The 257,210-nt window shown below is 47.8% G+C and overlaps 1 protein-coding gene across 50 annotated transcripts; it reads right to left on the reverse strand.

Moving 5' to 3' along the window:
- Positions 1–4,872: 4,872 nt before the first annotated feature.
- Positions 4,873–226,517, reverse strand: SORBS1 (sorbin and SH3 domain containing 1). 50 transcript variants are annotated; one of them, XM_058671814.1, is made up of 33 exons: positions 226,375–226,517; positions 165,517–165,605; positions 113,018–113,072; positions 108,596–108,664; positions 106,126–106,221; positions 103,655–103,783; positions 96,580–96,692; positions 89,621–89,977; positions 86,317–86,461; positions 82,913–82,942; positions 77,647–77,819; positions 76,138–76,201; positions 74,329–74,403; positions 73,941–74,003; positions 65,648–65,695; positions 65,394–65,523; positions 63,826–63,940; positions 58,820–58,903; positions 54,294–54,359; positions 53,651–53,752; positions 50,536–50,585; positions 41,206–41,378; positions 38,439–38,524; positions 34,868–35,035; positions 30,958–31,004; positions 27,594–27,708; positions 27,372–27,497; positions 25,794–25,985; positions 23,775–24,548; positions 13,838–13,897; positions 13,073–13,131; positions 9,110–9,222; positions 4,873–5,720 (listed from the first exon to the last, which is right to left on the reverse strand). In XM_058671814.1, the coding sequence occupies exons 3-33, from the start codon at positions 113,025–113,027 to the stop codon at positions 5,653–5,655; spliced, it is 3,900 nt and encodes a 1,299-aa protein (XP_058527797.1). In that variant the 5' UTR covers positions 113,028–113,072; positions 165,517–165,605; positions 226,375–226,517; the 3' UTR covers positions 4,873–5,652. The 50 variants fall into 50 exon arrangements, with proteins under 50 accessions (XP_058527797.1, XP_058527769.1, XP_058527763.1 ...); XM_058671786.1 differs by lacking the exon at positions 73,941–74,003 and having other exon boundaries at positions 13,073–13,263; positions 89,945–89,977; XM_058671780.1 differs by lacking the exon at positions 73,941–74,003.
- Positions 226,518–257,210: the final 30,693 nt, after the last annotated feature.

Raw genomic sequence — 257,210 nt, forward strand, 5'->3', positions numbered from 1 at the left:
ACACGCCGATGGTCTTGGAAGGAGTGTAAATTGAGACAAGGGGGAAAGGAAAATTTGCCAGTTTAACTGAAAGGTTCCTGCCCTTTGTGTCAATAATTTTACTCCAGGAAGCACTGTCTGTTGTGATTAAAAGCCCGCAATAATTTCAAATATTTGCATCAATAGGGAAGTGGTTAAATAAATGTTGGAAAAATGCCCAGGTCCTATTAAGTAAAAATGTCTTCAGCCTATGTAAGGCACTTACATAGAGTCCGTGTTTAGTGTAGGCATCACAGCAGGTTCAGAGACAGTTTTCTGCAGTTAACAGGCAACTTTCGTTTTCTGTTTGTAAGAGCACACCATAATTTGAAATTAGTTCTGTTCGCTATGACAGTTTACTCTTCTGTTGAATCAACAAAGAACGGAGGGGTGATGTTAGGCACTCGTCTTGGTACTGGGCATTCAACAACAACACAGAATCACTACAATTCACTACACTCACAGATCTTACAGGACGGACTATGAAGGCAAGTATCACATGGTGAAAAGTGTACGGTCACACTGAGAAGGGAGACAGGCTACTGACGGGAGGGTGGGGAATACAGGGCTCTAGGATACAGAGGGTGGTCAGAGAAAGCCTGAGAAGGCAACAAAGAGGCTCAAAGGATGGGAGAAGGCAAGCTTTGCTGTGCTTGGAGGACAGAAAGGGTTTTCAAGTCCTGAAGCCCTAAACAGGCCTGGACTCCGAGGCCACAGGGAAAATCAGGGGTGAGAAGGAACAAAATGAATGTAGCAGATGAGGTCATAATTAAAGGAGAGGGAGGAACAGCGTGCTCCCAGCTTGGATTTGAGGCCATCGTACCACCCTGCGTGAGATGGGTATGAAGATAGATGGAGGATGGAAGGCACACAAGACAGGATAGTCGCATCTGTAATTCAAGGTCCAAAGTTAAGACTGTTAGACCCCTGGAAAACAACCTCTACGCATCTGGGAGGCCGAAGCCTCCAGTCACTCCAGAGGCAGAACTGCAAAGCAGTGCTGGACAGAACGAAAGGAGAGTGGAGATTTGGGGTTTTCAGTTAGGGAATGGATACACGCCCCCTTCACAGCAGACCCAGATGGAGTGGTCAAGGGCACAGGATGCCAGGGAAGACTGGATGCTCTGGGGCCTCAACTCTTGTTTTGGAGGAAATAGAGGACACACTGCATTTTCAAGGGAAATTGTCAGCTAGAGCTAATTAGGATGAAAAAGACTAGGTGCTGAGTCAGTTCCTGTGTTCACACTTAGCAGTCCCTGTCAAGACCCACTACCATATTTTATGGGGTTTCATTTCTTGTTTCTGGAGACATATGAGCCTGGCTTGGAGTATCACAACAAATAACAGATTTCAGAAAGAATGGTGAGATGGCAAAACAGATGGACCACGGAGACATCAGTTAACTTTGAGAGGGCCAGGAAGTTAGGTTATTGAGCAAAAGAAGCTAAAATGTGATTCTGTCGTTGGCTAATGCCCAGAGCAGTCCCAGTCTTCACTGTGACTCATTTCAAGACCTTGAAAGCACCTGATGTTTTCCAAAGCTGTCTTTCAGGTTTTCAGTCACATTCCAGGCAGAGATGCAAGCCTGGGTCATGCTGGCCTGGTAGACAGCTGCAAGAGAGACACCTGTGCAGATGGGTCAAAAGGTATCCAACGGTCGCCTTTCACTTCATTTTTTTTTTTAAAGATTTATTTATTTTATTACAGTCAGATATACAGAGAGGAGGAGAGACAGAGAGGAAGATCTTCCGTCCGATGATTCACTCCCCAAGTGAGCCGCAACAGGCCGGTGCGCACCGATCCGAAGCCAGGAACCAGGAACCTCCTCCAGGTCTCCCACGCGGGTGCAGTGTCCCAAAGCTTTGGGCCGTCCTCAACTGCCTTCCCAGGCCACAAGCAGGGAGCTGGATGGGAAGTGGAGCGCCGGGACTAGAACCGGTGCCCATATGGGATCCCGGGGCTTTCAAGGCGAGGACTTAAGCCGCTAGGCCACACCGCCGGGCCCTTTCACTTCATTTTAACACTGGGATTTTCACCCATTGAGGAGCTTAAGCCTAATCACTGTGTGATGCAGCCCATGTTGACTCATGCTTCTGGATGGCACCTCTTGAATATATATACCCACCCATACAACGGTAGATAAAACCTTCCCCTCTTACAGACTCAATTCTCCCTCAAATAAAAGACATCCTTGCCCCTACTGGCTTTGGAAATCATTCCTGCAGCCTCCCTTCCTTGCTCTCTGCTGGTGAATTTCTTGCACGGTCCCTCCTTCTGGTGTGCTCTTTGGAACTCACCAGGAAGTGGGTCCCCTCTTTTGGACCTTGGTCTTCAAGGAGGGAGTGGCAGCCAGATTTGGAGTGATGAGGCATGGGGAGGAGAGGGTGACAAACCAAGGCAGTGAGCACCAGCCTCACGGGAGAAGACTGGCAAGGGAAGGCACATCGAATGGCAAGGACAAACATTTGCCACACAATTCAGCAGAGTTTATTAAATAGTATGTACAGCAAATGTCAGAATCCAACACATCTATTTATCAAATCAATCCACTGCAATAAGAAAAATAAATGAACGGAAAAAATTTGTGTCCGCATAGTACATGCTCTCAGTGTATAATTTAAATGGCAATAGTTTAAATTAATTGGTAATTAATGTCAGTTATCTTTCTTTCAGAATATAATCTTTCACAGTAACCTATTCTAGCGATAGAACTTAATACTACTGCAGATAAAAAAAAAAAAAAAAAGAAAAAAACAAACAGAAAACCAGAAAATTTAGAAAAGCCTTCTTGTAACTGCAAATACAGCTACTTTCGCTTCCCCAAAAGAATGCTTATTGTAAATTTTAACTTTACAATGGCTACTTTTGTGCTAAAAATTTGCAGGTGAGTTATTTTAATTCCTTCATTTAAATAAAAATGCAAAAAACTCTTCATGATTTCCTTTCTTGCCCCCTTCTGTTCAAATTTTTAAAATTATTTTTCTATACAAGGTAGGTACATGGGCTATACAAAGTTCAATATACATATTTACAGTCCCGTTTCTTAAAACACATGATTTTTTTTTTCTTTCACTGATCCCAGAGAGACTGCAAAAGATAAGTAATTTGGGGCTTGCCTTACCTGGAAGCATGGCTAATATATCAAAACATGTTGCAAGGCAGGCGCCAGTTAGTTGCACTTGCTATTATTAAACCTGTATAAACATTTCAGCATAAAAATAGGTACTTTTTAGTACTAAATGTCTGAAGACAAAGAGCAATTGGAAACCTCTGTTCCTTGTTTTGTCACACATAGGAAGCTGAAGTGACGCAAACTTAATGGAGGATTTTATTAAAGAAGGGCCAATCAGTGAGGCAGATCTAGACTTCTGAAGATATACAAATGCATGAGGCTGGCATCATATGCAAATGTGGCTTTACAAATTGGTTTCATTTTCTAGCTGTATTTAAAGAGGTGTTCAAAATTACCTACTTAACCAAGAAGCACCCCTCAAAAAACTGGTAAGGTTGTGTTATAAATGCTTTGCATGTACGAAGGGCCAGGAAACATTTGACGACGCAAGCATCAGGTTCCCAGATGCGTCAGAAAGGCCACTGTGCACGGCATAGGTGCACATGCATTTTACGTCCCCCTAGAAAGAGGAGTCACAAAACAGTGCTTCTGAGTGGTAGAATAGACCTTCCGAAGAGGCCTGTGTCACCGCATCCTACCCAGAGACTGCCCACACACATCCCCCCTCAGAGACACAACCTTTCCCCCTTGGGATTAAGGCTCTGCCCTGTCTCCAGGAAGAGGCAACACATTGTTTTTATCAGCCATTTGCACTTCAGTGTGAACCAATCAGTGGCCAGCAGAATTTGAAAGAAGGGTAAGGAGAAAGAAAGTGAGGTTACTGTGGCTACAGGGAAGGGGAGCGGCTGGGGTCCTAAAATGTGTATTTGAGACAGTGGCTAAGACAGGGGCACTGAACACAAAGTGTTCAGACTGTGGGACAGCAGTGCTGGGGCAATCCAGAACTACGTGTGCAGCTGATGCTTCTGGAACACATTCCCACCACCTAGAATGGCTACTTACTCGCTATGTCTCCATAGGGAGAATGCGAGTTTGGAGACTTTGAAAAAACTTTCAAGTACTTCCAACAACAAACTACTCTCAGACAAAGGTTCTTCCAGCATCCTAGTTATTCAGAGTGAACAAATGGAGACAGAAATACAACAAGGCTTTCAAGGATCCCTCCAGAGAAAATCCACCTCTTCTCTCTCACACCCTTCTGAGCACGTACCACGGTCCCTCTTGGTTCTGTTCTTCTTTATCTCTCTAATCACCCGACTTCTTGGTGGGCAAGGCGTGGAACGTTTCTCTCAGTGACTCACTAAGGGACCTAGCAGAGACTGATAAACATCTCACAGATGGTCAGAGCTGCAACTAAGATCCCCAGGTGTCACAAGGGCCTCTTTCCTGGGACCCAGCTCCCACGGCAAACAGAGCAGAATTCCTGCTTCACACCCAGGGCCACTGTAACAATGCCTGCGCTCCTGAAAGAAGCCACACTAGGGTGCCTTGACTCACAACCCTGAACATTGCACTGGAGTTGTCTCTGAATTCCTATGGGAGGTGGGGCGGATGGTAAACCAGAGATGTGGCAAGTGCTCTGTCATCCTGGAGCATGTCTTGTTCACAAGTGTGCTATGCAGCCAGAGTACATGTGTACATTAAATGAATCGCTGAACCTCACTCTGGATTTTTTAGAACAATGGGCCTCCCAATCCCAAATGGTCTCAGCCAGAAAAGAAGTGGTGCTTTGATGAGCACAGCCATACTATCTGGAAGGCCACTGTTTCGAGAAACCCTCACGGGACCCGGAGAGCGGCAGGGCTTCTCAACTTGAAAGCTTGAAAACTGTAATGTAACCTGTTTACCTGGCCACCTACACCTCAGTTCCCAGGGGCGACTGTCACAGGCTTCTTTGAGCAGTAGGGCTGTCAGTGGCCATGGAGCGCAGCAAGCTGAAGGCAAAGGACGCCTATATCCTGCCTCTATCTCCCTATGGAAGCCCCAGCAGGTCCAAAGAGGGACTCAGTGTGGTATAAACTTGGGAACCCTACTGCGGTCTGGGGATTGCCTTGACAGCACAGACTGATAAGCATGAGCGATCAGCTGGCTCCAGGACAGCCCAGGGATGGGGGAACAGGTAGATACTCAGGCTTGGAGCATTTGGAAAATGGCTTGGGACTTTTCTGCCTCCTGCTCTGGGGCTTGCTTCAGGCTCAAGGACTCTGACAAGGGAGCCAGTTAAGGCCATGCCAGCAGGAGGCATTTCTGGCTAATTGCTCCTGGACTCTACTCCACTCAGATTACGCAGGAGGTGGGTGGGAGGTAAAGGCTGGAGTGGCTCCCAGAAGCAGGTATGAAAATACGGGCTCTGCCTCAATTCTTTTTGCCCAGAACATAGTTCAGCCCTGTCTGATGCACAATAAACTTAAGCATGGATTTTAAACAAGACACTTTTCTCCACTTTTGTTTCTTCATCCACTGCATTGATTTTCCTACTGTACTCAAGTTTAAATAAAGAGACCAGTCATGACTTCGACTTCATCTTCCAAGAAAAATAATTTCTCTGGCTTTCAGTCTTCTTATAGATACAAAGGTTTCACATAGTTGCCTGGGAAGGTACCAAACTGCCTTGTCCTTCTTGAAGTACCTGCAAAATAAACACAGACACAGCATGAGTACACCTGAGTTCAGAGACCGTCCTGAGATCTCTGCTCAGCAGGTCCTGATCTGTAGCTTGCAGCATAGCACGGCTCCCAAAGCACTTTCTCCTATCTTATCTCACTTGGGCTGAAAAGAAAAATGCAGGGTGGTAAGAAAGCAAGTATTTCTAGTATTCCAGGCTTTCAGATGAAGAAACCCAAGCAAAGGGAGCTCACAGTTCCACATCTGAGGTCCTACCTCTCAGTAAGGATCAGAGACACAGTGTGAACCCAGGGTTTCCCACTCTCACTCCAGTGTGTATTCCATTACTTCTCTTAGGAATTCACACCTTGCATGCAGTATGAGTCTTGGATTTTCTGGATTGTGGACTTCTAGAAGCTCACTACTATGATTGAATACCCCAGGGAGTTCCTCCCAGAAGCCTTTGCCAAATCTTGGTGAGGCCCTAGTGGGATAGTAGCACTGAGCCCCTTGGGCTTCTTCAGAAGGGGTGGCTAACACATGTTGGGTCCTTATCATTCTCCCAGTAGCAGCCATCACAACCTGATCACAGCAACTTTTCTTCCCAGGTAGCATGGATTTGGTTTCAGAATCCTGTTGACCTGGGGCTGGTGCTGTGGCATAGCAGTGAAATGCCACCATCCCCTACGGGCACTGGTTTGAGGCCCAGACTACTCCACTTCCAATCCAGCTTTGGGCTAATGTGCCTGGGAAAGCAATTGAGACTGATCCCCACATGGAGTCTCTGCACCCATGTGGGGATCAGAAAGAAGCTCCTGGCTCTCAGCTTTGAACCAGCTCAGCTCTAGCCATTGTGGCCATCTGGAAAGTAAACCAGGGGATGGAAGACTTTTGTCTCTCCCTTTAAAAAAAAAAGAAAGAAAGAAAGAAAGAAAATAAGCCTGTTGAGTTGACCACAACATCACACAGAGCTACTACCAGCAGGCTGAGAACAATGCCTAAAACGGAGCATGTAGCTGAAAGATGGGCAAGAGCTGCAGAGCAACGGAGCAGGAAGGAACTAGCCTGTGTTCACGGGCACCTTGTCCTGTGACTATCAGGTCACTTTCGCCTCTACTGGAGAATGGCTGTACCTCCTCCAGCTCAAGTTCTATACAAACTGTAAATGCCTAACAGACAGCACATACCAGAGCTGCTCTAACATGACAGCAACACATGGCTACTCAGCACCTGAAATAAGTTACCTGCTAGATTTCAAAGATGTGACATGAAAAGGAGAATGAATAATAACCCAATTACTTCTATAGTGACGACATGGTGGAATGATAACATTGTGAGTTACGCTAGAATTTACGACCCTGGTTTCTAAATGGTTTTTTTCTACTGTGTCTTCTAGAAGGTTTTAAATTTCTTACACAGCCAGGACTGAGTTTCTGTTGAACCACAGTGCCCTAGAGTGATGGCTGGCTTCTCGGATCTGCCTTCCTTTTGGAGAGCAATACACAGGGCAGTGGGGCCTGCAGGCTCCTGGGGACCATGGCAGTACAGGGTGGTTCCCTAAGTTGCTGGTGAACCTTTCCAGAGTCCCATCAACAGTGAAGCCTTGTCGCTCTCACTACTCAGTACTGACGCTGTTTCACTTTAATAAAGCTTTTCCAGAGAGATCAGGGAAGAGCCTTTCTCAGGACAGAAGTTGAACGTGAAGTCATTTGTATGGGGAAAAAAACTGAGGCGAAGCATGAGTACCCAACATGATTCATTCCTGAGAACAAAGAACATAGGTTGTGGTGGAGGTGAGCAGTCTGAGTTCAAATCCTGCCTCCCCATCCACTACCTAAATTGATCTCTGGAAAGTCACTCAACCTCTATGGCTCTGAGTCTTTCAACCTGTTAAATGAGGGTAATCTTGCCATATGGGGTTATGTTTGTTGAGGGAATTTCAACAAGATTATCAAGCATAGTATCTGGCTTGTCACAGAATATCAATAAATGTTAACTTTCCCCTCTCCTTTCTATAAAGGTGAATCCTTTGTTGGAGTTAAGGAGGCTTTGTTTCAGCTTTGGTTGAAGTTATTAGCAACCTGGAGGGAGTAAGAGCGTCTTTGGCATATCCACCCCATGTTTGAGTTGCATGGTAGAGATCCGGGCTTGGTCACATTTTTCATGCGCAGTACCCTAGAGCTTTAGAAGTAAAATGCCCCCACTTACATGGACACACGTGTAATATGAAATATAAATGAAAACCCAATGAGTGGATTTGACACCTGCCCTTCCACGGAGCAGTCACAGCCCCCCATCTGAAGAGTGAAGGCAGCAGGCCAAGTGGCTCAGCATTCCTGCTGGGGCCCAGGAGCCAGCTATGGACTAAGCAGATCTGCTTTTCGTGTGGCTCATCACTCCTAGAATTCTTTCAGTGCACAGCTATTATAAAGAACGCATGGGAGGGGCCCGGCGGCGTGGCCTAGCGGCTTAAGTCCTCGCCTTGAAAGCCCCGGGATCCCATATGGGCACCGGTTCTAATCCCGGCAGCTCCACTTCCCATCCAGCTCCCTGCTTGTGGCCTGGGAAAGCAGTCGAGGATGGCCCAATGCATTGGGACCCTGCACCCGCGTGGGAGACCCGGAAGAGGTTCCAGGTTCCTGGTTTCGGATCGGCCCGTTGCGGCTCACTTGGGGAGTGAATCATTGGACGGAAGATCTTCCTCTCTGTCTCTCCTCCTCTCTGTATATCTGGCTGTAATAAAATAAATAAATCTTAAAACAAACAAACAAAAAAGAACGCATGGGATTCTCCCATGTGTTTTGATGTTTTTTTATCTCAGTTTTGTTTATTCCAAATAATTCCTTTTCTCTTGTCGAATTCATCACTGGCTCATGGATTACACGGTGACATTATTTTTCCCAAGAGACTTTTGTGTTTCCTTTTTGTCACTCATGTGTTGGTTACTCAGTGGCACATTTTTTCCATGGTGTTGTAATTTATTGTTGTTGTTGTTGTTGTGACTGTTCTAACTCATACTAGTTGTTGACCTGGTTTCATGGCTTCTCAATCACTATGTATAGTGATGGAGTACAGGGGTCTATCATATACAGATGTGGGGTATAATGGAACATGCATCCCTACTTTCAGTCGAAAGATGGATTCCCAATGAAACTGTTGGACATGTGTAGACAATGAGATGCTGGACTGTCTGACATTGTCTGTACCAACAACGTCAGGGTACACTTAAATAAGAGACTAATGGAATTATGATACCTTATGAAGGATTACACTATTGTAGTAAAATGGGGAAAATCTGTCAGGGGGGTGGGAGTTTGGGGGGAATCCCAGCCTATATGAAACTGTACCACATAATTCAGAATTCAAAATACAATATATATATATTTTTAAAAAAAGAACACATGGGATTCTTACCAACAAACCAGCCGTCGTCACACTTTTCCATGACATCAACGATGTCTCCATCGCGGAGTTCCAACTCATCATCATTCTGTGGTATATAGCTATATAATGCTTGGTAGCTAAATCTACAAGAGAGAAATGGAACAGTGATTCACGAGTTTCAAATGCTATTTCCTTTAAGACACCAGTTTAGCAGTGTTTTCCACTCTACAGTGGAAATAAATATGTCACTGGCTGTTACTCTCACAACAGCATCTGCAGGGGCACACTCACGTTCACTTATACTTGACAGGAATGGGGGAACGCCTTCACTTGATTGTCAAGGCCAAGCTGCTATGTCTAAAGCACTCCCCTGCCATCCCCTGTCTGTTGGGTAAACTGTTTTTCTCAGTGCAGGATAATATATGTAGATTACTGAAGACAACAGAAATTACTTAAACCTATAGATTCTAACATGTAGTTACACATACTGGAGTACATCAGGCAACTGTAAAAAGAAATTAAATAAAAACATACAGAGATAAAGGAATAAGGAAGCATATGTCAATGGCTTTAGTGTTCAGCAAAACTACCTTGCCTTGGGTCTGGTGCAATAGCCAAGTGGTTGGCTAAAGTCCTCACCTTACATGCACCAGGATCCCATATGGGCACCGGTTCTAGTTCCGGCAACCCAGCTTCCCATCCAGCTCCCTGCTTGTGGCCTGGGAAAGCAGTCGAGGACGGCCCAAAGCCTTGGGACCCTGCACCCATGTGGGAGACCTGGAAGAGGCTCCTGGCTTCAGACTGGCACAGCTCCGGCCGTCATGGCCGCTTAGGAAGTGAATCATCGGATGGAAGATCTTCCTCTCTGTCTCTCCTCCTCTCTGCATATCTGACTTTTCAATAAAAAAAAAACTACCTTGCCTTTCCTTACATGCCTAAATACAGTTTATTAACTACTTGTAAAAGCTGATGTCATTTTTCCCAACTCCTGAAAGCAGTTTGCTCTTTTTCTGTCTCAGTAATAATGAAGGTTAAGACTCCTGTTTATTTATAAGTTGGCTGAAGCATCTAGCCTGGGCAGTTCTGTCTGTTTGAACAACAGCTGCTGTGCTGCTGAAATCTGATCACTGTTTTGGTATCAAGGAAAAGCTTTGTTTTTTGTTTATTCCTTCACCTATCCTGCATAACTTCACAACCGTTTACCCACAATTTGGAACAAAATGGTAACAAACAACAGCTTGGAAAGCAGCCAATTATTTTTTGTTATCAATAAATGTCAGTGCAACTGGACTTAAGAGTTGGGAATAAAAACATCTTTGTGTTTCTGTATCTGCCTGCTATGTGTGCTATTCAGTCCCACACGGGGCTGTCCAACCCAAGCCCTTGTAGACTGTCTTGTCCCCAGAACTTCCACCATGGCTACCACGCCAGCCACAGCTCTAGGAAGTACCTCCCAGTCCCTGTCTCTGGTAGTGGGGCTTGCCTGGACAAAGTCCTGCACCCTTGCCGCATAGGTTAACTTGTGGACAGATGTCACACAGCTCAGGATACCATCCCCACGAGACCCTTCCAAAACCCTACCCTCGTCAGTGCTGGCCCCGTACTTCCGCTCTGTGCCTACTTCCTGAGCCAGATGTTCACTGTGGGCTGCATTTTAATCATCTTGCTCACATTTAAGGCTCTGCATCTACTCACCTTCCTGCCTGTTCACAGAGGTAAAGAATGCCTACTGCTGGCTACTCCCTGGGCTTCTCCTTCCCTTATTTCTTTTCACTTGCATCTCTCCATGCTGTCACCTCCTCTTCTGGTGCTTGAATCTCTGCACTACAAATATTCACCCTTGTCCCTGCCACTGCCACTCCTTGATCCACAGTCACGACCTCCATCCACTTACTGTCAAACTTACTCATCAACTCCAGCTAACGAGATCTGCCACCACCTTTCCACACACATGCTCTTGCAATGGCCCCCAGTGATTTCTTTTCCAGTTGCCAGAGAAAAGTCCCAAATAGATAGACATTTCTCATTTCCTGCCTGTGGACTCTCTGCTCACCAGATGCTGCCTGCTCCAGGAAAGCGAATGTGCCTGGAAAGCCACACCTGCAGCCCCTGTTGCTCCCTCTCACTTCCCCATGCTGGCTATGGCTCCTTGCCCTTTATCTCCATCATAGATCATGTTTACTTTCATGGCTAAAAAGCACCTACTCTGTCCCGGCTTAGGCCCTTACCACTTCTCTGCTGGATTAACATCTTCCAACCAACAGCTCTGTCCTTTGTCTCTAAAATCCACTTTCTACTCTTTTCCAGAGCAATCAAGCTAAAACAAGATATGATCAAAAGCCTGCACTCACTCCCTACTGCTTGGGGAATACAGATCAACCTCATTATATATTTCAACTATATTTCATCCTCATTCTAGAGTCTACCATCTGGTGCCATCCAACACTTGAGCTTTGCCTCTATCTCCTCCAGGAACCTGATGTTGGGACCCCAACCAACGTTTTTCAAGTTCTCCAAGGCTGTACCCAGCATGCTTTACACAGGCAAGCCTGTTAGCCAGGGAGGCCTTGTCATTCTAGCTATCAAAACGCAATTTGTGAGGATCCATGTTGTGGCATAGTAGTTTTTTGGGTTTTTTTTAAGATTTATCTATTTTTATTGCAAGGTCAGATACAGAGAGCAGGAGAGACAGAGAGGAAGATCTTCCATCTGATGATTCACTCCCCAAAGTTACCACAACGGCCGAAGCTGAGCCGATCCAAAGCCAGGAGCCAGGAGTCTACTCCAAGTCTCCCACACGGGTGCAGGGTCCCAAGGCCCCAGGCTATCCTCGACTGCCTTCCCAGACCCCAGCAGGGAGCTGGATGGGAAGCCGGGCTCCTGGGACCAGAACTAGTGCCCATATGGGATCCCAGCGTGCTCAAGGCAAGGACTCTAGCGGCTAGGCCACTGCACTGGGTCCTTAGCACAGCAGTGGTTCAAGCCAAAACCTATAACATTAGTATCCCATATTGGCACCAGTTGCTCCACTTCCTAGTCGCTCCACTTCCAATCAGCTCCCTGCTAATACTCATGGAAAAGCAGAGGAAAACAGCCCAAATGCTTGGAGCTCCAAGCTCTTGGCGCGCACTCTCTCCCTCCCTCCCTCCTTCCCTCTGTAACTGTTTTTCATTTACATAACAAACATTTAAAAACAGATGTCGGGCAGGCGGCTTGGCCTAGCAGCTAAAATCCTCGCCTTGAAAGCCCCGGGATCCCATATGGGCACCGGTTCTAATCCCGGCAGCTCCACTTCCCATCCAGCTCCCTGTTTGTGGCCTGGGAAAGCAGTTGAGGACGGCCCAATGCATTGGGACACTGCACCCATGTGGGAGACCCGGAAGAGGTTCCTGGTTCCCAGCTTCGGATCAGCGCATATCAGCCCATTGCGGCTCACTTGGGGAGTGAATCATTGGACGGAAGTTCTTCCTCTCTGTCTCTCCTCCTCTGAGTATATATCTGGCGGTAATAAAATGAATAAATCTTTAAAAAAAAAAAAAAAACAGATGTCATGACTGTTCATGTCTCATTCAAACCCCCATTCCTCTGTTAGCAGTTTTCTATTTTGTTCTTAAAACACAGGAGGTAGCCAACAGCTTTTTTTCAAATGAAGAAAGGAATAAATTCTGTTCATTTCTGATTAGAATAAATAGATCTTTCTTTTCTATTACCCTTTAACTAAGGGTGTAACCAATCACTCAGCTCCTATTTTAACCTGCATGCCAGTGAACTTTTTACCTGTTTCTCCCAGTAATCTGCTATTTCCTGGATTAACCTGTCGCCTGTTTTATTGGCTGATGGGAAATGCAGCCTTAACTAGAACTTCTTCGAAAAATGGGGAGTAGTTAGTCTCCTCATTCCCCTAACTGCAGCCCTCACAGGTAGTCCAAACCAGCTTTGCAAGGCCAGCGCTCTCCCAGGGACATGCGTGTGATGTTTGCCAGGTGTACTTACGATTCTTGTGGGGTTTGACTCCTGTCTGAAGTGACTCTTCGTTGCTGGGCTTGAGGTTGCTGAGAAATGATGAAAGATGGTTTATTGTCAGAAGGGGATAGCTTGTGATGAAAGTCAAGGGGATGAGAGATAGTGCTGCAGTAATGAACAGACTTTTCGGCAATGTTTATGATCTCATTGCAAACTGCTTCCTGGGAGGTGGCCCCAAGATATCCAGAAACCCCCATAAAACAGTCAATGTGGGGACAAAAAAAAAAAAAAGAAAAAAGAAAGAGAGGAAGAGATGTGACATTCCAGACGAAGCACACAAGTCCATGGAAAAAAAACAGAGTTGAAGATCCAGGTTAAAAAAAAATAGATATTCCAGTAGTGGATTGCAGGAGGGATCCAGGCGTAAGCATGGAAAAACAGGTGAGATACAGAAGAATTTGGGATTTAGTTTGACTTTTTTTTTTTTTTTTAAGCAGCAGCATAAAAGCCTGTAATTAGTGAGTAACTGTTACCAGTGAGATATTCTCAGGCTAGAAATGCAGGTACAAACCCCCAGTCATGCACTATCACTTCAATCCCCCATGAAGGCAGAGTGGAGGTTTTGTTTCTAAACCCCTCTGCTTTCTTGGATCAGGAAGCAGTGGCTTAGCTTCTCGCTTTGTCACAATAGCCACAGAGGGCTCTAGTGACCCAGGCATTACTCTAGTCTTGGCTCCGGAAGGCAGTGAGGATTGTCTTTGGGAAAGCTACGTTCTTATGCAACAGGCATCTTACCACATAGCTCTTTTCAGATTCTGTGAGATCAGGTCCTGCTCTCAATGAATGATGAGAAGGCTGTGATCACCAAGCAAATTATAAGGGAGACATTTTAGCAGATGTCACATTGGAAAGGATTCAAAACAAAAACGTGAGCAAATACACGTACCACACCACCACACTGGAGGACACCAGATATTCACGGCCCAGGGCCATGGAGTTTCCACAACAGCACAGAGGGTGCACAGCAGGAAACACCAGTGAGCAGTCAGAAGCGAGCGTCTAAGCAATGGAATGGGAAATTAGAAGCATGGATGCAGTGGGGTGAGAACGGACAACACGGGCCCCTGTGTGGGCAGCAGAGAGACACACAAGGGTTGCCTTAAAAGAACAGACATGGCCCTCTGTAAGGCACACCCACATTGGCCCCCTCACTCTCAGCTGGCAAGCGTCTAGAGAAGGGCTGTTGACCCCAAAAGCCAGTTTCAGTTTGTTGAACAGGAGCCTTGGTCGGAGCAGTCTTACACACCTATCAGGTCTGCCATGTTTTAGTAATTATAACAGCTGAAAACTAAAATAACTTTTGGAAAACTACTTCATAATATCTGAAGTAACAAACAAGATCATTCCCCTGGAAAAATCCACCCAAGCCATATTCAGTGAGGCAGGAGGCAAGTTCAGAATGGCTCTCAGAGCAGAGTTGACTTCCAGAAGTAAGCTCTCAGTGGTAGGAAGGAAAACTCGCCCATCACTGACCAGTCCAGCAGCTATGTGCTGATATGGAAACAGGAGCACTCATGGCCAAGTAGATCTGCCTGTCAAATGGCCTTCTGCGGTAGAGGCCAGGCCTTCCCTGGGAGAGTGTCTGAAATTTCTCCCAGACAGGATTCCATTCCAAGCTCTACTGAAAGAGCCAACCATGGAGAAGTACTCCAGGTCCCATGCAACAATAGCAACAGACTTCAGTAACTCCAAGACCTTCTGGAAGGGCACTTTCAAATCTTTTCCGTATGATCCATCTAGCTCACTTAGGAGTCCCTGAGGTCACACGGGGAGACAGAGGTAGCCTTGTCCCTTGGTTTCATTGACTGTCTCCCATCCTATCAAGGGTGCTCACTGGCACAACTGCCAATGATTCCTACACACACACAGGACAGGGTTTATCACCCTGTTTTCTTTATCAGCGTAGGGAGCCGAAGCTCAAGGAGAGTTTAGCACCTTCTGCAAAATCAGAAGGTGCTAAAGCAGTGAAGCAGTATGGTTGGTCATTCCGCGCCCCCTCACCTCTCTCATGCTCACCTCTGTTGTCAATATCTCATCCTTTTGCATACCCTGCAGGACCAATGTTACCCTGCAGGCACTACTTCTATACTCTTGTCTTTTTGAGGGGCTCTTTAAAAATTCTCTGAATTCCCTTCCAAAGTGTAATCCCTCAAACCAACCCCTTGGCCTCTGGCAGTAATTAAGAGGCAGCACCAAAGGGGGTACTGCGTGCTCTTGCTGTAATGTCCCAGCACCTGCAAGTCTTGGCCTGGTGCCCAGGAGCCCAAATTGTGTGACTCTGTTCACCATCCATACCCAGCCTCTGGATCAAGGCTTCTATAGCAGGAAGGGGGAAAAATACATGTTTCTAAGCACCTAGTTTGCAGCTGAAAGAAAACTGATCCAGGGCAACTTGAATGGGTAACAGCAATATGCAGATTTTGACTTGAAAAGAGAATGCTTTCTAAAAGTGAGAGCTGTCTGACAACAGCATGGCTGCCTCAGGAGGAAGTACGGTGGAGGCTGCTGGGATGATTACTAATTGGGATACTATAAAATATCATCAGTGCTTCTTAAATCTGAAGTATGAAGGCGTCACCTGAGACTGTCTGAATGTGGATGCAGACCTGGAACACCTGCATTTCTCTTTGATGGTGCCAACCTGCTGGCTTACAGAACACTACACTTATCTTACACCAGGATTATTTGGCTACAGGATGCCAAGACTGGTTTGAGCCACGTCTCACAAAAGAAAAAAAATTCTCAGAAACCAACCTATGATAGTTTCAAACTCCGAATGACAGAATAACGATCTCACGTTAAATGCCATACAAAGAGGGGTTGTCAACAATCCCCAAACCTTGCAGAAGCTCCCCAGTATTCTTCTGCTATCTTAATCCCAAGAGTGTGGAATCAGTAAATCAAATGCAGTAAGAAGGACCTGATCAGTATTTTTGCAAACACATGTAGCCCCATCATCTCATCTGACTTTTGTAAATTTCAGGAGTCTGCAGACTTGCACAGCCTGGCAAATCCTACAGTCTAATCTCCACAAATCACCTCCCTCTTGGGTCACAATGGCACGGCGGATGTGACTGTAAGAACAATACCCAAATTCTACTTCCTTTGGAAACAGACACTATAATTTGTCCAGCTGAATAGTTTTTACATTAACTGTTCAAACACATCTCCCGTAAAAGGCATGGTGTGCCGTAACACACAGCATCCAATGGTTAACCCAAGGGGTCACAGGCCTGGAAGAGATGCCGATGCTTAACTAGTACTTCCTCCAGCAAAAACGCAAAGTGGAAGATCATCATCATGACCACAGCCTCAGCATCTAGATTTGTGCAATCTTCAACCAATTCCTGAGAGGCAGGGATTTAGCGTTGGTTGAATAAACGAAGGAATAAGGCAAGATAAACATTTATCCTATCAGTAAAGGCTCAATCCCCAACCCCTACATAGAATCCAATGAAGTATCTCACGTAGCTGAAAGGCAAACCGGGGGGTGGAGGGAGCAACACGGTTCGGGTGGACCTCGGTGAAGATGGAAACTGGTAATATCCACCATCATGGTCTTAAGGTCAGCCCTTCACTTCCTAGTCTATTTACCCTCTGATTTTGTTTTAATCCTCTAAGCATGTGTTTTCTTTCCCTGTCCCCATTTGTAATCTCTATATAGCTTCATGAGGGAAAACCTTCAAAAAGTTCATGGATTTTTCTCTGAACCATGCATGGATTTTCTTTTTGGTACCAAGATACAATTACCAGTTTCTTTCACTTGTCATGAACATTTTAAGTTCCCTCATGGAACTGTTCCTCTGAATCTGGGCAGTCCACCACAGTGGCCAGAAGTCACACGTGGCTGCCAAGTACTGCCAACAATCAGTGTGAAGTGGAAAAACAGACTAGTCTTCAAAAGCTAGGACAGAGTAAAGAATGCAAAGTATCTCAATCATTTTCATATCTATTTGGTTAACTGAAATTATAGCCTTAAAATCAACCCCACCTGTCCTGCTTGCTGTGACTACCAGCAACTTTGAAGCTGCAGGTGTGGGTCTTGGTGTATTTCTGCTGGGCAGTGCCTCTCTGTACCCTCCCCAGACCTATCCGTCTGTCCTATGGAAGCCTAACAGGAGACGTGGTTCTAAGCAGGGCCTCATCTAGGGTTAAGAATAAATAGAGCATTAGCTCACGCTAAGTACATTCTGAACTCTGGAGACGCATTCCAGCTATTCACATGTTTAGAAAAACAGCAACCAGTTCAGAGTGTGTGTGTGTCTGTCCATCTGTCCACACACACACACTGCACTCCCCTTCCCTCTCCTGTCAATTGTAAACATGTGGTATCTGCAAGGCAGAAACTCCCTTTCTTCCATATTTGCACACAGGCAATACCCCTCCTGACAGACAGCGCTGGTTCCATTCTGCCCGAGGGAGTGACCCAGCCTGAGGCTTGGCACTTTGCTCTGTTGCCCTTCTCTCTGCAGTTCAGGGACATCACACAGAAATCTGATCTCTGCCTCGAGGGAGCTGCTAATCCCTGTGGATGCACAAAACACCTGGTGCCACTCGGAGTCATTAGCATCCTCTTCCAGCTTTGGGTGGATGCCAAAGCCCTGAAGCCCAAAATAAACAGTGCACAGGCTAGAGAACAGCAGGAAGTCCCAGAGACATGGCCCAGATAGAGGCACACAACCTGCACCCTCTAGAAACCTCGTGAGTCTCCCTTCTGGAAGTATGGGAGGTGCGATGTTGCCCAGGTGATAGAAGACTTGCACCCAGGCTGACCTAGCCAGAGGAGCAGGAGAGCCTGAGGAGTCAGGCTGGGAGGTCACAGCTGTAGGAACCTCCACAGCACCCTGGACATGGCCCCTGACACTGCAGACCTCCACTGCCTGTTCAGAGACAAACAGTGCAGCTTAAATGGAACACTAATTATCAACAATTAGCTCTGCTGCTAACCACCTGCACCTAATCTCCCTACAGATCGCTCGAGAAACAACACATTGTTTGGAAACTGAATCCGATGACAACGCTACGCTCAGAGCGCTCCATCAATACTTGGTCTCCTAGTTAAAGCCAGTAGTTTGGTTTTCCCTTTTTTCATAAATAGCTGGGGGAGAGAGCAGGAGTGCTTTAAATACGTTCAGAATATAAAGCTATGTCCTCAGGTAGGGGGAGAAGGAAGAGAAATACCCATTTTCTAAATTTTCGATTTCTGTACCCCAAAACAACATGATCCTCATACCTCCTACTGCTCTCTTTCACTGTTCTCAGATGGAACAGGGTAAGGAGGATAGAGCATCACACAGCAGGCACTACTGCATACCCTGTGCAAGGCAAGGTCATCTACACTGTGCCCGGGTTGATCCTCCTAACTAAAGAAGGCAGTGATCATACCACTTCTGAGCACAGACCCGGGGAGCCAGAATCCAAACATGAGCCCTTCTGATTCCCAGGTTTGTGTACTGACCCATGCCCTGCTCGCCCAGGCACTAGGCTGCCTGGAGAGGGGTGCTGCTCAGAGCTCACCTCAGCGCATGCAGGGCTCCGCGGCTGGCGCTGGGGCTCCCACTGACACATATTACTCGCCCTGCGCATATCTACATATGGACATCTCAGCTTTGGGTCTTGAGTCTTTGAGAGGATGCTTGCTGGCTAGCTGTTTAACAACTGTAGCCAAACTCTCGCCCCATTCCAGAAACTGGTCACCACCCTCTGCGTTTGTTTAGTAGAGACTTCCCTTCGGAGTGAGTCAGAGGGAAATGGTTCCCACCTTAACTGAACATCCTAACGCTTTTAATTTCCCCTTAGTCCTAGCAAGTCGCGTCACATGCTGATTTCTATTTCTGATTTCCAGCTGGTCTTTCTGGAAACTAGTCTGAACGTTCCCATCTCTGCTGGAGCAGCCCCTCTCTAGGTCACTGCCATTTGTTCTGTGACTTCTACGTGGACACGGAGCCAACCAATTCTCCCGAAGGCTTTTATTTCACACTTCCTGCCCTCAGCTTTTACTCATGGGTCTCCTTCCCTTCAGGAACCAAATTCGTCACTCATCACAAACCCATCTTCTCATCTCACCACTAGCATCGACAACCGGGGGGCCTTACCAGGGCAACCAGGGAGCAGTCAGATGGAAGTGGCTGTGATTCTCTGGAAGTATTTACAAAACTGTGTGTGTGACCCTCCCCCAATTAAAGGTGTCCTCTGGTCTCAGCAACTTAAAAATTCTGTGATCCAGAAAAAGTTATGAGTCCCTGGGACAGATTGTTATTAACACAGAAATTCTGTAAGGTTCTCTCATACTCTGAACAAAGTCAGAAAATCAAGCCTGGGAGCCTTTGGTCTTCTCTTTCTGTCCAGGGGAAACTCAGAGATTATTTGACGATGCTAATAAAGGAGACCTGCAATATGGTCCTCCCTGTCACTTGATGGATTGTGCTAAACCTTATTGGCCAAAGTTAACAGCCAACAAAATGTAAGAGTGTGGATATTAATTCTGACCTCTTGAGTGTTTTCTAAGTGTCTGTGTTCAGTTATTTAAGTTATCCCTGAAAAACACAGGAGAAAAATCTTCCATCTTTCTGTTAGGTTTTAGACCTACCAACAAACTACATATCCCTTCCTCATTTCAACTGCAATTCACCCAGGATTTTATCTCATTATGGAATATCAAAACCTTCTGGAAAACTTCTCTTGTCTGAAGGTTTTGTTTGTTAACAGGAAGCTTCCGGGAAAGAGAAGTGACTCACCCAAAGACACACATGTTGTAGGCTAATGGCAGGGCCAGAGCTAGGACACAGGAACATTGGCTTTCAATATCCCATCCTGGCTCTGTACTCCATATCCTGATTTCCTCTAAAGAAACTGGCCTCTTTACTTAGCTCCTGCTACTGGTCAGAGAAAACACATATTTGAAATCTCAAGCAACCCAACCCAATGTGAAACCAGTTTAGGAATGAGAAGTTAGGTAAATTTTTCAGGGAGCATTCAGATGACTACAGAAATGGGGCAGGTGGGCAACTATGGGAAGGCAAGCAACCAAGCAGGTCACTGTGTGTGGGAGGAAGACAGTTCGACTGATGGCTAGGAGGTGGCACTGAGCATCACTTCAGGTGATGACCTCTGGTCTCGGCTCCCTCTCCAGATTCTCCTACCTGTGGATACCTGAAGCCTCACCCAATCCAGGAATGCACCACTCTCTACACATATTTCTCAGTTCCTAAGCCTTTGCCCCAGCCACCTGTCTCAATTCCCACTCTCTTGCTGTGTGCCTACTGGAAATCTCCTTACTGGTTAAGGCCCAGCTCACACGCTACATGTTCTCACAGAGTCCTTCCAGACAGCCACCTTATTATGCTTCTCACTGCTTACTGCTTGTTCTTGCAGACTTCCAGAGAGGCCTGCTTGTGACTCTTTCCCTGCCTGCGTAATATCTGTGAGTATGTCTTGCTCCCTCAAGTGGAGACCTTCTTTTTTCTTTTGTCTATTCTTTAATTCAATAAATATTTACTATCTATCAGGTGGCACAGTCTCCAACCTTGGGTGCTAACACTTGAATGAGGGCACAGAAAAGCAAAGAGTAAACATGATGAAGCTAAGGAATGCTTGCATCGATCAGGTACAGGAGCAAGGAGAGCACAGAATCAGAGCTCTTGGTCCAGTCCTGCAAGGGTAGGGAAGAACAGCAGGAGAGGCTCCTGGAAGTCTCAATGGAGATGTGAAGGAAAGGTAGGGACTAGCCAAGCAAACAAACTGGGGAAGCTTTGGAAGATGAGGCCCACGTGATGTCTCAATGGCCAGACGCCATGGAGCCTTCTAAGCCTTTGCAGGAGCAGAGACTTTTTCCTGAAGTCACAGGGAAGCCCAAGATAATGGGTATCCTCCTCTATCACTGCATTCAGCACAGTGCCTGGAATATTCTAGATGCCCAGAAGAGAGTAAACAACCCTAACATTGCAGAATGCCTTCAGTTAAGACTCTCAGGCAAACTTTCCCGCTTACTGCCTAGATCTCTAAAACCTCCCAAAACAACCTGCTCTTTAGAATCAGCTCTTTGGTTCCACAGGAACAATGGTTGTTAATTTTCTTGGTATTTAAATTGTTCTGGAAAGCATCTATCCAGGTAAATGACTCAGCTTGAGGTCCTGTTGTTCCGATGGGGTTGCTGGAGGGCAGCTGTTACACATCAGGTCCTCTCTGGGCAGTCACAGTGTGTCAAGCAAAGAGGGCCCAAGAGGCAGGGCCCTCTTCTGAAAGACCCGAGTTCCCACAGCATGGGAAGTGGAGGTGACTAAGAGGGAGGTGTGTGAGCAGCAGCCCTCTGCCATGCAAGCCCAGGAACCTCAGCAAGGGGGCTGGTGCCAAGAGAGCAGGAGGAAGGAAAGGGACTAGAAGTGGTGATGCATGAACTCTGCAGGCCCTCACATGGCCTCCTAGTCAACACAATCGCCAGCGCTGCCAGCCCCCACCAGGAAGCAGGAAGCATGTATCCCTAACCTCATCGGGAGTGCTGGCAGCACTGTGCGCACTTCCCGTACACTCCGGATCCTGGAATTGGGCCTTGCCAATGACTCACCACTGGCAAGGAGGAGGTGTTCAGGCACCTGGGGCTGACTTAGAACATCAATGGAACTATTTCTGTGTCAGAGACACTGCATTCTTTCCCACCAGTCACTCAACCATTGCTCCCAACAAACTATCTCCCACCACACGCACACACCTCCTTCCCAGAACTGGCATTCCAGGGGCTCTTGCTCTGGGCCAGGCATAGACTCTGGTGTGGCTGCCTCCCTGCAGCCCTACATGAGGGGACAGGAAACAATCTGCAGTGACAGCAATAAGAGGCCCTCACTGCACAGACCCTGGCTACACGTCAAGTACCCCACTTCCATGTATCTCCTTAGCGAGTCCTTATGCCACCCTATCAGGGGCCACTGTTTTCACTCCGACTCTCCATTCAAGGAAACCATGGCTCAGGGAGGGTAAGCAGCTTGCCAGGGACAGGATGTATCTGATTTCTTATCCCCCATTGTGCCTGCCCTGGGGTCTCACGCTCTTGATAGGCTGGCCTGTTGGCCATGTGCATTGGGGTGAGCTGGAGTCTGCTCTGTGGCTTCTCAGGCATCTGTGCATGTGTGGCTTCTGAGTTTACTTCCATGACTGCTCTGGTGACACTTGCTGTGCCTGCCAGCCTTACCACAAAGACTCTGCACCCTGCCCAGAGGTTGGTCTCTGCAGGTCTGACATCAGTATCCATAGACGGAATGAAAGAAGCCTGCAGGTTTGAGGCGTGGGAACAGTTCACTATTATAAACAGCATGCTTAATAGATACTTAGCGAATGGTCTGCAGACAACTTCAGGAAGTCTAACTATGTCTAAAGAAGTTCTAGAACATTCTCTAGAAGCAGTTCGAGATCATGCGAGATGGTGTCTTTAGAGCTTCCCTCTGCAAAGTACTGCCCATATTCCTAGCTCTTGTGCTCAGCACTCTACACAATTATAAGGAATCTTCTCAACCACACTTATGAGGTAGCTATTCTCATTTCTATTTTATGGTGAAGAAATTGACCAGAAAGGCTAAGTAGTTTCCAGACGGAGCTGGCATTCAGATTTGGTTATGTTGGAAAAGGGTTCTTAAGTTTTTGACTTACAGAGTAGTACACAGCAGAGCCAAAATCAGAACCATGACCTATATAGTTATCAAGTTCAGTCCTTGTAAGAGTTTTAAATTTTCAAAACACCCTACAGTGAGGAGGGGTTTGGGCCTAGTGGTTACGATCCTACTAGGGACCCCAGATCCCATTTTGGATTGCCTGGATCCATGCCCTGGTCTCAATTTTAGCTTCTGGTTAAAGTGTGCCCCAGGAGGTAGCAGGTAGTGGCTCAAGTGGTTGGGTCCCTGGTAACTTTATAAAGATCTAGAAGGGGTCCCCAACTCCTGGCTTTGGTTTGGCCCAACTGTTGGAATTAATCAGTCAATGAAAGAGTTGTCTCTCTGCCTTTCAAATAAATAGATCAAAATTATTTTTAAAAGTCAGAGACCTTCCCTATTAGCAGTCTTGCTCCCAAACACTAAAATTTTTGTAGCTGGACCCAGAGAGAAGACATGGGTAGTCACCCAGAAATCCAGTAGTCCCATAGGACAACTCCAGGCCTGTTGGGGCTCCAGGAAGCCTAGCATGCTCCCAAGTCAACTTCTTGCTTGCCATGAGCCAGAGCTCCGAGCTCCCACACAGACACGAGACAGGACGGAGAGCTGACAAAACTGAGCACTAGCAGAGCGCCACAGGTTACGCAAACAGTGCAGCTCACAATAAAACCACAGCACGCCACACCAAAGCCTGGTGCTCTCAGCTCGGTTAGTCATAGCAGACCCAGCCACAGGGAGATTTGTCCTCTCCCGGGCTTCTGCAGCAGGCCACAAGGCACTCACAGTGGAGTTCACTCCTGCAACACCTCCAGAAGCCAGAACACCACCCGCTCTTTTCCTTAACTGTCCCCGACCCTATGCCTCAATCGATTCACCCTCCATCCCTTCTGGGACCATCTTTCTGCTCCCAAAGCAAGCAAACAGGTCCCACAGGCATCCACCTGGCCTCGGCAGGGGGACCATGGTAGGGAACCCTCTGGCCTCCCAGGCCAAGTGAGATGCCAAGGGCACATACGGGCATGCTGCAGGCCTACCTGGCTCACAGCACGCTGAGCGGCTCTCCTCCCAGCCTGCTGGCCACCTCTATGCAGCTCTGGCTGCCCAGCCTCCCCTACTGGAAGAGGGCTGTCCAGAGGCTTCCTGGGCCGGCTCTCCTCAGGGAGGTGGAGATCGGGGAGTCTCTGTTCAGTACTCAGGCACCTGACCACGTCTGAAGGCTTCAAGCAGCTCTTCTTAGAGATGGCGAGTCCACCAGGGTATCTCTCCCCCGCCTCCCTCTCTGCTTTCCTCTCATAGTGGCCATTCTCTTCTCGCCATGGTTGCCTCTTGCTCTGGCTGTTAAATGCATCGCTAAGCTCTGAGATGACCCTATCAGAGCTCCCAAGCAGCGACTGAGAGAAGCTATCTTGGAGGGTGCCGGGAGGTGCCATGTGAACTCCACTGTCTCCGTTGATGTGAATTGGGGCCCGGGCACTGGATGCCAGGGAATAGGCCTTGTCAGGGGGTGGCAGAGCCAGCGGGGAGACCGTGGAGCGTGTAGTAGAGCCATCTGACCGGCTTGAATGGGGGAGGCTGAGAGCCAGGGAGGGACGAGCCCTCGCTGACAAGGCCAGGTGGTCAGGGTAATAGACAGAAGCCTCAGGCAGAGGTGGCAAGGGTGGGGTCAGAGCCAGAGCACGTCTGCCTGGGACCCCTACAGTCAGCGAGATCCACTCCGAGGTGATGGCGTGCATCTCGGGGGACAGAGCTCGGCGGGAGTGGGGCAGAGATGAGGGGGCTGGCAGGATGAGCTTGCTGTGACTAGGAAACTTAAAAGGAGAGAGACAAACACAAGAAAGAAGTAAAAGGTACAAGGGTCAGCATAAAGGGGAAGGAAGAGAAATACAAGTCACAAGGGCACCTAAGGAAAAGAGTGAAATGCAAAGAACATCGGACACGCTGGTGTCCCAGACAGGAAGTTATCAGGCCAGGGTTGGAGAATGAGTGTGCAAGTGTACACACGCACGTGGGGGAGGGAAGGAGCAAGTGATATGAAGGGACAGAGGCTTCTATCACAGCTGTCCTGCATGGTGCTGGCCCACTCTGCAGAATCCAAGGGACAGGCAAGGGCCCACCTGCTACCAGAACCCAGGGCCAGGAACAATGACCCACTGCTGTCTGGCCCTTCTGTGGCTCAGCAGGGTCTTCCAGAGAGGGAGGAGGACAGCAGCAGCCATTTTGCTACAGCTGAGTGCAGTCTCTAGCTGAGAGTTCTCCTGAATACCCTGCTCCAACCCCACACCCTTGCCTGGGAGATGACAGGACATGGACCTCCCTGTGTAGGAAGCCCAGGTCAGCTGCCTGATGCTGTCTATTGGGGTCAGTGATGAGCAGGTGGGAGAGCAGGAAGTGATTTGAGGATGAGAGAGAAGAGGGGAGGAGTCCAGGTCACCCTGGGTCCCCACATCCTGTGCCTGTTACCTGGTTTCTCTCCAATAGCTTTTCTAGCACAGTGGCTAGCATATGTCATAGGGGTCAACAACCCACATGCCTATCCCAAATCCAACATTCTAACTGCAAACGTGGATATGGGTTTGGAATAACTCCTATTTCTAAATAAGTCTAGTAAGGCAAACCTATCATGCCCCCACACCTACTTCCTATCAGCCCAGTATAAACCAAGATGCTGCAAGCTCATTTTCTAATGTGGTTCTGGTGAATGTTTGTAAAACCACTTTAGATCAAGTCTACAGAGCTAAGGATGAGAACCTTTGTCTTCGGCAAGCCAATCTTGGCCAACATGAGAGAACTACCCTGAGCCACAGGATACACCAGAGAGCTGATGTCCACACCACTAGTTTCAACCAAGGGGGACCACCTTCTCCCCAGAGAATCCCCTTAAACACTTTCCATTTCTTCCACCTGGCAAAATGCCATTGGGGTGTCTGAAAACCATCACCTGTGTGCAGTCCACACTGCTGTAGATACTTCTCCAGCATGGTGCCAAGAACCACCCCAGAAGATCCGTGGGCAACTGTATCACTGAGCGTGAAAACATCGAGCAGCTTAGGTACCTGTGGGCTCGCAGTGGCACTGCGACTCGGGGAGGAGTAAGGCAGGTCAATGTAATCCACGGGGGTTTTCACCAGCGGCCGTTTGATCACATCCACGTATGTGATGGGGAAGATGCCCTGTCGGGACGTCCCAGGGATCCTCCCTTCATACCAGTTCTCATCCACCTGTCGAAGCAGTGTGATCCTCTCGCCCTGCAAGACACAGCAAGGCAATGGTCCTTGTCCCTCCAACCTCGGCACATTGGGGGCCCCAGCCTGCACTTGGCATAGCCCTTTCCTGTGCAATCCACTGCACTGAGTCTCAGGAGAGACTCCCCTGCTGGACCTGGCAGGAATTCACATCGCTGAGCAAGGGCTGCCTGGATGCTGTGCAGTTCAGCTTGGTCTCTAAATATTTTCATAAAGAAGATGAGACTCCTGCCTCTATCCTGGAAGGCACAAGTAGCCCTTGTTGACCCATTTAAAGCAAAACAGGCAACTCTCCATATCCTGTGCCATGGCAGAGGCCATCAGAGGCTGGCTTCCACCTCCCTTTTTGTAATTTTATTTTTCATGCTCTGTAACAGAAAAATCAGAGCACAAACATGAAGCAGAAAGCAATCATCGCTCGGCGTGCAGTCCCTCAGGGGTAGCTCCTGTAAGTATTTGGACACAAGTAGTTTCTGGATTGAATCCCTTTCATGTGGCTTAGATTTGTGTATGTGTCTCTTTTCCTTATGTTTGTTTTCTACTTAACACCACTGAGGGAAGCTCCTTCTTTAATAAGGATCATGACCGCACATTCTGAATACAGCTGCACTGTTTGGTCGACACTGGACACTAGTGTAATGATTTAATTAGTGACCTGCCTGCTATGGGGCCATCAGGCTGCCTCCAGGAATCCTCATCTGTTTGAGGGGTGTGCGTGCTTGCAATGCACGTGTTCCCTTCCCTGAACCCCTGACAAAATCAGCTCCTCCACAGAAATTGCTGACAGGTAATAAGAAGAGTTCCTCTGCTTGGTGTAACTGTGTTCAGAGAAACCCTGCTGAGCTGCCCCCACAGGAGCCACAGCAAGCACACGAGCACCTCCAGCTCGCTGAATGCCAAAGGCTTCAGTTAACCCTCTAGGACCACCCTGGCACACAGCCATCCTTCTTCATGTTTTAATGTGAGGAAGTTGTGGCTTACAAGAGGTATTTAATGCCCGCATCTGCTCCAGAACTGATAACCCACGACTTCTGGCTTCAAAGCTTTTGTAAACTTCTGCTATCAATGGACTTTTTTTTTTCCCATGGGGCCACAACAATGCATGGTGAAATCACGGTGCTTATCACATCTGGAGGCGCTCAACATGAGGGCTGAGTATAATTTATAAAAGATGTCTAGGGCTCTGGTAATCCTGCCTTTAATCACTGACCTCCATGGAAGTCCACCCTGTCGGCAGCCTAAGGTCTATTTTCAAAATATCTTCCCCTGAAAAAAAGACCCTCCAAACGTTCTTAGTGTAATGAATGATTGGCAGACACCTCTTAAGGGGACAGACAGCACTGTGGACTGGCCACCACACAAAGGCAGGGGCCAGGGAGAGCCATTTACCTTTCTGAAGGACATTTCCACTTGTGTGTCACCATTAAAGTTAAACTTAGCGACAGCTTCCCCATATTCCAACACCTGCACCGGCGTCAACTTCTTGGGCTGAGCCTTCTCTGCAGGAGGAAGGAGCTGAGAAAGGAGGAAACAAAACACAAGTCCTGGGTCAATAAACGGCTTCTCAGTGGCAGCCAGGCACCTCCTCAGACAGACAAGGAGCTGCAGTACCTCGATGTAGGTGCGTGGGAAGATGCCCACCCGGCCGTGGTGCTCCCCTTCGTACCAGTTCTGGTCGATCTGCTTATAAATGTAAACGATGTCCCCCTTTTGCAGAGGAAGCTCCCTGTTGACAGAAGGGTGCAGCATCTTAACAGAGGTGTCCACACACTTTGACACAGATACTTCCAGTGGGGTTAAAGCGCAGAAGAGCCTCTGTACAGGGAAGCAAGAGCCCCACTCTTCAGGAAATCTTCACTTGGGGGCACCTTTCAGCCCTTTGTTGGAGGAATGTCAGCATTCAAACCACCCAGAGGTCTGATGAGTTTGTTGTGGTTTTCTTGATGTATTTTTTGATGACTGCTGTCTACCCCAGAATATTTACACAACACACAGAGATGTGCACTGCTTGTTAAGTGATGAAAAATGTGTCCTTCTGGAAGCCTTCACTGTCATCACAACCCTTTTCCAGGCCCTGGCCAGTCATGCCTTTGTCACTCTAGACCGCCCTCAGACCAGGTGTGGTATGCGGACACCCTCCTATCATGCCATCCATTTTGCCCTTGTTCACCATCTACTTGGCCCTCCATCCATCATTACGCAGTTGGAAGGCTCTGAAGTTAGGATTATCTAAAACTCAGTCCTACATAGCACACAGCCGTGAGACTCTGGGCAAGATCTCTGATTTCTCTGAGATGCTGTTTCTGCACCTGAACATAGGCAATGAGAGCTGTTAGAGAACACAGCTACAGACTGCAAATATAACACAAAGCATAGCGCTTGTAACATAGCTAACACCCAGCAAATGAGAACCTCCTCCTCTCCCAACATGGAAAAGGGGTCTGAGAGAGAAAAGCAGGTTTTCTTTCAAATACTCTGTGTGCCTTTTTGCCCCCCAAATCCTTAACATTCATTCCTAGGCCTGTCTTTCTCATGATGCTAGCACCTGACTAGGGCTCCCTAAAGAGAAGAGAGACAAAAGACAAATTACAAACAAAGCAAAAACTTTAAAAGGACAAAACTTGTAACTGCAAATTCTCTCAAACATCACACACATGACCTGGATCTTTTCCATTTGTGTCCAACCAACAGCAAGGCGAGAAAAGCTTCTGATGGTAATTTGGAAGTTACCACTCAAGCGCCAGGAAGTTCCATGATGCTTCAGGGACACTGGCTGAACAAAAGCCCCAGGTGGCCTGGCAGGGCTTCGCACTGGGAGAGGCACGCGATGGCGATGAGCATCTCTGAGAGACACAACATCCCTTACCACACTACTGCCAGAGTCCTCCTTGCATGTGCCCTGAGGTTCCCTCCTTGCTCCAACACTGGGCACATGGATGGCGAGGCCCTGCTGGAGCCTGCAGGTTCCTCACTCTGCCTCCCTGAGGGTATGGCTGGAAATTTGGATGCTCCCACTCATTCTAAGCAAGGGAGGAGGACGACTCGCAAGAGAGGATTGTGCAGGGCCTGAACTTGTGATCAACGGAGATGCCTGCTTGGGGATGCCACACAACTCCCCAAAAGGCCCATGAGCAGGTGTGTGGGCAGGAAGTTCTAGGAAACAACAGCATGAAATACCCCAGACTTGGAGTGGAAGACGCGTGGCTCATTCTGAACAGTGAGCAAACTTTGGCCAGTCACACGCTTTTAGGGAATGTAAAGCCAAGGGACTGAAAGGCTTCAAAGACTCTCCATGGATCTGCTGTTGACTCTTTCCACTAAACTTTCTTGATTTTTTTCCCTGAGGCAGCAGGTCACAATGACAACCATGAGTTAGGAAGAAGGTGTCTGCTCTTCCACACCAGCGATCTTGCTAAATGGGGACAATTTCTGTGCATTTCAACTTTCTCACCTGTTCTACTGGATGTTGTTTTTCTAAAGAATAGAAAAACGTTTTCTGAGGCTTTCTAATGAAATTTAGAAAAATGCAATGCCCTCATTAGGCCATTCCATGAGTCTTAACATGGGGCTTTCCCAGCTCAAACAGAAAAAGGGCTCACTCCCCTAAACTGCAAACAAGTGTTTCTCCATCTGTTGGTCTCTCTCTGGTAAAACACCGAGAGCGGCGACAGATATTGAGTGCAGAATGAGTCATAGGCATTATGCCAGCTTCCCTGCAAGAGAGGCATTCTTAAGGCCATCTTACAGATGAAGAAAATTAAGGGTGTAGGAGGTTGGTCATTTGATGACAGTCTCAGAGACAGTAAGTGGCAAAATTGGGACTTGAACTCAGGACCTGCTGACTCTAAAAATCACAATCTCTGGGTAGGCATTCAGGATAGGAGTTAAGATGTCGCTTGGGATGCCCATGTCAGAGTGCTTGGGTTCAAGTCTCAGCTCTGTTCCCAAGCCAAGCTTCCAGCTAATGCGCACCCTGGGAAACAGCAAGTAATGGCTCAAGAAGCTGGTGTCCTGCCTCCTGGGTGGATCCTAGCTTCAGCTTGGCCCAGCCTAGGCTGATGCAGGCATTTGGGGAACAAACCAGGACAGGGGAGCCCCCTTGAACCATCCCATCTGCTGGTCACTGTGCTTTCAGCTGCCAATGAAAATTCACAGCCTATTTTTGTCCATAATTAGATATAAAGTTATCAAATTCCTTTTGAAATCCAGTCTGCAGTAACATTCCCCAAATTGTGTTCCACAGAAAACAGAAATGTTTCCTGGCCACCTAAATTTAGACAGCACTGGGCTGAATGTGTTAATTAGATTTCTCCCATCAAAGACTCCAGAGTCATGAATATGAATGGGAGGGATAGATATAATGGTTCCTCAATCCACACAGAACTCTCTTCTTGAGAAAAACCTTATAGGCTGGCACTCTGACAAATAATAGTCTTCTTCCTATGGGTTCCAGGAGCCTCTGAGGCCTTAGGATACTGTAGCAAAACCAGAAAGGTCATCTTCCTAAAAACACCTGCTTCTGGCTCCTTCCACAGAGTGGGTGGGTCAGATCCAGGCTCCACTTAATCAAGCACACTGAACCCCTACAAGAGGAAGCAAAGTAGCACAGTGTACAAGAGCCCAGCCTGTGGTAGCCCAGATGCTAGGCTACCTGGGTTTGAATCCAACTCCATCACTTGCCAGCTGGACACATTCTTCAACAACAGAGTCCCTAGGTTTCCTCATTTGCACGGCGGGGATAATAATCATACCCACCGCACAGGGTTACAGTAAGGGCGTAACGAGCTAATATGCAAAACTTTTTGAATGGTGCTTGGCACATAGTAACCTCTATAAACTACTGGCTTTTTTTTTTCTTTTTTGTTTTTGAGTCATTGCTGTTATTTCTCCAACTTTTCTCTTTTTTTTCTGCAAACAAATCACTACATTTCAAAGCAGCAGCTAAGAAAGCCAAAAAGTGACTGGCAGCACTTACTTTAGCGTCTGAGCTTTAAAGTCAAATTTGGCTCTGGCAGGTCTCATCTAAACACAAGAAAAATCACAAGTTAGAATCATGACTCATATACAAAGAAAAGGAATACATTTTCACAGATTTCTAGAAAGCAAAGCAGAAGAATTCGCTCTAACCAGTCAGTTCTGGGGCAAAATTCCAGTGTCTGATCTCAGCAGATGCTTGGTCAATGACATCATGCATGAGGACCTCCAGAAGAAGCGCAGATTTGGGGAAGATACAGTTAAAATGTCCCCAAACCGAAATCCGGGCTCCCTAAAACATGTCTACCAGAGCCAGCCAGAAGTCCTAAGATGTTCCTTATCCACTGTCTTTTACTTCAGGGCCCATCTTCTGTGTGTCTGGCTTAAATCTCAATCTGTAAGTAGATGGAACTCAGTTCCACATATTTTCTTTTGTGTGAGGTCACCCAAAGGACCAAAGTGGACACAGTGACCCTTGATTTCATCCTGGTGTTGAGTCTTCCATTCCTGTTGGGGGAACCTTTTTCCTACCCATACTCAGGCCCAGAAGTCAGCCTCACCCACTCCTTTTCTTGCTCAAGTTTGTCATGGAGTACAAGGCCCTCCTTTTCCCTGGACAGCTCTAACTGCTCAGATCCGCCTCTAGTTCCCACAAGCACAAAACTTCCTTTGACTTCACTTTCTCTTAGCCCTAATCTTCTGTCACATGGGAGCACAAATCACATTCCTTGAATTCTTCCTCCTATCACTTCCTTGTTTACATTGGCTGCAACTGTCCCTGGGATCCAATCTCCATTCCAGACAGGGATCAAGGCCCCTTTCTCCACATCCTCACCTAAGTGCCTTGGTCTCTGACACCCTTCCTGCTCAGTCACATAAACATGCCAGCCAACCCCCTTTCTCTCTTAGGCTCCAGTTCTGGCAAGAAGTTCACCCTGACTTATGTTTAATTACATATCTTCCTGCCTCACATTTTGAGGCAACTTTTCAAAGGAAGGTTGGTGGGTGGTGGGGGAGGAGAATGAGCTGTTTCTGGTTGCTGGTGTGACTCTATCCCCCATCACGAGCTGCTCGATTGCTGTGACCTTCGGTCTAGAGAAACAGTGTGCTAAAGGCAGAATGACACGTATTTTCCTTAAAAAGATAGGCCGGGAGCAGTGGAACCTGGTAGGTGATTATGAAATGGGATTTAAAGGCTTTATTAAGTCCAGTTTTGAAACCAAATCCCTTGGTGATATGTCTCATTTCTCTAGCTCCTCATGGCAGGGTCGTATAGGAGATCTTCTGAGGAATCGTTTTTCCACGGGAATATTTAAATTTTACATTTTCCTGCTATGTTTCCATCTATGTCTATACAAGTACATATGAGAGCCCTAAGTGACCAGCCTATATTAATACCACACCGCTTCAATGCCTGCATCTCTGTCTGTACCCAAAGAGTATGACTTCACAGCTGCACATGAACAAGCAAATAGGTGAAAAGTGGAAAGTTTATGAAAAGGCCAAATGTTCAAAACTGCAAGGACAAACATTTCACAGTGACTCCAAGAGAAAAATTGGAGGAAGAAGTAGATCACCTCATGTGACCCCACTGCAGAGCTGTGATCACGGGCCTGGTACTGTAGTGTAGCCAAGGGAAACTGCTGCCTGCAATGCCTGTGTCCTGGATCTGCGTGATGGTTTGAGTGCCTGCAGCTCTGCTTCTGCTCCACCTCCTTGCTAACGTATCTAGGAAAGCAGTGGAGGAGGGCCCAAGTGAATTGATGCAGCTCCTGGCTTCGGCCTGTCCGATTTGGCTGTTGTGACTATCTGGGACATTAAATCGATACACGCAAGGTTTCTTGCTCTCTGCGTCTCTCCCTCTCTGTTACTCTGCTATCCAGATCAGTCAATCTTAAAGAAGAAACTTATACTAAGACAGCACCACACTCGGACTTCGAATGGTAGCTGAGTTCTATCAAACCCACATTATCTCTCAAATTAATAAAGTTGTATAGGTATATAGTTCACTATTATCTGTAAATCGACTTAGGGCAATACTAGGCAACAGCAGATGTCTTGTTTATTCCATGCATCACTCAAGGTTGAGAATAGTGATTCCACTGAGCTCTTGAGTTAGACTCCATGTCAGTCATTGGTGACACAAGATGAGCAACAGCACCTCTGTTCTCCTATATGGCTTCCAAGACTAAACCCATCTTCCTTGTCCTTTTCTCTGGCTCTCACTGTAACGTGCTATTTAATGCAGGATGGAACACAACTGTGTGGAGGGAGACGCTTCTATTACCAGCTCTCCAGAGCACGGTCTGGTACTGCTTCTGTTGCCTACAGGGTCTCACACAGGTTCAACAGTCACCTGAGAGTCTGCTGAATGGGACATAACTACACGCACAGAGTATGGTGTGCTCGGGCTTGCTGGGCTCTGCTTTCTCAAGCCCAGCAGCTGACTTTTACAGCAGAGATTTTCAAACTATCAACATCACCTGGAAACATATCAGAAATGCAAATTCTCAGGCCTTATCCCAGAAACTCTGCAAACGGGACCTAGGTATCTGCAGTTGAGCAGCAAGCCTTCCAAGGGACCGTGATGTAGATTCACAACACCACTGCTCTAGAACGGTGCCAAGGCTCATCAGGGAGGGGGCTTGCTTGCCTCTGCACAGGCTGCACAGTCTTTTGTACACATCAGTAGGGTGCCTTTGTATACTCCCATCTTCTGTGTCCCTCGTGAGCAGGTGGGCCTGCCAACAAGCAGGAGATGTCAGAGACCCAGGGAACAGTTTTAGGCAGCAGTTAGAATGTTGAGCGCCAAAGGACTATCCCTCTAGCAACACTCACTCACTTTTGCTTCTTCCCTGATGTACTTGTTTTTCTTCTTCTCTTTCCTTCTTTCATCTGCTTCCATTTTTTCTCTATCTCTTCTTTCCAGATACTCTATTTCTTACAAGAATGATGAGCAGCCAGTGATGCCTACCAGTCTGAAGAAACACTAGTATTAATCTACTCTATGGGAAACCTCTAAAACTCCACAGTTTAGGAGTTTTTCCACGCCACTGTCTCCCCACATGGAGCCTCACACTTGGGGGATCAGGAGATCATCCCCAGCGGGGCCACACAGGGTTACAGAGCAAAAGCATAAATTCTTACGCAAGAGGCAGCATTTGGACAGCACATGGATTTCAACATGCTGACCTCAGTGCAGGGGCCCGCGACCTGAAGAAAATCACTTCAAAAGTTTGCTCTTTGTTTCTTTTGCAACATTAGGCTTTCAAAAATCTAAGCTTAGAAATGTGAAAATTTGAGAGAACAAATGAAGTGCTTCTCAGAGTGCTTGCCTCACCCTAACTGCACAAGTCCGCATGTTGCAACATTACCCGGTGATGTGTTCCAGCATTCATTTGTAGCGCTGATCCCTGCACATGGGTGTTGTTCTCTGCAGTTTCAATAATGTCACTAAAAATGGGGGCCCTTGTATATGGCATGAAGTATTGTCAGCTGACTTCCATAATACGCTTCCTGGGTGACCTCTTTAGAGACCAATCTTAGAACTGCCCACCCTACAGCTACCATGGCACATGGACTAAGCAGAATGCACAGGCAACACAGTGTCATGATAAAATGCAAGGTGAAGCAGGACTGGACTCATGAAGGCAGCCAATGCTCTAGGGCATGCATTAGGGTGTGCGCCAGCAGCTCCCAGTCCCACAGCCAGGCATGCTTGAACATACTGAGCACAGAACATGATGGGCTCTTGTCCATTCAGCAGTCACCAAAGAGCCAAAGCAAGCCCAAAGGAAGCCAGCATGACAGGCACTGTCTGGAACACTAGGTTGGCTTATAGAGGGCAGTGCCGCAGGGAGGCAGATCATTGCTTTGGTTCAAAGCAGCAGACCGAGGTGACCAAAACAGACCTCTGACCCAGATTTTCGTTTTGCAGTATCGTCTATATTGAGGAGATCCCCAAAGCGCTCGTTAGTGATAAACTGATGGTGTGTGGGGATGACGCCCGTGTGGCGGCGCGCTGCGATATCAGCCTCTTCTTGTTCGCGCTTAAGTCGTCGCTGGTCCGCTAAAAGTTTCTGCCATGGAATCGCATAAAATGGGCAGTGAATCATTTGGTCCAGGGTACAGGAGAACTGCTAACAAAAGCAACTTGGGAAGAAGGAGCTGGGTGAGCAGCCGGAGACTCTCAGGGTCGGGTGTCAGAGCAGCTTCATGGACATGGCGGCTAGCTTCTCACAGCAACCACCCTCCCCACCCACTCTACAGGCATCTGCCAGTGCTGCCCAGGAAGAAACTGGGGAAAGCTGGACACAGGGAAGGATGATTCCGCAGGGTCACAACAGCTAGCTGACGACCCGGGCTCAGCCCAAGCCTCTTGTCTGGTGATGGAGGTCCGGTGACCCAGAGGCACATCCAGGGTATTTCCCAAGCATGCTGGGCCAGCAGCAGGAGGCTGGAAGTGCTACTTGACCTCACCTGCACATTCCCACTGCAGGACATGGGCAGGTGGAGTCCTTTTGTCTCATCAGGACCATTAACCCCACTATGGGCTTTTTATCCTCTGGGGTCTGCTATGAATATCAGGTCATTTTTGTGCTGCTTCTGATACTAATATGCTCTCCATGTAACAAAGCTGCCCGTTCTAAAGAACACGGCATCGCTTCTCCTAGACCAGCTCGCTCTTCCCTGTGAGCGTAACATTTTAGGAAATCCTAGAATACGTACCAGTCTACCATGTGGCTGACACTGCGCTACAGCTGCTGTCCTACTGAGCTATGGCCTCTCAAAGAAATGAGGCTGAGTTTAAGGCAGCAACATAGAACATATATATAACAAATTAAAAACAAAGAAACAGTGTCTCCTATACTATGAAAATAGTCATTTACAAGGCTTCTTAGGATGAACAATAATGGGGACTGTGTTGTGGCAAAGCAAATTAATCTGCTGCCCACAATGCTGGCATCCCATATGGGCACCAATTCAAGTCCCAGCTGTTCCACTTCCTATTCAGTTTTCTGCTGATGTGCCTAGGAAAGCAGAAGAAGTTGGCCCAACCACTTGAGCTCCCCGTACCGATGTGGGAGACCCAGATGAAGCTCCTAGCTCCTGGCTTCAGTTTGACCCTGCCCCAGCTGATGTGGTCATTTTGGGAATGAGCCAGCATTTTGGTGGTTTCTCTGCCTTTCCTCCCACCTCTCTCTGTAACTTTGACTTTCAAATATATCATGAAAAATAATACTTAAAGAAAAAGAAAGAAAAGATAAACAATGTTGCTTTTTAACAAACAGACTCACAGAACAGAATTTTAATGTTTCCAGGGTTCAACAAATTGTCACAAAGATTAAATGAAGGAAGATGTAAAGAGGCTCCTTGCAAAGCACAGTGCCACATGAAGAGCACTGGCCTAGGATCGGAGCCCTGGCTTCCATCTCTGCTTCTGCTCTAAGTTCAGTTGCCAGGCAGCCCCAGGTGAACCATGACCACATGGTCCTTCCCTACATAAGAGCAGGTGCTGCCCTATTAGATGAATACACTAGTATCATCAAATGATGGGTTTATTTTAAAAGGTGCAGGACTGCATCCTGGCATGATGGCTGAATGATTAAACCCTCAACTTACAACAGCCCAGATCCCACGTGGCCTGAGCAAGCAGTAGAGGGATGGCCCTTGGGACCCTGCACCCACATGGGAAATCAAAGAAGCTCCTGGCTTTGGATTGGCTCAGCTCTGGCCATTTGGGGAGTGAACCAGTGAGCAAATGGAAGATCTTTCTCTCTGTCTCTTCTCTTTGTAAATCTGATCTGTCTTCCCCCCAAAAAAAGATTTAAGGTGCAGACTCTGATACCTGATCTGTTGGGAAGTATGCACCACTCCAGTGGGAAAGGGGAAGGACTTACATTTGCTGCTGCTACAAGTCCCTGCTCCAAATTCCAGCATCAGTGGAAGTGGACAGGGAAGGGAGCTAAGCCCCCAGACCTGTGCTTGGGTCTGATCTAGTAAAAGCCATCAGGCCTACAGTGTAGCCATAGGAGGCATAAACAGTGACTGAAAGGTCATACTGTTCAGGATCAGCAGGGCTGGGGTCACTCAGGAAACAAGACACACATTTTCTGTGTGCAATTTATAGTATGTCCATGATAAAACCAAACATGTAAAGCCCCACACGGGGCAGGTGAGACTTCACCACTCAGTGTTGGTAAAACCACATTGGAACTCAACTTATCTCTACAAGAGTCCCCAGATCTAGCCATGGGGCACTCTCAGAACCTGGGGACAGGAGACATTTAACTAAGAGCTACAGAAATGACTCTGCTTTTATTCACCAACTTGAGTTCTGGATCTTGTTCTTATAAATAATTCTGTACATCCAACACTTTCTCTGGCTTCTCTCCCCAGACAGGTGCAGTGTCTTGTTGAACACCAGCTCGCTATCCCTGCACATGGGGCTGGGGGTTGGTCTACGCCTGTTTTATTTTCTATCTTCTCACCAACTGGAAGCAATGATTATCAGCATCCAGGTCCCAAAGTCGACCACACCCGAAACTCTCACGGAGACTCCACCTCAACCCTGGAACCACTCAGCAAGATGGGACAAGATTTAAAAAATAAAAAAACAGTGCTCAGACTTTTAAGAGACAGAGATGTGTACATAGAACAGCCTCTCATTATGCCCTCTGTTCCCAGCAGTCCTTCCAGCTCTCAATTCATTCCAGCAAAACAGGCATCCATTCGACCCTAGACCCTATTCCTTGGGAAGCTGAGGCCCAGGGCATACCTTTGGAGAATGCTCTACTACAGCAGACACTTTTCCCTGTTGGACTGCTAAGACCCAACTACTGACATCCCCAGGTGAGCCGGCTCTTACCCAGGCTCTGCCAGACCTGGCCCTACAGGCTAGAACCTGGCGTCACTGCAGCAAACCCCATTCTAACATTCTCTACTGGGGTCGGCCCATGTTCATGGAGACACTGTCCTCCTGAGCTGCAGCTGACTTCTTCAAACTGTTTGATGGAAGGTAGTGTGCTTGTTACCCTGTGCTGTTCATATTACTCTGTTTCTGCGCTCTTACACAGTGCACCGTGCTCTGAGCTAGCAGGGGGGGCAAACAACACAGGCAAGCACGTGGGAGGGTTTCCCCAGGGCCCATCCCAGTGTGGGCAGCTGCAAAGAGGGACAAAGGCACAAAGTCCTGATTCCCTCTTACAAGGCAGTGAACAGGGTGCTGGGCAGCCTCTTGATGTACCTCCCATGTGGTGGGGCTGGCTGGACACAGCGCCTGCAACCTCCAGCCTGTGGAGTCCTTGGATTCATTTTCCAGAAGATTGGGTTCAGAGAAAATGTCAGAATCTATATTACTTACAAAGTCTCGTGGGAAAACCGCAGTCTCTGCTGTCATGGCAGGAGCAGCTCGTGAGTCCTACACACGCCTACAATGCTCACAGCCTCTTGCTCGCTCCTGGGCAGAGGTGGGGGACTCACCTCCTTGTCGTCGTGACGTCTGCGGATGAATTCCTCCGTGGATTCCAGGTAATCGGCTGGGATGAAGTGTCTTGGTGACTCCGAATCTTCAAAACAACAAAGGAAGAGTTAAATCAGGTCCAGAGGTGGCCAGGCACCAGGCGGGGAGAGGATCTCGCCTCTTCTCTACTATCAAGCTTTTACAATCAACGTTGATCAAGGCTCAGCAGTCAGTTCTGGAAGAAGAGAAACCAACCCATGTCCGCCCCTCTTGCTCCCTTGGACTGACTGTGAACTTGTTGAACAGAGAGAACTGATGAGAAGGCGAGAGGTGAGCAAGAGGCAGGCACTTTCTTGGCAAAGTGTCCCCCACCCCAAAGAGGCGTATGTGCTCCTCTGGGGACACCCCCCCATCCCCGACACACACACATACACACAGGCCACCGAGAGAGGCTGCCTCTCAAAAGCCCACAGGTGCCTCAAGAATGGGTGCAGGCAGCAGTGGGATCTGGGAGTTCAAATGAGTTCAAATGAGCTAAACGGCCAATTTTTCTTTCGCGACACGGTTTGGTGGTTAGTCTGAATGACATGGGGGCGCTGTTTTTGAAGGAGTGCAGCCACTACGAGCCATGATTAATTGCCAAGCAAAAACAAACGGAAAACAAATGACAGATTGGAAAATGAGCACTGAGGGCACACGGGGGGCAGGGGGGCAAACAGGCAGAGTGGGGGAGAATGAGAGGGGAGGCAACACTGTGAGACACGCAAAATGCCACCTCCGCGCGACGGCGCCCCTTCGCTTTGTGGGTTGTTGTTCCTGTCCAGGCCGTGGTCAGAGTACGGCATGGGATTCCCGTTACTAAAGGCCCCAGGGCCATCCTCGGGGGTCGCAGGTCTCTCCCCAGCAACGGGCTCTGAGCTGCAGCTCAGCCTGGCCATGGCGTGGCGGGAAGACAGGCGTGTGGGGACCAATGGCTTCCCTCCGGAGGGGGGCTGGTCCGGCTGGGGTTGACCAGGGAGGCCCAAGGAGGAGTCGCCAGGGTGAGACTGTCGGGGGGCATGCTGGAGGGGCTTTTTCAACCGGAAAGGGAGAGGGCTCATCAGGTAGATGTTCCTGAGTAGGGTCCCCTTGTCCCCTCTGGACTCCAGTCGCCACTCGGGCTGCCTGGGAGCCTGCTGCTGCTCATGCTTGCGGATGGTAGTGAAGCGGGTATAGGAGGCGGGGCATGTGCCCTTGCACTTGTTGAGGCGGTGTCTGGGGAGGTCTCCATGAACGCTGCCGCCACTGCCCTCTCTGCTGTCACTGGACACATTGGAGCAGCGGTCGAGCTCATCAGAGCAGGTCGAGAGGGGCTCTGAAGGCACAAGGCCCCTAAAGCTCAAGCTGTGGTCTGCCATGTTGCTGCATGTAGGGGAGGCGTAAAGTCCGCCAGCGGGCACCCCATCCGCAGGCCTGGGACGGAGCTTGGTGGACTCAAGGAGGGACTCGGCCGAGCGAGCAGAGGTCAGGCTGCTCCGGGACAGCAGGGGCGTAGGTGACTTGCTCAGCCTGCCAGACCAGTCCAGGGATGGCATGGACCGGGATCGCTGGATCAGCTGCTCAAAAGCGGTGATTCTGGAGGAGACAGTGTGCTTGGGGATGTGTTCCGAGCCCTCCTGGCTGGAGCCCAGCTCGCCCCGAGACAGCATCAGGTTGCTCCGCTCAAAGTGGGAGGCCAGGTCTCTCACGCTCGAAGAGGAGACGGAACTCAGGGAAAGGCCCGCTCGGTTGATTTGGTGCATGTCGCGGTACAGCATGCTGAACTGCAGGCCGGCCTTCCTGGAGAGAGGGCAGGGCCTCCTGCAGCTGGTGCCGTACTCCTGCAGGCTCATGGTGCTGCCCGATCTGCTGTCGCATTCAGGCCGTGAGCGCATCAGCAGGTTCTCGATGCTCCCCCCGACTTGGAGTGGGAGACCTCTCCTGGAGTCACCCAGGGACCCTGAGACACAGAGGTTCTCGCAGCTTTGGGCCTTCTCTGAGGGCAGCAGCACTCTCTTCTGTTCCGCCAGAAGGGCACTGGGCGCAGACAGCCTGGGCTTGAACTTAGAAGGGAGGATTTCCGAAATGCAGGCTTTCGCAGCCGACAGGGGTTTCTTGTGTTTACACCCAGGACCTACAACACTGCTAGTGTGAAACGTTCGGCTATGAACTGAAGATGAAGAAATCATGTGAGCATTCCCACCTTTACGATCCACTGGTAAGCATGCAGAATAAAATAAACAGACCCATTAGGTTAAAGCCAAAAGCTGCTACCAAAGGAAAAAAATAATAATAAAAAGGAGAGGTGACATGCTCATTGGTTGTAAGAACTTCAAAAAAAATCCCCAGTTGATGTCTGGAAGCAAAATAATCTTGTGCTGCAAAGCAGGTGCAAGAGATGCAACGCAAAAAATGGCCACCTTGCTCGTTAGGAAAGGCTGAAGCTCAGCTAGTTCCTAAGAAAAGGGAATTAGAATGAGAGAAAGAAAGAGAAAGAGAGAGAGAGAGAGAGAGAGAGAGAGAGAGAGAGAGAGAGAGAGAGAGGCTTCAGCAAGAGCAAGGTCAGGAGTCAAGGGAAGGGAAACTATTAAAACCAGAAAGAAAAATGGCCGGTGACAAAATTGGTCAGGGGACACAAGAGAGCTCCAGGGCCTGGATATGGATCTAAACAGGGTCAAGTTCACAGGTGCCGGAGACCACCGGCTGCTGGCACTCAGGTAACGGGTGCTGTGGGGGACAGAGGCCCATGGGTTTCACCCCGGTAACTACCTTTTGTGGAGGCCGAGCTGGATGGTCTCTTGAGCCCACTGAGGCCCTGGAGAGGGATGTCGCCACCTTCCAAGACGCTCTTATAAATCTGCCTCTCGTTCTCCAGGCTAGTGAGATCCCCCGGAACACCTTCTGCTTCCCTCTTCACTGCGTGCAAGTTGGAAGAATACACACTAGGAACAGGGAGGCAGGGAAGAGGAGCCAGCATCATTAGTATTTTCCTAAACAGCGTACTCATCGCTTCTTGGCCTTTTGGCTAAAATCAAGTGTCTAAACAGCATACTCCCTGCAGAGGACTGGAAACCCACTTCTTGGCATCCTAATCAGGCATTGCTGTTTCAACAGAGCCTCCTCAAGGACAGACTTACACGGACAAGACTGGCCCATGAAACCTTGCCTGCAAACAGCAAGGGGCCCAGAGACAACTGCACTTGCGCTTTTTAAAAGTGATGGCAAAATCCTGCCTATGGAAGGAGGGGGACTAGAGGGGACATGGGAAAGTGTAGTGGGAGAGGACAGAGGGACAGGGAGGGGACCCCTGCACACAAGATGGAACAGTTAAGGAGAGGAGAGGTGAGCCAGTGTCAGCTAATGTCAGCTACCTGAAGTCCATTACTGGAGCTGTTCCTTCCCCCCGCCCCAAAAGATTTTGAAAGGCACAGAAGGGAGATGTGCAAAAAGAAATTTATCTTCCCCAGATGGTTACAAAGCCTGGATCTGTATGCTGGGCCACCTTTCTCTGCCTTCCCGGGGCATTAGCAGGGAGCTGGATTGGAAGTAGAGCAGCTGGGATGTGAACAGGGGACGCTAGTGTTGTAAGTAGTGGCGTAGTGTGCCACACCTCAAGGCTGGCTCCGCTGACTTTATTCTTCAGGAGTGCTTCGGCTGGAGAGTGTTCAATCCGCAGGGGAAGGAGGAGGGCAGCGGTCTTGGGTCTTCAGGAAAACCAAGGACCAAGCAAAATTGCTCTGTGTGCTGCTCTCATCAAAGCTAAGTTTTCCAGAGTTGGTGTCGGGAATTTCATGACATACACTACGTGTGTGAACTCCTGCCTGTGTCTTTCATGCGTTTGTGTCTTGTTAACATCCAAGTGTTTCTGTTTTTTTGCACATTACCACAAACACATTTGAGAAGGAAGTGACACAGCACATTAAGAGTAGCTCTCCCTCACAGAGCCCCTCCCTTCCCTGGCACACAATCTCCTGCCTCATTTACTGACACCAGTACATGGACCACACACCCTTTCCAGGTGAGAGCCCATCTTGCCCACAGACACACAACACGATGTCTGGGAGGCTGCTGCCTTCCTCCATTGGTGATTTGGTCAGCTCTGAAAATGCACAGCCTGATAGAATTTCTCCTGCTCAGTGCAGCACTCAAAACATTCCCAAATCCCTGGAAACGCTCAATGAACTATGAGGATGAGCACCCACACACCCCCCTGCTAGATGCTACAAGGAGCACACTGACACCTCCTCCATGGTTCTGACTGGTCAAAGCTGTCAGTTCCTATGGGAAAGCTGCAGCACCATATTTCAACAGAAGCGCATCTCAACTAGTTGAGGGGCAGGTGTCTGTTCTGGCAGTTGCGGCATCTGCTGGGATGTTCTCATCTCATATTGGAGTACCTGGGTTCAAACCCCAGAACCACTCCCAATTCCAGCTTCCCAAAAATGAACACTGTAGGAGGCAGCAGGTAACAGCTCAAGTACTGGAGTCCCAGCACCCACAAGGGGAACCTGGACTGGGCTCCTGGCTTCTACCTGGCCATCTGTACCCACAAAGACACCCAGATTGAGCTCCTGGCTTCTACCTGGTCCTGCTCCATCTGGTGGAGGCATTTGGAGAGTGTAATAGTGGACCCAACATTTTTTTTTCTCCTTCAACTAAAGTATGTAATTAACAAAAATTCAAACTGGCTTAAACAGTGAATTTTCCAACTAAAACAAATTCTGCCCCTTGTCTACATGTCCCAGTCACAGTTCACCCCTTTCCCTTTGGCCTTGTTTTCCACTTTTGTTCTTTCCTTTGGACCTGTGTTTCCCCATTTTTGTACACTTCCATCTGTAGAAGGATCCATATGCAGCTGTGCTTTCTCCTGCTGACCAACAGCCATGAGGGGACAGTCCCAGAGGCACATGCTGGCCTTGCTCTGGGCTTTCACCCTTTTTGATACCGAGCAGTGACCACAGCTGCTTCCCTCCTGCAGGGGCTACTGTCCCTTGAAATGAGAATGTGGGAGCCTCCTTCCTGAGCCCCTTGAACTGGGGCTCCCAGACTCCCCACTCCACCTTGGTGGCCACCAACACTCATGCGCCTGGTACCGTCCAATGCCCGCTGGCTGTGTTCCACCCCACGTGGCTGGTTCTTCCTGCTTCCCACAGAACCACACACCAGCATGCAGGAAACCTCTCAGGACTGCTCTGCTATAGCCCATTGTTTGCCTCCTTATCCTAACGTTCACAGAACAATACTTTTTTCAGATGTGCAGCAAGCTGCAACACAAGCACCCCTGGTTTAAAGACAAGACCTGAGAACCAGAAAGTTCTTTCTCTTTTCCTTTAGAAAAAAAAAAAAATGGAGGGCTTGGTGTGATGGCCTCAATTGGCTGGCTAATCCTCCCCTTGCAAGCACCAGGATCCCACATGGGTGCCGGTTCGTGTCCTGGCTGTTCCATTTTCCATGCAGCTCCCTGCTTATTGCCTCAGAAAGCACAGGAGGATGACCCTGCACCAGCGTGGCAGACCCAGAGGAGGTTCCTGGCTTCAGATGGACTCAATTTTGGCTGTTGTGGCCATTTAGGAAGTGAACCAGCAGATAGAAGATCTTTGTCTCTCCCTCTTTTTGTAAATCTGCCTTTCCAATAAAAACAAATAAATCCTAAAAAGTGACTTACTTATTCTTGAATGAGAAAGGCAGAGTTACAGAGAGAAAGGAGGGTGGGTGGTTAGGAATCTTCCACCTGCTAGTTCACTTCCCAAATGGTCACAGCAACCAGAGCTGGACCAGACTAAACTCGGGGTCCCTGAGGTTCACCTGAATCTCCCACATGTGTGAGGGGCCCAAATCCTTGGGCCAACTTCTCCTGCTTTCCCAGGTCATTGGTAGGGAGTTGGACTGGAAATGGAGTAGCTAGGTCTTGAACTGGTGCCCATAATGGGATGCTGGCATTGAAGGCAGAAGCTTAACATGCTAAGCCACTGTGGCTGGCCCCTACAAGTTTATGTGTCATTCCCTCTGCTCTCCCCAAGCAGGAAAAGGGAAATGGCATTTGTCCCTGGGAACAAGGAGGCAAGCTGTTTCACCACACATGTCCTCGGATATAAGGTTCCTGCCGTATCCAAGTAACTCACCGAGGACAAGAGAAGCACCCTCACAGCTGCAGCTGCCGGAGAAAGCCACTACAGCCAGTGGTCACTGATGATGACATAACAATCTAAGGCCAAGTGCTCAGCTCTCAGCAGTCGGGGCTGAGCCAGGCTTAGGCTAAGACACAGCGAGACAGCAGGTGGCAGCACAGGCAATTAATTCAGCCTTGGGCTCAGTTGTAGAACTGTATGCTGGGTTTCCAGTGGAAACAACAAAGAACACATTCACTGGGCAAATGCAGCGGGCACCAAGGCCAGCTGTCCCCCACAGGGCAAGCAGGAGAGGCCCCGCAGGCTGCAGATAAGGTCCCCAGAGGCCAGGACTCCAGCCAGGCATGTGGTAAAACCCTGAAGTCCGTTTCAGCCTCCATTTCCCTCATCTACAAGGTAGGCGAGCCTAGAAAGCCACCTGCACATCTGTGACGCACACATTCCTCCTTGTGGTCCAGACACAGGCACCCAGCTGCTCCCAACAGGCTCAAGCATCTTCAACCGACATGCCCAAACCAAACTCAGCTCTGCTGCTCCACCACCCACACTGGGAAGCCACGCTGGACGACTCAGTCCCCTTCTCCCCTCCCAGACCTCCTTCTTCCTCAGGCCTGACACAGGACACTCTTGGTTCTTTCTGCCTCCCTGGGGATCACCTCCAGCTCGGCAATGCGCACCCCATCTCTCCACAGCCTTCACACTTGTCTCTGCATTCACTGCTGGTAATAATTCTAGAGATCATGTCAGGTCAGCTCTTTGGTCATTTTCTCACTGAAGAGATACTAACAGAGCCCCTGTCCATTATTTTCCTGGGTGGAGATTCAATCTGGAACAGGACAGATGCAAATACAACCTAGGGGGTGGGCACCCGGCGTTTAGACAGTGCATCCCATATGAGGGTGCTTGGATCGGAATCTTGAACCCAGTCCCACTGATTACTTCCTGCTAATGAGCACCCTGGGAGGCAGCAGGTGATGGCTCAAGTACTTGGTTGGGTTCCTGCCACCAGGTGGGAGACTGGGATTGAGTTCCAGGTTTCTGACTTTTTCGTGGCATAGCATCAACTGTTGCGGACTTTGGAGAGTGAACTAGCCAATGGAAGATCCGCTTCTCTCTCCTCTCTCTTTCCATGTGTCTTTGCTTTTCAAGCACATTAAACAACATGTAAGAGCTTGAATCTCAATAGTCAAGATTATTTGGTGATTTCAGGAGGGGGGTTAGGGTAATGGGGAGGGAGGACTGCACAATGGTTTAGAAAGCTTGGTCCACAGCCTTCCTGACTGCATGCAGCAATGTGTGCTGTGCGAGTCTCATCCATCGCTTCTCTATTGAGACTTCCTTGACTTCTCCCCCAGCAAGGGATGCTCATGGCCTCCTGGGTCCCTTCACTGCACTCACCACTCTGGATTCTCCCCTGTTACAGTTGGAGCCCTCTGCAGGAGGGAAGTTTATTTCACCAAGTTTTGCACAGCTGGTGTCTAGCACAGTGGTTCAATAAAATACTAGCGGAATAAATAATTCTTCAGTCAAATGCCTACACGTAGGCAGGTTTCTAAAACATTAAAAGCAGCCAATATTGGGAGCAGAACTTAGAGGTTGTGATTGTAACAATGTCCTTTGCTTATACTAGCGCCACCTAGGAAAGAGCAGTTTGCTTTCTGGCGCCACCTGCTGTTTAAATAGCATAAACAAAGTCCTTCAGAAAGCCCAAGTGCTACAATCATGATGAAAACGAGCAGTTTGCACTATTAATCAATGGGTCTGAAAATGCTAATGAATCTAAAGTTAAAAACATTGTGGCAGCAAATATAAATTTTTTGAGAGCAAAACTTGCACTAGGATAATGGGACCCTCAATTTCTTCCACGTTTTTAAAATACTGTGGTGTGCAATCAATGCTAATTTAATACAAGTTAAACTACAGCCCATCCAAGACGCACACCCTACTTCTCCAGCTGCCATAAAGCTGTGACCCTGGGTTGTCTGTCTCTTTATCCCTTGCGTGAGGTTGGGTCCAGCCAACCCTTCCTCCCACATGGCCCTTCCCTCCACCCAGCCCACACGCCACCTGCTTCAGTGCCAAGCAGCCTGGAGTCTAGATCACAGAGATTCACAGATCCTATCACTCATTGGCACACCTTTACTCTCACTCACACCTTCCTTGGGGGTAGACACCCTGCCGAGGCTGGTTCCTCATCCATCCCAAATGAAGAAAAATCCTACATATTTGAAGAAACTGGGAGAATACCAAGCCTGATTCCAGAAAAGTCCCCACTTGGTGGAAGAGCAGGAGGGAAAAATTCATTCATTCCTGGCGAGTATCCAAAGAGAATGGCTATGGCTGGTCAAAGTTCCAGGGATGTAAGTACGATTGAGGTGAAGGAACCTGCTGATAGGTGAGCTGAGGGTGTCTGAATGAACGCCTGCTCTTTCAAGCAAATTAGTCTCTGTCCACCCGGCTCCCTCAACATCAGACAGCTGCCTGCTTTGTTTTCTCATAGCTCTAAAACAGTAGACATTAGGTTGTCTTCTGTTAATTTATTACCAAACTTGAATCACTGCCAACACCCCTCCCCTGAACTACAGCTTCACTACTCTGCTCTGGAGAGCCGCCGTGTGGCAGCTGTGGAACCCTGTGTGCGGCACCTGGAAGGGGTGCCACAAGCCATTAAGCCATGGCTTGTGGCATAACATATCGGAGCACTGGTTTGATTCCCACTCCTGACTAACACATCTGAAAAGTAGATGTTGATCCAAGTACTTGGATCCCTCCCAACCATGTGAAAGACCCAGATGAAATTCCAGGCTCCCAGATTCGATCTGGCCCAGCCTCAGTCATTGTGGCCATCGGGAGAGTGACACGTGAACCAGCAGATGTAAGACCTTCGTCTCTGTTAGTCTGACTTTCAAATAAATGGATATACCTTAAAGGGGGTGGGGGACAATTCTTGATCCTGGAATGTTTAGAGGATTAAGTGAGGTACAGATAAGATGCTAAACACTGGGCCTGGCACATGGTAAACATTCAATAAACCATTGATTCTAAGGCCTGTGCTCCTAACACTCCCTGCTGCTGGTGGCTACTTCCTCCTCTGAATATTTGGAACTCTTACAATCTACTTGAATTGCTTGCTTTTTTGACTTTCCACTAATATTTAGTGTGTATGTATTCGTGTGTGTGTGTGTTTTCCACAAAATTAAAGGACTGTTTCTACATCGATACTACTATACCCAGCACCACACTTAGATCCTTAACAGCTAAGGAACCCAGCTCAGCCGGCCATCCAAAGCATACGTGTCGGCTTAGTGGGCTATAGGGTGGCAGGGGTGAGGAGGTGAGGGGTAAGACCTAGCAGCAGGGCTAACACTCACTGATTCTAAAACACCAGTCACAGGGCCAAGATCTTGTTAAAAGATGGAGTCGGGGTATGCTGTGGTATAGTGATGTTGGTACCTCTAAGTGGTGCTGGCTTGTGTCCAGTCATTCCACTTCCAGTCCAGCTCCCTGCTAATAGTAGCCTGAGAAAAGCAGTGGAAGATGGCCCAAATGCTTGGCTTGTCACTCATGTGGGAGACCTGGATAAAGATCCTGTTTCCTGAAATCAACCTGGCCACGCCCTGGCCATTGCAGCCATTTAGGAGTAAACCCGATGGAAGATCTCTTTCCTACTCTTTCAGACTTTCAAATCTCAATTGATCTCTAAAAAAAAAAAAAAGGAGGGGGGTGCAGTAACCTAGTGGCTAAAGTCCTCGCCTTGAATGCGCCGGGATCCCATACGTGTGCCAGTTCTAACCCTGGCAGCCCTGCTTCCCATCCAGCTCCCTGCTTGTGGCCTGGGAAAGCAGTGGAAGATGGCCCAAAGCTTTGGGACCCTGCACCTGTGTGGGAGATCCAGAGGAAGCTCCTGGCTCCTGACTTTGGATCAGCTCAGCTTCAGCTGTTGTGGCTGCTTGAGGAGTGAATCAGTGGACAGAGAATCTTCCTTTCTTTCTGTCTCTCCTTCTCTGTGTATTTCTGACTTTCCAATAAAAATAAATCTTTAAAAAAAAGTCAGGTCTGGCACCATAGCGTAGCAGTTAAGGTCCTCGCCTTAAACGCACCAGGATCCCATAGGGGTGCCGGTTCTAACCCCGGCTGTTCTACTTCCCATCCAGCTCCCTGCTTGTAGCCTGGGAAAGTAGTCAAGGACAGCCCAAGACTTTGGGACCCTGCACCCGCGTGGGAGACCCAGAAGAAGCTCCTGGCTTCAGACTGGTGCAGCACCGGCCATTGTGCTCACTTGGGGAGTGAACCATCGGACGGAAGATCTTCCTCTCTGTATATATCCGCCTTTCCAACAAAAAACAAAAAATGAGAATGAACAGCTGATTTCGGGACCCAAGGGAGTCGGCTGAGAGCCGTGGCCTTGACGAGGCCCTTCATCTGCAGGGAGCTTGAGGCCATCTGGTGGTCTCCAGCTCAGAAAGCCCATCCCTGGGGGATTAGAAGAACCTTGACTTGCTGTGTCCTGGGAGCTGAAGGCAAAACCCCACTGGGAGCTCTTCACAAGCGTAAGCCTGAGGCCCAAGCGGACGGAGGGAGGGTAGGTAGCAGGCGGTCTCTTTCACCTTGGCGGTTTGGTCACCAACACCAGAGTGGAACAACAGGCTCTCCACCTTCCCTCCCCTGGCGGGAGCTGTGGCTAAAAGCAGAAGGCTTCTCCTCCACTATCTACTCCTGATCCCCTCTTATGCTCCTGGGTACATGAAGTACAAAATACGTGTATTTATAGAGAAAATTAACATAATGGATCTTGCTAGAACTTTTGATCGTCACCTTCAAAGGACAAAAGTTTTTCCATCTTCCCACTGAAATATTCCAACCTCGGCCGACTGATTTTTTAAGTGAAATCTCTTTCAAGAGAAGTGGCACATGCCAGAGGTGCCCAAATCCAGAAACTTCACCCCTTTGCTCAATGTGGATTTACCAACCTGCATGAGACCGGCCATGGCTGTTTGTGCCTGCAGGAAATGTTCCCAACCCATGTTTATTGTTTGGAAGGTGTGGCCCTCAAGTTATTTGTACCTTACCAGTCATTATAAAAGCATAGGCATATAATGCAAGTGGATGGTAATGGAGGGAAGGACCTGGGGAACCATCAAGTGTGGCTGGGTACAGGAAGGCCCAGCTAAGACCGATTTACCATAAGCTAAGCTGTTTGCCATTGACCACACATACAACGGGTGAGGTGCTATGGGACATTCCCAACTAGGACAATTGCTGCACAGCAAAGTGCTGAGAAAAGCAAACTGGAGAAGTTGGGAGGGCCAGGAGAGGTTCTGGGCAAAGAGGCTGGTGGTCTCCCTAAGAGGTAAGAGGTAAGGGGTGGTACAGGCAACACACAGGCATAGTTCTAAGCACTGACAGAGGGGAAACAGCCCTCCAGCTGTGTGAGCATAGAGTAAGTCATCCCCTCTGGGCCTCACTTTTCCGATGGGTTGGCCTGAGGACCCAACCCCCAGGAAATCCAGTCCTTATTTCATATTCAGCCTGTTTTTGTCATATTTTTCCTCCCCCTCGACCGCCCCACAATAGTTCACAGAGAACTCTGATTCCAGACTGAAGACAAATCAACTCACTTTCCCAGGGGGAGACAACTACAGAGGGGAAGCTTATCAGAGGTGATATGCAGGACATGAAAGTGAATAAAGTGCTTGAGGAAAACCAGGAGTTGCTGCTTACCACCAAACCTGACATGAGTTGAAGCCACACATAGGCGTTTTCAAAAGAGTCATGACAAATACCGAGTATGAAAAAACAAGGCATGCATTTTAATTTTTGTACCAGAATAAACTTTTAAAATTTCATTGGGTCACAAGTTCTGGAAGAATCTTTGTACCAATCAGACTGTATGAGCAACACACAAGCCTCTCTCACCCCATATCTGACATAAAACACATGAAGCCATGCAAACAAGAGAGTGACAACTTACTACCCAGGAGGCTCCGTGGAAATTTCCAGACTGGGGCTGACTGCTGAGCTCTGTAAAGAACAAAGGGAAAAAAATAAAAGGAAAGAAAAAATACTGTAGATGAATAATGTTGACTCTGATGCATCAGGCTTGGGGTCAAAAAAAGGGGTCAGCTCCTCTTTCTGGTCTAGATAAGGGCCTTGGGGTACCCAGGCAGCCAGGGTTGGGGGGTAGGGCTCGTCGGGGGTGACAGGGGAACTTCAGGGCAAGCAGGTTCTTCTAGTCTCTGCTCTCCAGTGGATGCAGCCAAGCCTGTCAGACCGCTCTGCAGCTGCAGACTCAGTGAGAAGATGGCCCGTTGCTGGGTCAAAATGTACAGGTGACAAGGATGGCACTTGGTCACCTTCTCCCTGGTTCCTGGGAACCTCCTACCTACCCTTTGCAGTGAGCCCACTGCAGATCCCTGAATGCACCCCAAGTGCCACATTCAGCACTTCAGGCACCCAATATACCAAGTACATTGCAAAAGGCCACACCACATTTTGGTCACTGGTTTATGCCTGTAGATTCAGAAGGGTGGGAATGGAGGGAACACCAGCGTCACAAAAGCCACAAACAACCATTTTGGCACAGGCAGGGGAACTCTTTATAAAAAGAACGTACAGATATAACAAGGAGAAACAACCACACGCAAGGAAAAAGCATCACAATTATGGACTTCAGTGTTTCTGCTGTTTTGAGAAAATGTAAAGATTTCCAAATATTTAACATCACATGGAAGTTGAATCAATCAGTGCAGGAGTTAACTTCTAAAGCTACTCCTATCTCCAATGGTGATCATCCCCCCCATCTCTAACAATGACCACCGCAAGGATGACAAGAAGAGATGTTTAGAGAAGGGATAGGAAGAGAAGGGAGAGGATATGAAAGATGGAAGTGGGGACAAGAGGGAAGGAGGGGCCCTGGCTGCTGGACACACCCCTGACTTGCTGGGTGTGGGTCCTTCCCTTCTGAGGGCTCCTCTGCCTCTTGACGTGGACTCTGCCATATGCCACTCCACTATTCCTTGGGAGAGCACCCCTTCTCTTCTCCACATTCACCCTCCAGCCCTCCTGGCTGCACAGGTCTTGCCCGCCCCTCCTCCTTTCTGTTTCTTAGCATCTGTCCCTTTATGGTCTGCCCCCTTTGAAGACCCTGTGCTGGTCACCATCATGGGGCACCTTCTGAGTGACCCCCATGGAGCTCTCTGGAAAGGCCGTCATCCTTCCACAGTCACCTTTGTTCAGTGAGGGTGATAACCCATGTAGGATCCTAATGCTCTGCCATGCACTCTGATCCTCCTGACAACTCACCCGGCCATCTCCCAGGTCCTCAGAATGCCCAAGTTCTCCCAGGCCCTGCCGGGGCCCGCAGTCTATCCTTGCAGACCTCTCTGGAGCTCGCAGAAGCTCTCACACTCTCTCCTTTTGCTCCATCACTCATTTCCTCTCTCTACCTCTCTCTGAGTGGTTCTTTCTCTGGCCATCCTCACGTTCTCCTGTCCCATGCCACCAACCTCCCAGTGGGTTGCTATCACTCATGTACGAGTGCTTATGTCACATTCTGTATGAGTGAGACTAAACTGTCAAGGTTCTGAAGGCAGAGGCCCATTCTTGGCCTGGTTTACAACTTCCCATAGTGTGTCTCAGACACCCTTGGGGCTAAAGGGCAGCAGGCCACCAAAACAAACATGAAGATGATTCATGTAAGTTTCGGATATTGCTTTGTGTCCACTGTTGCCTGGGCAGCAGGCTCTGCTGTCAGAAAGGCTGCAGTCATAATTGCTTAGGCTTTCTCCAGCTGTTCCTCCTCCGTGCCCGCATACAGAAACTCTCGTACTCTCACAGATCGCTTGGAAAAGTAGTACCTCCTTTATTTTTCCCAACACACCACTTCAGGGATCCCACCCTCAGTCCCTGTCCACGTCAGGACTCACCTGCAGCCACAGTTCTTGCTCTAGAATTGGCAGTGATCACTTCCATACCACAGTGCTTATGCCTGGCTCCAATGTCTGCCATATCACCTATTTGCCTGGATCTCGTGCACTCTGACTCAGCCGTTGGGGCTCCACAAGACCTGAGGGAGGGCCTGGACCTAACCCTTGGCTCCCACTGGCTCTCACCCTCCAGGAACCTTTGGATTCTTGAGCTATAGCTATTGGATTGGCTTCTGGCTGTTATTATCCCAGTCCCCTTAGCTACTACCAGAATCCCCTGATTGGCCTGCCCTGGCCCTTCCCTGGCTTGGGGCTCCGGCACTTATATGAGTTCACATCCCAGGCACCTGTGCTGGTGCTCGGCCCCACTTTGTCCTGTCTCTGCCAACACAGCACGTGAGCTGCTGGCAGTTTCCACTTCTGTCCAAGGATGCGGGTCCCTCTAGCCCCTCCCGCCTCTCCAGCAGCATCTGTGCTCATGGCTCACGTGCGAGGGTAGCCCCTGAGAACTGTGCTGGGAATATCTGGGGTTTTCTTTCCTAACAGAAATGCATTTACCTTGGGGATACACACGCACTCTGTCTCACCCAAGAAGTCACTAGACACCTGTAGGTCTGCACTGACAACGTACACTTGCCAACTCTCCTTTGCGCCAGGCTGCCCAGCCTCAGGAGCACTTGACTTCACTGACCACTCTGTGGCTTCTGAAGCAGCAAGTCACACGACTCTGGCAGTGCCATACACACAACACTGCTGCTGGGTTTTGGAAAATGATTTGTGCTGTTACTATCTCCCAAGGCTGCACAAAGGCCAAGAGAACTGGCAAAAAAAACGGGTTCCTGGAGAACTTGGGGAAGGTACACAGAGGTGACAGAAGGGGTCTTGAAAACGATGGCATCCTGAAAGCCCAATGAAAATGAGGAGGTGGCGAGGAGGACCTGTACCTCTCCAGCTAATCTGCACACAGTTCAGCACTGCCCTGCTCGAAGGAATCCAAAGACATGACCTGGGGAGAGCGGGACCTAACACACGACTCCAGAAGCCATGCACCCTGGAGCCACCAGCATCACCACTGTCTCCTAGACCGCCACCCAAACCAAACAAGAACAATGACCCAGAGGACAAAGGGGAGCTGTGGGCATGAGGAAAACTGGGCAGTACCTGCGGCCGGGCTGCGCCAGGAGCATTGTTAAGCGTCTCCGTTTTTTCTATATCTGCCTCTAACTCTGTTTGGCAGAGGTTGAGATCTTTGTCTAGGTTAGTCTGGTTTGAGAAAGAAAAGATGAGAAAGAATGCTTTAGTTTAGAGGAAAGGGAGAAAGAACAGAAGGTTAAGTTTAAAAAATGAATTTCCGGTTTTTTATTTTTATTTTAGTGGTAAAGTTTAATAAGGCCAAGATGGCATGGTCACAACACAAGAGCTCACTAGAAATCAGTTACAGACATGAAAACAGAGAGGGCAGCATCAGGCCGGTCAAACAGAAATCCTGAAGCAGAGGGAGCCGCAGAGATCTACTCTACTTGCTAAGGCAAGCTACCACCATCACAAAGACCTACCTTCAAGGAAATGCCTATTTTCTCCCCTTTCAGAGTCCGGTGACTGTGACACATATTATACATTGGTTTAAAACCCTCTAAACATTAGCATATATTTTAAACACTTTGTTAAATACTACCAAACCGAGAAAAAAAGATTACCGACTTAATTTTTAAGTGATTTAAGAAAACAAACCCACACCACACTCACACTAACCAAGGCTAGAGAGCACACACACAGTCCAACGGAGGAGGCACGGTGGAATTACCTTTCTATCCTCTCTAGGAAGGATAGAGCAGTCTCCAGGAGTATAATCCCATATCTTTTTGGGAGGCTGACGGGAAGCAGAGGAGGAAATGAAGAAATGAGCGTAAAGACGTAAAGACAAACACGGAGGCTGGCTCAAACAAGGAGGGGGCACACTGGGGAATTGCATCAACACAGAAAGGGGAACCAAAAGTTGGGGAGCACTGAGCCTGAGGACATTGGGGCACTGGGGACATTCACTAGGATGTCTGTCTGGGACTGTTCCAAGAGCAACTCCCCACTGCATTACAAATAACTGAAAACTTAGAAGGGGAAAAAAAAAACAATAAAAAATTCACACACATAGGAATGAAAATAGAAACTTTCAAACTCCTCCTGATGCTGACTCAGGTTGGTACCACAGTACCCCTGTCTCTGAAGCTACCTTCCCTGCTGGAACAGGTGGGACAGTCCTGACCCTGCCCAAAGGCGGGTGGGCTGCACCCCATGAGCTTCCGAAATCCACAGATTCGATGGGTGTGAAACACATTCCTGATCAATTTCACTTTCTTTTCCAGTTTACCTAGACTCGGCTATTGCCACTAGCAGTGCGGACATCCCTTCCCACCCCTTGGAGACAGGAGTTTAGACTGAGCGTTAAGAGGGGCTGTAGGTGTCTTCTCGTTTCCTGTTTGAAGTTACAGCTGCATCCCTCAGGTAGACATCTGCTGTCGGGAGTGGGTAGGCACTGCTGACGCCCTCTCCTTGTTCTGCTGTTAAAGGAGAACGCCCTTATCCAACAATCTCTGGGGGCGGTGAGAAACAGCGGTCATTACTAGCTCCTGAATACTGTGCAAACTCCTCTACAACCTGCTCGTCAGAAACATTCAAACTCCTTCACGCCAATTTCTACAGAACCTGAGGGGGAAAGAGAGCAGAAAGCTGACCCCAGGCTGAGTGAAACATGATCAGATCCTAAGGGGTGGTGACCTCTGACATCACCTGTGGATGTCCTGCATTGTGGAAGGCAGCTATGCTCACACTGTGCCAATCTCCCACGTGTCCTGCATTTTGCAGACTGATACCAGCACCTATTCCTCACCTTGTGCTGTTACCACACTTGCACTGTCCCTCTGGGAAAGGAGACTTCTTACGGTACCACTAGGCGTCCCTTTTTCCACTGCCAAATACAACTCAGTGCTTACAATCAAAACTGGCTTTAATAATCCTCCAAAGGATCCCGGGACTCCTGAAGTGTTTGCTGTTGGGCAACAGCTTGTACGAGCTAGAAAGAGCGACATTCAGGATCCTGCTGGAATTCCAGCTCATTCTGAGTGGCTTTACATGAGGCAGAGAAGAGTTCATGGTCACACCTGGGCCAAAGTTCAGGAACATAGGACTCGGGGGATGTAGTCCCAAGTTGGTGTGGGGGGGCAGGGGGAAGCAGCAATACCGAGCCACGTGATTTGGCAGGAGCCTTTCTGCTTCTGGACAGATGGAAACAACTGCACAAACCAACCCTTGCGGTTCACAACACTTCTGTGTATGTATCCTACTGTCTTGAGGTCCAGAGTGTCAGGGAGAGACGAGAAGGAGGAGGAAAAGTTCTCCTTGCCACACCTCCTCTCAACGCCCACACTTCAGATGCCTCAGACCACAGGCGCTGTTGATGTCAGTGCTGTGCATGGATTACAGGCAGGTTTTCCAAAAGTGTTAGCTTTTAAAGTGGGACCTACACCAAGCGGTGCAGTCCCATGAGGAGGACTCAGGTCTGTGCAAGGCACACATGGATCACTTTGGAAAAGCACCTCCAAGTGTTTAAATAACTCAGAGCAGTGAGAGCCCTGGGGTAGGGATGTAAATCCCAGGAAAGCTGTGCCTTCGCATGTCATAGCTGTGTGGCACACAGACCAGGCTCCTGTAGAAAAAAAAAGTTTGCTCACCACGCTACTCAGAGAACCTAGTTCATATGTGCTAGGACTGAAAAGCCATCAGCTCTCAACATTTTTCAACCGTTCTTTTAGTAAGACTGACTAATTGGGGCTGGCACAAGCTCAACAGGCTAATCCTTTATCTGCAGCACTAGCCTCCCATACAGGTACCGGTTCTATTCCCAGCTGCTCCACTTCTGATCCAGCTCCCTGTGTATAGCCTGGGAAAGCAGTGGAAGATGGCTTCAATCCTTGGGCACCTGTACCAACATGACAGGACCCAGAAGAAGCTCTGGGCTCCTAACTTCAGATTGGCTCAGCTTCAGCCATTGTGGCCATTTGGAGAGTGAACCAGCAGATTTCTCTCTCTCTCTCTCTCTCAATCTCCCTGTAAATCTGCCTTTCAGATAAAAATGAAGAATTTTTAAAAAGGACTACTAATCATATACTTAGAAAAAACTTCCCTAATTTTTCAAATCTAATACTCAAGTTGGTTTTTGAACGATGAGGTGGTAGTTAGAAATCTGTGAATTTTTTTCTTAAAGATTTATTTTTAAATTTTTATTGGAAAGTCAGATTTACAGAGAGGAGATACAGAAAGATCTTTCATCTGTTGGTTCACTCCCCAAGCGGCCACAATGACCAGGACTGGGCCAATCCGAAGCCAGGAGCTTCCTCCAGGTCACCCACATGGGTACAGGTCCCAAAGCTTTGTGCATCCCCTACTATTTTCCCAGGCCCCAAGTAGGGAGCTAGATGGGAAGTGGAGCAGTTGAGACACGAACTTGTACCCATATGGGATCCCAGTGCTTGTAAGAGAATTTAGTGGCTATTGTGCCGGACCCAGAAATGTATGAATTCTAAAAGGGACTTCAAAAAATCAATAGTATAGATCCTTCAATAAACTTAATTTTTAAAAACCGCTTTTGTTTTCTTTGATTAAAGTATGAAATTGTTATATGAATATATTAGTATCCTGCCATGGTCTTTTTTTTTTTTTTTTTGGTATGTATCAGGATTTGGGGGTGTCCAACCAAAAGAAAGTTGATAATTTAGCAAGTTTTATGAAAAAAAGGAAAGGGTTAGATACTGTAAAATATTTGCACGTGAAAAAGTTTCCCACAGGCAGACTTAATTGATGTTTCCACGGTGAATAGCATGAAAATACGGAGGAAGGAGACGTGCACTCTTCTCCATTGGACAGTAGGTGGCACTTCCCTACCAGCACAGCCCAGAGGACAGCAAGAGAAGAATCAGAATCAGGCGTTCCTACAAGCTGGTTGTTTCCAAATCAGGTGCTCCTAATCTGGAAGATGCAAGATTAGCATCACATGTCAAATTAGTAATTCAGAGCACCAGCTTGATTTACCTCTTCGTCTTAATGAAAACGATACACCATGGAATTTCACTATAAAGTTAATTCCTCCTTGCCCAGACCACAGCAGCTCAAAAGCTGGATTCTGTGCATAGGTTATCATGGCAAACCTAACAACAACAAAAGTTTTCTTCTTATTCGCCTAACTCTCCCAGTTGCAAATTTTATTTGCAGTAATAATCCTAAGACTTGAAAGTAACTAAGAGTTCTAAAGTCAGTCAACAATCACCTCCAGGGAAAGGATGAGCTCAGTTCTCTCTTCTAATGCTGTCTGGGGTGCAAGTTAAGAAGATGCTCCTATGAGTGCCAAAATTCAGTGTGTGTCAAAGAGTCATCACTGAGGGCCCGGCGGCGTGGCCTAGCGGCTAAAGTCCTCGCCTTGAAAGCCCCGGGATCCCATATGGGCGCTGGTTCTAATCCCGGCAGCTCCACTTCCCATCCAGCTCCCTGCTTGTGGCCTGGGAAAGCAGTTGAGGATGGCCCAATGCATTGGGACCCTGCACCCATGTGGGAGACCTGGAAGAGGTTCCTGGTTCCCAGCATCGGATCGGCGCGCATCGGCCCGTTGCGGCTCACTTGGGGAGTGAATCATCGGATGGAAGATCTTCCTCTCTGTCTCTCCTCCTCTGTGTATATCTGGCTGTAATAAAATGAATAAATCTTTTAAAAAAAAAAAAAGAGTCATCACTGGGAGGCTGCACAGCACTGAGTCTGCTAGAACTCCTCACTCCCATTTCACAACTTGGGACCGAAAACTCTAACCTGTACAACCATTCTCAGCAGTCATCTGCCAAGGGGGTGCACCTGCAGGAGACACTGGTGTGGAAAGCCCCTCTTTGGCTTGCTCTGGCACTTCTCTCGCACACATGCTTTTTAAAAACACTGCTCAGAGCTGTGTCCATGTGGATCCTCCCGGTATTCAGCATGCCAGCACGAAGCCGGTCAATGGCTGAGACAAGGCTATCCACAGGCATGCTGCTAGCAGTGTGAGGTCCTAGGACAAGCACCGACTTAGGGCAACGTCCCGGGGAGACTCTGGCCAGAGGGACATCCATTGCTTTCTTGGTGGAGAAAGCAAAGCTCACTGGCTGCAGTGCGCAGGCACAACCCCACTACTGACAGCCAACAGGACTGATCCCCGCTTTCCGAATTCCTTACAGGTTGGTCTGATTCTGTAGCAGCAACAATGTGTCAACAGCACTATTTTACAAGGTGTAGAACCACCGAAGCTATTGAACTTACCGGTTTCCCAAACTCCAATTCCGAAAAGAATTTATACCAAGGTTCATTCTTTAAATCTATCTCTTCAGGGCTTATATCCCGACTCTATAGGGGTTGGTGATAGGGAGATGGAAGAAAGAGAAGGATAACATTATGCAAAGATTACATAGGAACAGGCCAGTAGAGATGCAGTGGGTTCCAGGTACGTCCAGCAACTGCGTTCAACAGCAGCAACCACCTTGCTTTGTTTTCTGACATCAGCAAAATCAGTAGGATGAAGATGAGCTTATGCAATCGAGGAAACTGGGATGGGAGGCGTAGTGGATCACTGGCAAGCCAAAGGCCGAAGCCAGAGGGACCAGAGAGGAGAAACTCGGCAGCATGCTGCAGCCCTTGCCAGCAAATCTAGACACAGGCATTCCCCACTTCGCAGGTCCTCGATCCCTCTGCACAAACAACTACTAGCTACAAGTGAATCAACCGGGGAGCATCTATGCCAGCTGAGCAGAGCAAACGACTTCTATAGGCTAGTACGGTTTTAGTGCTTCTTTGCGAGGCTGCCTTGAGGTTTTTGCAATGCTGACCCTTTGGAAAAGCCAATTGGTTAATACTGCATCTTTAATGGCACATGGATAGGTGAGAAACCACGTCCCATCCACACAGGACAGTGGGAGATGAGATAAGTAAAAACAGAGGACACAAGCGAAAAGAACATCTTCGACAGGCATCCGTGGGGATGAATACAAACATAATACACTTCGAGATCTACAAAGTTAAGGAGGATAAAATGAAGTGAGCAGGAAACTGGACAAGACAGATAACAGGGAAAGAAAACCTCTGGGTTATATGACACAATAAGTTAGATTTCTTACTTGAAGAGGTATCAGATAGACTAATAACTTGATTCCATAGAATTTCTAATATTCTATCAAATATGCATAAAGTTCTCTGTGGGTTTAACATATGTTTCTGAAAAGAGATGGTTGAGAAATGTATGCCTGGAAAGCAAATCAGGGCTTCCCTTTAATAACCGGAAGATACTGTCACACCAGACCAAACTGAGATTCGTGGCTTAATTAAATTCCATCTATGCATAAATGTAATAAAAAAGCCCTTTGAGAATCACATGCAAAAAAAACAGAGATGCAGTGATTCTAGGATCATCTAAAACACAAACATGTTACACAAAACACTTTGCTCCCTTCCAGAACAGCAACACATGAAGAAGTGGGTGGCCAAGTCCCACGTGCAGGTCTTGGTACTGCAGTCTGCAGAGCTGCCCGGAAGCATTTTTCCTAACCGATTAGTGAACAGCACTTGTGCGGCTTGTAAACACAGTGCAGGGCTTCCCAATGGACCTGGCCAGAGGATCCTAACTTTGCCAGAGGCATTGGCATTCTCTGTGGACTAGGCTAAGTGAAAAGTGGAAAGAAGCAGGCACTGATGCACATGGCCTGTCCCCTTACACCCAGGTGACAGACACCTCCTCCTTTTGTCTCTAGGGGCTCACAGCCTTTCCCTGAAAGGGTGAGGCTTGTCCTCACAGCAGGAAGTGAGCTCTGTACAAGTCAGTGGGAGGAGGAGGCACAAGGCCCATGAGGACACAACAGCTCTGGAAAGGCTGTTCAGATGGGGGCCAGGGTCATTACTGTCACAAAGATAAGGTTTATAAGCTGCTGTTTGGGAACTGAGTAGGGTGTGTGTGTGTGTGTGTGTAATGAAATATACCAACTCTTTTGGGAAACTCCGTAAGTTTTGGTATTCATGGTCCTGACTCGACCTAGCTGATTCCTAGAAGTACCCCGTCAACTGTTTCAGCGCAGGAGGCAGGGTTCAGCAGGCTGAGTCCTGGGTCAGGGTGGCCAGCCTCTGATGCATGAGCTGCCTAGATCAAGCCTGAAGCACACAGGTGATGCCACGTGGGACCACCTCATGCGCTTGATTTTGCCACTTGCAGCAGGTCTGATTGTGGAACAGATGAACAGGAAGCCTGCATTAGCAGCCAGGGCCAACTCCATCTGGCCAGACCCAGGTGAGGGCAGTGGCCAGCCAGAAGAGTGCCAGTTATTCTTTAAGGAGAGTTTGGCTGCTTGAATGGGAGCCCAAGGATAGCTTTCAGTTGCAATGACATAAATCATCTGAACATGTCAAGCTCATTCACACAGCACATGATCCTGTCCCGAGGCCTTGGGCTGTGCCGTGCTGTCTCATCTCCCACTCGACATTCCAGGACAATGGGCAGGGTGGTGCTTCTGCTTACAGTTGGCAGCAGTGAGGTTTAGAAAAGTCACATGGTTTGCCCCAGGACATAAAAATCAGAACTGAGACCCAGTCCTCTCTACACCACGCTGTCTGTGGTCCCCTTGTCCTGCTCCACACAGGAGGGGCGGGGCAGGCCCACCACTACATCCTTGTCAAGGATGCCAAGTCAACTAGGGTCAAGTGACCCAGCTGCAAAGCAAACGAAGAAACTTGAGGTGACAATGCACTGGGGGAAAAAACCCCTCGTCTCTGACCTGGAAGGCCACCCTGAGTCTGTCGTTAGCACTGCAATAACTGTCCTCACCACAGAGCTCTGGGGATGGGATCCCACAGTCCAACCCAGTATTGGGCACATTGCAGTTATTCTGCAGACACATTTGGTACATTGAGCTAAGGTTCTAAAAGGACTTTAAGGGAAAGTACGAAGGCATGGAGTCTGGAAAACGCCATTTCTGACCAACAGCGCTCCAATTTCTAAGCCAGAGGGCAAATGGACTCCTGCTCCAACAAGAGGCACAAGGATGCCTGCACGAGTCTGTCCACCAGTGACTAACTCATCAAGCAAGGACGTGTCCTGTGGCAAATGCAAGAGGAGGGCAGCGCTTCACTGGGCTGGGCAGCCTTTCTGGTCCACCAGTCCACACTTCCATTGGCAACATATGGATATGCATAGGAGGTCATGATTTAGCTGCAGACAGAAGCAAACATGAGTGCCTCAAGTGGACAAAAAAATCTTACCTCCAAACCAAGATCTACATCTGTCATTATGGGTATGCTCACCCACAGTCAACCAAAAACAAAGTGTGTGCATGTGCATGGGTGTACATATATATATGTGTAGTGTTGATGACATAGTTGGAGGGTGTTGCTCAGATTCTAGCAAATTAGATACTAGTTACCAAAAGGCAAGATTCATATACTGAAACTTCACATTCCAACTTTTATGTTCATGTGGTCAAAACAGCAATAAACACTCACTCATATACAGGGCTAATTCAACTACTACAAAGGCGTACAGTGCCAAAAGATTAAGATTCAATTGAAATTTCTCTGTAAAATTGGAAAGTTTCTTTGGAAAATTAGGGCTCAGCTGGGTGACTGGGTGGTCCTGCTGAGCCTCAGCCCGCCCACCTTTGGTGCTCCCGTCCCACAGTGGCGAGGATGCAGCTTGGGACAGCACGGAAGAGCACTGTGTGCACCCAGAGTGTGCAGTCACCCCTCGGCCATCCCAGGAGAGCCTTTGTAGGCTTGCCCTGTTCCTTTCCAGGGTGGTAAAAATGACAAAACTCCAAAAACTATGACACAGGAAGTCCTTGTATCCATGGCTATGGTTCCTAGCTCTGGATGCTGCTGCTTCAACTACCAGGAACCAAAGGAAGGGGCTAGACACAAAGAAGAACTGAAAATCCAGAGCCACATAGGAATGGTGACATTGTCAAACAACATAAAACCCCAAGAACCACGAGTCCCTCAAGTCGCCTCCACACGTTCCTACATGACAGTGGGACCTAGGCCACTATTGAAGGATTAGGAAACACCTGGACAGCAGCAGTACTTTCCAGGAACTCCTGGGGGCGGGCCACCTGGCACCTTCTCCCAGGCAGAGAACCTCCTGTGAAGGAAGAGGGCAGAGACAAAACCTCTGCTCCTCCCCGCTGCCTTGGCTTAAAATAACTGCTGTGCACAGTGAACACGGAAGAATGGCAACGCTGAGAGCAGTCCTGCAAGCCGTTGACCTGCTTTCCCAATTAAACTCACTGTTTGCTCGGTGCTTTTAATGATGTCCCATTTTTATTTTAGTAAAAGTCAAATCGATTATTCCTGGAAACCAGGCAGCACAGAATAGGCGGGGGGCAGGGTGGGGAGTCATTTGCACCTGCACTTAGGGGGGCCTGCCTGTTCTGCAGTTGGTGTGGCTAACAGTGTTTTGATAAAAGCCAGTCCCCCACACAATAACTTCATCTTGCCCCGTCACGGCTGAAGGCCTGTGGCATGCACAGAGCTTGGCAGACTCCGTGTCATTGCCGCCTGAATTGTGAACCAGTTCTTTCTAAGGAGGGGTAAACAATAGGCAGCGTGATGGGCAGATAGGAGACTAGCCGGTTTGCAAAGCTTCTTCCCATGTCAAAGAGGGTTGCTTTTCCAGGAAGCTCTGCTGTGCCCACACAAGCTGCATTCCCCGCTCACAATCGTTTAGAGATGGGAACTTGCACAGAGAGCCATAGACCAGACTGAATAGCAAATGAGTCCTCAACACTGCATTTGTCAAAAATGGAAGATCTAAAAGACATATGCTACTAGCCTGGGGCTTTCTTCCCCCAAGTACTGACATCCTATTCATTATTTTGTTTTTCATGACGTACTAGCAACTTCTAAAAAATATATGCTCATTCAAATAAGAGTCACTAAAAAAACTGATGTTAGTTTAATTAGGGATAAGCCTGATAAATTAATGGTTAGACACCCAAAGGAAACCAGCAGAAAATCAATCTTTTTTAGCAAAAAGATTAAAATTAGTCAAATCATGCACAAAAGGAGCAACAAAGCCACAATTAGAGGATTTTTAACAAGCAGACTCTCAAGGACTTATTGTATGAATACCTGCAAAAATGAAAGAGAAGTAAACACATTTCATTTTTATCTCATTGTCTTCTAAACAAAGCAAGTCTATCCCAGCAGGCAGAGCACATACTCCTATGGTACAATGCATCGAGATTTCAGAACATGGGCAGAACGAGACAAAAGAACTTCGGTATGCACATTACCATCTTTTCGTTGCTCAGAACGGAAGACTTGCCCGGCTGATACTCGTAAATGCTTTTGGGCTCTGCACGGTATTTTCTCGTATCCACTTTCTTATCTGGAGGCTCCCAGTCGTTTCTGTAGAAAGAAAATCCTATTAGAGCAGTTTTCATGAGAACTGGCATCAGCTGCTGACACGGTCTGACTTGGGTTGGCTGTAGTCTAATCAAGCAATTTTTATATCCAAAGCATAAAATCAATCAGGGTGAGCAACATAACTGTGCAAGTTTTGCCTCTGCAAAACAACCAGTTAAATGTCTGTGCTTGCCTCATGAGGGGGCTGAGGAATCCTCTGTTCAAAAATGAAATCCCAGGCAGCAGAAACAGGGAGGGAGCAAGCAGCAGCAAGCTCGCTCTGGAAAAATCTTTCACCTTGTTCTGCTGTCATGAGTTTGTCACTCCCTCAACATGCCTGTGCTTCCCACTCACGTGGCAAGAGGATACTTGGAGGTCCCGGTTCAATCTCTGCCATGTTACCTGCCACTCACCACGTACTCTTAGCTAGACACCTGACTTCTTGGCTCCTCAGTTTCATCAGGTGAAAAATAAGGGTTGTTGGGAGGACCAAATGAGACAGTGCATGTAAGTCAATGAGCAGGGCTGCAAGCCCTTCTGCCACTCAGTAAAGATCAGAACTAGCACACCTGGGTTCTTTGTGATGGGCATTAGAGCCAGCTCATCCGTTACCCACCCACCTTGGCCTTCACGGCCCGGACACTTCTGACTTGCAGCGGTGTTTCCCAGGATATGTGAACCCTTGTAAAGTGTTTGCAAATTTTCAGGCATGTGCATTCCGGCACTCTGCACCATGACTGTATTTAGTTTTTTTCATGCAAACCTGAAAACTTCTTGAAGACAGGGACAATGATTTATATTTATATGCTTATATCTGGTTCAATGTGCAGAGAATACACACCGTAGGTGTTCGATGAATGCATTTCCTTGGGGTTTTTAAAATAGCCAGTTACTTCTCTATAAAGAAGGAAACTGTGGAAGTGTGAAACCAGGAGTGTATTTAAGGGAAACATAATGATATCATTGGGCCCAGAGCCCTAGGTAATTTGAGATGTGGCAGAAGCTGGGGGCTGGAAGAGGCATGGACACATATCCGAATGGCATGAGAAAGTTGCGCCATAGGGCATTTTGAAAGTCAAGAATACAATAAAAGAAAACCAGGTTGCTCCAGGCAGGCATGAAAAGATGACCAATGTCATCAATAGAGCAAGCCCACAGCTTATAGTATCTATCATTGTGAACACAGAGTTAGTGTAAGCAAAGAACTTGAAACCATTTCTCTAATGACAATGCAAACAGGGTTTCTACTTACCAGCAGCACTAATTAAACCAACTATATACCATGAATGCTATGTGTATTATCTCATCCATCCCTGACATACTATTAAGGAGTTATGCCATCTCTCTCTCCATTTCATAGACGAGAAGGGATAAATCACCCCTGATGGGATTCAAGCTGCACGTTCCAAGAACAGGAGGGTGGCAGGCCTTGGTCCAAAGACAAGGGAGCACTTACCTTTCTGGGCTTGACTTCAGCGAGGAAGAGCGGGCCGGGAGGGGCAGTGTGGCTGACCTCTTAACTACCTTCTCACTGTCAATGTAGCTCATCTCGCTTTTTGAGCGAGGCACAGAAAGGGAAGACTTTGCTGGAGAGAGATAGTGTGTACCACAGACTTTTAAAATCCATGAAACCCAACAACAGGAAGATGACTTCCCTGCCCCCACCACCCTCCTTCCTCCCCTGCACCCAGGGAGTGCAATGGTACTTACTATCTTCAGAAAAGGAGTACCGGGGAGAGTACAGATCCGAATCGTCATCTGGTGGACAAAACAAGATGACGTCAGGGACAGCTGGCCAAGAGCAGTGAGCTGGGTGGGGTATCCCCACTTGCCCAGTCTACACCATGTCCAGCCACACCCAGGAGCCCAGCGCAGAGAGAAGAATCAAGCACAGGAAGCTACACCACGCCAGACCACAGCTGAGAGCAGCAAGCTTCGCAGAGTCCATCAACCCCACAAGACCTGTGGTCCAGACAAGGACCTTCCTGGCTGTTCCCTAATGCCAAGACAGGCACGTGGATAAGAGCCAAAGGTTCTTCCCCGGCCACTGGAATCCCCATAGCCAAAGCTGTGACATGGGTGGGGCACCGAGGCTACTGCCCCCTGCTGCTGTCCTGCTCAGGGGCTCCACAGGCATGGGGGGTGTGAGGTTCCCAGCTCCCCACCTCAGCTGCCACCTCTCCACACACCATCATTAACACAGGGTCTGCAGCTGATAAATGAGAGGAGGGCTTCCCCTGCAGTTTCCTCTTGGACATGGCACAACTGTGCAGCCATGGCTCTATGGAAGACCCTGCAGAGCCACTAGCCTGTTTCAGCTGTGTAACTCAGGAACTCACAACAAGCGTGTGTGCCGTGGAGGGGCTCTCCCAGGATCTCTGGGTCAGGAGAACATTGCGGACTCCAAAACTTGCAGAACCGAGACCAAGAACCAAGCTCCTCATGAAGGTGGCTTCTGTTCTTCCAACTACAGTTTAGAGTCCGGGCACACTTCGGGGAACAGCTTTTTAAACAACGATTGTCCCCCACTACATCAGTGATGCTCCTTCCAAAGCATTACTCCAAAAAGCCTGAGAATTCACCTTCTTGCTTTCTGTATCTTGCTGATCCAGATTCAGATCCACATTTACAGGAGGAGGACACAATTCCTTCCCTTAAAATCCCAACATGAGCCAGATCCATAAGCTAATCCACAAAGACAACTCAGAGAACCCAAATGTGCTTTGTTACCCACTACATGCAAACCAAATCCTTGTTTCTGGGCAAATCAAGTTTCAGAGTAGAAAAGGCCAGCCTATTTCATGAAATATAAAGAAAATTAGTATGGTTGTTACTCAAAGTCCTACTTAAACAGAACTTATATGTCACCCCTGCTTGACCCTTCTCTATGTCCCATTCTACATATTCCCAAGGTCCAAATAAGGTAGAGGCATCAGGTACCAAACTACCTTTCCTCCTCCCACTTTCCCCTCCTTCCTCCTTCACGACAAAAATTAACCAACATCAACAAAGCCTAAGATTCTTCCTACCAAGATAGTGAAAATGTCCACTATTATAAACTGAATGTGTAAGAAACTGTTGCTAACTTCTGAAAACTCAGTAGGAGAAAAGAAATAAAATCGAATCCAGAAACATATTGTCTTAAGAATCTTCTGAAGAATTCTGTGTCACTGGTTTAATAAAAAAATATAATAATTATACTAAGAACTGTCATAAAGAACTAAAACTGATTAGGAAAACAAAAACAGCTGCCTGTTCCAAATGAAGAGTTAGCTTATCTAGAACTCGATATATGTATACCTTAGAATTCAGTCTGGTGTTTTAGCTTAAAATCCTGTACTTCTCTGAGTCATGGAAGGTGGCAGTCCCTGAGCACATGAGGAGGTGAATGTTAATTTATAATTATTACTAAAGATTCATGCAGTGAAAATAAAGCCATAGGGAGAAGCAGAGTGTAGAGAATGAGCAAGGGTTTTTTTTTTTTTTTTAAGCCTCAGCTCTTTAAGAAATGTTTCTCCCTAGAGCTTTCTGATATGGAATTCTAGAAGATTCCCTGGAATAATAAAGAGTTCTCACAAGATGGGGAAATAAATAGCAGTGCATGGGGAACTGATCAATGTCTTTACTTGGAAGAGCAGAAAAAGCAAGAGGACAGCTGTGTGAAGGAGGCCACAGGGCAGGCTGAGTGGTTGGATGCTCCAACAGGGTCCCTTCAGCCCTGGAGCAGGTGGAAAAGGTTACTACCCCCAGGGGCACAGGGATGGGCATCCCACTTCTCCCCCTGTATTCTAAGGGGCTGATGTGTGCATTCCCTGCTGGCCGCTGCAGAGAGCAAACCACATCTCCAACTTCAAGGGGATGGACCGTTTGTCCTTTTACTTGTTTGATGCTTGCCTTGGAAATGCAAGGTTAGGGAAATTTTTCTTCCCCACAGGAATATGAAAAATAACTCTAATTCCCATTATTAAGGACCTCGTGATAGTTGGTGGTTTACTAATATCTCACTCACACCTTGCAAGAATCCCAGGAAGAAGTAAACATTTTACAGAAAAGAGAACTAAGGCACAGCGAAGCGAGACATCGGGAATAGATTTCAAGTCCTTCCAGCTTCCTAAGGCACCTCCTAGTTTCTAGACTAGAAAGGGAATGGCTACTTGGTTCTTTCACCCAGACTGCTGTGCCCAGTGCTGGGAAAGGTGAAAGATTTGGCTATTCTGTTCCCGTTTTTATTATGGAAGAGGCAGGAAGAGGCGTTTTTGAAACTCAAGTCCTGAACTGAACTGCTGGCCAGGCCAGTTCATACATAGCTTCTGCTCTAATTTTCCCCATCTCCCTTCCCTGGGGGATGCTTAGGAAAGTTATTCAAATTACCCCACAACTGGTAGCTTTTCTGTCTCCTTCTGATCTCTAGGGACAATGCACAAGGCTGAGTTAACTTGTTCCATCCTCCACCTACTTTTCGCAACGTTCTCCCAGCAAAGCCAAAACCATACTGAGAAAGAGAGACAGGCAGCAGAAATGCCAGGAATGGGAAAATTGGGTGGAAGGAGCAGCCGGATCAAACGCAATGAGAGCGGGTCTGTGTAACCATAGGAAAGGCACACTAAAGCAGTGTTTCTCTAGCTGTCTGTGAACTAGCACCTGACTCCTGCTTTCCCTATCATGCCAAGGGCTCTTGACAACAATGCCACAGTGGAGTCTGCTGAGCTGGGATCTTGTGATCACTGCTGATGACCGTGGCCGTTGGTGCACCAAGCAGCAGACAGACATGGAAGCTTGGCAGCACTCTCAGCACATCTCGGGCCAGTGATTCTGGGAAGCTCTGACACTAAGCTCCACTTTCCATCCAGCCCTCTACTGATTGCCTGGGAAAGCAATCTCCATGGCTCAAAGCATTCAGACCCTATACCCACGTTGCAGACCCAGAAGCAGCTCTGGCTCCTGGCTTCAGATCAGCTCAGCTCTGGCTGTTGTTGACTATTTAGGGAGTGAACCAGCAAGAGGCAAGATCCTTCTCTTTGTAAATCTACCTTACAATAATAAATAGACACCAATATGGATTTTGGTGGAGACTGGGTGGGATGGGCAATGAAAAAGCAAGCAAAGGGAGCAAGAAAACCAGCAAGTGTAGTGAGTGCGGGCAAAGTTATTATGCCCTCTGTGATGTGGTTACAGACAGTTAAGTTTTAAGAGATTAAAAACAAGTCAGGACAGAATGTGAAATTGCTGAAGACATAGCAAAGATGAAGTGACAGAAGCAAGTCTGGGAAGACCAGAGAGCTGGACAAAGACTCACCATCCTCGTTCCCTGTCAGCTTCCCAGGGCCAGCAAGTGGAAGAGGGGCGACAGCCATGCTTCTGAGCTGCCCAGCAGGCTGGCCAAAGCCTGCACACTTGATAGGCGGAGACCTACCAGGCAGCTCTTGCAAGGAGAGCAAAGGTGGAAGCTGTGAGCAGTTTAGCCCCTCCTCTGGGCAGCACCAGCTGGAGTCTGGGGCAGGAGGCACAGATCCTAGCCCAAGATCTTCAGAACAATGTGGCCTGCTTAATTTAAGCAAAATACAGCTATTCTTAGAAAACCTGCAAGGCTGGTAAAGAAGCACTTTAACTCAACTGCAGGCGTGCCTGAGAAAATGTGCCTCCTGAAATTCTTGCCTTTGTGCAATCTCATTTAGGAATGAGTAGAAATCACAATGAGACAGACCACACACCACACAACTCGTGGAGATCTCGCCTATAGGTGGTGTTTTGAATCACAGCACCAGGAGGTGGCAGGAGGTAACTGCCATTTGCCCTGAATGTGGGAGAAGCATCCAAGAGCAACACAAAAGCTGCTGCCTGGAACCTCCCGTTTAGCGATGGCCCTTCACCTGACAGGGCCCAACAGGCCTGCACCAGCTACAAACAACCAAGTAACACACGGCTCACTTGGTTCTGCTGCAGGTTCAGAGCCATCATTGTCAAACAGCTTCAACTTTTTACAACAGCAAACAGACCCAGTAAGTTAACATCACTGGAGTATGGTCAGAAGGGAAAGGCATTTCTCTTGAATCTGGATTCAGCACTCTAATTCAAATTTCCAAGGCTGCAGCTGGGTAAGTATCTTTGCCCCTTTGCGAATGAGGGTGGGGGCTGGGCCAGTGTAGTGCTCTTTCATTACAGTGATTCTCAATCATGGCTGTGTGTTCCAACCATAGCAAGCTCTCCCAGACATCATCCTGGGAGGAACTGGCCCAGCAGACTAAGGCAGGGCTGTCACAGGAAAAGTTGGGTGGACATGGAAGACCTTGATGAGAAAAGGACAGGCAAGAACATGAGGGTATTAAAAGAGAAAGGACTCGGCTGAGCAGTGCAGCATGGTAAGGAAAAGTCCATGTCTGGTGTCCACACACCCCAGTGTGCATCCCCGCTGTGCCACCTACCGTGTGGTCTTAGCATACACTATCTAACCTCTTTGAGCCTCCTAGTCCTCATTGATGAAATGAAGGCTTGCTTCATGAGATTGCTAGAAGGACAAAACTGTGATTAAAAACAGCCATGCATTCAATAGAGAGGCCTGTATCTGGGGAAGACCAATTCATGGCAGGCATACAGCAGGCTGATGGTGGTGGTGCTGGTGATGTTGCTATTCTCCACAGGACTGTGGAGTTGGTCTGTCTGGTGCTGACTGTGAGCTGTAAGGTGCTGGACATACTGCTGCCCCTTAAAGCAGGAGGGTGGGGAGAACATTTCTCCATAGCTGGTCCTCTCCTACTTCATAAAACTACTACCAGTGCATGTCACATCTCTTTCCTACCACCACAAGTGGTTGCAAAGCTTGTAAAACCACTAACAGAGATCTCTCATTGGAATTTACAGAGGTTTGGTTGTTTTTAAAAGCACATTTTAAACCTTAATGATTACAACCTGATCACTTTAGGCATATTTATCTTCTAAAACTCTGGCCAGAAGGTTACTTTTCTCACTGTAGCTGGGGAAGAAAAAGAAGGTTGTTACTCCAAGACAAACAAAGTCTCCCCAAGTGCCTTATTACTGAGTGGAGCCAGCCTTGAGATATCTGGGAATGGTTGTTTTCTTTTTGCCCTTTGTAAACCACTAGGATTTAGACAGAGGCAGCAGCCCTTAGGCAAGGCTTTGATTGGTTCACTACAAATAATTCTATTTTCAAATTTTTGAATGAAAATGAAATAGCAGTAGCAACAAAAACCTCCTCCCCAGGAAACAGTCACTGGAATGAGAGCTCAGTGTCTCAACAAAGCTATTTCCTAACTAACACACAGTACAATCTAGGGGCAGAGCTTCCAGTGAGCACGGATGGGTCTTCGCCTGTGCCCAGAGCCAAGCAGCACCACGGACAGGGCTGATGAGGGCCTGCTGGCGTGCAGACATCAGAACCACAAACCATCCATCCGGAAGTGCAATGATTCTCACTCACTCACAAAATAAACAAGAGCTTTAAAACGATCCAGCTCAAATTCTAGCTCACATTTCCCCCATCTGTGAAAAAAAGCTGACCTAACAGAATACATCAATGATTCATGCTTGCCTGTGTCACCCAGGCAGGGGTGGGGGCCGGAGATGAAACCAATTCTATTTTTAAAAGCTCTCTAGGGAAGACAACTTCTTAGAAACTTGTGTTAAAGTTGAATCATCGTGGTGATTATTATTTTATTTTTATTCATTAAGACCATTTCTTCCTTCTTTGGTCTTTCAAAATGAAAAAGAGTATAGGTCTATTTTTACATCATACGTGACAAGTGGTCCTATCATCCCTTACTCTCACCCCTGCTGTGCCAGATTGGATGCGCGACAGCAGACTTCAGTGTCACCCAGGTTGCCAGGTGTGGTGGCCTGAAGACACAGGGCTCCAACTGTGAGGCCGTGAAATCCTGTCTGCAGACCAGCAGCTGGGCTGACCACAGGTGCTGCTGGTGACGGGTCTAAGGCAATCAATCTTCCAGTCCCACAGGAGCCACTGCTCCTCTCCACAGGACTTCTCCAAGTTGGTCTTCGCCTGTCCAAGTCCATGAGCAGCTATGCCTTCATTGTGCTCTGCCCTTGTCCCCTGATCCTGGAGGCAACCCTCTGTTACAAGTGACTTGGGTCCACAAGTCCAAATAAAGCACACACCAAAAACCCAAATTACTCAAACTTACCCTGAAAAAAACTGCACCCTCACACAGTTCAGGCATCTTTCCAGCAGTGCTTTCAGTAAAATCTGTGTCCCAAGACCAAAAGCCTGGGTTATCTACAACAGACAGATTTGTTGGCACTGAAGCCATTGATCAGAATCAAGTCACCACACTTTTAGTTCCATTTGTGTGGGTCTGTTTGGTAGATTCTTCTTTTTACTCAAATAGGACCCGGGCATGAAACATTTGCAAACCACTGACAAAGACACGAGCCACACACCAAAAGTGACAGACTATTACATGTCAACTAATACGGCGTCTAAAGTATTCAGATTATCACCCCAGGGGTGGTGAATGATCTGTAAGAGCTGGATGGGGCAGGTGTTTTGCACCAGTTGTAAAGATGTTGGTTAGGACACCTCTGTCCCGTATCAGAATGCCTGGGTTTAAGTCTTGGATCTGCTCCCAATTCCATTTTCCAGCTAACAGCTCAAGTAGTTAGAATCCTGCCACCCACAGGGAAGAACTAAACTGAGTTCTTGGCTTCTAGGTTCAGCCTAACCATAACAAGTATTTTAGGAGTGAATGGATAGGATTTTGTGTCTGTCTGTCTGTCTGTCCCTCTCTCTCTTCCTTCCCTGCCTATATCACTTTTCCTTCTCCTTCTCAAATAAATAATTCTTTAAAAGGAAGTTTGGTGAATGACTGAGGATGAGAAAGGTTGTATTATACAGCTTACTGAGTTTATCAGGGCAGAGAAGCACCAACATGGCCACACTGGCAAATACTTTTAAACAGAATCCTGGTTTCAAATTCCCAAGCCTTAGTGTCCTTAGCGACACTCCCCAGCTGTTGCTGAGGACCCAGTGCATCCCAGCAGGGTCTTTTGGGTAGATGTTCTCACGATTGTCACACCCTGGGCACACCAAGCCGAAGTGGCCTTGTCTAACTCTCCACCAAATACAGATGTCTGGAAACAGGCCATGTCTCACTCACACCTAAGGACAGTGCACGGAGCACAGCAAGGGCTTCCTACTCTGCTGGGTGAAGGGAGTTCAGAGCCTTCAACATTGTACCCTGAAGGAACATTCAACAAAATGTCTTCCTGCACACTCCTTCCCCCTTTTCTGGGTCACTCATTCAAACATCAGACAATCCCAGCTACAAAGAGATTTCTCTGACTGCCCTTGAGTCACCTTTTACAAGTTTATTTGACACCTACACCTTTTGTCCCAGAAAAGCATATCTCTCAAATATAGATGTGCCTTTTCTCCCCCAGAAGACACAAGTTCCTATAAATTTCTTTGATAAAGTACTTCCCAGCTTGGCCAAAACCCTTTCTCTCGAGGGTAAATTAATCTCCTACCAGGGACTAATTCTTATTCCTGGTACCCTCTCAAGGACACTCTTCCAGAGATACTTTGAGGGCCCATGACAAGAGGGGCTTGGTGTGAAGTCAGCTGCACCCCTATAGAACCTGGCAGGTCCATGCCCCTCCAGCCCACACAGTGACTCAGTCTTCCCAAGTCACGGCTCAGACACCAACAGAGTGTGGCTCCACCTCTCGTCCCCCACTGGACACCAGGCCCTGGGTAGTTTGGCATGGACAGCTTTTCCCCCCAGTCTCCAAGCATTATAAATAAGCTATATTGACTCCCCTCATCAATCATGTACACCCTATGGGCACAGGACCAAGATACCACACGGTAGACACTGCTCATACTCCCAGGGAGGAAACACCACCACAGAACATAAGGTCAGAGGGAAGCAAATGAATGGGAGACAGCCCTTTAGCACCAGGAAAAAAACCCAGGTGAAAAGGAAAATAGAGCACTGGTACAGAGGGAGGCACACAATGTCCCCTGAATTACCTTCAGACTTAGGACTAGGAGTAGATGCAGGAAACTGGTAGGTAGGAGTATAAGGATTGTCCTCTGCAGCAGAGAAAAGCAGTGGGTTTTGAATCTATCCACCGTGAAGTGGAGGAGCTGACAAGTCCCCAGCTGACTCTTTCGAATGACTGATTACCATTTTTAATGTTATTAAAACACAACGGCATCACACTTTAAAGATTAATGAGTTAGAAAGGACTTAGTCATTTTAATACAGCACATCATGCAAATGAGTGAAATAAAATTTCCACCAACCAAAAATGACTATGAGAACAAACTCTAGAAGCCAAAACCTTATGCTGATAATGGAACTAAAGGAACTACTTTAAAGCTAAGGCAACAGATACGCTGTCTAAGTTGATGGTACCTTCAGAATTTTGCTGGCTTTCAGGAAGTTCAGGGAATTTGTACGTAGGGAAATAAGGGTTTTCTTCAGGTGTGTCTGGACAGAGGAGCAGGTTTTGGAGAGAGAATAGAGGAAGATACAAATGGAGAGAATGAACGAGTAGAAATGCACACACAGTTCAGGCTCCTTGCTTCTGGAACATGACAAGCTGTGCTAGCGATATGTTAGAAATCCAAACTGCTTTAAGGAGAAAATCCAGTCCTTTTGCCTGAATTGCTGAGACACATCAGAAAGGATCACATCATTGTTTTCTGGGACAGAGAATTACACAGAAACAGGCTCCATGCGTAAGAGACCTTTAGAACATGGCTTCAAGTTTTCACTTTTTTTGTTGGTTAAGAAGTACTAAGTATGATAATAAATAGTTTGTAACAAAAACACTAGACTAAAATGTTACACAAATGCTTGTGTGTGGACATTAGAATCAAGGCAAACACATAGAGACTCAAGTCTGCAAGTATCTCTGCCTCTCATTAGGGCAGCAGCTGGGTTTGGCACCTGTCATTTGGGCTGAGTTAATAACTAAATACAAGTAAGCCAATGAAACTATGTCTTTGGCTAATATGCATGCACCCTGTGTATCCGCATTAGATTTGCACAAGGTAAAGTCACACATGCATGGAGGAAGTGACCAGTGGAATTGATCATATTCAGTCACAGAGGTTTAGCACTTAGTAGGGCCGCTATGACTGAGCTCAGCCAGCTAACCCTAACAAATTTTACTCCTGACTCAGAAATGCCAAATACTGAGCACCAGAAAGAATCTACCCAGATTCACTGTGAACCCAACGGGAGCTAATTAACAGTGTTGCGAGTGGGCATCCATAGCTCAGTAGAAACATTGGACATTTGCGGCTTAGGTGGGAACCCTGCCCAGAACACCTTCTCTTTGCCTTCATGTGTCAATCACACCAGGCGGCCAGACTGGATTTGGGCACAGGGAAGGACAGGATGCTCTGCCTGCAGGAAGAGTGGTACCCTTCCCACGGTGGGCCACAGTCCTGCCTGCAGGCAGCCTGGCAGTGATGGGAGCTGATGGGGCCATGACCTATGTGAGTGCTGACCTGTGGCTCTCCATGCTGGGTCACTTGCTGCTGGGCAAGTGGACCCCTAGTTTGGAAGCACTTGTCTTTCAGATTGAGCAGACTCTGGCGTGTCAGCTCTTGACTGACTCTCACGGCTGTCTGCCAAGGACTGGCTCCCAGACCAGATTATTTTTCCTATCAGAACAGCCTTATAGGTGCACTGTGGCTGCTACTTCATAAGGCCTGAGGGGTTCCCATTTAGAGCATGTGATGTCCCTCAGAGGCAAGGAAGCAGGACAAACACAGTAGACTATGATGCTTGACCCAAAGTCCCACAAGGACTTAAGAGGCTGAAGCTAGGTGAGAGCAGTTTCTTTATTGGCCAGTAGGTGAGCATACCATCCATTCACTCCACCCACAAGGCAGTCACGGGCTGACACGGGGAAATGGACCCAACGCTGGAAGCAGGTGGGAGCGGTTTGCATCCCAGGCAGATGGATACTGCACCACAGGCAGCAGCTTGCCAGGCTCAGCCCGCTGCATTCCTCATGTGGGAAGGAGGACTTGTGAGTAACCCTCACTTCCCAAACACAAGGCACGCAGCTGCTCTCAACGTCCTCTGAAGATACATGGCTAGTACCAGCAAACCAGTGCCTATAGGGTCTCCTAGCAAAATGAATCAGCCCCCACTTGCAACAGTCAGTACCTGGTCCACAGCACAGGTTCTACAAATGAAAATCAGTACCTCTGTTCAGTTTGTGGATCTGTTTAAACATGGTCTTGTACCAGTCTTTTGATCTCTCGGTGTTCTGGAAAAAAACAAAAGCAAAGCATGTTTTGTAACATTCCTAATTATTAAATCAAAATAGAATGGGGAAGTAGCAACATCCAAAATCACAAGTGTTGCATTTACGTCTGTTTCAAAAAGACAAAATGTTTGGGGAAGAAAAGGCAGCCAAACTAAAAGATTCAGACCTGAATCAGTCCAGTGATGTTTGACCAAAAGAATGCCTGTTTTTGAAAATAGTGGAGGAAGATCCACCTCAAATGTGTCCATTCTTATTTTATAAAATTACACTTTCGTAGAGAACCTCACTTCATATGTGACCTAGGCTGATCGAAGTGAAGCCTTCTAGAATGTGAGAGATAAATACCCATGCCATGCTGAGCCCCTGCCCACTCTGGCTCACTCTGTAGGAATAGGTCTAGTTGGAGCTGATGCTGTGACACACTGGGTTATGCCTCTGCCTGTGACCCAGTATCCCACATAAGTGACAGTTTGATTCCAAGCTTCTTCACTTTTAAACCAGATCCCTGCTAATGTGTCTGGGAGAACAGTGGGGGATGGCCCAAGGGCTTGCGGTCCTGTACCCATGTGGGAGAATCCAGAAGAAGCTCTCGGCTCCTGGCTCTGGCCCTGCCCAGCCCCAGGCATTGTGGCCATTTGGAGAGTAAACCAGCAGACAGAAGATGTCTCTCTCTCTTTGACTGCCTCTCTCTCTGTAATTCTTTCAAATACACAAACCTTTAAAATTTTATAAAAAGAATTCTCTTTCTGCATTATTACTTAGGACCAAAGAACAGTTCTTCTGATGCTAAGCCCACTGTTATTTCTATTGTCCTCTTCAGAGGAATGCAAAAAACAGGTTTTATTTGCAAGATGGAAATTGTAGAACATACTGCAGCCCAGGATCTGGTAGATGCAGGAGATGACTTCAATTCACCCAACTCCCAGGTCAGACACTGGGCGTCCCTGGAGCTGCCTGAGACCTGCAGGTGGCGCCTGTGCAGCAGGAGAGAGCTGGAACAGGGCTATCATGAGAACTGCTCCTCCATGGAGGCCGGCTGAATCTGTCCTGTGGCTCCCTTCCTGTCTCACTCCATCATGAGAGCCCTGAAAAGGAACCATGGGCCTTAGCCTCTCTAACCCCAGATCACGAATTTCTGAATTGGCTCCACGGAGCAATAATAAAGGAAGACTGGCTGCAACATTCTCCCCTCCAACGCTTACAGCCCCAGGGCCACTCAGTAGTTCTGCTGTGGAGGAGTTTCTCTGATGCTGTTCCAGCCAGCCTTCTATTAATTTGCCCATGAGGCCTACATCTCCGGAGACTTTTGAGCATCCTCCACCTGCTCTGGGGGAAAGCGCTACCTGCAGCACAGCTCCTGGGGGCTCACAAGCACATGGGGTACACACTTGTCATGGCCTATTTAAGATGAGGTCTCACAAGGACTTGCAGGCCAATACTCATACCCGGAGTGGGATGCCCACTGCATCCATCGACGTGTCACTCAAGTCCTGTGCGCTCTGAACCGCCCGCCTGCCGCCATCCTTGGACTTTGGCTCTGTGGCCCGGACAGGTGAGGTGGGTTTTTCCTGGGCTGGTGCCAAGGGCTGTTCTCCCAATCTTCTCTCCAAGGCAGGATCTGGAAATGAAAAGCAATCATTGGCTGTGGCTCTCCTGGTAGCTCAAAAGCAATAAAAAAAAACCTCCCCAAAAGTCCAACTAGGAGAAAGCATACTCACTAACTTTCAACTGCAACTAGTCCTGCTTAAAGTAGGGATCAGCAAGCAAGGGCCCATAGGTTGGCTACTTGTCTTCATTAAGTCACATCTCGTTGGAATTTAGCCATGCCATCTCTTTGACATGTTATTTTAGAATGACTGAGTACTACTGTGACCAAGCTAAGCAGACCTTAGCTTGGGCTTATGCAGCTTAAAAAAGCACTGTCTTCCCCTTTAAAAAATGTTTGCCAAGAGCATGACAGTGCCTTGCAGGAGAATACATCTTGTCTGAGTAGTTCCAACTGGTCTAGAAATTGAGAAAGCAAGCAGAAACACAAGAGGTGGCTAGCCAGCACTTGGAAGTTCTTGCTTCATCTCATGCAGTCACTTTCCTGCACCTCAGTCTCCTCACACAAAAATGGAAATAATATTCCCACAGGCAAGCGTACAGCAATGCTATGAGAGGATTTACGAAGATAACCCACAGCAAAGTACTCAGAAAACTGTGCCTTGTTAAGTGCACATTCAATTTTATTTAACTTGGCTCAAGATTAGAAGTTACAGAGAACTAATAAACACAAAAGTGTGAGCTACAGCTTAGAAAACTGCTTCACATCATCCAAGTTACATCATTTATGTGTGGGATAGGCATTTACCCAGCACCTGCCAGACACTATGCATCAGCCCCTGTCCGCCCTGTGGGTATGTATGAAGGTGAACTTTTCAGAATCTCAACTTTCAGGGAGTTCACAATCTAGTGGACAGAGAGCCATGGTGCCCGTCGAGGGAGCATGGATGCTGAGGGCTGACACAGGAGTTGCATCCTACTCAGCTGAGGAATTCAAGTTCAGGACCTACTTCTCATGGGGGAAATCAACCAGCCAGGAAGAAGTGAAGGGTAATCTCCACAAAGGGAACAGCAGCACAAGCAAAGGACTGGTGGGGGAAGGGGGGCACTGAACTGCTACACTTCTCATGATCTCCTTTCATCCTCTCAGGAACCACGTGAGGAAGAAACTACCATCATCCTTTCATTAGGGGGCAAAAAACCAAACCAAACCAAAACAAACAAAAAACAGAAAAGAAAATGGCTAAGAGAACTGAAGCAGCAAAATAGTATGCTTGGGATCATGTGGCCAGCATAAGACAAAGCTGGGAGCTGGCCTGCAGTCCACCTGACCCCAGCAGTCCCTGAGAAGTCAGATTCTGCCCTGCCTCCCTCAAACCAGGCACTCAAATTTTGCACCTGGGAGCTTGGTTTAACCAGAGAAGAGAAGCTGGGAAGGAAGGGAGGCATGGCTGCATCCGCCTAGACACAACAGCTTTGAGAAGACATGACACCTTTAAGTAGAAAAACCCCAGAGACTCCAAGGAGAAATAGTAAGGTAACCCGAGAGATGCCCTGGCCAGCAGTGGAGCCATGGACATAAAAGTGACTGCTGGGGTCGATGACACCAAGAGCTTAGTGCTACCACAGAGCCAAAGAATTCCACATGCAGGTGGAGCAGCCCAGAGCCAGAAGGTGAGCCTTAGAAGAGAGCAGCAAAGTGCCACAAAGCTAGAGAAGAAACAAGTGGAAGGGTAAACCTTTCAAACCCCCCAAAATGGAAACAGAGGAGGCAGCAGCAGCAGCTTAGGCAAGAAGAAAGGAATATTCTGAGGCAGTGTTCCCTTCCATGGGGGAAGGGAACAGGGAACAGGTTGAGTGGGTGAATGAGCAGAGGCCTTGGGACAAGTGTGGGGATGGAGGTTGGGGAGGAAGAGTATGTCAGGCAGTAACTTGAAAGGACAAAGGATTTGGGCAAAAGAGGCACAAGCCAGGGGCACTCACTGCAAATGCTATAGGTGAAAGCTCCAGGTGACAACAAATGGCACAGAAATATGTCCCAGCAACTGCCTAGTGCTTGGGAAGTACCTGTCTCATGCCTGAGAGGCTCACGTATCTGAGAAAGGTTAAGGGATGGGCTGAGATGCAGGCCTGAGATGCAGGACCCATGCAAAGTTGGGACAAAGTCAGCACTGTGTCTGTGTGTGTGGAGGGGAGGCAGAACTGTGACGCCAGCACACTTGGTTGTTATGACACCCAGTCCAGCCAACAGGCAACTCTGCCCAGATGGCACAGGAACTTCTGCAGCCCACACTCAGTCTGTGGGGGTAGAACAGTTTCTCAATAATTCTGAGACCCAGCCTAGCGAGTGTCCAGGGAAACCTGATCCCTGACACCACCACCATAAACCTTCACAAGTGTTAAGCCAGCCTGGCTTTAGGGGAGAAGCTCTGTACCCAGCGAATTCCAGCGTCAGGGCTGAGGTCTGGGCAGGCCGCCTGCAAACACAAAGGGAGCTCGAGTGACCAGAGACTGCCCTCAATATGGCCATGCTGAGCAGCCCCATGATCACCACCCTCTGAAGGCTTTCCCCCGATGGATCCAGAAGGAGCTGGTGAACTGCTGCCAAGTTCTGTCTACATGTACTGGAGAAGCTCCCAACACAAGATGACAGAAAAACCCCAGACATGCCATCCCCAGGTTTCTAGACCCAGATTAATTTGTCTTCTAATTGCTAGGGTAGTGGCTCCATCAGCAATCACTCAACTGTGAAATTCAGGCTGACAGTCCATGGATTTGTCCCTGAGCTGCCAGAGTCCTTTCAAATGACAAACACAGCCCTGGATAATTTTACTTTAGAAGCCTGTGGTCACGTGGCTCAGGATGGAGTGGGTTTTGGAATATGGAGGGCTCAACGGCAGCCCCTGAATAGACGGCTAACCTATCAGGAAAGCCCAAAGTCACAACTGGACCAGGCGGGTGGTAGGACCATGCGTATGACAGGCAAAACTCGCTGCTATTTTTCCCTGGGAAGGCACTGATGCCACCCCACACAGCATCCTGGGGAGTTTCCTTGGAGATTTACATGATGCCTTAACAAGGAAGGGTGTGGTCACTAAATAAGGGACACTGACAACCTGAGCCATGGCGTCCCTTTCTGTCACAGCCACAGATTTGTGTTGGCTGTGTCTCTTCCTCTCCCTGAACCCTTAGCCAGCCTTTCCAGTGCAGTTCTTAATGCCATTCTCCCATCTCCCCAAGGAGAGCGCAAGCCACAAGAGGCCAAATGCAAGGCAGGGGGAGCTCATTCCCAACAAGGCTCAGGCAGGAATAAGCACCACAGGGGCCTCTGAGCAGAAGCAGAGACCGGCACACTGGTCTCTCCTTCAGTGGCTCCTGAGCAACCCAGGGAGCCTGGTGGCAACAGGCTGATTCCAGACTTGAGCAGGAGGGCTGGGCCTGCCGACAAGAAGCCCTCCTCTCTGCGTGCTCCTTCCTTAACGGCAAAGCACCTTCCTCCTTCGCAGGGTGAAGATCATTGTCCCTAATGCTCCAACGGGAAACCTGCTCAAGGAGGTGATGTCAGTCACCCAGGAACAAATGGGAAGGGAGGGTCAGGACCAAAATCTGGGTCTCCTAGCGTGTGGCTGACTGCCTTTGTCACCATCCCACCACTCCTCTCAAATTCCATTGGGCTGGGAGGAACCCACAAGAGTCATTTTCTTTTTGCTTTCAGAACCATTGTGTCCAGTGCCACCTGGGTTGTGGCCAGGGAATGCACTGGAGAGTGGCAGCCTGAGCCTGGGCAGCCAAGGGCACTCTGAGCTCTGTCCCAGCCTGTTCTGGTCCTGGGACCAAACCCTGATAAAAGTGGGGAACTATGAGAACCCCTTGCCTCCCTGCGCAGGAACTACACAAATCACAAAGGGCAGCAGTGGCAAGAAGTCACAGAAGTCATACGGCAGCTGCCCAGGCAATGGTGGCTGCAGTTATCCACAGCACAGGGATTCTTAACCCTGCCATTTCACTGGGAGGTGAAAATCAGAAGTACAGGTGTGACACTGTCTGGGAGAGGGATCAGCTGTCTTCGTGAGGCTCTCCCAAGGAGCCCACGGCACAGGAAGGTGGCAAACCATCAAAGCACACTGCAAGATGCTCAGCCCAGCTGAGCACCTGATATATAGGAGGCAGTCAAGGAAATGGCCTTGACCTGGATGCCTCAGGGGAGTACCTGTTGATAATAGATGCTCCCAGCTCCTGGCTCTCAGTGTTCAGCTGGGAAGAAGCAGATCCTCACTTGGTCTTTACAACCTGCGAGGGACTACTGCTTTCCCCCATGACAGAAAGGAAAACTGAGACCCTGGGACATTGCATAACCGGCCAGAGGTGGCATCACCTCTCAGTCCACGGGAGGACAGGGTTCAAAGTAGAATGGCTACAGGAAGCCAGGAGGAAAGAGCTAACCCCTCTGGGAGGTCCTGAATGTCCTCAGGATGTCAGTCCACATGTCTGCTTCTTCCCCATGCATCTCATCAGGGACCGAGCCCAGAGACCAGCCTATATATAAGTCATTCACCTTCATGAGTGGCCCTTGACACACTGCCACGCAGTGTGGCCAGCACAGAGGGCATCACAGGAGAGTCAGTTAGAAATGTAAATTCCCACCCTAACCCAGGAACCTGAGCTTTGGTGTGCTGCTCTCCAGGGGGTTCTGATGCCAACCTGAGGCCTCCCACCTGCCTTTGGATACCATTACTCTATGGGTTTCTACCTGCATGTTTCAGCTCAGACTCCCATAAAAGGAAGGTGTTTGACCATGTTTCCCAACCCAACCTGGCACATCCTGGGAGAGACACGAAGGCCAGAAGGTGACCTCCTCAGAGAGGCCTGCCACAGACATTGTACCAAGAGCACAGTCCTTGACCCAGAGTGCCGTGTGCTCGCTCCCCAGGCTCAGAGCAGAGTCCCTAGAAGGCACAGTGAACAGTTCATCTGGTCCACCCCTGGCCAACTGTTCCAGGAGGCAGGGACCAGGCTTGCTTCCCTCACCTCTACAGTCCTGCAGGTAATCACTGCCCCCACCCCATGGGAGGCCCAGGGGACCCTGTTAGTTGCGCAAGGCAGGCTCACCAAAACATGGCTTCAAGAGGCAAGGGGTTAACTTGTAAACAAACATTTCTCACCTACCTGGAAGGCTACTGAGTCGTTTTTGCTGTTCTGTGACAAAAGAAAAGAACACAGAATATGAGATTTACACAGTCCACGGGAGCCCACCAAGTCCTGCCATAAGCTGTGAACATCCCAAACCCTGAGTTCTCCCTGTCCCCTGGCTGTAAGGGCCAAAGTGGGCAGCTTCGTTGAAGGTGGTGTCTTCCAAGGTCCCCCCAGATCTGCACCAGGCCTTGTGGACATCTGCCCATTGCCTAATCCCAGTGTTTTCAAGTGAGCAAGACCCTATGGAATGTGTCTTGGTACCTGCTGGTGAAAATTTATCCTAAGTGGAAGCACGGCGCCCCATGGGCCAGCTACATCATGCCAGACACCATTTTAAGGGCCTTTACGCATAACACTTGTGATCTGCACAATAGCCACAGAAGTCAGGTGCGACCATTATCTCCAGAGTACTGATGAGAACACTACGACACAACCTCAGCCACTGCAGCAAGCTGGCTGGCTTAGAGCACAGGAGAAATCATTAGAAAAGAAAAAAGCAGCTTTAGCCAGGAGACCTCACATTATCCAAGGTAACACTGAAAACCAGGTGGGTCTAGAACCAGACCCCCAGGCACCCAGGGCTCTTTCTAGCTTAAATCACCAGTTGCTCTCTCAGCTTCTCAGCCTCCTGGGCACTGGTGTGGAAGGAAGGCCAATGTCTCCCTATGAGAGTTCATTGTATGCTTGCTATCAGCTAAGCATGAAAATGACCTTTACCATCACAGCTGCTAAATATAAAACAGCCACAGAGATAAAAATAGAGCATTTGCCAGCCCCTGGTGCTGTCACTATCCCCCTTGGCCATGCCCCCACCCTCCTGCCACAATCAGCAGGGGCAAGAAGCAAACGGGGACGCTTGGGAACTCACAACCAGGGAAAGCTGAGGCCGGCCCTGTGAGTGCTCCCTGGCCAAGAGAGGCTCAAAGCAGCCCCAAGGCTCAGACAGATGACAGTGGACCCCCTCTGCCCATTTCCCTGTTGGCTAAATCAAAGTGTTTTGTGTCGTGTAAGGGGACCCCTGGGCCCTCCAAACACTACTTGCAAGCTGTGGGCAGGTGGGAGCCCCCCCAACCACTGGTGTCAAGCCACGGTTCCATGCCCCTCTCTTTCTAGCAGGGAAGGCTGGCGTGGGGAGATGGGACTGTTGTCAAAGGACAACTCTTTTAAGATGACAAATTGAGAGAAGTGAGGTGGACAGACCATTCCCTCGGGAGACTGTGCACTGTTAAGAAGCTGTTGCTGAGTGCACTGTCCATGAGGTGAGGCTGGGCTGTCAGGCCAGGTCTGCTCGGCTGCAATGCCCAGAACACTTGGCCCATGAGAAGCAGCAAAAGCCAGCGTCAGGAGGCCCATTTGTTCTTCTCCATGTTTCCTGCCCTCCTACTTGTAGAACATACAGTTTTGTTCTTTCTGAGAAGCCACCATTGAAATGAATCACCACTACCACGACCATCATCCCAACTCCTTCACGGCAACACTCAGAACCTTTTTCTGAAAAACATGCTGCTTAGGCAATACAATTCCAATGGTTAGACTTTTTGGCAGGACTGGGACAAAGGACAAGGGCAAAGGAATGTGAGTTTAAAAAAAAAACTTTATTGTTTAGGGAGGAACCCAAAGCAAAAGAGGGCATTTCTGTGCCTGAGATGCTGTTCCAGGTGTCGTCAAAGGGCTGGGTGGAAGCAGCTGGCATTACACTTGGCACTTCCCAATAACAAACTAGTTGCCTTGGGAACAAATCCCATTTTTAAAAGAAATCTTCTTTCCTTCTGGGAACCAACTTGCTTCTGTTCAGATTTTAAATTTTTTTTAAAGAGATGAGTCACCAAGGAGTTCATAGAAAACCAAAATTTTGCTTTGTCCTGTTTTATAGACACTTTCTGGGCAAGGTTAGAGCCTGCCAGCAAAGGGCACGGTGGGACTGGGCTGAAAGGAGAATGGCTTCCCTGTGGTCAGTGTGGGAGCTGGGACCCTGTTTACTTTAAAGACCACAGATGCAGGAGAGAAAACTAATATGGGGGCCACACACAAAGGGGATGCATGGACAAGGAACGAGACTACTAAAACAACTATTTAGGACTAGAGTGGGAAGATTCCAAGTGACAAAAAATGCTTTATTCATCTACTTTTCAAGTTAGAAGCATGAAACAGGAAATTCTATTTAGTGTGGGAAATAGTTAAAAATAGACACTGGTCCCATTCTCACCCTGGTTAGCACAGAAAGAGAGGGAAGAGGAAAAATAACGAAGTTGGTGAGCAGGCAACCAGGCAAAGGAAGACTTCGTCCCAGGCTCTGAGCTCTGAAGAACAAGACAAGGAAGCTTTGGTGTTCTTTCAAAGTCTACACTACGATGGAGGAACAGCCTGAAAATGCTGTGCTTCTGTGGAATTCCAGAAGGAGGAACTTGAAATTGAGAAGCACTGTTTGGAATGTTCAAGCAGAAGGATCAACAGACACAACTATCCCTCAAAACTCCACCTTGTCGGTCAAGTTCAAGTGGAAAAACCAACCAGGAGCAGCCTGAGGAAGCAGGCAAACTAGCTCCAGACTGAACAGCCTGAGCCACAGAGAAGGACAAACCCAAGTTCCCAGGAGGTGACACTGACCAAGCCTGCTGTACCTGGTGCCCAGTGGGGCTGGGGACACTAGGAAAAGATCGGCAGCCTCTGGTTTGGAGGCACAGAAACACACTTCGTGCTTCAGAAATGTTTCTTCCTAAATCTAAGCACACCACATTCTGCTTTCTAGAAAACTACATCAGAGACATAAAAATCGTTAAGACACTATTGGAAGAGAGATTACTGCACCTAGATTTTCTAAGCAAGGTGTTTCATTAGAATTGAAAGACACAAATCTGGAGTGAGCATTTAACCCATGAGCTAAGATGCCTGTATCCCATATAGGAGTGCCTTGATTTGATTCATGGCTGGCTCCTGACCCCTCCTGTCCAGGTAGACTGAGAGGTAAAAGGTATTGGCTCAAGGCACTGAGTCCCCATTATCCATGAGATACCTGCATTGAGTTTCCAGCTGCCAACACAGGCCTGGCCTAGTACTGGATAATGTGGACCATTTGAAGAGTGAACTAGCAGATGGTTGAGCTCTTTCTATGTCTGTCCCCTCTTTCCTGATACTAGCACCCTAAGAAGACAACCATGAACACCCAAAGCCTGGAACATACACTGGCCCAGCCTGCTTACTCAGACAACACTGCCCCAAAGCAGGGAATCCCTCTCTGCCTGCTAGCAATTCTGCAGTCCTATGAATGAGTTAAATGGGCAGGAGGCCCAGAACGAGATGTGTGGACATTGCTGTGCACAGGCAGACAGCTGTGTGGATGTCTGTGGGCTGGGGGAGGGTGCGCCAGAGGCCCCTACCTCGGTTATGCTGCAAGAGCACGATTGTAGGGTTAACGATGGTGGTGGAAGGGTAGGCGGACGAGGGCTTGCTCACTGGTGTGGAGGTCTGGGAGTCGCTTCCAGTGTGAGAAGATGACACTTCATTTAGTAGCAGACTGGAACCCTAAAAAGGAAACCCACACCATGACCAGCTGTAAGTACAAGCCACCAAGGGTTGATGCTTTCTCTAAGGAAGAAAGATAAAGTTGGACACAGAGATCTTAATTACCAAAGGAAACAGAATCAGTGAGACATATCACATCATTAATTCCAGTTAGAGGCTTAATCTGGAATGCATACTCTCTTTGTTGGCAATTAGTAAAGGCAGAGGGGCAAGGCAAATGTTACTGAGCATCTTGAAAACATCATTCATTGGTGCCACCTGGAGATAGCTATGAGTCAATCTGGTTACTGAAAAAGGCAAATTCAAATCAAAGTAGAGCAACATGCAAAACCCATGCAATTCCAAATGAGGTCCAAGAACAAGAGCTGGTTGAACTGGGAAAAATCAGGGCAGTTTAGTATCCCAGGTTGAGAAATGAGAGAACATGAAGACACACAGGTAAGAAGAGGGAAGAGCTAAATAATACTTCTCTCAGAAAGCTACGCTTCGCCTCTGAACTACTGAGCAATTGTACTAATGCTGGCTGCTGAGCTTTGGGTTTTATCCTATCCTGCTGTGACTTTTTTTCATTCTAAAATTAGAGTGACAAAAATCCCTGAAGTAAAGGCTTGTGAGAATCCTGACTTTAGACATCTGAGGCCTCTGCCAGAAATACCAATACAGTGATTAATACTAACATAATGTGCACAATGGGAGTCATGCCAGGTTTTTTTTCAACCAATAAAAGTAAGACTCCCCTCCCCAACATAGTAAGCCTGTTTCAGAGCTTCTTCCATCATATCTGTCTGTCTTGCAAAGACTCTCCTCCAGAATTTACAATCCGTCAATCCAGGATAACATTCTTAAGGAGATGTGAGAACTAGATTTTGGTAGCTAACCCTGAAACAATTACTCTATCGCATCAAAAATGAACTACCACGCAACTACCTGTGGAACGAGGCCAGGCACCCTTCCTCCTGTCACTTTCCCCTTGCCCCCAGCCCCTAATCCTAGCAAATGCCCTTCAGATGCTCAGCAAACATCCCATGAATGCCAGGACCGATCTACCCTATGTGCGACCAAGGATTTGTACAAGAGAACCTTGAATTCATCAGAATGGAGGCAGTGCAAGTCAGCACCCAAGATAGCTCCTCACACACAGTAGGGCTTCAAAGCCCTGGCGTGAGGCGGTCTCTCTCCGGAAATGACATAAACAGCCAGTGCCTGCAGTTGTGATTAGCAGCACAGCTAGTAAAGAAAACCTTCCTCTAAGGCCTAAGAGGCGCAGCGTGATCTTGCACAAAGAGCGTCTTTTCGGATTCTGTCATTTATAAAGTGGGAAATAATTACACTCTTCCTAATTTATCTCCAGAGTGATAACAATAAAGATGAATGTGGCATCACCAAAAACTCAGACACGCATGTGCTCTTTAGAGCACACATGTCTGATAGGAGCATTAAATTCTTTACACACTCACTGTGCCGAATTTCTAGAACAGCACGAAAAGAAGTGGGATCACCTACTGCTTTTGCTCCTCCTGCAGATGGAGCAGCTACCATGTAAGGCTGAAATACCATCCATGGTGACATCAACTGTCACACCAATCCTAAGTAGTTTCCCTTCCTCACCTAAGCTGTGACCTGGGGACAAATCAGATGCTATCAGGAGGTCTACAAGAGGCTGGTCACTGCCCTTTCTACTGTCATCGTACTCCTCAAACTGGTTGTGAAAACCTAGATCTATTTCAATGATACACTACAGGACACACAGCTCAGCTATTTAGTGGTGTATGCACATCCCACGCACAAGAGTCCCTTTATCTCCTGCGGGTGAGACACACCCTGTGTGCAAGGGGTCAACCTCTCCTTTTCCTGCAACAGGGCTAAGCAGCAAAGCTCAGCATGAGAGGGACAGCCAAGCCTGTGGTCACCTTGGGCCTGGTCCTGACTGATTTGAGAAGAGACCTGTGCGCCGCCAGTGCGGGGATGAAACAGGTCTCGGCTTCACCGCGGCCGCACTGTAATTCCTCCAACAAGCCAAACAAACATGTTCCCCTTTCTGCATGACTGGTTCCGGCTTAATGAGCTGTTTGGACCAGCGGGGTGCAGACACCTACTTCCACACAAGGGAGCGTGCCGCACATCACTGCATCTCAAAATGCAGGACATGGATCCCAGCATCAGGAACTCTCATGGTGCTCACTTCCAAGTGAGGATCCCACATCCCTCCCAGACCCACTGCATGGACACTCTGCGGTGAACAGCCTGGAGCTACCTACTCAGCCCCTATTCTTGTGCAAATGGCCCCACCTCCCTCCCCCTGAGAAATGAGCCACGGGAGGCTCTGCCAAAACAAATAAGCAAAAGGCCTGTTAGTGGTTGTGCCCACAGTACCTAGAGAGGGCAGAAGCACCACGGCTCACTGTTCATTGGTGAGTCACTGGAGAGTCACTATCACCCGATTCTCAGGGCAAGTCCTCAGCACTGCAGCACTGGATCCCACCACCGCATCAGATGGCCTTGTAGGTGGATCCGGGGGTCCCCATATCATGCCCCATCCTGAGACCTACTTAAATTCTCTCAATTCCGATGACTCCTGAGGGAAAGGGGAGGTGGTTCAGCTTTTTCTCTAGAGTGCTGGGCTTTTCCTATGGGACAGGGACTCAGCCCCTACTGCCAGGGGTGCCAAGGCCCTGTCTCATCAGCACTGGAGTCCCCCCCTTCAGGAGCTCTAGCCTTTTGGGGGAAGCTCCTAACACTTGTACAGACTCCTTTATTTAAAGAATTTTTTTTTTTCCTTTAAAATCTCAGTCCTTGCTAGTTTGGAATGTAAAACTAGAATTTGCTGACTGACAACTTGTAGGGCCTCTTCTTTCCCTGCTCACCATCAAGTGGGCTGGAGCCTGCAGGAGGCAGTAGCGAACTTCCCCACTTCCCTCCATACTGTACATGGCCACACCTGCCTGGCCACAGGAAAGGTTGTAGGGGAAAAGTGTTCTCAGGACAGAAGAGGTGCTTGGAAGGCTCAGGAGCAGCGGCGGGAGGCGGGGGGCACACAGGGGGCATGCACTTGGGCTCGGTCATCACGCAGGTACTGGGTAGTGCGATGAGAGGGGTGCGGTTGCCGTCAGGAGGGCACAGCCACCAGGGAAGCCGTGGGAGGGGGGCCAGCAAGCTTACGGTACTTGGAACAGCTCCCGTGAGGTCAGGCTCTGAGACGCTGCGGAGGTCCTCCGGGGCCGGAGGGACCAGCGGAGGTGGTGGTGAGAAGGATGGTGGTGGTGCGTGGCTAACGGGGGACAAGGAGCCACAAGCACTGGCTGGCGAGCCGCGGTGGGGCCGCCTCTGCAGATGCGGGGGAATGAAATCGTCTAGAGTCGGGAAGGTCAGAGGCGAGGCGGCAGAGGCGGTGGCTGGCGCCGTGGGCACGCAGCCCGGTGCACCCTCGGCCTCACCTTCGTGCCCTCTGTCGGTAGTAACCAGGTAAAGAGGGACAACTATTACCTCAGGCTGGGCCGGGCTGGACGAGGTGGCGTCCTGCGGGGGAAATAATGGGGTTGTTACACCAAGGGCTGCGGCAGGCGGCAGGGAATCCCACACGTAGTCAGGGGTGCACGGGTATGCAGTGATCTGCTCTGAGAAGGACTTAACTGCTGCTCCGTGGAACAGTGCGTGCTGGCCAGTTGGCTTCCTGCTACCCCTGACCCAGAGGGAGCCCTGTCCAAGGTTACTTTCCATCCATCTATTTTTGAATCCTTTTAACACCTTATCAAAGAGAGAGAAAGAGGAAACAACAGAACAGGCAGGCTGGTTCTGATTAAACCGCTCTGGGCAGAATGCAAGCTTGCAAGTAAACGCAGCTTTCTTTGGCATCTTCACACATACACACATACACACACTCCGTCATCTGGCCATCAAGGTTAGTCTGTGGGTCCTACAATCCAACACAGTTAGCATGTTTACAGAGAAGGGAGAGAGGGGTCTGTGCTGAGACATTTAGGAGAGGAAGTCAGAAGTAAAGCCACAACAACATTAACAAGGGAAGGGAGGGGAGGAGAAGGGAGGCAGGGGGAATGGAGAGTAGCCCAGAAAACAAACTTGAGCCACACAGACCCGTTTTGCAGGAGACACACAGACATCCCTACTTCCTTGCCTTGGCTGGACAGCACGGCTGCAGAAGGGAAGGCTCTCGGCTCCTCCGGTTTTCGGGATCAGAGGTACCTTGGGGGCCTAGCACCAGTGGGTGCACCGCATCCAGGAAGGAAGCCCGAGTCCCCAGGGAAGCAGGCACACCACCACCGGCATCTTTCCGGATGTCAAAGAGCAGTTTGGGCGGGTCAGGAGGAGGAGCAGGGGGTGCCTTTCCTGTGCCGGCCGTGCAGGAGTCCAGGCTGCGAGCTGGTGCCTGGGTGCTTGCAGCCTCAGGGGGAGTGCCTTGGGCTGGGTCACGTGCAGCACCAGAGGACATTTCCGATGCCGCCCAGCAAAGGTTATTGGATAAACAAGGGACATATAAGCTGCTGACCTTTTTTGGCCCAGCTGGCCCATGACGTGGGTTACAGCTCACAGGCTTGCTTTCAACTGTCCCAGTGGCTGCAGAGCGGTGCTGGGGTGCAGATGAAGCACAGGGCAACATGGAACCCAAAAGCAAGGGACCAGGGCACACTGTGACTTTGGGGGCAGCCGCCACAGGAACAGAGCTGGGCTGAGGCTGTGAGTGTTTCTGCTGCCTGTGGGTGCCGAACGAGACGTAAGGCCTCAGTGAGCTCACGCAGAGCGAATCCTTGCAGGGGCTGTCGGTGCAGGGGGCCTGCCATGCAAAGCACTCCCCAGCAGGCAGGGAAAGAACCCGGAGTGGCATTTTCAAGATGTGGCATCAAAACAGGAAAAATGGAAAGACGGGAAGAGGAGGGGACATGAAAAAAGGGTGGACTGTTAGAAACAGCACAGTCACATGATGGGAAACAAAACCTTCTTGGCAAGAGTCCCCAGGATGCCCTTCCTTCTCTTCCATGCCGTTGTCCTCACCTGATCATCAGCTGGAGGGCAAGCCCTGCTGCTCCTTGCTGCTGGGAGAGGCCAGGCCCAACCCACAACACACCTGGAAGGCAGCCCCTGCTGCTCCTTGCTGCCGGGAGAGGCCAGGCCCAGCCCACAACACACCTGGAAGGCAGCCCCTGCTGCTCCTTGCTGCCGGGGGAGGCAGGGCCCAGCCCACAACACACCACACACTCAGTTCTGACGCCAGTCCTTAGCTGTTGGCAGCGTCACCACTGTTTATTTGCCCTACTCTGGTAGGCCTAGGGAACCCCTTCCCTCCCAGACTTCTCTCACCCAGACTTAGGCTTGGAGCAGGCATCTGGCACTGCGATCAGGATGCCTCTGGGGACTCCTGCACCCCATTCTGGTGTGTCTGGGGTTGAACCCCAGCTCGGCTTCTAATTCCAGCCTTCTGCTGAGGCACACCTTGAGAGGCAGCAGGCAGGGGGTCAGGTAGCTGGGTGCCTGCCGCCCACATGGGAGACCACATCTGGATTCCTGGCATCTCCTTGGGCCAGGTTCAGCAGGGCATCTGGGAAATGAACAGGAAGATCTCTCTCTGTCTCACTGCCTTTCAATTACTATTATCAGTATAATTCAGCTTAAATTTACCAGAACTCTTTGGAGGGCCTTTCACCTTTACCTGAGAGAGGAGAATGAAAGACCCATCCTTCCTTGCATTCATGAAGATAGACAGCTTTTCCGAGTCACTGAGATCTGGCCCTGGGTCCCTCACTTGGAACAATAGACAGCTGCCTATGCAGAAAATGCTGAGGCCTGAACGATAGGTGCTATCCACCCAAAGGAGACAAGCTGATGCACTGGTTACTAAACACATTCAGTCTCCCAGCTTCAACGCACAAGCAAAGGGGATCAGGCAACAACACGTCACTGGCCCCGGTCCTGGCCATGCCTGGTTCCTCAAATTCCATCACATGCACTGAGAGTCAATCCAGGAGGTGAGTCATCAGCCGTGGAGCCATGGCTTAAGCTCAGAGCTCCAGCTGCAGGTCCAGAGCTAAGGAGCTTTGAGTTCACATCTCCTTCGTCCACCCTTGCCATGCCTTCTCCCTCTCAGGTCAAGGCGAGCAGAGCGTGAGGAACCAGGAGGATACTGCAGACGGAGCAATGCTCCCTTCTGTTCCTGAACTTCATTCCCAGGCCCAGAAGACAGCCACTCGTCCACACTGCACAGGAGACATCTAGTAAATGGGCTGGAGCCCCAAACTGTAATGCTCCAGGGGTGTGGTTCAAATTTGACCTTTTTTTTTTAAAGATTTACTTATTTTTTATTGGACAGGCAGATGTACAGAGGAGGAGAGACAGAGAGGAAGATCTTCCATCCGATGCTTCACTCCTCAAGTGGCTGAAACAGCTGGAGCTGAGCCAATCCGAAGCCAGGAGCCTGGAGCTTCTTCCAGGTCTCCCACGCGGGTGCTGGGTCCCAAGGCTTTGGGCTGTCCTCTATTGCTTTCCCAGGCAACAAGCAGGAAGCTGAATGGGAAGTGGGACTGCCAGGATTACAACTGGTACCTATACGGTATCCTGGTGCATTCAAGGCAAGGACTTTAACCACTATGCTATTGTGCTGGGCCCAAATTTGACTTTTTTTTTTTTAAAGATTTATTCATTTTATTACAGCCAGATATACACAGAGGAGGAGAGACAGAGAGGAAGATCTTCCATCCGATGATTCACTCCCCAAGTGAGCCGCAACGGGCCGATGCGCACCGATCCGAAGCCGGGAACCTGGAACCTCTTCCAGGTCTCCCACGCGGGTGCAGGGTCCCAATGTATTGGGCCATCCTCAACTGCTTTCCCAGGCCACAGGCAGGGAGCTGGATGGGAAGTGGAGCTGCCGGGATTAGAACCGGCGCCCATATGGGATCCCGGGGCTTTCAAGGCGAGGACTTTAGCCGCTAGGCCACGCCGCCGGGCCCCCCAAATTTGACTTTTTGAATCATAGTTTACATTTTGTAGTTTTTGGAGTATAGGTAGCAAAGAAAAGGAATGTTAGGAAAGATGAACAGGTGAGAAATTAAGCACACTTTCTGACCCTGGATTAGAATCTCATCCTAGAGGCAATGAGGAACCTTTGAATTCAGTTTTCAAATAACTTCAACAGGGAAACAGCTGTGTGGGTCTCCTAGGTACTTCAGTACCCGTCCCTTCCGCAGTGCATCCAGAGCCTTTTTCTGCAAATCAGTAAAGGTGAATTTATGTAGGGCCTATGACCATGGATTTCAGGCTGGGAAGCATTTACATATAGACTAAATGACACTCCTTAGAAATGCAATTGGCTTGGGGACAGCCAGGTAGGCTGACGATGGCTGCTAATGAGGTAAGGAAAGAGCAGTGTGGCTTGGGCTCAGATTTGCTCTGACTTTGGGCTCAAAGGTCCCACATGTGATTCTTTCTTATCCAAAGATGGAAATCGGTTTTGGTGAGTTTTTAACTTAATTTGGCCGTGGCCATATATAGTGCCAGGCTACACTATATCAGGCACGAGCCTTCCCAGGGCTCTGACCCTACAGAGGACATCTCCCCAGAGTGTTGGCACAGCACTCAGGGCCAGAACTCCTCCAGCCCGGGGCTTCCTTTAGGCCTAAAGAAGGAAGGGGTGGGCATAGCCACCTTACATGGAAGGAACTATGTCCTGTTTTACAGTAAACATTGCAGGAATCACAAGGGCAGGGTGTATTCCTGTTCAGCTGGCTACTAATAAAAATCTCACTTATTCTCTTACCAGGTGGGTCTGTGATACAAATGCAGCTTCCTGAAAATTCTTGGTAATGCTTCTGGTTTACACAGCTCCAGCACCTCCCAATCCCTTACTTCCCCTGGGGACTCTCACGATGATGGTGATGTCAGAGAGCGGGCGGCCTTGGCTCCCCACTACAGGGACAGGCTGGCTAGACAGGACTCCTATCTGGCCATGTGTTTCCCAGACATTAATTCCATCCCTAACAGGAGATACCAAGCCTCTGAAGGGTCTGGAAGCTTTCTTCAGCTGCACCAAGCCAGGCAGGTCCCAGACCACTCTGGCCTTGCCAAGCCAGTACCTACTCACAGCTCTGGCAGTGGCTGCACAGACAAGAAGCCATGTCTGTGCTCAGAAAGCAAATCCAAGATACAACACAATGTCTAACAGGTCTAGAAAGTTGGATGGCTAAATTTACACTCAATGTGCAGGATAGAAGGTATTTTAGCAGCTTACCAATCCTTTAAGAAAGCCCAGTAAACAGGAAACAGAGTGACAGATGAGAAAGCATGTTATTCATAGGAGCTAATGGGGGATGCTCACCTGCAAACTGCTCTGGAAGGGGCTGTGAGCTCATGATCTGAGCACCACCGAGATGCTCAATGGTGAATTACGCAAATGGATTTCAGAACAGACTTCTTTACTTCATCTGCTTTTAAAATGATCTCCTGAGATGAGGTGTTTAACAGAATTCAAAGGGTGTGTGTGTGTGTGTGTGTGTGTGTGTGTGTGTGTGCAAGTGCCGTGTCACTTAACGACAAGTAAAGCTGCAGCTTACGATGCTGGCATCCTATATCAGAAGTGGTTTAAATACCAGTTGCTCCACTTTCAATTCAGCTTCCTGCTATTGCGCCTTGGAAAGCAATGAACAGCCTAACTGCTTGGCCCCTGGACCCACATAGAAGGCCCAGATGGAGATCTTGGCTCTTGGCTTCAGGCTCGCTCAGCCCTATAGGGCCCATGTGGGCATTTGTGGAATGAACCAGCAGATGAAAGATCTCTCTCTCTCTCTCTCTCTCTCTCTCTCTCTCTCCTTTCTCTGTCACTCCTCCTTTCAGAGAAGTGCATAAATTATTTTTCAAAAGGAAGTCAAAGGAGTTATGCTATCTGTTGGATTAACAGCAGACAACAAAGTGCCTCGATATTTGGTCTGAGTTCATCAACACTGTTTTCTAGAATGGATAGAACTGACTGTATCTGTTCCTGAGATGGGTGAAGTGTGTCTACCACAGAGGAAGGCTTTAGAGATGGGAAAACAGACAAATGACCTCCCTGTGCCTTTGTCCAGTGGAGACCACAGCTGCTGGTTCTGACCAGTTGGCCTGGATACTCGTGGCTGTGCTCAGAGAGGGAAATCACATCAGGTTACCGGCAGGGCTTCCCTGCGCTTCATGGCACATAACAACCGCTCTCAGCCTGGGAAATGGGGTCTGCACAGGAAGAAGACATCCTGGCTGACTCAATTTCCTCTCGGGGGCCTGTGCAAACCAGAGAGGACCAGTGGCGTTTCCAGGCTCCTCCTGAGTTCTGGGAGTGCCTTCACACAAGGCAGGCACGGGGAGGTGCCCATCAAGGATCATGTTCTGAGCAGCCCAGCCTGAAGGCTGCTGCACTCCATGGGTGTAGCTCATCTGTATAGAAGCAATCATGGGTGACCTGCATTAAAACAGGATCTGTCCTTTCACCAGAACAGCAAAGTGGCAAGGGAGGGAGAGAAGGAAAGTGAGGCAAACCAGCTAGGCCAGTGACAGAAGAGAAATGATGCCTGCTCCAAGTTGTGTAGCTTCATGGGATTTCCTTCTGCAGCGTGGAGCTGGGCTGGCTAAGTTCTGTGGCACTCCCATGTCCACCCCATCTGCTTGCTCCTGGGCTGCTGGGTTTTGTGCGCAGGTGTCATCCCCTGGCCTTTGTTGGCAAGGATGTAGTCATTGCACACTGGCAACCCAGCGCCACAAAATGAACGAATCACACACAAGATGCACTTATCAATCTTGCATCCCACAGAGTTGCCAAAATTATACTTCTTTCCTACTTACTCAGGGCTACATGATTTTTCTCCTACAGACCATTTCCCATGCACCCATCAAACCAGAAAATACCAGGCTAGCTTGCAGCACCCCAGAACAGACCAGACTCAGCCTGTGTCTCTGCTGCCCATGATTTCAACTCTCCCCAGGATTCTCATCCTCATGGAGAGGCTCAAACGCTTGAAAACCATTTCACCATCCAGCTGGGCAAGCAGAAAGTCACAAGTCTAAGCTACAAGACATAGGACCAGGTCCCACCCTCGAGCTCCTCCCCTCTACCCTCTAACACCTGCCCCTGGGCACGTGCCTACCTGGGGCTTGTCAGAAGAAAGGTTGGGGTGCACGCTTCTGAAGCCCTTGGCAGCGAGTGAAGAAGGCTGGGCGTTCCCATTGGCATCAGCACTGGAAGACAGCCTGCACTCATCTGCAAGGTGGGAAAAGCGAAATAAAAACCTTTCACTCTACAGGAAGGATACGGGGCTAGAGGACTCTCTTAAACCAGGGGTCCCCCGCGGAAGGCAGGCCCAGCAAGAAGGCAAGAAGAACATACCTCCTGAGGGAGTCTCTGGCTCCAGGCCTACATGTGGTGCAGGAAGGAAGAAAAGGAGAAGAAAAGGGGGAAGGGGAGACAGGAACAGTCACACTGGCAGAGATCAAGCATGAAGTGCACAGAAGGACGGAGACCCAGCAACCCGCTGTCCGACACAAAATGCCTTCGGTCACACTGGCCCGATTACCATAGGAACCCACTTGAAACCATGATGTGCTCACAGGCACTGACCTTTGCAAACACAAGGCCCACATTCACAGTCATGAAGAAACAATTGTTCCTTGACATTCTTATTTTACAGACAAAACAGCACAGAACTCTCCGCTGTCCAGTCCCAACTCACTGACTCTCAGGCCCCTCCCTCAAGCCCACTGTGCCCTCACAATGGCTGCTGCTCATTAGCAGGCTGGGCTAATTCACAGACGGGGAGAGAGGCAGAAGCGGGCAGGCGCTTCGTCCAGCGGTAGTGGTGCTGGACTGGAGAGAGAACATGACCTCAACCCAGAGCTATCTGCTGCGATAAGGATTTGTCTCCTGCCGGCCTGCTTTTCTGCTTTCCACAGAGCCCCACAGACACTTCAAAATCTAATCACCCAGTGTTCAGTATCCTCCAAGGAGCCCTGGCCCCTTCCACCTTCCCAGCCATCACCCAGTACTTGCAGAGTCCCCAGCTCTAATCTGAATCACTCAGCACCATGAAGAAATAGAGCACAGCTGGGAATACAGCTAGATCTCAATTCAAACCTTGGCTCCACAGTGTCTGACAAACGGCAGGTCAAAAACCTCGATTTGCCCATCCAAGAAATGGGGATAATCAGGTAGCAGGATAAACGTGTCTGCTATCTGAATGCCATCATAAGAATAAAGCAGCGCATGTATGCGCAACGCTGAGATTCTGAGCAATCATTCAATCCCACTTTTGCCAAGGCACTCTGACCCCTTAAATCCACGCACGTACTAATTATCAACAGGTCCTGAGCGAGGGACTGCTCACCCTGCCTACCTCTGAGGCCTCAGCTGGGTTGATTCTATGCAGGTGACAGTGGCAGACAAATGTGGCATGGAAGATGAGGAAGTGACTATCTTGCCAGATTTCTAGGTGCCACTAGGGGCTACTGTGCTGCCTGGTTGGAGCCTTAATTCTCTCTCCTGTTGCCATGCTACAGCCATGACCTAGGTGCCTGGGCAAGGCAGACTGGATCTCCCATGAGTCACAGGATAAAGTGGAAATGTTTGGCGTCAAGTCTGTGCTTTAGAACACAGATCAAGAGCATGGGGGCAACTCCCCAGCGTCATGAGGCACACTGACTGCTCTCACCCACTTTACGAACATGTCATCCTTAGCAAACAACCCATTTTATCTTCTCCATCACAACTTGTTAAGCTGTTACCTTTACCTGTTGCCCCCAGAAAAGTGCTTCTTTTGGGGTCCCTTTCTTCCTATGTCATCTCACCATCCTGCCTGTTACCTGCTCTTTAGAAAGTGCAAGGTTGGCAGCAGCCGGAGACATCTGTGCCTGAGTGCAGCAGCTTGGACTTTTACATCTATAATCATCAATTATTAACTCCTGATTGAAGAGGCTGTCAAAATGCTACTTTCAATCAATGATACCTTAGAGCTTTGGCGGGGAGCAGGGTGCCCGGGAAAGTTGGCTGCCACATGGCCTTGGCATCTGCAGAGATGCCGAGAAGCGCTGGGGATTTTGTTTCATCTTTTCCTCCATTTGTTGCTTACACACCTTTCCCGGCCCACTGCCAGAGGCTCCAAGCATTTTCTTGCATCTCGTTCTGGGCCATGCCCGTTTGCTGCTCAGCTCTGCCTGGCCTCTCTGGGTGATGAGTCAGCCCTAGCATGTTTCAGTAGAGTATTTGAGAGCAGGATCATGGGCATTCAGGGTAGGCCTGAGGGTGTTCCAGATCATATTTGTTTTTGTCTTCATTCATGTTGTGCAGTTGAGAACTTTTTTTTTTTTTTAAAGATTTATTCATTTTATTACAGCCAGATATATACAGAGGAGAGACAGAGAGGAAGATCTTCCGTCCGATGATTCACTCCCCAAGTGAGCCGCAACGGGCCGATGCGCACCGATCCGAAGCCGGGAACCTGGAACCTCTTCCAGGTCTCCCACGCGGGTGCAGGGTCCCAATGCATTGGGCCGTCCTCAACTGCTTTCCCAGGCCACAAGCAGGGAGCTGGATGGGAAGTGGAGCTGCCGGGATTAGAACCGGCGTCCATATGGGATCCCGGGGCTTTCAAGGCAAGGACTTTAGCCGCTAGGCCACGCCGCCGGGCCCGCAGTTGAGAACTTAACCTTACCCCCAAGGGAGGTATGGTTTGGTGCTCAGCCTGAGAAGTGACAAGCTCTAGGGATGCCTAATAGCAGCATCATGTTTGCCTAGGGGCTTTCAGCCATACTCAGATGTGATTTGGGGTGGGGACTTTGAGCCGTCAGCAGCTCTACCTCCCAGTGGACTGCACACACAAGCTCAGTGTGTAGGCTTGAGGCCCAGGCCTCTGCAGCACAGCCCCAACAGAGAGAATGTGGCAACCGAGGCTCAAGCAAGCTTTCCAGCTGGCAACACGCTGAGCACCCGGCCAGACGTGGATGGCGAGAAGTAACGCGCCCTCACTCCATGGCGTGCGGACAATGGAAGCTCGGCACCTGGCATCTTCCCAGACTCCTCTCTACGCATTTCTCCTCCTGGCTTATTTTAATGGTTCCTTCTTTTCTCATAAACAATAGCCATGAGAATAAGAACTTTCAATGAATTATGGGAGTCCTTTTGACTTCTAGGAGCACCCGAACTTGGAGCTGGTATCCCAAGTTCAGGGTGTTCCCTTGTACGAGCGCTTCCATCCCCCCTCTCAGCCAGCCCTAATTCTCACTCAGGTAGGCATGAGGAAGGATTCTGATTTCCTGGGCATGACAGTGCCTTTATTGCTCCAATGTCCATTTTCCCATGATACCTTGTTGGTACTACAATTTCTGGGGAACAAAAACAAGAGTGAAGCCAAAGGACAAGAGCGGACTACAGATCCAAGAACCTTTATGGTCAAAGCTAACTTTGCAGTCAAGAACCAGGCAATAAGGACTGGGGCCAAATAGCACAGACTGAACGGAATGCCAAGGCTCACCTGGACCTCAGTGAGTCAGAACACAGGAAGCAATGTATCAAGCCCCAAGGTCTTCACCCAACACTAGACAGGAAGCCTGGCGTCGTACCCACCACCAGCTCACCCTCCCTGCGTCCCGACCATAAACTTGGGTGGAGTTGCTCTGAACCAGCAGGGCCAGTGCCCAGACCTGGCCTGGCCATGTGCTCAGGAACCGTGACGGGGGAGCCAGACTTCCGGAGTTGGAGCAGTACTGTGCTCACTGCTGTTCCCTTCAGACGGTTCTGATCCAGTGTCCACATTTAGCAATGAGGGGGCTGGACAGGGTGAGGGATCAGCTCACATCACAGACACAGAACCTAGCATGGCTAAGCGGGCTGGGACTCCAGAACTACAGCAGTGCTCCCAGGATGCCACAGCTGGAGTGAGAGGTGCAAATGGGGGGAAGTGATCTCTGACCTAAGGGTGTCAGTGAGCCAGGTAAGGGCAGATGTTGTCAATCCGAGTAAACAATGAGCAGCCTGGGACCCAAGGGGTTGGAAGTGGAGGTGCAATCAGGGAGCAAGGGAGAGGGGAGGTAGATGAAGCAGCTGGGGGAAAGACGCAGGCCCTGGGACTGAGGGAGGGAGGGAGCCACCATCTGACATTATTTTGGCTTCCAGTCCAGACTGGGCACAACTATCTGCAAACACTGCACAAGTCTATGTCCACGAGGCCAGTGAAGGCCTGGGAGTTCCCAGGCCTGACTAGAATTAGGCTGAGTCCTCACCCTAACGCCTTTCATATAAACTGAGAGAAAGATCTTCCATCTGCAGGTTTGCTCCGCAAGTGGCCACAATGGCTAGAACTGGGCCGATCTGATGCCAGGAGCCCGGAGCTTCTTCCAGGTCTCCTATTAGGGTGCTGGGTCCCAAGGCTTTGGGTTGTTCCCAGGCCACAAGCAGGGAGCTGGATGGGAAGCAGGGCAGCCAGGATATGAATTGGCACCTATATGGGATCCTGGCGCAGGCAAGGTGAGGACTTTAACCACTAGGCTACCACGCTAGGCCTGATCCTCAATCTTAAGTCCTCTAATTTCCCCTCTAGCTCACATGGTGAACCTCTCAATACTAGCCTTTATGCTGGGAGCTTTGTGGGAATTCAGGCCCTGATCAAAGCAACATCCAAGCTACACTTAGTCCAACAGATTGAATCTTTCCAAAGGAAATATCCTGGCTTTTATCAACTGACAAGTCAAAGGTCACAAGCACTTGGACCAGAGATCCAACCACTGGCTGACCATGCACTGCTCATCCCTGACTTTGAACTCTTAAGAGTCGCTGCCTTTATTTCCTCCAGGAGTCAGGGAAGTGAGTGTTAGCTCCTTGGTCCCTGCTCTGTGCCTTGCAATGAATACTTTTGTGTCAGTGGTAGGTTTGCTGTGCAATGAGTGAGCATAGCCCAGTTCTGGGGTTCATTAGCAATTCCTCCAACCAGTGTCGGGGGCGTTCTACAGCAATAGGACAGGACGATAATGTGGGGGCAGCAAGCTGTCTTCCAGGGTTTCCTAAGAAGGGAGTAAGCCACAGTGAGAAGAGGGCTGGGAGCCCTATCGTCACAGCCAACAGGGTGCCAGATCAGATCTCACTCCTGGATGCCCCCTCTCTACAATCCTATTCCAGCTTGTCTTGTATTCTTGATGGGAGCTGTTGAAATTGTTCCCTCTTCTCAAACCCAGCTTGCTCCTTTCTACCCAAAAAGCCCTAGTGAGTGATTCTGACTTTGTTCCCAGTCACTGGGATTCCACCACGCCAGTTTAATTTCCAACTTCCCAAGTTCATGAAACCAGAAGCACTTTGTGTGGGTTTCAAAGACACCATGACTTAATTCACAGTCAAAAGCCAATACAGGGCTCGGCAATGTGGCCTAGTGGCTAAGGTCCTCGCCTTGATCCCATATGGCCGCTGGTTCTAATTCCGGCAGCTCCACTTCCTCTCTGTCTCTCCTCCTCTCAGTATATCTGACTTTGTAATAAAAATAAAATAAATCTTTAAAAAAAAAAAAGGCCAATACAGTGGACCACCAGCCCATGCCAAACTCTTGCGTTGCTACAGATTGTGTTTTGCCCTCATCAATCACTCACAATTATTCTCTCTTCTACCTCTACATTTCTCACAATTCCCAGTGACTTTCTTGGCACCTGGAACGCAGGTATGCTGAATAAACACATGCTCATGTTAACTGGATGATCTTAACTTGCCAAGAATAATAAGACTGATTTATAGAAAGGTATGAATGATGGATACCTACTCCTTAATTCTTCAGAGTATTTGCATTTTGAATAATGGTGTGATGCTTGAAGAAGGACATTTTGCATCATATGAACACCTACCAAATAATTCTGATTAAAAAAGGAAAAGATTTGGGGTCTGGCACAATATCCTAGCAGCTAAAATCCTCGCCTTGCATGTGCCGGGATTCCATATGGGTGCCGGTTCGTATCCCACCTGTTCCAATTCCGATCCAGCTCCCTGCCTGTGGCCTAGGAAAGCAGTCGAGGATGGCCCAAGGCCTTGGGACCCTGCACCGTGTGGGAGATCCAGAAAAGGCTCCAGGCTCTTGGCTTTGGATCAGCTCAGCTCTGACCATTGCAGCCACTTGGGGAGTAAACCAGCAGATGGAAAATCTTTGTCTCTCCTTCTCTCTATAAATCTACCTTTCCAATATAAATAAATAAATCTTAGGAAAAAAAGATTCAGCTTCCTTAGAGTTCCACAAATCCACACACAGTACTACCACTGTGTTGTACCCCAGTTGCAGTGGTTGTTATGCCATACTGCAATCACTAGAGGGTGCTCAATGCTACCTCTCCACCACTTCCTTTGATCAATACCAGAGAAAGGCATCACTGGGTTCCAGGGGATGCAAAGTGTGGCCTTTCCCTTTGGATCTCTCCTTGGGAGTCCGTCATCCCAACTGTCCTCCAGCTTGGGAGCTGGAACTTCTCAGGCTTGAGAAGGTCAGCCTTGAAAGAAAGGAATTTTGTCTTCTCTTTTTGTCCCCAACTTTCCTGGAGGAGAAGGGTAGCAAACAGTGAGGGCTCAGGACTGGATGAACGAGAAGTTGCTCTGACAAGTCTAGTGCAGTGGGGCATTCAGGCCTTCCTGGAGGCCAGTGACAAGCAACGCCTCCACCACAGCAACGTTCCCAGGAGGGAGCTTGCCCTCCAGCCCTGGCCTCGTCCCCGGGCATGCACCTGCCTCAGTATTTGCTCCGGGCAGCTAGAACAGGAAGGTCAGTCACCGGGATGCCAGACCTGGACCACCTGCAGCCTGTAAGCTTCCTCCTCGACAACCCAGCACTCAGCTGTACCAACAGTTTGCCTGACTTACTCTTTCTTCTCTGGCCCTCAGTCCCAGTTTCCCCCTTCATGTCCTTCACCTCCTGCAGCAGGAGCCCTCAAACGTGGTCCCTGGGCCAGCATTACCGCTCACTCCCTGAGCATCCACACGAAGGTGGACTGCTTGTCACAGGCTCTCGTCACAGGGTTATCAGCCCAGCCAAAGCTGAAAGGAAGTGGTGACAGCTGCCTGTGAGTCTCAGGCTCTAACCACCACCCGTGACGAGAGTGACAAGATGCTGACGGACCCAGGAGGCAGCTGATGAATGCATGTCTCCTGGAGAAGCAGCGAGTGGACTCCCCTCCCTTCCCCTGACGGTCCAGGCTCAGGAGTAGGCGCACCTGGATGGCTTCCATGTCGCGGTGTTTCTTGAGGACTCGCGGGACTGCTGCTTGGGACTTCTCTGCCGGAGGACGAGGCCCGGAGAGTGACTGCTCCCTTCCCGGTGCAGATTTTTGTAGGATCCATTTCTGAAAAGACAAAAACCAAGACAAGGCTGAATCCAAAACACCCCCAAGGACTGAACAACTAAGTCGGTACTGGCCAGGCAATGAGATGAACCTGGTCACACCCACGCAGTCTTCGGATGCTGTGGCTAGGGTAAATTAATTGGCAGGCGGTAGAGGAGGACAAAGCCACGCTTACAGAGGTTGACCACGCATCATGGGGTTAGGGGGATTCGGAGGCAGTGGCGAGTTCTGGGGAGATGTAGGAGGCACAAAATGAGCTCCAAGCATCTCAGCAGGAAGGCAGGGTTCTTTCTTCTAGGACACAAAGTTTAGATTGGTAAGCAGACTTCTAGCCAATTAGTTAGGCATGGTTTAAGAAGGGGCTTCCTCCAGAAGATTCCTCAAGCTTCCAGATCATCCTTCTCATCGGAGAGCAATTCGGCCACACAGGGAGTTGAACAGATGCTCCCCTACAGGGAACAGTCTCCTTGTGCGTGTGGCAGGTCAGGTCCCCTGAGAGATGAGGACACAGATGGCAACAGCGCTGGGGGCCTGTGGGTGTGGGCCTCATCTTGCAAGTGCTTCAATGAAGAAAATTCACAGCAACAAAAACCACGAGAACAGTTCAACCTCACTGAACGGCCTCCCTCGTGTTGCAGTCCCAATCCTCCCAGCAGAACCTCAGCGTCAGGGGAGAATCAGAGAGTCTGGCAGACTCTTCCTCCTGAGGGCAACATGGCTGAGGTGCCCCATAGATGCCTGGCACCCCAGGGCCAAATCCTTGTTTTTCCCCCACGCACAGGTGACCATGATGTCATTTATGGGTTAGCCACAGTGAGAAATGACCAGTAACTAATAAAATTAGAACAGCATGTCTGTATACTGCATTGCAAGTTATTTAAAACATATGGACTGCTTATTACTGGACTCTTCCATTTTATACTTTTCAGATCATGATTGAGCACAGATGACAAGGCAAAACTGTGACTCTGGAGGGTCTATTATAAGCTTTGCAAGATCTAGAGGGCATGGAGTTGTGGCACAGCAAGTGAAGCCACCACCTGCGATGCTGGCATCCCATACATGCAATGGTTCAAGCCCTGGCTGTCCAACTTCCTGCTAATGTGCCTGGAAAAGCAGCAGTGGATGACCCAAGAGCTTGGGTCCCTGCCATGCAGGTGGGAGACCAGGATGACGTTTTAGACTCCTTGCTTCAGTCCAACCTAGCCACTTTCTCTATGTAACTCTGCCTTTAAAGTAAAAAAGAAAGATCTAGAAGCCCATCCTCCAGGAACCCAGCAATGGGGACTCGGTGCAGACCATGTAGTTCAAACAGGCACAAATGCTGAAGCTTTCTCTATGTGCAGCTGAGCTAAGCAGAACTCCAATTTTTTTTTTTCTAAATGTCCACAACCTGGATCCTTAACCAGAAATGGCCATAAATTCGGTTACAGGTTAAAGTTCAGGGTGCCCATCTGGGCAGGGCGTGAGCTCCAACATCCAACTGACTCCTGGGTTGGGGAAGAGAGAAGCAGTCTCGTTCCTCCAGGCTTTCCACCCTGGGAGCTCCATTTCCACACATCGTTAATGTGGCAGGAGAGACCAGATCTGCCCTGTCAGTGCCTCTTCTGCCAAGAGCAAGGCCCGCAACCCAAAGCCTGTGGCAAAGCACACAGAGGTCTGGGTGCACCTGACACGCCCCATCCTCTCAAAGGCTCAGTGACCAACATCACAAAACTAACGGGCAAAACTGCCCCCAAGGTTGAGGGCAGCCTGGTCAACACAGCCTAGCCCTCATGTGTCCCGTTCAGCACAGCAGGCTGCTGACATCCGAAACACAATCCTTATCCTTGCTGGAGAGCAGGGGCAGGAGGCAACTGCAGGTGAGGCAGCAAGAGGGAGGGCCTGTGTGGGGCAGCGCAGGTAGCGACCTCCCACTCACAGGTCCCAGGAGGCTGGGGAGTTCTCAGGGAGATGGGAACAGACCCAAACACTGGGAGTTGCCAATCTTGAAGGGGAGCCCAGAAAGTCCAGGCACCCCAGAGTGAAGGGACTCTGGAATAACCCTTCTCCTGGAGGAGGGATGGACAAGGTGCCCTGTCCTAGTTCTTTCCCATGCTCACTGGCTCCCAGAAAAACATACACACGTTCACACATGCACGCACACACAAACACACTCCACACACATACATACACGCACACAGTCATGCACAGAGAGAAGGAACCGAAGAAGTAAAGGGTATGCCTCCTAAACATGCAAGACGCATCAGCCTCCAAGTTATTAGTTAGAAGGAGGAGCAGGGGAAGACCATGCATGATCTGCCGTGAACCAAGAGCAGCCCCCCACCCACCGGGCGAGATACCTGCAGGCAGCACCAGGCCTGAAGCACTTTTCACTGTCTTCACGGGAATGATTTTAACAGCAGAGACAGAGCGTGCACGGAAAGGGTCAGCAGTTGCTGAAAACACAAAAGGGTAAATGGTGCCTCCAGAAAGAGCATTTGGGAAACACTCAGGCAGTTGAGGAACTGGGCAGGAACAATGGGAGGAAGTCGCCTCCACGAAAAGAACAATGCAAAGAGCAGCGGAGGCAGTAATTAAAAATAACCCGCTTTCCCTCTTCAGGCTTCGGGGCCAAGACAGCAGAACTCTCCCTCCAACCAGCCCCCAACCCTACCCGGTCAGTGCTCCTCACTGCCTCCTGCCTCACTAGGCATTTGCCAAGGCTCAGGACAAAGAGATCTTCAGTGACGCAGATGGTCCGGACAGTGGAGGATGGGGACAGCAGTCAGGGCCCAGGGAGGCCCCTTGGGAGAAAGCTGGGGCATCCGCACCTGGGCAGGACTCCGAGGAGGATGGCTAAGGCCCAAGGGCTCTACACAAGCAGAAAAGCGAAGGAACCGGTTTGTGGGTTACTAGGTCCCTTCACCCTCATAGCTGCAGCCCCAAACCACAGCTCCTAGGACCTTGTACCCTCTTTGACAGTCACAGGCCTCTGGCTCATGCAAATCAGAACTCCATCTGCTGTGTGGCAGATGGCCTTGATTCAGCCTACCCTGTACTGGCCTGGAGGTGCCAAGTGTCCAAGTGTATGCTTGAGAGTTTGGGCAGCACCCAGGTGCCAAGCCCAGGATGTCGACCCACACTGAGCCAAGGCAGAGCAGGGAGACCACCTAGGATGTGGGGGAGGCTCCAGACCCCATGGCCTGAGGGTCCCAGGCTCCCTGCCTGCTCAGATCCTACAATCTGCAGAGTGCACACATTGCTCCTTGATGTCAGCAAGGATAGAAAGACAGGAGCCATTGTGCTGCAGTACCAAGCTCACTGTAGGGTGCAACAACACCCAGAGGCCGTGCAGTCACCAGATTCCTGCAACACTGGGTGAGGACAAGAGGACAAGAACTGGCACTGTTGGATTGGTATTGTGTTGGGGAGCCTGCCAAGTGCATGGGAGCAAGTACCTTGGCAATAGACACTTGGGCCCTGCGCTTCACCACTTCGCAAGGCATATGGCAGTCACGCGGCGTATGGCTGTCACCTACTCAACGACGACGACACCGCATGTGTCAAGACATGATCACGCTTGCCCAGCAATGTGACTTAGCAACTGATCATCAGGAGATTGGCTGCTGGGTTTTAACCATGCTCCCCACTGGTTGCCTGAACATATTCCCTATCACATAGGCACTGCTCCTGGTATTCTCTAAATACGTCCCAGCCATGACAGTCCAGGACTCTGGGAACACTGCAGGCTCAGCTCCATAGCACAAGTAGAGCAGGGTGACCCTGCTGGGAGGCAGAGGACGGGATGGTGGCAGGACATCTGCTGTAGCTTCCTAACCAGCTGCCCCCTGAGTCCCCACTGTGCGCTGGTTCAACGGGAACACCTGATTGAATCTGACAGGAATGCAGAGGCCACGGTCTGCAAAACATTCCTTCGGGAGAGGTTTCATTTTGACTTAAACACCTTGCACCAGAGTTTTCCAACCTTCCTCTTGGAAAAAGTTGCTCTGAATGAGCATTTCTAGGCTTGCCAGAACCCAGGACCCACAGTGGGAATAACTGCAGCAGATGGTGTCATTGGTGAGAGTGCCACTCCACATAAGGGGCACCAGAGATCTTCCCCAATGCCTGTTTGCAAGGAGCAGACCCTGGACTTGAGGCCTGGTGGAATGGGAGCGGGGGCTACATGGAGGATGTCACCATGGCCTCCAGGGCATGCAGCTAGTGCTATGGCACAGTGGGTAAAGCTGCTGCCTGCAATACTGGCACCCAATATTGGCACTAGTTCGAGTCCTGCCTGCTCCACTTCCTATCCAGATCTCTGGTCAAGGCCTGGGAAAGCAGTGGAAGTAGGCCCAAATATTTGGTACCCTGCACCCATGTGGGAGACCCGAGGAAGCTCCTGGCTTCTGCCTGGCCAGTCCTGGCTGTTAAAGCCATCTGCGGGCTGAACCAACAGATGGAAGATTTCTATCCTTGGAGGTCATCTTTCTCATTTCATATTTATATCTTCTATCCTAAATGTTCTTAAAAAAACTGGACACAAGGGGCTGTCCTTGAAACTAAGGCCACTGACATCATTTCTAACAACCAGGGCCCTGCTCAGAGCCAGGACAGTGGAAAACCCACCATCCTGGAGGAGAAACATCCAGGGAAAACACATGAGACGCAAGAATGCACCAGAGGTCTCAGAGAGTCACCACAGGGAACAGGTGTGTCCAGTTCACTGCCTGACCAGGCCAACCGTATGCTCATGGCCCTCCTGCTCAAGGTGCTCTGTGCCATCCAAAGCCACCCAGGACACGGGCCCCTGCTCCTCAGGAGCCTTACCTTTGTCTCGCCCGTCACTGCCAGGTGCCAGGCCGTTCAGCATGGCCTTGGAGGCAGCCATGTCACACTCTGAAAGACAGGAAAGCAAAGGGCATGGGGTTGGTGACGGCTTTCCCCGTGGTTTCCGAGTGCCCAGGTGGCAGGGCCCTGTCCTCACCGGCCCCGGAGTGGCTCCATGTCTTGGCTCTGTCGGGTCTCAGACAGGTCCCCTGTGGCACCACAGGAGAGTCTGTAGTCAGCAGTGTGGCTTGAACCTGTTCAAGAACAGGAAGTTGTCCCGTGCCTGTAGGAATCTCTTGCCTCTCAGTCATGGCTCCCTTTCTGACATTTACAAAAAAAATCTGCTTAACTCTCTCAAAATGGCATTTCCTGCCTGCCCAAGGCCAATTCATCCATTCAAACACCAGCTCAGATACATCTCTGTGCATCCAAGCAGTACGTCAACCAGGTCAGAAACTCAGGCTGCTGGAACCCTCCCCTCCCCTGATGGCACATCCCACTCTGTCAGAGTCACACTGCCCGTCCTTGAAGCATCCTTGGACACAGCCCCGCTCACACCTCGGGCCAGTCCTGGATCACTGTCCCAGAGATGATGAGTGTTCTCCTGCTCCTTTCTGTCCCTTCGAGGTCCCAGCATCACTCTACATCCTAATAGCACTTTCTGAACCCCAGCCCAACCTCTGGCCTGACAGGCAGGGCTCCGGGGGGGTAGGCAGCAGGACATGACACTTTTTAAACAGAAAATAAATGGGTTTTCCATACATTGAGTTTCACTTTTGCTTTGAAAATTAAAATCTGGGATTTATTTTGGGAATTCAGTCATGCAGAATATTATGTACATGGGGGAAAATATATTAGAACTTGTGCAAAGGACTTTTTTTTTTTTTAAGTAAGCAGGGTGACCTAACCTTGGCATGCCTTGTTTTATTTAAATTAACAAAATGACATTTCTGATGTCATTAAAAGGCCACCGGCTGGGATGAGCATTTGGCTCAGCAGTAAAGACACCCCTTGGATGCCTGCATCCCATACCACATCACAAGGCCTGGCCCTGAGTCTCAACTCTACTCCCAGTTCCAGCTTTCTGCAGATGTGCACCCTGGGAGGCAGCAAATAATGGCTCAAGTACTTGAGTTCCTCCCACTCAGGTGGCAGACCTATGTGAAGGTGCATCTCCCAGCTCTGCTTGGCCCAGTCCCTGCCACGGTGAGCATTTGCGGAGTGAACCAGCGATCAATCTCCTAATAGCTTTCTCTTTCTCTTTTTCAAATAAATAAATAAATAAATAACCAACCAACCAAGTAACAAATAAGTCCCCTGGGCCACCAGCTACCTAGCAGGCAAAGCCTGAGCAACCAACTCCAGATTCAAGGCTCTTTTACCACCAGTCCCAACCTGTCTCCTGGCCCTCCCTGCTCACCTTCTTCCTCCCCAACCAGACACAAGTACGTCCAAAAGTATACAGGAGTGGGATTAAAAGACACATTCATCTTGGTACAAAAAATTTTGAAGCCCATGCTCAGAACAAGCTCATGAGAAAGAAAAAAAAAACAGAAGAGAAAAAAAAAAAAACCCTCAAGCACAGATTCCAAAACTTCTTACACCAAAATAAGACATACCTTTTAATTCCATTTCCCATTCCCATGCATTTTTGGAAATACCTTCATATTCTATTTCTACATACACTGGGCCTGGAGGCCAGTAACTCGGCTTCCTGAGATAAAGTTACTGGGCCAGGGCTCTTCCTCAGCCTCTTGCAGGGCTGGCTGTCTTCTGGAAACCACACCTGCACCTGACCCCAGCAGGGCGCTGCTCCTCCCCACCCGATGGCCTGACCTTCCTGGCCCTGCCAGCTGCATCCTCTCCATGACTAGCCTCCACTGACAGACAAAGGCCCCTCCTCCCAGGTGTCAAGTCTCCCCTGAGTCCTCATTTCTGGGATGGGTGGAAGGAATGTGCTGGCAGGAAAGCCAGAAATCAAGTAAAAGAAACATCCCAAGTTCCCGGCCCCTGGTTGCTTCTCTTTCCAGCCCATCCTTGCCCACCTGCCCTGGTACCTCCTGGTCAGCTTCTTTCTAGGACTGTTAGGCCCTTCCTCCAGGCTTCCCCAAGTTCAAGCATGGTAGCCTCTGAGGCACCACCAGGCCCAGTCCCAAATTTTTGCTTTTCCTTTTTCTCTACAGAAAAATTACACTGAAAGGCATTTTGAAAAGGGTTCAAAAATCAATCACGTCATCACCTCAAACTCAAACCTCTGCAGCCATGTACTGGAGTCCAACAGGTCTGTCTGCAAACCAGGACACTCCAGTGGGCTGACCCTGCAAGTGCCTTGGGGCTCAGTATTCCCATCTACAGAGGTTGGCAATCCACGCCTACCTTTGGAAGGTTGCCCCGACAACGCAATGAGCTCATGCAGATAAAGCGCTTCCCTTGGTGGACAATCCTGCCCACACTTGCAATAACAAAGAACACGGCATTTTCATGCTGTACTTTCCACCAAAGAGTGAAACAAGCACTAACTTCCTAATATCATTTTAATAGCGGAAACAATATTCTATATCAAGTAAATACATGTAATTTATTCATTATTCACCTTCATGGAGATGTTACATTTTTCTTTTTAATAAAGATTCTATTTGGTTTCACAGATGTTAAGTAATGAAGGTTAATTTTATATGATTTTTAAAAAAATATTTATTTAAGAGGACAAACAGAGAGCTGCCATCCATGGATTTACTCCCCAAATGCCTACAAAGGCTGCGGCTAGAAGCCGGGGGCAGGTACCCAACCCAGTCCCCCGCATGGGCACTGGAACCGCATGAGCCATCACTGCTGCCTCCAGGGTCCACACCAGCAGGAAGCAGGGAACTGACCCCAGGCACTGAGGGCGGGGAAGTCGGTGTCCTCACAGCTAGGCCAAATGCCTTCCCTGGGAGTGAAATTCTGTATCCCCCTTATTAAGACAGAAGACATAAAACCTGTGATTATGGGGTCAAGGGTCCAGAATTTTTGGAATCATTGTAGGCATCAAGTTCCCACCGGAGAGAAAGAACTGGAGAGAGCTCTCAGGCTAATCCATGCCCTCCCCCTCCTTCCAGCTTCTCCTTACCTTAATGCCCAGGAGCAGCGGTGCCACTTTACACCGACTAACCCTGATGTTGGCAAAGCAAGACCTTTGCTTTGGAGGTCAGTGTTCAGAGCTTTAAAAGCATTGCTTCATAACATCTCAATGGGGCGCTGCTTTTAAAAAACGTAAGTGGAGGAGAAGGGTCCACCACAGGCCCAAGGCCACAGTCAAAAAAGAGTGAGGTCTGTATATACAGGGAGCTCTATCCTACCAGCCTTCCAGGTCCTAAATGCACACAGTTTTTCACAGCTCAGGAGGTGGCTAAAGGAGCACTGTATATAATATCAGCAAGACTTGCTTTTAATCAATACACTCGACATGCGCAGGCTCAGGATTCAAACGGTCAGCCCTCAGTTCCACCCTGATGCACCTGCAGTTCCCATGGGACTCCAGGGAATGCTCCACAGCTAAAGTAGATCTTCACATCTGGTTGCAAACTTGTCTGCCTCTAGTTCTGGCTGGAATGCTGACCGCACTCAACTACGCAATGAACAGGGAGCTTCTCCCTTCTCTGCTCGGCCCACACTCTCCACCCTAGTCCCAAAGTCAACATACTCAAAACTGGTCATTTGCTCAGATCTGAATTCTTAATACCAAACACATGGCAGAGGGCTGGGCAAATCATTCTGCCAGCCTGGCTGGGGAAAAAAACACATTAGTTTGTATCTAGGGGGAAGTTTCTATCACTCTGAGTGTCTGTGCTGTGACTCTGATAAAAACATCACTGAGGGGCAGGCGTTCGGCACCATGGATGAGTCAGCAGACAGAAGGACCTCTTTTGAGTCCGCCCTCTCCACTTGCAATCCAGCTCCCTGATAATGTACATCACTGGAGGCAACCGATGATGGCCAGTGCTTCACACCTGCCACCCACGTGGGAGACATGGACAGAGTACTGGGATCAGGCCTTCTCCCTAGCTAAGCCTCACTGTTGAACAACTGAACCAGAAGATGGCATGTCTCTCTTTCAAATAAAATGAAAAAAAAAAAAAAAAGAAAAAACTAAATGTCACTGAGGCACATACATATATCAAATTTAGCAAGTTTTATATGTAAAATATCTGCATTTTCTGGTAAGCCAGTTGTACCGCAGTGAAGTGAAAGGTGACGGTGAAGATCCAAGACAAGGTGCATGAAAACTGTGTTGCCCATCTAGGCCACTCCAAAACTCGGTTACACTGAAGCTTGGGCACTCACCCAGACTTCAAAACGTAAGAGGATAATGGTGCTGAGGCCTACCAAGGTAACTGCCTGGATTCATCAGTTTAAACAGAGCAAGGCTTTAGAGCAACTCACCCGAGCTCATGGTGGGGGCAGGACGCGTCTTCCGCAACCAGGACCCTGGGCAACTCTGCAGAGACACAAATGGCACACGTTGGCATTGACGAGTGGCAGGCTCCAGGGAAATCCCTGTGGTCAGTACTGGCAAACACACACATATGCAACCTTTGATCTCATGGAGCTGAAGCAAAGTTGCTGCACCAGGCTTCCGGCTCACAGGGGGCCAGGTGCCCTCATGACTGTGGGCACCCTACTCAGCCTCAGCTGTGTCCGGCTGCTATGTTGCTTTAGACACCACCCAAAAGCTCTGCCAGCTCCAACACTCCATGATAAAGCTCAAACTACTGAGAGCAGGTGGCCTGCCAAAGTGTAAAGCAAAGGAGAAACACACGTTTTTTTTTTTTTAAATCGCCCCACAGATCACCAGGAGTCACTGATATCAAGGCTCCGATAGAGCTTAGCAGACGCATGGAGGTGCTCCAGATGCTTGAAAAATTCACTCGCCCCTCACAGTCACCCTGTGATGTAAGCACTGGTATCATGTTGGTCACGAGAGGTGAGGCCGTTCACCTGGACCAGCTCCTGGGCACAGCCCTCCGCAGCCTGCAGGGGGACCTGACTGTTTCTGCCCTGCTGCTCGCTTGCCTTGTGGACTGCCCTTGGAGCTCTCAGACTAGAATGCGCGAGGCAAGAAGGAAGTCAGTCTGAGTCCTTCTCTGTTCCTCCGTGAGAAGTGATGACTTCACCACTATTAAATTCCCCTGAGTCCATCCAGAATGTCCCCTTCCACCTGCCCTCCAAGCTGTGAAAACACTTCTTAAAGGCTCACAAGCCCCGCACGGCCGTGTGTCTTCCAAATCTCAGGGTTAGGACACCTCGATGTGGTGCTCCTCCAGCGGCAAAAACGCTGTCGTGATACCACCCACAAGTTCTTATCTAACGGAGTTCTTGTGATCAGTAGCATTATAGGAAGGTCTTCTTACTCATTTTTTAAAAGATTTATTTATTTTTATTGGACAGGCAGATGTACAGAGGAGGAGAAACAGAGAGGAAGGTCTTTCCGTCTGTTGACTCACCCCCCTAGTGACTGCAACAGCTGGAACTGAGCCAATTTGAAGTCAGGAGCCAGGAGCTTCTTCCAGGTCTCTCACATGGGTGCAGAGTTCCAAAGCTTTAGGCCGTCCTCAACTGCATTCCCAGGCCACAGGGAGGGAGCTGGATGGGAAGTGGGGCTGCCAGGTTTAGACCTGGAGCCCATATGGGATCCCGGCAAGTTCAAGGCGAGAATTTTAGCTGCTAAGCCACGGCACCGGGCCCCTTCTTACTCATTTTTAAAAAATGTAATTGAAGACATCTTTCTGATTCCATTGAGAACAGATCTTCACAGAAGTTATTTTTACTCCTTTACAGTTCTTTCTAACCTTTAGATACAGAAATAGCATTTAGGTAGTTATAATGTCTGGACAGCTCTGAGTTATAATTTTTAAATTAAATATTTCATGAACATTTTCCTCGATTTCTTCCCAGTCAGCATATCCATCATTGTAAAGGCTGCACAATATTTTGTTGTTACAGCATTCCATGATCCTGTTTCCAATTCCCTCTGCATAGCTTGCTTCACCTAAATTTAAAAAGTAAGTACAAGGGCCTGGCACAGTAGCCTAGTGGCTAAAGTCCTCGCCTTGCACAGGTTGGAATCCCAAATGAGTGCCGGTTCGTGTCCCAGTGGCCCCACTTCCCAACCAGCTCCCTGTTTGTAGCCAGGGAAAACAGTTGAAGATGGTCCAAAGGGTATCTGGAGGAAGCTCCTGGCTCCGGATGGGCTCAGCTCCGGCTGTTGTGGCCGTTGGGAGAATTAATCAGTAAACCCAAGATCTTCCTCCTCCTCTGTGTGTATCTGATTTGCCAATAAAAATAAATAAATCCTTTTTTAAAAAGTACAAACTACACAGCATTCTTGGGCTAGGGAAGAAATGAATGGAGATGTCTGATGGACCAAACCCAAAAGCTCCCTCAACTCACCCACAATGAGCGCTCACTGTTGTAAAGGGGTAGCCCTTTGCACATTTCATAGTTTTCCGTATAGAAACTACCAACTTTGAATGACCAGACCCACTCTTACAAGCTGATCTAAAGTGGACATGATCAAGGGTAATATTCAAAATATTTTATATCATTTCACCACAAATGTCTACAAAGAGAGTAGACGCCAGTCCCAGCACTCTCGTGCGGCACCTGCTTGTGGTCAATGTTAACCATTCAGTGATCCAGTGGTGACAAGACATAAGAAAATAGATCAGGGCAGGGTGAGACCATCCAGTGAAATCTCGGGACAAGAGGTGACTGTGCAATGCATTGGTGAGCACCAGCATGGCACACAAGGTCGACAATCTGGGCTAACAGGGACCTGTGGTATGCTCACACTTGGCAACTGTTTGAGTTTCCAGCAGGTGACATGAAGAAACGGGACAGCTCAAAAGAAAACGCAAACTTCAGCCTAAGCAGTTGTGCCAAAGGCAGCACCCAGTGTTTGGTGCTAACCAGTGGCAGCAGTGGCAGCGGCATCCTATCTAGGTGATTCTAGAATCTGATTCTGGCACTTGTTTCCACCACTCGGCCTCCTTAAACCCCGGCCCTGGCCCTAGAGTGCAGTCTAGCATTCCATGAACTCTGTGAACCGCCTGTGATCTTGCTAATAAATCACCTGAGGACATCAGATCACGGAGGGTAGGTTCTGGCACCCTGACAAGTCCAAGAGGAGGGGCAAGTCCCAAAGTTTCCTTGGAAGAGGAGCACCTTAACACTTGTCTCCTGAAAGCCAGGCCAGCCTGATGTGAAATCCAGTGTCTCAGCTGTGGTACTGTCTCTACAATCTGGAGGGCTCAGAGCCTGGGCAGCAAGGGCAAGTCCTAATAGCTATTTGCATTAAGCCTAACAGAAAAATGCTGAAAGCTTAAATCATCATGCAGCTTACTGAGGGACAGTCAGATGGAGAACTTCAGAGTTTATTTTAAATTAAAACCTCTGATACTTAATATTTACTTAGCAACTGAGCTGTAGAGAGTTTGATTTGGTAGGGCCTATGATAGCATATCTTTGGAATGTCCCTTTCTAGTCCCCTCCAAAAGAGTCACACATCTTTGGGTAAAAGCCTAAAGGATGAACAGTGAGTGCCATTCTGTAGCAAAGCCAGACAACTGCAAGTGGGAACTGCAGTAGATTGTGGAACCAGAAAGATGTCCCAGCTTGGGTGGTGGGTGAGGGTCAGGCTGCCATTCCAGGCTCTGGGCTGCCAGGACCTACCATGCTTGGCCAAGGCCCCCATGGCTCCACATTCCACTCACAGAACAAGATGTGCCAGAGCTGAGAATGTACCTGGGTAACAAGTGACACTGTATGATCCTGCCCTAATTCCACAGCCCTGTGCTTCTGAGACCAGTTTCGATAACACAGAGTGAATAATTACCAAAAGGCAAAAGTTGTACTCACATTGCCAGCTTTTTAAAGGGATAAAATAACCAAATATGAGTTGTTCATGGGGGAAGAAGTTTCATCTATAGATAGTTGTGGGACTGCAGGATGCAGGAGAAATGGAATCTGCCTTCAAAAGTAAATTCAAGGTCCACTAAAGGTTCTTGGGTTTTTTAGGTGTTTTTGTTTTGTTTTTGCTTTGAAAGGCACTGGCTGGTGAACTATCAAAACCACTTGAGCAAGAACCTCAGAGCATACCCTACATCTGGGACCTGGAGAACGTGGGAAATTGGGTGGGCCTTCTCGCTTAATACACCACTTTAAACATGAAGTAAACAATATGGAAATAATAGTCTTACCCACTTTCGTTCCTATAGCCCTTGAACATTTTTTACCCTAATTAACTATGTAAAGATTGTAAAAAATATAATTAAAAAAGATTTAAAAAAATACACACACACACATAAAAAAAAAAAAAAAAAAAGAAAGAAAGGCACTGGCAAAGAGACAGAGAGAGACAGAGAAAGGCAAAGAGACTATCATCCATTGGTTCACTTGCTAAATGGGTACTATAACCTGGGCTGAAGCCAGGAGCCTGAAACTCCACGTGGTTTTCCCACACGGGTAGCAGGAACCCAAGCATGCAGGCCAACTTCCACTACTTTCCCAGGTGCATTAGCAGGGAGCTGGATCAGAAGCAGAACAGATGAAACTCTGGTATGGGAGGCTGATGTTCAAACACTGGTCTCCAAAGGTCCTTGCAAGACACCGAGCCTTTGATTTTAAACATCTCCAGCTTCTCCCATGCAGTATGATATTTTGCCTCCGCCCTGCACCCAGCTCCAGTTCATACTTCCTGGGAGGGAAGAACCGTGCCATCCTCTGCCCTGACCAACAGCAGGTGCTCAGTCAGCCCTTATCTCTATTTAGCCTTCAGAACTTTTAAGTCCTACCTTCAAAATAACCCAGACCCTCCTTAACTCCACTGTGGCCATTTAAAAGAAGCCTGGCTCTGCACTTAGACAAATCCCTGGTTCCACAGTAGCTTTGAAATCCAATCTGGGGCTTGGTTTCATACATTTGCAGTGATTTTCAGTGGCTGGGAAAGAGTTGAGAGAGCTCATGGAGCCTCAGAATAAATACTTGGCCTTATTTCTGTTTCCAGCTGATCTACGAGCAAAGCCATGTTTCTCCAGTTTTTTTGACAGCTCCTTCTCAGTCTCTATTAATGTCCTTTCTCTTCAAATGCACTCTCTACATTATTGGAGATGGCTCAGAAGGCGCTTTGGAAAGCCAGAAAGGATAAACATCAAGTCCCTGACACTTCCTTTCAAGGGGAAGAAACTAGGATAAACTTGACCCTGATATCAACTGGGCTTGGAATCCCATGACACAGCTGGGGGCTCAGAACACAACAGGCCCAAGTGTCTGTGAACAGACCGATGTTTCTAGAGCGTGAGCCAAAGGAAAATGCATCAGAATGTCCAGCCCCCACGTCCTGCCTTGCCTGCTGGAGTCCCTCCAATTTGGTTTCCGTTCTAACCAATTATCTGAAATGGCCTTCAGAAAGGTTTCCAGTGCACACACATGGCCAAGTCCAATGGTTTCTGGGCTGGCCAGGGCCTTACTGATCTTTCCACTGCAGCGAAGACAGTTAACTCCTTCCTCTTCCCCATAAAAAGCTTTAGGCTCTGATTTCTGGGAATTTACATTGGGTCCTAGGCATCCCCCTTTCCAGCCCAGGTCTTCTGAAGTTGTCCTAGGAGTTCAAGGGTCATGAGCAGGCTTAGCGCCTTGAAGGGTTCAGCAGCAGCACTAGAGCTATGTCTATGGAGGGTCTGTGCGGGCCTTGCAGCTCCCTTTCATGGTTTTCTAACTCTTGGGAGGAGGCTGCAGGAATCCCACAGGCACTGTGTGAAGACCTCACCTGTCACCTCAACCAGGGCTTCTATGCCTTATTCAAATTCCCCCTTTAACACTTCCTGCCCTTTCTTTGAATGACTGCATTCTGTGGCTACCAAAAAAAAAAAATCAAACCAGAAACCTAATCTTTTGAGATTTTGAGACTCAGGAAAAAGTCTTCCTTTCTAAACAAGTCCTGCTTGTGATGCCTTCTACCGACCTCCACACACATGCTCCCTGACCTGACCTTCTTCAGGACACCTTCAGCCTCCACGGCCCTGCAACAGAGACTATTCCAGGTGAGAATCAGTCCCTATCCATCCTGGTTCATGGACAGGCTGCGCCCTTCCCCCCTTCACATGGCACCCCGTTCCTTACCAAAGGCCTGCTGGATCTGTTCCTCACGTCTGCCCGCCTGTCTTCCCTGCCTTGACAAACACCTTGCACTCAGGGCAGGGTCCTCTCCATCTCTGTACCCTCACTCCTGGAAGGGCACTTCACACAGGTTTAAGCACCCTCTTGACACTGGGGAATTGAAAGCCTGACCCTTGAGAGAATCTCCTCCTTCCCTGGCCATGCCCTGCATTGTCGTGCCTGATGAAGGGCCCATGCTGTCCACTCCTTGTCATGCCTTCCAACCTCCCTTTTTATTCCATTATCTCAGTCAGACCACCACCATGCCCTGGGGAGTCTTGGAATCACCCTCCACCCCACACACGGCTGCATCCAGACTTGAAAGATGTCCTGGACCAAATTTCAATGGGGGAATCAAAACCCATGAGATCCCTCTAAGCACAGAGGGACTGGCAGGGCAGTGCAGGGCAAAACAGAAAGAAGGCAGTGTGCCTCTAGGCTAAGAATATCGTACACAAATATTATGCAGTGATGCCATGTAGATGGGATTCCCTTGCACCCACTATGGCCCAGGATAGTGCCTGGCCTAGAGGAGATCAACATGATCAACAATCCCCATCTCTGAGGTCATCACAAGGTTGCAGGGTTAATGAAGTGTCCCGTCCAAATACAAGGCATAATGCTTCTGTTAGTCATCTGGACTATGTGTTGGGAACACAAAGAAAAATAAATTCTGCACAAAAGAGGCCAGCATTGTGGCACAGTGGGTAAAGCCACTACCTGCAACACTGGCATTCTTGCTGCTCCAGTTCTGATCCAGCTGCCTACTGCTATTGGCCTGGGAAAAGCAGCAGAAGATGGCCCAAATGCTTAAACCTCTGCCACCCATGTGGGAGAACTGGAAGAAACTCCTGACTTGGGCCTGGCCCAGCACTGGCCATTGCAGCTATTCGGCAGGTGAACCAGTGAATGGAAGAGCTCTCTCTGTTTCTCTAATTCTTTCAAATTAATAAATATATCTATTAAAATTTCATCATGAAAGAATCAAGTAATAAAAAATAGCAAATTTTCCTAACTTTCAAGGACATATCTTCTAAATTCATATCAACCACTGGAAACAACAATCTAAAATTGAGGTTCAAAATCCTCATAATGTGTCATAAGGCCCTGTGAGATCATGTTCTACTCTGTCTTGCAGTCTCATCTCCCCATATGCCTTAACTCCACGTGTACCAAACTTGTCACTCCTAGTGGATCCTAGTGAGACTGCTCATTTTCAATCCTTTCATCTCATTCTTACTTTCCATTAGCCTCCCCTTCCTTGCCTCCCCAGACATAGGGCCAATCCCAAGAGCCAGATGCACTAACCCAACTTGACTCTAGTTTTGTTATTATTCCTATTATAAGTCACAAAAATAAAGAACTCACTTTAATGGACCCGTTTCGGATATAGCATCCAGAAACCTGATACTGACGTTGCCATTAACTTAATCACATTCTCTCCCTTGGGCCCATGCAGTAAAAAGGCTGGATTCAGAGCTAGAACACACTGGTCACCTTTACAGCTGCAAGCCTTTTTTTTTTTTTTTAAACTTTGTGTATATAACAAAAGCATTTAAAGGAGCAAAAACAGCTCCTTTCTTGGGGGGGGGGGGGGAGAATCCTGACACATGCAAAATGCAACCCCAAAATACATTATTTGAGCTTCAAGTAACAGAATTTGGAAGATAATTTTCAACCTTGTATATGTATTAAAATGCATAACACACATAACAGATAGCATTGATATCTTTGAATGTTTTTTGGCCATTCATATAAAGGACATGAAGAAATAATATTACTCATAAATAATAATGCGCACCGTAGGAGATGGCACTGTGGTCCAGCACAGTGACCAAGCTGCCTCCTGTGATGCCAGCATCCTATACAGTCACCAATTTGAGTCCTGGACATTCCTATTTCAATCCAACTCTCTATTGATGTGCCTGGAAAAGCAGCAGAAGACGAACCAGGTGCTCCGGCCCACACAGAACCTGGATGAAGTTACTGACTCCTAGAAGAGCCCTCACTGTTGCAGCCATCAGGGAGTGAACCAGCAGATGAACATCTGTCTCTTGCTCACTCCCTTTCTTTCTCTGTAATTTGCTGAAATAAATCCTTTTAAAAATTCTATAAGAAGATATTTAGTTACTCAGACTCATTTTCCAAACAAGAAAACAAATGATAGACCATTTTCTACATAATAGCATTAGTGCATAAACAAATTCAATATCAGCAAATGCAAAAATATTAGCTTTGTCTTAGAAAGTCAATGACACCAAACATTATGACCATTATTTTCAACAATCTGCATCCAAAAGTCATGCGCCATGTGCCTTTGGTGCTTTGGAGGAACAATCCAAAGAGAGAGCCCCTTAGTGGCAATGTAACTATATACCCAGCAATATCTGCAATGCTTATTAAAAGTACCAAAACCGTGGAAACATGTCAGTGTTCAGGAATAAGAGGACCAGCTCACACACCCACTGGATGGACTGTGGAACAGTGTGAGAACAACGGTTGTGGGCTCTTATCAAAGATTAGATGAATAAAGCAAGGAACAGGGCTGAGTGGCATTTATCATTAAAATTACAGAAAAGCAAACACACTTTTAGATGTGAAAGGAAATCTGATAAGCCCAAGTCTATCAGTGACTATGGCAACATGCAATTTCAGGTCATTTCTTCCTTTCATTTCTATTTCCCAAAGTGGTTATAGTAGGCTTCTTATTTCACGAAGATGTTGTTTTTGTTTTGTTTTAACTCATACCTGGCATTTGACATGTAATTCTGTAATCTTTAGAACTTCCAAGAGACAACCAAGGAGACAAGCTAAGAACAATAAATGCCACTAACAGTCCTGACCATTGGAACATCGCGGCTCACCAGGAGGCAATCTTCTGTGGGCCTAATGTAATGAGTCCAAATGTAGGGCATGCCAACATTAACTGCTAGTGGCTGCTTTTGTCAAAGGAAGCCAAATCACTCTCAGGCAGTTCCTTATGAGGACAAAATGGAGAATAAAACGACCTGAGTATTCAGCCAATTTCCTAAAGAAGCAATTGCACCAAAACACTTCATTTTAAAATAGTAAGGAGGAACTGCCAGGTGACAACACACACTGTTCTTCCTTGGTTCCTTGGGCCCACTCACTGCCAACTCCCTGCTGCTAACCCAACTTCATGAAATTCCAGAGTCCCAAGCTCCCTCTCAAACTCTTTATATGTATAACTCTGGGCACGTAACTTTCCTGAACATGCATTGTTAACCAAGGCAAGTCATAAGTGCCAAAACTGGCCTATTTGTGTTTTCCAAATATGGTGGTGTCTGCAGAGACAAAACAAAACTGTGCAGTTGCAGCATCCAGGGCATTCAGAACTCTCCACTTAGACCATCCAGAAAATTCAACACAAGACACAGTCCCAAACAAATGCATGAGATGAAAGCAAAACAGCTTAAATTGGCTTAAACGATGAACATGTAACCTCAAAATAATCGAGGCAAGTCAGGAAACAGGAGACAACGTTCCTCCAAACGGTACCAACACCTGTGACAAGGGCCTGAATGAGAGCATTGGAAGTCTTGGGAGAGGCAAGGCTGGGCCTGAGGCCACCATATAGGTAAAGAAGACTAAGAAATACTGTGTGGCTCGAGAAGTCTATTTCTGAGTGCTGAAAGGGGGCCTGTTGATGTCCCAGCCCATGGAAAGCAGAGTGGGTCTGACAGCAGGAGAGGCGTCCATGCTTATAGACAATCCACAGTTCCCTCTTTTCCAAACCACAACATTCCGAAGGCCATGTCCTCCCCACATCATACATCATACAGACATCTGCAGGACAGGCCCATACCATGCACAGCAAGGACAGAACAGAGGCCCCATTCAGAGAAGACTTGGGGTCCTTGGCAAAAGCATAAATACCTCCATTCATAATCCTAGCTCAGGCAGGGATTGTTTACTTTCCCAAAGTTTTGAAATCTTACTGGAGGTATGCGAATCTACGGGAAAGGCAACAAATGACACTGCCAACATTATCTTTTCTGAGAAAGCCTCTCTTCTTGGGGGTACTTGTTTATTGCCTCAGGTGGGACACATACAGTCAGGCCCAGAAACAACAGCCTTGAATGCAGACCATGGAGGGCACTGGCCACATCAGGTTGGCATGGAAGGGCAGCAAAGTGGAAGACTGGGCCTCCTATGGGGGGTGGAAGGGCAAGGACGGGGGAAGGCCCTGGAACCACCTATCTTTGTCCATTCTTTTCATCTTCCTTTACACTAAATTTAGACTATTTTTAAAAGAATATATCAGGAATCAAAGATCCATACAAGCATTTGGAGAATATAGTGTAAACCTCTGGAATGAAGTTTTCCCCAAAACTAAGATAAAACTACTTTCCCCAGCTCACAGCAGATATTCAGTAAAATATATACTTTTTAAAAATCTATGTTGTCTCTCATACCAGACTACTTCGAAATAAGTTGGCATCTACTACACAGCTACATATTGACAGACATGTATTTATATACATACACAATATGTTCTTACAGGCAGTGATACCTGGGCCCAGCTGATAGCTGGTAAACGCCTGATGCCAAATGTTAAGTGTACCTATTGTCTGCAGAAAAATAACCAGATGCCAAGGTCAGATGCCAAGGATTTGATTCCAGACTTGGCAAAGGCTGTGCAAACTGCCAAGTTCCTTCCTTATTTTGTCACCTTTGGTATGTTCATCTATAAAGGGAATTAATAATACCTAACTGAACATGTTAAGATTAAATTTAAAAACAGATATGAAACAGAAATTGTGTTATAAAAGGAAACATGCTCTAGAAATTAAGGTGTTAGTCTTTTCATCCTTTATCGCCTTAACATACGCATTTAATAAACTGCAGATCTGATGAGGTTACCACAACCAGCAACTATGGCACTGACACCACCAGGACGTACTTGGACCAAAAACAGGTTTTACAGCCTGTAGGCAGATTAACAGGCAAGAAATCAATTTACAGCTTGACCCTCCCACGTGGAAGCTGGGCAGCACAAGGAACTCAGCTTCTAAAAGCTCGAGAGTGGCTCTCTCTGCAGGGCTGGCTATCAAGGGACCAAACCATCAGACACACTGGCTCTGTGTGCAAAGGCCCTGTGTACATACTACAGATGAGCCACCTGTTAATTTTCTGAGGACTGATTGTGAAGTAGGCACTTTAGGGTCATTTCTCAGTCTCAGAACACCTGGTAGGGCTTCTAATATCCACTCTGCACATGGACAGTCTCAACCAGAGAGGCCTCCCTGGAAGCGCCACAGCAGCATGCGGGAGGGTGTAACACAGCTCTTGGCTCTGACTCCTAACCTCAGCACGAGCACACTTCACCTAAGGAGGCATAAGGCAAGGCGCTCCTGTGGGAAGGCTGCTGGGAGAAGGCAGACACCCAGATCATCTTAGTGGTTTGGATTTTTATACACAATGATGGCAATAAAATAACCAACCTTATCAACCAAGAAAACAAATGGCCTAAGAGGTCTACTGTGGAAAAAGAAGCCACTATGAGCAGTGTTTAAGGGCAGCCATGGACTGCTCTCTGCTGTCAGGATATTCTAAAATATGAGAGTGTTGTGCTGCAAGACCAGCCTGGAAAAGAGCTGGGCACAAGCTGACCAAAGCACTCGTTGATGAATGCTGTAAAGAACCCTGTAGTTTTTATATCAGCTTCTTCAGAGTTAGTGCTCACCAGGAGAAGTTAAAACCTCCATATACCATCTGCCAGCAGCCTTCAGGAAGAAATGATGCCCATCAACACTGCCAGCATCCCCTCTCTGCCTTAAAACAATGGAGGGGAACTCATGAAATCAGTGTAACAGAGCTGCTGCACTGACCTTACTACATGCCTGCCTGGCATCTGCGGTCAGTTAATGCTGTTGAGCCTCAGTTTCCTTGTCTACAAAATGGGAGTAACAGCAGCCACCAATCTCTGGGTGCTAGAGTGAGCATTAAATGAGGTCAAATACATAAAGAGCCTACAACTTCAGAAAATGTTCAAAAGGGACTGACACTGTGGCATAGGGTAAAGCATTACCTGAGGGTGCCGGTTCATGTCCTGGCTACTCCATTTCCAATCCAGCTCCTTGCTAATGCTCCTGGCAAGTGTAGCAGAGGCCTAAGGGTTCCTGCCACCCATGCTGGAGACCCAGGGGAAGCCTGTGGCATCTGGGTTTGGCCTGTCCCAGCCCTGGATGTTGCAGCATCTAGGATATGAATCAGTTAATGGCTGATATTGCCTTAATAAAACTCACAAAAAGAGAAAATGTTCAATAAATGTTAGCTGCTTTCACCATATTCATCCTTGACAGCATCCAAGGGAGAGGTTCAAAACCACTTTCTCATGGGCTGATTTCTCTGAGTAGCAGCAGATAGTTACAGGGAGTATCGTCTTTCCAATCTAATTAGAAGTGAAATCCTAATCAGATCTCCCTAGAGCTTACAATGCCTACTTTCTCTTCCTTAGCAGGTGACACAGGCTGCCTTTCCCCTACGGCACAATTCCTTCTGTAACACGCCACTGAAAGCAAAGTAACCAGTCTACTCTTTGTCCCAAGAGTTCACTCTCATGGGGCTACCCTCTAGGTGTTACTGGAGTCCTTGTCTATTGCTAGTAACAGTTCGCTCTCCCCCACAAAGTGCCTAAACAAGAGTTCCCAAGTTTTTCATAATACACAACAGAATGTACACAAAACAGGTGCAAATGTTGAGTTAATGCACTGGGTTTGTATTTCACAGTGCCTGGAAATACTGTTGGGTAGACAGTGTGCACAGATCATTACATGGCCAGCTATGCTAGGCCATGGCAGTTCTATTGGGCCAGAAAACCCCAAGTAAATTCTGCCTTTAGAGCTCCTTCACTTGGGGAGGCATACAGAGCACAGGGCAGAGCTAGGACTCAGGGGCAGGCAGAGCATGTGGACTGAACGTGTGTGAGCTGAGGCCAAGCCACAGCAGCAGGCATTGACACCCAGCACTTACCAGACAAAACCACCCTCAATCACTTATGTTCTCTGCCTAGGAGACAAGCTCCTGGGGAATCCATTTGCCCATCTGACTGGGAAGAACTCCACAGAGTCTGTGATTATGGCAACCACAGGTAACAATTTCTACATTTGTCTTCTGTTTTATTTGCAGTGAAAACTGCCCCTTGGAGGGAATTTGATCTTCTGAGCCGGATTCCTGTAAATCTCATCCTGCCTCTCTTGTCCACAGAGGCTTTTTTTCTGCCAGATTGCTTTGGTGGCTGACAAGATAAAGTTATCAGAATATAAAAAAGTGTCAAGAACTCCTTTAGAACTCAAAGAAACTTGAACTACAGAAATGACAATATCAACTGTTGAAACAGGATAAAAGGTGATAGAGTAAGGAGTGTTGAAGAGCTTGTTTCTGAACTAACAACTGTTAAGAAAATGGTTCTCGACCCCAAATGATCTTCCTTTCACAAGTCACTACTTATTTCAATGTAACACATGATGCAGGAAGAAACAAATCATGCATTCTGCTCTGGTTAATGTAGGGTGGGGACAGGGTGGGCAACTGAGACCTTCATTATGCTAGAGTTAAATCCTGCATACTCAAATCTCACTAGTGCAAACTTCTAGGTGCTTTGGCAGCGACACCACTACTATAAACCTATTTTCCCACACACAAAATGGGCATGAACACTAGCTTCCCAGTCACAGGAACCAAAGGGACCAACCATTCACCCTCATAGTACAGTGCCTGGCACCCAGCAAGAACTTAAAAAAAAGGCTGCTGGATATTGACCTGATTGGTTTCCTGACCCAACTCCGAAAATGAAGAGTAAAGAGTCGAAGGTGGGTGGCAGCAAACCTGGCTCATAAAAGCTTTTCTGTGGTCACTGTTTTGCTGTACTAACATTTCACTGGATCTTGGGTGGAGGAGATGTGAGCACTACCTGAATGAAGATTTTCTGCCTTGGACAGAGAAAGCACAACATAAAATCAGCCATAACCACCCCCGGGACCTTGTCTGTGTACAGACCTCTGCAGGCTGCAAGCCAGTAGCACCCCTGCCCATCTGCAAAACAGATCAGCATCTGAGCTCACTTTTAGGCAAGGAAAAGAAATGTGCCATTGTCCACCTGTCAGGAGGTTTCTCCCCACGACCAGAGAATTCAAAGAACCAAGAGAATCTCAGGTGCCAAATATCAGATGTCTTAAAATCCTGACTGATCCCCTAAGAGGAGGAAATTCAGCTTCAAAGGTACACACCTTAGCAGCAAGAATCCTCAACGGACAAGAGGAGGAGCCAAGACAGCAACAGAAGCCTGGTTCCCATGTCTGTGCTCCTGCTCTGCTCTGAGGATGTTGAGCTTCCTGGAGGCCAAGCACCTGTACCGCACTGTACAACACCTGTCAAGCACAGGGGCACTGAATGGTACCATGAATTGCTTTTTCAAATTTCATAATTGAAAAAAAAAAGGCAAAGAGGAACACGACAATCAAAAATATTATTTTGTTGTGGAATCTACTTCCTTTCTAACAATGCTAAAAAGTAGGTACAGAAAATGAAAATCTAAGGTTTCACAGCATTTATGTAAATTAAAGTGTCTCCAAAATCCCATATGCAGATACTACATTGGGGAATAAATGGCTTTCTCCTTTAAAATGAAAATTCAATCAAGAATTGAAGGCAAGTCCACAACCAATTGCCCTTTGGTGCTTTTGAACCCATTAATTCGTTCATTCAAAAAAGTCTGATTAATGTTTGGCATTGAATAATGGATCTCCCTGTTTAAATTCACAGTATATCTTGTGTAGCTGGCAATCAAACCATCAAAAAGTCTTACAGAGGGCATTTTTAAAGGACTGTGGAGAAGAGGGAAAACATAAAGACCCCATACAAAAATCTCCACTTCCCCCCCTTTCAAGCATGTAACAAAAATCCTTCTGAAAAAGGTAACTTTAGAATTCTTGGGTTGATTCCCAATCTGCCTAAAGTGAGCTTTGGTATTTGTGGAGTTTGGTGAATATATTTCACTTTTGGAGGAAATCCAGCTTCATAAGCATGTAAGTGAAGACTTTCTCCCTATTTAATAAAAATGTAAAAATGAACAGGTATTTTTCTCCTGTAAATGCAGTGCATCATAAGAACAAATTCTAAACTTTATGGCTAAAGATCTTACTAAAAACAGACATGAAATATACTTAAACTCTTAGAATGGTAATACAGCATTTCAGTTTCCCACCTGCTAATGCCAGAGTTCTAAAAACTAACTGGCAAACTTGAACACAGAGAATCAGGTGCAGCAGGTTCTTTGGGCCCTAGGGATACCAGCTGACTGCCCAAGTCAGCCAAAAGGTGTTGTCCAACGGGTGGATAAGGACAGAACATACCAGCAGCTCCAACAGTTGGGTTTATGTGATTTAAAATGCATCCTCATTTAATTCCCTACTGCTCACACCAAAGTCCAGAGACAGAAGGGAGGAGAAAGAATGTGCTAAAGACCCTGACCATCGAAGAACTGACTAGAAAGGTCCTTTCTTGGCATCACTCAGCAGTCAGCAGTTACTCATTTAACAGGGACAATCGGCAAGTCCTTCCAAAAGGGAAGATCTTCCCTGATCACTCAGTTCAGCAGCCTCATTAAATTCAGAGTGAAGCCAGCTGCCGAGAAGGCAAAGGGTGACCCAGTCATGGCTCTAGAAATTTCTGGCAAAGAAGATCATGCTGCCAGAAGGGAGATGTCAGGCAACTGCAGGGAAGAGCTCAAGACCTAATCCTAGCATGTGGGTCTTCCCAAGGGAAGAGCCCTCTGCAGGGTTGGGAGCACTCAGGAAGAGAACAACAGAAGCACTGCCTAGACACTTCGTGGGCTCTCTGGAGGGTTGCACAATGGGCTAGGTCCACATCCCTGTCTTGTCTGCCTTGCTGCCAGTAGGGAGAGAGAACAGACGGAAGGAGAGCAGGAAAAGGGGCAGGGAACTCCCCAAATCCAAACAAAGCAGTGTGGATAAAAAGCAGGCTTCCCTGCCCAAGTACCTTTTCCCTCAATGTGGGGAAAAAGACCAACCATTGACAAGCATCATTAGTATCAGATGGATAGAAACACACATGAAGTCGTGTGCCAAACAGAGATTTAGGAGTTGCACTGCAATGTCATTTTGTTCATGTCTTCTCTACCTAAAATCCACACATGACATTTTAAAAGATGATATTTAAACAGATACATTATGTGGAAACATCTGAAAGTCAAAGAAATTCTAAGATTAGTGATTTCCAGTTATGTGCCAATTTATTCTTCACACAAAATTTGGACAGACCCAAACTGCTCTCTTGGCTTTGATGTCATTACTTCAAAAGCCAGAAAAAAAACAGAAAGCAGTTTCCAATAGGTATGCAGTTGGAAGATCCTATTAAAACCACCATTATCTTTAACCCAAGATAAATTTGTACTGATCAAGCCAGAATTTCATTTAAGCAAGGAGATGGTTTTTCCTGCAACACATTCACAGTGAATAAAACAACATGTGAATGTTGTTGCACTCACAGGGTCTGCCAGTCATGGCTGCTGCCCCATCTGCACAGTCTGACACAGGTTTCCAAATGAGAAATCTACCAAGAGGGTCCTCAGCCTTCAACTTCAATATACCTGCCCTGGGGAAGAGAGCCTTTATGTACCTGAAACTTAGGACTATTTCATATCACGATCCACAAAATGGTTATACCCCCAAAAATGGATACGCACAACACATCTGGCAATTTCATCTAAGAGTCAATGCTGACTTCTTAATTAGGCAAGCTTTGTCTAATTCGTCCATCCATACTTTTGCAGTCACATTATAGGAAGGGAAAGTTTTTATTTTGCTGCAAACCCTTAAACTCCCTGCATCTTCCCAGCATGTTTTCTCTAAATGCAATCTTATTAATTATTTAGCAGTGGCAAAGAATCTCCCTTGGAAAGCAACTGGAAAAGCAATTAAACTAAAAAAAATCAAAACTGGTTGCTCAACTATTTAACATTTTTTTAAAATAAGAATTCCCTTTTCATCTCATTTCAGGAATTGTGGCTTTGTTTTCAAGATTTAACAAATCCACTTCATTTCCATAAGCGGTTTTTTTTTTAACTACAAAAGAAATACAAGCACAGAACTAGGCAACTGAAAAAAAAAATCCATCCTGTCATCTCAACCTCCAATGCTCTTACTGGATTTCCCTGCCATCTCTCTATCTGTTAGATGGTTAGGACCATAGAAGATGTGTTTGTATGGTATTGTCTCCAAAGCATTGCCTTATTGGCTGTAAAAGGTTTGATGAAAAATGGTTCTAAATCTGCATGTTTCCTAAATTAAAATTAAAAAGAAAAGTTTCCAGACTTTAAAAATCTGTGGAAACAAATTTGTACAAATTGCACTCATACCTTGGTGAGCTGCCTGGGATGCAAGCACCCCTCTGCAACACAGACACCTGTTCCAGGGCTAGGACGGTGGGGTGTCTAACTACTCAGCTGCTTTCCCTTGCTTCTACAAGGTGGCCAAATCTGATACACTTTCCTTATGCTCTGAGGGGAAAGGGCCTCACTGTAATCATCATCCAGAGGCCCCTCCCCTGCTAAGTGCATTACACGCACAATCTCACTTGATAACCTTATGGTGTAGGGACTGTTAGGACCAAGTTACAAAGGAGACTCAGTGTCTTCTCTGGGGTCACATGACGTGCAAGCGGTGCAACTGTCGTGTAAAACCCTATGCCACAGGTGTGCTCCTCCCTCATGCTACAGGGCTGTACCTTGCATCGCAGGGCCGTTCTCCAATCCCCACCCATCTAAATTCTCTCTTATTTGAGAGACAGGGAATTCCCATTTGCTAGTTTTTCTCCCTAAAACCATGCAACACGACTGGGCCTGGACCAAGCGGGAAGCCAGGAACTCAACCCAAGTTTGTCACATCAGTGTCGGGAACCCAGTTGCCTGACACATCCATCACCTGCTGCTTCCAGGGAGTACATGCGCCAGAAGCTGGAGCCAGGAGCTGAGTCACAGCTCAAACCAAAGAAGGATTTGCAGCATTTTCATCACTAGGCCAAATACCCACTCATCCCCATTCATTTTTTTTTTAAGATTTATTTTACTTTCATTGGAAAGTCAGAATGTACAGAGAGGAGGAGAGACAGAGAGGAAGATCTTCCATCCACTGATTCACTCCCCAAATGGCTGCAACAGCTGGAGCTGAGCTGATCCAAAGCCAGGATCCTAGAGCCTCCTCCACGTCTCCAATGCAGTGCAGGGTCCCAAGGCTTTGGGTCGTCCTCAACTGCTTTCCCAGGCCACAAGCACAGAGCTGGATGGGAAGCAGGGCCATGGGAACAAAAACCAGTGCCCATACTGGATCCCAGAGCCTGCAAGACGGACTTTAGCAGCTAGGCTACAGCACCGGGCCCCATCTCAATTCATTTTAAATTATCTTTTCATTGCATTCAATTTTACGATGATTAACATAATGTGTTCGAAACTTAAAAAAACATTTATTTGAAAGACAGAATTACGGAGAGAGACAGAGACAGAGAAAGGTCTTCCATCCATTGATTCACTCGCCAAATGGCTACAACAGTCAGGGCTGGGCAGGCTGACACCAGGAGCTTCTTTTGGGTTTCCCACATGGCCCAAACACATGGGCTATTCCCTGAGAGCTGGGCTGAAAGTGGAACAGCGGGGACCCAAGCTGCAGCCTGTATGAGATACTGGCCATGCAGGTAGTAGCTTAATGCACTATGTTGCAGAGCCAGCCCCTGTGCGCAACAAATTGACAGAACACTTAGAGAGTATGCACTTGGTCACATATCTGTGCTCAGTGCTGGGCTATGAGAAGCAATAGTGTTGTCCCTTAGAAGCTTGTAATCCAAGGCATACAATGCTTATAGGCAACACGACTATGGGAGGAGCCATGGGACACCTGGACAGTGCTGCTTGCTGGTAGAACGACAGTGAACAAAAGCAATGCTGAGGTTCATAAGACTTGGGTGTGTTCCCTTACCCAACAGAAACAGAACCAGTGATGGATTTCTGGTTGTTCATACTGAGCCTTTCAGAACACCAACCCCACAGTGGAATTCTTTTTTGTTTAACTTCATTATAATTATAATTATTATTAGCATTTTATGATACAATTCCATAGGCCCTGGGATTTCACTTATCCCCTCCCAAGTCCTTTCCCCAACCCCACCGAGTTCCCCTTTATTATGACTATAATATAGTTCTTCATAAACAGTCATATGTCCATCATTGAGGGCATAGACAATGGCAGAGAGTCCAACACCCTTTTTCAATATATAGTTAACAGTTGCATTGGGAGTCCATCTTTGGTCTGGAAGTAGAGATGCACACTGCATTGTATCCTCACATCTGGATATGACAGTCTCCATTACACAGTTACTGTACATCCCCTTAAATAAAAAGCCACAAAACAAAATCAACAACAGGAAGAAAAATAGAAATTTACAATGCCATGTAGTAAAACAACATGCTACTGAATGACTAACGTGTCGCTAAAGAAATGAAAAAGATCAAGAACCTTCTTGAAGAAAATGATGCTACTGTGTGATCTATGAGTCAGTGAAAAATTTTAAGAGAAAGTATTTCGAAGAGAAACTTAAAAAAAAAAAATCAAAATCCATGATACAGTTTCCACTGATCTTTGTTGGTGAGAAATGTCTCCTGTAGGAAACAAAGACATAGGTTTTTTTTTTTTAATCCAGTCTACTTATCCATGACATTTGATGAATTTAAACCGATGTAGTCTTCTGTTGTAATTTTACTGGGATGATCTTTGCTTTTGCCTTTGGTTTTGGTGGGTGCTATCCTCTTCTCTGTCAAGAGAACATCTTTAAGTATTCTTTGTAGGGCAGGCTTGAAAGAGGCATATTCTTTTAACTTTTCTTTATTGTGGAAGAATTCTATTTCCTTTTCAAAGACAACGGAAAGCTTTGCTGGGTATGTTATCTTGCACTGACATTTTTTTGCTTTTAGAATCTGGAATATGTCACTCTATTCTTTTCTGGTCTAAAGAGTTTCCTGTGAGAGATCTCTCGTGAGTTTAATTGGCATTCCTTTATATGTCAGTTGATGTTTTTCACGTGCACATTTAAGGATCTTTTCCTTACGTTCAATTGAAGAGATCTTGATTATCATGTGTCATGGTGAAGACTGCTTCTGGTCAACCCTGTTGGGAGTTCTGTTCCCTTCCTGGATGTTGTTTCCCAATTCCTTCTCTAGATTAGGGAAATTTTCCCTTATTCTTTCATTGAATACACCTTTAATCCCAGTTTCTCAAACTCCCATTAACTCTTATATTTGGCCTGCTAATAGTGTCTTTCAATTCTTGAATACTTTTTTTTAGCTTGACCCAGCTCTACTTCCAGCTTTTTGTTTGTTTCCCCATGGTGACAGAAAGTATCTCCTAATTTTGAAATTCTTTCTTCTGCATTCTTCATACTGTTTGAGACTCTCCACTCTACTTTTAATTTGCTTCACTGTATTCTTCATTTATAATATATCAGCTTTTATTTGATTCATTGCTGCTATTTGCTGTGTGACATATACCTTATATTCCTTGAACGCCTGCTTTACATGCTTCTCATTGTCATTAAGTTGTTTTACAACTTCTTATAAAGTGTTTTGAATTCTGTATTCCCCATTTTCTCGATGTCTTCCTCAGTTAACTCTGATGTTGGCAAAGGGTTTTGTTCCTATGCAAGGTAGTCTTCAGTAATATTCGTTGTATCTGTCTCTTCTTTTGCTTTTGGTCACTGTACTTCTGGTCAGCAGATTCTTCTCCTTGGGGCAGATTTTTAAGCTGTGTCACCCAAAGGTCTACAATTCGATTTTACTTATCGTGGTTGGTACACAACTCACTGTTTACAGTCACTTGTGCCACTCACTGCAGCAAGTTCCAGATCTGAGCTCTTATGTTAGACTTCCACCAAAGTCTCCGTAGCCCCAGCTCCTGGCTCACCACTCTCCACCTCCTGTGATCCCGTGCTGAGGCTGCACCGCTGTCTGTACAAGCTTTCTCCCACTTCCGGTTCAAGCACTTCCCAGGATTAGGGAGACACCAGGTGTCCTATATAGCTAGCTTGTTGGTGCTGATCTTGCTGGAACCTGTTGTCTGTTAGGTCTAAGGGCCATACGGACCTATTTTGACCCATACATGCCAAAGTCGATATTATTTTCCCTATAGGACTAGTGTAATGCACTGAACTCAGTGAGTTCTCGCCAAGCTCAGTTGCATGCACAGCTCACTGTTGTCCCTGCAGTCTTAAAGTCTTTGCCACACTGTACAAGATGGCACTGACGTGACACTACTAGAATTCTTTTTTTAAAGATTTACTTTATTTTTATTACAAAGTCAGACATACTGAGAGGAGGAGAGACAGAGAGGAAGTGGAGCTGCCGGGATTAGAACCAGCAGCCACATGGGATCAAGGCGAGGACCTTAGCCACTAGGCCACGGTGCCGAGCCCACTACTAGAATTCTTGATCTGCAGGCCATCAGATCTGAGGGCTATCTTGAATAGAACCTGTAGGATCCCACGTTGTTGCAGTTCACTGAGTCAAAAATTAGTTCACTTCCAGTTCAGTGCATACTCAGTCCTGTCCCATAGTTTTGTCTCCCTACACAAAACGGTGCCCGATTTGGCTCTGGACGGCAGACTGGGCTATGAAATCCACCCTGTTCCTGTTCTGCCAGTCTGGATCCTGCTGCTCTGTCTTTCCTCCTGGTCAAATCAAACAGACCAGAAGGATGGGCAGTTCTTTGTCTGGGTTCACCTCCTGAGCTCCCAGTGAACGTCCCTTCCCACCTTGTTGCTGGTGGAGTTCCAGCTGCCAGTGCAGCTCACTGAATGCCGGGGTACTGGTCACTACAACACCACACCACTGTGTCCATTGCTTTCCTGTATCTGTCAGTCCCCAGGTACGCCTCTGCTGTCGTTTTGTCCTCTCCTATTTTTTGGAATGTGCCCTCTCTGTTTCACAGTGGCTAATGTTTCTCCATCTATTTAAACGTGTCTTTACCCTAGTCCACCATCTTGATCCAATCCTGGATTCTTTCGAAAGAAACTTGTGTTTTGAAAAGCTGAATTCTAAAAACCTCTTCATAGTTACTCTCCTGAGGACACCATCTATCCCAACTGTTACTTGGGTCCTGCTGCTTATTCCCTCGACTTGGCCTTAGCCAACTCACGAGGCAGAGACATCCCAAGTTCCAGTAAACAGAGGGCTCTTTTTAGCACTGGCAGTAGTCTTAACAGGGACTGGCAGGAGATTTTTGGCCCAAGCTTGTGCCAGATTCTTAACAGTGAGGTAGTATTCCCAAGGGTCCAGGCAAGGCAGTGACAGGTAACAGCTAAGGTGACATAACTCTAAGGACACAGGTGTATGAGGATTGTATGTGATCATCAACACCCCTTTGCCTTCCACTGATAACCTGAACGTAGGCTTAAACTCAAATATCATGTCCCCTAATTACCAGCTATGTGATCTTGGGAAAATTACCTCTTTTCCTTCACTCAGAAAATGCAGCAAAGACAGCATTCATCTCATGCATTTGCCACTAGGGTTGAATGGAATAAAATGAGTACAGGTAAGGCCCTTAGAGGTGCCTAGCACAGAGCCAAGCCTGATGCACATGCTCCATCAATGATGACTGCTACCCAGGACTCTGCTGTCTAGCCCACTCTTTGTTCCATATATATGACAGATCCTATATGGTTTAAGCTTCTCCAAACCAGACATCACTCCCAGAAGGTGGGGCCAAGCACTCAACATATACTGTCAGTCTTCACTCACCAGTTTTCTACTATTGCACAATGGTTTATACTTTTGTTGGGGGGGTGGGTGGGTATTGGGGAGGGAGGGTGGTCTATCTAGCCACAGGGATCTTTGAAACTCCCAGATATCAAAGATTTGTTATTACACCTTCTTTCAACTATCTATCTATCTATACACACACACACACACACACACACACAGTTGGGTTTATTTTGCAGAGAAGGACCTTAGAAATTATTTAGGTTGTCATCTTCAACATACCTATGATAAAGGAGCCTGGATGGGAGGGAAAAAAGACACACACACACAATGACGTGAGACCTGAACAGGAATGAAACAAGGGCTTCTAGCTTCCCATCCAGTACTATTCCTCCAAAGCATGCTGTCCCGATTCAAGACATTATCACTGGCTTTGCCTTATTGCAGAACAAATGGTAAGTGGAACGCCAAGCTGTTATTACATTTAAAGGAAAACAGAATTCCTTAAGAACTGTAAATATTCTTTTTGCATTTCAATACAGCATCTTGGATATAATAAACGGGAAGTAAACATGTTGGATTTGGTTTTTATCAAAGGCAAATAGAAAATCAAAGGCAAAGTAGAAAATACAGTCTCATTTTGAAAATGTCTTCTCAATACCAATCCATGCTATCCACCAAGAATGCATGGAATATTCTGGATAATTATAAAGTCCAATTTTCTAAAGACTGTGACGTATCATGAGATGAAAATGTGAGCATCATTAACACAGCTAATATTTCTGTGGGCCAAAAGCAGCCAGAAAACATCACTTTGGGCATTGTAAGACTGACTCTGGGTAGAACCAGTGGATCATACCACATATAACAGAACTATTAGGTAAGCATCTCCAGGTTCAAATTTCCCATCTCATTGCACCAATAATTCAAATTCTCCCCAAATTCCAATTTTCCAGAAATCAGTAGCTAGTTCAACTCAGTAAACATTATAAACAAAAACTTAAGTCTCAGCAGACTTATCTACAAATGTGTGTGACATGCACCATCCAATAGTTATACATCTGACATGTACATGAAAGAATTCCACCAAATCAGTGTTAGAACACACAGGTGAGCCACAATGCAAATCCTACAACCAGAATCTTTAATTCCCCACATATAGAAGAGGTAAGCCATGGCAAGAAAGTTGTATATCACTGATTTTTCCAAAAACAAAACAAAACCAACTTTCTAGATTACTCTGAGGGAGGAAAAAGGTGAATTCAAACGCTTCCTGTATTATGTTCAGATTGAACCTTCTTAAAGTGCCGCTTTAAATTTCAAAAATCATTCGCTAGTGGAACATCACACTGTTCAAACTAGCACAGGATTATGAGGAAACATAAGACTGAGGTCACCACATGTGATAGGAAGAGAAGCACCTATTCAGAATGGTTTTCTTCAATGAGTTCTGGAGTGGAAAAAGTTAGGGGATGCCGAGCTAACCACTGGATGTTACCAAAACCTCCACTGACTAGAGCTCTTTATCTTCTATGCACTCTCTCATTAAACTTTTACTACAAAATAATTTATGAGATGCTTGAGGCATGTTACCAAAAAAAAAAAAAAAAAAAAAAAGCCAAACCACTTCTGACATTTAGGCTATTTTAAAACATCTCTTTTGCAAAAGCTAGGGGTGTGGCAAGTTGGGGCCTGGCTTGGTCTGGCAGAGAAGAGCTGGAGCGTTCAGCAGTCTGGGGCAGGGAACTGGCCCAGCTTCAAAGCTCGGAGGCCCAGGCTGGCTCTCGCTGCACCCTGAGGCGTAGACAAAATCTCTGTCCGACCAGGGGCCTCAGCCCTCAGTTTGGCCTTCAAGACTCCCTGCTGCTGCAGGAAACACACAGAATGTTTCTATGAAGGACCTGCTGTGTGGAAGCAAACGGAAAAGGAGGCTGGCTCCAGGGACTCCCCACTAACCCAGAGGCAGGGGTCCATCTGAGAAGCCATTTTCCAAACTTGTTATTTTTAACCAGATGTTTTTGAATGCAGGTCTGTGAATAGTATCTGAACAGTACTTTTGCCTTTGGAAATTCAAAGACTTTTAAGGCTAAGAACTATGGATACAGGAGCATTAAAAAGTCAACCCAAACTCAAACCTACTAAGGAATAAGAAACCCCCACCAAAAACATGATTTTTAAATTTTCTTAGGCCTCAAAAGAAATCAGTCACAAACCAGGAAAGTTCATAATGAAAACCTATTCTTAGAAAATGCAATCTTCTTCACCTTTTGGCTTTTTTAAAATATATTTTTATTTTGAATTTTGAATTATGTAGGCCAATTTCGTGTAGACTGGGATTCCCCCCCAAACTCCCACCCCATGACAGATTTTCCCCATTTTACTACAATGGTATAGTCCTTTATAAGGGATCATAATTCTTTTTTTTTCTTTTTTTTATTATTTTTTTTATTATATTTTTGTTGACAATCTTTACATAGTTAATTATGATTAAAAAAAAAAAAAGGTTCAGGGGGTAGAGGGAAGGGGGTAATAGTATTATGTCCATATTGTTACCATCATGTATCTGAGGTAAAGGGGGATATTGACGGAGAAGCCCCACCCAGTTTCCCACCCACCCCAACTCCCGGATGTGGGGTATGCTCTGAGATCCTTGCTCAAATGGTTTTAATAGTTCTCCAGTTATGAATCGCTGCCAGTTTCACTCGATGAGGTCGTCCACTGATTGACACAGTCCATCATAGAGTCTTCATTTGCCCAGTATTTCGCTGCCAACATATAGCTGAGGTGGTTAATTGACTTGCTCTGTCCTCTGTCTTTTCTTGGCTAGGGTTCTGAGTCCAGTAGTTCGATTGGCGAGATCTCCAAAGAAACTCTGAGGTATTCCCAGACCATATTCTTATATGTTCTAGCAAGCACAGGGTCCAGCACAGTCCGTCACCACGATCAGCTGGTGGTTGCAATTGCTGGGTTGGTTCTGTTTTCAGTCCTGACTTCCACTGGAACCAATGGGTGTTGCAGTCCAGCCTGCTTCTGCCCAGCACATACTCGGCCCTTGCATCAACCAGTGAGAGCTGCAGCCTAGTCAGGGCAACCCACAATAACCCCCACCAGGCCCGCCCCCTACTCTGGTTTGCCAGTATGTATAGCAGACTAGTCCAGTCTGTCCCACATCCTATTTGGCTCTTGTACTTGTCAGTGGGTATTAAAGCTTAGTTCCATCTAACCAACTCAACTCTCCAGCCCTCACAGATGTTGTTGAGTGCCTCTCTGTCTAGCCACCCCAGCCCCCGGCTTAGTTTTCATGCCCTCCTGTGGGAGTAGTGACCCAAGAGGGGGGAACCCACTATTTCCCTCCCAGGTCTCTCTCAGTCCCGGTTTATGTTTATGCACTCTTCGGGTGGTTCTGTGATTTGACTTGACAGAATTAGTCCCCAGTGCCAGCTTCTGCCAGCTGATGCTACGGCCAAGCCCAAACATCCCTTACCCGCTCTAATTTATGCTTGCACCAGCAGGAATAATCCGCCTAGCCTGGATTTTCCCTGGTCTAGTCCACATGCAGAGCACAGGTGATGTAGCCTTGCTTAGTCTGGTCTGTCCCCATCCCAGCCCAAGCTCTCCAGTGGGAGTAGCTGTCTGGCGAGGGGACCAGCCCCTTAATCCCCCCGCCGGCTCTGCCCCTCCCTTCCTGGATCTCGCGTGTGCTGGTTGGGTGCTGCAGTCAAATCCAGTACAGGCAACCTCACCCTAGCATTCCATAGTGTGCTCTGGTTTTGTTGCGACCAGTCCCGACTCGACCCACACTCTGTTCTGGTGTTCGGATTTATCAGTATATGACATGAACTGATTCAGCCTGGTCTGCCCCTGACCCATGCCAAATGTATGCCAGTGGGAAACTTTCCATGGCCTGTTCTGGGCTGTTTCCTATCATGCTTCTTGCGCTTACCTGCAGGGACTGTGTCCTGCCAGAGGAGTTGCCCAGGCTCCTCCATCAGAACCTCTCCCAATGCCAGATTTTGCGCATACCAGGTGGTCCTTGAGCCAGCCCTATTCAGTTCACCTCATGTCCTAGCAGGAACAATGGCTTTTCCTGGCTTGCTTTCAGCCCGTTCTGGTTCTTGTTGTTGGATGTTTCAGCCCAGCTATGGCTGGTCCATACCCACGTACAGCTCACACATGGCTCAGTATGGGGTTGAGACCCAGCCTAGTCAGTCCCACATCCACCCTGGTTCTCCAGGACACCAGATGATGTTGGGGTCTGGCCTGGCCTGGTGCATCCAATCCCAGCCCACACTAGTGCCTCAGGAGATTGCAACTGTTTCTTAGATAGAACGCAACCCCATTCCAGCACACTCGCCCCTTGGTGGGAACCTCAACCCAGTTAAGGTGTCCCCTTACCTCCCCAACTGGGCCTGTTCCTAGCCGTAGATCATGTGCCTGACAGTGGTTGCTCTGACTCAGCTTGTCTCAGTCCCTCACTTGTCCTGGCCTCTGCCTTAGACAGTGTGGCTTAGTGTCCTTGACTCAAGTAGACCAGTAGGTGCAAGAGCATGGCTCAGCATGACCTGTGCTCCATGCTGGTTTCTAGTTTTGCTTGTAAGATTTATTTATTTTTATTTGAAAGTCAGATATACAGACAGAAGGAGAGACAGAGAGAAAGATCTTCCATCCGATGATTCACTCACTCTCCAAGTGACCGCAAAGGCTGGTACTGCGCCAATCTGAAGCAGGGAGTCAGGAGCTCTTCCGGGTCTCCCACGCGGGTGCAGGGTTCCAAGGCTGTGGGCCATCCTCGACTGCTTTCCCAGGCCACAAGCAGGGAGCTGGATGGGAACTGGGACTGCCAGGATTAGAACCGGCGCCCATATGGGATCCCGGTTTGTTCAAGATAAGGACTTTAGCTGCTAGGCCACCACACTGGGTCCAGGAATCATAATTCTATCAGTCTCTTATTTATGTGTACCCCAACATTGTTGGTACAGACAATGTCAGACAGTCCAGCATCCCATTGTCTACACAGGTCCAACAGTTTCATTGGGAATCCATCTTTCATCTGGAAGCAGGGATGCATGTTGCATTATACCTCACATCTGTATATGATAGACCCCTGTACTCCATCACTATACATTCTGTAACTGAGAAGTCATGAAACAAGGTCGACAACTGGTATGGGTTAGAACAGCCGCAACAACAAATTACAGCATCATGAACAAATGAGCCACTGAGTAACCAACACATGGGTGACAAAAAGGAAACACAAAAGTCTCTTGGGAAAAATGATGCCACAATGTAATCCATGAGCCAGTGGTGAATTCAACAAGAGAAAAGAAATTATTTGGAGCACCCTTATATTCTATTCATGCTGCCAAGCCTTGCCAAGTTGTGCCATGCACAGAGGTTCTCCACTGCCTCAGCCCCACCCCTAAGCTGAGTTGCCTCATCTGTGTCCTCCCATCAGGCTGGAGCAATCCCAGCAAAGGATAGATGACAAACTGCACCCACAACCCCTGCTAGGGCACAAGGCGACAATCACAGGCTTCCTCTCTCTTCCCAGACTTCTCCTCACTTCCTGCAGACTTTGGTGTTAACATATCAGTGGGAGCTTCTGAAAGTTTGTGGAAAATGAAAAGAGAAGTTTACTTGGGAGCAAACATCTTAAAATCCATGCACACGGGTGTTTCCTCCTTAAGGTCCTATTTCCCCTCTTCCAACTGTTCAGTACAATGTAGATAACTCAGAACATGAGCTTCTGAAAATGTGTCTTCAGCTCTGTCACACAGAAGACTGAAGGGAAAAAGGATCCTCAGTGAGAGAACAGGAGGATGGGCATGACGCAGTATTTGGGTTTTATCCGCTCATTTCCTATCTATCATCTCCAAGGGCAAGTCTCTCTGCCCCTTGGGACTTCCGTTCCTCTCCTGCAAACAGTGAATAACCTTGGGAGTTACAATGGTGACTGAGTGTTAACACATGCAAAATCTCAGATACAGAGAGCATATCAAGACCTGCGTCAACCACTGTTGCTTGTGCCAAGCCCCGCCCACACCCTTTATAAATAGTCTGTTATTAAAATCCCCTTACATTGCCTAATTAGAATGAGACATATGTTTCCTGGCACGTGACCAACATGTCCAGAAAATGGCATTTTTCTTTCCTGAACTTCCTAATTCTCAGCCCTAGTATGCCATTTTGTCCCTAGAAAAACTCACTTCTTTATTTAAAAAAATATATAAATAACCCTTATTCTTGACTATTTAGTCACTTCCATACCAACTCCATGCCCAACTTCTTCTGTAAGTGTAGTTTACCCAAACTGTAAATGCTGGCAAAATGTCTAACAACACCTGCATTTGAGGTTTCTGAATTTCTCACGGATTCACAAGCTCAGAGCTCAAAGCACATTAGCTAGGCCAGCCTTTTTCTTTTTCCCATTTTTTTATTATATTTTTGACAATCTTTACATAGTTAATCAGTGTAAAAAGGTTCAAGGGCTACAGGAAAGTGGGTAAGACTATTAATTCCAAGTTGTTTCCTTCATGTATCTGAGGTAAGGGGGAACTTTAAGGCAGAAGCCCCACCCAGTCTCCCACCCACCCCTAGGCCAGCCTTTCTCAAAGTGTGTGCCACAATGCGCTGTTCTCAGGCCAGTGGGCAGCTATGTGGCAGACAATGGTTGAAGGTTGGCGAGTCAGCAGCCTTCTTTCATAGAGACTCTTAAGGATGTTCAGTGGCATTTAAGTATCTGAACAGTCTTGTCACAGAGAACTCTGCTGAATTGAGCTAAAGCAGCATTTCCACCGGATTATCTGTCCTCTCTAGCCTTGCTTTTATGGCACCCATTAACATCCTGCAGAACACGTTTCTATAAAATAGCCCTGTAAAAAGAAAGAACAGCGCACTTTCCCAAGGTCAGTAAGATGATAAGCGATGGGGCTTGCGTCAACCCCAAGCTCTTGAACCTCCAGCCTTTTTGTCTTATCATTCAGCCAGAGGTCCCCACACACCACCATGACAGAATCACTAAGAGAACTCCCACAAGGCCGATCAGTCCCAGCCCCAATCAGTGGGTCTGACTTGTTCTGCTGGTTCTCAGATGCTGCGACTGCAAGGACGGCCACTTCCCTGAGCTCTACCCCACTGTGACGGACAGCACTTTGCCTGAATGAGGAAGCCAAGGCATAAACACCTTACAACATCTCAGTGACAAGAGGCTTTATAAACATTCACCACTACATCTACTCACCCACTGCAACAGTCCAAAATCAAACAGCTTCAAAGCCTGGACGGACGGTGGGAAGCATATTAGATCTAAAGGACATGGAAGCCTGAGAGATAAAGTGAGGAACAAGAGCATTCCAAATGAAAACAGTGGCTCTCATTATTCCAGTATTTATGTTTATACAATTGTGGTCTTTGGGGCTTGGAGGGACCTGGCTTGTCTGTCTTTGGAGAGCATGCTGACTCTTACATTTTAATATGGGTGCGGCTACTATTTCAAAAATTCACAACAAAACACTTAATGCAAAGTAGAGCAGCTCTTGTCCAGCTAAGTGTCTCAAAGGAGCTGGCAAAGGTCTCTTAGCATCCTTTCCAACTACAGTCTTCCTTACCGCATTAGTCCCCGCTGCCCGACTGCCCAGGAGCCCATTTCCAACACAATGAACCCAGGATCAGGCTAGGCTGGCTAAGAGTACAAGCCAACTAACTCAGCATTTTGGGGGGAAGACGATGGTGAAGGGAGAGAAAGAGACAAAGTAGTCCCCTGCCAAAGCCATTCTAATGAAGGTTTGAGGAAATTAGTTTCCAGACATTCTCTCCTGCAACTAACATTCTCACTAGCAATAAAGAATATCCATAAAAGAGGTTTCATAAGTGGGCCATAGCCATATTCCTCAAAGCAATGACCCAGGATAAAAAGAACATTCTTGTGTTTGCTTCCATAAATCACTGTGTCCCAATTCCAATTTTGCAGTACTGTTGCTAGCTACTGCTCTCAAAGAAATAGTAATGACCTCACTGGAATCAGGAGAGAGTAAACCTGCATGCAATAAACTCGCTTGCGGGCATTCATTAAACACTCAATTAACTCAAGCAAGGTGGGAGGTAAGTGACAACAACTGACACATAAACTGTCCTCACCAATAAGCCAGAGAAAGCACCCTGGCAAATCAGGGCATGAGGCAGGAGGAGGGGGGCAATCAAGAACATGGAGGGGGTTACCTCCAGGGGACTGTGTGCAAGGACAGGAAGATGTGGGAACCTGGGGAAGGAGCATGAAAGGAACAGAAGGCTCATGAGCACCTGCTCTGTTGAGTTCTTCATCTACACCACTGCCATCTTTCATGAAGCCTGAAAAGGCAGATTCATCTGTCACAGAGTCAAACCTGTGAAAACTTCAGACACTTGGCCAAGAGCAAGCACCTAGCGAACATCAACATGGAGGATTCAGTTACAGCTTGTCTGAATCCAAAAGTGGTGTCTTTGATGACTTCTTCAAGTGATGTAAGACCCTGGAATGTCCACAATCAGTCAACTAAATCACCAGCAGTACACGCCATAGTCTTTTCCAAATATTCTATTTATAACTTGGAACATCATGAAATTAGTCAATAAATACTGAGTTCTACACACATATCAGCTTTTAAGTCACTAAACACAAATATTTAGATACTATAGGGCTCTAACAATTACAGGAGAAAAACTGGGCTATTTGGGAAAACAATATCACTACTGACAATCGATTTTGCGCCTATAAAGGGGTCTGAACACATTGAATACAATGGCCTAAAACAACATCGACCCTTTTTTCCTCCAGGATGTGATAAAAGCAATAAAGAATCAGAGGAGAGGAGGATGAACACAGATCAGATCAGAGTCAACCCAGGAGGCAGAATGCGCACATAAACTTAGTCGGCTTCTAAAAGCCACTGGAAGTGGTTCAAAACTGTGCACAGAGAAAAACCCATCTTAGGATTCATGTGTATCCACATCACACAAAACAGTAAAATTAGTAAACACAAACCTCTCTACTTGTCCAGCACTAATCCATGTTATACAGAGTAATGGCTTTTAATTTTTTAAAGATTTATTTTTCATAAAGTCAGATATACAGAGATGAGGAGAGACAAAGAAGATTATCCATCCACTGATTCACTCCCCACGCGGCCACAATGGCAGGGACTGAGCTGATCCAAAGCCAGGAGTCTGAAGCATCTTCTGGGTCTCCCAAGGCTTTGGGCCGTCCTCGACTGCTTTCCCAGGCAACAGGCAGGGAGCTGGATGGGAAGTGGGGCCGCAGGGATTAGAATCGGCGCCCATATGAGATCCCAGTGTGTGCAAGATGAGGACTTTAATAACTAGGCTATCACGCCAGGCCCAGCATAATGGTTTTTAATCATCACATGCCCCCTACAATGTAACCATGAACTTACAAATAAAGAGATGCAAAGAGATTAAGTTCATTTAGTTCAATAATAAATACAGAAACCAGAGCTTAAGCCCAGATCCTTGGGCTCCACTAGCCAACAGCAGGTGTACGAGATTATTCACTGTACATTTTTATGAACAACAGATTAAAATATCCTAAACACCATTCACAAACCATCATATATTTTACTCCTGGGAAACAAGAGAGATGTTAACGAGAATGCAGTAGTTCACAGTGTGGTGTTGAAAGGTCTCCAAGGCAATGGTTAAACAAAGCAAAAGAAAGACTCAAAATACCATATGATGTCATTCATGTGAAGGAAACACACATCCACACATGGCTACACGTGCAAAGATGTCCAGAACAGCAAGTAAATAAATGGTACCCAAGATGACTTCCAGAGAGAGGTGCCTGGATGTACAAAAGTTAGAAGACTGACTTCTCACTGTAAGCTTTTCTCTGATTTTTAAATTTTGCATAGTCATGTGCCACCTACTTATTTAAGGCAAATAGAAAACAAAGCTGTTTCCCAACCTAATAACAGTGGCATGGGGAGATACAGTAACATCAAAGTTAAGTAAGTTCTTGTAATTTTTCTTTGTAGAGATTCTGAAGTGCTTAGGACAACAACAACAAAACCACATCAATCATTTTCTTTACTCAAGAGAGTTGATTCTTAAAAATGTAGTGGATTGTAATTCTCAATGATACATTCTGTATAATGAAGAGAAGGGCTGGCAGGCTCTAGTAAGTGCCAGGTACAATCAGTTTATGCTGGATATCTGCGTTGAAATATTATATTCCATCTATTAGGCATGTACATGAATTAACCTCCATCCAAATTTAAAATTTTTAAAATACAGTTGACAGGTATCAACAAAGGCCAAGTTACAGCAAGAAGTACTTAATGTTCATATGCAGGGTGTTTGTGATAAAGTATCATAAATTGTTAAATGGATGAATAGAGATGGTAGGTAATGAAACAGCATAACTACTGTTATGCTAAAACAGAACTGTTAGGCTAAAACAGAACTGGGTAAGTCACCTCCACGCCACTGGAGAGACAGTCTCTCTTGTCCTACAAAACATGCAAAACATGCAAGGCATCTTGCCTTGCCAAATTTAAACAGGGATATTATTTTTAAGCTACTATAATTAGTTTCCATTTGTCTATGAATCAGCCTTTATGAGGCAATAGCATCTAAGCCCCATCAGATGAAACATGAGGCCACATCATGTCTGTTTATTATTTTGAAAATAAAGGGAGGGTGCCAAGTTTCCTGCAACACCCAATTCAAACACTGAAATTGGGAGGACAGAATGTCCTGTTGTCTACGTTTGAAGATAGGAATATATTTTCATCTAATACAGCAGACCCAGGTTCAGCTGGCAACAGGAAGGAACTGGATCCCAGGGCTCAAAAATAGAACTTAAGTATTAAAGCACCTTCCACCACTCATATAGGATCTTACTTATATTTTAACCCCTTATATTACAGCAGGCGGAGGAGTAATCATGTTGTGAACAAACCTATAACCATTTTCTGCTAAAGATATCTGCCTACATGAAAAGAGATTGACAAGTCTTCAATAGAGCTATTTTTCTACTCACGGATAGACACTGCCTTCCAAGTTTCTTACAAGTAATGAAGAGTTCCCACCCATTAAAGACAGGGCAAAGGAGGGAGAGCATTCTGACAACTCTGAAGTCAGACCTGGAAATGCAGCGCCATTATCTAGTCTCCAAAGTCCAGCCTAAGAGCAGCTGTCACCAGGCACTCAGAGTCTCAGAAAGAAAGAATTGGCTGATTTCCTAAGTCCCAGAGACCCAATTAGAGAGAGGGGGCAAGTTCAATGTCATACTTCACAGAGACTTTCAGCAAAATGCTGTGGGATCATGCACATTGGAACAAGGCGGGGGGTGGGGTGGGGTGGAGGGAGGTACAGAAGTTCTCCAGTTGTCTCTAGGTGGATCATTAAATGATTATAACATTCATTCATACCCCTGGAAACTTGACAGATGTGTACACATGCACCTCTTTCTTGCTATTGAGCAGTCCCATGGGTGCCGATCCCTCTCCTGGATTTACCAGCCAGGTCCACTTTCGCACACCCATCACATCCACCAGAACTTCACCTTCTCCCTTCAGCTACAATAACAACAAATAAGGAATGAAGAGGTAATACTTGCCTTGTATCTAACCCACAGATACTTTGTAAGATCCCAAATAGAATGATAACAGCAGCAGTTTTACAGTTTTCAAAATGTAGCAAACATTTATAGAGTTTTATCATGCTGGCAAAGGTGCTTTTTAACACCTTCTGATAAGGGTCATAGGTTCATCCAAGTTTCATGGACAAGAAATCGAAGGCCCAGAGAAGTTCAATAATATGTCCAGGGTTCCACGGCTCATAAGTGGTATCTGTGAGTGGCCTGACCCTAGAATCTGTGCTACCACATGTTAGACTATGCAACCTAGCATCCTAAGTTATGATATTAATGTGGACACCATGATGCTAGGACTGTCCTCATAATCATCTCCATTTCACAAATCGGGAAAATGAGATTGAGGTGAATCTCCAGCCGAGAGCTTAAAACAAGCAAATGGCAGACAGGCAGGATTTGAAACTGAGTCCATGAGTCTCCGGACCCTGTACCCTTCATCACAGAGTTAATAAACTTCCATCCACAAATATTTACTTTGGGTCTACTGGGCTCTGGGCTACACCAGGCTGCCTTCTCAAATACTGGGGATTTTTTTGTTGTTTTTGCTTTTGGTTTTAAGATAAGGTGGCAGTGTTCCTCAGAACTGAAAGGTTTCCACATCACCTCCAGGTCAGATCAACCCCACCCACACTCCCTGGGGCAAAGTCCAAGGCCGCAAATAGCTGGGGCCAGTTTACTGCTGATGCCAAAGAACTCTCAATGACGATAACACTAATGCTTTAAATTTTGGGCTACTACTTGCAAAGAAAATTGGACGACTCAATTTGGAGGGTGGGGAGCCTTCCCCCAACCTGAGTAAGATGCTCCCAGGTTCTAAAATCACGTGAACAGGTGTGGTCTATCTCAACAGGCAGAATATACTGGGTACTCATACTCAGTTCATTCCTGCCAACGCTTCACCTCCCAAGACAGCACCTCCCAAGACAGAGTAACCGCATGTGGCTGACCTGAGGACACTATGGAAGGGTTTTCTACCCCCAAGACACATCTCCTACTGAGCACCTGAAAGGGCAGATGCCAGGTTTCAAAGTCACAGTGCCTTGGAAATATAAGGTTCACAAGTATGTCTGGGTTGATCAGAGGAAGGGAGTAGGATTTTCTTATTTTCAAAGTTATACTCCCTTCCACCATGTAAATGTTGCCAGGCAGCAGGCCTGGCACTGCTGAAATGACTGTGTGAAAATAATTTTAATTAGCACTTCCATTGTGTGCATGCAAATGCACATTCCTAAAATGGGTTCTTTAGAAAACTCTCCTTAAATCAACATCTCACTGTGATTTTCCACCTTCCATTCCTTTCCACGGACAGTCAACTGAAATTTTAATTAGACTGAGTCTTAGCAACCTTGTAATGTTTTTAAGATGCTTTCCTCTGCTCCAACAGCAAAGTCAAAATGAGGGTATGTGAGGCACTTCCAGACTCCAGGAGAGAACTCCTCCTTAAACTCACTTATCCCCATCTGGATGGTGACACAGAGGGTACCCTCCCAAGATCGAGTGGGAGCAAAGTGGACTTGCCTAGCTGCTTCCATTGGCCTGGGACACCTGGATCTTAGACTCAAACATTTTCCCGCAGCCTCCTCTTCTTCCTGCCCCACCTGTTCTGCTTCTAGCCCTGGCAGCTATTCCCTCGGCAGCCCCTCCTTTGCTAGATCCTTTCTTGGCCCCTGGCCTCTGACCGAGGGGCTAGGCTGCATTGGCCTTGTGCCTCAGTTCAGGGAGAGGCCCGAAAGCTCCTTGAGAACTCAACCCTGGCAGAGCGATGAATGGGCCTAGCAGAACCCTGACCTGGGTGGGATCTCAAAGAGGTAGTCTCTTGGGGAGGAAGATGTAGGAAAACAAGTTCTGGGTGGTCAGTGTTCCACAGTGATGCCGGACAGCCCAGAGAGACAGTGCCAACTTAAAACTACAGACAACGTCATGATGAGAGGCAGAGTTCCTGGAAGGGTAAGCAGGAAGTCAGGGACTATCTGAGTTTGGAGAAAACCTAGACAGTTCAAATAGAGTGGGGAGCTCTGGAGCCAGGAAAACACTGGCAAGCCCTTCGGATGGCTGCAACGCACTCCTGGCGTTGGAATGTTCATCTCCACATGTTAGCCACAGGTGGAAGGAGCAGATCAAAGCTCAACAAAGAAGAGCTGGCGCCATGGTTTAATAGGCTGATTCTCCACCAAATGGTACAGGCATCCCATATGGTCCTGGTACGCATGGGATTCCATATGGGCACCAGTTCATGTCCCAGCTACTCCACTTCTGACTCAGCTCTCTGCTTGTGGCCTGGGAAAGCAATGTTGGATGGCCCGAGTCTTTGGGACCCTGTGTCCCTGTGGGAAATCTGGAAGAAGTTTCTGGCTCCCAGCTTTGGACTGGTCAGCTCTGGCCATTGCAGCCACACTGGGAGCAAAACAATGAATGGAAGACCTTCCTCTCAGTCTCTGCTTCTCTTTGTAAGTTTGCTTTTCAAATTAAAAATAAATAAATATTCAAACAAAAAAAGGCTCAACAAATGGCAGTGACACTTGTTACAAGAAGGTGCTGCAGGTTGAGGTCTGACCCAGGGTAAAACACATGAGAACTGTCAACAATCATCCTGGGTAGGGACTTCTTTTGTTTCTAAGCTAATAAAAGCAAGAAGCAAATAAAAGAAGGCATTGGGTGGATGTGGTTAGTGGGCTGTGATGTTCCCACCTTGTCCATATGACAGAAAAATCTTGTTGCTGGAAAGGGCAGCTCTGGTGAGAGGCAGCTGAAGCAGGGGACAGGTGTGCGATGCAAAGGAGAAACACAGCCACTTGAAGGAGGCGGGGCTCCAGGCTCAGATGAATCACTTCCAGGGACAGCTGAAAGAATGTGCAACTGTCCCTGGTGAATCACTGTCCCTGATCCTTCACAAACCCCCAAGAAGAAACCTGCTGTTGAAAGATGAGGCGTGATATAATCAACAGAAGGAAGTTTCTAGAAGTGGGCATCAAGACACTTGCCATCAATATCCACAAAATACTCTACCCAGGGGCATTAAATAAATGAACAGCTTAATGAAAAGGAACAGTTAGTGTTGTGACATAGCAGGTAAAGACATATATGGGAGCCAGTTTAAGTCCTGGCTGCTCCACTTTTGATCCAGCTCCCTGCTCATGTGCTTGGGAAGGTAGTGGAGGATGCCCAAGTTCTTGGGCCCACGCACCCAAATGAGAGATCCGGAAGAAGTTCCTGGCCATTGCAGCCATTTGGGGAAGTGAACCAGCAGACAGAAGATCTCTGTCTCAGGCCCAGTGTGGTAGCCTAGTGACTAAATCCTCCCCTTGCCTCTACCGGGATCCCATATAGACGCTGGTTCGTGTCCCAGATGTTACACTTCCTGTCCGGCTCCCTGCTTGTGGCCTGGGAAAGCAGTCAAGGACAACCCAAAGCCTTGGGACCCTGCACCCTGCATGGGAAACCCAAAAGAAGCTCCTAGCTCCTGGCTTCAGATCAGTTCAGCTCCAGCTGTTGTGGCCACCTGAGGAGTGAACAGAAACAGACACAAGATCTTTCTCTCTGTATCTCCTTTCTGTGTATTGGCCTTTCCAATAAAAACAAAACAAAGCTTAAAAAAAAGATCTCTGTCTCTCCCTCCCTCTCATTGCAACTCTGCCTTCCAAAGAAAGAACAAAATAGAACGTAGGAACTGAAGGATAAAAAGGAGGGAGGGAGGAAAGAGAAAGAAAGAAACACTTCAGAGATTATAAGATGAAGCACATCGAATAATACGGAATTTAAGACAAACCCTCTTCCTTATAAGGAGGATAGCTGGGAGAGCAGTACTCTGGCAGATCGCAAGCTCCACACACACACCCAGAACCTGAGGCTGCCACAGGAATGAGCAGGGTCTGCCACGTGAGCTGACAGCCCTTGGGACAGCCTTCAGGTCCCAGTCTCATGGTGTGATGATGGCTGAACTTCAGAGAAGACCTGCTCTTGTGGGCTGCTGTAGTTGCTGCTGGTTTCATCTCAAGGTTAATATTCTCAAAGTCCACCAGGTAAGGACCACTGCCAGCAAGAGGGGGTGGGCATCAGCGACATCCTCCTCACACAGGGACCTCTGTCCACGAAGTCACCCTCTCCAGCTCAGAACGCCTGCCTGGAGCACATCCTTAGCTCGTCACTCAGACAAGCATCTCTGCAGCTATTTTTTTGAGGAAGGAGACATCCCTGAAGGAAGCAAGCACATGCTGAGCGCTATTCTAGAGCAAAGACTTGCTGACACAGTCAAAGCCCTTGGCCGAGGACCTTGCAGCTCCACGCCTAGGACTCAAGCCTGAGGATCCAAGACAGGGAGGATCAGAGGCTCCATGTGGCCAGGAGCCAAGGCCCAAAGTGGCTTCAGAAGGCCTAAAGGCCGGACACTGGGCTTGTTCCAAGCCACGGGATTTCTGAGCCAAAGAGGACACTGGACGTCGTCTAGTTCCCACTTTGGGAAAAACACAAAGGAAACAGAATAGTGCTGAAGGAAAAGCATCCAAAGGCCCTGGAATCTTAGAGTACTTTTCCCAATACAGGCATCTGTAGCCATGGAGTATTGGCTAGTCAACAGAGGAGCATGGGTGTTCAGAGTAGGCACCCCCACTGCCAGTGTGCAGCTCTAGACTGACCCAGAGATACTTCAGACCAAGGGCAACGATGTCAGATGATTCACAGTAATCTGGAACTGACCTAATAGAAGCATGCCATTCATGCTCAGGTGGGCAGGCAGCTTGTCACATCCTAACCTCCACCATACTGCGAACTTACCCTCAACAAAGCAACCCAGGTGTTGAAGTACTGCCCAGAAGCTCAAAGGTAAGATTTAGAAAAGGAAATACACAAACAAGCACACCCCATCCTGCACCCCACTCTCCAGGCATGAAGGTAGAACTTGAACAGTCACACCTGCTTTGGGCCTGACAGATTGTGGCTTGAACAAGACAGACTCCCTCTCAGTCTATCTCTCCTCAGCCTTCCCTCCTTCTGCCTTCCCCAAGAAGAACACTGCTGACAGGCACCGCCAACCACTGAATCAGGACTGGGAGAGAGGAATAGCAGTGACCACAGCCTGAAGCGGCCAGCTGAAGCAAGAGGAACTGAGTGGCTGAAACCACTGCCCTGAATGTGCAATTCTTCTATTTACTTAGAAACCGTTGCTGATGCTTTCCCTGCCCAAAGATAAACTAGGACAAACCCGGAAAGGGAAAGGGAAGCAGTGAGCTAAGGGCTGCTGTAAACCTGGCCCGGAGCAGAGGAAAGGCGCCTCACTTGTCTGGACACAGTTTTCCTCCCCAGGAGAAAAACGCAATAATGTCACACTATGAATGGCAACTTGGGCTGCAACCAGGCCCAAGCAGAGGCAAGGGACTGCCACTCTCGTCCACCCAGAAGACACACTTGGTGACCGTGGAGCTGAAGCAGAAGGAGCATGGCATCCAGAGTTGTGGGAGGTACTATGTGTCCTAGCTTTCCCTCCACCTAGCTGTGTGACATCAGGCTATGGACTCCACCTTTCTGAGTTGCAGTTCTCTATGAATACTACGAATAACAAATGTGTCAGAGTAGCTGGACATGCCATTTTCCTCCAGTCCTACTGCTGCTACACTAGGAACACTGCAGCCAGCATTTACTGAACCCCTTCTGCATGCCAGGTGCTCTGCCAGATCCTAGAGGCAGTCTTCTGCTCCAGGAATCTTCCAGTGTACATAAGCCCAAGGTTGAGGGAGAAACGCCTGGGCCGGGTGGAGGATCCCAGGAGAAACTGGAGCACAGAGCAAGTGGAAGCAGCTTCCCAGGGATGACATGGGTCAGCACTTGAGGAAGATGACAGGCCAAAGGAGAGGGGGGAAAAGAAAAGATAGATGCAGAAGCACCCAATAGGACATGCATCATGGGAGGTGTTGTGGGAGATAAAGAGCCTCACAAGCCATGCTAAGCAGAGCTTGGGCCCAGTATCCCCCACTCCTCACCCTCCCTGCTGTTCATCGAGACAGTTCCCTATATGCGCACACTCTCAGGGTCAGGTCTGCTTATGTGAACAACTAAACAACCAGCCCACCCCTTCCTCTGGTCCTCTCCACCTGCTACCCTGTACTGTCATGCTGCACCTGCTGACATGGCAGCTTCCTGTCCAGCACCCAGCAGGTCTTACTTTCAGCCCTGGCTCAGCCCCAGGTGCCCAACCCATGTCAGCTGTTCCAAATAGTTTCCATCTTCCTCAAAGCCACAGCCACCTCCCATCCCCATGGCTCTCATGCTGTATAGACAATCCACATGCCCTCTGATCCTGAGGACTGTGCAGAACACTCCTGCAGTAACTCTAATGTCCACCTGTCCCAAAGGCTTTCCTAAATGGCTCAGGCAAAGCCATGGATATCTCTGCTTATGAGTGCTGCAGCACATTCAGATTTAAGAAAGAGAACTGCAGGGCCACATACAACCCTGGGGAAGGGCACGTGCGGGGGGCCTTCAAGACCCCCTGCTTGGAAGCTTTTCCACCCCAGCACAGGTGCAGGTGCATATAGCTGGGCACACTGGATCCCTGGGGGGAGGGAAGATCAGCAGGCCTCCAGGACCAACCCATCCTGGAGGCTAGGTTTTTTGACCCACACAGATGTCTGTAGCCAGGCCATGTGGCTCCCCCATCAGGCTGCCCAGGAGTGCACCCTCACGGTTAAAGGGTCTTGATTTACAGGGGGATGATGGGATCACACAGTGGCAGTGAGAGATGACTGTGGTTTTTATGCCCAGGTTAGGAATTACAGCTGAGGGACTTCCACTGATAAGGTCACGGCATGTGTATGTATGTAGGGGACCCACACCAAAGTGGTTTGAAGGGGAGAACAAGAGTGAGAGAAGTGGGTCTGATCGCAGAATCAGTAGGTGCAATGTAGGCTCACTCCTGTGGAACTGCAACCTCTGCTGGCTCACCCAAGAGCTGCGGATAGGATCAGGCCTTGCTGAGTGCCCCAGCTGGGTTGGAGTTCCCACTGGTGAGGATAAGACTAGGACTTAGGCCAGTTCACATTAGGAATGGGAAAGCAATCGGGCTGGGCTGGGATAGGCTGCAGCACCCACCAACACAAGCTGGAACAGGGGCCAGACTAGACTAGGCCAGGCTGCGCAATAACACTGCAGATGCTGAGGTGAGGCAAATCATGCTACCTGGGCCCAGCAGGGGCTGGATACATAGTACCAGGGACAGGGGATCTGACAGGGCTCAGGTAGCTTGGCTCAGGTCATGGGGTCCACATGCGTGGCAGGGAATGGGTTCCTGAGCCCTGGGCACAGAGAAAAAAGTGGGGTATGGATCACTTGGCCCAGATCCTGGGGCTCACCTTCTAGGTGGGTGCTGGCTTCATGAACCCCGGGGGTGGGAATTTGGTGGGATTGGGTCACCTAGCCCAGGTCCCAGGGCCTGCCTACTAGGTGGGTGCTGGGTTTGTGAGGTCCAGGAGTGGAGGATCCAGTGATGCTGGAGACACCTGGTCCACGTACTTGGACTCGCCTGCAAGAACATGTCCTACTTAATGAAAAAGGCAGAGCAGTGGAAACAGGCCCTGTTGTAAAAGGAGAATATGGCAGCTCATTTGGTGCAATAGCAGAAGAAGAACAGAATTAGACAACTACCCCAAACAATGACAGCAAAAAATCTCAGTGAATGGAGCCCATAGACATTGGGAGGGTGACATCATCCTCAGATCTGTGAAATCAGAAGCATTTCAGAACTATCCAAGCCACCTGGACAGAACCCCCGGAATATGTATACACTGAGACAGTAGGTTGATATGAGGTGGCGGTTCCTCAGCCCTGGGTACTGGGACTGTGGAAAGTCGTGGTCGTTTCCCCCTTTGTTTCTCCCTATTCCCCAGGAACAACAAGAAATAGCAAATTTGGAAGCAATGAGTTCACCCAATTTTCCCTAAACCTCGATCCTTCCCTGATCAACCATGTAATCATTATTAAAAAAACAAAATTTGTTTAAAAAAAAAGAGAATTGCAGTCATCAACTGGGCAGACTGTTGCCCATGCTTATGACTGGGCTCAGACAGAAGCCCTGAAGGATAAGGTATATGGATGTGCTCTGCATGCCAATGAGCATTATATAAATACTATTAGCCCCTCCACAAGTGTTGGCTGAATCAATGAGCAAATAAATCAATGACTTTGATGTCGAGGAGGCAATCCAGAGTTGTAAAATATGCAGTATCAGCCATGAGACCAGGAATGCAGCCTGGAATTCTGCCAACAGAACCCTTTCTGAAACACAATGGCATGGGCCTGGCAGTGTGGCCTAGCGTAGTGGTTAAAGTCCAAGCCTTGAACGCACCGGGATCCCATATGAGCCCCTGTTCTAATCCCTGCAGCTCCACTTCCCATCCAGCTCCCTGCTTGTGGCCTGGGAAAGCAGTCTAGGACGGGCCAAAGCTTTGGGACCCTGCACCCACGTGGGAGACCCGGAAGAGGTTCCAGGTTCCCGGCTTCGGATTGGCGCAGCACCAGCTGTTGCAGTCACTTGGGGAGTGAATCATCGGACGGAAGATCTTCCTCTCTGTCTCTCCTCTCTGTATATCTGACTTTGTAATAAAAATAAATAAATCTTTAGAAAAAAAAGAAACACAATGGCGAGGCCTTTGTCAGACTGATCTCTGGCCCTTCCTTTATTTACACATACACACACACACACACACACACACACACACACACACAGAGCCCATGCCAGCAGCCCACCAGCCTAAAGAAAACTGGATTAAACATCAGGGTCCAACATTCACCCCCCCGCCATCCCTGCCCACTGTGAGCATTTGGGAAGGCGCTTTCTCTCTCTCTCTCTCTCTCTCTCTCTCTCTCTCTCTCTCTCTCTCTCTCTCTCAAAAGGAATTAAATAACATACACACAATAGGCTTAATATATTGCATACATACGACACTGTGGGTGGCATACACACTTTTTTCCCCATGCTATGAAAACCACTCATTATAAGCCACAGCCAACTGACACAGGCCCAATTACAGAAGCCCCGCCCTGGGCAGCCTCCATGACCCCATTCTGTGTTGAACATGGTCTGCACTGCACATATTATTTACTATGTTAAAACCTCCCTGCCATTGATTTTTTGGGGGACTGGGAGGGGTCCTGGGCAATGATTGTGACTCACCACAACTAAGAGATAGTATGCAAATAGTTTTCATCTGCCATAAAGAATTTAAAGAGCAAATATCACCCAGCACTGTAAAATCCAAGTATCAGGATTGTCCATGCTTCATGGAAAATCAGTATACATGGGTCAGTCGGCTTGCAGACCTGGGAGCATCAGTCATCAGAAATATTCCAAGAAGCTAAAAACCCCTGTGCCAGCTACTAAACACAGCTACAGAATCTCCTCCCAGACCTGCAAATTCAGGGTTATACCATGAGCTGATGACTACCTACAACCTGGTGACTAAATACTCACTGTACCAAAAAAACTAGTTATCTAGGTTTTTTACAGGTAGCCCTGAGGAACCAGTGATGGCATCTATGTGGTAGCCCCTCCTCCAGTTTCTCGACATATGCCCTAGCATTGAGTGGGCATTGCATGTGACTTAATCACAGAGTTTGGGGGAAGCCCAAATATGCTCTGTTTATATCAGAGACAATTAAAGCCCAGAGAGCGGAGGGGATTCTAAGGCGAGTGGCAGTAGGCTGGCAGCTGGCCCCAGTGAGAATTCAGTTCTCTATGCCCTGCTTAGTGTCCCACAGTCTGATGAACTCTCACAACCAAGCCAAAAGGCTAAAAAAGGGTTCAGATGCCACCTGCATCTTGGCTGGTTTTAAGATTTGGGAAGGAAATGGCAATTTCAGAAGAAATACAAACTGCTGAGCACAGTAGCTCATAATGGGAACAAAATGGATTAAATTCACATGGTTATTCAAATGTTAGATTGGTTTGTTAGATTTTCTTGTGACGTTCTTTTTAGGGCTAGCTCTGTGGTATATCAAATACAGTGGTCACCTGTGATACTGGCGTCCCATATGAATACCAGTTTGAGTCCCAGCTGCTCCACTTCCAATCCAGATACCTATTAATACGTCTGGGAAAGCAACAGAAGATGGCTCAAGTGCTTGGCTCCTGCACCCACATATAAGACCAGGATGAAACTCCTGGTTTCAGCCTGGCCCAGCTCCACCACTAAGCCATTTGGGAAGTGAATCAGCAGATGGAAGTTTAGTCTGTCTGTCTCTCACCCCTCTGTGTAATTCTGACTTTCAAATGAATATATACATCTTTTTTTAAATAAATTTTATGTATCTATTTATGTATCTATTTTTTTAATAAGTTTTATGTATCTATTTGAAAGAGTTACACAGAAATGGAAACAGAGAGCAAAGTCTTCCATTCATTGGTTCACTCCCCAAGATGATCACAAAGCCAGGGCTGGGTCAGGCTGAAGCCAGAAGCCAGAGGCTAGGAGCTTATTCCATGTCTCCCAAAAGGGTGGCTGTGGCCCAAACAATTTAGTTGTCTTCTAGTGCTTTTCCCAGACAATCAGCATGGAGGTGAATCAAAAATGGATCAGCTAAAACGCAAACCAATGTGCCCATATGGGATGCTAACGAACTCTCACAACCAAACACATGCGATGACATTACCTGCTAGGGGACAGCACTGGCCCCTAAGTTCCTTTTCTGTAACCTACAGGACACTCTGAAGGCACAGGGCTTCCCCAAAACTAACAATTCTTGGTCTTATTAAAATGGAGGCAACCTCAATATTTTTGTCTGCTAACTATGAAAAGGGAAAAAAATTAAGAAATGTTGAAACTCTTCAAGTTCAGTAGTTCAACCCTACCTGAAAAAAAAAATACTGGAAACATTTAAGAGGCAATATAATTAGTAAATTTATATTAATGTTCCCAACATGGCAATGTTACGTGCAAATTATATTATACTGAGTATATCATGTTTCAAAACTAATATGATGACTTGATATTTTTAAAGAATACAAAAAAATTAAATTATTGCTTTTTTCCTTCCCCTTGGTTAAAAACGAACAAATATCTTTAAAACAAAACAAAGCAAAAAAAACAATATTTACCTCATCCTACTTTCTCATCTATTTTTTGCCTTGTCATCTTAAGTTCAGTTTCTCTACTTAGAAAAGAAACACAATGATGTTTTTCACTGGACCTCAAAGATCCCTGGGCTGTTCAAGATAAAATTTTAAGCTGTCACAGTAACTCGGATGCTATAAAAGCCAAAACCTGAGATGGCCAAACAATTAACAGGTGGGCAGAACGGGAACAGCGTCTCTCCGGGCCTCAGGCGCCTCACCCAGGCGGAAATGCTGCTCCATTCCAGCTGGCGCTCCCATGCAGGAAGTGCTCCATTATCCCTAAATATGCTAGTTTTCCCAAGCGTAACCAAAAGCAGAATCTTCTGCTTTTTAAAAATCTGGCCACTACTTTCGAAACTTAATAGATACCAGCATTTTGTAGGCAGCTGGCATGCAACCTGCCTCAGGACAAAAAAAAAAAAAAAAAACGCAATAAAAGTGACCAACTCAGAGAACAAACGTATCATCCAGAAACAAGACTTCATCGGGAAATGACAGCCGCTCTTTAAACTTCTTACAAATAAGAGTATTTCCCTAGAAAAGTTTTCCTTTTGGCTGCGGAGTAGGGGAAGGGAGTTTGAAGGAATAATGAACTTAAGGAGAAAAAAATAAATGAGGTCAGCAGCTAGAAAACAAAACACAAAGAAGGGCAAAGGTGCTCCTGCATTTTCAGTGAAAGTAACAGCAATTCATCCAGGAGAGTACATTCAGCTTCTGAAAGAAGCTGGGGAAGTTCCAGAGGTTGCTAATGTCACTGCCGTTAGGCTGTCTTCAACATAGCTGTCTTCCCAAGCCTCTCCCCCAACCAATCAGCAGAGCCCTCTGAAGATCTGGGACCTGCCACAGAGACATATCCAGACACAGCAAAACTGAGAAGGGCATGTGACTAAGCCTGGTGACTAGGCAGGGCAGTATCACCTCCTAAAAATGCAAAAGCTTTACATACGCAAGCCATGCACGTACATAATCAGCGTAAAGGAGTTCCAGGCCTTAGAGCCAATACTTAACACTGAAAGTTGAATTATACAGGTTCAAGAAGCACAAATAATAGTCTTTTCTCAAGTTTACCTCTGCAGGAACCATTTTTTTAACCATGTATCTGCCATACCAGCAGACCAGAGAATTTCTGAGTGAGGAAAACACGAATGAGTCACGCCTACACTGACAGGCAGACTGCAGCATAAGAATACTGCTAGAAGCAGCGTCAGATGATGCCTGTCTAAATTAGTAAGAGGGACAATCAGAATATCTCCTCCCAGCAAGAGCAGCAATCACTGGAGGTGATGCCGACCTTGTGTTAGTTGGTTAGTAACAACCCAAGCTCCTAAACCGGGGGGGAGGAAAAATGCCTTCCATTCTCTATCAGTAGTCACTAGATGAAGGGAAAAGTACCTTGTGTTAATGTGTGGCCAGCAAAGGCGATACAACTTCTTGTCTAAAAATTACAAAACCAGCCACATATGAGAAAACCCAATACTTAAGCGATACCACCACACAAAATAGAGGGTTGGCCAGGAGGTGGCCTTACACATTCAATACAACATAGTGCAACATGGCAGCCCAGAGAGACAAAAGCATGCAGAAACTGTGCCCCAACACACATGTTCCCCATGGCAGGGTGGCAACTGGCAGCACTGGGCTACCCTTCAAGCTCAGAGAGCTGACAACGGCCACAGTTCCATCAGGGGCATGTTCCTGTGGCAGCCAAGACTCTTGACAAGGAAATCAAGTCAGGGTTGCTTTTTAAGGTGCCTGAACTCTGAGGTTAGAAACTACCAACCACAAAGAATTCCACATCTCATGTCTGGTTCCAAGACCTTGCTCTAAAGCACAGTGGGGAGACGCCCATTGAAATGGCCATAATTTGTGGGTCAGCTCACAGCAACTACACCTCACTTAAAATCCTTATTTGTCTAAAGCAGCCAAATGAAAGACTGACCAGAGACAGCCTTATGTCCTTTCAGAAGTAGGGAGAGGAGGGAAGAAATCGGCCTGACATATCCCCTTACATGGAAAACTGAAACTCAAGTCAAGGAACCCTTGGCCCAGCTGCTAAAGAACCAGAAGCTTAGAGCAAACGTAACAGGCAACAACCTCATTACAGACCAGACCATTTGAGAGTAAAATGTGTACTAAGATTGTTATTTTTTTTAAAGGTAACACATAAACATAGAAAAGTTTAAAGGACCGAAGGCATGTATTACAGCCAGTGCTTTGGCACAGCAGGTAACGCTGCTACCTGGAAGACTGGCAACCTATATGAACACTGGTTTGTGTCCTGGCTGCTCCACTTCCCATCCAGCTCTCTGTTTGTGGCCTGGGACAGCAGCCAAGGATGGCCCAAGCTCATGTGGGAGACCCAGAAGATGCTTCTGGCTTCAGACTGCCCCCGCTCTGGCCACTGTAGCCATTTGGAGAGTGGATGAAAGATATCTCTCTCCCTCTCTATGCAACTCAGCCTTTCAACTAAATTAATCTTTTTAAAAATAATTTTTTAAAGAAAGAACAAAGGAATATGTTGTTAAAAAAAAAAAAGTCCATGGCCCACCCCGCTGCCTTCCTGAGGCCCCTCCTGAGGTGGCCTGCAAGCCTGCAGCACCCGAAGCACAGCTCTGAAGCTTTGTCTTTCAACTTTAAAAAAAACAAACCTCTCATTCATCCTCACTTTATCTGAGAGAGGGATAAATCTCCCACCTGTCAGTTCACTCCCTAAATGCCCACAACAGTCAGAGCTCAACCAGGAACCCAGATCTCCATCTGGGTCTCTCACGTGAGTGGCAAGAATCCATGCGCCATCATCTGCTGCCTCCCAGTGTGCACTGGCAGGAAGCTGGATCAGAAACAGAGGAGTTGGAAGTCAAACCAGGAACTCTGATGTGAGATGTGGCCATCCCAAACAACCACGCCACCGCTAGGCCAAATGTCCATCCTCACCACCACCATTTTTTAATGCCCCACCATTCTAAGTCCCCAGGGGCACAAAAAAGCTTCTTTTTTAATTCGTGTAATCACTCACTGACAAGAAAGCAGGGAGCAGCCCTACCTTCCAAATGTTAGTAAATTTCATTCATCTGTGACCTGAATTAGGTTTCCCTCAGTAAGAAAAGAAGACAAACAGAACCAGAACTGATTGGATTCACCACAAGAAACCGTGCGCTAAAAACTTCACCTTGCCATAAACCCCTGGTTATACAAGAACTAACTCTACATGGTCCATGCTCATTTCCCAGAGATTCAATGCTCCAGAAGCTTCCCTCAAGATAGTCCCACTGAAACACAGGAGTCTTAAAATACATATAAAAGCAAGCGCGTGCTGTCTGTTGACAGAGGACGTGTCCCATCCCTTATTCAAACCTGCTTATCACCCTGCTGTCCACGTCTGTGCGAGTTTCCCATTCCTTTGTCACCATTTCCACAAAAGGCCTGAGAAGACCAAGGGGGGTGGTGGGAGCGAAATGTTTCCTAACAAGGGAATCCTGAAGATATTCCAAAGCCCTTTGGCAGGGAGCTGCATGGAACAGTTCACGAGGCAGTCAGAGGGAGGAGGCAGCAACCTTCGGGACTGGTGATGATGCGAAGGGGGCAGAGGACCATAGGACTGCACACAGCAACATGAAAGAAGTCACCTCAAGCTTAAAGTGGGAAAACTGAGGAGCCCAGTGAGAATACAGAAGAAGCTCAGTGGTGTCATTTGTCTATGCAATGAACAAATCCAACATTTGTATCTTGTGCCAGAAGCTCACAGATAGAAAATGTGTGTGATTCAGAAATGAGTTTGCATGGCAAGCAATGGAAGTTGAGGTACAGGTGATCCCCAAAGCACACTTATCTCATTGTTGTCTAATTGTGTTACTTTGGCCATAAAGCATTTATGCCTGATATTTCAAAGATATCCTCAATATTCCATTAATCATGGCACTGCAAGTTAGGATGCCCGTTTGCCCTTCACGTTATCATATCTTGAGTTCAAAACAGTGGCAGAGTGGTTCAAAACCAAGCTGCTCCACTTCTGATCCAGCCTCCTGTTAATGTACCTGGGAAAGCAGTGAAGGATGGCCTAGGTCTCCCAGTATCCACATGGAAGGCCCACAGGGAAGTTCTGGGCTCCCGATTTAGGCTTGGTACAGCTTTGGCCATTGCAGCCACTTGGTGAAGTAGGCCAGCAGATGGATGTATTGTCCTCTCTTTCAAATCAATAAGAAAAAATCTCTTTTAAAAAATTTGATCGCATGTCATTACAAAACTACTTATTTTCAGGCATATTTTTCACTTTGTGACCCTTCAGTTAATGACCTTCGGAATGATAATGATTACAATATGAAAAAAAATCCGAAATTTATTAAGAGTGAATTAAACTTAACAGTCAACAAAATGGCTTATAAAAGTTCCAGTGCATATAAAAAACATGGTTTACAGGCTACTGGCAAAGGATACTGGTCTTTCTGTGAGCCAGCCAAAGGCACTGTCACATGCCAATAGCAGAAATGTAGTCTATAATTCACTCAGGCAACCAGACTTACAATTATGCAATCCTGAAACTGATTCTCTTGACTTGGTAAAGTCACAGTATTTCAATCTTTTTATATAAAGCAAGGCTTTATTACTATTTTATATCACATTATCTCATTTGTATGATTCATATTTGCATAAAATGGAATTATACCATATTCATTAGCAGGTGTCTTCATTTACTTTTCAGTAGGGATTTCATATCTAAATCCACCCTTTGCCTTCCCTGTTTTCTCTGTGGAAAGCCTACACATCTCCTTCTTTTTCTTCATCTTACACAGTCTTCAAGCTTTAAATACCATCTATGTGCTGATGACTCTCAAGGGTTCCATTTTCAACCACAGCCTACTCTGCCTCTCCACACGGGCACTGTCCCGACAGAACCCTGATGGTCCCTCCTTGCTCCTGATCTCAGTGAATGACAAAGTCATCCCGACTCACCTTTGACTCACACCCACATCCACACCAATAGGTTCAGCTATTCCACTCAGACTCTTCCATCCGTCTCATCACTCTCCGAGTAACACGCTGCCTCCCGCCCATAGCCTGCAAGATTTGGCTCCCACCTACCACACTGATGTCATTTCACATCTCTCCCTCCCTATAGCCTCCTCCAGCCCAAGTGCAGCCAAACTGGCCACCTTCCTGTTCCTCCATCACGCCAAGTTCATCCTACGTCAAGAGCCTTTCTTTCCACTTGCTGTTGCCTCCGCCTACACATACCCCTTTAGATTCCTCTGCTCCATTCAGGTCACTGCACAAATCAAGCTGTTTCTCTCTCTCTCTCTCTCTCTCTCTCTCTCTCTCTGTCACAAACATACACACACAGAGAACCTTTTCAGACCATTCTTTCAAAAAAGCCCCTCGATGATATTCTGCCAGCTCTACTTTCAGACCAAGGATGGTCTTCCTATGAATCTGTTGAATTTATTTGGACAATAAGATGCTGGACTCTCTGCATGGTCCATGCCCACAATGAAGGAATCATGACTGGTCATAAACTGTGCTACTGTAACAATATGGAGGAATTCAATATGAGGGGAGGGCTTGGGAAGAGGCTGGGGAAATCTCAGAGCCTACGAAACTGTGTCATAAAATGAAATAATAAAATTTAAATAGAAAAGGAAAAAAAGGCCCCTCAACTTGTTTTCTTACGGCATTTATTCATACCCAAAAGCATACTCATTAGCCCTTTGCTTCTTTCCTAAATTGACACTGAGTGAGCACCCAGTAGATGCTGTCAGGGATTCCACAGAAAGCAAAGTGAGCAAGATCACTGTCCTTGTGGAGTTCACAATCTCATCTGTCATCTCTACTCCACTCCAGGGTCCAGAGGGCACTGCCTGCTGACCACTGAATCCCCAAGGCCCAGAGCAGTGCTTGGCATCAATATGTACTTGATGCAAGGACAGCTCCCTGCCACCTGAGGACACCCACCCCAGAGCTCTTCCTGTCCTGTTATGCCGTGGGATCCTGAATTTCCTTAGGGAAATTCCACCACATTTCCTTAGGGAAGACAGGGCAGCCAGCTTCCTGGGGATCTGGGTAGATCCCTAACCCTGAGCCTTACTCTCCTTCTGTCCCAGCCTGACACCCTGAGCCCCACAAGCTTCCCAAGTAGCAAGGCCACTGGCAATTGTCTTACTGGGTCACAGGAACACCCAATCCCCAGGACGGCAGCTGCACAGGGAGCCAGTGTGAAACAGGCCATCTCCTCTCTACAGAGCGGCTGGCAGCAGGACACTCAGAACACAATACTGCCCGGCCTCCCAGGTCATGTCCCTGGACACTGCACACCCTGCACATCAGCCCTCCAACCTCATGAGGATGCAACCTGTTCGCAGCATACCTGGTCTCCACCCACTTCCACAGGGGTGGGATGATGACCTGCTATGCTGAGTAATCACGCTTCTTTTGGGGGTGGTGGAGGGGGGAAGAAAGAGCACTTGGTAACAAATTATCACATCTCAAGTAAATCAGGTGACTGTGACATTATCATTTTTTAAGAAAATGGCAGCTAAATGACAGGAAATTAAAAACAGAACATGCAAATCTCTTCCAAGAATCACTCTGGAGGTCTCATGAAACAGGGATGCAAAACCCAGGTTTCCAACACACACACACATGTTCCCATCTTAGTGGCTTGCTCAGCTCAGAAGTCACGGGCTCGAATGCCCTCTCAAACAAAAGCAGATGAAGATGGCAAGAAACCATGCAAAAACAGAGGCAGGAACCCCCCAGTTGCTTGCTGATCAGCTCAAGTATTTTTTCCTACAGCAGGGATGCTTCTGCTTGAAAAAGTATGCTGGAGTTGGGAGGAACAGCAGGTCTCAGAGCCAAACAGTTTTCCTTTATATTTGCCCAGCACTTCTCTCGCTTGTCAGCACTCTCAGTTACATTATCTCTTCCGGCCTTCAAAGCAAGCAACCCTGTGATGTCATCAGGGCAGGATGCATTTCTCTGTCTGGGGCCCTATGAGGTCAAACAGCTCACCTAAGATGCCCTGGTGGAAGTGGCAAAACCAAGTCGACTCCCAGAACCCAGATGTGCACAGTCCCGGCCTAGCATGCTTCCATCTCTACAGAAAGGACAGCATGGCTCTCTGCAAATCCCATCCTACAGCCCACTGAGGAATTTCTCTTTCACAGAAGTTAATAAAAAAAAAAAAAACCATGCATATTCACCAGTGGCTGAAGATGCTGGGAAGATGCATTGGTCCTGGAGCTCTGGGCACCGAGAGGGTTTCACAGACTCTTCCAATGGCTGCCAATTCCTGCAACGACAAACACACAAAACACCTGGTATGAGTCACAGCACCCCACAGCCTGCCCCCAAGGGGACCCATCCAAACACCAACTGCAGGCACTGCACAAAGGCTCAAAAACCCATCCTCCTCCAGCCTGACTCCCTTCCTCCCCCTGGTCTTCCAGACTAGAATCAGAATCTTCACCCAACCAGCTGCAAGAGTCCCTACGAGAATTATAGGATCCTGGGCAGAAAGGAGCTTTAGAGATCTTTAGCAGGGAGCATAAAGTGAAAACACAGTAAGTCACAGTTAGCCTGGAAAGAGACGTTAACAGTTCATCTGCAAGATATGTTCACAAAATTTGAACCAAAACTTAAAAATCAGAGCTATCATACAAAAACCCAGACTTCCCACTTTTCTTTAAAGCAATCAAACATCAGCCAGCACTGTGGCATAGCAACTTAAGCCATTGCCTGAATGTCAGCATCCTTTATGAGCACCAGTTCAAATTCTGTGTGTTCTACTTCTGATCCAGTTCTTCCATTGCAGCAGAGGATGGGAAAACAGCAGAGGATGGCCCAAACATTTGAACCCCTGAACCTATAGAGGGATGCGGAAGAAGGTCCTGGCTTAAGCCTGCAACCATGGCCATTGTGGCCATTTAGCCAGTGAAATCAGTCAGCTCCAAGCAGAGGTTCCAAAGAGTTACAAGCAGCCAACAACAAGCAGTGCACCAAATGTCTGACCCTACAGTTAGCTTTCAGAGCAGTACTGAAGTCAAGGAACTACAGTCAGAGCATCCTATCCATTTTCTACTAAACTGCTTGCCATAATTTCCTATGTCACCAAAGAATGGAAAAATAAATTATACCAGGTTCCCAAAGGGTTTGTTTCCCAATGTGACATTTCCAGTAATTTCACTACTTTGTTCTAAAAAAAAAAACAAACAGAAGAATCTCACAAATACCATGCATCTATCACCTCAAAAGTGCTCAATGTTTCAAACTGTTTGGAACACTCATTGTGCTAGAAAAATCTCCCTTAATATGCATCTAGCACTAACTAGCACTAAAATAAACGAGCAATATCAGCTGTAAGATCTTGATGGAGTTATTTCTATCCCCTCCTTAAAGAATTCATCAATTCATTCATTCAGTGGTTACTGAACCGTGGTATACACCAGACAGTGCACACACGCGACAGACATGCAAAAGTGGATAAGCCCATTAAGTTAAGCTATATGAAAAAAAAATATTCAGATACCCCAATTCTAGAACAATGGATAAGTGCAGTGATCTGGGAATGGCATTACTGTGAGAGCAGTGGACGGGGGCATCTCATGGCAGAGAAGTGGGAAGATGCTTCCTGGCGTGGATGGGAGCAGATCAAGGCACTTGGGAGTCGGGGTGAGCATGCAGGGAACATGGATCACAGGCTAACAAAGGCAACAACACTCAAGGAAGAACATCCCCTCCTGTGGGGTCTTGTCCAGATCTCTCATTACGAGTATTAAAATCACCTGCCTCATGTCACATGCCTCAACACCTGCTGAGAGTCGATGTCCAGACCCCCATGTGCCCTGAGGTGCATTTCACCCAGTACCCTCCCCCAAGAATGTCGCTGGCCCAGCCCTGTGATTCAAACACAGCCGGCACTGCCCACGAGTGTGCAGGGCCTGAGGAGCATGGCGGTAGAAACACTGAGCCTTTCACGCCATCTCTGCGAGAACTAAATAAAGGGTCTTCCTCATGCCAGTCACAAGACTGCCCAGACCTCTCCACCGTGGGCCTAGATGGAAGTGGCCAGATTCTCTGTGCATTACAGCCTTAAGCAGAAAGTTTTATGACAAAATGTCTCAGAGTATCAGAACATGTAAGTGGAGCTCTTCTTTTTCATAACAGGCAAGAAAGAGGTGAGTGTGCAGCGCTGAAGCGGGCCTAGCAGTCCAGGGAAAGAACTCGCTAAGGACAAGCTGGGCAAAGGCCAAATGCAGGGCCATGGTCATGGCTGAGGGTTCAAGACCAGCACGGGGGAACAAGGCGGCATTCATCTGAGGAGTGGGCGGAGGTCTCTGGAGCTAAAACTGCTGCACAAGTTGTCAAATCTGGGTGAAAACTAGAATCTCTGGAGAACTAACTTACGGAATGCAGGAATGAATGACTTTCGGGTTCCAGACTCACTACAGCAAAATGTCAGGAAAATCAGGCATTGCTCAAAAGCCTCTCCCGGGTGACTGCATTGCCCAGCTGAAAATGGGAATGTTTCCCTTGGAGGCTCCAGAACAATCCCTTCAAGGTTACCAATCCTGGCTTGGGAGGATCTAACGACCCAGGTTTTACAGGAGTTACACACTTATTTTAATTATAAAGTCAGATATACAGAGAGGAGGAGAGACAGAGAGGAAGATCTTCCATCCAATGATTCACTCCCCAAGTGGCTACAATGGCTGCAACTGAGCTGATTCGAAGCCAGGTGCCCAGAACCTCTTCTGGATCTCCCATGCAGGTGCAGGGTTCCAAGGCATTGGGCTGTCCTCGGCTGCTTTCTCAGACCACAAGCAGGGAGCTGGATGGGAAAGCGGGGCCACTAAGATTAGAATCATCGGCCATATGGGATCCAGGCACTTGCAAGGTGAGGATTTAAGCTGCCAGGCTACCGCACCAGGTGGTAGTTACACATTCTTAGTACATTTATCCACTCTCTGCATCACATTAAGACACCATCACCTAACTCATTTTCATATTAAATTAAAAACAAAATTGAGTATCAGCAACCAGGACAGTACACAGAGCTCTGCTCCTCACCCCACGCCCTAGAATATCATAACCAGGTCAGTACAGGGAGCTCTACTCCTCATCCTGGTCCCTAGAATACCATGACTTAGTGACAGCACCTCCAGATAAACCACAGGGATCCCCCAGATGTGTGTCTTCCACATCCTGCAGCAGATAAAGGGTCTAGACCCACCCAGTCATCAAGATGGCCTTCGAGGAACAGCTCCAAGCATAGAACACTCTCACCAGGTCCTTCCTGCCCATCAAAGGACTGCAGATCAATGCGATGCCTGGAAACCAGCCAAGCCAACTGAGCGCTTCTTTGCTGATTTCCACTCTGTGGTCATGAAATGGACTGAGCAATTCCAAGCCAAAAATGGCAAAGTAAATGCTAATAACCACAAGGCAACAGGTTGAAGTAGGCTGGTTCCTTGAATGGACCAGCCTGGAGCGCTATCCGCCTCAAGGTTACCAATGTCACCAGGCGACCTTCAGAAAGCCAACTCCAGAGCAAGCTACAGCTGTGCAAGGTCAGCCTTCCTGACTGCACGGCCCAGCAGAAGTTCACACTCTCCTTCAACACAAGGAGATGCTCAGGCATAGCCTTCAACCTAAGATGTTAAGCCACAAGCAACTGTATGCAGGCAGTAATAGGGGATAAAAATACTACAGGCAACTTTATGTAGCTCTCAGTTTTTAGGAAATCTGCAATGCTCTTACATCCTATCCTGAAACAAGACATTTCAACGCAGCTCTCCAAAACACAGGACAAGCATTGCTCCTGGAAGCTCCACCAAGGTCCTCTTACATGTACTTCTCTACCTCATCCCAACAACAGCATGGGATAGGCTATTGTGAGAGTCACCTACCCATCTCCATGACTACCAAACATCATTCCCAACCACCCAACCCACTCTGGGCCCACATGGTTCTCACAGCACCATCCTGCTGGCCTTCACAGCTCACATCAGATTCTCACATTGCTTTCCTTCCTACCTACTATGTGCAAGGACCATCATTTTGTCAATACCTTTTTGAGTTTTTGCTAGTGTTTTTACACTTCACGGTGCCTTTCAGTCACTAGTTAGACTGGCTGATCACTATTTCCCCATGTGGTGTTTCAGAACCTTCCAACTCCCTTCTAAGCATATCCCAAACTCCATGCCACCCAGCCCACCTTACTTTCCTGAGCCCACAGCAGACTCCATCCCCTCCTTCCATAAATTCCAAGGACAAGAAACCCCAGCTGGCCTTGAGGCTAACAAACTTGGGATAGAAACAAATCAGAGTAATTTTCTTTTGTGCAATGTTTTGGTTTAAATCACACCACATTCGTTATTTAAGATGACTTTCTACTATGCAGAATGAATCCTTTTTAATGTTTGACATTGACAATGACTTCTGTGTTTACCAGAACATAGTCCACTGTGCCTGTGGTCAGAGTCCACATCCTCAGGCCCTGAACCCTACTCAAGCTCCCCACAGTGCTCCTTGCCAGGGTGGCTCCCACTTCCCAAGCATCTCTGGCTTCTGGTCCCACTGCCTGGAGGCCTTCCACAGCACCCACTGGCATCAGAAAATGGGTCTCTGGGAGCCTTTTCAAGCCTTTCCACCTACTCCACAGATTGAGTGGGAGGAGAATGAACATTTCCGAGTTCTCTGAACGACACAAGTCTTCTAAAGTACAACAAAATTAGTTGAAAAATAGCAAAGTAATTGTTTCTCCCCTTTAAGAAAGTAAAAGAATGCCCACTTCAAATGATTCATAGTGACTTCACGCTTTTTCTTGCACTAGGACATGTATCCTTGCTCCAAAAGCTGAAGGTTTTCTCCTTCCTTTTCCTAAGACAGTGTAGGGCCAGGTCTTTACAGATGCCTGGTCTATCTCATTAGGGCACCTCAAGAAAAGCACCATCTATTCTTCCTACCAGAAAGATACAGAGTTCCCATCTACCATTCATTCCCAAAATTCCCATAATAGGGGCTGGCACTGTGGCACAGTAAGCTAAGCCTCTACCTGCAGCACCAGCATCTCATATGGACAGCAATTCAAGCCCTAGCTGCTCCACTTCTGATCCAGCTCCCTGCAAATGAGCCTGGGAAAGTAACATGGCCCCTATACTCACATGGGAGGCCAAGATAAGGCTACTGGCTTTAGACTGGCCCAGCTCTAGCCATTGTGGCCATTTAGGGAGTGAACCAGAGAATGGAAGAGATCTCTCTATCCCTGCCTCTCCTTTTCTCTGTAACTCTGCCTTTCAAATAAAAATAAATAAATCTTTTTTTAAAAAATTACATAATGCCAGGGCTAAAGAAGGAAGCTAGGAACTTAAGCTAGGCATCACATACAAGAGTCAGAAACCAAACTACGTCATCCCCACTACCTCCCAGGGACAGGATTAGCAGAAAGCTGCAGCCTGGCGTTAGCACTGGAAGCAGGAATCAAGCCCAGGCCCCTGGATGTGGAATGTGGGGGTTCAATCACATCCCCTTAACTCAGCACACATACATCTCCACCCTCCCTCAGATGACCAAAACCTCCTCCCCCAAGCTCTTGGCATTGCTGTTCTCTCCGTCTGCAAAGCTGTTCCCAGTCTCTAGGCACAGCTGGGTCATTCTCACCATTGACAGCTCAGATTAAACATTACCTCTTGCCTGAGGCCAGACCTGCCACCTAACCCTACTCCAACTACCCAAAGCCACTTTCCAAACAAATCCTATGACAACACATAATTATCCTTATTCTCCTGGGACTTTGGGGGTGAGGGAGGAGTCTGGCCCTGCATGTTCACTGTTCCAACCCCAACAACACTGCACTTTCTGCGGCACAGCAAGCTCTCCAGAAATCACTGCTGAGTGAACAGGTGGGCGGGTGACGAGGTGAAAGTGGCCAAGGCGAGCAGGACTGAGGCTTCCAGAGACATTCCGTGCTGCAGCTTCATCACAGGCTCTGAAACATGTCCCATGCTCTCCCTTGTGTGCTGTTCACGAGTTTATTGCTGCTGAGATACCAGCACCATCTCCGGACACTCCTCACCCTACTCCAATTGCTCAGACTTATGTATCTCCTAACGACTCAATTCCCAAATTTGGTTTCTCTGACTGCTTCCAATCAGCCATCAGCACCCCCCAAAATTTTGACATCTACCCCTACGAATGTGACCTTCCATGACCTCAAGACCCTCAAACCCCAACCACCCCACCCCACTGTACCCTCCAGCACCACCAAGGCGCTCACAGCTCATCAGGCCCCTCATGCTTGCAGCCTTGTCATGGCCTGCCAGCTTCCTGGTACCCCTCAAAACCCCTGCCCTCCCCTCAGGTTGGGACTGTGCCCTGCTGCTCTGGCCCACCATCATACTTGCCCTCAACATCCTGATCACCTTGCTTCCATCTGTTCCCCAACCTGACTTGCCTTAGATCTCGGGCCCCTGCCCTGTGGACCCTGTGCCTGGCAGACAGTAGGTGCTCAGTAAATCCACACTACCTTCTTTATAGTTCCCATTCCCACAGCGACTACTCGAAGAACCCTAACACGCAGCTCAGGTCAATATTCTGCTGTTACACGTCCTCATTAAAGCCAATTGGAAAGAAACAGCTAGGTGGTTGGTAATTCTATTAGCAGCAGCAACCTGAAGTCCTGGAGAGTGAGCAGCAAAAAAGACATAGCACAGGAAGATTGGTCCTGGCTCAAATTCACTCAAGCCTCTCTGCAGCAATAAAACCACAAGCATGATTTCCCTCTCTGACCCTAAGGCCAGTTAGACACAAAAGGTCCTGTACAGTATGATCCCCTTTATATGGAATGTCTGGAACAAGTAAATCTATAGAGACAGAAAGCGGTTAGTGGTCTCCAAGAGAGGGCAGGGGGTGGGGAGAAGGAAGAAACGAGTCGTGACAGACACTGGTTGTGAAGCTTCATTCCGGAAGCATCAAAGTGTTCTGGATTACTGCACAACTTCATGATGATATTATAAATCACTAAATTGGGCCAGCACTGTGGCACAGCTGATGAAGTTGCCACCTACAGTGCCAGCATCCCACATGGGTGCCAGTTTGAGTCCCAATCACTCCACTTCCACTCCAGCTCCCTGCTAATGGCCGGTGGAAGCTTTCAGCTTTCAACATCTGGCACTGCCCTTTCACTGTCTCTTTAAACTTCATACAAAATTCATGCAACACAAAAGTCATCACCTAGCGATTTGCACTGACAATCAGCTTTTTTTAGATTGATCGAGTGAGTGATTTAAAAGGCAGAATTACAGAGAGGGAGAATGAGAGGGGTGGGCGGGGATCTTTCATCTGCTGGCTGGCCACCCAGACCTAGGGCATGTGCTTTAGACTAAACAAAGTGTTCAACAGATGTGCATAAACAACTTTGTGGAAAGCCAGAGACTCCCTTGGTTGTGGTGATGATGACACAAATCTGCAAGTGATATGACTGGACAGAAGAACACGCACATGTGCACACACTCACAGATGAAGGCAGAGAGAAGGTCATGGTCCTTACTCAGGAGTATCGACCTCAGCAGCATCAGTTCCTAGTTGTGATGCTGCTGTACCGTGGTCATTTAGTGGTGCTGAAGGGCACCAGGACCCCTCGGCACAATGGTTCAAGGATTAAATCCTTACCCTACAAGCGCCAGGATCCCATATGGGTGTCAGTTCATGTCCTGGATGCTCCACTTCTTATTTAACCCCCTTCCTATATAGCCTGGGAAAGCAGTAGAGGATGGATCAAAGCCCTGGGACCCTGCTTCTGCATGGGAGACCAAGAAGCTGCTCCTGAATGCTGGCTCCCAGTCTTGAATCGGGTCAGCTCTGGTCACTGTGGTCATTCAGGGAGTGAACCAGCGAATGGAAGATCTTTCTCTATATCCTCTATGTATATCTGATCTGCCTTTCCAATTAAAACAAATATATATATATACATATTTTTTAAAGATTTGTTTATTTTTATTACAAAGTCAGATATACAGAGAGGAGAGACAGAGAGGAAGATCTTCCGTCCGATGGTTGACTCCCCAAGCAGCCGCAACGGCTGCAGCTGAGCCAATCTGAAGCCAGGAGTCCAGAACCTCTTCTGGGTCTCCCATGTGGGTGCAGGGTCCCAAGGCTTTGGGCCATTCTCCACTGCTTTATCAGGCCACAAGCAGGGAGCTGGATGAGAAGTAGAGCCACCAGGACACAAATCAGTGGCCATATGGGATCCCAGCACATGCAAGGAAAGGACTTTAACCATTAGGCTACTGCACCAGGCCCAATAACAAATATGAAAGTAAAGAAAAGAAAAGAAAAGAAAAGAAAAAAAGAAAAGAAAGAGAAAAAAAGCTATGAAGTCAAATATTTTACAATTTTAACATGTAGCCTTTTCTTAAAAATAGCAAGATTTGCCAAGAGCAGGCTTCAAAGAAAGAGTTGCATAGTAACTACTCCCTTCAGATGGCCATGGCTCCTAGATTTGTGGTCCTAACACTTTGTTGGCTGCCATTTATCAGGTTTGTAGGTTTCCTTCAAGAGAAATATTTCTCTATCAACAACAGGAAAATGAAAGAACAAGAGTGTCTTGTGTTTCTAGAAAAAAAAAGGAAGACCACAACATTTTTGTAGGAAAGGACATTCTTACAGGCCTGATTTGCAGCCTCACAGCCTTCACACCCCTGCTAGCTACTCGGCCGTTCAACCCTTGGGCTTGGCCCCTGGACTGTAACTCCTCAGGCCTGGTGTCTTGCTCCAAGCCAGCTCCTAAACTGTAAGAGCCAAATCCATGTGGAAAAACACAGCAGAAGCACAGAGGGCTCCATTCTGCCCTAAACATTCCAGCTTTAGCCCCTCACCTTTCCCGAGACAGAATTCTGCTCCCAGCCACCACCCTCCCAGGAAATTTCAGGTCTGCTGAAAAGGCCCCAAGGGTACACATTTCCCACAATTCCTACCACCACCCCAAAGAATGTGCTTGAAACATGACTGTCCTTGAAAAGGGGGCATTGCCACAGACAGCCCACGCAGACGGTGCAGTGAATGCTTCCTGAGGGGCCAGGTTTCCAGCACCCTCACAAACAGGTCACCTGGGGTTCCCTCCTGACATAGGGAGGAAATTTTTTTTTTTTTAAGATTTATTCAGTTTATTACAGCCAGATATACACAGAGGAGGAGAGACAGAGAGGAAGATCTTCCGTCCGATGATTCACTCCCCAAGTGAGCCGCAACGGGCCGATGCTGCACCGATCCAAAGCCGGGAACCTGGAACCTCTTCTGGGTCTCCCACGCGGGTGCAGTGTCCCAACGCATTGGGCCATCCTCAACTGCTTTCCCAGGCCACAAGCAGGGAGCTGGATGTGAAGTGGAGCTGCTAGGATTAGAACCGGCGCCCATATGGGATCCCAGGGCTTTCAAGGCTAGGACTTTAGCCGCTAGGCCACGCCGCCGGGCCCCGCAGGGAGGAATTTCCAAACCTTCTCCTTAGGTGAGGGCTAATGGACAGACCAGCCCAGATCAGTGATCTAAGAAACTGTGACCTCTTGCTGCAGGAAGACCTAGGAAAGGGCACAGCCTTCCACTGCAGAGATGCCGGGGCTAGGTGATCTCCCACGGCAGCACAAGCCACACGTGGCCACTGACTCCCTGAGAGGGGGCCTGTGTGCCTTTAGGCATGCATTTATTTAAAAGGCAGAGTTAGAGAAAGAAAAAAACAGATCTTCCATCTGCTGATATATTTCCCAAATAGCCATAAAGGCCAAAGATGGATGCTGAAGGCTTACTATAAAAAAGTAAAAATTTTACTGATATTTTATACTTATTACATATTAAACAATATTTTATTCATACAAAATTACAGAAAACATGTTAAAATGAATTTCACCCAGAGCCAATGTTGTGGTGTAGGGGATTAAGGCACACTTGCAACAATTATCCCAAATCATGTCATCGGTTCTAGTCCCAGCTGCTCCAGCTGACCCAGCTCCCTGCTAATGTGCCTGAAAAATAGCAAAGGAGCAAGCATTGTGGCACAGTTAGTTAAGCTGCTGCCTACAATAACAGCATCCCATATGAAAGCTGGCTTAAATCCCAGCCACTCTATTTCCTATCCATCTCCCTGCTAATGAGCCTGGGAATGCAATACAAGATGGCCCAAGTATTTGGGCCCTGACCCACATGAGAGAGCCTGGCCCAGCCACGGCCACTGCAGTCATTTGGGAGCAAATCAGTGCATGGAAAAATCTGTCTTTTTCTTCCTCTCTCTCCCCATCTCCCTGTAACTCTACCTTTCAAATCAACAAATAAATCAACAAACAGATAATGCAGCAAAGATAGCTCAAGTACTTGTGGCCTTGCCAATCACGTGGCAGACACAGAAGAAGTCCCAGACTCCTGTCTCCAGCCTGAACCACTCCTGCCCCCCTGTAGCCATTTGCAGTGAATGGAAAATCTGTTACTCTTTTAAATAAATAAATAAAACCTTTAAACAATTAAACCAAATAGATTTCACCTATGTTCTTTAATTGTTCTAATGTGATTACTAGAAAATCTTAAATGACACTGGCTCACACAGTTATTTCAACTTCACAGCAGGCTAGAGGAAATTCATCACTCCAGCATGGAGATTACAGACGCACTATTGGCTGAGCCAGTCTCCTCCCTCCAGTAGCATGATGCTAAGCAAGTGCTCAATCTCTCTGACATTCAATCTTGTCCCCAGCACACAGGCATAAGCAGATCCAGCACACTGGGCTGCAGGTGAGAGCAAACGGAAGGATGTAGCTAGAAGCACAAACTGCACATCTTCTCTTAGTCAATCCTCACATCTGCACAGCACCCACTCTGTCTTCGTTCCTCAGCTTCCTTAAAAACACAGATTGGAGCCTAGAATCTCCTGGCATTAAATTCACCGATCACAACGTCTAGTTGTGCACAGTGTCTAGCCACAGGACCTCCAGGGGAACTCCCAAGCTGCATCCCAAGGGAAACCCACACTCGTTTACTCACAAGCACCTTGGAGCACGCTGATGCCAGTGGTCTAGCAGCCTAAGAAATATTGAAATTGCGTCTAAACTACCAGGACCGCCTGGCCTGCACTGGCCCACAAACAGGCCAGCCTGAACAGGGAAGGTGTTACCTACAGAGAAGCCAGGAGCTGATCAAACAAACGCTTTCCAGCAGCAAAGCGCTGCATTCCTAAAGATCTTTCAACCTCTAAGGTGGAAAAAAACATCTGCCCTGAGCATTATTTCAAACATCAAAAGGCAGCTGACACTTCCTGCCCTCACACATGGCCCCAAAGGTGGTGAACAAATATGGACACTTTCAAGACCCCTACAGGCTTGGCGACCGGACTAGCAACAACCATGTGGTTCAGCACTCCCACTGGCCCAGTACCGCAGGTCAGGTACCCTTCCTGCCCTTGGCAGACACCCAGCAGAAATATCTTCTCCCTGAACTTCTCCATGTGCCTCTTGTACACAGGCATTACTCCTGCCCTTCTTGTGGTCTCAGCAAGGGGCTCCAGGCACATCCTGCAGGTCCCAGCAGCCTGTTTATTCTGGGGTCTTTAGCCACTCCAAATATTACACAGGCAGTGATCACAAATCAAAATGATCCCTGTGCCATACTCCCTTCATCTCAAACCAATACAAAAGAGTAAATTCTTGGTGTACAAAATTTAAAGTACACTTCCCCAGTGTTAGTAAAATGTAATCTGACAACTTCACCATTTCCTCCCTCCCTAGAGCTAATTTCCTTTTCACTTGTGGAAAAAAATACAACCTGAATGATTTGCCACATTCCTCTACCAAATTCAAATTTCTTCCAACTATTTTTACAAACAAAGTATAATGATGTAAAGCGGGCCTTGCCCTAAGAAGAACTAGGAAGAACTCGTGAGTTGCCTCTGCTTACGCGAGTGGGCTTGTTCTTTCATTCACCAAGCACTGGGGCCATGTAAAAGGCAGCAAGAAGAGAAACTGCTTGAAACGACCCAGTAGACTTTCACGGATGCAAGAAGAGGGCCGGAGAACCGAGCAAGGTAAAAATGGTGAGGAGTAAAGGGGGTTAAGAGGAGAGACAAGAGAGAGCTGCGTGGCATTGAAGAAGGCTGGCTGAGTCATGGGTTAGCTGTGGGGGCTGGGGCAACTTCCTGCACCTCTCTAGGTCTACTTCCACTTGTATCCCTGTTCTGCTCTGGTGATCCTCATTTTGCAGATCTACACTTTAAGGGATAGCCGCAACGGGGTTGTGGACCAACAGGAGTGCGTGGCAAAGAAAGAAGCAGCACAAACTACCCCCAAATCCCATTACCTTTGACAGCTCTAAGAAAATTCTCACAAGACACTTACCACGCATGCTCAGCAATCACAGGTGGTTTCTGGATCCTTTAACCTTAGTACCAGAACATGGTGCACACTGTACTTCCAGAAGCCATTTGCTTACGGGCTATACTGAAAACTCATGAAGAGCAGTGACTTCCTCTCCCCACCAAGAAAACCCAAACTCTATTGCCCTGTTTGAGGAGCATGTGTACAGGCTCACAGAGTCTATCTAGAGGCAGCAGGCCCCAAAGGGAAGGCCAGACAACCCAACACCCCACCCAAAGCATGGCCACAGTGACTCCGTGTAGATTCACTTAAAAGGTCCAAAAGGACAGGCGAGGATTCTGAGAAGGGTGCCAAGAGTTGTTGCCCCTTCCTCCAGCAGCCACACAAGCAGGCTGGTCTCCAGGAACTCTTGTTGCACACCAAATCCTCTTTGGGCAACATGGTTTGTGGCAGCCGCTCTAAGGCTAATAAATCCACCTGGCATGTGGCTGAAATCCAACCCAAAGACTCCACCCCTTTCCCCACCTGTGGCCACGGTGAGTCCTGTCTGCTTTCTCACCTATGCAGGCTGGGTAACTGTATCCTCCACACCTCAGAAGGAAAGGAAAAGAATTCAAAGAAACGATGCATGCAAGAGCTCAGCACGTTGCCTACATTACAGGTGTGTGTTCATAATCATTTTTCTGGGCAAGAGAATCCAAAGCTTCCATCAGATTCACAGCCCAAAATAAAGGAAGAATCCCTGCTATACACCCTGTCCTGGGAGTGGAACTGAGGCCATCTGTAGCAAGGGATATCCCTCTTCTAGGCTCCTCATTTCTCCAGAAGGATTTGAGGATTTCTAAGGCTTCTCCTAGGCAGAGCAGCAGTTAAACAATTGTGGCAAACTCTTTTGGAGGCAAGAAGTGCTCATTATCATGGCTAGGAAATGCCTCCCAGGGCCCCCAAGGCTCCAACCTGAGAGAATAAAATCAGAAAGACAGAGCCAGACTCCCCCCCCTCAGCCCACACGCTCCAAAACACACCCCGCTACTGCATGGTCCTCAGGGTGCAGGAGGAAGAGCCCCTGGCACTACTTAGCCCATCTATCCCAGGTGCTAAGGCAACCCTCCTGCACATCCTGCTGCAGAGCTGAGTCAACATGGATGTACAGGCAGGTGAGGGTCTGGGATTGCAGATGACTCAGAGCTTGGGTTTGGCCTGGAAATAACGTGAATAAGGAGAAAAGGGTCTAAAGGAGAAAAACCATGGCAGGGGTAAATGTTACAAATCAACCCAAAACCTAACCGCCACTTTCTGACCTTGAGACCTTGAATAAATTACTCAACCTCTCAGAGCTTCAGTTTTTCTGCCAATAAAATGGGGTGTGGGTGAGCATGTTTTAATGAGCAGTCCTTGCTGTACAGAGGATCGACGAGACCCCTCCCTCTGCAGACGCATAACACAGCATCCGCCACCTCCTGAGGGGTCGCTCAGTGAATGCCACTGCCATTGCCGCTGGGATATCTACCGAGGTGAGGTGAGGAGGATGAGGCAAAGTTTCCCCAGGTCACAAAGACATGCTCTGTTGTTGGTTGCTAGGTTGTTATGTTGTTGTTGCACGGAAAACAAAACCAAGGCAGGTTTCTCAGGGAAAAGATACCAAAGTCAGTGGGGGGGGCGCAGGGTCCCGAGTCCAAAATTCACAAGAGTTCTAACTGCAGAAAGAAGCACAGCGTGGGTCCTCAGCCCAGGGGGTTCCACTCTGGAAGCAACAATGGTGGACAACACAGGTGAGTGTCTAAGCTGGCTCAGTGTTCACGTCCTTATTCTGAGCTGAGCCCAGAGTAACTCCACGGAAGTCACCTGGGTAACTGAGACAGGCAGGTAGGTCCACGGATGACCGATCCACAACAAGCAAAGAGCATCACTTAACAGTGTGTCAGTGTGTTGGTTTGGAGGAAATCTCTCAAAGCAAGGGTTACTAAGAAAATAAGTAAGTGTAAATACAACAATAAGAGAGGCACCACTGATGGCACAGCAGCTGGGGACCAGTTTCCATTTCAGCCCTGGCACCTGACATCCTGGAGGCTCCAAGCTTCTACCCCTCCTGCATTCTCCACCTTGCTACCCCCCAAGGGCCGACTGAGAAAGGATTTGCAAGAAATTGTGCTTCTTTTCCTCTAACATAAAAGGAATACCGGTTCTTCATAGAAAGCTGGGAAAACAAACGAAGTCTTAGCTGAAACACAATTATCCACTCACCAGTGTTAGCAAGTTAATTCCCTGCTGCCATTCTCGCCCTCCATTCTTGTTGTAAGGGTAATCGGTTTTATTGAAAGGCTAAGCATCACACTAAGCTTCTTAAGGTGGTAAGTGATTCTGAAGACTGCATTAAAGCAGCCAGAGAGAGAGCACAAAGCGGGCTAGTAAAATGGAGACAGTGCAAGTGTGCCAACACACGTGTGCACGTCTTACATCTCAGAAGCTCTAAAACTCTTACAATACAACATGGTCTTCACGACCACTCCTGCACCAGAAGTTTAAACTCAGAAGATCAAAAAACAACTCCACCCACTTAAACAATGCTCTTTAAAGTATCAAAAAGTCTAGCATTTCAAACAAGCATTTTTAAAAATATTTTTAAAATAACAAAACCTAAGATGTGTTCTTTGGCATGAATCTGTGTTGGTTCCTGGTGGGGTTCCAGGACAGAATTTCAAAAGCCACCGTAATTATTCCTCATGTCACTGATACTACTCTATCAGACTCAAATAAATCAAAATCATAAAGGAAAACAAAACTGAACCTTTCCAACAACACGCTCAGAAAATACATGTTGAACTAGTTCCTTTTACAGGTGCCTTTGGAAACCATTGCCAATACTACATGTGCCAGGCCAACAGCAAGAAGAATTTGCTGACCAGTTCCCATAAACAGCACCCAAAGGATTTTTCCTAAAGTATTTTAAGGCAAAGATAAAAAGAGAAATCCTAATGCAGGTGAGAGAACACAAGAAGTTTTTCCAAACAGTTCATGGAGTTAAAAAGTAAGTGTATTTTGGTGCCACAATTAAAAAAAAAAAAAAAAAAACAAGTTTTTTCATAGTTACTATTTCCATGAAAATTTTTAAGACACCTCCTATAAGAATGCTACGTGATACTGATTTTTGCAAAGACTCAAATGCATATCTAAAAGAGCCTTCTTCACAAAGCCCGTGCTCCTCTTCAACCCACCTAGACACAGATGTGGGAGGACTGGGAACCGCGTAGGCACAGAGACCTGAGGGACTGGTAGGTTCAAAAGTGAGATGCTCACAAAGCCCACTCCTAACCACTACCCAGCCTTCCACGCCAACAAGCCAGAGCCTTCCAGGCCTGCAACAGGACCTCCTCTTCCTCAAAGATCTCAGTGAATCAAATGTGTAAGTTAGTGAATCTCCATTTCAGATTTCTCACTTTTGAAACTGCCATTCATGGTCTGGTTCTTACTTTTCCTGTTGCTATCTTTCTCCTAAAACTGAAATTTAAAAATGGGGATGGGGGTGGGAGTAAAGCTCCAGGAAACTATTTCCTAAAACCCAGCACTGCAGTGTTCTTAACTAAAGGGGAATGATGAAAGCTCAAGTCAGAGTCATGCAGACATGAATGTCTACCAAAGCTGCTTGCATTTGCATGGTGCCCATTACTTTTTCCAAACTGCATATACTACTTCATTTTATTTCACTGATGCCACAGCAACAGAAAACAAGTCATTTGTAAACTTACTGAACAAACTTCATCTTCAAAGGTGTTCTCACCCTCTTAGGTGGATGAAAGTCCCAGACAAGGATGTCAGTTCAATAGCAGAGAACTTCCCATGAGAAGAATTGTCCAGTCTTGGAAAGAGTGAGTCAAGGGAACGAGCTCCTCACTGTAGAGGTATGTTTTCAAGTGCCCCTAAGACTCACGGTCTTCAAATTCCTTGCAGTGGAAGTAATGAGGGTATTGCCCTGTGCCTTCTCTCATTCCTTGTCAGTGAGAAAGATGGTAACATCACTGACCTAAGTCCTAGTGAATTCTCCAGAACTCAGACGGGCCATAAATAGAGAGGCAAAGGGCAGGGGATGGGAGTCACTCCCGAGCCCGGAGGAAACAGGATAAGCCTGGAGGAATGGCTTCTGGAATTGGACAAAGAATTCAGAGGTAGCTGGGGGCGGCCCTGGGAACAAAGTGCAACTGTCCACACTTGGCTAACAGCCCACATTACTATACCCCTAAGACTGCATTACAGCAGTCCTTCTGGAAAAGGTAGCACTTTTCATAGAAATTCCAGCTGGGTTCCCAGGACACAGGCATCTCCACCCTGCCCTGCAAGCTCTGGATATCTGCAAAGATAAACAGAAAGCGTCTTCTTGAGATTGTTCTGAACTGAGAGCTCAATGGAGATGACTTCTAGGGTCTACACCCCATCCCACCATGGTAGTAGATACCAGCCAACAATGAATATATCAAATATATTTTCTCTATCCTTCTATGTCAAAGCCAAGGACAGTAATGCATGTTTATAGTGTGGTCCAAAAACCAACCACCAGGAGATGCCCTAAATTCAATCCTCACTCTTACCAGGCCCTCAGCGGTGCTGGGTTGATCCAGCTGGCAAAAGCACACAGCCCAGTGCAAACCTGTAACCTAGAGCTCTGGGACACACTTTAAAAGTCTGACTGGCAAGATCACAAAAGGCCAAAGTATGTGCATGTGGCTCCACACAAGGCAAAATTCACCCCCTCAGGTAAGGCTCGATACTCTTGACCTTCAGAGAAGCCAGATGGGAATTTTTCTTCTGAAGACACAATAGTGTAATGCAGAGAGACAGAGGATGGGGAGGAAAATCCTCATCCCCCACATGGTGAGAAGCCAAGGGATAATGTTCAAAATGGAGCAAAACAGAAAGTTGGTTTTTGAATGTAGGGGGCCAGCAATGCCACCACCAGCCTACAGCACTGGCATCCTACGAGGGCACCAGTTCTTGTTCATCCCACCAGGGCTGCTCCACTTCCAATCCAGCTCCCCCCAATGCACCTGGAAAAACAGCCAAAGATGATGGTCCACAAACCTGGGACCCTACCACTCACATAGGAGAACCAGATGAAGCTCCAGGCTGCTGGTTTCTACTTAACACAGCCCTGCCTGTTGCAGCCCTTTCTGGATCGAACCAGTGGATGAAAGATCTCTTTCTCTAACTCTGCCTTTAAAACAAAGAAATCTTCGAAGTAAACATGAAAATGATTAAGGAGCTGCCACTGGGGAAGCAGGGGATTAGGCTTGAGAAGCAGATCTGGGCCAGTGGAAGGATCTTATTCTTGATACCTGTGTAACTTTGAGAAGCACTACACATTCCAACAAAAAGAGAAAAACAGGGCACCCTAATTGGGGGGTGGGATTCCCCCAAAAGCATGCATTTCCAAGCTCACACCATCAAAAAAGTATGTAATATTTTGGTGAGCGGTACTTAAATGTCATTCTCCTATGTTTTCCAACCAGAACATTATACTTGTATTTTACTAACCATTTTCCTCATTAAAGCAACACTAACAGTTGCTTTTCCAAAAACTAGAAAGTAATCACCTCATCCAAAAAAAGAACCAAGGAGGAAAACAGTCATAAAACCTCCACCCAGAGGTAACCAGAGGGTGACTTACAGGCATTTCCTGTTCTTTACACGTGAATGTGTGCACTCCTGTATCTATAGGGACAATCCGCTTTAACGCTGTGCAGTCAACGAAACACAACAGGTTTTAGCTTTGTTTCAGTGGGTGGGGGAAGGAACCATTTGATACTGAAGAGTATTACACAAATTAGGTCTTTGCTTCTTTCACCACTAGTCATATCTAGTTTTGATTTTACAAGGAAAGGTCTGTCAGGCTGTCAGATTTCAGTGGCATGGTGCATTGATACAACAAAACAAAAAAATCCTTTTGGAAAGTGAAGGTGTGACATTGCAGAATTGCTACACAAACTGCAGCCACGCAGAAGCTCAGGCTATACCTGGCTTCACCCCACACCAAGCTGTTTCCTGACTCCACGCTCACTCATGTGCCTTGCTTTTCTCCTCCTGTGTAAGCCTTTGTTTGCCTCCCACCACCCCACATACCTTGTCACTTGCTTTCCCCTCAATCCCACCCCACTTGCTTGTTCTGTTCCCCTCCCTCCCCTGTGCCTTTTCACCACCATCCTTAACTTGATGCAACATGGAATTGAGAGCATATCCTTATTACTTCTTAATTTTGCAGATTAGAACTGAATGTTCCTTGTCTCTAGGCATAAAACTGAAATACACGGGGCTGGCACTGAGGCACAGTAAGTTAAGCTGCTGTCTGCAACATAGACATTCCATATGAGTGTCGGTTTGACTCCCAACTGCTCCACTCCAGTCACTTGCCTATGTGCCTGCAAAAGCAGCTAAAGATGGGTTGACTGCTTGAGGTTCTGCCACTCACACAAGAGACCTAGATGGACTTCCACGTCAAGCTTTGTCCTGGCCCAGTTCCGGGCATTTGGGAAGTGAACTAGCAGACAGAAGATATCTCTTTGTCTAACTCTACCTTCCAAAATAAATAAATAAATAAATAAATCTTTAAAAAAAAAAAAACTTAAAACACAATGCACCTATTTCTAAAGCCCATGCTGTTGACTTTTTATTTTTGCTTGTCTGTTGTTTCCATTCTGTGTGAACATCAAAGGCAGCTGCAGCCCCTAGGCCCAGGGCCTTCAGAAAAGAGCCCTGAGCTCTGCCTGGAGAAGCCAGGATGGAAGTGGAAGAGGTCTCACCTGCAGAGGGACAGACGGCTTTCCAGGAGAGGCCACAGACAACGGCCAACATCAGAGCCAGCCTACCTTGCTCCAGGTCACCAGCCCTGCATCCTCTGGAAGGCAAACCTGAAACTGTCAGAGCGTCCAGACCAAGCTGCTCCCCGTCTGCTCCTCCTTCCAGGCCTCTTCGATCTCCAAAGTGCCTGAGTTTTCCACAGAGATTCTTGCAAAATCAGGTCACCATTCTCCCTCTCACATATGGGGGGTTTTTTGGTAACATGGATGCAAAACGCATCTGACAGAAACATTTCAGGGCCTGGTGGCTCTTGGAAGTGTAGGCTCTGTCCCAGCTCTGCGACACTACATGCTTCACACAGCTGCTTCCCGAGCCCCAAATGTCTGCAGAAACCACTGACTGGGACGGGCACATCTGACACAAGGAGCCTCCCTCCTGGAGGATGCCAGGCTGCTCCAGTCATGCAGCTGGCAAGACACCTACCTGCGGCCTCCTTGTTCACTTCCAGCCCCACCTGACCCCTGGAGGCTCCTGAGGACCCCGGGAAGACACTGCAGTGCAGTCAACATGCGCTACTGCATCCCGGGCACATCTCAGAGTCTGCAGCAAAAGAATTACAACTCCTCTGACAGCGCTCGCTGTCAGAAACTGAAGCACACTGCTGTGTTCTTGCCAACTACTCCTAAGCCACGTCTTGGGGAAAGTATATGGGAGTAAGAAAAAAAACTGAGAGCACCCAAGAGAGGAACCAGATGTCCCCAAGTCAGACAATAGCTCCAATTCTGAGAAACCACCAAGTATATTCCCAAACAGTTTCCTAGGACTGCTGTAGGCAGGAAGGGAACTAGGAGGGGTAAGGAAGAACAGGGAATGGGACCAGTTCTCAGCAGCAGGGGAAGGCAAATTTTTAATGGAGTGGCAAATTTTTTTTGGACTTGTTTCAAATGTATGTGTGAGGGTTAATTCTCTGAAATCCACAAACTCTCTTATGTAACAAGGGTCAGGCACCCACAATCACCTTTTGCCTAACAGTAGGGTCAAGTCCTCTGCCTGCACTGGTCTTGAGGCACCTGTATCTGCTGCCATTAAGTGCAACTGCACCCTGCACTAGCACCGCTTTTGAAGGTGCTGGAACACTCCATACACTCAGTCTGGAGCAGGGATGTCAACCCTGGCTGCAGCCAGCACGCATAAGCCGCTGAGCAAGGCACAAAGTCCTGAACAGCAGTTGGCCAAACACGCGGGCAGAGGTGCAGCTGCCGAGCCTTTCGTGTTTACCAGGAAGAAAGAGTGTTGATTTTGCAGATTTTTGATCGTGTTTTCACAGCCAGTGTTATTCCCAACCCTGTTTTCAAATGCAATCCAAGTAACACCCCTTTCCTCATCAGCCTCTTTGTACTTAAATGGCTTAGTTGATCTGGTTGATCTTGCCCCCAGAAAGCCCTCGGTCTCTACTTGCCACATTTGGTTGGGCCAAGTGGAAGAGCAGGAGGAAGCCAGGATCTCTGCCACAGTGAGGAAGGGCAGGGCTAGGCAGTATCCTGGGCTTAGGACCTGGACACTCAGCAGCTACTAAGTTTCTGTGAGCAAGATGGAATCTTCTAGGAAGGACTCACAACCCCAACCACTTTGGGGTTTCTCGTTGTGTTGCAGTGACTCCAAATTCCCCTTTTAAAATGAGCTAACCAAACACAAGGCCCAGTAAATCATGAAAACCAATAAGACACAAAGGGAATGGAGAATTTACACTGAGACAAAAAAAACAGGCAAAACAAGTGGTAATCTTGCTGGATGGATGGAGCTGGCACTGCCACTTCAAAGGGAGCCAGGCTAGAAAAAGCCATTTGTAAAGAAAACTGAGGTTTTGTTCAGGCCCTTTTGAACATTAGGTTCCTGGATTGTTTCTTGATTTTTTTCTTTATTTTTTAAACAATCTTGAACATTGACTATTATGTAGAAAAAAATAAACACTTCAGGAGAAAAAAAAAGTACATCCTTGGGAGACACAGGAAGAATGCTATTTGAAGTAAGAATCTTGTTGTGGTTGCTTGTGGAGTGAATCATTGGACAGAAGATCTTCCTCTCTGTCTCTCCTCCTCTCGATATATCTGACTTTTCTATAAAAATAAACAAATCTTAAAAGAAAAAAGGTTATCCAGCCTCCCTCTACCCATTGAATCAAAAACTTCAGAGGAGGTCCAGCCATGCACAGCTCCAAGTGGTTCTGATGCAGCTACACTTTGAGAATTAGTGTATTCTGCTTAAGAACCACACGATGGTAGATCACACGGGTCACAAGACCTCAAAATAACCTCATTCCTATTTCCTTAGGGAAGTCTCTCTTCTAATCCTAAGGCTCTGTAGCTCATTTGCCTCTCACAACAAGGTCAAGGTAGCTAGAGCAGCATCATTATCCCATTATACAGATAAGACTAAAGCTCAAGAAGATCAAATAACTGGCACAGATTATCCCCACACAGAGGCCATTCTGTGTCAAACACATGGGGGCCAGAGACTCAACTCCAGGTAATGAAAGTGACCAGCCCATACCAATTTCGTCCCCCTCCGCCCACAGGGATACTCCCGGCAGCAAGAACAAGCTTTCTATTCAACTGCTCCACTGCTGTTCTCCTCAAATGACTATTTCTAAGACCACCTTCCATCAATTCTGAACTTGAACTGAAAAAGTGATTTTAAAACCACCATGAGACAGATCCACTTACAGTCTCAACACTGGCCTGACATGGAATTAAAACAGCCCTCAACTGATAAACAGGCCATGAGCCAAAAGTTCATTTACAAGTTGCAAGGTTAGAACTCAGACTGCATGCTGTCAGACATGTCACAGAGATAATGACTAGATCCCCAGGTCAACCACAAAAATCTGTTGGGTGCGGGGGGTGGACAGAAAGGCACAAGCACATTTGGCCATGGGCCGAAGGTTCCAATTCTAAATGTGAATCAACGGGATGTGAAGTCCAACTGCTGAGCCCTAAGTTCTTCGCTGGGCAATCACGACCCTCACAGGGCTGCTGCGAGGACCACTGGACAAGTGCATGCACCATCTGGTGCACAATCTGTACCCCACCAACCCACAAGCAGCAGCCAGACTCAACTTTTGTCCTAAAACCTGTGAAGCTTTAAAAAAGCACCATGCATTAGGAATGACACCAGGATGGACTGCAGGAAGATTCACTGCCTCCAAAAGGACCAAGAAATAAGGCAGAGAGGTGGGCTCGAGGGTGGCCTAAGAGGTTAGCTCCTGCCATCCCCCACTCTCGTCCAGCCACCTGTACTCCTGTCACTTCCCAAGGACCCTTCCTTGGCCTTCCAGACTGAGTCAATTCTCTCTTGCATCTGCTTTCAGCAGCCCCAGCATTTCTATTTTATAGCCTTTACACTGATTTCAACTTTCTTACTTTCTTTTTTTTTTTTTTTAAGATTTATTTATCTTTATTGCAAAGTCAGATACAGAGAGGAGGAGAGACAGAGAGGAAGATCTTCCATCCATTGACTGATTCACTTCCCAAGCAGTCGCAATGGACAGAGCTTAGCCAATCCGAAGCCAAGAGCCAGGAGCCTCTTCCAGGTCTCTCACACGGGTGCAGGGTCCCAAGGCTTTGGGCCATCCTCGACTGCTTTCCCAGGCCACAAGCAGGGAGCTGGATGGGAAACGGGGCTGCCGAGATTAGAACCGGCGCCCATATGGGATCCCAGCACATGCAAGCCAAGGACATCAGCCATTAAGCTATCACACCAGGCCCTACCCTTACTTTTTTTAAAAGATTTATTTATTTTTATTGCAAAGTCAGATATACAGAGAGCAGGAGAAAGAGAAAGGAAGATCTCCCATCCGATTCCCCAAGTGACCACAACAGCTGGTGCTGCGCCGATCCAAAGTCAGGAGCTAGGAACCTCCTCCAGGTCTCCCACGCGGGTTCAGGGTCCCAAAGCTTTGGGCTGTCCTCAACTGCTTTCCCAGGCCACAAGCATGGAGCTGGATGGGAAGTGGAGCTGCCTGGATTAGAACTGGCGCCCATATGGGATCCCGGGGCATTCAAGGCTTGGACTTTAGCCACTAGGCCACGCCACTGGGCCCTACCCTTACTTTTCTAATGCTTGCCTTCATGGTGACTTCCCACAAGCTCCAAGAAGCCAAGGGCCAGGTTTGTTTCTGCTTGTCCAAGTGTTTTTCCCTGGTACTTTGTCCTGGGGCAAAGTAGGTACTGGAGTGTTTGTAGAATGAATCACACTGCAGCAGCTGGACAGGGATGGGTGAAGAGGAGGAGGGAGGGCGACAGGCGGCCAGCTGTAAGACCGCACAGACACCTCCCAAGCTGCAGGCCTGTGATTCGGGGCTACCTGGGGAAGCACACAACTCTTCCTGCACCAATAAAACCCGTGTGCCTCTGCCGTGTGTCACTCAGCCAACAAGCTGACGATGATTAAGACACAGCATCCTCTCCCAGCAGGTACCTGTCGCCAGGCCTTGATCTGCTAAAAGAAGTAAAAAGAGCGTAGGAGTCCAGGCAAGGTTGGGTCTGCATCACTGCTCCCTACCTCAATACCAAAGAGGGAGGTTGCCAATGTCAATTCTGCAGTGAGACAGGAAAAGGGTGCTGCCAGCTGCGATCTACGGAGTGTACACATGCACCAGGGGGGCTTCAAAACCCAAAGGGGCAGGTAGGGCACTCAATCTGTATGTGAGGAAACCTCGAGGCGGCGAGGAACGTGCTCATGACTACGTGGCTATCAACATTAGAGCCACACGGCTTGGTGCCAAGCACGTTCTCAGTCATGCTCAGTGCCCATGCTGCTCTAAGTGTCTCTAGTCCCTGAGGGACGCAGAGGTCTTGGGAAGTCAACACATCATGGTACACCACACACTGCAGAAAGGAGATAGAACCTTTTCATGTTCTTCCACCTCTCTGTGACCCAGGGTAAGTCCCTTTTACCTTCCTGGGCTCCAGTGAGGCTTCCCAGAAATGTAGCAGAGTGGACCAGGTGGTTGGTTATTCCAGAAGAGACCTGGTATGGTCCAGCACTCCCAAATCACTCCTAACTATAATCTGAAATTCCTGATGGGCCAGGCAGGAATGAGCAAAAGACACCACTGTTAGGCTTCCCTCCAAACTAGCTTGGAATGAACCAAAAATAAGCAACAATGGAAAGGAGACTGTTTACATTTACATAAATCCAAACCTCCCTTCCAGCAGCAGGAAACTGAAGCTATCACAGACTGGGAAAGAAGCGACTCTGCCCCCAGGTCCCACTTGGGTGGATGTCCCTCAACAGTCTCCTGGGCAGAAACAGCCTGGGAAGTAGTCAACCAATGTCCAAGACCAACTGCATGGAGAGCCTTTAGCGTCCAAGGCCATCTACCCAAGCGACAGATTCTCCCTAGCTTCACCTCCCACACCACCGTACAAGTGATCTGAATTTATGATCTCTTCTACAAAGCCTTACAAGGTCAAAAATGTTTGACTGGTGTAATTTTTATGATGAAAGGCTGCAGAATAGTACAGGCTACACAGTCAATACAAACGACACTTCGGAAGCCAAAGAGCCTGAGTGCAGAGTCAGCAACGGGCACAGCCAGGGCCCTAGAACCATGTGCCAGTAGGACATCAGCAGCACCCACTCCTGCTCATCCTCAACAAAAATGCACAGTCACCCCCAGCACTCTTCCCCAACACCAAAACAGGAGTCACCAAACAGCCCTTTGTGGGTGACCCATGAGCCTTTATACTAACTGCAATATCCATGGTGACTTCTATGGGAATGGCAAGGCCAAGAGACAAAACCTGACACATTTTGTAAAATGTTCTCCAAATAAAACCTGAATTATATAAGGAAGAGCAGAGGAGATGGAGGATGAAAGGAAGGACCATTCTCTGCACCGGCATAAGCCTCCAAGCATTAAGTCTAGCAACAAACATAAAATACTGCAGGGACAAAAGAAGAAGATGCAAGGAACATGAAGCGAAGCCAAGAAAAAGCCAAGACAGGAGAACACTGGAAAAAGAAAGCTTCAGGTCAAGTTACCCCAGCCTGGAGTTACCTGGCAACCTGGTCTCACTCCCCTGCACCCTCTAGCTTTGCTTAGCAAGGCCACCCTAAATAGTGAACATCAAAGACACAATCAAACCTCAGAAGCCAAGTGTGAGTAAATCATGGCTTGGTCTCCTGCAAAATGAGAAAAGCCAATGGACACATCTGAAGTAGACCCAACGGAAAATATCAAGTGGAATGTGAAAGCACTTTAGCTCTTAAAGCAGCTTGTAAACATCTATACAATACTGACAGGAAAGCCTTCAAGCTTCAAAATGATGAAACAGAATGTTTGTTGCTTAAAAATAAAAATGTATTATACTAGCACACTGAAAATGGATTTAAATGGGGGGAGGGTGAACTCCACATGCCAGAAATAAACATGTAAACATTTTCTCTATGCACCCCTATAATGTCATTCAACTCCCAAACCACTGCCTCACATTTTTTGCACCTGATTATTTCAATTTTTTTTTTAAAAATTGCTTCATAAAAGACCCCATCAAACAGGCTTGTAAAGAAGCAATCAGCACTGCTTTTATTCTAGTTGTATTCCAAGAATCACAATCAACATTCAGATTCCAAACTCAACACTAGACTCCCAAGCCAGTCTATCAGAAATTATGAGCTTCTCTGCTTCATCCTCAGCCACCACTGATGGAATCAACAAGAGAGCTGGGGACACGGCCTGAAGGGGTAGCAGGTGCCAGTCAACAGCAGTCAGCCTCTGCAACCTCGAGTTCCTAAGAACTGAGACCTGCATGTGTGGCATTCAGAAAAAATAACGACAAAATTAGAACCCCCTTTTGGAAAAGCAGGGAAAATCAACACACATCCACCAACAGTCATTTCACGATCATTTAGACCATTTTCTTGCAGTGTTTTTCAGTACACTTAACACACAGTTGGGACCATGTCCTACAGACAATTCTGCCTCTTTTTTTAAAAGATTTATTTATTTTTATTACAAAGTCAGATATACAGAGAGAGGTAGAGAGACAGAGAGGAAGATCTTCCGTCCAATGATTCACTCCCCAAGTGACCACAACGGCCGGTGCGGCGCTGATCCGAAGCCGGGAACATGGAAACTCTTCCAGGTCTCCCACGCGGGTGCAGGGTCCCAAAGCATTGGGCTGTCCTCGACTGCTTTCCCAGGCCACAAGCAGGGAGCTGGATGGGAAGTGGAGCTACTGGGATTCGAACTGGCACCCATATGAGATCCCGGTGCATTCAAGGTGAGGACTTTAGCCGCTGGGCCTGTCTGCCTCCTTTCTTACAAACACTATTTCTGATAGATTCTCAAGGGCCACCTGCTCTGTGGAGCCTTTCCCAGCCAGCTCTTGTCCCGCTGAGACACAGCTGCCTCCTCTGTGTCTCTACCACCCTCCAAACACACCAGAATCATGCCCCTTCAAAACTTTACTGATCAGTTCTCTTGCTAGGCTCTCTAGAAACCCCAGCTCTTCCAGAACAGTCCAACTATGAACACCAAAATGTTGAAAGGAGCTGGAGTGAGAGCACAACTGATCTATTTTCGCTATTCTGCTACATATGGGTGCAGTTCCAATTTTTCTTTAGACAACATATTTCTTTCATGAATAGTTAAAAGTCTCTTGGGGGCCTGGCGCAGGAGCCTAGTGGCTAAATCCTTGCCTTGCAACCACTGGGATCACATGAGAGCCGGTTTGTGTCCCAGCTGCTCCACTTCCCATCCAGCTCCCTGCTTGTGGCCTGGGACGATGGAGAATGGCCCAAAGCCTTGGGACCCTGTACCCAAGTGGGAGACCTAGAAGAAGCTCCTGGTTCCTGGCTTCAGATTGGCTCACCCCTAGCTGTTGAGGCCACTTGGGGAGTGAATCAGAAGATGGATCTTTCTGTCTCTCCTTCTCTCTATAAATCTGACTTTCCAATAAAATAATTAAAAAAAAAAAGTCCCTTGAAACTGCTCTTGATAAATCCCAAATTCACACACAGAGTGCAGGTCTGAGGGTATGAGACCTGGGACAATGTCCCAGTGTCAACAGAGAAAAATGGACAAGCCTGAGATCTACAGATGAATAAGCCCTAACAACTATAAACCAACCACAATCCCTAGCATGATGACAAAACAAATGGTTTCAGGATACTGAGAAAACAACATATATGTTGCAAAAAGCAGCACGGGTACGCAATTACTAAACCATGTCCAAAAAACACCATGGATTTCAGCACAGCTCCTAAGGACAATTCCCATGATTCACCTGTGGGTAAGTCAGAAACACCCAAGCAGCCTGCCCTGCTATCTGACTATCCAGCCAGCTGGCTGACAACTACCCCCTACTAACCTGAATCACCCCTCTTACTCCCTTCTTTAGACCATCACTATACTCTACACATACCTCTCACAGCACTTCCTTAAACTTGACTGAGCTATCTACATTCTTTCTAATCAAAAGTTGGTAAACTACAGCCCACAAGCCAAACCCTTCTGATCACCTGCTTTGTAAGGTCTATCACAACTCCCATGCCATTCTTTCTTTTTCTACTTAAAAGTGTATTTTGTTTATTTGAAAGAAGCATTACAGGGATAGAAGAGACACGAAGAGAAGAGAGGCAGCTCTTCCATCTGCCGGTTCAATCCCCAAATGGCTGCAATAGCTGAGGAGCAGCCAGGGCAGAGCCAGGAGCGTGGAACTCTATCCCATTTTCCCATGAAGGTGTCAGGAGTCCAAGCACATGCAACAGCTTCTGCTGCTTTCCCAGGCACATTAGCAGGGAGCTAGACTGGAAGTTGAGCAGCCAGGAATCAAACCAGTACACTGTAGAATGCATGCACAGCAGGCAGCATACCCTACTGTGCTATGATGCCAGCCTCAATGAGGCCCTCCTTTTACACATTATCAGTGGCAACATGGCAGAGCTGAGTATGTACAACAGAAAATGTAAGACAGCAAGGCTATAAATACCACCCATCCTTTGAATAAAGAACTGCCTGCTCCTATAATGACTGATTACCTCTCTTTGGGCAGGAAGGTCACCTGCATCCCCTGTGCACCCTCAGCCCTAGCACAGTGCCTGGCACACACACACACACACACCGAGAACACAATAAACACCTAGTGAGTAAATGTGCACGCTGACACCATTAACGGCTTGATAACAAGCAGGAAAAAGGTTATTGGCAGCGCAACAAGGAATCCAATTCTTAGCCACACCCTGTCCAATGTCCTTTTAACAATGACTGGTCTAATGACAGACACAAGAGACAGACTTATCAATCTCTCCGGTGGCACTAAACTGGGGAAAAGAGCTAATGCCATCATTGACAGAATCAAGACTCGAACAACCCTGACAGTTGAGCATTATACGCCAAAAACAAAGCTGACTGTGCAAGTCCAGGCTGGGGCAGTTCTAAACTTCCCTGACTCTGCAAGACCTGCCTGGCAGCCATTCACACGCAACAGAGCTGGGTGCTGTCATGGACCACAGGTTTCCTGGAGCTCACAATGCCAAGGGCAATTCAACCCCCACTGGTACTGCAAGTAAAACAGTGCCCAATTCAGGAAAACACACTAATAGACCCACAGCAGCCTGCCAGGGCCAGGCCACATGTGGAAGACTCGGGATGCACTTTGTTTAATGCATTTTTAATAAAGGATTTCACTCACTACTGCAGCCATTGCGTTGTCAACTCAGAGGCAGCTGATATTGTTCATTTCCTGTGTACCCTTCCAGAGGTACTACATGCATACACAAGTAACTTTGTGTCAGCCTCCCCGCTCCAATGTGCAATTGTAGCACAACACATCCAGGTATACACTCAGTTTTTTCCCTTAAAGAGCATATGCTAGGGGCTGGCATGGTGACTCAACAGGCTAATCCTCCACCTGCTAGCACTAGCATCCCAGATGGGTGCTGGTTCATGTCCCAGCTGCTTCACTTCCAATCCAGCTCCCTGCTTATGGTCTGGAAAAGCAGGAGGGAATGGCTCAGGTTCTTGGGCTCCACATGGGAGACCCAGAAGTAGCTTCTGTCTCCTGGCTTCAGATCTACTGAGCTCAGGCCATTGTGGCCATTTCAGGACTGAACCCATAAATAGCAAACTCACTTACACATTGTCTCTCTCACTAGTGGGTAAAAAACTCACTCTCTCTCTCTCTCTCTGTGCCTCCCCTTCTCTCAGTAAAAAACCTTTCCAATAAAAATAATTTATTTTAAAAAGTGTATGCCAGAGATCCATAGCAGTACTTAAAGAGCTGCCTCATTTCCTTTCTCTGGCATCATAGTTCTTGATTACACGGGGTTCACCATAATGGACATTGAGGCTATTCCAGTCTTTGGCTACTATAAACAATGCTGTAAAGAGTAAACACACACCTTTTTTTTTTAATTATTTATTATTTAACTTCATTAATTACATTGTATTATGTGACACAGTTACATAGATACTTGGGTTCTCCCCACCCCTCCCCAAACCCTCCCACCATGGTGGATTCCTCCACCTTGTTGCATAACCACAGCTCAAGTTCAGTTGAGATTCCCCCATTGCAAGCGTATACCAAACATAGAGTCCAGCATCTTATTGTCCAACACACACCTTTTCTTACATGCAGGAATATATGTAGGATAAATTCCAAGAGGTGCAATTATAGGAATAAAGTAGGTGCATTTATAAGTATGATGCATACTATCAAAATGGTAAGCAAAATTGGGATTTCCAAAAGAAAGAGCTAGAAACTACATCCTAAAGGGAAGAGCTATGTGGGGAAAAAAACAGAGTTGAGAAGAAAGATGAGCCCCCATCCAATATCCCACATCCACCATCCCCAAGTTCAGGCCCTGTTCACTTACCACAGGCCCCAAACATCTTTCTGGGCTTGCCTACCTCACCTCACTGTCTCACAACAAACCCAAGAGGCAAGTATTTCTGGGAAACTGAGGCTAGAGTCCCCATGCCAATGCCAAGGAGGATGACAATGCCAGGGAGGGGAAGAACCTGGGATCACTGAACCAGGTGCCTCCAACCTGTGTGCTGGTCAGACACACAAGCTCCGGCACCTCCAGGCAGGCCACTATGGCTCCAGCAGCACTCTGACCTGGCTGCAGGTACCAGTCACCCACGGTTCCTGGCAGCCAGCAACCAGTTCTGCAGGCCTTCCTTTGGGTGAAGCCAACATGCACTCAAGGATGAGAACTACTTCCCGCTCTAGTCCACAGCAGTAATTCTCCAATTAGGGCAGGCATCACATCCGCCTGGAACATTTATGAGACACATTCCTGCCCGTCCCTCTCCTCACCCTAGCCCTCAGCTTCTCGGTCAGTACACCTGAGGTTAGGCTGTGAAACTGCCTTTTGACAAGCTCCTGGGTAGTGCTAATGCTATTGGCTCAGGAACCGTGTTTTGAGAACCACTCTCTAAGAGTAAAGCTGTGAGTGGCGTTAATAATTAACAATTAACATTTTACAAGGTATATTATCCCCAGTCAACTTTCACTCCCCAGTGGGATCATGTCTGCTGTAAAATGAAGTGAAAACACAAATGAATTCTTACCCAAGAATGCACAGGTTATAAGTGGTACAAAACCTTCATTTCTTTTTCTCCCTTTTTTTTTTTCTTCCTGTCTGTAAACGTCTGTGACTTGTATTCAGATCTTCTCACCCTAAAGTCCCTCCTCTTTCCACTGCACATACACCGGACCAAGAGGGTATGAACTTTGTTTATCTGGCTTATGCTTATTCCCACTGAACCTGAAGTCTGCTCAAGCTCAACAGACAAGGTTGAATGAACAGATGAATCATGATGTATAAACATAGTGAGACACAAGTTCAGAAGCAAATTGACTTCAGCTCATTGTAAAGAATTTTAACACCAAAAAATAAGAGGGACTGCCTCTGAGTAATGAGCTCCCTCCCTGTCCTTGTACAGGCACAAGGAAGGCTGAACAGCCAAGTGGCAGAAATGTCCCAAGGCGCCTATCCACCCCAAGACCATGCACGCTCATTCTCCATCACCTCTACCATCTTAAGCTGAATGTACAAAGTGTGTGAGTATGTCAATGGGAGGTGTTCTATACACCCTCCTTGAGCCTTGTTCAACTGAATGGCCAACAGCTCCGCTGCCTAACTGCACAGCAATTATTGCACTTATGTGCCTCAGTTTCCCTGGACACAAAATGAAGAGTTTTGGCAGGTGATCTCCAGGGATTCTCGAACAAAGTGACTCACAAATTGCAAACAACTAACAGATGTCCCAAAGTACTTGAAATGCATACAACGTCTGCCTTTCCCCTGCCCTGTCATTCTGCACTACACTAATCGAGCATCTAATTGATATTTCCATGAAAATTAAACTTGAGGAAGAACCAAGGGCAAATTCAAAACCACAATGTTGCACCCTCTGAATTCCACTCCTCACCAGTTTAATTCTTTTTAAAAAGCCATTATGATTTAGGCAATCACATACTGGGTGCCCATGCCCTCAGGTAGAGGGCAGACTCCTGCTCAGCTCTACTTCTGGAGTGCACACCTCCACTCACCACCTTCATCAGCTTTCCCCCACCTGCATAAGCGGAGGAGCACATCAGCATATCCTGGAGTACAACCCTGTGTTCACAAACTCACTACAAAGCCCTCCACCATCCACCGACTTTCATTAGAAAGGGTGTTTCTAGACAGGATACCGAAAAAATGCGAGCGTACACAGGAGCCTCCACTGAGGGCGCCACAAAGACGATCAGGTGGAAACCAAAGCAGGGATTCCATTTTTGTCGAAAAGAAGCTGAAGCTTTCGGCTCTGACTTTAAACGATACAAATGACCTTGTCCAAATGTGAGAGGCCCAGAGAGAATGACTCAGGAAACGGGGCCAGGCAAGCAGTCCCAAGCCAGCGCTGAGGAGCCCGGGAGAGCATTTGCTGTCAGGATTCAGCTCGTGGGGCTTCTGACAGTTCCATTCAGGGGCATGTTAATGAGGTGGGTTTTTTTCCCTTAAAGAATATCAAAACTGGCCTACAGAACAGCTAGTAATCATACACTGCCAAACTACAGAGCAGCTGGCTAAGGGTATCATGGCAAAGAAACCAGAACAAGAAAGCTAACATCATTCCAGTTCCTGTGGACCCAAGGCTGAGATCTAGGACCAAAGGACTGCAGGCAAAAACCACGCAGCCCTTCAGCTCCCCAACTCCAAAAGAGGCTGGGAATCACGTGGAGTGGCGTGCATGCTCAATGCCCCACCACTAAGAGGTAGACTGCATGAATGGGGAGGAAGTTAACAGACTCTGAATTTCTTTTTTGTTGCTGTTTTTGTTAAATTTTTATTTTGAATTTTTAAATTTTATGGTACAATTTCATAGAGACTGGGATTCCACCCCCCCCCAAAACTCCCACCCTCCAACAGATTTTCCCCACGTTGCTACAATAGTGTAGTCCTTCATAAGGAGTCATGATTCCATCAAAGAGCTGCCCCAATCAAGGAGAGGTAGGTGGTCCACAGGAAAAAGCACAGTGTGAACAACTTGCCCAAGCCCAACTTCTATGTCCAACTGCTAACGTCCAACTAAGGTTTGAGCATACTCTCCAAAGGTTTGTGTGCAACTGCGGCTGTGCTGAGATGGGATCTTGTGGAGATAATTAGGTTACTGAAGGCTCCCACCTCATTCATGGGGCTCACATGGGAGTGGATGAGTTCCCACATGACGAGGAAGCCTGGACCCTCCCCAGCCTCTTTCTTCCCATCTCACCACATTTCCGCACGCACGCTCAACAAGCTGATGCCATCCGCAAGAAGCGCCCTGTCCCCACCCCCTCTCTAGAGCTAAGCAGATGCTAGTGCCATGCCCTCCAATCCCAAAACTGTGAACTGCATAAACCTCTTTCTATCATCAAGTACCCATCCTCAGATATTTTCTTACAGCCACAGAAGACACCAAGCAGCCTCCACAAGGAAGAAACCTGGAAGAATCAGTGTCTTACAGCAACATCCAAACCTCTGAAGTGCACGATCAACAGCGCTGAAGGCAGGGCCTCTCAAGAACAAAAGGACCTGCAGAGAGGGATGCACAGAGCACCAAGGCCATGTAAGGGCTGCTCAATCCAGTTAGCAATGTTGCTGATGCATCTTCCCCAGGACGGAGAAGGTCCCTACGTGACAGTCCTCATCACACCGTCAGTCCCCTGTGCTGTTACTTCCCGTTCACCTGAGTGTGGGCACGAGCAGGGCAGGCCGAGTGCCATCCATCCCTGAATCACACTGCCACACGGCAGGTTTTCATGAACTCTTCTATGGTGAGAACAAATGCGCTCAGCACCTATGCATGGAGTGCTCTCCAACAGGCTGGTCCACCCAGCACACTCAGGTGACACCTCCTCCCACCAGGCACAACCAAGTGGCCCCTCCTTCCTCTCCCAGAAGACACTGTACATACCTGCTAGCATTTTTCCCAAGGCTTTATAAGTATCTTCTCTACCTGCTAGGCAACTCCTCAAGGGCAATGATTTTTGTCTTTGAAACCTCAACACCAAGTTTGGCTGGCCAGAACGTGTTCAATAAATACGAAGTGGGAAGAGACAAGTGTAACCTTAAACACTTCAGCACAGACTCAAAATCACCTAGATTTGTACGCATGATCTACTGGGGTTGGAGACGGGTTGTGTTAGGAAAGGGTCCCTATTATTTCCTTTATTCATTTCTGAAATGTCCAGTCACCTTTTCTCCAGAGCCCCTGTGGTTACAGAGTCATGTTGGGTGCACTTGTTTGAGCACATCTTTAGTTCACTGCCCCAGCCTCTCCAGAGCTTCCTAAGCCCCTAGGCCTGTCCCATAGCACCCTCCTAGCCCATACTGAGCTCAGGTATTTATCTCCACCAACACTGTTTATCTACCCCGGACATGTGTAGAGGCTGCAGGCCCCATGCAAGGATCCTGGGGGTTGAGGCAAGCCAGGCACCCAAGGAGGAGCCCCAAACATCCAGAGCTGGAGAGGGACTTTGGGGGCAAAGAGGATTTCTCCTGGAGAAGGCCAAAACCAGACATTGGCCCACATCTGTCACACCCATGCACTCCGGGCAAGGAACAGCTCATAGCCACATAGAATGCTGAAAACCCTGGGGTGCCAAGTCTGTGGCTAACACCCTGACCCTCACGCCTTAAGCCCTGGACAGCCTGCAAGGCCAGCTCTCTCTGTGTGCAGCTCTCTCTCTGTGCAGCTGCAATCCCACTGGACATGTATAGAGGCTACCCAGAATGGCCAAGTACCTTGCCTGAGGTCACACAGCACACAGGGCTCAAAGCAAGGTGTCCAGACTCTGGTTAGCACTCCTTCCTGGTGCACGCTGTGGCCCTTTATCCAATCACACCTGGAGCCCAGCCAGGTTTTCTTACCCCCTCTTCACCGGGGACCTTCCACTTGCAAAGACAACAACCTTCAGAACTGTTTTTGCGAGACTTTCCTATTTACATTTAAGCTGCCCTATAACAAACCAGGCTTCCTGATTGTCATATTTATTATGCTTAGGACAGCATTTGCCAAGGCTCTGAGAATCATTCCCACAGGGAACATCCAGCTCCTCTGGAGCCCCTTTCCCCATATACCTTCCTTCAGGCTGCTGCCATGGAGAAGCACAGTGCCTGTAAGCTGGCAGCAGCTGCAACCTCTGGGTCAGGGTCCCCCACCCCCCACCCACAGGCTGTGCAATTCACTTCAGTAAGCTTCCCCTCCCTGGACCTGTTTCCCCATCCACACACAACGGCTCATAAAGCCTAACTTAAAAGGTTGTTGCCAGGATTCATGACAGTGTGTGCACAATAAATAGCACAGGTGGTCTGCACCTCAAGACAGTAGCGTGAGGATTGTGACAGTCACCTGGAGGTAGGGGGCAAAACCATCTAGTCCGCTCCTGCCCAGAGAATTCTCCCATGAGAAACACTGGGCACAGCCTCCTGCCATGACTCATAATGGTGTGGAACAGAACTCAGCCATCAAGGGGGCCACTGTGACCTTAAGATGGCAGGAAGATGGCTGCTCTCCAAGCACTCAAAAGGCCTCTCACACCCTGGATCTCGTCCCTCCCAACCCCCATCACCTCCGGGTGTGTTATCTAAGATGGGTCAGTAGCTCTTCCAGGGTCTCATTTCCTCATCTGCTCAGCAGAGATAACCTCACGAACAACCCCATCTATCCACAAGGATGCTTGGCAGTGTTTCTCCAAGCGGAGGCTGGAAACCACCGTGCGTTGGGTGCCGGAGAGCCCCGGCCCAGACTCTGCCTCCTGCTCCTTCCTTCCCGATGGGGCCTCCATTTTGTTCATCTACCACCTCTCCCCTAGACACGTACACTCTGTCCAGTGACTGGCTCAGGGAAGGCATGTGACTATTTAGCCATGTGAGGAAAGGTGCTGGAGACATCTCTGACAGCTTCCTGACTCCTAAGAGAGCATGAGACTCTGTCCACACCTGTCCTCTCACCCCGTAGGTTGCATCTGAGCAAGATGCTTGGAAATGCTGCAGCCACCATACTAGTGGGCTGCAAATGAAGGTAAAACCTGGCATGGCAGAAACACCAGGAACCTAATGCCCTGATGAAATTGCTGAGGCATTGAGACAGTCAGCCCAAAGGGCCCTCACAACCCTACACAACGCCAGCAGCCTGGTTCACCTTGCAGCCTCACAAAGCCACCCCTGAATCAGAGATGATGAAGTTCCCTGAGATTGGCCCATCACACTTGAGACTCAGTGCCTTGCAGATAAACCTAGCCTGCATAACCAAGGAATATGTTAAAAACGCAGATTGCACCAACGTCATCCTTTTATTTAGTACTCCCCACCAAAGTTAAACAACTCCTGATTAAGTGGGATCTCAAGCCACCCAGGGTAGCGCCAGGCACACAACTGACACTCTAAGCAATAACCCTGGGCTTGCCAATGAAACACCATCCCACCTCCCTGCTTCCTGTGACAAGCTACAGAACAGATGAGAGCAACCAGGAAGGCAGTGTATTTAAATAAGTATCACCTCTTCCCCAAAAGGCAGCTTCCCCACAGGCTTGGGAAACCATCTATTAACATGTGGCCAAAAACCTCTCTCACACCACCCAACACTGGGGCTGCCTCAGTCATTACCTTGACCCTCAGGCGGTGCTGACCACAGCCCACAGTACAGAGGCTCACATGCCACTGAATGTCCCAGCCCTCCCAGTGGCCCTTTTGAAGTTTACAAAAAGGTCATTTCCTGGCCTTGCTATTTCTTATCCTGGACTGATCACCCCCAGTGGATGCCAAGGAAGGTACAGTTACCCCAGTAAGATAAAAGCAGCAGCTGGCTGGGCCACCAGAGTCTTGAAATCATTGTTTGTAATGCCCCCAGTGCAAGATCCTGAGGCATCACAACTGCCCCACCCACTCCAAGAGGAAAGTCAAGACCACAGGTGAGGTGGGATTTGGGGCTCGTATTCATGCAGCTCTTCCCTTCAGCACCAGGCAACATCACATCGGTGGGTTTCCTGCCTCAACATGGCTCACCCGGGTTTGGCCTGGCCCAGCGCTTTCTGTTGCAACCATTTAGAGAGTGAATCAACAGATGGATGGATGGATGGATGGATGAGCGGGTAGATGGAGGAATAGACGGGCAGATTACAACCTTTCAATAAATCTTAAAAAAAAAAAGCCTCATCAGAGGAGCACCTTCTTCAGGAGGCCTCGTGGACCCTCCAAACACCACAGTGACCAGCCACTCTATGCTCTGTGCTCCTCAACAGCCTGAGTCTCAGGCTGTCTCTGTACACTACGCTGCCTGTTCACACATCCGTTTCTGTCTCCTAGAGAAAGGGGCTTGTCATCTTGTTCCCCTTTATATATAATCACCCCTTGGGATCCATAGGAGATTAAGTCCAGGACCACTCATTGATATCAAAACCCACAAGTGCTCAAGCCCCTCCTACAAAACAGCTCAGAGTTTACACATATCCTCCTGACCTTAAGTCATACTGAGATGATTAGCAGGACCAAGTATAAATGCTACATAAAGAGTTGCTTTACTATACTGGTTAGCAAATACTAACAAGGAAAAATGTACATGTTCAGTGCAACTGTGCTTTTTCCCAAATATTTTGATCCATGGGTTGGTTAACTCCATCAATCTGGAAGTGGGGACACAGAGCACTGAATGAATCTAGCACAGGAAGTGCTTGAGAGCTGGTTGAGATGGACGGATGGGCAGGTGGATAATAACCAAATGGGAAAGCCAAAAAAAGCCTAACCAATCAATCAGGGAAGGCTTTGTGAAAAGTTGAGGCATCTGAACTGTACTTTGAAAGATTTAAATCAATAGAACTGAAGGGAAGGTCCACTTCACACAAAGTGACTAGTACCATGTTAGACCTAAAACCAGTACCTAATTAATGCTTGCCGGACGAGTTTCCTGCTGAAGTGGCCCTTCCAAAGGTGGAGGCCGACTGTATCTCCCACTCCCTTTCACTTCTCAGGTAACACAAGCAACAATCTAAGTAGCGATTAAATTGATAAATCAAGGCAAAGCAGCTGTCTACCCATCTCTGCCAATACCACTCTTGCAAGTTAGGTGAGCAAAACTGAAGACACTGACCAGGGAGAGCTCCCAGAAAGTGCTCCTAGATGACAACAGCAACACGTGTCACCTCCTCCGTCATATATGTATCTGCATGTTAAAATCCTGGGAGGACACACAGGAACAAAGAAAGATGACAGCTACCTGTGGTACCATGTAATTAATACCCTAAGCCTGGGCACCTCTGAGGGTGAAACAGTGTTACTGATCACTGCAGGACAAAGGATGGCAACTGGAACCCTCCTGGGCAAACAAACCAGAACCCAGTGGAGAAGAGTAGAGCGGACCAGTCAGGCCTGAGAATAAAAACATTTGATGCCAATGCTTTCATAGACTTTTCATTTCCACACCACGTGTGTGCATCTGCTATTTTTACATTTCATAATCTTTTAATGGGAACGGGGGGGGGAGGGGGGGAAAGACCTGAGCCTTCCAACTCTCCAAGACAAAGACGCTCACTTGGGGGCCCTGCTGAATGGCCACTCCAAAGACCAGTCCTTGCTATAAAATAAAATCTGCTACTCACAGCTTATCCCTGTCTGCAGCATCCAAGCAAGCAATGGAGAGGAGCGAGCTGCACATGGCCTAAAAAGGCTGGGACTCCCTGAGGGGCCAGCTGAGACGTCGGACGATGCAGGAATATAAACAGTGTGAGCCAGACAAAAGGCAGCTCCGGTTTTCCACAATCATGGCAACAAAGTGAGATGGACTCGGGCCTGAAGTAAGCCCTTGATATTGTTTCTACTTAAAAAGGAAATGTATTAACTCCAGTTCTTCTTGCAAATTTATCTTGCCTGACATCAAGCACATTCATAACCTATTTGAAATTCCAAGGAACAATGCTGGGGTTTAGGCAAGTCAATGCCAGCGGGCTTCACCAGGCCTTTCGGGAGACTGGGCAGAAGCTTCTCCGACTCTTAATTGCTCAGGAAATGGGCATGATGTGAATAGTTTTTCTTATTGGTCATAACTTTCAATTTGATAAAAACATTTCTCAGTATCCCCACCCTGGAGCCCCTGAAGAGACCACACATGGAGTCTCCCCAGCTTTAGGAACCATCTTCTTCTTTATGGAGCTCTTGGGGTACAGACCTAGCCTGCCTGCACCGGAGGAGACCCTCCCCTCCTGCCTCCAGGCACCCCTCCGCACACTGTGGGTGCTGACCTTCCAAAGGTTCCCTGACCGTGACCCAGTGGGAAAGCTCTCAGAGTCCCACGCAGCCCTCTGCGAGTTGCAGGGCCATACAGTTTATCACCCACATGGTTTGCCATCCCTTGGGAGGGCAAGTACTACTAACAATCACACCAGCAAAACCACTCTGAGGAACTGGAACAAATCATCCAATTACAAGGATAAACCCAATCCTTCAACAGACTTTAAATCCAGGACTCTCCCATTAGCAGGGCCCAGCTTGCCTTTCTAGTCATTCGCATCCTGCCCCTACCTCATAAGCACAATGGGCTGCAGGGGACCAGTATGCCTTGGGTTGTGCTGTATCTGAACATTTGTTCTAGCTATATCCTCTTGTTGGCTGTACTCCACCCACATTCCCTGCCAGGTTGCAACGTCCCTCTGAACCATCCATGGGGCTGGCATTGTGGCACAGCGTAAGTCATCACTTGAACACTTGCATCTCACATCCATGTGCCTGGTTTGAGTCTCTGCTACTCTGCCTTCAATTCTCCTTCTTGCTTATGTGCCAGGGAGACTACAGATAGATGATGCTTCAAGTAGTGAGACCCTGCCACCCCCGTGGATGACCAGGATGAAGTTCCTGGTTCCTGGCTTTGGCCTGGGCCAACTACTGCAGGCATGTGGGAAGTAAACTAACACATGGAAGATATACTCCCTCTCTCCACCTTTCAAATAAACATTTAAATCCTACCTTCCTCTAAAATACAAATTATTCTTCATTACTGCATTCACTCAACAAACACTGACAAACCACATATTATGCATCGGGTACATGATACATAAGACTAAAAATTCCACCCCTCATGGAACATTAATTTGTGTGTGCACAGACAGACGCATGCATGAGCAACCAGGGTAACTGGTCCCAAGGATGGACAGCCCACCTGTCAGAGCTGTGAGTGGACACAGTCAGCACCCCGTAACGTTGTGAGCTCCTTGAGAGCAAAGAATTTCTCACAGCTCTGCCAAACCGACTGCACACGCTTGGCAAGAGGAGGCCCGCAGCCCACTTTTGCTGAGTGAAGAATTCAACATGAAAGAGGCCAACCTATTCACGGTGAAGAGTTGACAGACAACAACTCATTCTGAGTTCTCCTGAGTCTGTATAGGAAGAAAGGAGAACCTGACTTCCCACTGACTTTAGAGAAACAAGTTCTGCAGTTGTGACTCTACTGCCACCGATGCTGGAGGATGCCGGACGGGAGCTGAAGTCACCTGAGTCACTGCTAGCTGGCTTCTCTTGGGGGTAAGTGACTCATCCTAGGTCCCTGGAGGCGTCAGACTGAAATGAAAGGCTGGATAAACAACCAAAGAAGTCGTTGGACTGAGGGTGCTGGAGAAGGGAGGTGGCAGAAGAGCTTCATGGGGACAGGTGAAGCCCAGGTGACAGGATGGGAGTGGCCAGTAGGGTCATGGAAGGGCTGGGGAGGGATTGGGAGGATGCGCTCCAAACCAGCATTACCAGGGGAGCCTGATACAAAGGCGAGGTCTGCCCTGGCAAGCTACACCCACATGAGCAGGGCCCAGAGCACACCTTCTGCATGTCTGGCCTGGAAGGAGGAACCAGAAGCATGGGCAGTAGGGAGAGGACAACGTGGGTTTTCCTCCACTGGCCCCTCAGGTGTGGGCTGCTCCACCTGACCCTCCTGCCCTCTGGCCACCTCAGGCAGTGCTGCTAGGAGAAGCTCAAAAAGAAAAAGGTCCTGGGGCTGCCCTGATTTGTCTGTGGTCATCCGTTCCAGAGGACAGGATGAATGGGATTACCCAGTAGTCACTGGAACAGAGGAGTCTGACAGGCAGTATGCTTGTGCCCACCGCATCTACAGCACACATACTCCTCTCTTTCAGACATTTCTGAAGATGAGCAGTCACAGTAATCATTTAATAAAGGGTACAAAAGCACAATTAGATGGCTCTGAGTTCTCATTTCCATTATACACAGGGAAGTACCTGGATCAACTCCCAGTGACCTGGACTGGACTCCACCCACCTCTCACCTGCTGCTGCGTGCACCCTGCAGCCCTGGGCCACCCTGACCTTGCGTCTTGCTGGAATGTTTCTTTCTAGCCTCCACCCACCACTGCCACCACCGCAGCCCTCAGGACCCAGTCTGTGAGGAACACAAACTGCAAATATCCAGTAAGGGTCAGGCCAACCCTGGAGCTAAATGAACAATTCGCGTCTTGAAATGCCCTCTCCCTGTGGCCTCACCCTGTGCTCTGAGAGCTAAAAATACAGCCCGGTCCCCAAAGCCCAGGGTCTTAACCTCTGCATCCAGAAGTACACATGGGATAACCCTCTGTGGAGGGGAACCATGTTGTACACTGCGAGATGTTCAGGGGATTTTCCATGCCAATGACACCCTCTAAATCGTGATCGCTAAAAATCGCCAAGTGTCTTGTACGGGTAAAGCCATGCCCTGCTGCAAACCATGGCTGAAGCGCGGCCTCCCCAAATGTGCTATTCCATGCATCCTCCACTAGGCAGGCCCTGCCACACCCAGTGCAACACAAGGGGTTTGGGATTAACAACAGATCCCTGCACTGAGCAGACCTGCGTCAGAGCCCCATTCAGGAAATCAGACTCTGAGCCCTGGCTCCTTCATCCACAAAATGGGAGCGATAAGACAGCATCTGCCTCACAGGGAGGCCACGGAAGTTACACAAAGTGACAGGGAAAGTCTGCCTGGCTCCAGGGGCACTCAGCAAATGGTAGTGACTATTTACAAGCCCGGAAAGATCTTTGTGGCCACGCCTAGAGTTCAATCTTCTATTTTGGTTCCTTCTGATCTTCCCACTCCTTCCCATGCCCTTTCCACTTGTCAAATGCCTTAGGTCTTAACCTTTGATCTTAAGGAATCCTTCCTTCTAGTTCAAGGGCATCTGTGGTTAAAGTGAAGGACATACACAAACACACATACCGGTAGGAGATAAGTCAGATTCAAGTCTGCCCAAACCAACTCTCCAGAAACATCAAAAACACACTTTTCCAGGAGGAGGGGCCAGCAGCATGACACAGTAACTTAAGCCTCTATTGTAGTGCTGGCATCCCATATGGGCATCAGTTTGTATTCTGGCTGCTCCACTTCTGATCCAGGTCGCTCGCTGCTTATGGCAGGGAAGAAGCTCCAGGCTTTGGACTCACCCAGCTCTGGCCATTGTGGCCATTTGGGGAGTGAATTAGCAGATGGAAGATTTCTCTCTGTCTCTCCTCTCTGTAAATGTACCTTTCAAATGAGAATAAATCTTCAAAACACACACACAAGGAAAAAAAAAAAACAAACAAACAGCCACGGGGACCAGCATTTCCATACCCCTCAAGTTCTCATCCTCATCTCCCCCTGACCTTGAAATAGCCCTTCTCCCTCCCAGAGCTCAGTTTCCTCATCTGTAAAGGAGAGTTTTAGTCCCTACAGAATTTAGAGCTTCCCATCAGCAGTTCCCAGGATTTGGCATTGTGTTGGGCTGCTGTGGCACAGGTAACAGCTGGAGCAACATTTTAAGTCATCATTTAACTGGGAAACAAAGGTCACAAAGCCACATCATTCTCTGGTTTTCCTCCATCCTCTGGAGAACCAGTCAAAAATGGTGACTGCTGCAACTGGAGCCAAAGAGCAAAGCAGAATGCAACCCCATGCCACAGACACCTAACCCACCAGTGGTGCTGCCTTATCTGTAACATGGGACAAGAGCAGCGGCAGCAGTGACATAAGGGTGGCGAGACAAGGATGACAAAAGTACCTGCCTGGTACAGAGGCAGCACCCATCCCGAGTGTCCCAGAACACATCCCTTCCCTCCTGAAATCCCTACTGTAAACTGTGTACTCTAACTCCACATCCTTCTGTCCTCTCCAAGTCCTTCCTGCTCCCCCTTCCCGGCCATCCTTCCAGGCCCTGCCCACATCCTCCTCAGCCTGGAGGTCTTCTCTGCAGAGACTGTAATAAAGGTCCCAGGCCTGACGTTTCCAAGCAAGGGTCAGAGAATGGGGGTAGGGAGGGCTTCACGAAGACCTTCCTTGCTATGAATTCAGGAACATTCTTTTCTTCCCTGCTCTGCCCTGGAACCCAGCTGGACCTCAACCTCCACACAGGCTTACAACTTATACCTCTGCTGTAAAAGGGCCTCCAAACCAACCTGACAAGGGCAAGATGACAAAATTCCTCAGCGTCCCCACAACTCTTCATCCAACCTGGCCACCCAGACTACCTTCCAGGGCTCCTGAAGGCAAGGAAAAGGCTGACAGTGTTTTTTCTCTCACCTCCACAGGACAACCTCACAAACAGTCCCTAGGACTGCGACAATTCCACTCCTCCGAGAGGATCCCACTGGCAAGGAACTGGAGCTCAAGAGATGAAGGGGTTGGGTTGGCACAATGTCTCTCCACAGACAGGGCCAGGACTGGGAACATAACAGTAAGTACTCTTGGGGCTCTAGACACACCGCAGCCATCTACACTCCTGGTCCCCATCAACAGATCCCTCCCGGCCCAGGGACCTCCATTCTCCCAGGCAAGCACCCTGCAGTGTCCACCTCTGCTCTCACCTTCATCATCAACACCATAGTCCCTAAATGGTACAGGACTGCTCAGGCCCCAGTCCCTCAAGCCCACAGCCTGGGGCCCAGCACAGCAGGCCCCAGCAGCTAAAGCAGAATTCCCAGGAGCCCATCCTATCCCATTGGGTCAGAGTCCTCTTTGATCAACATGATTTATCCATGGTGCTTTCCTGTCCAGCCTGGCCACCCTGAATCTTCAGTCCCCACCCCTACAACAAACCTCTTCTGCCCAGCAAACCCAAGTCCCACTCAGGTAAGGCCCTCGCTTCCTTTCAGGCCCCTCATCATCACCGTCCAGGTGCTGGTCCTCCTCCTGCACCAGGACTTCACCCACTCCACACCCCTCCTTTGCATGGTCTTTGCTTCTCTATTCTCCCCTCTCCATTGGTCCTTCAAGGCCCTGTTCAAGTTGCTCTCTACAAGGAACCTTCCTGGACCTCCTTTGTCCACCATGACCTGGGACTCTGAACAAGGTCACCACTGCCTGATCACTTATCACCATACTGAGCTACTTGAGCCCAACCTCCTCATCATTCAGCCACAGAACCTCCACATGTCTACTGCAGTCCTTCCCCCTCCAACTTCAGCCAGACATTCATTCCACAAACACTATCTGAAAACCTCTCATGTACAGACAGCGCTCCTGTCCTTCCCCTTCAAGGCCCAGTGTGCAGGCCACCTCCCCAGTAACTTCATCCCCAACATACTGTGCCAGGAGCCTCCACACTGGTCTCTAGGACGGGCCCTCCCTGAGATCCAACACTTCTGTTCCTGACTCACAGCTGGGCTTCCCGTAACTCCCTCTACCAAGAAGATACTCAGTGAATGGCTTTCATGGTGAACTGAAACAGAATCTGTCCAATTCTCCAGCCAGTGGGGCCCCTGGGTGGCCTCAAGCTCCCTACATCCAAATGACCTCTTACTGTTCTCCCAAGATTGGATCTGGGCCCAGACTGAGTCAAATGACCCCTTATCAGTCTTCCAAAATTAGGCTTTCCTCTTTAATTACACCTTATCTAGCCTCGCTCTATGTGGATTCTAATTACATAATTACTTCAATCTCTGGGATTTGAAAACAAGAAAAGCAAAGGAAAGGAGTGTGCATGACTGCATAGATAAGTAAATATACTGAGTGTGCCTACTTACACAAACCATGGGCCATTTTTTTGTTCAAGTACAATACTGTGACCCAGTAAATATAGCTAAAGGAGGGACATAAGTCACATGATGCTAAGAATTCCACTGGGCAGGAATAGATAGAGGAGATCTTCATGGAGAAATCCTAACCCTAGATGAGCTTTGAAAGGGCCAAAATGTGAAGCCCAATTCCTTTCCCTTCCACAGTGAAGACAAGAGTTTGCAAGATCTTAACTGCACTAGATTCTTCCCAAAGCTTGCGTTCTTTGAAAGTCGAAGTTAAGAGTTGAGGGAGAGGGAAAAAGAGAGGGAGAGGAAGAGGAGGAAAGGAGTAGGGTAGAGAGAGAAAAACAGATATTTCATCCACTGGTTCACTCCACAAATGATCATAAAACCCAGGCCTGGGCCAAGAGAAGGCCAGGAGCCTAAAACTCTTCAGGGGCTCCCAGGTGGGTGGCAGGGGCCAAGCACTTGCGGTCATCCTCCACTGCCTTCCCGGACAGGATAACAGGGAGCTGGATGGGAAGCAGAGCAGCAAGGACATGAACTCGTGCTCATATGGGATGCCAGCATCACAGGTGCACAACACCACCAGCCCTACCCATGTTTTAAAGCATGACCAGGTGTGCTCTGCTCCCAACCAAACTATCCATCCTTTCCTGAATTCCAGGCATAGTCTCTCCATTGAATCTCTCCTAGACACATCTGCAGTTCTCTTCCTTGTCCCTCCCTGAAAGCTCATCTTGTAGGCAGGAGCCCAGTACTATCCATGTTGGTATTCCCTGCTTTCAGTTTCTCCCCCAGTCCTGGCTGAAGGCCCCACGCAGGCCCCACTCCTGCTTTATACGTGACCCAGCCTTATTAACACTTCCACCCACTCCTCATGCACTGAGTCTTCTCACTAAGCCACCCCACCTTTATAGATACCAGTCTCTGTCCTCTAATAGGCACATCCTCTTGTGTCCTGGTTCCAGACCTCTCAGTGCCCTGTCCTTGCCCTAACACAGAGCGCAGCATACCTGTGCATAGAAAGGCTTTTCATTTGCTTCCTTTTCCCTTCAGAGTGGTGTTCACCAAACTTCCTGATCACTCCTTTCTATATGCTCTCAGCGTATTACCTTACAAGCCAATTATGAAATGTGCCCTCCCCCCGCTGCTCCGATAACTAAGCTATGTCTTTTAGTCAAAGAGCAAACAAAACTCAACTGAGACTGCTTTCTTCCTGCGTAGTTCACCTACTGTTTGAGTTCAGGAGTTTCATAAGGGCATGGGGGCTTTGCATCTCTTTGTATTCCCCAAATCTTGTACATGAATGTATTGTTTCACTCAATAAACGGTGTGGCACCTCCTACAGGCCAGACACATGAAAGACACAATGGTGACAAGAGCAGTCCTGGTAACCTACAGGCTGGTGGGGTGGGCAGGCAAACAGTGACCTCCCCAACAAACGTGACAAAGTACCTGAGACAAACACTGAGGCAAAACCCCAGGGCTACGACAGAATGGTAAGCACCAGGGACCCCACTAGGGCCAACCCACAAAACAAAAGAATGAAGAAACCCTTAAGGGATAAGGTGCTCTCATTCCCATGTTCCTTCTCTTGCCAAGACAGACCAGCTGTCCCTGACTATGGGCCTCTTAAGAAGTGGCTCAGCCTTGCCTCTGCCCAGCCAGAACAGGTGAGCGCCCAGCCTCCCACTCAAACACTGGCCCTACCATGTCAATCCCCTGGGACACCCATGAGCCCCAGAAAGCCACGCTGAGAACCAGGCCTGTTGCCATAGTCACCACCAATTCAAACCGGGTGGTTTAATTTTTTAAAGAGTGTGTGTTAAATATTTTAAATCTTCTAACAGCACAGTCTCTTCCTGGCCTACAATAAAAAGGAACACCCTACCGTGCTCACATTCAGGACGCACTCGGAGCAAGACAGCCCACGGCAGTCTGTACCCTGTTACCAGGGGTATCTTACAGCTCTCCTGGCAGCCCAAGTGACCACAAAATCCTCGAGGGGGACACGCGGCATCTAGACCCCCAGGCCACCACACAGCTTCTCTGTTGGAGCTCCTCTGACCCTGAGAAAGGAAAGCTATTCACCGTGCTGCTGCAGGTGAGTATTTCAAAGGCCTGTGACTTTAATAATTAAAGATAAAGCCAAGGATGCAGGCCGTAATGCAGGCTGGCGGCTGCAGGGCCTCCTGCGACAGCTGTCTGTAAGTGCTGCCGTATATCTTATATCAGTGCTCAGGCATGACTAAGATTTCCCAGTTCCTGGGGGGGGGGGGCGTGCCCCCTCACACTTGCCACACTGGCTCACTAATGCACCATGTCTCACATACAGGTTCCAAGAAGCAAAGATGAAATCGCCCTCAAAGACCTCACACTGATTTGGCACAGGTCTGGGGCCTGGCAGCCACCAGCAAACTAGAGGCAGCCCTCAACTGCCCCCCACAACCCCAAGTGCCAGTTTCCCGAGATTCCCACCAGTGTTCTTGCTGGGACTCTGCTTTCTCCACCAGCCTCTATTCGCTTTGTCTTGCTTAAAAGCTGTGCCTGCTCTTTCTTGCCCACATTCCCACTGTCCAGGCCACTGGGACGGCGACTCAGATATCCCAGCTCCAGTTCCAGCCCCCTCTTACACCACCTATCTCACATCCCATCACCAGCCTCCTTTCCATTAGGAAAGGCCCAGGCACAGAAGACTCAGCAGGATCCATGTCACAGCAGCCCTGAGCAGAGTCCCCAGTACCAACACACCAGGAAAGCAGCCCCATTTCTCCTCCCAATGAAGGAGCGGCAACCCCATGCTCCGACCTTCATCCTGTGTTCACACGACCTAGTTACCTCAAAATAGCTGTGCCCCAACTAAAGACAAACTCCAGGCAGAAAAAAGCCACCTACAAATGCATTATCTATTTCCACATCAGACAAGGAAACTGCTCGCATGCACAGCCACTGGTGTCACCCACGCCAGGCGGCACAGAATGTTTGGGTTTCACAAGCATGTCCTCACAACCTTTCAGACCAGGAAACTGAGCTCAAAGGTTAGCCTTCAGGCTGGTGTTAATGATCAAAGTATTAGGCTTTTCACAAAGCAGCAACAAGCTTCCAAAGTGACTCAGGAGCACAGGCCCAGGGGCAATTCAGGTACCTAAGAAGCACCCATTCGGTTGACACCTGCTACAAGCCAGAATATCATCCATGATAATACAAAGTCAAGACCCAAACAGGAATGCAGTAGTAGAGCTAGTTTAAGTTTACAGGTTAAGTCTCAAATACTCAAACCTTCTGATCACCAGGGACTGGTACTGTGGTTATACCACCACCTGCGATGCCACTATCCTGTATGGGTACTAATTTGAGTCCTAGCTGCTCTGCTTCCAACCCAGTTTCCTGCTGATGTGCCTGGGAAAGCAGTGGAGGATGGCCCAAGTCGTAGGGACCCTTCACCCCATGCAGGAGACCAGCAAGAAGCTTCTGGCAGCCATTCACAAAGTGAATCCATAGATGGAATACCAACCTTTCTCTCCATTCTCTCACTCTCTCTACAATTCTGCCTTTCAAATAAATAAAGAAAACAACTTCTGAGCAGCAGAACTCAGGTAGAACCAGTATTTCTGCATGGTACAGAGAATCAGGCAGCCAGGGCCGGCCTCATTGCAGGCTGCTCCTGGCTCAGCTAGGACACCTGGCCTCCTGCCACACTCATCACGTGCATGTACAGTGTCCTCATACCCGCGCCACCCCACACACCTTGTCACACTGAAACCTTCCTGCTCCATACCGGAAAGGCCACATCAGATGTGTGCTGACAAGAGCACCGCCCCCCCCAGCAGTGCCAACGTGGAAGCAAATGCCAGGGGGCGGGGTCCCCGCTTTCCTCCAGCACCAACTGTTTGCTTCACCAATGAAATGAAACTGTGGCACTAATGCACTTCCTAAACACAAGTTCCACCTGCAAGCAGGGCTTTCTCCTTCCCCCAGCCTACTTCATCCCTGGGAAATAGAACAGCCAGGACACCAGCGAGTTGCCCATATGGGATGCCCAGGCTTCTGGCAGAAGCTTAGCCTACTATGCCACAGTTCTGACACCAGGCATTTTCTTAAAAGATTTTTTTTTAGGGCCCAGCACAATGGCTCAATGGCTAAATCCTCATCTTGCAAGCACCAGGATCCCATATGGCTGCCGGTTCATGCCAGCTGCTCCTCTTCCCTTGTAATCCCCTGCTTGTAGCCTAGGAAAGCAGTGGAGGACGGCTCAAAGCCTTGGGGCCGTGCACCCATGTGGGAGACTTGGAAGAAGTTCCTGACTCCTGGCTTCGGACTGGCTCAGCTCCCGCGATTGTGGCCACTTGGAGAGTGAACTGGAGGATGGAGGATCTTTCTGTATCTCCTTCTCTCCACAGATCTGTCTTTCCAATAAAAATAAATAAGTCTTCAAAGAAAAAAAAAAAAAATATATATATATATATATATCTTTTACTTATTTGAAAGGCACAGTCAGCGACAGAGAGAGGGAAGGAGAGGTGGATCTTTCATTTACCCAGGGGTTCACTCAGAGCGCCAACAGCTGGGGCTAAGCCAAAGCCAGTAGCCCATGATTCCATCTAGGCTCTCACATGTGGGGCAGAGATTCAAGCACTTGGGCCACCACCCACCCACTGCCTTCCCGGGTACATTAGCAGGAAGCAGAGTGGGCAGGGCTTGAACTGGCAACATTCAGATAGGGAAGACAGGCATCACAAGGGTAGACCTACCCTCCTACACCACAGCACCCACACACTTAGCCTGGCATGGTTACATCAGGACCCTTGACTTGGAAATATGTTTCTCTCTGCAAACACAGCCTCGCCTGCCAACATTCTCTTTCCACTCCAGTTTCCTGTTGGAAGACGCTGCCTTAGATGCAGCAGTGAGTCCTGTCCCCTCTCATTCTCAGCAACAGTGACCCATGTTGGCCAGATGATCACCATGTGTCAGCACAGTTCCAAAGGCTTGCGTCACTGGATCACCTAGCTCTCCCTGCAATCCAATGAGTCAGTACTTCTCTCCATTTCACAGGTGAGATAACTGAGGCACACAGCAGTGCCTTCCCCTGGGTCACCAAGCCAGAAAGCAGCTGACCTGAGATCAGAACCTGAGCACTGAGACTACCCACTCGGTGAATCTGACTCCATCCCACTTCAAGGAGAAAGGAGCCCCACTCCAACACAGGTGAGTTCCTGGTTGTGCCTCAGTTGTCCCTACAGGGAGGCAAACTAACCACAGATGTAGCATCAGGACACTCAGAGAGCTCCATAGTCAAGCCTACTTGAGGGAATTACCTGCAACAATGGATCAACAGATCAGTACTGTCCATAGGGCAGTCACCAGTCACACATGGCTGCTGAGAGCATACAATGTGGCAAGCACAGGAAACTGGACTTTAATGGCATTTCATTCTGATGAGCGTAATCACAAATGCTAGTCACTAGCACATAGACAGCTCAACCATGGTCTGTGAACTTCAGGAGAGCAGATACCATTTCTCTTTGTTCCCAAAGCCCAGCAGTGACCCTGGTGTATGTGAGGGGTGCTCAGTTATTTGCTGAGCACATCAAAAGCCAAGGACTTTTCAGGTGCTCTTACATACTTCCTCTCCCACACTGGCATCAATTTACTACAGGCAGCGGGCATCCAGCCTAGAATGGCAAGTTCAGGGCTCCCAAAGCAGCCTAGTGATGTGTAGTTCTCAATGAGAAGTTCTTCTTCGAGGTCAGCACCATGGTATAGTAAGTTAAGGCTCTGTCTGCGTCACTGGCATCCCATTGGGTGCAGGTTTGAGTACCAGGTGCTCCACTTCTGATCCAGCTCCTTGTTAATGTGCCTGGGAAGCCAAAGGCGGCTGGCCACAGTCCTCGGACGTTTGCACCTATGTGGGAGACCCAAAAAAGTTCCTGGCCCTTGGCTTTGGACTGGCCCAGCTCTAGCCATTTGCGGCCATTGGAGGAGTTAACTAGAGGATGGAAGCTCTCTCTCTCTCTCTCTGTATCTCTGTCTTTCTCTGTACCTCTTCAAATAAAAATAAATTTTTAAAAAATAGTTCTTCACTCAACTAAATCTACCTCCCTAAAATTGCTACTCAATAGTCCTGGCATATCAGCAGGTTGACTTGGGAAAATCAAAATACATATTTTTAAAAAACACTTTAAAAGGTTCTTTAACATTGTAAATGCATGGCTTTGCCTGCAATTCATGACCATAGTTAGGATGAATACACTCTGAAGTTACAGCAATGTAGAACCTATTTAACAAATATATAACTGCCATGTGCTTGGGGGAACTGCGTTCTCTAGCATCGGGGTGGAAGTCTAGAAGTGATCTCCCTATAACTTTCATATTAACTCCTCCAAGCCCCCAGCTCCATCAGTGGGCCAGGGAATGTACAGAACAACACTCCTGCTCTGCAAGCAGGGTCTGGGGACTCGAGCAAAGCAGCTAACACTCTCCTACTTTCCTGATGTCTCCTTTCCCGTACAGTCCGTTACAGTCCCCACCAGCAGCCCCATTTAAAAACAATAAGAGGTAAAACATGCAGCAGATCTACTCAGTCCCAGACACGGAAAGGGGCTATGGTGTAGTCAGTAGAGCGGCTGGTTGCAGTGCCAATATCCCACATCGGTACCAGTTGGTACTGCACTTCCAATCCGGCTCCCTGCTAATGGGCCTGGGAAAGTTGTGGAAGATGACCCAACTGCTTGGGCCCCTGTACCCATGTGAGATGCCCAGAAAAAGCTCCTGGCTCCTGGCTTCTGACTGGCCCAGCCCTGGTCATTGTGGTCAACTGGGGAGTGGACCAGAAGATGAAAAATCTGTCTCTCCCTCTTTCTCTGTCTCTCTATAACTCTAAAAATAACTAAACCTTTAAAAAAGAGACATTCAACTAAGCTCAAGGGTAAGACAAATTTATAAGCCAAACAATATCAGTTCAGTGTAACACAGGCCATAACGCACATGCAAACACATACAGCCCGGGCTACCTTAAAGGGCACGTGAAGGGTAGCGTGCCTTACACGCAGCACATACTCTGCAGAGAACAGAATCAGACGCCAACCAGCATCTCAGCTTAAAGCCAAGGAAACCAGAAAGGCTGTGGAACTTGTCGAGGTGACCCAGGTAGTCAGAGAGGAGGCTGAGCCAGCTCCGGGGCCTGCCACCCCCAGCCCAGCAGTCTGCTGCTATCTCCCGGCGCCAGAGCCTATACTGCACGGGGATCATGGGAAGACCTGCTGCTTCGCCTTACTCTACCTCACGAGAGTAAGACTGCTCATGTAGATTATTGAAATCCAGTGACCACCTGTGTGCATGTCACGTCAGAAACACGTATTCAGTCACTTAAACATTCCAAGAAATATGCATTCAGTTGCTTAGACATTTCTCTGGACTATACCTTATGTCAGGCACAATCTTAAGATCATGGATACAGATGAAAAAAACCCCATCAGAGTAGACACCTGTACCTACTTCTGCTCTCTCCAGAACCCCACTAAAAGGCCAAAATAGTAATTTGCTTCTTAAAAGAAAGGTGAAGGGCCCGGCACAATAGCCTAGTAGCTAAAGTCCTCGCCTTACATCCTCCTGGATCCAATATGGGCGCCAGTTCTAATCCCGCTGCTCCACTTCCTATCCAGCTCCCTGCTTGTGGCCTGGGAATGCAACTGAAGATGGCCCAAAGCCTTGAGATCCTGCACCCATGTGGAAAATCCAGGAAAAATCTTGGCTCCTGGCTTCGGATCAGCTCAGCTCCAGCTGTTGTGGCCGCTTGGAGATTGAACCAGCAGATGAAAGATCTTTCTCTCTGTATCTCATTCTCTCTGTATATCTGCCTTTCCAATAAAAATAAATAAAGCTAAGAGAGAGAGAGAGAGAAAGGGAGGGAGGAAGAGAGGAAGGAAGGAAGGAAGAAAAGAGGGAGGGAGGGAGGGAGACAACGGCAGACATGCCGTATCAGGACAACTCTAGGAAGGGCCAGAGGACCATCATGCAGAAGTAGATTTAGGTTTCAGCTTTAAATTGAAACTTAAGCTGTTAAATTCACGCGTAGCAGACTAAGTAAGCCATCGACTAAGTAGACTTAAGTAAGAATAAGTAAGTCACTGAGTGAAGGCATGGAACCCGGAGAAGGCTCGGGGCCACAGGCTTTGGGGCCTCTAAGGCAGAAGCAGTTTGGGCTGAAAGCAGGTACAGGAGCCACCAGCCCCAGTCCCCTGTTCAGTCTGGTGACTTCCCTTCCTCAGCCAACATAAGGCAGAGGTCCAACTTACAGCTGAGGAGGCAGGAGAGAAGAGGGGCAGCTTTCTCCAGACTAACTGTTCAGTTCAAGCCGGCACACCCTGCAGAGCAGCCAGGCCTCTCCCACAGTGCAGAACAGCCAGACCATTACCTGCCTGCTCTGTTCCACCCCCAGGCAAAATGCTCTCCAGCCGTAAAGAACCCTTTCCAGGGAAGCCTCGGAGAGAAGAGCCACGGACACTGAGATTGACGATTTGGGTTTCTCCAGGGGCAGGGAGGTCCTCAGCCAGGTCACCAAACAGTTAAGTAAAGAAGCCCCTTCCTGGCCACACAGATGCCCAATCAGCAGCTAGGCATCGACTCACACCTAAGTGGACAAACAAGTATCGGTGGGAGCAGGACGACTCCAGTGGGAAACACGGTCACCAGAACAAGCAAAAAAACAACAAGAAATGGCAGAAAACTGCCAGGAAGTAAAAAAACAATAAAAAATTAAAAAAAAAAAACAAGCATACAGGAATTGATTATACCCATGAAACAAGAATACGTGTTATTAAAAAAAAAATATGAACACTCAGAGAACTCAGGGCTCTTAGAAAGTAAAACATGCAAGTGGCAGTTAAAAACTGGAGATAGCTCTCAAAGAGTAAAGCAAACAGAACCAAATGGAAAACAGAAAATGAAGGATTTCAAAATTAGAAGCTGGTCCAGGAGGTCCAATATTTAGCTAACAGAAGCTCCAAAGATGAAATACAAAAAATTAGGAAAATTATTAAGCATACATATATATGAAAATTTCTCCAAATTGAAAGGTGTGAGTCTTCAGATTAAAAATGGGCACTGAAGACTCGGGCAATAATGTCTAACACAAGAAAATTTCTAACACAGGGAGAGAGAGAGAAGATCCTAAAAACTGAGAAGTCAGGCTACTTACAGATGACCAGAAATCAGAATTAGCATGCAAGTTTCTGATATCATTACTGGAATCTGGAAGGTCCTTTAAAGGAGAGTGACTTTCGATCTAAACCATTAAGCTTGAGCCCAGGAAAATGTTTCAGAGGTGTAAACTGGACAGATTTACACAGACCCTCTCAGAGACCGTACAGGAACAAAACAAAGAGGAAACCAAGGATGCAAGCTGGCTAAGGTGAGGGGATTCCCAGGATGAGTCACACCACAGGCCTCGAGGTCACTGGGCAAGAACAGAGCACAGGGATGGGAGCCTCCACGAGGGAAGGGTGGGAGAGATGGAACAAAATAAAAGAAACACACACTATGAGACAGAGGAGCTTTCAAATGTGTCTATCAGCCTCTGGGAATGGGTAACGAGTACGTTCAAAACCATGTAAATAGAAAAAAACAAGGCAAGTTTAACTTAACAGAAGTACAAGAAAGGGAAACATCAAGGCTCCACCATGAATGCTAACCATAGAGTCCAATCAGTGCAAGCACTGAATGACACTGCAATCCAAGCCAGAGATATCCTTAGTGGCAGGATGGAGAGGAAAAGAGACAATGGGGTGAGGTATCACAAGGACTCTTGTAGTCCACAGGAAGATATCAAGAAATAACATACATCTAGGTGCCAGCACTGTGGCACAGCTGGTTAAGCCTTGCCTGCAATGACAGAATGCTATGAGCATCAGTCCTGGTTGTTCCACTTATGATCCAGCTGCCCACTAATGTGCCTGGGAAGGCAGTGGAGGATAGCGTGGGTCCCTACTACTCACATGGGAAACCTGGATGGAGTTCTAGGCACATGATTTCAGCCTGGCTTTACAGCTACTGCAGCCATTAGGCAAGTAAACCAGCAGGTCAAAGCTCACGCGCTCTCTCGCTCTCTCTTCCTCTCTCCTTCTCTGCAAATCTCCTCTCAAATAAACAAATGTTTAACCAACCAAAAGAAAAAAAATCTAAACATAATATCTGAAGGCACAGTACAGTGGTCTAGCGGCTAAAGTCCTCACTTTGCACATGGCAGGATCCCATATGGACGCCGGTTCTAATCCCGGTAGCTCCACTTCCCATCCAGCTCCCTGCTTGTAGCCTGGGAAAGCAATCAAGGACGGCCAAAAGCCTTGGGACACTGTACCCACGTGTGGGAGACCTGGAGGAAGTTCCTGGCTCCTGGCTTTGGATCGGCTCAGCTCCTGCCCTTGTGGTCACTTGGGGAGTGAATCATCGGACGGAAGATCTTCCTCTCTATATCTCTTCCTCTCTGTATATCTGACTTTGTAATAAAAAATAAATAAATCCTAATAATAATAATAATAATAATAATATCTGAAACAGATGTGGTACAGCAAGATAAATTGCTGCCTGGCCAACTACCTCCCATTTCAAAGTGCTAGTTCAATCTTGGCTCCCCCACTTCCAGTCCAGCTTTCCACTAACACACCCTCAGGGGCATCAGATGATGGCCCCAATGCTTGGAATCCTTGCACCAACATGGAGCTCCAGGCTCCTGGCTTCAGACTGGCCCAGTTCTGCTTATCATAGGCATTTAGGAATTGAACAAGCAGATTGAAGATTATCTCTTTCCCTCTACTCACACAAACACAACTTTCAAACAGATGCAAATAAATATGTACAAATAACATGTAAAATGAACCATAGGGGAGAACATTTAGAACAGTAATTTATAAGATAGTCATATCAAAACAAACTATCTGAAGGGATGCAACTGGCTTCAGGAGACCCCCCCAATGTCCACATCCTCGCCCTCAAATGTATGACCATGTTGTTACCAGCTAAGTGGAATTAAGACTGCAGGTGGACTCAAGATCAATGACCCAGTGTCCTCACATCTGCATGATCAGGGATGATCCAGTGTAAACACAGTCATCCCAAAAACCAGAAGAGGGAGGAGGAAGGAACGAGGTGAAGACGGCACAAGGGAGTGAGAGAGAGACAGTCAGCCCATGAGATCACAGTGAGATCATGCTTTCGTGGAAAGATGGGGTAGGGCTCCAAGTTCAAAAATGCCGCCTCTGGGCGGGGAAGCGGCCTCCCCAGGAACAGAAGTAGCCCCAATCACCTAAAGATTTCAGTTTGGGGAGACCCTTTTGAGACCTCTAACTCACACAACTATGATGCAAACTAGAGTTATTTGAAGCCACTAAGTTTTCAGCAGTCAGTGTCACACCACTCCATCGCTACCACCACCACCACCCCTGTCACTCTGGGGACAGAGACCACAATGAGGAGGGAGACACAGGCTTTCCAATGTTTCTTGTAGCATTAAAGAACTCCGGTAAATTAGAATTCCACTGAAAAAGATGAAGCACAGATTTGTTCTCTGTCCAGCGATGGGGAAGAACCAAACAAGGGCAACCAGCAAGCACAAAAGTAGAAAGATGAGTGCTGTGAGGGTGGCCATCTCCTTCCGACGTGAAACCACACTGGAAGGAGACACAGGAGCCAGCCAGGAACAGGGGCAAGCAGACAGAGCAGGGCGAATGGGGAGAGCGGCACCCTGGTGCCACGGTGAGTGGGTCCAGCAGGAAGGCAGGACTGGAAGGGAGCTCTCCAATGGGGCAGGCCTGCCCTCCTCCTGGCTTCTTTGACTGCCGAGAAACTGCTGTGCGTACTTATCGGGAGAAGACCAGGAGAAAGGAAGGCCCAAGATAAACACAACATTTTCCTGAACCATCCGTTGTTTTCAACAGCTTGCTATTTAGTGTAAATACACTGTACTAAAACCAGCACTGGCATCATTAGGGAGGATGTAAAACTTAGAAATTTCAAACAGAAAACCTAGAATCTTCACGGTGATTTCTTGCTGGGAGACACACTACAGACACTAACCTACTTGCAGACCCCCCCAGGTGTCAACAATCTTCTCGTCAATTAACAACAACCTGCACTTCACACCAGCAACTGGTTGGTAACCACCACCCTCCAAGGGGAAGTTAAGATATGCCATGGTCCCACCCAATGCTAACTAGAAAGCCAACAAGCACCTCATTCTTCCCCAAAGAAGTCTCCATTCTGTAACAGCTCACTGGGTTAGCTCAGCGTAAGAAAAAAAAAGAAGAAAGGCCACCAGTCTAAAGCCTTCCCAGACACAATGTATTGGCCACAACTTGCTCAAGAGCCGCGCCTCCACCAAGAGCATCTTCACCCCTCACAACACAGCTCCCGTTAGGGAACACAGTGAAGACACTCCTTCCACGGGAGGAAGTCGAGAAATAGGGCACCTCTCCTGGGAAAAGCTGTCCCTTGTGTCTCACAACACAAGAGTGGAAACTTTTTCTATTGCTGTAGCTGTTTTTGTTGTAAAAACAATAACCACATGACAAAACCTGGGAATTTTTTTTCCAATAAAGAGCCACTACTGACCACAAAAGAGATGGTGGGGGAAAATCAATGAAAAGACCACATGGAAGTAAAAAAGCAATTTAACTCGGTTTGGTTTGTTTCCCCTGCTTGTTGTATATGTAAAACACATCTGCATCCAGAAAGGCTGAAAGACTGAAAGGTGATTTTAAATCAAGAACAGAGAATATGAAACTTTAATGGTGCAATAAATGCATTAAAACACATTACAACGCTGTATCATCAGTAGTGAAGAAAGGATGGGGGAGGGGTGCTAGGAGAAGATGCAATGGGAAGAGAAAAATGGATGGAGGAAGGAGGCAAAGGAAAAGGAGCAAGACAGGCAGCAAGAGACAGGACAGACCAAGCACCTGTCCAGCACAAAACACAAGAACAACTAAGGAGCCATACAGACACTTCCCAGGGTCTTCAGATTGGCCAAAGGAAAAAATTCAGTTCATTGCCAGCTGATGGCTTGGGTTACAGACTTCAAAGCCTTATGACCTTTGATGTCAGCCTTTGAATGGCTCCTACTCTACTTAACCACTGCTCACAGCTATTTAATTGCTCGCTGAACCATTCTGAAGCTTAGCTCGGGTCACAGGCCAGAAGCTTTCCTCAACAGAGCTACAATTCAGCCAGTCACCTCCAAACACCTCTGCAAAGAAATGCCAACCTGTAAAAATCTACAAAGCACCAATGAACATCAGAGGGGGGAACGCTGCTTCGACTGGGAAGAAACTCCAGGGAAAACGGTGCTGTAGCTTTGCATTAAAAAAGGTGGGGGGGGGGGACACACCAGCAGGCCTGGGTCCCACCTTGGCATTCACCAGCACCCCATGGACACTCCTGGCTGCCCACAGGCTTAGGGCCTGCCTGTCCTCAGCCATGGCCTCAGCTGGCCCTGAAATGAAGCAACCACAAATCAGAGGGTGGACAGCAGAGACTCCATGGGACTCCAGGTTGAGCTCAACTCCAGGACATGGCTCCCAGAACCCTCGTCTCAGCCAAGCCTCTCATCCATTCACACAGCGAAAGAATGGCCTGTGATCTCACAGCTGATTCTGCTCCAAGCTAGGCTTCCCCACAGCACCTGTCTCAAACCTCCTCCCTTCTGCATCTCTTGTCTCCTCTTTCCCTGCTCCCACCTCTGAATAATGCTTCTCACAGCCCAATCTAGAATGCAGAACCTAGAACCTGGTCACTGGGCTCCCAGCCCAACTCTGCGTCTTGCTAGCTGGGTGACCTTGGGCAAGAGGGCACACTTCCCAGGCCCTCAGCGCTTCCTCAGTAAGGGGGCTGCCCCTGGCCATCACAGAGGTCCCATCCAGGCATTATATTCTAAACATTCCCCTGCATAACCAAGAATAAAACAATGGGTTAAACGTGCCCAGGGAGAGAAGATGAATTATAGAAAACTCCCTCTCTCACCCAGAAAATCAGCCACTCGGGGCTCTGCCTTTCCCCTGGGACCACTGAGCTCTAAGTTACTTACATTCTGTAAATGCTCCCAAATCAAGGCAACGGGTGAATCCGAATCCAACATGCCCCAGTCCTTAGGGTGTGCCTTCATGCATTTGTTCATCAGGGTGGAATTGAAACGGCCTAAAAACGCCCTCACAAGCTGCACTTGTGAATCTAAGAGCAGTCGTGCTGCCAGGAACCCTGGAAACAAGCAACTCGGAAGTCCTCTACTTCCCCAACAAGGATGCAGATCTGCAGAGCCACGGGAAGGCCCAGAGAAGGTTGGTGGCCAGGGGCAAGGCCAGCTGCCCTGCCTCTCATCCCAAGTGCCTCCACCAAAGCTTGAGAGACCATCTGTTTCTTTTTGTAGAAACAGGTTAGATCCACCAGTGAGTGCCCTCTGCGGCAAACCTATTTCCACGCTCAGGGAAGCGTCCTAGGTGTCTCTGGACAGCGGAGGATGGCCAGCGCTGCACAGCCAGCGCTTCCTCTCCTGGGCTCTGACCTTTCATTCTCCGCCACGAAAAAACCCCCAGCTCGGCTCTCTAGATTGACCCCCGTGTTGGAGAGCAGAGGACAGGGGCGGCACAAGAACAGTGGACAGCTCTGTGGGCGCACTTGCCCCTCCAGGCTACTGCTCCTACTCCCCTCCACCTCCAATATAACCATTATCTTCAGAAAAGTTTGCAGACTCTCCAACTACCAACAAAGAGCAGGTCCTGGGAGGAGCGCACCGGCAGGAATAGGTGTTGGAGGAGACCCTCCTCTTCACTGCTTCACCCCAGCAGCCCACACAACACAGCAGTGGCTAATTCCCTGCAAAGAAGCGCTGGAGCCTGGGGTCCAGGGACTGTCTCGCTGAGAACTGTGCTCTCTGGAGAACTAACCCTTTCCCATCCACCTACCAACAATGCAACGACAGAGGTGCCAACAGGCCAACCTTTCTCGGGCCACAAGGAGACATCAGAGCCTGGCTGCGAAGTAGCTATTTAAGGCAGCATCGAGAGGGTGGAGCAGAAAATTGCTCCTCCATGCCAACTGCCTCCCCCCAGCCTCCACACATGCCCCCTCCGTCGGGCACTTCGTTCACTTCGCTTCGGGCTGTAGATATGGAGTCTCCACGTGTTCGTCCTATGTTTCCAGTCGCTGCAGCTGCTCCACAGTCCACCCGGCTTTAAGTCTCCCCGTCCCTCTTCAACCTCCGCCAAGCCTCCTTCCCCACCAAAAACGCCGACCTGATCCCACATAGAGGAGCCCCAAGTACAAGTAGAGTGCAGACAGAGAGGAGAGGAGGGGCTCCCGGGGGGCTGGGGCGGGGAGGCGGAGGCCGGTGCACCATGGAGGGTCCTGGAAGTCTCCGCGTGAGGTCCCCTGCCGTGGCCGGTAGAAGTCAATCCCAGCTATTTCAGCAGGTGGGCCCTGTGACAAAAGCTTCCCCAAATGAGAACGTGCTGGAAGCCTCGGGAGGCCGGGACCCCTGCTGCTTTCACCGTGGCAATGCAACAGCGTAATGCATCCTGCCGGTCCGAGGCAGGCGTGCACCAGAGGACCGTACAGCCGACCCGCAGCCGCGGGCGCGCGGGCAGGCACTCTTCACCGCACATCTCCCCCAAGCGAGGCAGCACACGGACCTGCAGCCTCCTGCGCCCTCCATCGCGAACGGCCACGCCCCATCCCGGCAGCAAGGGAGGCGGAGAGCCCAGTTCGCCTCCAGCCCATTCCCACGCGGGGAAGCCCCTCAGGGAAGGCTGTCAGCCGCCGAGGGACCACGCGGCCGGGGCGGGAGGGCAGGCCCCGAGGCCCCCCGGCCGCAGCGGCGCGGATGAATGAACGCACCTGAGATGCCTCCATCCCGCCGCTCACCCTCTCCTCGTCCTTGGGCGGCCGCGCAGGGGGACCCGGTCCCCGGCACTTTAATTTCACCACACAAACCCACCCGCGCTCCGAGAGCCCCCGGCGCCCGCCCACGCTGCATGCAGCCGGCTCGGAGCGGGAGGACCTTCCCTCTCAGCAGAGGCCGTGAGCGCGCCAGTCCCGCTCCCCAACCCCCACCCTCACCCCAAAACCTGGAACTCCCAGATGCCCCGCACCCCGGCAACACTATTGGTAAAAGGGCCGGCGGGGGGCGCGGGGACCTAGCGAGCAAGCGGCATCCACTGGGTGGCCGCGGAGGCCCACGGCCGCCTCCACCACCTTGGAGGGATGCTCTCTGAGAGGAGGTCCCCCCCAAGTCCTCTAACAGCTGGCCCTTTAAATGTGCCTCCTTTAAGCGCGGAACAAAGGCGCCGCCCGCGGGGACTGGGCCGGCGCGCCCCCTCTCAGGCGGCCGCGCCGCCGAGGGCCAGCGCTGCCGGACGGCGCGCGCGACGCAGCTTACCTTGCGGGTCTCCCGGCGGCCAGGCGGGCGGCTCGCTCGCGTCCTGCCCGGCTCGCACTCCACGCTGCAGCTGGCCCCGCTCTGTTTTTCTGGGACTCGGCGCTGACTTCACCGACACCCCGCGGCCGGCCAATGGGCTGCGGGGCCCGCCCCCTCATTAGCATACCTCTGGAACCGTCCACTCCGGCAGCGCCCAGGGGGCGTGCACGGGCCGGCCGTGACAGGAAGGGGTGTGTGCGCCAATGGGAGGCGAGGACGCGCCGGCCACCCCGCCCGCGGCATTGTGAGGCGAGCGCGCAGGCCCGCGGCTCCCGGCTGCTTACGCGCGCGCGCGCGCGCGCGCCATCGGGTGCGGCAACTCTGTCCTGGCCATCCCGCAGGCTGGGCCCGAGGCCTTCGGTGGGCTTCAAAGGGGTCGCCCACCAGCTGCCTGAAATGAATATTAGGCATAAATGAAAGCTAGCATCTCTGGACTGTGTATTAGTTATGCCGTGTGCTCCATTTGGCTCCTCTGTAAAATGATGTGAAGGCACCGACTTCAGCTATTGGGTGTAGTGAGAAGGAACACAGCTAATGTTTCTCATCCGCACTGGTGGTCATGCCGCGCCAGGGTTTGCTGCTGCTGTTGTTATGTTTCATCCCAGCCAGGGTGCTTGCTGCTTCCCGTGTAGTTCCATATTTGATCCTGATCACCTTCCAACACAGGCTGTAGGGAATCCCTATTTTTCAATCAGGAAAACCTTGGTGTCCTATTGGGGGTTGGGCCCCAGATCACACAGCAAATGGTGCAATCTGGATTGGAACCTAGGCTCTAAGACCTCATTCATGCAGCATGCAGGTGTGTACTGTCTGCATGTCAGACCTGTGCCAGGTCCTGGGGTTCCTGCAGAAGAAAAAACAAAACCAACAAGGCAGGATGCTCCCATTTTGGTGAGGGATAGACACAAACGAGCAGATTCACAGGACCATCTGCCTTGCGAAAAGCGAGAGTGTGTAAAGGGGTAGCATGATTCTGTGTTGGTTTGTGTTTGTGGGAACCACAGCCCGACACCACACTCCTGTCCTCCTCCTGTTCCCCTTGGTGCTGCAGGAAAAGAAAAGGGGTCTTGGAGAAGGGAGACTGCCCAAGATCACAGCGCCAGCCAGGAGCCGGTCTGAAACTTGCTCCCTCTGTGCTCAGCTTCCCACATCCCTGAAACATTCCCAAGGCAGCACCGCCTCCCCTGAGGCTGAGCACGGCTGATTTTTGTCAACTGCCCTTGGCTGGAATCTTCAGCCAGAACAGGAAGGCTGCCAGTTAGCAGGCTGTGTGCGACAGCTAAGTGCACCAGGCTCTTGGGTGTCAGCAAGCAGGGAGGAGCCTTTGCTGGGTACGCACTATCCTCTACTGTACTAAAAAGAAAAAGAGGGGCAAACCCCGGGCACAGGGATTAACATGCCGCTTAGGATGCCCATATCCTACACCAGGATAGCTAAGTTCAAGTGCCAGCTCTGCCTCTGGGTCTAGCTTTCTGTGATTGTACCCTGTGGGAGGCAGCACATGATGGCTGGGTCACTTGGGTCCTTGCCACCTACTTGCAAACCCGGATGGAGTTCCAGCTGTTGGCCAGGACTGCAGACAATGAATCAGTGGGTGGAAGGCCTCTCTCTCCCTTCCCCCCACCTCGTAAATAAAAATAATTAATTTGAAAATAATGTGAAAAGACTGGTAGCTATGTATGAACTTACTCAAGACACCAGAATCCACTAGAGAAATATTCAACCTAGAGGATGATACCTACCCACCCCATCTTATCCTGCTGGTTTTCAATGAACACTGCCTAGGTTGCACTACTCAAGTGGCTTTCCCTGGGCTGGCTCCCATGTGCTGAGCTCCTCCAGTTGGCTCTGCGCTGTGCTGTGCTTGTGCAGGAAGCTTTACCTGCAAACTGCCTCACACTCCACAACTGCGGGTGGGAGTCCTATGTTACCCTGACATTACCCACAGATGTGGGAGATAAAGGGCAGAGAAGCAAGTTGTTTACACAGCAAATTCAACACTATTGACCAAAACAATAAAAAGTAACCCAATGTTCAATGTGAAGGGATTGGTCAAGAAGATGAATGCCGTACAGCCATGAAAATGAACAGGTGGCACTGACATTGATGGATGCACAAAGATGCTCCCAGCACATCACTGAATGGGAAAGTAGGTTGAAAACTAGTTCTGTACATCCCATTAGACTACTTTCTTATGGGATTATGAGTAACCATGTTTGCTTATCTATATTTTTCCTGGTCATTTCTCTTCATAACCATTCATCCAATTGCTCAGTGAAAATAAAGCCAAATGATTTTAAAATGAGAAGCCAGGCTGTACCCATGGGGAAACAATCTGTAGCCAAGGCCAGCTCTGGGAGTGGGAGACTGACCCGAGGAGTCCTATGCTGGCCCCAGTCTGCATAAAACATAGCATTACTGTTAGGGTTTGTGGAACAGGATAAAGCACCGGAAAGAGAGACAGGAAGGGAAGAGAAAGGAAAATCCAACTCCATCCTCCAAGCTTTCAAAAGTGACCCACAAAACCCTCAGGTGTCATGGTGCCAACACAGACCTATCTCTGTAAATTCCTTGATTCATCTGGTACCAGACCCTATGCTCTACCATGGCAAGACTCAGGGAAGTTCTCAGAGGACAGGGTCACCCCTAGGGACTGGCAGCCTGTGCTGAGAAAGACCCCTCCCTTAGTTTCATGCTCTGATTCCACTATCTTAGAATTCCTCTTTGAGCAAGAGAGCCCATGTTTTCATGTTTGAACTAGATGCTATAAATTCCATAGCCTTATCAGTGCATCCGGGGCTCTCATTCCCAACCATTTCTCTTATGCCCGACGGTCTCAGCCTGCTTCCCCAGGGAAATGGGAGGGCTCCTGTTTTCCAGACCTACAGAGATTCACTTCTCCCCTTCCCATGGAACTTGCCATATTTGGCATGAACATTTCCACATTTGCATGTGGCCTTAATTCCTCATTCCCTCTCCCTATCAGACTGTAAATTCCACAAGGTCATGACTTATGTCCGTTCAACTCTGACAGTGCTTAGTGCTGTGCTTACATGCTGTTCAACTTGTGCTGAAGTTTAATGTAATTTTATTAATAACTTCTTTCTTGGCATGTGCATCAGATTATTCCCAGCCATCCTTCCATTACTGCGGAGAAATAAGAATCTCAGGCAGGAGAGTTGCACACACAAACCAGGATCATAACCACACTGTGGGCATCATCCCTTTCCCCTCACCCCCCAGCAGCCCATAAGCATGGGGGTCGAGAGAGGAATGGGCAGGATTCCTAAGAGGTCAGCTCAGAATCATCAATCGTTGTCTTCAGGGTCACACAGACTGGGAGAGGGGGAAGTAAACCAGAGGAACTTGAGATACCAGAGCCACCATGGGTGGGGATTGCAGGCTCTGGAGGTTGGCCTCTGGCAGAATCTTGGTGTGGAATGCCTAGCACGGAACTCTTGTGCAAGCTTCCCTCATCTAGGACATGGGAAAAACACAACCCTTCTAGGCTTTACTTGCAGGCTGTAGATAAGATCATGCACACAATGTGCTTATATGCTGCCTAGCAACATAAGCACTCCATGAGAAATACTACTATCTATGACTAAGAGTCTATACTGAGAAGGATGATTTCTTAAAATGTTGGTTGGTTTGGGTGTCTTGTTTCCCCAGTTATTCATGGTCATTTTCAGAGATTCCATACTGGAGAGGAGAAAATGGAATGAGAAGAAGAGAGTTAGGAACTGAAGAGCTTTACTGTCTGAGCACCAGATGACTTGCACCTAATTTTTTTTTTTTTTTTTTTGCAAATAGCAGAAACACAGAACTTCCTTATACAACTCTTCTATTGATTCTTACTGATTAATTAGTGAGCATTTTTTTTTAAAGCTAATTCCTATACTTGGAGGGCATGAAAGGGATTTGAAAATCATCAAATGCCAGAAGGATTGAACATTCTCTGGATGTCAAGGCAGGTGGATAGTGCCTCAGGGGAGTTTGATGAGATGGATGAAGTTGATCAGGAGATGTCTGTGGGACAAGGTAGAAGACAAGAAGCCTGGGGATCACTGTGCTTGGGAAGCAGGGCCAGGATGGGCATGAACCAATAACGCCAAGACCCTTATCACCTGGACTCTTATCGACCAATTTAAAAACACTTGCTCCAGTGCTTCTTGTACTGTTGGTTGGGTGAGAATATCTGTGTGTTAGAGGACCTCAGATATTATACTGCATTTGGCCAAGTGTGCAAGGTTTGACTTGGATATTAATGCTATTACACAGTCAAAATGAAGACCTTTAAAATATTAACCTGTGTGAGCCTAGGAGGGGAACTAGAAATGCAGAATGCACCTCTACTAACCTTAACTGTATCAGTGGGAGGGTCTGCTCTAGGATGAGGGATTGGAGGGTGGGGTGTGCCAACAGGAGAAGACTACATGCTAAAGGTAGCACTTATTAGAAAACGCCGCATTCTTCTAGAAGACTCACTACTCTTGGATAATTTAATTATTTACTTGAGAAACCATTTTTTAGGTTGAAGGATACAACTGATGACTCTAAGAGACATTCTGACTGAGGAGGCAGAGGTCAGAGAAGGTGAGAGGAGATAAAATATGGCAGCATTGGGAAAGAGGAAGAGAACAGGAGGGAGATGCTGTGAACGGAATGAGTGAAAAACACAGCAACTTCAGAAGTGGGGCAACTAGCCTCACTAAACTCATATAACCTTAACAAAGCCAAAAAGTCAACCAGAGACACAGGTGTTCATGATGTCTTGAGAGCCAGCTAGGACATCTCTATTCCATATCAAAGTATCAAAGTATCTGGGTTCAAGTTCCAGCTTCCTGCTAATACATACCCATAGAGGCAGCAGATGATGGCTCAAGTACCAAGTTCCTGCACGATGTGGGAGACCCTGGTTGAGTTTCTGACTCCCAGATTTAGCCTGGATCAGCCATAATTGTTGAGGGACTTGGGAAAGTGAACCAACAAATAAAACATTTCTCTTTCTATCTATCCTCTATCTCTATCTCTCTGTATATGTGTGTGTGTGTCTGTCTAACAATAAGTAAATAAGATTTGCTGTAAGTCAACAGCAAGGGCATTGAGAGAAAACCTGACATTCTGGAAAACATTGGAAGCTTGTAAGAGGTAATAGAGTTCTCCAGGGGAACTAATTTCACAGGAACAAATTGAGTCACGCCAGTGCTCTCGGAAGGTTAATTATGCTTCTTCAGCATTTATCAGGAGGAGATGCCAAGTGCTGAGGGGGGAGAGGCTGAAAGGAAGATGACTAGAGCATCCCTTGGGCATCAGCTCCTTTCTCCATGCCCTCAGCAAGTGTGGCCTGTCCCCAAACACAGCTGTCCCATCCCCGCCCAGCAAAGCTCATGCAGTTGTAACTATCAAGTTACAGCTTCCTCAAGTCACTGCCTGCAACAATGATCTGGCAAGCACCTCTAGTGACCTGGCTGTGCCCCTGCTGGAGCATGCTTCCCCAGCCATCTGAACCAAGCACTTTGCGCAGGCATACAGAGCTTGGCCACAGGAGCTCTGGGAAAATCACCAGTTTCAGAGATGCTTGCAGCCCTCTGCATTCTAAGCCATGCTCGGGAGACCTGCCTGTTTATCTGGCTCTGCCTGAAGGAGATAATCTTGGAGAAAACGATTCTACAGCCGAGGAAATAGGAGCCATGGGGCTTTGTACAAGGAAGAACTAGACAGAGATACCCATGTTCTCCCGTAGGTCAAAAGAACCAAGAACTTCCTTGTTTGACCTTGAGGAAGAAGAGCAAAACCAGAAAGCAAACTAAACCCAGGTTCTCAGCCCAAGCTGACACCTCTAGAGAAACAGGTGAACTCAACAGGAAGAAAGTAATGACCCCTGAAAAGTCTGTGCTGGCCCAGCCACCTGAACTCATGTGGTCCCCAGATGAGGCTTGCTAGGTCAAAACATTAATTCAACCAATTGGTCTTCAAACTATGGGCTGCCAGTGAAGCCTAGATGTATGAGACTGCTCTCTGGTTCCAGAGGACACTGTGTCTGGACAAACTAGGGCTTCAAACACCCAAGCAGTCTGTGGAGGGTGGGAAGCAAAGTCAGGCAGGTGGTCCTGGGAGTGCAGGAGAAATTTCAAATCAGTCAATATCATGTGCCTATGCTGCTCTAGGTCCTCCACTCAATGCTACAGAACCAGAAAACAAGGCCAGAACCTACCCTCAAGATACTGACAATCTAATGGGAAAGACTGATAAATACATGGTCGATCGCAAGAGAGTGATATACTAATCTACAATCCAATGGATTCTATTAGATTCACAAGATGGTGTAAACATCACTACTAATTCCAGAACATTGTCATCACTATGGAAAGAAATTCTGTACCTGTTGGAAATCATTCCCACCTCTTCTCTCTCTGTGTCATCCTGGCAATTAGTAATACCCTTTCTCCATAGATTTGCCTCTTTTGGAGTTTCTCTCTATAAAGACAATCATACACTATGCTGCCCTTTGCATCTGGCTTCCTTCATTGAATATATTGTTTTCAAGATTTACCCTTATTGTTGCATGCATCTGACTATCCCTCCTTTTATGACTGAAGAATATTCCTTCGCCTGGATATGCCACGATTTGTTTATCCACTCAATAGTTGATAGTTTTGCATTATTTCCGCTTCTTGGACATTACGAATAACGTTGCTTTGTATAAGACTTTGTGTGGATATGCTTTTAGTTCTCTTTTATTTACACATAGGACTGGAATTTCTGGGTCAAATGGCAATTCTCTGTTGACCCTTGTGAAGAACTTCCAGATTGTTTTCCAAGTAAGATGCACTATTATATTTTCACACCAGCAAAGGATGAAGGCTGCCAGCTTCTTCATAGCCTTGCCTATCTTTGTCATTGCTCACCATTTCTATGATAACCATTTCAGGTGAGTATGATGTGGTATCTCACTGTGGCTTTTTTTTTTTTAAGATTTATTTATTTTTGGGCCCGGCGCAGTGGCCTAGCGGCTAAAGTCCTTGCCTTGAACGCGCCCCAGGATCCCATATGGGCGCCGGTTCTAATCCCGGTAGCTCCACTTCCCATCCAGCTCCCTGCTTGTGGCCTGGGAAAGCAGTCGAGGACGACCCAAAGCATTGGGACCCTGCACCCGCGTGGGAGACCCAGAAGAAGTTCCTGGTTCCTGGCTTCGGATCGGCACAGCACCGGCCCGTTGCAGCTCACTTGGGGAGTGAATCATTGGACAGAAGATCTTCCTCTCTGTCTCTCCTCCTCTCTGTACATCTGCCTTTCCAATAAAATAAAATAAATTTTAAAAAAGATTTATTTATTTTTATTGTAAGTAAAATAAATCTTACAAAAAAAGATTTATTTATTTAGGCCACTGCACCAGGTCCCTCACTGTGGCTTTGAGTTGCATTTTCCTGATGACAAATGGTGTTGAGCATCTTTTCACATACTTATTGCCATTTCTGTATCTTCCTTGGAGAAAAGTCCATTCCCATCTTTCATCTTTATTTGTTGGGCCCAGTGTAGTGGTGTAGTGGCTAAAGCCCTCACTTTGAATGCACCAGGATCCCATATGGGCACTGGTTCTAATCCTGGCAGCTCCACTTCCCATCCAGCTCCCTGCTTGTGGCCTGGGAAAGCAGTTGATGACAGCCCAAAGCTTTGGGACCCACTCCCTGGGAGACCTGGAAGAGGCTCCTGGCTCCTGGCTTTGGATTGGCGCAGCACCGGCTGTTGTGGTCACTTAGGGAGTGAATCATCAGATGGAAGATCTTCCTCTCTGTCTCTCCTCCTCACTACATATCTGACTTTGTAATAAAAATAAATAAATCTTTCAAAAAAACCTGTATTGTCTTCCTACTACTGAGTGTCGGGGTCCTAGTGGCATTCATTTATCCAGGTGCAGACAATGAATAGAAGGGTGTTCATTAGAAAAGCCTTTCTGCGGAGGATAATGACATCTAAGTTAAGGCGCCCGCAGCTTAAGCCTTTTCTTGTAAATCTAGCACCCCATATTAGAGTGCCATTTACCTTCCAGCTGTTCTATTTCTCATCCAGCTCCCTGATAATGTTCCTGGGAAATCATTGGATGATGGTCCAGGTATTTGGGCCTCTGCCACTCACACTGGAGGCCCAAATAGAGTTCCTGACTTCTGACTTTGGCCTGGCCCAACACAATTTTGGTCATTGGGCCATTTGGAGAGCAAACCAGCAGATGGAAGTGTTCTCTGTATATCTCTCATTTCTGTGTGTATCTCTTCCTCTGTCACTCTCTCTTTCAAGTAAGGAATTTTTAAAAAAATTATCTACACTTAGACTAGAAAGATAACTAAGAATAAGTTAAATCTTCACTCTTTTATTCAATAAATACTGACTCTATTCTACAGGGCCCTAGAACTGACATAAATTTATCTAGTCTTTGTTGTAAACGACAGACTCAACTATACCAGATTATTAATACAATTCTCCAGGCCTCTGCTGTGGGACTTAGTCTGAGTCGTGGGTCTCACCCTGCACCCTTGGATTTCTAGTGACCTTTGGGTTTATCTGATGACAACACAGGATCTTGGGCGACTGTTTACCCCCAGTGGTTGCCTTGCAGCTGGCTGACTCATCAGGCCTATTGGGCTCAGTTCCTTGTCAGGACCCAGTTTCTGCAGAACCTTCTAACCAAGATCAGATTTAATATTTCCTGATCTTTTCCTAATTTATCTAAGCCATATATTCCATTCCAGTCAGACCTCCCATGGGCTGGATGGGCTTCCACACACACAGGGAGTTATTGGAACTTGACACTCTGAAGAAACAACACTGTGGAGGAAAAGGCCAGTTTGAAATAGGCAGTTCTACTCTTATAATTTTTTAAAGATTTATTTTATTTTTATTGGAAAGGCAGATATACAGAGAAGGAGAAATAGAGGAAGATCTTCTGTCCATTGATTTGCTCCCTAAACAGCCGCAACAGCCGGAGCTGCACCGAGCCGAAGCCAGGAGCCAGGATCAGGGACCCAAGGCTTTGGACCATTCTCGACTGCTTTCCCAGGTCACAAGCAGGGAGCTGGATGGGAAGTGGGGCCTCCAGGATTAGAACCAGCGCCCATATGGGATCCTGGTACATGCAAGGCGAGGACCTTAGCTGCTAGGCTACCATGCCAGGCCCCATTCTTATAATTTTTTATGTTACAGAGACATTATTTATCATATGGACTTGTTTTTAAAAGTCATTTATTTTTAATTTTTATTTGAAAAACAGAGAGACCTTCCATCCACAGGATCACTCCCCAAAGACTTGTAACACCCAGGGCTGGGCCAAGCCAAAGACAGGAGGTCAGAACTCAATCTGGGTTCGCCTTAAAGTATATATGTACTTGAACCATCACCTGCTGCCTCCCATGATACGCATCAGCAGGAAGCTAAATCAGAATCAGAGAGCTGGAACTCGACCTGGGCTTCGTTATAGAATGTGGTTATTCCAAGTGACAACCACTGCACCAAGCACCCACTACATGGTCTTATTTCTAAAATAATTCTTCATGCGCTCGCTTCGGCAGCACATATACTAAAATAATTCTTCATGTAGAAAAATTTTAATATAAGTAAATTTTAATGAAGATCATTCAAAAAATTTTTTTGCACATCAAGACTTTCCAAATCATCCTATCTTGCAAGTATAAATTTAAGGGAGAGTTACAGAATTAAAAAAATATATGGGCCCGGTGGTGTGGCCTGACAGCTAAAGTCCTCGCCTTGAATGCCCCGGGATCCCATATGGACGCTGGTTCTAATCCTGGTAGCTCCACTTCCCATCCAGCTCCCTGCTTGTGGCCTGGGGAAGCAGTTGAGGACAGCCCAAAGCCTTGGGACTTTGCACCCGCGTGGGAGACCTGGAGGAAGTTCCTGACTCCTGGCTTTGGATTGGCACAGCACTGGCCCTTGCGCTCACTCGGGGAGTGAATCATCGGATGGAAGATCTTCTTATCTATCTCTCCTCCTCTCTGTATATCTGACTTTGTAATAAAAATAAATAAATCTTTAAAAATACATATATTACTCTCTGTTTTGTGTATACACATGTGAATTCATAACATGACACTTTTGGGATTTGTTCTCTTAGAAGTTCCTAATCATGTGATTTGCTAATTGTATCACCTATCACAGAGGGTAGTTTAGGAACACAGACTATGGCATTAGCATTCAAAACATGAAGTTCTCACTTCTTACACAGATTGGCTGCCCAGGCCAGGCTCAGCCACCAAATCTTGGCTTTTCCCGCTCTCTGAGAGGATGAAACCCCGGGAGAGGGAGTCTTCCTGCTCTGGCCTACAGAAGCTTAAACAGGAATTGCCACAGAGGCATCAAAACAATAGAATGTGATGTCGTGGGCATCCCAGGGGGAAACAGTGCTAGATTGAAATGCATTTTTGCATCATTGATTTTTCCCTGCTGATCGAGCCCTGTTTATCTCATTTGGCAGATCAGCCTCAAAGTGCATGAACTATTTGTGCCTCATTAGTTTCCAATAGATTGACTTTGCTAGGACTGCAAATTGGTCATCTTGAATTGCAGCCTGCAGAAGCCGGTTCTGGCTCAGCGTCAGGGACACAGGCACATGGAGTCGCTGGAGCCGCTGGAGCCGCTGGAGCCGCTGGAGCCGTGCCGCACGCTCCCCTGGAAAGAGTGGCAGAGCTGTTTTAGGGCCACAAGGACAACAGTACTTCACGTCTCTGTGGAAGCAGGCAGGAGACCATACAGGCTATAAGAAGGCAGGTGAGGGTCATTTCTGCTTCCTTTTCTTTCTCTTCCATGGCACATATTCTCCTTGGCTCCTCTTTCCTCTTTCCTCAAACCTCTCAACCTCCACACAAGCACGTGCTTTTTCCCTCTGCTTCAAAAGGAAGAAAAATAAAGAGAATATTTGTTAAGGAAAAAATACAAACTACTTGAAGACTAGTTGCCAAAATGGTGAACACTGTAGTAGCTACAATATCATGAGCAGAGGGAAAACAGAAAAGTGAACATGTGGTACAAAGATATGGCTGTGTAAAAAGCGTGCAAAGGGGCCTGCGTGGTGGCCTAGCAGTTTTTTAAAGTCCTCGCCTTGAACGCCCCAGGATCCCATATGGGTGCCAGGTATGATCCCAGCTGCCCTGCTTCCCATCCAGTTCCCTGCTTGTGGCCTGGGAAAGCAGTCGAGAACAGCCCAAAGCCGTGGGACCCTGCACCCGCTTGGGAGACCCGGAGGAGGTTCCTGGCTCCTGGCTTCGTATCTGCACAACTCCGGCTGTTGCGCTCACTTGGGGAGTGAATCGTCGGACAGAAGATCTTCCTCTCTGTCTCTCCTCCTCTGTATATCTGACTTTGCAATAAAAATAAATAAATCTTAAAAAAAAAGTATGCAAAAGATAAAAAGAAAAAGCAGGCCGCATGCAGACAGTAGTAGTTTTGAGTAGTAGGAACATAGAAGAAATTCTTTTTTTTTTTAAACTTTAATATATTTTCAAAGTTGTCTAACATGTTTCCCTCACATTTTTATAAAAATGCATAAAGTAATTAATTGTTTATAAGCCCTTAGATATGCAAAGAAGCCTTTCTCTTTCTTCTAAGTGCATTGGCCTCTGCCATGTGAAATAACAAAAACTTGAGCTACTGCATTGAAAAAAAAAATAAAAAAGAAATTCATCTGTTTGGTAACAAAATATGAAGCGTATATTTGGCTCCAGGTACAGTTTGACCTGGGCCCCAAGAGCTGTCATCAGATGTTTTATTTCTTTTCCGACCACTTGGTGGTCCTAACCTCACACCTTGCTACTTCTGAAAATGCAGAGGTAAGTTGCCTTTTCCCATAAACTTTAGTTAGAAAAGTACTAGGAAAAAACTGTGGTGAGGAAATCTAGGGTCATGGACCACGGTGAGTAGAGTGTTAGATCATTTGGGGTCAGGGGCCGCGAGCAGACATAATCAAGGTGACAAGGAAATTGGATCCTGTGACTGGTTGACCCAGATCACATGTCATGGGCAGCAGGAGGGGACAGATAAAGCGCCAAACCATCCAAGTAATCTGTCCCCAAGGCAGGACAGGGTCCCCTGCAGGAGCCTATGACCTAGTTGGAGAGTGAGGACAGCAGCACAAGAGATTTTTCACAAGTTAAGATCATTGCAACAAGCTAAAAGATGCCACAAGGTAGAACATGATTAAGTATCTAACAATTGCATAGACAACAAGTCCTAGGCCAGAGGAAGAAATCAGCGCTGGAATGGCCTGAGAAAATTTCATGGGAGAGAGAAGGGAGATGTGACATTCTGGAGGACAGATAGAAATGGGAATGGCAGGCCAGACTGAGGGAAAGGCCTGTGAGCAGTCATGGAGATGGTTACATGTTAGGTGTCTGAGGATGGAGCAAAGGATTTAGGGATGTGAGCAGCTCTAGTAACAGATCTCACATCTAAGATGGGGCTGGAATGCAGTGGTCTTGATGGCTAGGTTTATAATTTTGAATTATTCATGGTAGCCAGTGAAGAGTCATCAAAGTTTTCTAGATGGGAGAGTGGTGTGATGGAGGTGGTACCTTAGGACCAGCAGGAGGAAGTGGAGGCAGAAAAACCAACTGAGCGCTCACTGCCACAGTCCAGGTGGGAGGTGCTGAGGGCTGGATTGCAGGAGGTGACTCATTGATTTGTTCAATCAAGATTGACTAATCCCTGAGGGTCAGGAGCTGTGCTAGAGCTGGGCATCTTCTTGCTCAATGAAAAAGGAATAGTGAGACCTGGCTTCTGCTGGGGTACTAGGTCCTGGGCAGGTGGGGGCCCAAAATGACCTCCTAGATGTGTCGGATCACAGTGTTAAAAGCAAGAGGAAATGAGGTGGGAAAACCCTTATCTGTGCATCTAAGAACATATACTTGTGCGTTCAGTTTCATACTACAGCAAGCCAGGCAAATGGCAGCCAAGGGGAAATGGCAAACTTAAGTCAAGGAGGGAGATGAAGGCAGAAAGTGGAAACGGGGGTACTATAAAAAAAAAAAAAAAAAAAAAAAAAAAACTTCACACCGACAAGAGCACTGTAATTGGAGAGGTCTGAGTCAGCCTGACCCAGCTTCATCCCAGCTCAGCGCAGAGATCTCTCCCTGCTCAGTCTCCATCAGGCAGAATCCATCCTGATATAAACCTGCCTCTGTCCTGCGATTCCTGACCCAATGGCCCCTTCAGCAACACACCGAGAGATGATTTTTTATAAGCTGTTAAATTAAAATATCCCATCCAACTCTTGTTTGCCTCTGGCTTACATGGTGTCCTTCCCTCCTCTGGGCTAGGAAAGGGTGTACTGCAGCCAGATGGGAAACTGTGAACAGAAATAAACTCTGCTCACGTGTAACAAGAATATTTATATCCAAACCCATAATATCACTGCAGACATAATTACCGCCAATCCTGTAATTGCATTGCGGGTATCGGGCCCCACAAACTCATCCAGTGTACCACAGAGACTGGCAAGGTACAGGCAGCCACAGGGACACGGAGCTGCAGCGCCAGCTGCTGTCCCTGCAACATGCCTGGGCAGAGCAGGTGGGACGATCTGCAGATTGATGAGGGAGATGGCTAATTGGAATGAACAAGAAAGTTACAATTTCACAGATTACATGACTCAATCTAGTTTCACTACCATGCTAGGCTTTTGTTCACATTTTAAAAAATAATCAATTTCGGGCCCAGCGGCGTGGCCTAGTGGCTAAAGTCCTCGCCTTGAAAGCCCCGGGATCCCATATGGGCGCCGGTTCTAATCCCAGTAGCTCCACTTCCCATCCAGCTCCCTGCTTGTGGCCTGGGAAAGCAGTCGAGGACAGCCCAGTGCATTGGGACACTGCACCCACGTGGGAGACCTGAAAGAGGTTCCTGGTTCCCAGAATCGGATCGGCGTGCACCGGCCCGTTGCGGCTCACTTGGGGGGTGAATCATCGGTCGGAAGATCTTCCTCTCTATCTCTCCTCCTCTCTGTATATCTGACTTTGTAATAAACTGAATAAAATCTTTTAAAAAAATGATCAATTTCACTGCACAAAGTTTAGGAAATAGCAAATAAAGAAAATTATGTCATGGGGTGCAGCCAAGTACCCATTGACAGTGGGCAAATGAAATTTGGCTGTGTCCCATATCCTCTGTCCTGAAGGTGGGTCCTAACAGCAACGGAATGATAATTCCATCCTCAACCACTTGCCCCATGTCCTGATTTAGCCAGGATATTGGATGCAGACAAGTACAATTAGTCTAGGCACTTTCAGCTACAAGCCCAGTTCCTGTTCCTGCCCATCCCAACGAGCACTAATCAACTCCTTAGCCCACAACACTTAGGTGTTCACTCCTGCCCACCTGTGACTCACCTATCAACTGAGAGGGGACGGTATTGTGCTGTGGTGTAACCACTCCCTTCACAAGCCCCTTTAAAAGGCCCATGAAGCAGGCCCACTCTCTTTCTGGCCAGGTGCTTCCATTACTCTGGCACCTCGACTCTTGGCTGACCCAGGACAAGTAATCCCCTGAGCATGGTCCCTGTGTGCTGCTTAGATGGGGCAGTGGTTATAATAATGTTTCTGGTTTGTGTGCTGTCAGGAGTTCCAGGAGGGGTGAGGCCTAGCAGTAGTGGAATGTGGGCAGAGAAGCCAGGGAAAGGTGAATGTCTGCAGCTTTGGAAGTGTGTCCAGGTTATTTGTGAGTGTGTCCAGGTTATTCGTCGCATGTTTCTTGGGATAACTTACATTGTTGGAGAAGGTGGGACATAAGTCTTCAGCTTAATGGATGGACTTAAGGATAATGACCATTTGTTCCTTTTGGGATTATGTTTGGTTGGATTATGATTGGGTGGATTGCTGTATGGACTTGTGATTTGCTATTGTGCTCTATTATCACCAAGCTTGATTAATAAAGCCTCCTTAATAAACCTTAGACATGTCTGGTGTGAGCTCGCTCGTACCCTGCAACAATTACCCATAATCCCACAATCTAGAAGTAGCACTGTTAGCCTTTATTTCCATGTTGGGGCATTTTACCTTATATGCATGTATTTCATGTCTCAGTACAACTAACATTCTGTATCTTTCACTTGCTATCATAAGATGTTCCTCATTATTATTTAAGATATATCCCCAAATAGTACTTAAAACTTCTATTGTGGGGTACTCATACAATGAAATGCTATATAGCAGTTAAAATGAATAAGCCAGAACTTCACAAACCAACAGAAATAATTGTTCACCTCAAGTTAGCAAAAGGTAACTTGCAAACTCAATATATAATTGACTGACATACAGAAGTTAAAAGACATAGAACAATAATACACATCTGGTTTATGTCAACAGGCTATAGAAAGTGTTCACAGATAGAAGGAATCTTCTCTGGAGAAGGAGGAAAGAGTTGAAATTAGGAAGGATACAAAGTAACTTTATTGTAATTCACTGTTTCTTTTTTTAAAAAGATTCATTTTTTAAGAAAGAGAGCTCTTCCATCTCCTGGTTCACTCCCCAAATAACCACAACAGCAGAGTGAAGCCAAGAGCCGGAAGCTTCTTCTGAATCCCTAACATGGGTTCAGGGACTTGAGCCATCTTCCACTGCCTTCCCAGGCCATAAGCCTGGAGCTGGAAAGAAAGTGGAGCAGCCAGGACGTAAGCCGGCACCACATGGGATACTAGCACTGCAGGCAGAGGCTTAGCCTACTACCCCATGGAGCCTGCCCCCCTTATTATTTCTTTTAGAAATATCTAAAAAATGAAGAAAATCTTAAGATTTTGTAAATCTATGTGGTAAAAGAATAAATGCATTCACCAGAGTCTCTATTTTCTTACATATTTGAAATATTAAGAGAAATTTTAGGTTTACAGGAAAATTGTACAGGAAGTATAGCAAATTTCTTTTCAACCCTTCCTACCACCCCCACACCCACATCCTTTTTATTAATATATTATCTTCCAGGTCTCCCACACGGATGCAGAATCCCAATGCATTGGGCCGTCCTCGACTGCTTTCCCAGGCCACAAGCAGGGAGCTGGATGGGAAGTGGAGCAGCCGGGACCAGAACCGGCAACCATATGGGATCCCGGTGCGGTCAAGGCGAGGACTTTAAAAATCCACTAGGCCATGCCACTGGGCCCAGGAACAGCATTCTAAACCCATGGTATTCACTGAGTTCTTGACAGGGAAATGGTTAACCACCTTCCTCCCCCAACTGCAGAGAACCTAGCAGGAAACAGGCACTTGAGGAACTGAACAGGATGGGTTTGATGCAATCTCAAACAGGGTGCTTCCAGGTTACAGACAAGGAAATCCCTGAACTGCAGGGGGTGCTGACTTCTTAAGGGCTCCTGTTGCTCATTAGTGGCCAAACAATTGAATACCGTGATGAGAGGGAGCCTAGGAGGTAGAACAGAGCTGGCTAGGTGCATGCCAACTGGGAGGGAAGCAGAAGGCAATGAGCATGCCCAGGAGGAGAGAAAGTGAGAACCCAGGGCTGCTGGGCTCTCCAGGCTCACTAGGAAGCCTGGGGCCTTTTCCAAGGGCATTTGCTCTTTCTGTAGTGGTGGAGTTATCTTAGTGGTGGAGAAGGCGGGTTTTGCTATGGGAGGTGCACCACTCTCAGGCTGTTTGACTTCGGGCAAAGCCGTGAAGATTTCAGCCTCCAAAATTTTGGATGCAAGACGACCACTTTAAAGACTGGTGTGATGTTCAGTGAGATTATATAAGCAAAGTGCTGAGCAAAGTATCTGCCAGTGAATGTTTGGTAAATTTTAGTAATAGGGCCTGGCACAGTGGCCTAGCGGCTTAAGTCCTTGCCTTGAATGTACAAGGATCCCATATGGGCACCGGTTCTAGTCCCGGAAGCTCCACTTCCCATCCAGCTCCCTGCTTGTGGCCTGGGAAAGCAGTCCAGGACAGCCCAAAACCTTGGGATCCTGCACCTGCATGGGAGACCCAGATCCTGGCTTCTGTCTTTGGAATGGCACAGCTTCGGTCAACGCAGTCACTTGGGGAGTGAATCATCAGACGGAAGATCTTCCTCTCTATATCTTCTCCTCTCTGTATATCTGACTTTGCAATAAAAATAAATAAATCTTTAAAAAAAAGTATGCTAAAAATTTTTTAGTAATAATAATGAGGATACTTGGGCCCGGCGACGTGGCCTAGCAGCTAAAGTCCTTGCATTGAACGCCCCAGGATCCCATATGGGCGCTGGTTCTAATCCCGGTAGCTCCACTTCCCATCCAGCTCCCTGCTTGTGGCCTGGGAAAGCAGTTGAGGATGGCCCAAGACTTTGGGACCCTGCACCCGCGTGGGAGACCTGGAAGAGGTTCCTGGTTCCCGGCTTCGGATCGGCACAGCACTGGCTGTTGCGGTCACTTGGGGAGTGAATCATTGCACGGAAGATCTTCCTCTCTGTCTCTTCTCCTCTCTGTATATCTGACTTTGTAATAAAAATAAATGAATCTTTAAAAAAAAAATAATGAGGATACAGAGCTCAACATTTGTACTTTAAAAGAAAGCAAGGAATTCAGTCACCAACAGCCCAAGACTGCATACCAAGAAGGTCAGTGTGATGCTCACCTACACAATTTTCTCCTACAGAAAGGCCTAGCATATTTCACAGTGCCAGCATGACCTGGATTCAAGTGAGCGGGGAACTGTGGAAGCACAAAATGGAAACATCTCATTAGGTAACGCCCAAGGAATCTGGGCAACTTGAACAATTTTTTACAGGCTTTCTGCCAGTCTATACGTTTGTTCTCATGTATAACCATTTCTAATTCCTACGTTTTGCTTGGCTGCTTAATCCAGCCATTGAGAGAATTTTTCAAGTGTCTGTATGGCCTACTTCCCATCTAACGATGACCTCTCTCTAATGTCCTTACACATCATGTTCTAATCTAGGAGACATCTGGATTCTTCCCTCTCTTTACCATCTCTCCCAAGCAAACCTTGCTGATTGTATTTTCAAGATAGTTCCTAGGTCCCGCCTCTTCCCGCCATCATCATTGGCTTTCATCCCTCCTCTAGCTGCCAACAAACCTACAGACTACCCCCCCCCCCGCCCACCCTTTGGAATCAGCGCACCTGTTAAAAGGGGACATCAGATCATGACTTTCTTCCCATCTTAGGCTGAATCTCCAGAAGCTGACTTGGACCCAAGGATTCACGGGCAGGTGTTCTATTTCGAAAGTGCCTCTGCAGAAACTGGTAAGGAGATGGAGGAGGCTGGACAGGACAGCAGAACATACTGAGAAAAAGAAGCCACGAAGCCTGCACTTCAGGCACAGTCCCATGCTCAACCCGACTCTTCTGGGAAGCTCGAGGTTGAAAACTGCACCAGAAACTTCGTTCCTCCTAAAGACAAGGAGGTGAGCGTTCAGGCTTTCACTGAAGATCTGTAATCCTCTTCCCTGTCATTTGTGCTAACTGGCCTCCTTTCTGGAAGAACTCAGTAGATGGCTGCTTCTATTTCAATCCCTCAGATACCAAATGTGCTCTCTACCAACTTTCTCTCATCCAGCAGCTCCCCCAAAGGATCCACGTTTGACAGGGATTTTAGAGCCACTGGCATCAGCAGATTCAGGAGTCTGATTCTTACGCTGTACAACACAGAGCAATGCCTTCCACACTACCCTGAACAGTTGTTGGTGGCCCCCTGAGGTTCTTGGAGGTTCCATCTTGGAGGGTAAACTGGGGTAAATCACATAAGAACTTGGAGGACTGAAAGTAGAGATTATCCTGCTGGGGTTCTGGAGTGGACAAACATGGGAAAACATGTCTGTACAGTGGGAAAACTAAGAGAGCCCACAAGACAGAGATGTGGTACAACGGATGTATCTCCCTTATCAGAGTCTCTGATCCTTCCATAAGGATTCCGAGCTTGCCCAGACCTTTCCTCTAACAATTGTTCAGGTTCCTGCAAGCCGCTCCCTCTCCAGTCACATCCTCCCATTAACTCAACCTCATCTCAGACGACTGTGCTCTTTCAGTCTCGATAAGGCTTCCACGTGAGTTATGGCTCATTTCCTCTTCGTCACTCTCTGACCCCTTGCTGCTTATACACACATCTAGCACGCTGCCTTTCTGTCTTTCACTTGTCCTTTCCCAACTCTCTCTTGTTTACTTATGGTCTTTTACACTCTGTCTTTCATTATGGTCTGGTAATTAGTAATATTTTTTTTTCTTTATTCCTCTTTGCCTGTCCTGCCTCCCACCTTGACTCCAGCAGATAGCTGAGAGGAAATTATCAAATGATAGCAGTAAAATCAGTCAATGCTACTGCTGTTACCACACAAGCATCTTAAGCTCCAGGCCCATTGCCCATCTGCTTCTTGCCAAAGACTTGAGAGATAACAAATCCAGGCATGTAGGGAAGTCACCAGTAGTGAGGAGAGATGAGAACTGCGAGAGTGGGGCTCTTTCTTGTCCGTATTTTTAATTCCTACTGTGATGGTAAAGCTCTCCACTACAATGACACTTGTCTACCTTGTTTATGACTTTAGCAGGAACACCATTTATATTTTGTCATTAATTATAATCGTGTTCTGTGCTTTATGTTAACTAGTTTTGATCCGTTTGGATTAAAGTGAAGCTATTGCCTATGATGCTGGCATCCGATATGGGCATTTGTTAGAATCCCAGCTGCTCCACTTCTGATCCAGCTCCCTGCTAATGCGCTTGGGAAACAGTGGAGGATGATCCAAGTCCTTGGGATGGACACTTATGTGGGAGATTCAGAGGAAGCTCCTGGCTCTGGCATGTCATGGCCCCAGTCATTGCAGCCTTGGGGCAGTGAACCAGTGGATGGAAGATATCTCCATCCCTCTGTCCCTGTCTCTTTGCAACTCTACCTTTCAAATGAATGCGTTTCTGGGTGGGATACATAGCACTGAAATCAAGAGGTACACTGCAATAACAGAAAAAAGAATTGAGGTCATGTGAGTAGGCTGGTGATGATGGAGTCTATCACAATGCAAATAGTTAATCCTTTTACTCTGCTCTTTAAAATTTGTGACATTGCATTCAGCTGTAGTGGATTCTTAGAATAGAAGTGACAAAACTGGACTCTGCCTACAGTTGTTTCCTTTTTAATTACTTTATGTAAACAGTTGTGGATTTCCAAGGCAGATTTTGGTAAACATTGAAGTGAAACTTCATCCCTTTTCAGGTGAAAGCTTTTTTGGAGGTGGATCTGATGCTGGTTTTCCATTCCAATTGGCTGCTGTGAAAGCCACTTCTTGTTCTTGCTGTGAGCAAATCAGGACTTTGTTTCTTCCTGATGGAAATTCAGGAAGGAAACCAAATAACTCCCAACAGAGATCAGTGCTGACCAGAGTCCCATCCAGAAGGGCTTTCAAAGGTTTCAGTCTTTCCTCTGAGAACTCTGGCAACTGAGGTTGCCTACTCTGCATTATCAGCTTGACAGGAGGCTAGGCAAGAGGATGTGGTTCTGCCATTTTGACAGGAACATCCCTTTGAGGGAGAAGAGGTTACCGGTGAACCATTGATGAGATGCACTTAGCACAGGAACATTTGCAGTGGGAGTGTTTATGACAAGCATCCAAAATAGTGGTAAACAGGCTCAGATGAGGATTTCATAATAATCAACCTGCATGTACAAAAGGGCTGATGAAAAGAAAGAACATTCTGACACCAAAGTCATCTACTGATTGTGAGCCTACCCCTATGGTCCAGGTGCTTTTCTTTTGCTGTGATTGGATGGATATTGGCCAATATGCCCCCAGAGAATGGAGAGTTGAGCAAGCTTACCTGTTTAACTCAGTTGTTCTACTCTGTGTGAGGAAAAAATAAAGGCCCAGCAAGCTGAGAATTTAAGCCAATCAGGAATGGGTCTGACAGCTTTGAAAGAGTCTTAAAAGATGACAAGCAGGGCCCGGCGGCGTGGCCTAGCAGCTAAAGTCCTCGCTTTGAAAGCACCGGGATCCCATATGGGCGCCGGTTCTAACCCCGGCAGCTCCACTTCCCATCCAGCTCCCTGCTTGTGGCCTGGGAAAGCAGTCGAGGACAGCCCAATGCGTTGGGACACTGCACTCGCTTGGGAGACCCGGAGGAGGTTCCTGGTTCCTGGCTTCAGATCAGCGCAGCTATGGCCATTGCTGTTACTTGGGGAGCGAATCATTGGATGGAATATCTTCTTCTCTGTTCCTCCTCCTCTGCATATCTGGCTTTGCAATAAAAATAAAATAAATCTTTAAAAAAAACACATCATGATGTTTTAGTGGTTGGACCATGTCTGTGACAATGGTCCCACAGCATTATATTGCCTGCTGACATCACAGCCACCTTAGTTTGTGCAGGGACAATCCACCATTTATGTACAATGATGAAACTGCCCACTGGAGAATTTCTCGGGATGTGTGCCCATTGTTCATTATGGTAAGATCAAACAGGTATGATGTGACTGAATTAACCCAGATGATAACCCTCCTCTGTCCCTTACTTCGGTGAGGACAGATGGTCCAGGCAGAACAAGCAGAGGTCTTTTTGCATCAAAACCAGGGATTGGGGACCTTTTTGTTTTCACAAAGCCGTGAGAATAGATCTGGAAGTTCCCACCAACTCAGTTACATGCTCAGGGCAGAAGCTGGTCTCCAGAAGGAGGAAATGAAACACTCGCACCAAAGAAGAGGTTTAGTAGCACCCAGGGAATGTTTATCGGACAGCCCTGTGTGCCCATATAATACATCATCCTGTTCTTCTAGAGCAAGGTGGAGGGGGTTCATGTTACAGGTAACTTAAACAGTCTTAACTAAGACTGCTTCTTTAATGATGAGGCAGTTCCAAAGGTCCTGGTGAAAGGTATCCCCTCTCCTTGCCTGAAGAAGAGAGAAGAGAAACACTGCTGTTTGTGAGGCCCCCACTTTGGATCATGTCCTCCACCTCTAGAAGTGGGTGTTGCACCGAGCCCACTGTGGGATGGGTGTCAGACATACCTAGGACATTATCTGAGCTGAACATGTCTGCCAAAGCCAGTCTAACTGGGAGACGGCTTGCTCCCTCAGAGAGTGACAGCTGAGGGGAGGAATGGAAACAGGAGAGATTCCTGTGTTCACCTGCTTCCCCTTACTCCCAGGACTCCTGACTTGCAGAGGAGCCTCAAGTTTACACCAGAGAGTAAACAAGATAGCTCTTTGGACATCACACACCACTTTGCCAGTTTCTATTCACTTGAATTATTTACTGTCTAATTGCATTGAAACAGAATCTGGAAACACAGAGTCAGAGGCACAGCCTTCCTGGTGAGGTGGAGAAGGAAAGGCAAAATCAGGTGCAGCTCCGGGAGCAGATACCCTGCAGAGGCCCTTCTCTCCCCTTGGGAGGGCTGCGTGCTGGGGGCTGGACCCCGTGCAGTCACAGACTGTGAGGGGCCTCAGAGCTCCCTAACCCTGTTTCTCCTCCAAAGCTAGCATCTCTTTGCTGGGTTGCAAGTTGGGTTCTGGTCTGAGCTCCCCTCCACTCACTCTGCCACCCAGGGTCCCTGAGCCTCGAATTCCACATCTACGAAAAGAAGGGTGGGATGCAAAAATTCTCTTCTCCTTAGAGTTTAAAAATCATTGTTCATTTTATTTTTACAGTGGTGAAATCTTTTCACCTAGGAAGAAAATTTAAAAATAGAAAAACATCCAGAAAATAAAGTAGTAAAGTAGAAAATGTTTCTAAATGTGACAGAAATAAAACTTATTTGTAGATTCATATTTTTGATATTTTCTTTTTTAAACCAAATATATATATATATATATATATATTTTGAGAAATAGAAATCATACTGCTTTAGTCCAGTTTCTTTTTCATTGTATATTTTATAGGGAGCCTCTTCTCATACCAAGAAATATTCTTCAATAGCAAGACTTTTTTATGTCTAATAAATTTCAAATAGTTCATTATCAAGAGGCACATGCTTGGGATCCAACCGATTCAGTTTGAGTTCACATTAAATTGAAATGGAGTACCAGAAAACACGCTGATAAGGACACCAGGTCACAGAGGAGATAGGGAGGACCAAGAACAACCCTGAAAGCAACTTAACAGGATAGTTCATTTCCTACCATCTTTCTTTCTTCCTTTCTCCTTTTTTTCCTCCCTTCCTTCCCTCCCTCCTTCCTTCATTCCTTTTCTTTATTCACTTTTTTTTCTGGTTCACAATTTATTTGAAAAGCAGAGTGACAAAGGGCAAGAAAGAGAGCAAGAGAGATCTTTCACCTGCTGTCTCACTCCTCAAATGGCTGCAACAGTCACTGATGGACCAAGCCAGAGCAGGAGTTAGGGATTTTTATCCAGGTCTCCTGCAGAAGTGGTGGTGATGCAGTTACTTGGACCATCATCCACTGCAATGCTAAGGCCCATTAGCAAGAGCTGGATCAGAAGTGGAGTGGACAGAACTCCAACTGACATTCTGATACGGGACTCTGGTGAAACAAGCAGTGGCTTAACTTGCTGAACCACAATGCCTATCCATTTCTCTCTCTCTCTCTCTCTCTCTCTCAGCTTACTTTAATCCTTTCACATAGTTCAAATATATAGTACAAATACTTTCGTCAATATTTTTTTACTTTGCAAAGCTGGGCTTTAGATTTGACTTACACTACTATAAGTTCAGGACACAAGAAAAGGAACTTTGTGTCAATAGAAAAAGATGATCTATCCATTTGTTGGGTAGGATACTAGTTATATTGACCATTTCAGCTCTACATGCTTTTAAAGTTCCCAAGGAAAATGGTCCATATTTTACCAACAGATTTTTGGATGGAGAATGAAGGAGAAGGCAGACACCCGTTCACTAGGGAGAAGGATGAGGCTCCTTGTCTCCGAGTGGGCAACAGTGTACTGGGTAAGTGAAGGCATGTCAGAGAAAGAGTCACCTGCACCTGCTCATTATATCAAGTATCTAGAGATGCTCTAAATAATTAAGACACAGCCGGCTCCCTCCAGGTGCAGGTGTTCAGGAGAGTTTCCAGACAAGCAGCTCCTCTTGCAAAACTGGAGCAGACTAAGGATCTGATTACCTGAAAGGGGGTCCAGCTGGTAGCTATGGCAACCCCCTTCTTCAGCCGTACAACTTGCCCCTTGGGCTCAGTACAAGAAGCTTCTAGGAAAGCACCAGTGTTATAGCCCCTGGGGGTGGCAAAGCTCTGAAGCCCTGAAGCCCCTCTGTCTTGGGCTTGAATCCATCTTCCATCACTTTCTGTATAACCTGGGGTGATTTATTCAACCTCTCTGATGCCCAGTTTCTGTCCTTGTCAAACAGGGATAATAAGTCCCTCACTCAAATTAGTGTGGCATCATATGCAAGGGTTTACAATAGCGCTCAGCATAAGTAGATCTTTCCAAAGGATATCCTTACCTTACTTCCTAGGAAGTGATTCTCAGATGCTAACCAAATGAACAATATCCAGAACTAGAAGATAGCTTTTCCTCCAAACCATAAAGAATCACAGCTAACAGTAATCAAAGATTTACCATGTACTATATGGTATGCTGATTGCTGTACAGAGAATCTCACCAAACCTAGTATAAGATAAATGTCAAAATTCAGAGAATTTAAGACATTTTGCTAAGGTCGAACTTAGAGTAGGTGCTGAATCAAAGTCCAATCCTGATTCTGCCTCTTATTTTAAAAGTCAGTGTTACTCTCTAAAAAATGGGTATCTGGGTTACAGTGTTAGCATCTTACTTCTCGGAGAGCTGTGTAAAGATGGGTGGAGTGTTGGGGCCTGGAGTGATAGCCTAGTGGAAAAAGTCTTTGCCTTGCAAGTGCCAGGATCCCATCTCAGTGCTGGTTCATGTCCCAGCTGCCCCACTTGCCTTCCAGCTCCCTGCTTGTGGCCTGAGAAAACAGTGGGGGGGCTTCCAGGTGCAGAGTGTTGGGACCCCTACACCTGGAAGAAGCTCCTGGCTCCTGGTTTCACATAGGCTCAGCTCTGGCCTTCACGGCTACTTGGGGAGTGAACCAGCAGATGGAAGATCTTTCTGTCTCTCCTTCACTCTTTAAATCTGATTTTCCAATAAAAATAAATAAATCTTAAAAAAAAATGGGTGGAGTGGAGTTGGGGTTGGCGAGGAGGAATTGTTCTCTCCTTGCTGAAGGGCAGTCAGGTGTCCTAGGGTCCGTGGGATCAGACTGCCCTCTAGTGTTCGAAAATTCTGAGGCCAGTGGATTAGAACCCCTTGCCTGCCTTCTCGGTTTAGAAGAGGTCCTTGCGTTCAGCACTGGGAACTTAATATGGTGTCTTCCTGTTGGCCAAAAGGCTTCACCTAGGACCGGTGGTAAAATGAGCAGCAATGCCTGGGAGTTAAGAACTGTCTTGGTTGTTAGAGCAGCAATTCTTAGGGTGAGAGTTGAACCATGGGATAAGAGAACTCTCTTTGCTGTATCTGCCATTCAGTACGTCTCCCTCAACACTGAGTGAAGCTTTCAGTTTCACTATCACTAAAGGCAGAGTTCTGCTAACTTATATGGTGATACCATCCACAATGATTTACAAAGTTATGCATTGATTTTGGCCAGAGGTTCCAATGGAAAAGACATTGTAGCACTCAACCCATTGTCCACTACAAGAAGCTCTCCAGGGTACTTTCACAACTAAGGAATGATGACATTCTTTAGTTGACAGGAAATCAGCTGGACTCAGAGGACACAAGTGACCATGTTAGGCTGGAAGCCTCATACCACTACCCCTACCCACTACCCCTCATACTCTCCAGATCTCTCCCTCCCAGTCTTTCTGAAAAGTCAGCTTCAATATGCAGTCAGTGAGACCCGTGTTTATTGTTTCCAGCTGGGTTCAGTAGATCTCTGAGCAAAGCCAATCACATTGGTGGTGCTTCTCCTGTGACCCGGGGACCCAGGCCATTACCTAAACTTTCCTGAGGTAACAGCCTTGTCAGATGGATTTTAGTTGAGTATTTTTTTCCAAATATGGAATCAGACTCATTTCTGCAAAATTCACAGTGGCAATGCAGCTCATATGTCTCCCAAGTACATGTTCTATATACCATGACACTGTGGCAAATTTCTTGGAGTCATAAGGCTCCTTTTGTAAAACACAGGTGCCCCTTCATCTGTTCGGATGCGCTAGTAAACTGTGATAGATCATATAAGCAAAAAAAAAAAAAAATTTAAGCAATGTCATTTAAAAAAAAGATTTAATTATTTTTATTGCAAAATCAGATATACAGAGAGGAGGAGAGACAGAGAGGAGGAGAGACAGAGAGGAGGAGAGACAGAGAGAAAGATCTTCTGTTGGATGATTCATTCCCCAAGTGGCCACAACGGCTGAAGCTGAGCTGAGCTGAGCCAAAGCCAGGAGCCAGGAGCCTCTTTCAGGTCTCCCACACAGGTGCAGGGTCCCAAGGCCTTGGGCCATCCTTGACTGCTTTCCAGGCCAAAAGCAGGTAGCTGGATGGGAAGTGGGGCTGCTGGGATTAGAACCGGTGCCCATATGGGATCCCAGTGCGTTCAAGGCGAGGACTTTAGCTGTTAGGCCACTGTGCACTGGGCCCAGAATTTTTTTTTAAATACTTTTTTATTGGAAAGTTAGACATACAGCAAGGAGGAGAGAAAGAGAAGAAGATCTTCCATTAGATGCTTCACTCCTCAAGTGGCCACAACAGCCAGAGCTGCACCAATCTGAAGCCAGGAGCCTCTTCTCGCTTTGGTGCAGGCTCCAAAGGCTTTGGGTTGTCCTCCACTGCTCTCCTAGGCCACATTCAGGGAAGCTTGTCTGCTGGGATTAGAATCGGTGGCCATATGGGATCCCAGTGCGTTCAAGGTGAGGACTTCAGCTGTTAGGCTACTGCGCTGTGCCCAGCAACAGAAATTTTATTTCTCATGGGCTGACAACTGGGGGATTAAGAAATCAAGTCCAAGATTTGATTCCTGCTGAGGTCCCAGCTTCCAGCTTGCTGAAGATGTATCCTAACCTGGGGAGAAGCAACCTCCCAGTTTTGATATATTCTCACTCGGAGTACAACAAGCTCTCTGTTGTCTCTCTCTCTTTTTTCAGAAAAGATGTATTTATTTTTATTTGGCTCCCATCCAAGTACTAACCAGGCCCAACCCTGCTTAGCTTCCAAGATCAAACGAGATTCGGCGCGTTCAGGGTGGTATGGCCATAGACTTATTTTTATTTGAAAGGTAGATTTACAGCAAGGAGAGACTGGGAAAGATCTGTCTGCTGGTTCACTCCCCAAATGGCCACAAAAGCCAGAGCTGAGGCACCCAAAGCCAGGATCCAGGAGCTTCTTCTGGGCTTCTCGTGGGTACAGGAGCCCCAGGACTTGGGTCATCCCAGGCCACCCGCAGGGAGCTGGATTGAAAAGTAGAGCAGCTGGGACCTGAACTGGTTTGCCGGTGCTTGAAGGTGGAGGATTGGTCAATTGAGCCATCATTCCAGGCCCTCTGCTGTCTCTGTCTCTCTCTTAAAGATTTATTTTATTTTTATTGCAAAGTCAGATTTACAAAGAGTAAGAGAGACAGAAAGATCTTCCATCCAATGATTCACTCCCCAAGGGACAGCAGCAGCCGGTGCTGCGCTGATCTGGAGCCAGGAGCCTCTTCCAGGTCTCCCATGTGGGTGCAGGGTCCCAAGGCTTTAGGCCGTCCTCAACAGTTTTCCCAGGCCACAAGCAGGGAGCTGGATGGGAAGCAGGGCTTCCAGGATTAGAACCAGTGCCCACATGGGATCCCAGTGCTTTCAAGGCGAGAACTTTAGCCACTAGGCCACCACACAGGGCCAAATCTCTCTCTCTTTTTAAATTTATTTATTTTTATTACAAAGTCAGATATACAGAGAGGAAGATCTTCCGTCTGATGATGCACTCCCCAAGTGACCACAACGGCCGGTGCTGCGCCGATCCGAAGCCAGGAACCAGGAACCTCTTCCGGGTCTCCCACATGGGTGCAGAGTCCCAAGGCTTTGGGCTGTCCTCAACTGCTTTCCCAGGCCACAAGCAGGGAGCTGGATGGGAAGTGGAGCTGCCGGGATTAGAACCAGCGCCCATATGGGATCCTGGGGCGTTCAAGGTGAGGATTTTAGCCTCTAGGCCACGCCGCCGGGCCCCCAATCTCTTTTTTAAAATTTTATTTTTGATAAATGTTTACATAGTTGACGAGGGTGGGAAGGGACAAGGACTAGGGTAAAGCATGTGAGACCACTATTTCCACACCTTCCTCATCTTCCTCCTATATCTGGGGGGAGGGGAGAGATAAGGAGAAAAGCCAGACCTAGCCTCCCAACTCCCCAGCACCCAGGGATGGGGAATGGCCACCCAGTGATATCCCAGGGTCCCTAATGTGGAGGATGTTCCGAGGGTTCTGTTCAAGTGGTTTCAATAGTTCTGACATGTTGTTGATATTGCCGATCCAAGGTTGAGGAAATCCTTCCAAGTCCCACTGGCGAACACAGTCCATCTCAGAGTCTCTATTCACCCAGAAATTTGCTGTCAAACTTCTCTGGGGTAGTTGACCGATTTGTTCTGCCCTCCTTCCTCGGCTATGGCACCAGATGTCCTCCACAAGCTACAATGGACTGCCATATCCTCCATGTGCATTTGGGTATGCTGCCCACTACACCCTCTTCAGTAACTGAGGAGGCCCCGTTCAGACACATGCACTCCGTGGTCAGATCCCAGGTCCTGCCACTCTCCCCATGGTTGGAGTTCTGAGTCCAGCAGTTCAGTTGGGGAGCTCCTCAAAAAATTATCATCTGAGGTGATCCCAGACTGGACCCCTTGTGTGCCCATCAATACGGGGTCTGGCTCATTCTGTCACCAACATCAGCCTACACACGCATCACTGAGAGTTGCAATTGCTAGGTCAGATCTATTTCCAGCCCTGTCTCTTACACAAAGCAATGAGTGCCATAGCCCAGCCCAATAATGCCCACTATACACTTGACTCCCACTTCACCATTGGGAGCTGCAGCCCAGTCAGAATGATTTCCAGTAACCTCCTCTGGGCCAGCCCCCAGCCCTGGTTCCTGTGGCTGCCAGCATGTGCATTGGACTGGTCTGGTCTGTTCCACATCCTATTCAGCTCTTGTACACATCATTGGGCATTAAAGCCGAACTCAATCCAACCACTCCACCATCCACTCTCACTCATGCCAGCAGGTGCCATTGCCTGTCTAGCCAGGCCCACCACCAGTCCTGTTTCTTGTGCTCACTAGTGAGAGCTGCAGCTCATCAGAGAGGAGTCCACAGTTTTCCTACAGGACCCACTCCCGACCCCAGATCTTGCACTCTCTAGGTGGTTTTCCAGTCTAGCTAAACAGGACTTGACCCCAGTCCCAGCATTTTCCAGCTGATGCTGTGGCAAAGCCCAACCAGCTTGCCCTTACTCTGGCTCATGCCTGCACCAGTGGATTCAGTCAGTTAGCCCAGCCTGGCTCTCCCCCAATCTGCTTCATATGCAGGCCAATTGGTAATGTAGCCCAGCCCAGCTTGGTCTGCTCCCACTCCCGGCTTTCATGCTCACCAGTAGGAGCAATGGCCCAGCAGGCGAGTCCTCACATATCCCTACTGGGATTGCACCCCCCAAACCTGGGTCTTACATGTGCTGCTGGGTGCTGCTGCGCAGTCTAGCATGGTTCATCTCACCTTGGCATATGCCAGCAAGTGCTCTAGCCAAGCCCAGTCTGGTCTGCCCCCAGTTCCAGCTCATGCTGGCAGGTGCTGCTGACCAACCCAGCCCAGCCTCTGCTGTCTCTTCTTATAAAGATGCTAATCTCATCAAGAGGGCCTCAACCTTACAACCTCCTCTAACTGAATTATCTCCCTTAAATTCTTTCTCAACATACCACCACCTTGGGGTTAAGTCTTTAATGTGAATTTGGGCAGAAGTCACACTCAGACCATAACAACCCTATTGGGCCATCATTTCAAAGCAGAGTGCTTTTTTACTCTTTGCTGGTTAAGCTTTCCCAAGCCTTTCTGCTGATCAGTCTGTATCCTGACCTATATCGGCACTGCCCATGACTCTGTTCTTTTCAGAATTGTCCAGAGATTTTGTCTGTTCTCCATCTCTCATACAGTAATTTAGCTCTCTCCCACAAAACCCGCAGTACAAAACCATCAGCTCAAAGAAATAACCAGATCTTCCAAGAAAAATCTACTGTTCAAACGTTATTAGGAGTACTGCGGCAAACACTGCTTGCTGGATGCTTACCCAACATTTATCCTCTCCTCTTCCTTATGAAGACCAAGACTTTCGTTCATGCCGGAATGTGCTGACAATAAAACTATATTTCCCAGCTCCTTTGCAGCTAGTTTTCCAGGTGTGCACATGAAGCAGTTCTCCCTGATGGGGTGCTAGTGGAAGCCGGTAGTTGGGACTTCCAGGAAATGTGTCTTGGGTCAGCTGCACCACACCTGCCTGGAACAGAGATGAGACACGGGTGCAAAGGTGGAGCAACCATCACTGCACAACGGAAATGGCACAGCAAGAATGCCAGGTGAAAATCAGGACCATATGTGTTCCTGATTGCATCAGGAAGCCATTTAGCCAGTCTTGGACTACCTACTTCTGAACTCATAATGGGAGAGAAAGAAAACTGCCAGGTGACTTGCAATGGCAGAAGTGGGGTGAGGAATCCATGAATGCCTTAACAATTCCTATTCCTGCCCTACCCTGACATTTTGGGTCAGCAGGTGTGGGGTGTCTTGTATACCTTACTTGCCCCTCCAGTATTCTGTTATAATGAAACTGAGGCCAACAGATCTGGTAACTTTTAGATGTAGTTTTTTTGTGTGTGT

The sequence above is a fragment of the Ochotona princeps genome, chromosome 13 (genome assembly GCF_030435755.1).
Source record: "Ochotona princeps isolate mOchPri1 chromosome 13, mOchPri1.hap1, whole genome shotgun sequence".
In the NCBI taxonomy this organism is placed as follows: Eukaryota; Metazoa; Chordata; class Mammalia; order Lagomorpha; family Ochotonidae; genus Ochotona; species Ochotona princeps.

What these genes read in the sequence shown, in the direction of transcription:
- SORBS1 (XM_058671773.1), bottom strand. An exon ending in ACGACTCAGTAGCCTTCCAG is followed by an intron (nt 77,820 to 82,912) that starts GTAGGTGAGAAA and finishes TTTCATTTCCAG; the next exon opens with ATCCTGCCTTGGAGAGAAGA. An exon ending in AATTGGAGTTTGGGAAACCG is followed by an intron (nt 54,360 to 58,819) that starts GTAAGTTCAATA and finishes GCTTCCCGTCAG; the next exon opens with CCTCCCAAAAAGATATGGGA.